Consider the following 246361-nt stretch of genomic DNA (forward strand, 5'->3'; position numbering starts at 1 on the left):
CCCGGCCTTCTCGTGCACTGGGGCACCTTTGATTCTCCCTCCCACTGCGCCTTGCTCATGAGATTTCTAAAGTCCCTCCATGTTTGCTTTCCCACGTCTGGCCCCCTTTCACGGCTCCATTCTGTGACTCCGCGCCCCACACTCCTTCCTAGGGTGTCTTCACGGCAAGATCTCCTGGCTTCCCCATTGCTTGCAGCGGCTCTTTGGCTCTTTAGCTGCCCGCTGCTCCCATGTGCTGCTCTGTTACTTTGGATGTCTGAGCGCTGGCGTCTCTTGGGCCCGGCCCCTTCGTCCCTCCAGCGTGACTGAAAGCAGAAGGACTAAAGAACAACACAGACGTTGGCCTGCTGCTAGACTCACCTCCCGCGTGCTCCCATCAATCCCCGTGGCAGGCTAATGACCATCCCTTGGCCTCCCGTGTTCACAGCCCAGGGCCTGAGTCTCTCCTATGCAGCACCTGGACTCATCGTGAACACCTGTGCAAAGTGAGGGTGCAACACCAGCTGGTTGGAAAGGCCACACGCTACCTTGCACCAGTGTAAATGACAAGCCAAGGTCCCAGGCCCGGCAGAATCAGGCCCAGGGACCCCCAAGACACTTTGCACAAGTGACTGGCTCAGCCCCCCCTACACTCCTTGGGATCAGGATCACAATCCTAGTACTACTGGAGGGAAACTGAGGCAGTGCATAGCGAAGTGAGCTGCCCCAGCTCAGCGGCAGATCCAGGAACAGAATCCAGCTACCCTCACACCAAGGTCTGGGCCTTAATCACAAAACCACCGGGCCCCCTACAAGGCTTCCAATGGGCTGTCTGTGCTCTGAGCTAGCCCGGCCTTGCCCTGCCCTGTTAGCTGAGATCAGCTGCGAGAGGGGATTTCTTGATCACCATGGTGTATCGATTAACTGAGTCAATAGAGTGATGTTGGGCTGACAAACAGCTCAGAAGAGCCCCCCCGAACTCCCTCTCTGCGAGCTGGGGCGTAATGTCTGCTTTGCCCATTGCCAACGTCTATGCTTCCACCAGCCCAGCTGGAAACCTTGGCAAAGGGGGGGCAAAGATGGCAGGTGGCTGTTCTGTGTGAGTTGCGCCCACCCCAGAAGGCAAATCAAGGTGTGGCTGCACCCGCATCCCGGAGAGGGAAGCGACCCTCAGCGCCTGCCACCAGAGGCTGGTCTTTGCCCCGGGTGGTCCCTCCTGCAGGCTGCTGCCCCGTGTATGAGCAGTGGCTCTGGGCCAGTGCAGCCACCCCATTGCACAAGTCCCTCTCGCTGCGCAGAGCAGCTAGCAGGGCCAGGGGGTAGGCTTGCCAAGAGTGTGGTTTTCAACCAGAACACCAGCTCGAAAAGGGAACCTGGTGGCTCCAGTCAGCACCACCAACTGGGCCTTTGAAAGTCCGGTCGGTGGCACAGCAGGCTCCCTGGCTCCGCTCAGCTCCCAGAAGGAGCAACATGTCCCTGCAGCCCCTACGTGCAGGAGCCAGGGGTGCTTCACGTGCTGGCCCAGCCCCGAGCACCAGCTCCACAGCTTCCATTGGCCGGGAACCACGGCCAATGGGAGCTGCAGGGCAGCACCTGAAGGTGTGGGCAGCATGTGGAGCCCCCTCCCATACGCTGAACCCCTCATTTCTGGCCCCATCCCGGAGGCCACACACCTAGCTGGAGCCCTCACCCCCTCCCGCACCCCAACCCCGTGCCCAGCCCAGTGAAAGTGAATGAGGGTGGGGGAGAGTGAGCGACGGAGGGAGGGGGCTGGAGTGAGTGGGGCGGGGCCTCAGAGAAGGGACGGGGTCAGATGGGGCTTTGGGAAAAGGGTGTTCGGTTTTGTGCAATTAGGAAGTTGACAACCCCACAGGGAGGTCCCATCTCAATGGACTGCCCCCCGGGCTCTGGCAGGGGTGGGCATCCAGCTGCACAGCTCTTGGGGGCGGGGGAAGAATCGCTCATGGGTGCCGTGAGCCCCCTAGATTTGCCTCCTGTGGCCTGGGGCTCTGTGCTCACACCCAGCGGAGTCCCTGGGGCCTCGCTCCTGCTGAGGGGAGTCCAGCAATATCCCTCCTTCCCTGGCATGGGCCCTGGGCAGCTCCGGCTTGGAGCTGCCCACACACAGTCCCTCTGTTGGGGTCCTGGGCCTCTTTCCAGGGCTTGGGTGGGCTGTGTTCAGAACAAGGAACATGGAGGGAGGCTGGGGGCAGAAGGTTGTTAAGGGAACAGGGGATGGGTGTTTCTTTTGTGTGCACCTGATGCAGTAATGAATGGGAGGTGAGTTGAACCAGGGCCCCCTGCAGCCATGGACTTGGCTGACCTGGCTCTGCTGGGAGGGAGATCCCAGCCCTATGTCCTGCCAGGGAAGGGAGACCCCAGGGCTGGGTGAGAAGCAAAGTATATTCCCCATCTGGCCCACTGCAGAGGGGCCAGGGCCAGGCAGTTTCCCTGGGCTGGGGGGGGCCAAGCCATGTGGGCCGGGCGCTCCCCAGGGGCTGGGAGCAGAGAGGTCGCAGGGCAGGGTGAGGTGCAGACGGCCGGAGAGAGCGGGCCGTGCAGGGCTTTAACCACCGCGCTCGTGTTATGAACTCAGACCAGGTCCATGGTGTTTCCCACCGCGTTTAATAATCAGAGCCTCACAGTTCTCTCAAGGAGTCGCTGGACAGGTGAGCTGCCCAGCAGGGGCCAGCCGATAACAGACAGGGCTGTGCCCTCTGGGGTCTCCGCATGCAGGGTAGTGACGCTGCCTCTGGGCGGTTCTTGGCAAACTCTGCAGGGGTCTGGCCTGGCTCCGGAGCAGCTAATGCCCCCTAAACACAGCCTAGGGGGTGTATTAACAACTGCCAGGCACCTCAGCCCCCAAGCAGGCCTGGGTCTGCTCCCCCAACGTAGCCTGAGCCCGGTGCCTCGGGTTGAGGCCAGCCAGGCAGACATTTAGGCACATGAGATACACGACCCGTCTCCGGGGGAGCCCTACAGCGTGCACTTGGCTCAGGCCCCACGAGGACAAGTCTCTCGTCCATAAAGTGCTTCAAACTCAACCTACTTTCAGTGTTGTCTGTGGACTGACCTGCGAGGTCCCTGACACCCCCCACCACCCTCGACACCCAGATCCCCCACCCTGGGCAGCTGCCCCCAGGCCCCGTGAAAATTGGGTGGAGGAAGGACCTATGTCCTAACTGGTCTTCTGTCGCCCTCTGATCTAATGTGAGAGAGATCCCACCCCTTTGCGCATTGTCCAAGGTGGGGGGGGGGCACCTTTGCCCCCTGTCCTACACCCAGGCGTGCCGTTGTTAAGCCGACCTAATCCCCGGTGTAGACGTGGCTGGGGTTGTGGCAGAATTCTTCCATCAACCTGGCTACCGCCTCTGCAGGGTGGATTAACTATAGAGCTGGAAAAACCTCTTCCACCACTGTAGGGTGTGTCTGCACTACGGACGCTGGAGCCCCATGGCGGTGCCACAGCAGCCTCTGGGGTGCAGACTAGTCCGTAGGCTGCCTGGCGCAGGAAATGCAGTGCTGTTATCTAGACCCCTGCTCCAGGTTCCAGCACCTCAGTAATAGGGCAGAGAATGGGAAAGGTCCAGAGAAGGGCCAATGAAAGTAGGAAGAGGCACACGGGGGTTGGTCTGTGCGGGGAGAGGAGAGATGGGCTACAAGGTTTGAAAAGGAGGAGAGAGGTGAGCAGAGCCTGATGCAGAGAAGGCTGGTCAGGCTGCCTGCCCCAGCAGGTATGAGCAACAAATGTAACATGGTAGAGAAAATGCCCATGGCAGAGTATGAGTCACCCGTGCAGGAGATGGAGGAGACAGCACCAACAGGCTCCCCTGTGACTTGTGTACAGTGAAACCAGCTGGAGTGGAAATTCCACAGGCCCTTGGTCCACCTGGAGCTCAGGTTCTGAGCAGATCCCAGCTGGGAGCAGGAGAAATTCTGCCTGTTTGTGCCCTAGCACTGCAGACCCAAGCAGGTTGCCTGCCTTCCTCTGCAGCAGCCATCGCTGGAGGCAGAGTAGGGGCTCTCGCAGGGGATGCTGAGCCCAGAGACCAGCTGAGAGCACCTCCACAGGGCTCTGACCAGCAGCTCCCTCCCAGTCCAGCGGGCAGACTGGCTGCCTGTCATGGAGCCCTGTGAGGCTCTCAGTTGGATTTCTTTCTGGTCCCCAGCAGCCAGGAGATGCCCCATGGCAGGGTGGGGTGGCAGTGCCCCCTCCTACAGCTGACCCAGGGGAAGGACCCTGAAGCAAGGCAGGGCTGGGAGTGTGGAAGGGGAGTCCAGGGGAGACAGGGCCAGGGCGGGCGATGGCGTTACAAGCCGAGTGACAAAGCTAGAGGAAAAGCAAACAAAGCAGCAGCAACCAGGGGCCGCGTTGCCCAGGCCCAGCTCCCAGTGTTTGCAAAGCAATTCTGCACTGGCCTCTAATCTGTGGTGTGTCCTGAGGCTCCCATGGCTAATCCCCAAGGAGAGCCCTGGCTCCCAGGAAAGGCAGCAGAGCTTTGTCCTTGGAGGACACTTGCCTTTCTCAAGTCAGCGCCACCCGTGCCCCAGAAACACCCCCCACTGCAAGGCCGGCGCCGGCGGCCTATGGCCACAGCTCAGCCTGGGGCTGAGGGAGACTGCGCCAAGCTGCACAATGCGGGGCACATGGGGGAAGGTGGCGCTCAGCCCCTGCCCTGGCCAGCAGCACCCAGCATCCTGCTCCAAGCAGCCTGCCACGCTCCCCGGGGTCCCCACACCCACTGGGGGCTGGCGGGGTTCAGGGAAACGCCTTCTGGTGCTGGGGCGCAGGCTGTCGTGTGTGGCACAGGGCCTGGGGTGCTGCTGGCTGCGGGATCCGGGGAAGGGCCATTGTAAGCCTGGACCGGGGGGTGGGGGGGTTGGTACCGTGGGCCCTGATGCAGCGGCGCTGGGGACTGTGGACCCAGCAGGGCGGCCCCAGGTCCTTGCCCTCGCCTGTTGTACAGGGAAGCTGCTGACTCAGAGGCTGAGCACAGCCAGGGGCTCAGCCCTGCGCTGTCTGCTCTGCTGAGCACTTGCATAAGTCCTCACTGCTGCTTCAGTCAGCAGGACGAGTCACGGCCCGGGTGCCCCTTGGACCCAGGGTCGCCGTCCTGCTCTCTGCTCGGGGGACCAGGCCCCAGCCGGTGCCACTGCCCGCCAGCACTGGCCATGGACCTGCCAGGGGCACATCCTCCCCACCCAACCCGAGCCCCCAGCCCCCTGGGGTCAGGCTGGGGCTTGGGGATGCCTCTCCCTGGATCCCCCACCCACAGAAGTGATTCCCTCTTGGGGGCTGATGCTTATTCTGTAGCCCTAGATATGCCAGGGGCCTGGGGGACCTATGGCAACTCTGCCCCCAGGCACCCCTTGTGCCCATAGTGGAACCCACCATGCCGCTGCCCTAGGACCACAAGCCCCACCCAAGCTCCTGACTCTTAGGAGGGGTTGGGGCAGCCCAGAGTTCACCCCACCGCAGGCCAGGGGCCTCTCTGACTAGTGCTGCCCCCTGGGGATGACTCTAGGCAGCTGGAGGCAGCTGTGCCCCAGTCCTTTCCAATGGCTGCTCGCTCTCGGTCTCTGGCCTGTGGAGGAACTGCCCCAGCCCCCAGCCCCTGCTCTGCTCTGACCTGGGCTCAGGGCCTCCCTTGGGGCCTGGGAGCGGGACGTGGCAGGAGCTAATTACCCATTAGCGGGAAGTGGCTGCACTCTGGCAGCCAGCCTGGCCTCGTGATAGATCCCGGCAGGCCAGTGAAGCAGGCCACACTGTGGGGGGCATCTGGCAAGGCACAGCTGGGACCCTGCAGCCTGCATTCTCCTGCATGCCAACCTGAGGGATCCCAAAGCACTTCATGCACTGCAGGCTAAGTCCTGCCCTGGGTTACGCCACTGGGTCCACAGAGCTCTCTCCACCCAGCACTGACGTGCAGCCACCTCTGAGGTGGAGCCCAGCAGCTGCCTGACAGCATCCAGCAATGCTACAGCAGAGTTTAGGAGTGGCCATGAAGGGGAAAGCACAGATCCAATCAACAGAAGGGACTTTGGGGAGGTGGAAAGTAATTCCCAGAGCTGGGACATGCTCAGGACGCCCTGAGCATTATGGAAAGGGTGTGGAAAATCTTCCTTCATCATGGGCGTCAGGCCTTCAGCTTCACCTCTCCCCATTTGGGAAACGTTTGGCTGCTGGGCCCCTGGGAAATAGCCCCCCCAAATACCCTGCTAGCCACATGGCCTCCCCCATCCAGGTTTGGGAGGGGGAGGCATATGGGCAGAGACAGCCAACATCTCCTTCCTCTCCTACATCCTCATTGCCCTTCTCCTGATCCGCAGTGGGGCAGGGTCTGCTCCTCCCCCACTGGCCACACTGCTCCCCTCTTCCCTCAAGACTTGGCATCTCCACCCTCTTGGCCCCTGCCAGACCAGCTGTGCACTGCCCCACAACCCCTGCCCTTCCTTTAGGGCACAGCCACTGGCATCCTCTGTGCATGTCTGGCGGGCTGGAAACCCACTGCCCCTCCTCACGTCTGTGCACTGGGCTAGGCCACGCCGGCAGCCATGGGGGCTGCAATCAATGCTCTGGGGGGCAGCTGTCCCCTTGTGCTGGGAGCCCAAGGTCCCAGCCGGCGCTGCATGGGACCAGAAGACACAGCAAATGGGGGGTTGGCTTTGGCAGCGCTTTAGTAAAGGCTCCTACACAATGTACGGGGGGTGGCCACCCCTAGCAGCACATGGGGCGAGGTCTCCGCCCGAAGTAATCCAGTCCCACGTGCTCGTGCCCCACGGTTGCCCCCTCCTTCATCCATAGCTGTGGGGGCTGTTGGGGTTCATGGGTGACGAGTCCTGGAGGCCCGACTGGCCCATCAGCTGCCAGAGGCGGTGCCCAAGGTTCTGTACCTGGCAGGTGCCCAGGACGCAACCCACACGCATCAGGTGGGCGTGGTGGTGGCGTGGGGCCGCGTGGCGCTTGGCACGCCAGGGGCCAGTCAATGAGCGTCGTGCTCTGCCTTTGGGGCCGGCGAGGGGCTGCGGCAGGGCCCTCCCAGGCTGCTCCCAGTCCAGCTGAGCTCTCGCAGTGCCAACCCAGAGCAGCTCCACCGTTCTCCTCTTCAGGGGCCGATTCCCCAGCAGCGCGGCGGCTCTCCTATCCGGGGGCTCCCTGCGCCAGAAAAGCACAAAGGTCAGGACAATGGCCTGGCTCGGACCACCTATATCCCCTCAGGTGTACAAGAAGGTTGGAGCGAGGCTGGTGCATGGGCCCCAGTCTGGCCTCTCTCTCCCTGCAGTGCCTGGCGCCTTCAGGGCTCAGTCTCCATGTGAAATAGACCAGTCGATCTGGCAGCATTGGCCTTCAGATGCTCTGAGCGGCAGCCCCTGGGAACCGCCCCTTCCCCACCTCCCAGGCCTGCTGCCAGTCTGTGAATGGACCCCTGGGTGAGCCAGGTCCCGGCTGATGATGATAGCCTGAAAACGCAGCCAGGGTGGAAAGGCCGGAGAGGCCGAGGGAGTCCGGGAGCAGAGCCAAGGCATGGAGTTAATAGGCTGAGGCTCAGGGACCGAGCCCCTGATCCGGAAGCCTCATTGCTTGGTGCAGTTTGGATCAGACTGGACCAAACCCTGAAGACTAGACAGGAGGGACCGTAGCTGGGACCTCGTTCTCAGCTGGGCCCAGCGGCACGGCCCGTGTCCCAAAGGCTCTGCCTGTCTCACAGTGGCTCTGGGAGGCACAGCCAGCGGCGCACTGCCTGGCCATAGGGCGAACGCCTTGCCCAGCCACAATGAGAGATGTCTTGCCTTTGCTCAGGCCGCAGATGCCGCCCACATACTCCCTCCCGCAGCAGAGCCTGACTGAGGTCTGGCAGTGGCACAACAAGCCCTTTGAGCTAGATCCTGCAGTGGACAGCAGCTGCTGGAACCAGCCCCCAGCTTTCCAAGGAGCAGATGAGCCAGCCTGGCCCACAGCACTCCCCAGCCTACGCGGGGACGTCCTTCAGGAGGGTAGGAGGGGACGGAGGTAGGATTCCAGGCAAAAGGGAGAGAAATCTGCTACATCAAGAAAATGCAGGCTGTGAAATTACAGAGCAAACTGCCAGGGCACTGCTGCAAGGAAGCTCACAGCAGCAGCAACAGGCACAGAAGCAGCAGGGCACTGCTGCAGGGAAGCTCCCGGCGCCGGGACCAGAACTAGGCACTGCTGCCGGCCGGGCAGGCTGGAAGGAGGGCAGCTGAGAGGAGGGGAGGGGAGGGAAGGAATCCGGAGCAGGAGGGAGAGGAGCGAATGGGCTGGAGGAGTAGGCACGTGAGGCTGCAGCAGTGTGGGAGCCGGGCTGAGGAGCAGCTACCTGCTGCGGCACACGTACTCTCCAGAGTCACTTAGGGCCAGCAGGGAGGTGCACGCGCTGCATCAAAGGCCCTTATCCCACAGACATGCCAGTTCTGGCTCCTCCAAACAAGCCAAGCCAGAGCCTCGCCTCCGAAGCGTCATGATCCCACCCGCAGTTGGGAGCCGCAGGGGAAAGGGCGCCCACTCTCTGCCTCTGCAAACACCGGCCCGCAGCTGGCGACTCAGGCGTGCTGCCTGCCTCTGCCAGGGCCACCCTGCCACGTACCTGCCCGCCGGGCCCCCGCGCCCGTGGGAGCCCCATGCTACGTGCCACATGCAGCACAGAGTCGTGCAGCACTAGCTGGGCTTGTCCCAGCCTTTACCCCCAGAAAACCTCTCCCAGGCGTCCACCTCTCCCGGGCTCCAGGACTCCCAAAAACCACAGGCCACAACATGGGGCCCTCCAGCTTCCCCTACGCACACGGAGCTCCTGAATGCTCCCCCAGCTCCCGCCAAACCCTAATCCCCCCCAACGGCCCTAAAACCCAACCCCTCACCCCAACTCCCCAGCCCTCGCCAGCCTGTCCCACAGGGGAGAGTGTTCCACAGTGGGGGCTCCCTGCTGTATGTCCTTGGGGGCCCCAGCGACCACAGTTGCAGCAGGAGATGGCTCTTAGCTAGGGGGGTCCTCAGCCCCGGATTGCTGTATTGGGCCGAACCAGCCCTGAGCCTTATGGAAAGGGTCTGGGGATCTCCAGTGCCCACCGAGGTCAGGTCCTCGACCCGGCACTGGCTTAGCTTGGGGAAGCTACCAGTGCAGGCGTGAGCGGGCAGACCTGGGGATTCAGGGGAAGAGCCCACCCCAAACCGCATAATCACAAGCCAGGGGGACTGGAGACGGGCTCAGGGAAGCTCACATCAAACAGGGGAGAAGGTGACAGATCTGCGAACAGAGCCTGGCTCAGCTGCCTTCCAGGCCAGGGCCTTAAACACAAGGCCAGACTGTCTGGGCTGGGCCCTGCCCTGATGGCCCCGCTCATCCCCCCAGCACACGGCCCACAGCCAGTTTCAGGATCACTTCCCCAGAGGAACCTCCCAGTGGGTGCTGACTCAGGGGGCGTGCCAATAGTTCTGCCTTTTCCACAAGGGTGTAGAGTTCCACATGCATCCACACCTACATGCACACACCCACGTGCACTCACACCCACGTGCACTCACACCTACATGCACACACCATGTGCCCCCTCTTGTGCCCCCACGCTTGCATGCACATATCCACATGCACCCACACCTGCATACACACACCCATGTGCACCCTCTCAGGCCCCCACCCACCCATGTCTGCATGCACAATCCCTCATGCCAACCTCCCTGTGCCTGCCTGCCCACCCACATACAACCACGCCTACATTCACATCTCCACACTCCAACCTGCCCTGGCCTCATCTGTTCATCCCCACCACCACCACGTTGACGTGTGCCAACACACCCCATAGCACATGCACACACCTGCCTGTGCACCCCCGCCCCCTCGCATATGTGCCTCTGCAGCTCCCTCTAACTCCTCTGTATGCACATTGGTGCCTCGCCTGACTCTGTGTGTCTGGGGAGGAGAATTTCGGAAGGGGGCAGGGGCGGCTCCAGGCCCCAGCACAGCAAGCGCGTGCTTGGGGCAGCAAGTCGCGGGGGGCGCTCTGCCGGTCGCCGTGAGGGCAGCAAGTAGGCTGCCTTCGGTGGCTTCCTTGCGGAGGGTCTGCTGGTCCCGCGGCTTCGGACCCTCCGCAGGCAAGCCGCCAAAGGCAGCCTGCCTGCCATGCTTGGGGTGGCAAAATGGCTAGAGCCGCCCCTGGAAAGGGGACATGCTGACTCGCACAGCCCTCCAGGCATGGTGCAAAGTTGGGCATGGCAGACCCCCAGCTCCATCACGTGTCGGGTCAGGGCCATGCACACCACGCAGAGAGGACCACTTGGAAGAGACCTCGCGCAGGAGCTCCCATGAGCCCCCTGCCACTGCCACAGCCCAGAGGGCCCTTGGGCTGAGGGTAGGAGGGGTCAGTCCTGAGGCAGAGGCTGTGATATGAGGTGGGGCAGGCAGGGGAGCAGAGCCCTGGCTATGGAATGCCAGTCGCGGGACACTGACAGCGTCCAGACGAGAGTGTCAGACAGGCCTTCCCTGTTAGGTTTCCCCCAGCAACGGCCCCCGGGGGCAAGGAACAACAGGACAAATTCCTACAGCCCCGGAGACAGAAACCCTCGCCCTGGGCCAGATCCTCAGCATTGGTCTTTGGCTTCTCCTGGATGCTGCCTGGGGCTTAGATGGTGGCACCTGGCCCCCGCTGATGTACGGACAACTTGGGGCACTGGACCATGTCCCCAGCCCACAGGCTTTGTCGGGCACAGCACCCCCTGCTGGCAGCACCATGGCTGCATATGCCACCGTCTGATTAACATAAAAATGAAAAACACCCTCGGCTGGATTTCCATAAGATTCGTACTGACTGTGCAGTTCCCCTTCTGCCCCTGGGCTGGCTTCTCTTCTCCCGTCCCACCCCATCCCCACTCCCGGCTCTCCTGGCACTTGGTGAATGTCTTGCCTGGTGGATTAGCTTGATTAGATTCAAGGGCAAGGCAGCCAGCGCTGTGTGGCTGGGTCTCTCGTTCCTAGTGCTATTCGGTGCACGCCGGCTGCGTCAGCACCCAGAGCCAGGCTAGGGAAAGCAGGTTTACTGCGGCCTGTAATTGCTGATGGTTTAGCACGCTGAATGCACGCAGCACCCTAAGCCTCGGTGTGACACTCACTGCAACCAGAGATGTTGTAACCAGGGCAGGGCCCGGACTGCTGGACCAGACCACCTACTCATCTGCAAAAGGCCTGACTTACTTTGCCACAGAGAAAGGACTTGTATTGCAAGTGCACCAGAGCGGGCACTGCCCACAGGCAGGCTGAGAACTTGTGTTGCCTCATGTGTGTAGGCTGCAGCGGTCCTAGATCATGCCACACGCGGGAGATGGAGCTGCCAATCCACCTGTAACCCTGAAAGTCTGCACCTGTCTTTTTGGGCCCAGGGTTACAGGGCAGCTTGGACCATCCATCCCTCCTTGCAGCTCCGCGTTGCTCCTATGCTGGGCTGGGGGCAGCAGGCACAGGGCAGCACCTGGCAGCAGGGCCATCTGGGGGGCTCTGGGTGAGGCATCAGTGCCCCACTTGCAGGAGAAACTGGTGGGCAGAGGACCCTGTGCCACGGCCTGGCGCTTCCTCCCTGTGCAGGATGCACAGTGTTGTCTGCTCCACTGCAGCAGAGCAGGGCAGCGTTTCACCGTCATGCTCCAAACATTCCCACTACGTTCAGGGCCACCTTCTCCTTGAGAAACTTCCCTTGGCCACGGCCCCTTGTCCTGCTCCTCCTGGCACCAAGCCCCCAGACTGCACCTGTCCCAGCACCCCCCGTCACACGAGACAGCGTCACACCCCTGCTGGCCCCTTCCGTGGGTCACCTGCCTGACACACACAGACACACACCCCGCAGGACACACAGGGCTGGCTCAGCCTTCGCCCCCAACAGGTGCTCTGTCCTGCCACATCAGAACCAGACACACACTGAGCCAGCTGAATATGAATCAAGCCAAGGAGCCCAGTCAAGCCCCTCTGCGCTGCAGACCCCACCCTCTCCCAGCGGTTCCCCCCAGCCCCGCTAGCCATTATGACCCTAGTACAGGGGTGCAGCCACAGAGGAACAGGGGGTTCACGGAGTGGAGGGAGCAAAAGTGCATTGCTGGGAGCATGTGTGCACATGCGTGTGAACACAGGGGATGGGGCTGCGGCAGTCGCTCGCCCTCGGGCTGCATCCACTGGGGTCCAGCGAGCCTGGACAAGGGGGGACAATCTGGAGTGAGGGTTTTTAGTAGGGGGAAGCGGAGGGAGCTAGAGCAGGCACCAGAGGCAAGGGGGGAGGTATAAATATACTGCACCATGGGGACGGGTCACTCAATAATTGCCCTGGTCTTTCCCTCTGACGCACTTGGTGCCAGCCACTGCTCGAGACAGGTTCTGGGGCTAGATGGACCATTGGTCTGGCCCAGTATGGCCCTTCTCATGCACACACACGGGACAATGCACTCCCAGCAACCACGCCACCTTGTGGCCAGTTACATTAATGCATGCTGAATATTCCCCCTGGATCTGAGAGAGGCGCCAACCCCATCTCTCCTGCCCCAAAGTGGGGTAGCCCAAAGGAGAGCCCTGGCGGCCCCTCCCCCAATGTCCCTCCCATGAGAGACCAACTCAAACTATTCATACAGAGCCTGAGTGGAGCAGAACAGAGCAGAGAGTCTGAGTGCGAAGCTAGCAGCTGGGGGCCGCTCACCTGCTGAGCTGAACAGGACAGGCCCATGCTGCCCGGGGAGCTGCCCAGAGCACGGATCCTGGTTTGAATCCCAGACAGCAGATACTGCAAGTGAGACCAGCACAGACGCCCCCCCAGCGCCCAACACACCAGACTGGGCTGCTGTCCTCTGTGATCAGCACACCCTGAATCTCCCAGGGGCTGGCACACGCCATCTGTTCGCCAAGCTCATCGTCACTCGTAGCTTCTGTTCAGAAAGTGCTTTGAGATCCCCTGAGGAGAAGTGCTGTCTGAGAGCTCCCTGTGCTGGGGTGAGAGCTCCCAGCCCCTTCCTAAACATTCATTTGTTATTTCACCTCTCAGTGCAGGGGAAGGGGGTTACTAAGCACCTTCGTCCTATGTCATGCCTGGGAAAACTGCAGGATGGAGGCATAACAGCTTGCTTCAGGTCACACAGCCAGGGTGTGGCAGAGTCCAGAACAGAACCCAGGAGTCCCAGTCCCAGGCTCTAACCACTAGACCATTCTTCCTCCCTAGCCGCCCAGCAGGGCTGGGCTGACACAGAGAAGCTGCCAGTCCCCATAAGCGCTGTTGCACCCAACCAGGTAATGAGAACTGTTCATCTTGTCTCTAATATCCTGGGACTCCCACAGCTACAACCACACGGCCACGGTGTAATGGCAGCCTGCATCCAGGACACAGGCACACTCCGGTCCCCACCACCAAGCCCCTGCCAGCACACTCCCTCCCTCCCTCCAGAACGCAGACTCCACAGCGGAGCTGCATGACAAGGCCGCAGTGTCTCTGAGACTCCCCGGGCAGGGGACCATGTAGCCAACCTGCCGTGAACACAAAGGCCCTTCTGTTCCAGGGAAGGGGAATCCTTCCTCACCCCATCCCATGCACCAGATCTCAGGGCAATCAGGACACGCTGGCTGCAGGTTGCAGACCATGTCCTGGGCTTGCCTAGAACACTGAAACCTGGTCACAGCGGGTTTGCTAAGCTAGCCAGGGCTCTGCTCCAAACGGGATGCCACCTGGGCCATGGCCAGGCCTTACGAAGGGAGGTCTCCAAGGAGCCAGCCAAAGGAAGAGAGAGAGAGAGAGATCCAAAATGCACCTGACGACTTTGGTGGGCATCTTTGTAACATCTCCTTGGCTTCTCAGTAACACCCATGGCCCTATGCAAAGGCCCCACTTGCTACAGCCCCTAGCAGCAGTGCCTTGTGGCCTCACCTATGCTGCTCCTTCTCTCCCCTCCCGCCTCCCCCAACACAGGCTTGCCTAATCTAGTGTCAGAGCCAAAAGAGAAGGATCTGAACCTTCCCTGATTAAATCCGCCAGGCAGGGGACCAGGCAGGGATAGCAGCCAGCACAGCGGCCAGAACTTTCCTGGACAAAGAGACACCAATTTTGGGGGCCCAGCTTGGGAGCCCTGGCCCAGACTGTCACACTCACACCTCCAAGGGGAGACAGAGTCTCATGGCAGCGGCAGGAGCACAGCCCAGCTCAGCCTCTCTCCCCCGGAGGCTCCGACAGACCTTTGATCTGCAGGGCCGCTGGATTTGAAGGCTGGCCCCGGCTCCCTTGCAGCAGGTGGCGGTGGGATGGGGACGGTCGGGGCTGTGTGAGGCGTGGCCGAGGCCGGGGGAGCAGGAGACGGGCAGCAGCGGTCGGTGCTCACCTGTGTTTAGGCAGCAGCAGGGTGCGCCCCACGGGCAGCGGCAGGGAGGCCGGCAGCTGCAGCAGACACAGCGTCAGGCTGATGCAACCCAGCGCAACCGGAGGCAGAGATTTCATGCCGGGCTGGACAGGGGGATCCTGGGAGCGGGCGGGGAACTCCGGGTGCCCGGGGACTGCAGGTGACGCGGCTTCGGAGGCTGGAAAAGGAGAGCGAGAAGCACTCAGCGCGCTGCACGGAGGGGCCCGAGGCGGGGCGGGGGGTACCAGGGGGGTGCCAGTCCCATGGTGGTTCGCTGGATCCCCCGGGCAGCCGGCTCCCTGGAGCCAGACTCTGGAGAGCGCCCGGCTCCCGGAAACTCCCTTCGCTCGACCGCGAGCGCACCGAGCTGGCGCCCCAGGAGCGCTCCGAGCTCCCCGCGGCCCCTTCCCCTGGAGCGCGCCAGGCTCCCCGCGGCCCTGGTCCTGGAGCGCGCCGGGCTCCCAGCGGCCCCTTCCCCTGGAGCGCTCCGAGCTCCCCGCGGCCCCTTCCCCTGGAGCGCTCCGGGCTCTCCGCGCCTCCTTGTCTCTGGAGCGCTCCGGGCTCTCCGCGCCTCCTTGTCTCTGGAGCGCTCCGGGCTCTCCGCGCCTCGTCCTGGAGCGCTCCGGGCTCCCCGCGCCTCCTTGTCCCTGGAGCGCTCCGGCTCTCCGCGCCTCCTGTCCCTGGAGCGCTCCGGGCTCCCCGGTCCTGGAGCGCTCCGGCTCCCCGCGGCCCCGGTCCTGGAGCGCGACGGGCTCCCCGCCCCCCCTTGTCCCTGGAGCGCTCCGGGCTCCCCGCGCCTCCTGTCCCTGGAGCGCTCCGGGCTCCCCGCGCCCCCTTCCCCTGGAGCGCTCCGGGCTCTCCGCGCCTCCTTGTCCCTGGAGCAGGCCCGGCTCCCCGCGGCCCCCGTTCTGGAGCGCTCCGAGCTCCCCGCCCCCCCTTGTCCCTGGAGCGCTCCGGGCTCCCCGCTGCCCCGGTCCTGGAGCGCTCCGGGCTACCCGCGCCCCGTTTCCCTGGAGCGCTCCGAGCTCCCCGCGCCCCCCTGCTCCTCGAGCGCTCCGGACTCCCCGCGCCCCCCTGCTCCTCGAGCGCTCTGAGATCCCGTTTTCCTGGAGCGCACTGGGCTCCTCTGCCCCTGGAGCCTCTTTCCCTAACTCAGCAGAGAACTGGGCTGCTGAGAAGTTTGCGATGCCCCTGGGATCCCAGTTCTGGAGCCCCGGTCGGTCCAGTCCCGAATTATCCGCCAGCTGGCGGATACCCGACGCCTTTCCCAATTCCAGTCCTTATTTCATGCCCGGAGCGGGCGGTTCCCTACCTGAGCTCTGCGCTGGGTCGCGGCTCTGGAGTCCTGGTCCCGATCCCGGGTTCTGCAAGGTGCCGGGTGGGGCTGGCGCCCGAGGGGGGTCGTTCTGTGCCCGGTCAGCTGCAAGCGTTCAGCCGCGTCCCTAAGTCTGTGCGTGGCCTCGGTTCGGTTTTACCGGTGGATTCTCTCTGGTGCCTGCCTGGTCCTGTCCCTGATTCCTTGTCCGGACGGCTCCGGGAGGGGCTGTGTTCCGCCCCTAGGTCCTGGGTCTCCTCTGGAGAGATTCGAGTTTGCCCCAGTATTGGGGGGCTGGCTGGTCCTGCCCCGGGTGTGGTTCGGATCTGCCCCGGCTTTCTGGTCCTGCCCCGGGTGTGGTTCGGATCTGCCCCGGCTTTCTGGTCCTGGCCCCGGTGAGGTTCGGATCTGCCCCGGCTTTCTGGTCCTGGCCCCGGTGAGGTTCGGATCTGCCCCGGCTTTCTGGTCCTGGCCCCGGTGAGGTTCTGCGCCTGGATTCTGGCCCGAACCGCCGCGGGCGGGTGCTGGGGACAGGAGTGGCTGAGGACCCCTGTGGCTGGGCTCAATCTGGCTCGGTCTGTCGGAGTCTGTGTCTCTCGGCCAGGCTCCCAGGTTAAATATTCCCTTGGCTCCTGTTAGCCGGGAGGAGCTGGGCTGGGCTTCCCGGTCCAGCCCAGCCTCTGCGCCGGGGGAGGGACAGCAGCCCAGCCGCCCGGCCCCTGCCTGGAATTCCTGCGGCCCAGCCCCTGCCCCGGCCCGGCCCGGCCCGGCCAGGCCCAGAACACCTGCCCCGGACCCGCCACAGACCGGCACTGCAAAGCCCGGCCCGGCCCGGCCCACCCAGGAATCCCCTGGTGGAGCGACAGCAGCCCAGAGACCCCAGCCTTCCTCCTCAGGGGCATCGGGGGGGACAGGGAGAGGGAGAGATGGGGTATGTGGAGATTAGACAGATAGATAGAGGGTGTGGGGGGATAAACAGATTGAGCGGGCGGATAGGGATAGATAGATGGGGCGGATGGAGACAGATGGATAGATAGATAGAGGAGTGTAGGGGATAGATAGATGGGGCGGATGGAGACAGATGGATAGATAGATAGAGGAGTGTAGGGGATAGATAGATGGGGCGGATGGAGACAGATGGATAGATAGATAGAGGAGTGTAGGGGATAGATAGATGGGGCGGATGGAGACAGATAGATAGAGGAGTGTAGGGGATAGATAGATGGGGCGGATGGAGACAGATGGATAGATAGATAGAGGAGTGTAGGGGATAGATAGATGGGGCGGATGGAGACAGATGGATAGATAGATAGAGGAGTGTAGGGGATAGATAGATGGATGGATGTGTGGAGAGAAAGAGAGAGAGATTCCTCTCTTCCTCCTCCATTCTCATACCCTTCTGTCATCTCACTGGCCTGCCTGCCTTGCAGTACCTCTACCTTCCAGGCGAGGGCGGCTCCACCCTGGGACTCTTGCCTCTGGCCTTCCTCCCTGGACTCCTGTTCTTCCTGAACTCTCCCCAAATACCTGATCCCAGCTCACCCTCCTCACTGCCCGCACTCCTCTGTCCTTCACCCCAGAGGTACACAGACTCCTCTCTTGCCTGCCTCGGCCTGCGTGCCCTCATCAGACAGTGCAAAAGGGGTGGCTCGCCCCCAGGGAGCGCAGGATAACGGAGCTGGAAGGGCTGGCGAATGTCACACCCGCAGCCCCAACTTTCAGCGCTCTACTTTGCCCGTTTTTTAAAAGCTAAATGCAGGTGGTTGGGCTGGCGGGGGGCAGGGAGCTTGGTTTGTGGAGCCATTCAACTGTAGGTCACCTGTCCTTGTTCAGCCCTAGGTCTATTAGGGCGGAAGCTGTTCCCCTCTGGGTGGCTGACATACTGTATCTTAAAATGAGCGGATGAACTAATTTCCCCCTGGCTTGGTCAGCTCAGCAGAGCTGCCACTCACTGAATGGGCCAGGGCGACTGAGCTCCCGACCCTTCCAGTCGGGGCTGACGGGTTTGTGTAGCTGGCATTGCTGTACCAGCTGTGGGTATAAACAGACCAGTACGTCCCAGAACCTTGTACCAGGGCTAATTTAGTTTAATGTTTTTAAACATCAGCGTCTGGCCTTTGAGAATAATTGAAAATCTAAATCGCATGAAGATCAGGTCAGGACAAAAGTTCACCCTCACCGAGTTGTCCTATTATAGTTTCATAGTGAGGCTGCCAATAAAATTAGGTGAACAGAGGCTCAATTCATGCAAATATGGTTCCTATTTACATCTATTAAAAGACGCCTCCCTCCCCCTGGGGCTGAGACTCCAGCCACCAGCTAACACACACAGCACAGAGTGATCCCATTCACTGCTCTACAGTGTCCTTCACACCCAGGGTCACAAAACACTGCAGAGAGCGATAGGAAGAGAGTGGGACCCATAAACTAAAGAGAAGAGGAAAGGACAGATCCTGGGAGCACTCCAGACAGAATGAGAACAGACCCATAGTGTCACCTAGAAACCAGCCCTGCCCAAGTAGGGAGGACCAGCCCTCTTGGGGGTAAGGCTGCTCTCTGTTTGCAAACTCTAGAGGTCAGGGAACGTTCAGACTTTGGGGACCTTCTTGGGGTGACCAGACAGCAAATGTGAAAAATCAGGACAGGGAGTGGGGGGTAATAGGAGCTTATATAAGAAAAAGACCCAAAAATCGGGACTGTCCCTATAAAATTGGGACATCTGGTCACCCTAGACCTTCTCCAAGCCCAGCAGAGCACTGGGACCTTTGTGAGGATCGCTATCGTTAGGCGACAGGTAGAGTGAGTCCATGGTTTGAAGCAGGAAGGAAGAGCGTTCTCCTGAGAAGGGGATGCCCCAGAGTCAGAGCAGCTCTCAGTCCTGGAGATGCAACAGCAGGCCAGGGCTGGAGGAGTGCGGGAGAGCAGTGCAAACAGAACTGCATTCAGATAAGGCTGGGAAGCTGGTGCACGGGAGACAGGACGGGAGTGAGGAATGATTCAGAAGCAGCAGTGCTGACTTTGTACTAGGACTCACCCGGATACAGTGCCCACCCAGAGCAGATCTGAGACTCCAGAGCACTTGCACTGCTCCGGCAGCCTGGCCCCCAGCACAGCAACCAGAGCTGTGATGGTCAGTCTCTGGGTGCAGCCACCCTCCCTCTGCCACCTTCGCTATGGTGCCTGCATGTGTACCGAGACCTGCTCCCTGTTTTGAGCCTCACTCACTGGGGGCTGCCTGTTTGTGCACCAGGGCCCTCTCTAACAAGGAGGTTATTGAGGGGAAAGAGCCCAGAGGGAAGGGGGCAGGTGGCCCAGACAGCGGGAGGAGGACATGGAGGAACCCCCGCAACCTAGGACAGATTGGAGGGTGGGGGAAGTGGAGTGCTGCCCAACGTCCTCCTGAGCTGGCGAGAGATGCAGCTAGCAGCACAGGAGCCTGAGAAGGACAATGGCCCAGGGATGGAGATAGGCAGCCCAAAAGAGGCAGGGTAGGGTTGGAGGACAGAGGGCTGGAGCTGGCCCAAGGAGGAAAATGAAGTTCTGAGTACCCCTAGCTCTGGGGTACCTGAGCCCCCTCCTCAGAGCTTCCCTGGGCCCGGGGTACCTGAGCCCCCTCTTCAGAGCTCCCCTGGGCCCGGGGTACCTGAGCCCCTTCCTCAGAGCTCCCCTGGGCCCAGGCTACCCGAGCCCCCTCCTCAGATCTCCCCTGGGCCCGGGGTACCTGAGCCCCCTCCTCAGAGCTCCCCTGGGCCCGGGGTACCCGAGCCCCCTCCTCAGAGCTCCCCTGGGCCCGGGGTACCTGAGCCCCCTCCTCAGAGCTCCCCTGGGCCCAAGCTACCCGAGTCCCCTCCGCAGAGCTCCCCTGGGCCCGGGGTACCTGAGCCCCCTCCTCATAGCTCCCCTGGGCCCAGGCTACCCGAGCCCCCTCCTCAGAGCTCTCTTGGGCCCGGGGTACCTGAGCCCCCTCCTCAGAGCTTCCCTGGGCCCGGGGTACCTGAGCCCCCTCCTCAGAGGTCCCCTGGGCCCAGGGTACCTGAGCCCCCTCCTCAGAGCTCCCCTGGGCCCGGGGTACCCGAGCCCCCTCCTCATAGGTCCCCTGGGCCCAGGCTACCTGAGCCCCCTCCTCAGAGCTCTCCTGGGCCTGGGGTACCTGAGCCCCCTCCTCAGAGCTCCCCAGGGTACCTCTGCCCCCCCAGCTCTTAGACCCCGAGTACCTGAGCCCCCGCCCCCACCCAGCCCAAGTGCCCTCCTCGCTGTGGTTTTCCATTCTCAGGCCCGCCTTGCACGGAGAGGCCAGTGGGCTCCACATGCTCGGAATCGCTCAGATTCTTCTGCATTATGAAGACACAAAGGCTTCAAACACTTCACATTTCCCCGTGTAGGGAGGATTTAGAGCAGCACCTGATCATGTGTCAGCGGCAGTGCCTGGGACCGGCCAGGGGGGCTACTGGGGCCCAGCACCAGTGGGGAAAGAGGCTTTGAAGTGGCTGTACTGGGAGGAAGAGGCTGCTGGGTAAAGCATGAGGCATCTTTGATGGAAAAGGAGGTGAGAGCGACTTAGGGTCACAGCAGAGCACCAGATCCGCGGGTCACAGTGGGTTTGTTTTCATTCTTAACTGAAACGGAGCAGCAATCGCCCAGGGCCTCAGCCCTGCGCCCTGGTCTCTCACTCGCTCTGAATTGTCTCCCTCCAGGGGAATGTTTGTGGTATGCCACATTCTTTCATTTGTTTGTGGCTGGATTAGCTCAGGGACATTGACATAGGCAGAAGGGGACTCTGAAAAACACGCACACACTTGAGAAAACTGGAGCTCGAATACTCGAGCTCCAGGAGCCCTAATACTCGAGCTCCAGGAGCCCTGCCCTGCCTTTATTATCCTGAAGCCCAGGGGGCACTGCCAACCCCGGCCCTGTATTCTCTGCATCCTCCCAGGTCTGGTGCTGAATTAGAAGGAGAGGACTGTCTAGTTTCAATGGTTTCCCACACTCAGTGAAAGGCTGAATGTCCCAGCTGCAAAGTGCATTTGTGTTCCAAACCCCTTCGTGCTGGGTCCTGCCCCAGAGAGCTTCCAGGCTAGAAACCAGGACATAGGAGGTGGGAGAGGCAAGCGGGTCAGGGCGGGGCTGGGAGAGACAGGGTAACACAAATACTAGGATGAGCTCAATCCTTATCCAGCCTGCAGTAGTGATCCCAACCCCCTGGGGAAACGAGCAAGCTGCACTCATGCAAACAGAGGCTTTGCCTGTTTACACTAGGGATTGTGCCAGTGCAGCTACACTAATGGCCGCAATTGGGCCAAATTACCCATGCGGCCAAGGTCTCAAATAGAATAAGGGGCGTCGCTCGGACTCAGCGCTCGGTGTATGATATGATCATGTTCCTCTCTTTCTGTCCCAGGCACGCCAGCTTTCCTCTGCATCTCTGCAAGTTCCCCCTAGCGGCCACACACCAAACACTGGGACAGATTAAAACCCCTTCATTCGCAATAGAACAGGGCCCAGGTGTTGGACACACTGGCATTGTTCACAACCTTTGAGGGAGGGGAGGTTGGGCCAGAGGCAGATCAGCTGCTGCTACATCTCAGACTGTTTCCTGCTTCCAGCCCAGAACTAAGGTGTCTCGGAGAACCCGGAGCCAGTGCCCTATCAGAACCAGCCACCCAGGAGAGACAGCCTCAGTTCCCCCACATGTCCCGTGGATAAATCCAGATCACCTGGGAATTATCAGTGTTATTAGTAAGCTCTGGGAGCACAGGAGCCTGGGCTGGATTATGGAGCTTTGGTTAATTAATGTTAGGCTAATTCAGGTTGTTCTGTTGGGGAGGGGGTGGCCAGCCCTAGATGGGGAGAGGGCCCTTCGCTCCCCACCCTGTAGAATTGGGCTGCCATGGGGGATAAGAGATGTAGGGCGGGCGCTGGGCAGAATGGAATGCTTATAACAATACTTTGACCCTCTCATCCTAGGATCTCAAAGTCCTTTACAAATGCTTGTAAATTAGGCCTCTCAATGAATCTGTCAGAAAGCTGAGTAATTTCCCCATTTTACAGATGGGGAAACTGAGGCACAGACAGGGGAAGGAACTTGCAACAGTTACGTAGTGAGTCAATAGCAGAACTAGTAAGAGAACCCAGGGATCCTACTGCTCACTCCCTTGCTCTAACCACTAGACCGCACTCCCCTTCCAGAGCTGGAAGAGAACCCAGGAGTCCTGACTTCCAACCACCATGTAATACTGCTTCCCTAGCTACTCTACGTGACACCTTTCACAACTAAACACAGCTGTTTCCTCAATAATCAGAGAGTGAGCAGAGTTAATTGGGCCTGTATTGTTTTATAACCTTGAGTTTAACTGCAATCATCTCTTGTGCAGGAAGGTGAGTCCTGGAGGAGATAACATGAGGTGGAGACAGTGGCTGCATTCCACTTCTGTTCCATCACTTCTGTCAGCTGCATGTCCAGGCAGGGCCGGCTTTAGGCCAAATCGCCCAATTCCCCAGAATTGGGCCCCGCGCCTTAGGTGCCTTTTAAATTTTTTTTTTTACTTACCCGGCGGCAGGGGGGGTCCGCTCCAGGGTCTTCAGCAGCATTGCGACGGCGGTGGCGGTCTGCTCCGGGGTCTTTGGCAGCATTGCGGCGGTGGCGGTCTGCTCCGGGGTCTTCGGCAGCATTGCGATGGCGGTGGCGGTCTGCTCCGGGGTCTTCGGTAGCATTGCGGCGGTGGTGGCGGTCTGCTCCGGGGTCTTTGGCAGCATTGCGGCGGTGCGGGGAGGTCCGCTCCGGGGTCTTTGGCAGCATTGTGACTGCGATGGGGGGATCTGCTCTGGTGTCTTCAGCAGCATTACAGCGGCGGTCCGCTCCGGGGTCTTCGGTAGCATTGCGGCGGTGGTGGCGGTCAGCTCCGGGGTCTTTGGCAGCATTGCGGCGGTGCGGGGAGGTCCGCTCCGGGGTCTTTGGCAGCATTGTGACTGCGATGGGGGGATCTGCTCTGGTGTCTTCAGCAGCATTGCAGCGGCGGTCCGCTCCGGGGTCTTCGGCAGCATTGCGGCAGCGCAGGGAGGTCCGCTCCAGGGTCTTCGGCAGCATTGCAGCGGCGGTCCACTCCAGGGTCTTCGGCAGCATTGCGGCGGGGGGGTCCGCTCCAGCGTCTTCGGCAGCATTGCGGCGGTGGGGGGGTCCGCTCCAGGGTCTTCAGCAGCATTGCAGCGGCGGTCCGCTCCAGGGTCTTCGGCTGCATTGCAGCGGTGGGGAGGTCCGCTCCAGGGTCTTCAGCAGCATTGCAGCGGCAGTCCACTCCGGGGTCTTCGGCAGCATTGCGGCGGTGGGGGGGTCCGCTCCGGGGTCTTCGGCAGCATTGCAGCGGGGATCCACTCCGGGGTCTTCGGCAGCATTGCAGCGGTGGCGGGGGTCCGCTCCGGGGTCTTCGGCAGCATTGTGACAGCGGTGGCGGTCCACTCTGGGGTTTTCGGCAGCATTTCAGCGGCGGTCCAGGGTTTTCGGCAGAATTGCGGCGGTGGCGGCGGTCCACTCTGGGGTCTTCGGCAGCATTGCGGCCGCGCAGGGAGGTCCGCTCCAAGGTCTTCGGCAGCATTGCGGCGGTGGGGGGGTCCGCTCCAGGGTCTTCGGCAGCATTGCGGCGGTGGGGGGGTCCACTCCAGGGTCTTCAGCAGCATTGCAGTGGCGGTCCGCTCCAGGGTCTTCGGCAGCATTGCGGTGGTGGGGGGGTCCGCTCCAGGGTCTTCGGCAGCATTGCAGCGGGGATCCACTTCGGGGTCTTCGGCAGCATTGCAGCAGTGGCGGAGGTCCGCTCCGGGGTCTTCGGCAGCATTGTGACAGCGGTGGCGGTCCACTCTGGGGTTTTCGGCAGCATTGCAGCGGCGGTCCAGGGTCTTTGGCAGAATTGCGACGGTGGTGGCGGTCCACTCTGGGGTCTTCGGCAGCATTGCAGTGGTGGTGCAGGGAGGTCCACTCCAGGGTCTTTGGCAGAATTGCGGCGGTGGCGGCGGGGGGGGCCACTCCGGGGTCTTCGGCAGAGCTTGCGCTGGCAGGGGGCAGGGGCGGCTCTAGGCACCAGCAAAGCAAGCACCTTCTTGGGGCAGCCCATTTACAGGGGCGGCAGGGATCCTGCCTGAGAGCTGAGAACAACAGGGGGCTCTGGGAGCTGTAGTTCCTTGGTTAGCTCCCTGCCTATAGAGCCAGCCCTGGAGCAGGGAAAGAACTACATTTCCCAGCATTCCCTTGGCCACTACCAACTGGAAAGGAAGGACAGGGACCTCATGCAGTACCATGCTGTGAGTGGAGATTTGCACTGTGAATGGTAGGGAGACCATATTTTAACATTCAAAAAAGAGGACACTCCAGGGGGAGGGTCGCCCCACCCTGCCACCATCCACTCCCTCTGACTGCCCCTCACAGAAACCTCAACCCATCCAACTCCCCCCCTGCTCCCTGATCACCCCCTCCTGGGACCCCTGCCCCCAACTGCCCCCCAGGACCCCACCCCTATCTAAGCACTGCTGGTCCTTGTCCCCTGATTGCCCCCTCCCGGGAACCCTGCCCCTAACTGCCCCTTGGGACCCCACCCCCTATCTAAGCCTCCCTTCTCCTTGTCCCCAACTGCCCCTCCTAAGACCCCCCCAACTTCCCCCTTAGGACCCCACCCCCTGCCTATCCCCTGACAAACCCCTGGGACTCCCATGCCTATTCAACTGCTGCCTGTCCCCTGACTGCCCCCCGAACCCCTGACCCATCTAACCCCCTTCTCCGTGCCCCTGACTGCCCCCTGAACCTCCACTCCATCCAACCCCCCCTGCTCCCTGTCCCTTGACTGCCCCCCAGAACCCCCCACCCTTTCTTCAGCCCCCCAGCCCTCTTACCGTGCCACTCAGACCAGCAAGTCTGGCTCCACGCAATGTCAGACATGCTGCTGCATACATGCTGCCGTGCTCCCCCGTGGAGCCCACAGCCCCCCACACACACACACTCAGCACCTGCCTTCCAGATTTGAACACCTCAAAATTCAGGAGTGCTCAAGCTCATTTCAAGCAGCTGTTACTTCATTTCTCCCAAATCAAATACACTGATCCACTGTAACTTGCTGTAGGAAAAGTAGGATAAAATTGAGCAAGAAATGCTTCCCAGTAGTTATCAGCACTGGAATTGCTATTTTCAACAGCCATTGCCTTTTGTTTTTTTGTTTGTTTAAAAGGAAGACAATGATACTGCATTGGGAAATTCCCCTTAGAAACAAAGAGTGGAACAAAAGAATAATAAAGGCACCTCAACTTTTCCTCATTTATGGAGGACAGTCGTATACTATGCATCCAGATACCCTCCAATCACACAAGCTGAAAATTGTTCCACTTCACTGCAGCTCTGTAACCATATGGGAACCCATCCTGGCTGTGTTCTGTGCACATCCAAAATTCCTGCTGAATGACCTGCCCTGGGAGCGAGTTACCAGTCACCCACGGCTGCAGCGGAAGGAGGGTGCAGGTGGGGGGAGGAGAGCCCAGGGCTGGGGTAGCAGGAGGTGTGTTGTGGGGGGGAGAGCCCAGGACTGGAGCAGCAGGGGTATGCAGGAGGGAGCCCAGGGCTGGGACAGTGGGCAGCCAAAAATTTTTTTGCTTGGGGCAGCAAAAAACCTAGAGCCGGCCCTGCAGGGGGGTCCACTCTGGGGTCTTCGGCAGCCTTGCAGTGGGAGGGGGTCCACTCCGGGGTCTTCGGCAGCATTGCGGCAGTGGGGGAGTCTGCTCCGGGGTCTTCGGCAGCATTGCGGCAGTGGGGGAGTCTGCTCCGGGGTCTTCAGCAGCATTGCGGCGGCAGGGGTGGGGTCCACTCCGGGGTCTTCGGCAGCATTGCGGCAGTGGGGGAGTCTGCTCCGGGGTCTTCAGCAGCATTGCGGCAGTGGGGGAGTCTGCTCCGGGGTCTTCGGCAGCATTACGGCGGCAGGGGTGGGGTCCGCTCCGGGGTCTTCAGCAGCATTGCGGCGGCAGGGGTGGGATTCTCTCCGGGGTCTTCGGCAGCATTGCGGTGGTAGGGGGGTCCAATCCGGGGTCTTTGGCAGCCTTGCAGTGGGAGGGGGTCCACTCCGGGGTCTTCGGCAGCATTGCGGCGGCAGGGGTGGGATTCTCTCCGGGGTCTTCGGCAGCATTGCGGCAGTGGGGGAGTCTGCTCCGGGGTCTTCGGCAGCATTGCGGCGGCAGGGGTGGGGTCCGCTCCGGGGTCTTCGGCAGCATTGCGGCGGCAGGGGTGGGGTCCGCTCCGGGGTCTTCGGCAGCATTGCGGCGGCAGGGGTGGGGTCCGCTCCGGGGTCTTCGGCAGCATTGCGGCAGTGGGGGAGTCTGCTCCGGGGTCTTCGGCAGCATTACGGCGGCAGGGGTGGGGTCCGCTCCGGGGTCTTCGGCAGCATTGCGGCGGCAGGGGTGGGGTCCGCTCCGGGGTCTTCGGCAGCATTGCGGTGGTAGGGGGGTCCAATCCGGGGTCTTTGGCAGCCTTGCAGTGGGAGGGGGTCCACTCCGGGGTCTTCGGCAGCATTGCGGCAGTGGGGGAGTCTGCTCCGGGGTCTTCGGCAGCATTGCGGCGGCAGGGGTGGGGTCCGCTCCGGGGTCTTCGGCAGCATTGTGGCGGCAGGGGTGGGGTCCGCTCCGGGGTCTTCGGCAGCATTGCGGCGGCAGGGGTGGGGTCCGCTCCGGGGTCTTCGGCAGCATTGCGGCAGTGGGGGAGTTCTCTCCGGGGTCTTCGGCAGCATTACGGCGGCAGGGGTGGGGTCCGCTCCGGGGTCTTCGGCAGCATTGCGGTGGTAGGGGGGTCCAATCCGGGGTCTTTGGCAGCCTTGCAGTGGGAGGGGGTCCACTCCGGGGTCTTCGGCAGCATTGCGGCAGTGGGGGAGTCTGCTCCGGGGTCTTCGGCAGCATTGCGGCGGCAGGGGTGGGAGTCTGCTCCGGGGTCTTCGGCAGCATTGCGGCAGTGGGGGAGTCTGCTCCGGGGTCTTCGGCAGCATTGCGGCAGTGGGGGAGTCTGCTCCGGGGTCTTCGGTAGCATTGCGGCGGCAGGGGTGGGATTCTCTCCGGGGTCTTCGGCAGCATTGCGGCGGTGGGGGGATCCTTCGGTGCCGCGGAAGACCCGGAGCAGACCCCCCACTGCCGAAGTGCTGCCAAAGCCCCAGACTGCCACTGAGTATTCAGATTGGGCCCCGAAGTTAATAAAACCGGCCCTGTGTCCAGGGGACATGCAGCCAAACAGTGGGTGATACGCAGAGACCATTGGAGACTTCTCCAGATCTGCAGTACAAGTTGCTGATGATCAGCAGCATTGCTCTCTTTCCCTGCCAGCAATGTGCTGCTTAAGGGGGAAATGGCCTGGCTTGAAGCCATGAGAATCACTTGCTAAGATTCAATTAACTTATTTACCTCATGGCTAACCTGCAGGGAGGTGCTGGGAGCAAAGAGCTGTTCAAATACATTGGGACTCCAGGACTAGATTTTCAACAATATGTGCTTAAAGGCAGGCTCCTAAATTCTTCCTTAGGCACCTAAATAAGTGGCCCGATTCTCAAGTGTGCTGAGCACTCAGCGGTTTATGCCAAAGTCCATGGACACTGCTGGTCGCTCAGCACTTCTGAAATCAGTTCACTTATTTGGGTACCTAAGTGTGGGTATAGGAGCCTGACATTAGGTCACAACTCCTGGAAATCCAGGCTCCTGCGTTTATAAAAAGCACCGTCAATGTGTGTGATGATCCCCATCTGTGGCTGATCCACGGAGGCCACGGGTCTGTTATAGAGCTCTCAGTGTACAAGCCTGGCTTGTCAGCTCGTGCTTTTAGCTCCTGGGTGTCAGCCACTCGTCGCATATGCACAATGCCTAGAGCACCCCAAAGGGACTGTCACAAAAGAGGATTGAAATAGGCCAGGCTGGCTCCCAATAGCCAGCCCAGGACAGCCATCTGCACCCTGAACGTGCACAGTCCAGGGCTTTGCTGTCTAATCTGATGAAAGAGACTGGCCCGTTAGCTGTGCCATGAAGTCTGGCTCATGTATGGAACGAGAGAACCAGCCCGTTGTGTACTAAGCTACACTGACATCCTCTTAGGGTGACAGACAGCAAATGTGAAAAATCAGGACGGGGGTGGGGGTAATAGGAGCCTATAGAAGAAAAAGACCCCCAAAATCTGGACTGTCTATAAAATTGGGACATCTGGTCACCCCACCTCATCTGCTGTCCCTGAACTGAAGGAGCCTGACTGATTTACATGGAGGGAAAACCAGACACAAACCTTCAAACCTCATTCATGTCCAGTGTGGGGTTCCCTGTTTTCGGATCCAAAACCCCTTCTCTCCAGAGCCAGAGCCAGGCCTGCCTCCCCCTAGTGCCCTTGCCAATTTCATTGCCAGTAAGCAATAAGGCTGGGGTGCTCAGATACCATGGTGAGAAAGAAAAATTTTTCCTGTGCAACTGTCATGCCACCTCCTAAGGGCAAATCCACTTCATGGATCCCAGTCTCAGGTTTCCTGTCTTCTCTCAGAGCTGGAAGGGACCCTGAAAAGTCATCAAGTCCAGCCTCCTCCCTTCACCAGCAGGACCAAGTACTGATTTTGCCCTAGATTCCTAAGTGGTCCCCTCAAGGGTTGAACTCACAACCCTAGGTTTAAGCAGGTCAATGCTCAAACCACTGAGCTATCCCTCCTCTCACAGAGCAGCCTACCTGGCAAAGCTAGGAGCCTGTGAGAGAGCTAATCTGTTGTCTAATGATGTCTCAGAGAATGCATTAAAGGCAGATTCATCCCTCTGACTTGATGGCACCAGATGATGAAAAGAGAGCAATATTTAAGGAGATGACCAAATTGGTCTCTCTGAGTGGAATCCCATACCCAGCACACAGCCTGAGTAGCTGGGCTCTGCACTGAGATCTGTGTGGGAACCCTCCTCCACCGGTGATGTTCTACCCTTAGGGCTCTCCCCTCTGCCTCTGTGCACCCCCGTGGGAGGAGAAGGAGAAACTACTGGTGAGCCACACAGTTGTGGAGCTCCTGGCCCCAGACGGACTTCTGCCCCGTCACATCTCCATCCTGCCCCAACAACCTGTCTGGGCTGCATAGGCACAGTGGGTCATCATGAAAGTGTACTCAGCAAAGGCAGAAGATGCACAGCCCAAGTGGGCTCCCCAGATCCAGCTCCCCGTGAGCAGCAGAACCACATTAGTTGTGCTGCATCTGCACCCACCAACCTTCCCATGCTGCTGAAGGGGCAGGATTCACCCCTAAGAGAGCAACAGCAGTTCCTGCCTGACTCACGCCTCTCTGGGAATCCCCAGAGTTTGCTCCCGAGGGTGATTTTCCTTTTGTGGATGTTGGGACAGTCCCTGGCTCTGGAGCTGATGCAGAAAGTTGGGTTATGCGTGAGTGTCTGGCCGCTCCTTGTTGTCCGTCATGGGACACCTCAATTGCCACTCCACCTCGGTTGACTTGAGAGAAGAACAGAACTCTGCCTGCCTGCCCGTACCTATCTCTGTTCCACCCAGTTAGGCAGAGGTGACCAAGGCCATCTCAGTGCTGGGCGGAGGCCTTGGTCGGTGCTCTGGGATTCATTCTTTCCTTCTAAATTAGCTCGTGCTATTTTCTTGTTGACTTAGGCTTTGTGCCTATTGTGTGGTAACTACAGGTGTGTTTGGACTGGTTGACTTCGACTAATTCATGATGTAATTAAGCAAATTAACATTTTACAAGTGATCCTCTGTGGCCCTGGGCCAGATTTATTTTCCATTTAAGCAGGACAAGGAGGTCTGCTGGGAAGAGATGGGGTCCACCCAACCAAGAAGGTGCAGCACCTCTTCTCGCACCAACTCGCCGGTCTAGTGCAGAGAGCTTTACATGAGGTTCAAAGAGGGCTGGTGACAAAAGCCAGTTCGTAAGCTAAATGATGACAATTGGCATCACAGAGACTTGGTGGGATAAGTCTCATGACTGAAGTACTGGTTTAGAGGGGTCTGGCTTGTTCAGGAAGGACAGGGAAGGGGAAAAGGGAGCAGGTGTCGTATTATACACCAAGAATATATCCACTTCTTGTGAGGTCTGGAAGATGGTGAGAGGCAGATCGGTTGAGAGTGCCTGGGTAAAGATAAAAGGGGTAAAAAGAAGTGGTAATGTAGTAGTAGGTGTCTACTCTAGACCACCACATCCGGAAGCGGAGGTAGATGAGGTATTTCTAGAAGAAATAACAGAAATATCCAAAACACAAGACTTAGTTTTAAGGGGTGGACTTCGACTTCCCAGATGTCTCTTGGAAAAGTCATACAGCAAAACATAAAATGCCCAAGAAATCTTGGGCTGTACTGGGACAACTTTTTGTTGCAGAAGGCAGAGGAAGTAACCAGGGGAACAGCCATTTTAGACTTTATCAACAGTAAGGAATTGGTGGCACATCTGAAGATGGAAGGCAATTTGGGTGAAAAAGATCATGAAACTACAAAATGAGGAGTAACTGGCTAAGTGGTGGTACTGCTGGAAAGGAGCTGGCAGCTCCTGTGGATCACAAATTCAACGTGAGTCAACAATGTGATGCAGTTGCAAAAAAGACTGGTATTGTTCTGGGGTGTGTTAACAGGAGTGTCGGATGTAAGACATAGGAGGTAACTGTCCCACTCTGCTCAGCACTGGTGAGGCCTCCTCTGGATACTGTGTCCAGTTCTGAGTACTGCATTTTAGGAAAGATGTGGACAAATTGGAGAGTCCAGAGGAGAGCAACAAAAATGATCAAAGATTTACAAAACCTGACCTGTGAGGAAAGGTTACAAAAACTGGGCATGTTTAGTGTTCAAATATGTTATGAAGAGGACTGTGATCAATTGTTCTCTACATCTCCGATGAAGGCAGGACAAGAAATAACAGGCTTAATCTGCAGCAGGGAGATGTAGGTTAAATATTAGGAAAAACTTTCTAACTCTAAGGATAGTTAAGCACTGGAATGAGCGTCCAAGGCTGGCTGTGCATTCCCCACCATTGGGGGACAAACACCTGTCAGGAAGGGTCATGCTGCCACCAGGGGCTTTTCTTGCGGCCACAGCCTCCTGGGCTGTGATGGGGGGAGGGCAAAGTAGAACCCCCTCCCCCTCTGTGTTGCTCCTGGATGTTGGGGCCAGCAGCAGGGGTTGGGCCTTGCCCTGCTCTGGAGATACCTGGGGCACAACTCTGGAGTAGCAGGCAGCCAGAGAGTTCTCCGCCTTCCCGGGGTGGTGGGGCTCAGGATTTGGGCTTCAGCCCCAGGGTAGCAGGGCAGCAGACTCTGGTTGTGGGTCTTCAGGCTCCAGCCCTGGGCTCTGGCTGCACAGTGGCAGGACCCGGGACCCGGCTACATGGCTTCAGACTCCATCCCTGGATCCCATCCTCTGGCCGCGGCATTTCAGGCTCCAGCCCCCCACCCCCATCTCCCCTGGCCCCCACTGCCTCTCCCAACCCTCCATCCAGGATTTAATTTGTCCCCAGGCTTCCCAGGGCTGAATAAATCTGCTGTGAAAAGTGATACTGTGTATGTTTGTTAATATCACTTTTCACCACAGACGTACTAGCTAGCAATAAATTAATTACAATGATTTAGCCTTGTCTATGGGCATATTTATTTGGTTTTCCTAAAGCTAATCAAGGATTTTAGGAAAAAGTGTGAGAGCAAGAGTTGGTGGCCGCACTCTGAGGCCACCAAAAAATGTGTCCCGAGACCCCCTAATCTAGGTTTGCTTAGTCCTGCCTCAGCGCTGGGCGCTGGACCTGATGATTTCTTGAGGTTTCCAGTCCAACATTTCTGTGATTCTATGACAAGAAAGGGAAGGATCCGTTTATCTAACTACGTATTGAAATGCTTCCCGGCAACACAGGAGATGAGCATCTGGAGCTGACTTTGCCAAAATGGGTGCGTTCATCTTTGCTAAGATTTCATACTGTTTATTTGGTACAGTTTACCAAGAGACATGTTGGAGTCTCCATCCCTTGAAGTCTTTCAAACAAGACTGGATATCTCATTCTAAAGACGCCCGTGCTCTGGCTCAACCACAAATATGGGCTGAGGGCAGGAATTTGTGGGCAAGACTCTGGCCTGTGTTATACAAGAGGTCAAACTAGATCATCATAATGGTCTGTTATGGCCTTAAAATCTATGACCAGATGTCTCTTTCGTTGTATTAAATGTTCTGAAAACATTTCTCATGTACAGGAACCCCTCTGGGGTGGGTGAGGTTACCCAGAGTGAGACCAAGAAAAGAAACGATCAGTGACTGTGAGCCAAGAGACACCGGCCTGGGTGAATGGGAGGGGGCTGCAAGACAGAACATCTGTCTGTCTATCTGTCTGTCTATTACAGTGTTTCTCAATCTTTCTTTTACCAGGAACCAGCTTGCTGCCTTCCTAAACCGTGTAAAGGAGCTACCCGGGACTGGCACCGGTCCATAGACTGGTCATTGAGCAATACTGGTCTGTTAGAGTCACAAATTCCAAGGTCAGAATCCTGTATTATACCGACCAGAGAACTTCCTCGAAACAATACCTGTCTGAGCTAGAGCAGATCTTTAGGAAAAACATCCAGTTTTGATTTTAAAACATCCAGTGACGGAGAATCCCAAATGTAGTGCAGCCTCAGGGTCCAGGCAAGGATTAGAGCCCCATTGTGCCAGACACCAAATAAACAAGTAACAAAAAGAGTGTCTACCCCAGATAACTTACAGGCTACCTGGAACTTCCATGCAGCCATTGTCCAGAGCTTTTCTTGAGTGTGTCATAAGGACAACTGCTTTGCTAACCAGCGCACACTAAAGCAAATCATCCTGCCAGTGGAGGAGTCCAGCAATAGCTCTCAGGAGGGTCCACTGGCTCCACCCAGCCCCTGACACTTGTGGGTAAAGAGAGGGCTGGCCATGATGCCGGGTGACGCACCAGCTGCTTACTGAGCAGTCCTAGCGACTACAAGGAGCATCCTGAGAAACAGACCTCCCTGAGGGATGCTGGGACAGCACATAATGGGCTCCCTGTTTTCATGATGGGGAGACGCGACTTCCCTGTGATGCGTGTGAGACAGGAAAGTTCCAGGGGAGACAGCACCTATCATCCTATCCAAGGGCCTGACTTGGAACCTGGCCAGCAGCTGGGACACACCCACGGAGGCTGGTTCCTTCACACCAGTATTACAACACTGGAACTCACAGTGACTTCAGCTGAGTTGCTGCTGATCTACACCAGGATCAGTGAGAGGAGTGTGCGGCTCCGGTTGTTTACTGAGCCCCTGGAGTGGAGAAATATGCGGCTGTGTTGTGAAGGGGTTGGGAAGTTGCCCGGAGGCCCCGTGGGGAAGCACTTGTCCCATTCTGTGGAAATGTCCAAATTCTGCAAAATCTTTAGAAATTCTCCAAGAAAATCAATCTGTGGAAAATGTTAAAGAGCGTCCCTCTGAGCAGTGGGGGAACCAGTGATAAACTCTTCCACAACGGAATGTCTTTACTGAGTCACTTTAAACAAAATGGTCCTTCTGATTTCACCCTTCCTGCTCTGCTTATATTTTCCAGGATTCCTCATAGCCCTGAGAATGCTCATCCACCCTCCTCACTGCTAAGATATCCCCTACTTCTCCCTCCAGAAACCTTCCAGTCCCCTGCCTAGAATGATCTTTCCCTCCTTCTCTCCCAGGCCCCCAGCCCCTTTGCCAGAAAAACTTGGACACAACCCAGCTGCGATAAGCTGAACCTCAGTTATCCCAAACACACTTCTCACTGGCATCCCCTGGTGTTCGAAAGTTACACTGAAAATGCTCTGGATTATTGGAAACCGCAGTTATCTAGGTGGATCCAGTGTGCGTCCTTACACTGAGGTAATTGAGATCATTCAGTATTGCCCAGGGAAGTCCATGGTTTGCATCTTTATGGTGGACATCCCTCATCCCCGCGAAACAGGCTTCCCCAGGGGGCCAGGCACACTGCAGAAATAAAGCCCAGGAGCCATATGTTTCCGCTGAGACGATCAGCAGTCCCAGAGTCAACAGTACTGCCATTATGGCTCAATTATGCACATAGGAATGGAGGAATTGCTATATTGCTCATGGTCCATCTAGACCAATATCCTCTCTCAGACAGTGGCTGGCACCAGCCACTTCAGGTGCAGGAAACCTCGGAGAAGGCACTTCTAGAATAAGCTGTCCCTTGGGGAAGTTTTTTCCCCCTAATTCCATTAGTTGGAAGTTGTGTTAAGGTCTGAAACAAGAGGGTTTCTATCCCTTCCAAAGCTCTTTCTTATTTTTAATCCTCACTATTTGAACTCCAGAGATCTTTGTTAGCCACACAAATGTCTAAGTCTTTTTAGAATCCTACTAAACTCTCATCCTCAATGATATAATGTGGCAAGGAGTTCCACAGGTTAACTGATCTGGAGAAAGTATTTCCTTTTATCTAATTTAAATTTGCCACCTTCTAACTTAATTGAATGACCTCAGTTTTTGTATTATGAGACTTCTCTATCCCTGCAATATTTTATGTTCTTTTCTCAATTCCCCCCTTTTCTATCTCCTCTCTCAGGTAACCAATCCCAATCTTTTCAATCTCTCTTCCCAGGAGAGTATTTCCAGGCCTGCAATCATTCTCATTGCCTGTCTCTGAACCCCCGTCCAGTTCTGCAATGTCCTTTTTGAGATGAGGGTGACCAGGATGGACCCCACTATTCCAGGCCTGCCTGTCCCATTCGTGGATATAATGGCATTAGACAATTGGCATGGCATGGGGCACCACTCCACAGACGGAGCCCGGTCTGCCAGGGGATGAGAAAACAGGAGAAGCCGTACCCGCCCCCCCTTCACAGAGTTCTGCTTAGTCAGAGAACTAGCAGGAAATCTCACTCCTCCATCCTGCTGCCACTCACCTCCAGCTGGAGACAGGGATGGGCGGGCAGCCAGAGAGGGCACAAGAGAGTCTGAGCTCCGGGATGTGGGACAAATTTAAGGACCAGCCAGAGCATGCAGCCTCCATGAGCCAGCACCACACCCAGACTCAGCCGCTGCCCAAAAGGAAGGAGACCCCATGTCACAGAGTGGACTGGGCCCTTTAAGAGGAAATGGCTCCAGCCCACCTGTGGGTCATGAACAGCCTTGATGGGCCCTGGTGTTCCCCATAAAGAGCCAGAGGGGAACAGGCAACATGTGGCAGAGGAGGAGGAGCAGGAGGTTCTGTCTGGCCGGAGAGCCGGCCAGGGGCTCGGAACATAGGCGGTGAGTTATATGGGCCTGTGGCGCCTGTGCTCCACCAATATTCAGGAAGTGGGCCCAGCTCCACCAACATTTGGGCTTATATTTTCAGAGCTGTCCCTCCCAGCTCCATGCTTTTTGGGGCCCCGTGCTTCAGGGGGTGTGGGGTCCAGGGCTGACCACCCTGGCCACCCAGTCTGACCACCCTGTCGGCTCCCGCCCCTGCTCCACCCCTTTCCCCAAGCCCCCGTCCCGCCACTTTCTGGCTTCCATCCCCTCCCCTGAGTGATGCCGGGAGCCAGCGGGGCAGGGCAGGTTGGGCCAGGTTGCTCCCTACTGCTGGCGCCAGGCTCCCTGCTAACCCCCCAGGCCACCCTGGACCCTGCGTCCCCCTGATACGTGGGGCCCCCAAAGTGCGGGCCCGGGGCAGTTGCCCCGGTCCTTCCTATGGATGGGACGGCTCTGCTTGGACCTGTTCTGGGCACCACCACAAATTATATAAACCTGGCACCCATGGCTTGGAAGCCAGAGCCAGACAGCAGCTCCAGGAAGCCCTGGGAGTGCCTTCGGGAGCAGCCTGAGACAGAAGAGAAGTTCCAGGCATGACAGATGCCAGCGCTGTGTCTAAGCTTTTGTGCCATGGTGATGGACGTTATTCTGGGACCTTGGGGGTTGCATCTGAACCATTTCTTTTATGGAACAAGCCCCAGGCAGGGGTGAAGTTAGCCATGGGGAGGGCTGCATGGAGTTCTTAAGGGCCCCGAGAAGGGGAAAGAAAGCCAATGCACCGCAGAGCCACCCCTAGCCAGGAGATGGTACTCAGGAGGCAGCTGACCTTGTTACACCCCTTATCGGTGACTGAGGGATGGAGGCTGGAGGGCACCAGGGCTGTGTGTCTGCTGATCAAGGTGACGGTGGCTGATTGTTTGTTCCTGGTAAAGGTATTGGTGTGATTGCTGGGTGAATTCCTACCTCCCCGAAGGCTGCAGGAGGATTCACCACCACAAGGCAAGGAGTGGCTGAACACCAGCCAAGGGAACCATCAGTGCACGTGGGAATGGTTCTCACTCACTAATCACTGGCTTTCACTAAGGGACCTGACACAGCTTACGAGGCACTTGCTGAAAAGGGCTTCAGAACTGGGTGAGTTTTCGAGTGTGGACGCATGTCATCAACAGGTTTCTCAGCTGATGCTCTGTAGAGATCTTTGGGGCCATTCCCAGCTCTTTGAGCCTTTGTTGCACGCCCTCTGTCTGCAGACTCCGGTATCCAGCCTGTTTCTTTGCAGCCCAAACCCTTGCTTCATTCCTTGAAATGGCAGCTCCCATTCTGGAGAAAATCATGGAAATACCAGGACGCTGCAGAGGAACCTCACAGCCACCCTGCTGCATGGAATTTCCATTGGCCAGGCACAAAGGAACGTGGAGCCTGCCATCCATGCAGCCGGGAATGGAACTGTAACCTGGAGAAGTGAGCGAAAGCAGCAACCTTCCTAGCCATGGAGTTATCTGAGCAAGACGAGGAACCTGTGGAATGGGGCACACTCCCCTCTTGTGCTTGGCACCCAAGGGACTGAATGGCAGTGACAGAAGGGCCCCATGTTACATGGGATCTTGCGAGAGACTGCAGGTGCTACATCTCTCACAGGCCTGGATGCAGCACTGAGGAGATCACGCCAGTGCATGGCTACGTGTACAGTACAGCCACTGTGGGCGGCAGACCAGCAACAGTCCCACAGCTTTGCCACTGGGCACCTAGTGTCGGCACTTCCTACGTTGCTGCAAGGGGCTTTCCCATTAATGTGGCTCATCTGCCTCTCCGAGAGGTGGTAGAATTCTTCCATCATCCTCCACCGGAAGTTAGGTCGACCTTCGCTATACTGCACAGGGCACGGACATTTTCACAGCCCTGAGCAACGTAAGTAGGTTGATCTAATGTTTAATGGTAGACCAGGCCTGTGTGTTTAACTCCCTTTTTGGCGTCAGAGTCCTGCCTTGCAGAAATGGTATTTGAGAGAGGCTCAGGCTGACGGAGGCCTCAGGCCATGTCATGCCATTCCAAGAACCCTGGCAGTTCCAGGCATCTTTCTCTCTCTAGCCGCTTAAGGTATTTGTAGGGCGCAGATCTCTGTAGGATCTAGGCACTGTTATGGTACGCCTGGATCTTTTAATGGGTGCCTGGTCTGCACCACAGCAATGTAGCCTCCTTCGACTTCATATATGCCAGGGCTGGAATTTAAACTCTGCAAAACCAATTCTCCTCTCAGTTACTCCAGATTTATTCTGCTGAAATCAGTGACGTGACTGGATTTGCATGATTGTAACTGAGGGCAAATCTGCTTGTTTGCCCAAGCCTAGATAGTCCCATGGTGACAGACACTTAGATACCAGGATGACAGGTGCTTAGATAACCCCGGTGACAGGCTGTCATAAACAGATAGCTAAGGGTTAATGTCTCTTTCACCTATAAAGGGTTAACAAACAGTGACCTGCAAACACCTGACCAGACGACCAATCAGGAGACAAGATACTTTCAAATCTCGTGGAGGGAAGCCTTTATTTGTGGGTTTGGGGTTTGGCTTTGTTCTCTCTGGGTCCTGGATGGGGCTAGAGGTGCAACCAGGTTCTGCCAATCTCCCTGCTACAGTCTCTTATCTATTCAGAATTGTAAGTAAGAAAAGGCGGTCATAGTCTTTTAATTTGTTTTTTTCCATTTGCATATGTGTACTTGCTGGAAGTAACTTAAATTGTGTTTCTGCTGGAGAAAGTTTCTTTCTATTGTTTATAAGTTGAAAGACCCTGTACTGTTTACCATCTAAACTGCAGAGATAAACCTTTTACTTTTTTCTTTCTTTTTTTAATTAAAAGCTTTGCTTTAAGACCTGTTTGATTTTTTTCTCCTAGTTAAGGCTCAAAGGACTTGAGTCTGTGTACTCACCAGGGAATTGGTGGGAGAAAGGAAAGGGAGGAGGGAAGAAAAGCCTGCTCTCGGCGTTTATCTGTGTATCTCTCTCTGGGGAAGAAGGGAGGGGGGAGTGGTGATTCAAGGATTTGAATTACGGTGATCTCCTAGGGTACCCAGGGCGGGAAAGATCTGGGAGGAGGTAAAGAGGGGGAAGGGAATGGTTTATTTCCCTTTGTTGTGAGACTCAAGGAATCTGGGTCTTGGGGGTCCCCAGGGAAGGGTTTGGAGACACCAGAGTCTATCAGGCGCTCTTCTTAAGTCCTGATTGGTGGCAGCCTATCAGATCTAAGCTGGTAATTAAGCTTAGGAGAATTCATGCTAGTACCCATATTTTGGACACTAAGGTCCAGATTTGGGAATTATACTATGACATAGGCGTTCAGCTCCATGGTGATGGGCATCTTCAAACAAAACTAAGGCAGACAGACGGTAGATAAAGGAGGACTAACAGGTCTATCCATAATGGTAACATTATAGTATCGTGCCTTCGGGAGGGAGCAGCCAAAGGAGGTGACAGATATAGGGGATATTTACATTGTTCCTAAGAAGTGAGTTACACAGTGTACACATTCCAGAGAGGCACTTACGGAGATTTACAGTCAGTCTCTTTCAGGTCTCATCTCATCTCTCCTCTCTTAACAGAAGGGGTCTGGGGGCCTCTGCAGTCCATGGGAGCAGGAGAGAACAAGGTTTTCGCTATTCAAACCTTTTGGGCTCATGCCCTCTCTGCCCAGAAGGAAATATCTGGCTGCACATCCCATAGGTGGGGCTTAGTATTAGCTCACTCATTTAGCATAGTGAGCACCTCCCATGGTGGGCAGGTGCATCTTCGTAATGAGTTCCCTCCTTTGTCCGTGGACTGCCCAATCCTGATGGTGCTTGCCTTGTAATGACTACCCACTCTCTCTTTCTGTCGGCTTGAATGTGCAGTCACCTACCTGTTGTGTCTATGGACATCCAGGACTGAACCTGAATCACAGCCTTTCTGGGTGCCCATTTCAAAGGCAGATCTGTGGGAGGGACCACGTGGAACCCAACGTCTGTTGAAACTCCATCAGTGTGATGGCAGCACTGGATCCACCCCAGAGAACTGTTTAATTGTGACTAAGACTTTATCCAGGCTCTGAGTTGAGACACTTAGGGCTCGTCTACACTAGAAAGTTTTAACCAGAAAAGTTTCTGCTGACAAAGTGCCAGCGCCCAAGCCCTTTTGGCGGAGTGTGTTCACAGCTGGCTCTCTGCTGGGGGTGCTGCACTGTGGGTCAGCGTCCCACTGTCCTCTATGCTGTCTTCAGACATACTTACCTGGCAGGAAATTTTCCCTGTGTAGATACCTACACTCCTTCTCAAGGCATTATGGGAATTTGGGGTCAACAACTCTGTCTGTTCCATTCAGGCCCCACGCTGGCAAGGAGAGAGGTTGACAAGGGACAACTGGCCCTGCTCCGCTACACCTGCAGCAAATGTCAGGTGTGGAGCGGGGAGTTTGAAGGAGAAGGCCCAGACCAGTTTGGGGCAGCTCAGGAAGGAAAGCAGGACCTGGTGAGGGCAGCCTGCTCTTAGCCAAGAGTCTGAAACTGCTTGCTCCCTGGACAAGACTCCTGGTGGATGGGATGAGCTGGGCCCCTGAGAAAAGGACTGGCTGCTGGAAGACAGGCCCTGAGCAGACATGCGGGGTCCTATGAACCCTGTTCTGGGTTCATGGCATTCCTTTATGTTGGGACTTGAATACTCCAGAAGGGGTTGGACCCCACCGTAGCCGGAGGGCTAAAGCACCACTGCTCAGATCCAGTGAGAGGTGTCAAACCTCCATCAGGACAGGGTGAGTAGTGCCTTGTTTGGTCAGCGGGGGGCACCCCAGCGGCTGGTCCCACCCTATACTAAGACAGATGAGCAAACTGAAAAGAGGATTTTGCTGAGATGAAACCTCAAACATGCTCTCCAGCAGCTAACTAGCCAAAAGCCGGCCCTGATGAATATGCCTGTTACACTCCCCTGCCTTAACCTGCGCTCATGATGGCTTCTACAGTTGCCAAGATCTCCAGGGATTTGGACTCAGCTGGCAAAGACTTTGGATGCACAGGATGGGGCACAGCTGAACAAACCAGCGCCACAAAGGAAACCACCTGCATTGCCGGGTCATTCCACTGACTGACCCGTTATGCCCGTATAACAAAGTCCCAGCAGAACCGTGAGGAACACCCCAGGTATTCACTGGCAGGACTGAAGGAGCCCAGAGGACTCTCACGGACCGTCTTTTTGTCCTGTGTTTGTAGAGGACCTAGCACAATGGGGTGGTGCTCCACGACTGGGCTCCGAGGTGCTACGGAAATACAAATAATTCAAAATAACATGGGGCGAGTGTGGTCTGGGCAGAGCTGCCTGTGATTTCCACTTCACCCCTCAACTGCCATCTGCCGTGCTTTGTGTCAGAACGGTCTGTGCCTGATGGAAGCTGTAAGCTCCTGGGGGCAGACAGGGACCTCATCTCCACTGGAGTGAAACTCAGTCTGGTGCAGAGGGCCAGCACAAGGCCTGTGCCACCCCCTAAATCTCATTTAAGTGGGTTAAATAGGTCTTAGCTGGTGCCTCGGCCTTGTCTTGATGCTCCGCAGAGGGACAAATCTCCCCCCGTGTTTGCACAGAGCCAAGTATGTAGTGCTCAGGCGGTGATAATAATAATGAATTTCACTGCGTGGCACAGGTCTCTGGGGTATCAGCGTGCAGACGAAAACAACCGCTAGCGAGGAGACTCCAACAATGAAGTGCAGGGCGGGATCCCTCCTGGGCTGGTTTTCCAGACAGTGTCCGTCCTGCTTCTGCGCTTGTCAGCAGCGTATTAATTTGAACAGCTGTAATTCCTAGTCGCAGTGTGATTTGCACATTACTGCTCACTCCTTTAGTAAAGGCAGCATTGTCCAAGTGGTTATGAAGCAGCGTGTTTCTGCACGTGCACACACACACAGATTCCTGCTTACGGGGCTATGAGCTTTTTCCATCCTGTCCATTGCGGAGATGATTCTGCAGCCTCATGTATATCACTGTCAGGACACTATTTTATTCCAGATATGCAACCAGGTATTTTCCCCTTTTTCATTTTCCTGTCATTACTCCTGGTCACACCCCTGTGGCTCATACTGTACAATTCCTCTCTTGCACCGTGTTTCAATCCTTGAAATATTGGCAGAGCGTTATTACATCTTCTCCCGCCAAGGCACAGGTTAGTCTGGCTGAACAGATGTATTATCTGTGTGTTAGGTTCTGTATAGAACAGCGGGGAATGAATGGTCCCGTCCCAATAACATTTAGCTCTTTTCATCTATCCTCCAGACCCCTGATGATTTGTGTTGCTCTTCTCTGAGTCCCCTCCAGTTTGTCAAATTCTTTCTGGATGTGAGGACAATCCCAGAGGAGCAGTCATGCCAGACCACAGCAAGCCAGAGTGTCCCCTCCCTGGTCCATGGTGTGATTCCCCTGCAGATACAGCCCCAAGTTGCATTGGCCTATTTTCACTGCAAAAGTATATTGCCAACTCATGTCTAGTTTGCTGCCCAGTCTTCCCACTGGGTATCTTTCAGCCAGTGCTGATTCCCAGGTTCCTCTCCCACAGAGTTATTTGCCTTTCAGAGTGTTTTTCCTCAGGTAGATTAACTGGATTGTTCCAAACTGAATATTTGTTGCTCATGTTCCTACTCTTTGTCTGTCCCTGTGCCTGCCTGTGTGTGAAGGGAGGTGCTGAGCCATTCTGCTGATTCACCCTGATAGCCAGACCAGGTGGATCTTTAGCTCCAGCTCAGGGATAGGAAGGGGCAGCTGGACCCAAAGGAAGAAGCCCTAGATACAGAGCCAGCTCAGAAAGGAGCTGAGCCATTCTGCTGATTCACCCTGATAGCCAGACCAGGTGGATCTTTAGCTCCAGCTCAGGGATAGGAAGGGGCAGCTGGACCCAAAGGAAGAAGCCTTAGATACAGAGCCAGCTCAGGAAGGAGCTCGGTCTAAAGCAATACATGGGTAAATACAGTCCCTATTTAGGGCTTTGGTATTTAAGTGAAGACCTACAGCCAGCCCCAGAAAGAAGGAGAACTTCGGCCAGCACCCTATTCTGTTTGTTTTAGACAGGGAGTAGCAGAGGGACCCCCCCATTCACAATTCCTTTATCTTATTTCCCTGTCCTAAACCGTGTTTGCATCTCCTGTATCTGCACCATTGCAAATCCTAGTGTCGATGTGGGACATTGGTGGAAATTACCCCCATGACAAGCTGCAGTGGTGCAAGCCGTGGTTTTCCCCAGAGCCGCACATTTCCTCTAGGGATTTACAGCAGTGCAGCTACACCTGGGCAGACAAGGCCTTTGCACCATCCACGAATCTCATGCATGTGCCCCCATTCCCTCTCCCAGCGCCATAAGAGATTATTATTAATTAATTTTAATAGCACCTCATCATGGACCAGGACCCTACTGTGCTAGATCCCTACCCACAGAGCTTTAATCTGTGCTGCCCCCTGCCAGTATCCGTGGGGACCTCACTCCCTGAGTCAGTATGTGCCCTTTCTCATGACGCTTTGCTTACAGCCTTTGGTCAGTTTGTAAGCCAGGCCATGTCACATCCATACTTCCCTGGATTACGTTTTCATGAAAGATTTAATGAGAAGCTTTATCAAAAGCTGCCCGCTCTGCTGAACTCCCCCCGCGCTGTTCCTGGCTCGTGTTTCCATTTTCCTCGGGATGTTTACAGATATTTTCTCCTCTTACTCGTTCCATTATGTATGAGGGATTGCGGCAACCACAAGGGTGCAGCTTGAGTCATCCAGCCCCCGAGTCACTGTCATGCTGTCCCCGGGTTGTGTGTTACACATTGTACAATGGTGCAATGCTGCAGCAAGGAAAACATGTTTTTATTAAAACCCCCTTGGAAAGGATCTTCCATTCTCAGTCTGGATTCTTGGATGCAGATTGTTTACTTGAAAAACATAGGGGGGGAAATACAGGGACAGGAGAGAAGCATGCAGGGCCAGTTAGTCAGGCCCCACAATTCCCATATAGATGAGGATCTAGGTGTTCACAGAATCACAGTGCAAGACCCACCACTGATGTGTATAAAGGAAAGTCCCACTGTGATTGGGCAGCTCTACAGAGGAGACACCCTGTAAACCACGGAGTGGCCACAAATGGACAAAACAGCAGGAATGCCTTGATTTACTCAGATTAGTGGCTATAATGCCTCTATGAGTTTGGACTGGCACAAGGAACCACAGAAGGCCCAGTGGAAACTCTCCGGACAAGCTTGTCCAGAGGAGCCCACTGGCTAACACGTGCCTGAACTTGCAGAAGAACAAATCTACAGGCCTGACCAACTCCAAAGAGACATTGTGTGGTGGAGTCCCCCATTCTCATTGTTTTTGGAGATTGCAACAGCCGTACTATTGACTCTCTGAGACACTGGTCAGGGACCCCATCTCTCTGTTAGCTAGGGTTTTCTCCCAGGAAGTAAGCCACATCTTGAATACTGCGTGCAGATCTGGTCGCCCCTGTCAGGGTTCCCTCCCCATTCTGAACTCTAGGGTACAGATGTGGGGACCCGCATGAAAGACCCCCTACACTTATTTCTACCAGCTTAAGTTAAACCCTCCCCAAGGCACAAATCCTTTCCTTGTCCTTGGACAGTATTACTGCCACCACCAAGTGATTTAGACAAAAATTCAGGAGAAGGACCACTTGTAATTGCTATTTCCCCAAAATATCTCTCCAACCCCCTTCAACCCCTTTCCTGGGGAGACCTGAGAATAATATACCAACCAATTTCCTTTAATAAAAGTACAGACCAGACCCTTTCCTTTGGACACTAAACTCATAGACTCATAGACTCTAGGACTGGAAGGGACCTCGAGAGGTCATTGAGTCCAGTCCCCTGCCCTCATGGCAGGACCAAATACTGTCTAGACCATCCCTGATAGACATTTATCTAACCTACTCTTAAATATCTCCAGCGATGGAGATTCCACAACTTCCCTAGGCAATCTATTCCAGTGTTTAACTACCCTGACAGTTAGGAACTTTTTCCTAATGTCCAACCTAAATCTCCCTTGCTGCAGTTTAAGCCCATTGCTTCTTGTTCTATCATTGGAGGCTAAGGTGAACAAGTTTTCTCCCTCCTCCTGATGACACCCTTTTAGATACCTGAAAACTGCTATCATGTCCCCTCTCAGTCTTCTCTTTTCCAAACTAAACAAACCCAATTCCTTCAGCCTTCCTTCATAGGTCATGTTCTCAAGACCTTTAATCATTCTTGTTGCTCTTCTCTGGACCCTCTCCAATTTCTCCACATCTTTCTTGAAATGCGGTGCCCAGAACTGGACATAATACTCCAGTTGAGGCCTAACCAGCGCAGAGTAAAGCGGAAGAATGACTTCTCGTGTCTTGTTTACAACACACCTGTTAATGCATCCCAGAATCACGTTTGCTTTTTTTGCAACAGTATCACACTGTTGACTCATATTAAGCTTGTGGTCCACTATGACCCCTAGATCTCTTTCTGCCATACTCCTTCCTAGACAGTCTCTTCCCATTCTGTATGTGTGAAACTGATTGTTCCTTCCTAAGTGGAGCACTTTGCATTTATCTTTATTGAACTTCATCCTGTTTACCTCAGACCATTTCTCCAACTTGTCCAGATCATTTTGAATTTTGACCCTGTCCTCCAAAGCAGTTGCAATCCCTCCCAGTTTGGTATCGTCCGCAAACTTAATAAGCGTACTTTCTATGCCAACATCTAAATCGTTGATGAAGATATTGAACAGAACCGGTCCCAAAACAGACCCCTGCGGAACCCCACTTGTTATACCTTTCCAGCAGGATTGGGAGCCATTAACAACTACTCTCTGAGTACGGTTATCCAGCCAGTTATGCACCCACCTTATAGTAGCCCCATCTAAATTGTACTTTCCTAGCTTATCTATAAGAATATCATGCGAGACTGTATCAAATGCCTTACTAAAGTCTAGGTATATCACATCCACCGCTTCTCCCTTATGCACAAGGCTCATTATCCTATCAAAGAACGCTATCAGATTAGTTTGACACGATTTGTTCTTTACAAATCCATGCTGGCTATTCCCTATCACCTTACCACCTTCCAAGTGTTTGCAGATGATTTCTTTGATTACCTGCTCCATTATCTTCCCTGGCACAGAAGTTAAACTAACTGGTCTGTAGTTTCCTGGCTTGTTTTTATTTCCCTTTTTATAGATGGGCACTATATTTGCCCCCTTCCAGTCTTCTGGAATCTCCCCCGTCTCCCATGATTTCCCAAAGATAATAGCTAGAGGCTCAGATACCTCTTCTATTAACTCCTTGAGTATTCTAGGATGCATTTCATCAGGCCCTGGTGACTTGCAGGCATCTAACTTTTCTAAGTGATTTTTTACTTGCTCTTTCCTTATTTTCTCTTCTAAACCTACCCCCTTCCCGTAAGCATTCACTATACTAGACATTCCTTCAGACTTCTCAGTGAAGACCGAAACAAAGAAGTCATTAAGCAAAATCAATCAGATTCTTAAAAGAAGAACTTTATTATAAAGAAAAAGTAAAAGAAGCACTTCCGTAAAATCAGGATGGAAGGTAATTTTACAGGGTAATAAAAAGATTTAAAACACAGAGGATTTCCCTCTAGGCTCAACTGTAAAGCTACAAAAACAGAAATAAACCTCCCTCTTAGCATAGGGAAAATTCAAAGCTAAAATAAAAGATAATCTAATGCATTTCCTTGCTATTACTTACAATTTATACAATTTTAGATGTATCATTTCAGTAGGAGCTGGGTTACTGGCTTGGTCTCTCTCTTTGTCCCAAGAGGGAACAAAACAAAGAGCACAAACAAAACCTTTCCTCCCCACCCCCGATTTGAAAGTATCTTCTTTCCCCATTGGTCCTTCTGGTCTGGTGCCAGTTAGGTTAATTGAACTGATCAACCCCTTACAGGTAAAGGAGGGATTTTATGCTACCCGTAGCTGTATGTTTGTGACAGCCCCATCTCAAAAAAGATATAATGGAATTGGAAAAGGTTCAGAAAAGGGCAAAAAAGATTATTAGGTGTATGGAACAACTTCCATATGAGGAGAGATTAATAAGACTGGGACTTTTCAGCTTGGGAAAGAGATAACTAAGTGGGGATATGATAAAGGTCTATAAAATCATGACTGGTGTGGAGAAAGTAAATAAGGAAGTGATATTTATTCCTTCTCATAACACAGGAACCAGGAACCAAACAATTTAATAGGCATCAGGTTTAAAACAAACAAAAAGACGTGTAGTAACTCCTCACTTAATGTCGTCCCAGTTAACGTTGTTTCATTGTTACGTTGCAGATCAATTAGAGAATATGCTCATTTAAAGTTGTGCAATGCTCCCTTATAACGTCGTTTGGCAGCCACCTGCTTTGTCCACTGCTTGCAGGAAGAGCAGCCTGTTGGAGCTAGCTGGTGGGGGTTGGAACCAGGGTGGACCGGCAGCCCCCCATCAGCTCCCCGCTCCCCTAAGTTCCCTGTGCGGCAGCCACTGAGCAGGCTATCAATTGCCGGCAGATCAGCTGTCCCTCCCCCCACCGTCATGAGCTGCTCCTGCTCTCTGCCTTGGAGCTGCTCCCCGAGCCTCCTGCTTGCTGTACAGAGGGTGGGGGAAGAGGAAGGCTAATGTCAGGGTGTCTCCCTCCCCCCTGCTCCTGCATCTCCATAGAGCAGGAGGGGAACACACGACAGGCCTCAGGATGTAGGAAGCTTGCTGGCAGCAGCTGCTGTCTCAACTTCCTACTTAAAAAGACAGCGTACTTAGAGTGGTGTCCGCATACTTAAAGGGGCAATGCACTTCTCTTTCTCTCTCCCACACACACGGTGTGTGTCTGTCTCTCTCTGCCATGCTGTCTCTCCTCCCTCCATTCGTGCTGCCTTGTAGAGCATGAGGCAACATTAACAACAATGTGTTAACCCTTGAGGGCTCATCCGAGTGCTAGTTCATCATTTAGCAGTAAGGTCTTCCCTGGGAAATATCCCATCCTCTTCCTCTCTCTGATTCCACCACCTCAGCCAAGCTTTACAATCATCATTGCTGTGTACAGTATTCATTTGTTTAAAACTTATACTGTATATATATATACATATACACAGTATAAGTAATATATATATTATGGTCTTTTGTCCAGTGAAAAAAATTTCTCTGGAACCTAACCCCCCCCATTTACATTAATTCTTATGGAAAAATTGAATTTGCTTAACATCGTTTTGCTTAAAGTCGCATTTTTCAAGAACATAACTACAATGTTAAGCGAGGAGCTACTGTATTTCTTCACACAAAACACAATCAACCTGTGGAACTTCTTGTCAGAGGATGTTGTGAAGGACGAGACACCAGCAGGTTGAAAAAAGAACTAGTTTGCTAGAGAAATAGGTAAGTTCATGGAGGACAGGTTCATCAATGGCTATTAGCCAGGATGGGCAGGAAAGGTGTCCCTAGCCTCTGTTTGCCAGAAGCTGGAAATGGGTGACAGGGGATAGATCACTCAATGATTCTCTGTTCTGTTCATTCCCCCTGAAGCACCTGGCATTGGCCACTGTCAGAAGACAGGATACTGGGCTAGATGGACCATTGGTCTGACCCACTATGGCCGTTCTTATGTTCTTATGTAATCACAGGTTCCTGCCACGCTGTGAGTCACTCACTTGATCTTATCTTCAGTATGGACATTGATACTGATAACACAAGAATAACACCTGTGTCATGCTCAGATCATTGCCTTCTGTGAGTAGATACCTGCGCCCTTCCTTTCTCATGACAAGAAGGCTAGACAGAATGATCTGGGCCAGAAGATTTATGGCCCCAGCAATCCTTAGAGAAACTGATACCCAACCACATGGTCAGTGTGTAGAAGACTTTAGGGTATGTCTCCACTGCTGTGTCTACCTGTGTCCAGGCTCATAGTCATGCAGGGATGTGCTAGCCCAGCCTACTGCCTAGCATCCGCCCTGCAGGGCTGCACACAGCCCATCCGCATACACACTGGCGCTGCAGTTACATAGGTGTGGCATTAGGCTTTTACTGTGTTTGTAGCAGAACTTGTCTGTCCTTCCCAAGCCCCTGTGGAAAATGGTCTTAGCTCCCCAATGCACTTAGCTGAGGCACTTCCAGCTCTGCACAGGTTATGCTTCTTTCCACTCCAGCTGTGACCAAGCCACAGATCCAGCACCACTGGATGAGCCGTTCCTGCTTGTGGCTGCACTGTGTTTGCAGCGGAATAGATATTCTGCTAGGTGGATGACATTTCAACAGCTGTCGGTGAGCCAGGGAAGGTGGAGGAACTTGGACGGGGAGTCCATTTGTGGCAGACCAGAGACGTCCATCTCTTGGTGCGATCACTGCAGAGTGTTCATATGCAGACCGGCATTTCTGATGCAGGACAGTCAGTGTGGTGGGATCACGTCGTCATGCAGGCCTGGGATGACCAGCCGTGGCTCCAAAACATCTCTGTGAGGAAGCAGACCTTCACAAAGCCATGTGAGGCACTTGTCCTGACTCTTCAGCTCCGGGACCTGCCTAAAAGGCAGGCCACACTAGTGCAGAAGCGGGTTGCGACCGCTATGTGGAAGCTGGCTAATCCTGACTGCTACACGTTTGTGGCTAATCAGTTTGGTGTTGGCAAATCAACTGTTGGTACTGTGGTGGTGGAGATTAATGAGACAATTAACACTGTGACTTACCCATGGGTGGGGGGCATAACTAGTGTGCCAGGAATCATAGCTGGCTTTCAGAGGACGGGCTCCCAAACTGTCCTGGGGCTGTCAATGGCCCATATTTGCCCTCCACAAGAAGCGAGTACACCAACTGCAGAGGGTACTTCCTCACTTCACAGGCCGTGGTCGAGCACAGAGGCAGGCTCCTGGACACTGGTGTGGGATTTAATGGCAAGGGGAATCATGCCATGGTGCTGAGGGGATCTGATGCCTTCTGGTTGGACAAGCAGGAAGCTTATAACTTGGTTACCCACATGGTATCTGCGTCCACTGTTATTTTAGGAAACACTGCTTACCCACTGCATGTCACACCCATACAGCCAGCACTGGACAGATGGGCATCCAGCTGGTTCTGTGGGCAGCACCACCTTGCTTTGAGCCTGCTGAATGTGCACTCCACCACCATCCTGCCACTGCGCGATTAAACCTTCTTCTGCAAGGCACGCTGTCTTTCCCCTGGCTGATGGGATTGTACGGGGGTGGAGTGCACTGGGGATGTCTGCCCTGTCCAGTTCAGGGACTCGTTCGTAACCTAGTTTTCCAAGGTTGCGTTGGCTGCAGGATCTGGTAGCATGGAGGGAAATCAGCAGCTGCTGGCACTGGCCAGGTGCTCATCAGAGTTGCTCAAACAGCCCCAGGTCCTGATCCCTGTTCCTCTGGTCATGCTCAAGGAATATGGTGACCATTCTCTCCTCCCGCTTGCTGTCCCAGTTTTCCTTCCCTTGCTGGTACCCCAGGTGCCCATCTGCCCTATGTCATACAACAGGTCATCTCTGTCCCTCTTCCTTTTGCCACCATCAGGGCCACAGGCTGTAGCAAAACATGCACACCCACACTCAAGTAACACATTCACCCTCTCATAGACACTCACACGAAACCACCGCTCTCAAAATAGAGCCGAGACTAGAGAAGCTCTAACAAATCCCAGCTGCCCATGCACATAGGGAGAGAAAGGGCACAACTGGCCTCTGGGCAGGCTCTGCCCTTCAGTTATTTGCATTTTAAGTGGTGCTCAGATGCCATGGCCTGAGAACCCAGACAGAACAGGTTAGATGAGAAGAGGCACCTTCCCTTGAACTGGAGATTGGCCAGGAAATCTGGACATTTGAAAGGACAGGATTCCCTTGGCACAGCTGAGGAATCCTTCAGAAGCAGGGTGTGGGTAGGGGCTGTGGAGCTGGGGCAACAAAAATGAACGTCGCTCAGAACCATCCCAAACCCAACCTGAAGTCCTCCCATCGGGGCCCTGATTGAACCACCTGACCTGCAGCAGAGGAAATGATGAGTCATCAAGCATTTTCATGACATGACAGTTCTCTAGCGCTGAGCTGCACACACACACGTGCAATGCGTTCCCAGATGTTTCCTGCTGAGAGAGGAAATTTAATCTCAGAGTCTGGCAGGTTGGCAGTGTTCCTCAGCCATTTCTTACCACAGATACACATCGGAAAGAGTGCTTTGGGCCTGGCCATTAGATATCCTCCCAATCTACTCTAATGAGACTGGCTGACCCTTAAAGGGACTTGTGCAGCTCAAAGCTTTCTCATTGCTATGCACAAAAATGGGTCATAAAATACTTCAGTGGGAGGAAGTGTGTGCAGCTCATTGGGAAAGCACACGCCCGCAGGCCTGCAACCGCACCTCCCGGTGCTGGATCCTGTCTGATCTCGCAGGCAATGCAGGGCTGGATCAGGTTAGCACCTGGATGGGTGGGGGATGAGTGCTGCATGTAGAGGCACTACCGATTTGGTAGGTGGCAACTAGCATTACTCCAGGGGCAATCGTATTTCTGGAAGCGCCATTGTGCCGATTCCTGGCCCTTTGTGGTCACTCCATATTTCGTGGCACTTTCATAAGGGCAGAGTGGTTTACCCAGTGTCCTGGCCAAATTCAACTTGGTTAATTGTGTCCTGCTCCCCTGTTTCTTACAGTCAACACTAAACTGGTGTGCAATGTTGCACACCTGTCCCATTCCACCCCAGAAGTGGTAGCATTTCTGTGTTGGGTGAAGTGAACCCTTTATAGCCTGTTTCAGGGGGCATGAAGTTCGCTTGATTCCTGTGTGTGGAGCACTTTGAGATCCTTCAGCTCAGAGGCGTGAGGGGCTGCCAAAGGGGTCCCAGGGTTGTAAATATGCTGTTATCCTGGCAGCTTGGCGTCTTTGCTGAATCAGATGCTTCCAAACTGGAGCACTCTGCACTTCAGTCATATAGTTCTCATTCCCCCCCGTCAGCCCCAGGACTGCCATGTCCCAGACACCTTTCCAGCCTGAGTCTGAACTCGCCTCTGCAAAGAGAGTTTGAAAGCTGCAGCTACAGACACGTTGGCTATGGGAGCTTGCTGAGTTCTAAGGGAAGTGGAAGAGGGTGTGAATCTGGATTTGCCCCACCTGCATCCACCAACCTGGAGCGGCCAGGATTAGGCATAGAGTTTAAGGCTAGAAGGGACCGTCAGATCATTTAGCCTGACCTCCTGTGTACTACAGGCCACTAAACTCCACTGTTCCCTGAGTTCAGTACATTCATTCCTCCAGAAGTTCTGAACACCCTAAAGGAGTCTCAGCCCACGACCTGTTCCCCTTCCCAGCAGGTGACAGAGAGCTGTGAGCAGCTGGAGCCACTCCAGATCAACACAGCCCAGACTTCTTACTACTCCTTTCTCTCAGCCCTGAGAGCGACGACCAACTCTCTCTCCATGCAGCCCCCTTTCTGCTGTCCTCTCCCTGGCTTTCAACAAACCCAGCCTCTCTCAGCTTCCGGTACGGCCATGTGTCGAGCTAACACCCCACTCAGGTGCAGCCCATTCTGGTGGATAGCCCCCTCTGAGCCATTTTAACCCCTTCAGGGGTGAACATAAGAACATAAGAATGGCAGGACTGGGTCAGACCAAAGGTCCATCTAGCCCAGTATCCTGTCTACCGACAGTGGCCAGTGCCAGGTGCCCCAGAGGGAGTGAACCTAACAGGTAACGATCAAGTGATCTCTCTCCGGCCATCCATCTCCACCCTCTTTCAAACAGAGGCTAGGGACACCATTCCTTACCCAGCCTGGCTAGGCTAATAGCCATTAATGGACTTAACCTCCATGAATTTATCCAGTTCTCTTTTAAACCCTGTTATAGTCCTAGCCTTCAGAACCTCCTCAGGCAAGGAGTTCCACAAGTTGACTGTGCGCTGCGTGAAGAAGAACTTCCTTTTATTTGTTTTAAACCTGCTACCTATTAATTTCATTTGGTGGCCCCTAGTTCTTGTGTTATGGGAAAAACTAAATAACTTTTCCTTATTCACTTTCTCCACACCACTCATGATTGTATATACCTCTATCATATCCCCCCTTAGTCTTCTCTTTTCCAAGCAGAAAAGCAGTGAACACCTCAGGGCACCAAGAAGCCCAGCCCGAGGGTGAGGCTCCATCCCAAGGTACGATAGGCAGAGTCCCAGACTGACTGCTTGTGCCATTGGCCTTACTTAAGCCAGCGGCAGGAACAGGAAACTGTCTGAACAACTGGGCTCCACTCGTGCCTTCTGCTCCCCCAGCTCGATTTCCTGACATCCTGACCCGCTGTAACTCCTGGCGTCTGACTCCTGGCTCTGATCTACAGTTTGTCTCTTGCCTCTGACCTCCCAGTAACCTGACCCAACCAACTCTTGACTCCTGTCTCACGACTGTGGACTCTGGCTCTGACTTTCTTGGTCTAGTCACAAGAGACAGCTGTGATAGCTTATTAGAACTACAGTAGCCCTTCAGAGCCAAGCCTGGTGTGAGAAAGATGGACCCAGCAGCACTACCGTGCCCACCGGCAGCATCGGACTCTCCCGAACAGGCCTTCCTCCCCTGAGGGGATAACCAAGCCCTGCAGGCCCAAGTTGTGCAGCTGACCTCAGACAACCAGTAGCTTCAGGAACAAGTGAGGGAGCTCAGTGCTGAGAAGTGATCAATGGCTCTATGTCTAGTTGGCAGCCAGTATCAAGCGGAGCACTTCCGGCTGGGTCCTGGGGCAGGTTTTGTTCAACATCTTCATTAATGATCTGGATGACGGGATGAATTGCACCCTCAGCAGATGACACTAAGATGAGGGGAGAGGTAGATTCGCTGGAGGGTAGGGATAGGGTCCAGCGTGACCTAGACAAATTGGAGGATTGGGCCAAAAGAAACCTGATGAGGTTCAACAAAGACAAGTGCAGAGTCCTGCACTTAGGACGGAAGAATCCCATGCACTGCTACAGGCTGGGGACTGACTAGCTAAGCAGCAGTTCTGCAGAAAAGGACCTGGGGATTACAGTGGATGAGAAGCTGGATATGAGTTGACAGTGTGCTCTTGTTGCCAAGAAGGCCAACAGCATATTGGGCAGTATTAGTAGGAGCATTGCCAGCAGACCGAAGGAAGTGATCATTCCCCTCTATTCAGCACTGGTGAAGCCACATCTGGAGTATTGTGTCCAGTTTTGGTCCCCCTACTACAGAAGGGATTCTGGCGGGGGCAAGGCACAGGGGCTTCCTACACAGCACACTTCCACCACCTCATGGCAGATACAAAGTGGAACAAAGCAGCACAACTATACCAGTTCTCATGGAAATCAAAGACAAACTAGCCCAGGCAGAGATGCCTTCAGACCTAGACAACTTTGTGGACCTTGCCATAGATGATTGGCTGTGAGAACATAAGGAGGTTCCCTGCAGCCCCCCTACTTGCATACCATGATCTCAGCCTTTTGAATCTGCTATGGCCATTTGGATTGTTTAGTTATGCCATTCAGACTGACTAATGCGCCAGCGATGTTCCAGCACTTCTTTAATGATGAGCTATGAGTCCTACTGGATCAGTTTGTGGTGGTGCACTTAGACGATATATTAAATCTTCTCAGACAATCTGGACCACTACACCACTCTCATCCACATAGTCCTGGAAAGATGATGACAACACAATCCCTATGCTAAACTAGAGAATTGCACATTCCATCAGCTCCCAAGTGAGTTCCTGGGTTTCATCCTGTCCTTGGAAGGACTCAAGATAGAGCCACACAAGTCTAAGCTGGAACAGGCCAGAGAAGCTGCGCAGATCAGCAGCCAATCAGCAAAGTCTGTGGAGAGCCAATCAGGGCAAAGAAAGAGGCAGCCAATCAGGGCCAGGCTGGGCCCTATATAAAGGCTGCCTAGCAAAGGAGAGGGCAGTCTCTCCCTGACTAGCAAGGAAGGAGGACTGGGTCCTGAGGTAAGGAGGTAGCACCTTGGACAGAGCAGTGCTGGGCAGGCTCAGGGGAGCAGAGGAGAGCTCCAGCCCATTACCTGCCAGGCTGCAGCCCCTGTCTAGAAGGGTTGAGACAGTGCTCTCGGGCAAAGGGGAAGAGGCCCAGGGAAGATAGGCAAACAAGAGGGGAGAGAAGGAGGGCAGAGAGAGGCCACTGCTAGAGGTCCCTGAGTCAGGACCCAGAGTAGTAGGTGGGCCTGGTTCCCCTCCTTCCCCCCCTTGCACTGCACTGGCCATGGAGAAGTGTGGCCGAGGCTGACTGCAACTTGCCCCTGAGGTGAGAGGCTAGACTTTGGTGTTGTGGTTTGCCACTGAGGCAGGTGCAAGCCAAAGTACTGCTGTTACCCCACACACACACACCGAAAAGGGAGGTGAGAGTGGAGTAGTGGGCACTGATGGAGGGCAGTGTCCTGAAGCGGATACCGCCGAGCAGGGAGCAACGCGGTTCCCAAATCAGCAGATCAGACAATGGGTGAGACACCACACGCAGAGGGCACTCCACAGCTGACAAGAGCTAATTCCCAGAGCAACCAACAGGAGGAGCCAGCAGCAGTGAGTCCTGTCTCTGTTACAGTGACCTACATTTGTTAAGCTTTGCAAATTTCTACCGGATGTTCATTTTCAATTTTTTAAAACAAGCCAAGCCCCTCACTGCCCTCCTCCTCCTGCTCCTGCTGTCCTGGCCTGACGTCCTGGCATCCCAACCAACCCTGCGTGACTCCTGGCATCTGAGCTGTGTTTTCGCACCTCCAGTTTGTCTCCAGCCTCTGACCCCCTGGTATCCTGAACTGGCCTGACTCTGCTTCCCGACATGCGGTTCTGAACTCCAGTCTGTCTCTTGCCTCAGATCCCCTGCTAACCTGACCTGTCCTGGTTCCTCACCCGTGATTCTAATCTATAGTTTGTTTCCTGCTGTTGTATCCCAAACCAGCCGATTCTTGACTCCTGTCTCATGACTGTGGACTCTGGCTCTGACTTCTAGGTCTGTCTGCCCACAACCTGGCTGGCATATGTTCAACACCTACATGGCGCCAGCAATATGCAGATGACACACAGCTCTACCTGTCCTTCACTACATATGACCACACCCAGTGCTTGGATGAGATCTGCTTTTGGATGAAGAACATTTGGCTGATGCTGAACCTGAGCAAGTGATGCTGGTAGGTGGAGGAATGTATTTTGAAGAGTTTGCGGCTACAGTGGTTGAAGGCACAAAACCACGATTGGTCAATTCAGTCCATACTTTCCGAAGCTCCTGGGTTTTTCACTGTTGCTGAGCTCTCAGATAGCAGCATCTGTAAGTAAGGCTTTCTATCATCTCTGGTTGGTTTAGGAGATGCCATCGCATCCTGGTGGATGATGACCTGCCTTCAGTTAGCCATCACTTTTGACTGGGCTGCAGCAATGCGATATATCTGTACATGAAACCTTCAACTCTTAGGAAACTCCAACCAGTACAGAATGCTGCAGTGAGTCTTCTAAACAATGCAGGCTACCGTGAACACATCCAAACTTACACTGGCTTCCCCGAGAATATAGAATCAGGTGCAAGGTCTTGGTCCTTATCTTCAAGGTGCTCAATGGCCTGGGTCCAGGATAGCTAAGAGATTGGCTCTGGGATGAAGACTATGGATGAAGACCAGCTTTGCTCATCTGGAACTCTCTACAATAAGAGTAACACTTGTCTGTGCAGGTGACAGGCCTTTCTTGGGGGCCAGTCCAAGAATGGAATGAACTTTCCCAGGAACTAAGGACCATCACACACCTCATCACCTTCTGCTCTAAAGTAAGGTGTATTTCTCTGACCTTTTATAAGAACGGCCATGCTGGGTCAGACCAATGGTCCATCTAGCCCAGTATCCTGCCTTCTGACACTGGCCAATACCACGTGCTTCAGAGACAATGAATAGAACAGGCAAACAGTGAGTGATCCATCCCCTGTCGTCCACTCCCAGCTTCTGGCATTTGGAGGCTAGGGATGCCCGGAGCACAGAGTTGAGTCCCTGATCATCCTGGCTAATAGCTATTGATGGACCTGTCTTCCATGGCACATCCATCCTCTTCTAACATACACATACGTTGTTTTCTCTCTCTCTCTCTCTTGGTCTCTCTCTCTCTCACTCTGCGTATTGTTATTGGGCTTTTTAAAATCCCAAACAAAGAACTCTGCTGCACACACGTCTCCCCTGGGGGAGAAGATGAGAGAACAAACGCATGACAGTTGTTGGTAGTCATGTTGCTTAGTGCATGACTAGAAGGGGCTCAGATGATAGTGAGCCGCGGGGTTAGATCCAATGTAGAACAGAATAGAAATCCTCTTTGCCATTTAAGGAATATCATTGGTGGGCCTCCTCCACTGCAGGGCTTCAAGAGCAGTGGGCTAAGCAGGGGAGCATCCCTCTGCAGGTAAAACAAAAGGGCTGTTGCCTCTGAGAAGACCCAGCCTCTTCTTCCTGAATGCAGGAAGCCCTCTGTCCCCTGAGTATTCAGGCTGAGGTGTACCCAGAGGTGGTCTGCAGACCGGGGAGCAGCATGTGCTGGCCCAGAGAGCTTTCAGAGCGAGATCGGCCACCTCACAGTTGTGTGGAGGAGCTTGAGTGACAGCATGCAAGTCCTCCAGCACTGCATGCAGAGCAAGCGATGCTTTAAGACTGGAGAGAGGCCAGGCCACTCAGCACGCTCCCCACGTCCCGTATGGGAGAGGATGATTTATCCACACTGACTCATAGCTCTGTTCCAAAGAACACAGTCATATTGCTGATGCATCGGCATACTGGCCCCAAGCACCAGGGAGCGTCATTCTGGCACTGGTGCCCTATGAGGCAGGGCAGGAGCAAGGCAGAGGGGTCCTGTCCCAAGCACCATTGCCCTCTGCTGGACAGAACAGGTTAAACCTACCTATCTACCATCAAAGGCCTGGTCTAACCTAAAAAGTTGTACACCTCTAAGGATGCCAGTATGGTTAAAGCAGCACAGCACTTCCCCAGTGTGGATGCAGTAATGCTGGTGCAGTATAAAAGCGTTTTATACTGGTACAGTTATTCCCGTAGGGGAAGGGGAATAAATGGTACAGGGTAAGGCACCTTGATATCTACACTAGGAGTTGTACTGGAATAACTTTATCTGTTTAAAAAAAAATACTCATCCCCATAGCTGACATTGTTCTTCCAATAGAAGACCTCTGTGTAGAGCAGACCGAAGGGAATTATCTCACTTGCTCAAGTGCACCTCAGTCCTGTCTGGTTAGTGCAAGGGTGCATGAGAGTCCAGGGTCTCCATGACCCGTGCTGTCCTTGGCCTCTCTGATGGGACTACCAACCAGGTGGACAATTGGTGGTACTTTTGGTTGTCAGGACATGGGTCCATTAGGAATTGCACTGGGAACCCCCAGTTTAGAAAAGGACTGGACATTTACATGGATAAGGAGAACAGCTGGAATTATAATACCCCTCAAGGGTTTTGGAAGGGCTATAAACCCTCCTGCTTCAGGGCATAAACCAGCCTCTCTCGAGAGAGCACAGGAAGGTTATTCTGTAACTACTTACTGCAGCAGCTGGAGTCAGCAAGCCCCCATGTATGGTTCAGCACTTCTCCGTATACAGCTGTGGCCGAAGGCAGCCCTTCTGGCCCATGGGACCTTGTCTTCCCACATGTTTGTTCCACAGTGGAGCCCTGTGTGATGCTATCTGATTAAAATATGACCATGTAGATCATTGTTGCTACCACTGTTATATAATTGCAACAAATCTTGTACAAAGTGTGGCATGTAAGATGTCTACAGAAAAGTTATGATTTGCTTAATATGATTATGCCATTTGTATGCATGTATCATTTTTGTATCTGAAGTTATGAATATTAACTATGTACCTGTATTTTGAATGTGTTTGCTCCTGTGGTAACACCCACAAGGTATTTAGCCAGCACATCCTGAAGAGACTATTCAAGTTAAATGACCCATCAAGAAACACTTAACTCACAATGGACTATGGAAGACGCCCATCCACACCCGATGGACTTTCATGTGAATGTTCTAACTAGAGTAAGGGTAGTGGCCTCTGCTATGACTAAGCAAATCATGCATGGACATGTGACTTGCCCATGTGACTCCCAAATCCATGTTGTTACCTGTAATTTTCCACAAATTAGAACAATGGGTTTCCCTTCACTTGGCAGAAGCTATAAAAGGCCCTGGAAACACCTCCATTTTGCCTCTTTCCTGCTCAGACCTCTGGACTATGGACTTACATTAATGGGAGCATTCTAACCAAGGGACTGAGGACCTTCCAATTATTTGAAAACAACCAGAGACTTAACAATCCAGCAATTTATTCCATCACTGCTTCAAGCCTGATCCAAGAACCTTGCAATTGTTGTAGGTATTTGATTCCTTTAACCAATTTTAACTCGCACCTGCCTTCCTTCCTTCCTTTCCTATACATAAACCTTTCAATATTAGATACTAAAGGATTGGTAACAGCGTGATTATTGGGTAAGATCTGAGTTGTATATTGACCTGGGTACGTGGCTGGTCCTCTGGAATTAGAATAATAGAATATCAGGGTTGGAAGGGACCTAAGGAGATCATCTAGTCCAAACCCCTGCTCAAAGCAGGACCAATTCAGAAGAACCATTTAGTTTGATTAAATTTGTTTTAAATAACCACTCATCATTAAGTCTAGTGTCTGGGTATTGAATTCAGGACTGGAATACCTACAGAGGCTGCATTTCTGATTTCTTGTTAGTCAGTGTGGTGAGACAGAAGTTTACTTTTGTTGCTGGTTTGGCATATCTCATAGAAGAATAACCATCAGTTTTGGGGTGTGTCCCTTTTTCCCAGCAGCTTGTCCTGAATTTGGTATTCTCGGTTGTGACCCACTGAGGCACGGTGACACCCAGATCCTGACTGAGGCCTCTGGCCACTACCATGAAACAGATATTCATCATGGCATGTGTACAGCCAGCCCCAAATACATCTGCTCTGTCATCGCAAAGAGGAGGAGGGGCTCCCGGTGCCGTGTCACCTACCTCATAGGAGTTGTACCCTCAGCCTGTCTCCTCCTGTGAGTCATCCTTGCTGTCTTCAGGCAGTAGCAGAGCAGCCTGTAGCACATGAATGGAAACAACCCAACTCCTTGAAGCTGTGCTGGGGACCTGGGCCTCCTGGACAGCCCATCTGGAGGTGGCAACACCAGGGCCGGTGCAACCACTAGGTGAACTAGGCTGCCTTGGGTGCCTAGTGGTTAAGGGCACCTAAAAGCCCGCTCAGGCGAGGAGGTGGAGTGGAGGTGAGCTGGGGCAGGGGGGGATCAGAGAGGGCCGCCTGCAGTAACGGCGGGGGCGCACAGGGGAATCGCTCCCCGCCCCAGATCACCTCCACTCTGCCTCCTCCGCTGAGCACACAGCCCCCGCTCTAAGTCTCCTCTAATCGGCTCCGCAAGTCTGGGAGGGGAGGAGAATTAGAGCGATGCAGGAGTGCTCCGGGAAGGAGGCGGAGCTGAGGTGAGCTGGAGTGGGCTCCCCGGGCGGGGTTAGCTGCAGGCGGGGGGTAGCTGCTGTGGGGAGGAGCCAGGCGGGGGAGGCAGCGGGCTCCCCATGTGGGGGACAGGGTTAGCTGCCGTGGGGGGGCTCCTCTGGTGGGGCCGGGGGGGCATGGTTAGCTGCTGGGTTGGGGGGGTTAGCTGGGTGGGGGAGCGGCGCAAGGTCGAAGTTTCGCCTAGGGTGCAAAACTTCCTTGCGCTGGCCCTGGGCAACACAGGAGCCTATGGACCCTACTGCCCTGGAATGCCAATGGAACAGGCCTGGCTGCTGGCCCCCTGACCATGCTGGACTCAATACAGCAGGAGCAAGAGGGGAAAGGGGGGTGTGTCTCTCCCTATCTAGAGGGCCACCCCAAAGAGGGGATGTCTGCGGAGAACCAGCAACTAGGACAGAAATGACTTCCCTGGCTCAGAAACCCTGCTGCCTCCTGGGGAAGCGGTTTGGACTTGTCAACCTGCCTTTTGAGCAGCAATGAATCAAGAGTAGAAGCTGTCAGGCTAGATGGGTGGGGATGAGCTTGGCAGGTCACATGTTCCCACACTCACCACCTTGAACCTGACAATATAACAGCAACCTGGCAGTGACTATGGAGCTGGAAGGTGGTGGGGGGACCTCTGACTTCGGGCACTGGCTGCACAGTGCCTCTTTGCTTCCCCATGCTGCTAACTAGCAGTTGGGGGACCCAGACCAGAGAAATGGGTGTGGGTAAAGCTGAAGACTCTTTGCCACCTATGGTGACCAAGTGTCCTGTTTTGGACTGGAACAATTGGTCAAAAAGAGATCCTGGAGGCTCCAGTCAGCACCGCTGACCGGGCTGTTGACTGTCTGGTTGGCAGTGCCACGACGCTGCACAGCTCCCGGGCCAGCATGTCCGGCTCCTAGCCTTAGGGGTGGCCAGTGGAGTCCACGTGCCATCCTGCCCCCACCAGCGCAGCTCCCATTGGCTGGGTCAGGGCAGGGGAGGAACTAGCAAGAGTGCTCAGCAGGGGGCTGTTGAGGGGTCACGTGGTGCGTCTCTCCCGCTGCTGCCCAACCTCTTCTCCTCGCGCTCCTCGTGTGGTTGGGCTCAATCTACAGCGCGTGCAGTGGGGCAAACCATGGTCTGTCTGTCGCCCCATCGCCGGCACCAGGAGTTCAAGGTATGTGTATCCCCATCTCCGAGTGCAGGGAATGGGGCTGCACCCCCATCCCCCATACTGCATCCCCCCTGTCCCAACCCCACAGCACCCTCATCCCTTGTCCCTGATTCCTTGCCTGTCCAACCCCCCCAGCACCCTCATCCCCCATCACTGCATCCCTCCCTGTACCAACCCCCCCATGCACCCCATCTCCTATCACTGGATTCCTCCCCCCAACCCCCCCCGCACTCTGTCCCACATCACTGCATCCCTTGCTGTACCAACCCCCCCATGCACCCCATCCCCTATCACTGCATCCCTCGTCCACTGCACCTCGCGTCCTTATCCCCCGCACTGATTCCCTCCCTGTCTGAACCACCCTGCACGCCATCCCCTGTCACTGCATACCTCCCCGTCCCAACCTCCCTGTACTCTCATCCCCCCATCATTGCATCCCTCCCCATACCACCCCCACATGCACCCCATCCCCCATCACTGCATTCCTTCCCCAATCCCCCCACACTCTCATCCCCCATCACTGCATCTCTCCCTGTCTCAACCCCCCCACCCCCATCCTCCATCACTGCATCCCTCCTCACCTGAACCACCCCGTACCCCATCCCGTCACTGCATACCTCCCCATCCCAACCCCCCTGTACCCTCATCCCCCCATCATTACATCCTTCCCTGACCCATCCTGTCCTGCCCACTACGCGTACCCATCCCAGTCCTGTACCCCTTACAGCGCTCTCCCACCCATCCTCTCCACCTCCCAGAGCCGCCACCCTCTATCCCTCATCCCTGCACCCCATTCATCTCCATACCCCACTGCATTCCCATTATGTCCCTATACACCCCTGTGCCCCCCACATCCTCATGCACCTGCAGCCTTCTGCCTCCCCCACCATCCTCATCCACCCCACATACTCCCCACATCCCCTCCTCTGTCCTTCACTGCCCCCTTTCACCCCCACCCTACTCTCCTCCTTTGCCTCTTTCCCTCCCTATCCTCTCTCCTCCACCCCACTATCTTTTCCCCTCCAGTCCACCCTCCTCCTCCCTTCCTGGCTGGGTGATTTAGGCCGCCCCTGGAAAAGTGCCTGAAAAAGTGCCTCTGCCCAGGCAAGTGTGTGCATGCAGCCATTGTATGTGTGTAGGAGACTGTGTGTCTTTGTGTAGGGAAGTGTGTGTATTGCCGTAAGTGTATATACCTATGTGAATAAAATTTGCAGCCTAACTCTTTGACTTTTATTCCTTTTGCTGGCTTGCATGCTGTGACGTTGTGCAGTCTATATGGTTTTATAAAAATGTAATAAGTGAATATAATGTAACTGGAATATGCTTCATGCAAAAGGTCTCTTGTAAGGTATCATTACAAAGCTTATAATCTACTGAGTGTGTTCATCTTGTTTGTATAAATGTACCACGCTCGTAGCTGAAACTAGAAATATGAAATATAACTCTGAGGGCCTATTGTAATTATGCAAAGTGTGGGACATTAATGGTTGTTTGGAATCTTGATGACTCCCATTAACCAGGTCTGTTGTCTGCAGTTGGCTGTGTTTTACCTGTAAGTCTTTCTGTATATGTGTGTGCTAGCAAGTGGGTAATCATGTCACCTGAACTGGAATCCATCTTTAACCTGGTGTCTTTCCATTGAGAAGGAGTGTGTGGGAATTCAGAGAGGGACAAAAGGATTCCTGCCTTATGCAAAAGATATATAAAAAGGGGTGGAAGAGAACAAAGGAGGAGAGGAGCCATCATGAAGAACCCGCTAGCTACCACTCAAGCTGGGACAAGAGCTGTACCGGGGAAAGAATTGTGCCCAGGCCTGGAAGGTGTCCAGTCTGAGAAAAAATATACTGAAACATCTCTGAGGGTGCAATTATCTGTATTCAGTTTGATTAGACATCGATTTGCGCATTTTATTTTATTTTGCTTGGTGACTTACTTTGTTCTGTCTGTTACTACTTGGAACCACTTAAATCCTACTTTCTGTATTTAATAAAATCACTTCTTACTTATTAATTAACTCGGAGTGTGTATTAATACCTGGGGGAGCAAACAGCTGTGCACATCTCTCTATCAGTGTTACAGAGGGCGAACAATTTATGAGTTTACCCTGCATAAGCTTTGTACAGGATAAAACAGATTTATTTGAGTTTAAACCCCATTGGGAGTTGGGCATCTAGGTGTTAAAGATAAGCACACGTCTGTGTTAGGTAATAAAGCAAGTCCTCACTCACCTCTCCAACACCCAAGGTCGTGCGGAGTTGGAATTTGGGCCCACAATTCTGTCAGAGACCAGACACCAATGCGTTGATCAACGGGCTCACACTAACCCCAAAGCTTTAGAATAAGTGTGGCGCCTTTATTAGGGGTGAGCATCAATATTTATACACAGAAGTAAACAAAGTGATTAATAAAAGATAATGGTCATGCATAATCAATCAAGATTTTACAGGAAGAGCAAGTTTAACAAGTAAATGCATAGAGATAAAAGGCTAATGGCTACTTGAGGAAGGGGGTGTCATGAGTAGTTTGCAGGTCAGTGCTTTGTTCAAAAAAAGGTTCAGAAAGGATTATGCAGAGACGGCCAGTCTGGGTGTTTTTTGGCTCCAAAGTTCACCAAAAGTTTAGACCCAACATTCCTCCATTTGTAGCTTTGAGATAACTATTAATCAAAAAGCTACACCCTATTTCAAGATCTCAAGGGCCGCTTGGCAATTTCAGCCTGGGCCAATTCGAAGAGAGTAAGGCTTTTAGCTGAAGTGGGAAAAGAATAAACTGACTTACATGAGTTTATGAGGGAGGGGACACACTGAATACAGCAACACAGTATTATAAGGACTACCATGGCCCCAACAACACCCACCAAGAGGTTTTTAACCCACCCAAATCCGGGCAGCCAATTCCATAAGGCTCCCCACCAATCATAAGGTGGCTGGCCAGAGGAGTAGTTTTTAGCCATTTCCCTTAGGTGTTTGGTACGTTGAAAAGTGTCAGAGTAGGTGTCATTTACAAAAACACAGCATTCTTCATTTATGAGGGCGCAAGTTCCTCCCTGGGCTGCTAACATCATATCTAAAGCCATTCTGTTTTGCAAAGCCAACTGGCGCAGCTGGGACATTTCCCCGGCCTGGTTCTCAAATAGGGTTGCAGTTTCATTGGTCAAAGATTCTAATAGTCCCTGTAGACGGATGATAGCACCCTTCAAGCTAGTGTGACCAGCCCACCGCTGCCAGGACAAACCATCACGGAGATTAATATCTGTCAGTTTCACGGATGTTACGAACGTGGGGAAAATGAGGGGGAGTGAGGGAGATCCGAGAAGGCGGTGCTAGCCATGCCAAATAACATGACCCTGCCCAATCAGGGGAGAGAAAATAATAAGCCTTGGGCCCGCACACCCAGTATGTTCCATATAATGCGTTTTGGGTATTCCATTTTTCAAAGTAGGAGGTAACCCACCACCCGTTGTACCACTGTTCCCCTGGTAACGCAGAGGGATCGTTGTGTGAACTGCAGAGGCACAATTTGGTAGTGTTGTCCTCAAAGGGCAGTGTAGTACTGCTTGAGCAGTTGTAGAAGGCAATTGTGTATCCTTTAACAATTAGTTGGACACCTTCGAGATCTGAGCAGGGCTTTTTAAAAACTGACTCTGAAAACCTGCCCCTCCATGAAAAAGTTGAAAAGGTTGGATCGGGGTGAGGGATCCACATATGGGATAAGTGGGATGCGCAAGGCTTGAAGCCAAGATTTTTACTAAAGGCGGTGCCATTAAAATATATGTTGCATTTACTTGTTCCCACAAAAGTTGACCCTTTTTCTTTAACAAAACACAGTGATCCTGTTTGATTGGTTACCCTGAGATATTTGTTAATTGGCACTTCTGTTTTGTCCCATGTAAGATTGGGTTGGACTGGATCTTTTATTCTAGTCGGTGGCATCCAAGTCATATTAGCAGTGGTTAGGGGAATGGGTGTGAAGGGGAGTCCCTGTGCTGCATTTACTGGAAATTGAGTACATACCCAGCAATCACTTCTATTTCCTAAAATACGAGTTTTAACCTCGTGGGAATATCTAATAAAAGCATTATCTTCATAAGCAGAAAATAAACTGAAAAAGCATAAAAAACATACAGTTGTCAGAATAAAGGGTCCTCTCATTTTTTTCGAGTTAATTTAAGTCTAATGTCTGAGAGAGGTAAGCTGGTCCACTGGTCGAAGGCAGTGTCCTCAGTGGTGACAAGAGCTGCTGGTCCGTCACTGTGGTCCACTACGGCTGGCTTGACGTGGGAGTGGTGGATCCAAGATTTGCGTCCTTCCAGGAACACTGCAGTCTGGGTTGTCAAAAGAACCTGGTGGGGTCCAGTAAACCTTGGCTGGAGGGTGTCGTCACGAACGAACTTTTTGGCCCAGACGAAGTCCCCTGGTTGGAACGGGTGGATTTGTTACTCCAGCGGCACGGTCTGGGAAAACTGCGAGGCTTTCCAAAGGGTACGGAGGCGAGCCTGTAGGGAGAGAAACTGACACGCAGTCATATGATCCCCTCCCAATAGTGAAACATCAGCACGTGGTAGCGCCCCGCCTTTGAAAGGGGGGTGTCCATAGAGCAGTTCAAAGGGGGATAATCCCAATGCGCGGGTTGGGCGAGTACGAAGGTGAAACAGGACCAAGGGAAGTACCTGAGGCCACTTTAATCCTGTTTCCTGACAGTATTTAGCCAATGTAAACTTAAGTTCCCTATTCATACGCTCAACTTTCCCGCTAGACTGGGGGTGGTAGGGTGTATGAAAGGAGTGTGAAATGCCCAGTCCTTGTTCTAAATGGCCAAGGACATGACCAGTAAAGTGAGGTCCGCGATCTGAGTCGAGCACAAGAGGGATGCCAAAACGGGGTACAATATCTCTAAGGAGAATCTTCGCCACTGTGGCAGCAGTACAATTAGCAGTAGGAAAAGCTTCGACCCAGGAAGTCAGAGGGCAAACGAAAACAAGGAGGTGCTTTTTCCCAAAAGCCTTTGGCATATCTGCAAAATCAATTTGAAGATGTTGAAATGGAGCAGCAGGCGGAGGTCTTCCACCCTTAATTTTGTTAAGAGGTGGAGCAGGTCCATTACGCTGACATGTGCTGCATGCTTTCACTATTGATAGGCAATAGGGTTGAATGCCTGGAGCATACCAAAAGCGAGCGATAGTGTCCACGAGGGCGTGCGTGCCGTAGTGACCCCCTTTATCATGGTGCCAGCGAACTGCCACAGGGTATGTGGAGCGAGGGAGGCAGGCTCGGCCATCTGGCATAAGCCAGGTCCCTTTGACCAGAGTGGCCCCGAGGCTTTCCCATGATTTTAGTTCAGCAGCGGGTACTGGTACGGGGTGCGGTGGAGTAAAGGAGGAGGTTGCAATAGCCAATGTGGGCATGGCTAAAGGTAAGGTGGCAGCCTTCTTGGCGGAGGCGTCAGCCAGGGCATTCCCACGGGTAACGGGGCTGCTATCTTTAGTATGGGCCCGGCAGTGAACTACAGCCAGGACAGAGGGTTTTTGGAGGGCGTCCAAAAGCTTGTGGATGAGGGGGAGGTGCTGAATGGGTTTACCGGCAGCTGTCTGGAAACCTCGAAACTTCCAGAGGTGGATATGACAATGCACAACTCCAAAAGCATATTTGCTATCAGTAAAAATGGTAACGGTCTTACCAGCGGCCAACTGGCAAGCTCGGGCCAGGGCATAGAGTTCAGCGGCTTGGGCTCCCCAGTTGCCTGGCAGTGAGGCGGCCTCTTGAATGTCCCATTCAGAGGTGACAGCATAACCAGTGAAACGCTTGCCATCAACATAGAAGGAGCTTCCGTCCGAGAAGAGGATGCAATCGGGGTTGTCCAGTGGCACGTCAAACAGGTTGTCTCTTATCTGTAAGATGCTGTAAACTACTTCCACACAGTCGTGCTGGTCCTGGGGGACTGGCAGGTCAGGAAGCAAGGTAGCTGGATTAAGGGGTCCACACCTTTCAAAAATTAGGTTAGTGTCTTCTAAGAGTTCGGCCTCTAGCTGTTGCTGACGATGGGCCGAAAAGACTTGGGTTGTGCCCCTACGCAGAAGGGCTGACAAGGCATGAGAGGTCCAAACCGTGGTAAAATGACCCAGGGTTAGGCTCTTTGCCTTTGTGATCAGCAGGGCAGCTGCTGCCAGAGTCCGGGTGCAGGATGGGGTTCCCTGAGCGACAGGGTCGATTTGCTGAGAGTAAAAAGCAAGCGGGAAATGGTGGGGCCCGCTCAGCTGGGTAAGGACACCACTAGCAATTCCGCCCCTCTCGTGGACAAAAAGGTGAAAGGGTTTGCTGTAATTGGGGGGGCGGAGAGACATGGAGGAGGCCACACTGTCCTTGAGTAACTGAAAGGCTTGAATAGTGTCCGGGGACCACTGCAAAGGGTCAGGAGCAAGGTTAGCAGTGAGTCGGTGGAGCGGTTTGCTTAACTCCCCGCAGGACGGCAACCAGGGGCGACAGAAGCCAATTAATCCTAAGAAACCTCGAAGTTGTTTCTTGGTGTTCGGTAGAGGGCAGTTTTGAATAGTCTTTATGCGGGCTGGGTCCATCTGTCTTCCTTCTGGGGTTAACAGGAAGCCCAGATATCGGACCTTCTGTGAGACCCACTGAATCTTTTTAGGGTCTACCTTGTGGCCTCTGGTGTGTAGGTATAATAAAAGTGCCTTACCATTGATGCGGAGGGCAGCTTCTTCGCGATTACCTAATAGGATGTCATCTACGTATAGGACCAATGTGGATCCCTGCGGACTGGTGAAACCTTCCAAGTCGTGGCGGAGGCACTGGCTGAAAATCGTGGGGCTGTCTCTGTAGCCTTGAGGAAGTCGTTGCCAGACATAACTTTGTCCCTCCCAGGTGAAACCAAAGAGATACTGAGAGTCTGGGTGCACAGGAATGCTGAAAAAAGCTGATTTTAAGTCAATAACAGTGAACCACTCAGCATCCCAGGGGATTTGGCTGATGATAGTAGCTGGGTCAGGAACTACTGCATGAAGAGGGACCACATACTGATTAACAACTCGTAGATCCTGTACAAAGCGCCAACGAACAGGGTCTCCGTCCTTTTTAGGAGGCTTTTTGACAGGCAGTATAGGGGTGTTACAGGGAGTGCGCTGAGGGCGAACTAGCTTTTGCGCAATGAATCCCTCAATAATGGGGCGGATGCCCTCCCGGGCTTCCAGCGACAGGGGGTATTGAGGGACTGACGGGGGGGTTAAGGAAGGCTTTACCTGAATCCTTACGGGCTCTGCCGAAAGGAGCAGGCCAACATCAGTGTCAGAAATTCCCCAGAGGGTTGAAGGCAAGTCAGTGAGGTCAGGGGAGAGAGAGAGAGGTGTTTCCCAATTACCCTGAGTAGGGGCCGAATCTCCTAACACTGTCATCAATAATCCTACCCCTTCAGGAGTGCAGGTTAAAGTAGCCTCAAGCTTACAGAGTAAATCCCGGCCCATCAAAGGGATCGGACAAGCTGGGGAAAAAAGAAAACGGTGAGAAAAACATTTATCAGCATAAATAACATTCAAAGGCAAAGTGAGTCCCAGAGACTGTGGGTTGCCCTCCACCCCAGTCGCAGTTTTAACCTCAGAGGATAGCCAGGGAGAGGGGGCATGATTTAAAAGAGAGAAAGTAGCCCCAGTATCAATGAGGAAAGAGACAGGCAGTCCCTGGACTGAAAGGGTTAAACGAGGCTCTTTGCTGGGAGGGCAGAAAGTGAGAAAGGAGCCGGCTAAAGACATTAAGGAAATAAGACCATCACATTGTTTGCCTTCGCCCCCGGGGTACCGTCATTGAGGAGGCTGAGTTTGCTGCGGCTGCTGCTGTTTCCCGTAGTTGATCCAGGCCTGGGGGATGGGCTGAGCTGGTGGTGCAGGGGTGTATTCCTCACTTGTATAAGCATCTGCGGATGCAACCAGACCCTCTGGGCGTCCCCAGGGGCATTCACGTTTAAAGTGACCAGGCTGTCCGCACTGAAAACAATTTCCTGATGGCTGGGGTCGCCAGGACCCTCTTCCCCGGGCACCCTGGAATCCCCTGCCACGGCCACGGCCTTTGCCTCGAACACCACCGTGAAAAGCTAAAGCCATCAGCTTATATTCTTCCTTTTTCTCTTTTTACTACTTTCCCTTTCTTTCTCCCAGGCAAAATCAGCTACTTCCAACACTGAAGTGACTGACTCACCTCCCCAACCAGGGCGAAACTTTAAGAAGTAATCCCTTACAGGGGGCACCGACTGATTCACAAAAAATGAAATAAGAGTAGGGTGGTCTGCTTCTCTCTCAGGATCCATCTGAGTGAACATTCGGGCCCCCTCCAATAGCCTCGACCAGAACTTTCTGGGCGGCTCATCAGATTCCTGCCGAATCTGCATGAACTTAGCCTGATTAGGCGAGCGGCGAGCCATTTCCTTGAGTCTCTCTAACAATCGCTCTCTATCTGTTCGCAGCTGAGTCAGCCTTAGCTGAGTCCAGTCTAGGGGATTCCAGCCAGCGGCCAGATCCCGCCTATCCATCCAAGTAAAATTAGCTGCATTGCTATCTCCCCATGTCCTTTCTGCCATCCACAATCTACTACGTTCTTCTCCAGTCAAAACTCTACTTAACAACTGATCCACATCCGTATAAGTAGGATTATAACTTAAAAACAATCTTTCTAGAAGTTCTATGATCTTTCGGCTCCAAAGTTCACCAAAAGTTTAGACCCAACATCTGTTAGCTGCCTTCAGGTAAACCTGCAGTTTTGGGGCAAATGATTCAGTCCCTGTGTCTTTGTTGGAGCAGACGGGAGTGTCTGGCTCAGCCAGAAAGGGAGCTGGAGTCCTGAGCTGCCAGGGAAAACAGGAGCAGAGGTAGTCTTGGCACATCAGTTGGCAGCTCCCAAGGGGGTTTCTGTGATCCAACCCATCACATACACAAATAAAATGGATGACATAAAATATGTGTGCATTCCTTTCATGACAAGTTTTTAAAAGAGAAGGGAACTCTAAAAGCAATCTATTATTTCTTAAAAAGTGAATGTTGTTGACTAGTAATTGCAGAAGAGCTGATGGATCGTACATTTCTCCCCATCTTTGTCTAGCTATGTTATAAATTCTTTATTGCAGACTCTCTTTTTATGTGTATGTCCAGCACCAACCACCCTGGAGCCCTGATTTTAGTTGGGATCTCTAGCAGTGGTGAGCTGGAGCTCGTTCCCACCAGTTCCCAAGAACCAGTTGCTAAAATTAGACCTCTGTGGAGAACCGTTTGTTAAAGGGCCAGGGGGTGGGCAAAGAACTCCAGTCCGCGGGCCGGATCGTGCTGTTGCTCTCAGGATTCCCAGTTGGGGAGGCTGAGGCTCCTCTGGCCCCTCCCCTGCTTCCTCCCAGCTGCAGCGTGGCCAGCGGCCGGCCGGCACCAGCTCAGGAGGAGTCCTGCTGCCGCTTTTTGAGCAGCCCGGCAAGGTGTGCATGTGTGTGTGTGGGGGGGCTGCTGCAAGCTCCAGGGCTGGCTGGAGGGGAGGGGGCAAGTGGGGCAATTTGCCCCGGCCCTGGAGGAGCCCCCAGCTCCACAAGTATATCTCCCCCAACCCCGGCCCCTCCCCCGCTTCCCCTACCCCCTTTAAATCAGAACTTTTTACAGGGAACCAGTTGTTAAGATTTTGGCAGCTCATCACTGGTCTCTAGGCACTAAACAATTGTAAAAGCAGCAAAGAATCCTGTGGCACCTTATAGACTAACACATGTTTTGGAGCATGAACTTTCATGGGTGAATACCCACTTTGTCAGATGCATGTAGTGGAAATATATACCTGCCCCTGGAAATTTCCACTACATGCATCTGACGAAGTGGGTATTCACCCACGAAAGCTCATGCTCCAAAACGTCTGTTAGTCTATAAGGTGCCACAGGATTCTTTGCTGCTTTTACAGATCCAGACTAACACAGCTAACCCTCTGATACTAAACAATTGTAGTATTAAATAATGTGGAAGTCTATGTGTTAGTGCATGCTAGGTGTGTACACATGAATACACATGCGTATCTGCATGTAGGGGTGAGAGTCAGTTTCTACAGATTTATTTATACAGGTTTCTGGACAGGTGCATTTCTGTGATTGTGCTCTATGGATTTGTACTTGGGCTTTGGGAGTGGGCCTTTAATGCACCTATTGCAGCTGTGATAATGTATGATCCTAATTCCACACATAAAATTACAATAACTTTAGTGAACAAAAAACACAGAGCTGGTTACAAAAAATGAGAAGAGGGGAGGGAAAGAATTATGAAAACCTTTATGTAATTTATTTTTTTTAATTACCCTTTTTGACTATTTTGTGGCTAGCTTTAGCGTCCTGTAACAAATAAAACCGGAACTCAGAGGTGAAAGTAAGCTAGTATGGTCCAGTACTGCGGTACGGACTGGACCGGCTTCTCCAGTGGTGACTGACAGGGCCCAGGGCTCGCTGCGTGGAGCACCAGAGGTGATTTAAAGGGCCCGGGGTTCCCTAGAGTGGCCCCATCGCTCCCTTTAAATCCCCGCCTCTTCCTCTTCCAGTTGAGGCCACGCCCTCCTCAGAAATCTGGTGTACTGGTAAATCCTTTAAGTTACTTTCATCCCTGCCTGAACTCAGCATAATACATCTGTCCAAACAATAAATATGCGTGTTTGAGCCTTGCAGTCACAGGCGCCGACTCCTCCTCCCTGCCCCACCTCCTCCTCCTCCCTGAGCATGCTGTGTCCCCACTTTCTGCCTACCTCCCAGCGTTTCCTGCCCAGCCACTGCCAAACAGCTGGGGAGGAGTGGGAGGGGGAGGAGCGGGAACATGGTACGCTCAGGGGAAGAGGTGGGGAAGAGGCAGGGCTGGGGCAGGGATTTGGGGAAGGAGTTGGAATATTGGCAGGGAGGGGGCAGATTTGGGGCGGGGTTGGGATGGGGATGGAGAAGGGGCAGGAAGAGGAAGGGCAGAGGTGAGGCCTCATGGAAGGGTGGAGTGGGGGGCAGGGCCAGGGGCACAGGTTGGGTCAAGCACCCAGGGAAAAGAGGGGAAGTCGGCACCTATGCTTCAGTGAAAGTGAGCACGAGAGAGTGTGGGGGACAGCATGCGACAGAGGGAGGGGCAATGGAGTAAGTAGGGGGCAGGGCCTCTGGAAGGGGCATGGCAGGGCCTCAGGGAAGGGGCAGGGCAGTGGGCAGGGCAAGGGCATTCCATTTTCTGGAATTAGAAAGTTAGCAACCCTATTGCCACCTAGGCCTCTAGTACCCACAGGAGACGGAGGGCAAAAGTTTACCTTGTTTGATGAGGGGCAGGGCTTTAAGTTTCATGGGGCTAAGGACAGGAGTAGGAACCTGGAGGGTTTCTGTGTACGATCTTGGCAAGTCCCTTCTCTTCTCTCTGCAGTCAGGAGAATGACACTTTGCTAGCCCCCAGGAGCATCGGCAGGCACCGTTTTCAGGACAGAAATGCCTGGTCTTTTTCTCGGCATCTCTGGGATCCCAGGCAGAAAGGTCAATCGAAGTGCAGAGTAAAACACCAGCGCATTTCAGAACTGCAAGATGTGCCCAGTGAAGGGAACTAAAATCTTTGGGATGTTGTCATAGACAGATAGTTAAGAGTTAATGGAACAGGAGTACTTCATATCTCTTTTGCCTGTAAAGGGTTAACAAGATCAGTGAGCCTGGCTGTCACCTGACCAGAGGACCAATCAGAGGACAGGATACTTTCAAATCTTGAGGGAGGGAAGTTTGTGTGTGTGCTGTTAGTGTTTGGTTGTTGTTCACTCTGGGGGCTCAGAGTGACCAGACGTGCAACCAGGTTTCTCTCCAATCTCTCCGATTCAGGTTCTTATAAGTTCAGAATAGTGAGTACTAGGTAGATAAAGCGAGTTAGGCTTATGTTTGTTTTCTTTATCTGCAAATGTGTATTTGTGTGGGAGGAGTTTAAATGTGTATTTGGCTGGAAGGATTTTAATTTGTACTTGTATACTTAGGCTGAGAGGGTATTCCCAGTGTCTATAGTTGAAAGACCCTGTATCTATTCCATCTTAAATTTACAAAGATAATTTTTATTGTTTTTTCTTTCTTTAATTAAAAGCTTTTCCTGTTTAAGAACCTGATTGTTTTTTTATTCTGGTGAGACCCCAGGGGACTGAGTCTGGATTCACCAGGGAATTGGTGGAGAGAAAGGAGGGAAGAGGGAGAGAGAGGCTGATTTCGCTCTGTGCCAGGATTACTTTCTCTCAGGAAGAATCTGGGAGGGGGAAAGAGAAGGAGGGGGGAAGGTGAATTTTCCTCTCTATTTTAAGATTCAAGGAGTTTGAATCACAGTAATCTTCCAGAGTAACCCAGGGAGGGGAAGCCTGGGAGAGGCAATGGTGAGGGAAAGGGTTTACTTTCCTTGTGTTAAGATCCAGAGGGTCTGGGTCTTGGGGATCCCCGGGCCAGGTTTTGGGGGGACCAGAGTGTACCAGGCACTGGAATTCCTGGTTGGTGGCAGCGCTACAGGTTCTAAGCTGGTGATTGAGCTTAGAGGAATTCATGCTGGTACCCCATCTTTTGGACGCTAAGGTTCAGAGTGGGAGAATTATACCATGACAGATGTCTCAGCTGAATCCCAGCCACAGCCAGCATCGCTGGGGCTGCTGTTCCTTCATATCAACCTCCACTTGATGTGAGGCCTCTGCTCCTTTGCTGGGTGCTCCTGACCCTCACCTGTCTTTCACCACCTCACCCACCCTGCAGAATGCAGGTCTAGTCACCTCCATGAGAGCAGAAAAGGTGAGGAAAGGCCTAGAACTAAATCTGAAGCAGCACAGACCTTACTTGTTTCCTGGAAGTTTCTACTGGGTAGACGATTCCCTTCCTGCCTTGCACTCTATACTGCATTGTTGTGTCCCATTAAAACAGCTGCCATGTCCCACCACAGAGCCAGCTGCATTTCAGTGATGAAGCGATTCATGTATACAACCTGGAAAGAGTTCTGAGATATTACACACACACGGGCAATGCAATATCATTGTTGTTCTCCATAGTCTGTTCTTGGCTTGAGAGCAGAACTTTCTCTGGTAGAGATGCTTCATCCGGGGAAGAGAGACTCCAGTGCAAAAGGACCCTGAACCTGCTGCTCCACTGAGACCACGGGCTTTGGAATGGAGCATTAGCTCTCATCCCTAGGGCTCTCTTGAAGATATTCATCCCTCTTGCCCTCCCCGATCCCTGGAGATCTCTGGGGCTGGGAGAATCAGTCCATGGGGAGGTGGCTTTGCACATGGTCTCTTAGGAAGCTGAAGAATTTCTACTGTGGTCCTAGCTGGGGAGTGGGGAAAATGGGAATGGGGTAAAAACTCCTCCCCAGTGCACAGCCTGGCTAGAGGGGAGAGGGCGGAGGTATGGAGTAATATCCTCCTCCCTGTGGCACTGCTTGTCTAGCTCTGGGGGATCTATGGTGACAACACACCCCTTCTCTGCTTGGCTGTAGGGGTGGGGCTCTACCTGGGCAGGGCTATGAAGCGATACCCCCTCCCAGGGGCACAGCCTGGCTGGGGGAGGGTATATGGGGTAATAACCCCATCCTGTGGCACAGCCTGGCTGGGGGGATATATGAGGTAATACCCCCAACCCCATGGCACAGCCTAGCTGGGGGTGTGTATGGGGGGGTAACACCCCCTCCCTGTGGCACAGCCTGGTCAAGGGGGGATCTGTGGGGTAAGACATCGGCACGGCCCCACGGCACGGCACAGCCCGGCCAGGGGTCTCTGTGGGGTAAGATCCCGGCCCAGCCCGCGGCACAGCCCACTTGGGGGTCTCTGTGGGGAAAGACCCCGGCACTGCCCCGCGGCACAGCCCCCCCGGGGGTCTCTGTGGGGTAAGTTCCCGCCCCCTGGCACAGCCCCCCCGGGGGTCTCTGTGGGGTAAGTCCCCGCCCCGCAGCACAGCCCGCCCGGGGGTCTCTGTGGGGTAAGTCCCCGCCCCGCGGCACAGCCCGCCCGGGGGTCTCTGTGGGGTAAGATCCCGGCCCTGCCCCACGGCACAGCCCCCCCGGGGGTCTCTGTGGGGTAAGTCCCCGCCCCGCGGCACAGCCCCCCCGGGGGTCTCTGTGGGGTAAGTCCCCGCCCCGCAGCACAGCCCGCCCGGGGGTCTCTGTGGGGTAAGTCCCCGCCCCGCGGCACAGCCCGCCCGGGGGTCTCTGTGGGGTAAGATCCCAGCCCCGCCCCACGGCACAGCCCGCCTGGAGGTCTCTGTGGGGTAAGATCCCGGCCCTGCCCCGCGGCACAGCCCCCCCGGGGGTCTCTGTGGGGTAAGTCCCCGCCCCGCAGCACAGCCCGCCCGGGGGTCTCTGTGGGGTAAGATCCCGGCCCTGCCCTGCAGCACAGCCCCCCCGGGGGTCTCTGTGGGGTAAGTCCCCGCCCCGCGGCACAGCCCCCCCGGGGGTCTCTGTGGGGTAAGTCCCCGCCCCGCAGCACAGCCCGCCCGGGGGTCTCTGTGGGGTAAGTCCCCGCCCCGCGGCACAGCCCGCCCGGGGGTCTCTGTGGGGTAAGTCCCCGCCCCACGGCACAGCCCCCCCGGGGGTCTCTGGGGGGTAAGATCCCGGCCCCGCCCCACGGCACAGCCCGCCTGGGGGTCTCTGTGGGGTAAGATCCCAGCCTCACCCAGCGGCACAGCCTGCCTGGGGGTCTCTGTGGGGTAAGTCCCCGCCCCGCAGCAGAGCCCGCCTGGGGGTCTCTGTGGGGTAAGATCCCGGCCCCGCCCCGTGGCACAGCCCCCCCGGGGGTCTCTGTGGGGTAAGTCCCCGCCCCGCGGCGCAGCCCCCCCGGGGGTCTCTGGGGGGTAAGATCCCGGCCTCACCCAGCGGCACAGCCCGCCCGGGGGTCTCTGGGGGGTAAGATCCCGGCCCCGCCCCACGGCACAGCCCGCCTGGGGGTCTCTGTGGGGTAAGACCCGCCACGCGGCACAGCCCGCCCGGGGGTCTCTGTGGGGTAAGATCCCGGCCCACGGCATAGCCCGCCCGGGGGTCTCTGTGGGCTGGTCCCCGCCCCGCGGCACAGCCCGCCCGGGGGTCTCTGTGGGGTAAGATCCCGGCCCCACCCTGAGGCACAGCCCCCCCGGGGGTCTCTGTGGGTAAGTCCCCGCCCCGCGGCACAGCCCCCCCCGGGGGTCTCTGTGGGTAAGTCCCCGCCCCGCGGCACAGCCCCCCCGGGGGTCTCTGTGGGGTAAGACCCGCCCCACGGCACAGCCCGCCCGGGGGTCTCTGTGGGGTAAGATCCCGGCCCCGCCCCGCGGCACCCCCCCCCGGGGGTCTCTGTGGGGTAGTCCCCGCCCCGCGGCACAGCCCGCCCGGGGGTCTCTGGGGGGTAAGATCCCGGCCCCGCCCCGCCCCGCGGCACAGCCCCCCCGGGGGTCTCTGTGGGGTAGTGCCCGCCCCGCGGCACAGCCCCCCCGGGGGTCTCTGTGGGGTAAGATCCCGGCCTCACCCAGCGGCACAGCCCGCCCGGGGGTCTCTGGGGGGTAAGATACCGGTCCCGCCCTGCGGCACAGCCCCCCCGGGGGTCTCTGTGGGGTAAGATCCCGGCCCCGCCCCGCGGCACAGCCCCCCCGGGGTCTCTGTGGGGTAAGATCCCGGCCCCGCCCCGCGGCACAGCCCCCCCGGGGGTCTCTGGGGGGTAAGATCCCGGCCCCGCCCCGTGGCACAGCCCCCCCGGGGGTCTCTGTGGGGTAAGATCCCGGCCCCGCCCCACGGCACAGCCCGCCTGGGGGTCTCTGGGGGGTAAGATCCCGGCCCCGCCCCGCCCCGCGGCACAGCCCCCCCGGGGGTCTCTGGGGGGTAGTCCCCGCCCCGCGGCACAGCCCCCCCGGGGGTCTCTGAGGGGTAGTCCCCGCCCCGCAGCACAGCCCGCCTGGGGGTCTCTGGGGGGTAAGATCCCGGCCCCGCCCCGCGGCACAGCCCCCCCGGGGGTCTCTGAGGGGTAGTCCCCGCCCCGTGGCACAGCCCCCCCGGGGGTCTCTGGGGGGTAGTCCCCGCCCCGCGGCACAGCCCGCCTGGGGGTCTCTGGGGGGTAAGATCCCGGCGCCGCCCCGCGGCACAGCCCCCCGGGGGTCTCTGTGGGGTAAGATCCCGGCCCCGCCCCGCGGCACAGACCCCCCGGGGGTCTCTGTGGGGTAGTCCCCGCCCCGCGGCACAGCCCCCCCGGGGGGTCTCTGGGGGGTAAGATCCCGGCCCCGCCCCGCGGCACAGCCCCCCCGGGGGGTCTCTGGGGGGTAAGATCCCGGCCCCGCCCCGCGGCACAGCCCCCCCCGGGGGTCTCTGGGGGGTAAGATCCCGGCCCCGCCCCGCGGCACAGCCCCCCCGGGGGTCTCTGGGGGGTAAGATCCCGGCCCCGCCCCGCGGCACAGCCCCCCCCGGGGGTCTCTGGGGGGTAAGATCCCGGCCCCGCCCCGCGGCACAGCCCCCCCGGGGGTCTCTGTGGGGTAGTCCCCGCCCAGCGGCACAGCCCGCCCGGGGGTCTCTGGGGGGTAAGATCCCGGCCCCGCCCAGCGGCACAGCCCCCCCGGGGGCCTCTGGGGGGTAAGATCGCGGCCCCGCCCCACGGCACAGCCCCCCCGGGGGCCTCTGTGGGGTAAGATCCCGGCCCCGCCCCGCGGCACAGCCCCCCCGGGGGTCTCTGTGGGGTAAGATCCCGGCCCCGCCCCGCGGCACAGCCCCCCCGGGGGTCTCTGTGGGGTAAGATCCCGGCCCTGCCCAGCGGCACAGCCCCCCCGGGGGTCTCTGTGGGAGGGGCAATAGTCCCCCCTTCTTGCAGCCCGCGGCCCGCATGGCCCCGCCCCCCGCCGCGTGGCGGCCAATGGGCCATGTTGTCCGCCGGAAACCCCGCCCCCTGGGCCTTCTCCGCGCATGCGCCCGGCTCCTCGCCCGGGCTGTGTCTGGCTGAGGGAAGATGGCGGTGGTTGGGGCTCGGCGCCGCCGGGTTGAGTCTGACGTGGGGGCGGCCGCTCTGGCCGGGGTATGAGCCGCCCGGCTCCGCCCCAGCGCCCGCGTCTCGCTGCTCCCGGCTCGGCCAGGCCTCGCCATGGCCCGGCTGGCGGATTACTTCGTGCTGGTGGGCTACGAGCTGGACAAGCGCGGTGAGCGCCGGGCCGGGGGGAGCGTCGGCAAGGGGGGGGGAGCGCCGGGCCGGGGGGGGTGGAGCAGCGCCGGGCCGGGGGGAGCGTCGGCAAGGGGGGGTGAGTGCCGGCCCGGGTTTTAGGGGTGGTGGTGTTGTCAGGCCAGGGAGGGGAGCACCTGCAGGGGGGGGTTGGGTGAGAGCCGGGCCGGGGGGGGTAAGTGCCGCTGGGGGTGGTGGGTGAGCCCCAGGCCGGGGGGGGGTGAGCGCCGGCCCGGGTTTTAGGGGTGGTGGTGTCAGGCCAGGGAGGGGAGCGCCTGCAGGGGGGGTGGTGGGTGAGCGCCGGGCCGGGGAGGGGTGAGCGCCGGGCCGGGTTTTAGGGGTGGTGGTGGTGTCAGGCCGGGGGGGGAGCGCCTGCAGGGGAGAGCGTTGCAGGAGGTGTGAATACCGGGCCGGGCCGGGGCAATGTGAAGGGCCCGGGGGGGGGGGCGGAATGGGTGACGAGGTGGGTGACAGCGGCGGGAGCTGGCGGTTCGGTTCAGTCCCTTGGCGTAGCTGGGTTCCGGAGGCAGCCCCGGCTGAGATGGGGCTTGGTGAGTGCTGGGGGCTGACCGTGGTGGAGGGAGTTTTAGGGGTGGTGGTGTTGGGCGGGGGGGTGGTGAGGGCTCGGGTGTGGGTGGCTGAGTGCTGGGAGCAAGGCTCCTCACAGTTGGGCAGCGGATGCAGATGGGCCCTGGCCATCAGGGGCCAGGTGGGGAAGAGGATTATCCTGTGGTTGAGCAGGGCCTGGTGGGGAGGAGTGGGCACTAGTGTTGGCATTGTAGGGAAGGAGAGAGGAGGCAATGGAGAGTCTGTGGTAACTATTGCAGGGTTAGACAGTGGCAAAGGGAATCAAGTAAGTTTTGGACAAATTCAGAGGAATGTGCGAGTGTGGTGTTGAAGCGGAGGGTTGGGGACAAAGTCTGGAGAGGTCCAAATGGATGGAGAGAGAAATCAAAATAGTGCATTGCATGGCGGTTCTTCTACTGGAATGGTGGAAGGAGGGCATTGCCCTTGCAGACTTCTGCCCCCACTTGTCCCTATGAATGGACTGGATCAGCTAGGAAAAGGAACATGTTAGGTTTGCTGGAAAGGTACTGGGGACCATTTTCTGTATCAGTTTACACAATTGCATGACTGCTCTGGTTGACTCAATGATTTCTCTTTGTGCAGATGCACGTAAGGGTCTTCCCACTGGCATTATGTCTCTAGGGCTTGGTCAAGACCAAATACTCCTGTAGGGAAAGCCTTTCATCTGATTGTCTGGGGACGTTCTGGAAAGTTCTGCCTGGAGATAAGGCGCCCCAGGCCATGTTTGTGGTAGAAGGTTGGCAAGAGACCATGAACTTTGAAGAGGGCTGCTGTACAGTGAATCCCGACAGTGCTTGGGATTGGTTTCCATTCTGAAATGCCAATATCCTGCTGGATGCTGACGGAATATTTATATCTAGGGCATCCCAGCAGTAGGTGGATTGAGTTAAATTGGGTATGATGATGGGAGTCTGGAGGCTCTTACTGTAAATTGACTTCCAGTGTCTGCTCCTCCAGTTCTAGTCTGCGCTCACTTTTTCTCATAGACTCGTAGACTTTAAGGTCAGAAGGGACCAATGTGATCGTTGTTGGCTCTTCTGACTTTTCCTTTGTCTATCTAGCTACTGCAGAGGTCTTAGTTTTTTGACTGAAGGAAGTGGGCAGTAGGCAGGACGCGATGACTTCATTCTGGAGGAAGTGAAGTGTATCTATAAATCTGGCAATATATTTAGTTTAATCTTTGAAACTCATTATAGTATGTCCATGTCTGGCCAGCTCTGGTGTTTAGAGCAGAAAATTGCTTCATCAGCTTGTGCTACTGACAGCTTTCTTTGCGTTTGAGCTGGTCACTGAATTTACTTCTCGACGATGCCTTCAATGAGCCAGTTTTTCTATGAGGAGGAGAACTGGGAGCAGTTTTTTAACAGACATGCTTAGAGTTTAATACTGCTCCTGGCTCTGGAGGGGTGTTCTAAGAATTGGCCTATATGTCACTATAATAAATTGGCTGACAGATAATATGTTCAGAAAACAGACTCCTGTCGAAGGGGTTTTAGCAATTCCGGTAGTAGTACACAGATGTGCATCTGGGTAGACTCTGTGACTTGGGGCCCTGAATCCTCTGGTCTCTAAATACTGTATGGGTAGACCTGGTTCTTAGTCTTGCTCTGAATGCTTAATTGTATTTTGTTGTCCTGTATTTTTTCCTGCTCTGGAGGCCTGATGATGGCTGTCTTGGTTACTCATTATGGCATCAATGGCTTATACTTCACTGGTTAGAGCCATTTTTGTGGCTTACCTGTTTGGAAATTGAGTTTTATAATTCATTCGGAATTTGTGATCTGGGCTTCTGTTTCGTTAAGTAGATGTAGGTTGTTTGGAGACAGGGTGGGGTTCTTTCATCAGAGAAGAGAGGGTTGGGTGTGGGTGGAGAGGCGGAAGGAGAATAAATAGCAGGTAATCAGCAGCTAGCTTTATAAGTGCTCGTGAGGTTGACACTGAGGACCTGTCAGCGCTAACTAGTTGGATGCAATCCTGCAATTCCTGCTGCAGCCTCTCTCTGAAAACGGATGGGATTCTCCGTGTAAACTAGTCAATGTGGGAGTCTGTATTTGCCTTGCCAGCGCCGAATGCCTAGGCCCTCAGCTGAGAGTTGATAGGATGCATTCTGTTCTCCCTTAGGCTGCACCAGTTTGTGTTAATCTTGCCTAATTCCCTTCATGGCAGAATTCCTCTCCTCACCCCTACAGTCAGTAAGAAAACAGTGTCACAAGCTGCTATTTCCTAAATAGCAGCAACCAGAGGGAAGGGAGAATCTGACCTGAGCTGGAAGGGAGAATCTGAAATCCCTGGTCACTGCAGGCCTAACACATTCACATGTCACATGTTCCACCATAGGGAGAAAGTGGCCTCTCTCCAATTACAGGGACAATTTAAGCACTCATTGAAGACCTGCATTGTATCAATTTTTAGCTCAGTCTGACATTTAACAGGCCTCCAAGCTTGTATTGGCTCTTCCAAGCAGTGTCAGGGATAATAGGATTTAATTATGCAGAGTCTTTTGTGACATCACTGAAGAAAAGATAATGCGATCACAGGTAGATGCCTTCATGTGGGACTAAAGAGATGGAGCTGACAAGCTCAAAGGGACTGAGATTCTATTTTTGTGCAAGCTTCTCTAATAGAAAATGAGAAGAAAAATCCAGAAGCTGGGAGATATATGGGAAATATTTTGTGAGATTCTCAGAAGGGAATGCAGGCATGCTTGTAAGGGGCTTGTAGACACAATGTTGTTAAGAAACCTCGTGGTTGGGAAAACACTGCAAAAAATTCTGGAACTGGAGCAGGTGTGAAGGGGTTAGGTTAGGGACTTTACTGAATTCTCCCATCCCTCCTCTCGCTACCACTGTTTAGAAAAGAAGATGTAGTGACACTGTGTCCTGTGTGAAGTGTGGGGGCAAGATGATGAGCTCTATCATCTAGATAATGAGGTGGGATTAACTTGAGTGAGGAACAGTTTTTACAAAGTCCAAACTACCCATGGCTGAATCTCAGCAGGTGAAAAAGTGAGTAGTGCTGGCGCATTATTTTTATTTAATTCTTGCCAAATTAATTTGATTTTTGTTTAAGTGACTTCCTGGTAGGTGAGGCACTACATGTATGTAATATTTCCCAAGGGTTCTGTGCCTCTCCCATCTGGATGCTTTGCAATGGATCCTTTCTGAGCCTGTGTATGTTGCCATCCCTAGTTATGCCTTATGGAGCTGTCTTCACATGCTGTTTCTACCCACTTTCTGTAGTTTAATTGTTCCAGGTGGAATGAGCTTTATTTACCATAGAAAGGAGATGAATAAGCAGGGACAGGATAAAAGTATATCAGATAAATGGTGCAGAGAAGGTAGGTCAACAGTTTCTGTTCTCCCTGTATTATAAAATACAAGGGGAGGTTCAAAGAAATCGTGACAGCTGGCAAATTTCAACTGATAAAAGGAAATTCTTTTTGACACAATGGAAAAAAGAACTAGATAAGTTAATGGAGGATAGGTTCATCATTGGCTATTAGCCAGGATGGGCAGGGATGGTGTCCCTAGCTGCTGTTTTCCAGATGCTGGAAATGGGCGACAGGATGGATCACCTGTTGATTATCTCTTGTGTTCATTCCCTCTGGGGCGACCGCCATTGGCCACTGTCGGAAGACAGGATATTGGGCTAGATGGACCTTTGGTCTTTCCCAGTATGGCTGTTCTTATGCTTAATGCACAGTTAAACTCTGGAGCTCATTGTCACAGAAAGTTGAGAGCTAACATTTTGGAAGTGATATTAATCCTCATGATTCAGGAATTAGTAATCCAATCTCTAAGTAATAAATAGCATCATGAGATAGAGTCTGGTGATAGATTATTCCACATCTGCCTAATATGGGGTATTCACACCTTCTTCTGAACTATCTGGGGGCTGGTCAGTGTTGGGGACAGGATACTGCTGTAGGTGGACCTTAGCTCTAATCAACTATGGCAATTTCTATGCATCTCCCCCCCCCCCCCCCCAAAAAAAAAAAAAAAAGTCATCTGTAGGCCGGAATTCCAAGATAAGGAATAAGAGCCTTAAGGTTGCACCAGATCTGTGTTGTATAGTTTATTTTCTTGTAGCACCCAGCACTGTAGTGTGTATACATGCTCTGGTCTCCTGTTCTGTCATATTTAGCCTGTTGCTGCTGCAAAACCACCACATATGACTCTGAACAGTGGTACAGTGATGGAGGCAGTGGTGCAGCAGCAGCATCTCATGTAAAAAACCTGTTGGGATCAAGTCGATTTCACATCTCCCATATTGTTGAATCCCATTGCACTGATTAGACTTGAATGTTGGTTATTGATCTTGGGTTTTTAGAATCTGTTGTTCCGGAACTAAACTGTGTGCAGGGGTCACCTGAAATGCAGCCGCTTCTGGTGAGGAAGGTGGCAGCAGTTGACTAGCATGAAGTGACACTACGCAATAGTCTAGGGGGAAAAAGTAAAGGGAATCTCAGTTCCAGTTGCAGGGGGTAAATTTAGGGAAGCAGAATATAATTACCTGATTTGGAATTTGGTCTGGAGAGCAGCCCTGACAGTTCTGAAAAGTACCATGAACTCTTTAGTGATCACATGTAGTTGTCATTTTTGTATCTTACCTAAAATACACACATCTAGCAGCACAGCATCCTGTAGTGCCAGGTTCAGAAGGAAGAGCTCCTAAACCAACTTATTCCTAAACCAACTCCAGGCAGCATACATGTGTTCCTTGCGTGATCTCCCATCCAATTACAAGCCACTTCAGCCTTGCTTAACTTCACATCGAACAGGATCACAGTACAAGCAAGTCTCTTCGGGGGTTAATAAAAAGTGAAGGAAATGGAGGAAGTGATTCTGCTGTTATTGACACACGGCTGGATGTTGGATTTCATGGGACTTGTTAACTGGGCTTCCAGATGTTTCCCCTCAAATCCTTTGTAACTGCTGTAGAGCTGTACAGTGGCACTTGAGGTGCTGTAGCTTGTTCTGATATACACAATATGAAGCTGATACTGAGTGGAGATGTTTCCATGATAGCTGGTAAGGTGATCAAATACCGTGGGGTGGCGGGCCATATAAGTGCATAGACAAAACTGCAGTTTAATCATATTTTCCTTGTCTTGTTGTTTGGAAAGCTGGGTATGGGAAGAGAGGGAAGATGGAGTGTAAATGTCATGCAGATTTGTGGTGACCTTTGATATGGCTTGTGTTCTGGGAAGTTGAACAGTAGACAGTGCTATGGTGTGAAGTATACCATTTTGGGTAGTGCAGTGGGAAGGAAAAAACTTGCAATATGTGGCGTAGAGACCTTAAAATTTGCTCTAATGGCACAGCACTAATGGTGAAATATAGAGATTGATGTTTAAATTAAATGCCTGAGGCTTTGGCAATTCATCCCTCCCCCCATTGCTCCTGGTACTGCCCAGTAAATTAATCAGCTAATGAAGACTGCTCAACTCAAGATGGGGCATTAGGTGCTAGGACTTGTAGTCTTCACAGGTCGCACTGTGTAATTGTTGAGGGATGCATGTCTGTTAAAGATAAGAGTGGCTGCAGTTTGATACCAGTTAGGTCTAGTTTGCCTCCAGCATCTGGTGAGCTCTCAGTGCAGCAATTGAATGAAGTTTGGGCATCTCTGCCGTGAACTATTCATATCTTCTTCTCTCCAAGCTGTACTGGCATTAGGCTTCAGCGTTTCTAATCTCTCACTGAATTATGCTAGTGAGACCCAAGGAGGGTTCATACCATATGCTATGAGAAGCAGACACAGAGGGAGGAATTTGGTTTTCTGTTGCTGGGGGATCACTGAGGGAGAGAGATAAGTCGATCAGTAGAGACGCAAGAATCTGGTCAGTTGCATCTCCTTCTCAGAAAAGGGTGAACAAGAGTGTACTGGCCAGTTCTTTGTAAAGTTCAGTCTTGCCCTAACCTCCTTCCTGCCTGACACTGGCCAGAAAGCTTCCCTTCTCCTCAGCCAACAAGTGTGCGGAATACTCTGGAGGCCGGGGGGGCTGAAGTGACACTTCTTGTTTTGGACAACATAATCCACCTTTGTAAGAACCCTTTGGGACCAACTTCCAAAGTATTGAAGATGTTTGATTTATAGACTCATAGGTCAGAAGGGACCAATATGATCATCTAGTCTGACCTCTTGCACAAGGCAGGCCACAGAACCCTACCCGTCCACTTTTATAACAACCCCTAACCCAGGACTGAGTTATTGAAATCCTCAAAATTGGTTTGAAGACCTCAAGCTGCAGAGAATCCACCAGCAAGCGACCCATGCCCCACGCTGCAGGGGAAGGCGAAAAACCTCCAGGGCCCCTGCCAATCCGCCCTGGAGGAAAATTCCTTCCCGACCCCAAATATGGCGATCAGCTAAACCCTGAGCATGTGGGCAAGACTCACCAGCCAGCACCCAAGAAGGAATTCTCCGCAGTAACTCAGTTCCCATCACATCCAACATCTCCCCGCAGATCATTGAGCAGACTTATCTGGTGATAATCCAAGGTCGATTGCCCAAATTAAACTATCCTATCATAACATCCCCTCCATATACTTATCAAGCTTAGTCTTAAAGCCAGATAAGTCTTTTGCCCCCACTACTTCCCTTGGATTTCCAGGCAACTGGTTAGTGATTTATTTTTTTTTGGGTGGGGGGATGAGTTTGGGATTGATGTCCACTCCCCATGTCCAGCCCTGAAGGACCTCGGATGGTGGTTGAAATTTGGAGAATATTTATTTCGTCATCTGAAAGTGACTAATTGCCTTACTGATTGGATTAGTCCTGACATGGCCATAACCTGTGTGACTGGCTGCTACCATGGAGGATGCAGCCACCTCCCTTACAAACAAAGTGTGTATGTAGTGCAGCTTAGAGAGAGGCTGCATTGGCTGCCATGGACACATGCAGACCCTTGGACTTGGGGAGAGCTACTGAGATAGTAGATTGTTTAGGAGGAGGGAAAAGGTTCTGTTGTTTTGGGTGGATTCCGAATACACTTGTCTTTAACTGGGCCATATGAAATGAAAGCCGTAGGCCTTATTTTGCTGCCCTTGACCTTTCCAATCCATAGAATATCCCCAAGGAAAATTTGTGGGTGTAGCTTGACTATTGTAGCTCTCCAGGGACCTGTGGGTACCAGGTGGGTTTCTCAGATGCTGTTGGTATCCCATTTTCATTTTAGTTTGTCTGAGATGTTCCAACTGCTGGAAATGTAGTGAACTGATAGGGTTAATATCCAGTGGTGGAAGGGACGGTGGTAGGGGACAGTGAAAGGGAAACTTGCCTAGTTTATGAGAAATATGTTTGAAAGGATGGAGGCTGGAATAGTTCAGCAAACTCTCCCGCAAGTCTGTTTCTCTCCAGCTCTGCACCAGCAGCTTCATGGGAGCAGAAATGAAAGTTAAAGATAAACCAGTTCAGACTACTTCAGAGAGACAGGAAATGGGGTTTGGCAGCTACAGCTCTAGGCTCATTAGAGAAGTTGGATACTGCTCTCATGGAGTCTAGCACATTCAGAATGTTTATTTAGATTTATAGTTGGTGGACAACATGAGCTTTCTAAGGGAGTCTAGTCTTGTACTTAACACATACCCTTAAGGTGCAGAACCATTCTGATCTCTGTAGGAACGCTCTGCTGTGACATAAGGTAAAATGAGCACTGACTCTTGCACGGAAGTATGTTGTCTTACCGACTAATTATACCATGAAGTGGTCAGAAGCCAATATGGGATGCTCTGAAATCAGACAATGTGGTGATGCCGTAGGCCAGCAAGCAAAGATTCAGTTGCTTTAACTCCTGGTCAGTGAAATCTCTACTTCTGCATTTTGAACTATTAATGTTAATGTGCCCAGACACTGGATTCCTGCCCCTTTGTCAGGCTGGGGATTGTGGTCAGTGAAGCAGAATGACCCTGCAAACTGGCTGCATGACGCTCTCTTCTAATCTGTCTGTCCAGTCACTTGCACCTTGTGTTACAGGGCCTTGCCACAGCCTGTTTGTGTGCTGAGCCAATGCCTGTGCATCTCTGTGGTGGTGTGTTGTGCAAATCTTCAGATGTTTTGTCAGAGGGTTGCATGTTTCAGAGCCTCCAGATCAGTGTTTCTCAAACTGGGGTCACTGCTTGTGTAGGGAAAGCCCCTGGCGAGCCAGGCCGGTTTGTTTACCTGCCCCATCTGCAGGTCCAGCCACTCACGGTTCGCTGCTGCAGGCCAATGGGAGCTGCTGAAAACGGCAACCAGTACATCCCTTGGCCCGTGCTGTTTCCAGCAGCCCCCATTGGCCCTGAGCAGTGAACCACGGCCCAGTGGGAGCTGCGATCGGCTGGACGTGCAGATGGCGCAGGTAAACAAACCGGCCTGGCCTGCCAGGGGCTTTCCTTACACAAGCAGCGACTCCAGTTTGAGAAACACTGCTCCAGATAAAAGTACTCATGAGAGCAAGAATACTCCAGCAGAGGGAAACTGGTCTCATCGTATGCGAGTGTTTGTGTCACGCTGTGCCATTGTTTGTGTCATTCTCAGTGAAAGGATGTTTTCAGATCTCTTGAGCTGTTTGCACTTAGGGTATGTCTTCTCTAGCAATGTTAAAGCGCTGCCATGGCTGTGTAGTCATGGCACCAGAGCTGGAAGAGAGCTCTCCCAGTGCTGTGTAAAACCCACCCCCACGAGGGGAGTAGCTCCCAGCTTGGCTCTTAGCGCTGATGCACTGTCTGCACTGCCACTTTACAGCACTGAAACTTGCAGCGCTCAGGGGGGTGTTTTTTCACATCCCACCTGACAAAGTTTCAGTGCTGTAAAGTGTCTGTGTAGACAAGGCCTTAGAGTGGTTCTACTAATGTTGATGGCCACATTTGCAAAGCCCTGGACTCTTTGCTTTCCTTGAAGTCTTGGAGCTGAAAGGTTAACTGCCAAGCTGCTCTGTGTGTCTGACAGTCTGTCTGAGAGTCAGATCTTTAAAGGACTAGAGCAGCTTGATTCCAAATACTTATTTAACACTAAGTGAGGGCACAGTGTGCTCGACTGTACAAAACATTGAGAAAGACATGGCCTCCTGCCCCAAGGAGCTCACAACCTAAGATAAATTTCTGAATAAACCACTGAGAAATTGGCTCCTCCTTCTAGCCCTGTCCTCAGTTTACAATTTCCCCATGAAACTGTGCCCCCTCACTAACGCTTAAACCCAACATTTTCTGACAGCTTCCTGCCCAGGGTTTAATTGTTAATGAGGTCTTCAGCTGTTGCAGTCAGAATGCAGAATCCTGAACTTGGGGCTTGGCAGTTGAATGGAGGATGATCAGTTTTTTCAAAGGATTGGTTCTAAACTTTTAATGTGCTGTAAGCATATATTCTCTTACTAATTTGTCTTCACCACGCTATTTATAAATACTTTTACAGGCTTTGTGGATTGCCCTTTAAATTGTCTGGGTTCATATCCGTTTTTGTTCAGGTGTGAAATGCTTGGTCTTGCCCTAGTTCCTGTTCACAAAAACCACTACATGGAACAACTAGCAGTCTTTGTGCAGGGAAGATTTAGGATTAGAATGAATAATACCGCAGTTTGGGATTGTGGAGTAGTAGCAGAGCTGTGTGCATGAGGAGCCTAGAACACAGGCTAGGGAGTACTGCAGATCAGGGTTGGGGGGCAATTGTCAGTCTTGGTGGGAGCTCAGGACTGGAACTGCAGAGGGCATGTGGGCTGAGATTGAGGGTATCAGTACAGCTGTGTGTCTGGGGAGCCCAGGACTGGACTATCAGGGGGTGCTGCACTTCGGGACTGAGAGCTGTGTCAGAGAAGCTTGCACACCGTATACCTACTTTAGTCAGTGCTCTCTGTTCCTCATTTTCATGAGCCTTGAAACTGTTTCAGATTCGGTCAAATCCTTTCACTGCTGACTGCTGTTAGCAGTCACTGCAAATCCTTTCACATTCTGTACCAGATGACTGGAGGATAGCTCATGTGACACCAATTTTTGAAAAAGGCCTGTAATTACAGGCTGGTAAGCCTAACTTAAGTATCAGGCAAATTGGTTGGATCACTTGATGATAAACTGTCTGTTCATGTCCTTTGGGGCATCTCCAATTAGCCCGTCAGAGGACAGGATACTGGGCTTGATGGACCTTTGGTCTGACCCAGTATGGCCGTTCTTATGTTCTTTACCTATAGTAAAGAACAGAACTATCAGACATACAGATGAACATGATTTATTGGGGAAGAGTCAAGATGGTTTTTTTAAAGGGAAATCATGCCTCACCGATTTATTAGAGTTCTTTTAGGGGGTGAATGGAGAAAGGTAAATAGTGGTGTCCTTCAGGTGTCTGTACCGGGGCTAGTACTGTTCAACATATTCATAAATGATACAGAAAAAGGAGTAAACACTGAGGTGGCAAAATTTGCAGATGATGCAAAATTTGCAGATGATACAAAATTACCTGAGATTGTAGTCTGCTTTGGACTTAACTAAGAGTTACAAAAGGATTTAACAAAACTGGGTGACTGGGCAGCAAAATGGCACATGAAATTCAGTGTTGATAAATGCAAAGTAATGCAAATTGGAAAACATAATCCCAAATCTACATAGCAAATGAGGAATCTAAATTAGCTGTTACCCATTAAGAAAGAGATCTCGGAGTCATTGTGGATTGTTCTCTGAAACCATCTGCTCAATGTGCAGCGGCAGTCAAAAACGGTAACAATGTTAGGAAAGGAATAGATAACAAGACAGAAAATATCATAATGTCTCTATATAAATCCATGGTATGTCCATATCTTGAATACTGTGTGCAAATCTGGATGCTCCATCTCAAAAAAGATATATTGGAATGGGAAAAGGTCCAGAGAGGGGCAACTAACATGATTAGAGGGTCTGGAACAGCTTCTGTATGAGGAGAGATTAAAAAGCCTGGGACTGTTCAATTTGAAAAAGAGATGAATAAGGAGGGATGGGGAAAGATATGATAGAGGTCTAGAAAATCTTGACTGGTGTGGAGAAAGTGACTAAGGAAATGTTTACTCCTTCACATAACACCAGAACTAGGGGTCACCTAATGAAATTAACAGGCAGCAGGTTTAAAACAAACGAAAGGAAGTACTTCTTCAAAAAACACACAGTCAACATGTGGAACCGTTTGCCAGGGGGTGTTGTGAAGGCCAAAACTATGATAGTGTTAAAAAACAATAACTAGATAAGTTCAGTAGCTATTAGTCAGGATGGTCAGGGATGCAACACCACGCTCTCTGAGTGTCCCTATCCTCTCTGCGCCGGAAGCTGGGAGTGGACAGGGGATGGATCAGTGGATTGCCTGCAGTTCATTCCTTCTGAAGCACCTTGCATTGGCCACTGTTGGAAGACGGGATACTGGGCTAGATGGACCATTGGTCTGACCCATTATGGCCATTCTTATGTTCTAACTTTTCAGAGTAGAATAAAATGAAGAACTGTCAGCTGGGGGGAAAATACCTGGAATTGGTCAGACTGCAGGTGGAGGTGATCAGGGCCCGAAGCCTTCTCTCTGAGATCACTTGATTTTACAGACAGATTCAATGGAGGATCTTTGTGATGCAGTAGGGAGTGGGGTGGATTGACCTGAGAATGTTGTTTAGTTTTACTGGGACTGTCTGCATCGGGGATGGGAGAGAAGGGGATGACTTTGTGACCTGAGCCAGGATGTGGGGTAGGGAGAGTCAACACCTTTGCCTGGGAAACTGGACAAAGAAGGAGGGGGAGAAAACCCCTCCAGCAGGCTTTTGGTTTCAGTTTTGGGCTGATTGGGAAGATGCAGGGAACCCCAAGTCTGGGGTCTAAGATCCTTGCCCCCAAGAGGGACCTTGCTGAGGGGTCCTGGTTGTACCTACAAGCCCTGCTTGGGACTGTGTTCCTGTCGTCTAATAAACCTTCTGTTCTATTTTCTGGCTGAGAATCATGGTGACTCGCAGGAAGTGGAGTGGTGCAGCGCCTTGACTCCCCCACAGTCCGTGACAATCTGCACTTAAGTCTTGAGTCCGTTGCTTGGTGAGAAGAATTTATCAGTGTGGCTGAGGGAAACACCTCTCAGTAATGGTCTAAGAGCCCTTCCAGGCTGGATTGTTGTTTCAGTGACTTACAAGGGACTGCAAATAAGAGCTTTGCTGACTTTTTAAGCAGTGTTCTGCAGGACACTCTGCTGTATTTCTGACTGCATTGCCCTGCGGGACATAAATTGTCGTTTTACTCCAGCTGTACGCAATAGAAATTAGTTCCTTCACATAAGGGCTGTTCAAATGCCATCTTCTGGTCTGAAATTTTTAATGTGCCGCAGCTAAATATGAAAACTTCTTGGTCCTTTCTGGTTGCTGTTAGAGAAGCCTGCGTTACTAAAAACTGGTGTGGAGATGAAGTGTTTGAGTGAGCGTATCTTTAACTTCTGCCTCCCTCCTTCACTTCTGAGGCTCTGTGGGAGCAATGGGCAGATGCCATGACAGATGCTTTTGTTGGGAGAGAAGCTGCCCCACAAGGCTCAGTCCTGTCTATTTTATTCAGTGTAGCCACTGGGGAGGGGCTGATGAGGCAACAATATTGAAGTGCCAGCAATACATTGACACCCAGTTCTACGTCTCCTTTATGTGAGATGTAAACGGTGCCATCTTTGAGCTCAGTGACTGACCAAAACCGAAGTCTAGATAAAGAACATTTGGCTAAAGCTGATCCAACGCAAGATTGAATTGAATCTGAAAGGGAGAGGGAATCCCTTAGGATTGCCTCTTCCATAATATCCCCCTCTGTTGAGACCATCTACATGTGAAGTTACTTTGCAGTCTTGGGGTCCTGGTGGGCTGTCTGCCAATGGATGTCCTAATAGTCATAGCTTTGAAAAACATCCATTTCCATCTGTGAGTGGCCACAAGATTGTGCTCCATCCTGTTGAACGCAGACTTGGCTGAGGTGACCCATGTGTTTGAGCAAGAGGCTTGGTTATTGCAGATCATATCTAGGGATGAAACCACACATCCCAGAAAAGCCCAAACTGATACAAATGGCAGTTTCCTATTCACTTAGCAACGCATCCTATTCACTATGAACACATCACCCCAGTACTCCACTCTGCACTTGCTCGAGTCCAATTCAATGCCTCTCACTTGATAGTCCCATGGAGGACTCCGAATATCTGAAAAATCATCTCTTCCTCTGTTGTCATGACTTTGAAGGACTGTTATGTTCCACTAGAAATAAGAAACTTGATTAGTGGGGAGAGACTCATGAGCATGGGAGATTAAACTGTCTCAGATGCTATGTCTAGGCTATAGAACTCATTGCCACAACGGATAAAAGGCCACGAGTCTCTCAGTGCTCAAAACTCAGCAGTGAGACTTAGTTGTCCTGCAACTGGTTCCACATACACTTATGCAAATTTAAACCATTTGGGTTTACTTTGACAAGTGGGGAAGGAAATCTATTTGGTACATTTTAATACTTGAGTGGTGTCCTAATTCTGTGCTAATAGGTGCCTGTCATGGGCATGCACACTGTGTCCCATTTTGGGATGGGGTAAGGGTTGCTATAGTCCTGAGGCTAAGTCTGCGTGACTGCTCTTGAGTCTCAGGGTAGTGTGGCCTAATGGCCAAAGTAGTCTGACTGCCCTTCTACCAGGAAGGGAGGCCTTAGGGCCAGAGTCGATGCCACTGCCTCCCCTATCAGGGCAGGGTGGCCTTACAAGGGATGTAAAATATGAAACAGTTAACTGGTAAATATAAATCTTACCTGTTAACACACCCTAACCGTTAACTCCCAGCCTTGGGCCTGCTGGCCAGAGCAACCTGGGGGTGGCTGGCCGGAGCAGCCCTAGCCTCATTCCCTTTTATCGGTTAACTGATTGAACAATATAATTTTAATGGTTTAAAATTAACTTTTTAAATGATATTTACAGCCCTAGGCCTAACAGCCAAAGTCAATATAGCCGCTGTCTTTATCAGGGCAGATTGACCTAACACTCAGAGTCAATAGAGTTGCCTTTTCTGTCAGGGCAGGGTGGCTTAGTGGCCCGAGTCAATAGGATTGGTGAGGTGACCCACCGCTCTGGGCTTGGTGACGGCTGGGATAGGGGGGCCTGGGCACTCCGTTTCCGCCAGGTCCAAATCCAGGGCCCTGACGCAGTGGCAGGTTCCTACTGAAACACGCCGAGAGAGTCTGTGGTTCTATAACCAATTCCCTGCAAAGTTTCCCTGGGTCACTTCCTACCCATTTTCCCAGTGTGCTGTCTTGGCATTCCCACGGTCACTCCTTCTGGGATGCCCAGACTCGGGGGTTTGTGGGTCATCACCATTTGGCTGTCCTCCGTGTCCTGAAGTGCTGGCAGTCCTTCCGCAGGAGCCTTCAGTGTATCCCCTTCCTCTCTGGCACTCGGCCCTGAATGAGCTGAGCTGCTCCCTTTTATGTCTGGTGTCCAGCCAGAGCATGCCCAGCAGAACCGAGGGGGCCTGGCCTCCTTGGCTTAGAGAGAGGCGTTAACCCCTGCAGTCACCTTGCCATATAAGTACCTGGAGAGAGAATGTGACCTCAGTAAAGGAAGGGCACAGGTTGTAGTCTGTGCATCTGCCAGTGACAGGGCAGCATTTCACATTTCTATTGCTGTACTTCCTGAAGTACCTAGGAGCCCTGGTCTTAGTTCACAACCCCCATTGTGCTAGGTGCTGTACATACACGGAACAAACACACCTTGCTCTTTGAAAAATCCATAATCCTGTTATGGTGAGATGGGCATGTGAATGAGTCTGTCCGCTGTTATAACAGTTGTACATTAGAAATCCCAAAGCTCCATTATCCTGATGGTTTAGTGCAGTCCTGGAAAATCTTCTTTACCCCCTTACCCTGGGTAAGCAACTTTCTTTTGGTAGGGCAAATAAAATCCATTTTTTAATCATTGTGGTGAAGATGAGTAGTTTTTGAGCCTGGACTAACACATTTACAGAGTAATGGTGTGCCGTACTCCTTTCTTCCCTTTCATGAGAGAGAGGATTTCCTATGGAGTTCACTGCCAAAAATTCCTCTCAGCACAACAGTATGACTGGGAACAAATTACAGTATTTATATAGTTGTGTTCCATGTGTGTTCGTTTCAGAGCACTGCAGGAGCATTGAGGAACTGTCAACATGTTCGCTATAAACAAAATTCTTTAATTGTATTGCTAATATCTTCATTTATTGCTAGTGATAATTCTGCAAATCTAATTTATGTTTCTCTGATGCTTTTTGTTTACTTTTTGTATTTTTCTGTTTGGACAATGAAAATCACTGAAGTTAGCCACTTTGTTTCCAATCAGTTTAGTTTTCAGGTTCTTACTGCAGCAGTGTTTGAATTGAAATTCTGCTGGGGTAGATATATTTGTATAAACATTCCAGTGAAAGCAGTTTTGAAACTGTGGAAGGGCTTCGGTTTTGTAAAAGTTTTTCACCACATTTAAACTTTAGGCCAAATGTAAATTGACTCACAAACCTCCCAGTCTCAGTTCAATAAGCCTCCTTATTTAGATCCCTGCTTAAACTCCTTTTGTGTCATGTTAGTTAACCATACAAAACACTTTAATAGAGCCACCAAAATGTGCTTGAACCTTACCAGAGTAACAATGTGAAAGTATTTTTCTGACCTTTGAGCTGCTTCATCCCATCTTCCCTCATGGTAACTCTGTGTTTTGTAGAAAATTAGGTTATAAGCTCTTTGACAAAGGGATTGTATCCGTGTCCTTTCTCTCTAGTGGCTCTCTCTTTTGGACACTGTAAATAACCTTATACAACAAATTACAGTATTTTATAACTTGGGAGTCTTTAGCTTCCAGACTTGTGCTCAGACTCCTATTCCATGCTCATTATGACTAGATGGGGTTGCAGAGCAGACAGAACTAGGGAGTTGTATTCTTGCACTGATTGAAATCAGATTTTTATTTACAATATGGTCCCAAAGCAGCCACGTGTCAGTTTGTGGGGAGCCGCCTGCATATTTGGCAGCTGCTTGGCTGCCTTGTTACTGTGATTTGGACAATGCTGCATGGCTTTTTTCTGAATGAATTTTTCTAATGAAATCTATACAGCATTGAACGTTCAAGAAAACAAACTGCTTCGGTGTCCCTTCTGCTTGCTGGAAAGCTGGCTTTTTATGTTGAAGGTAGCTGCAGGAAGTTGAGCAGGGTCGCAGTCAGGCTGCTTCACCTCTTTTCTATGCATCCTCTTCCTCTTTTGCTCTGAGGCCTTAGCTCTCTGAAACTTGTTTGTTACCCAGATGTAAGTGCTGTCTGGCTGAGTCATGCCTTTTCTGGAACAGAGTGAGATGCACTGCTGCTTTTATAGTGGTGCTGTTCATTCTGCCTCAGGCACTGACAGTTCCTAATTTGAGGGATTTATAACTGAAACATACCAACCTGTCTCAGACTGTAGCTTGCAGCCCATACCTCAGTCCAGGAGGGGAGAGGCTTCTTCTTCAGAATCTCACTTTGCTGATCATGATGCTGGTGCTGAATGGATTTTGTGCTCTAAGAACTTGCAAAGATGTCTTCTGGCCATTGCTCTTTAAAGTGGTTAAACCCCTTCAGCCCTTTCTGTCTGTTTTAGGTACTTCTAGGACACCTGTTCCCATAATATATGTGACATTTGTAATCCCCAAATATTAAAAGAGGTTATTTTGTTTATATTATCAGCTGTCATGCACTGAACTCTTTGAGAGTCCTTAAATGTATCTCCAGTACTTGGTGTCTGAAACGATCCATAATAAATGACATATATAGTGCTTTACTACCAGGCAATCCCAAGTGCCTTGCACCCTGACTTTAAAAACTTGGGGATAGGGGTTGCTTCGCTGACCACTGAGATGGGGCAAGGCAGGTGTTTACCAGTGTGGCTTCCTGGTGCCGAGATATCTCAGTGATTAGTGCAATATAGTACAAGACAGGTGATGAAGAATTCTATAACAATTGAAACTGCAGGGGAATTTATAGAAGCAGGACATAGATACCCAAGTTAGAATGTTGCCAGGACACCGGCTGCTCTGTATAAAATCATATACAAAGGGACTTGTATAGAATCAAAGAGCAATGGCAGACAAGACATTTTTATTTCTCATTGGAAAATGCAGTGGATCCTCTACATCCCAATTATGTTGATCTGCTTATAAGAGGTTGCTTTTTTAAGATTAAAAAATGAAGAAAAGCAGATGACTTCATGTGTCAATAACATAAGATTTACCGTAAGCAAGACATCCTAAATTTAGGGCAACATCCACTCCTCTGCTAATCTCCTTTTGGCGGGGGATCTGTAGTACCAGGCTAGACTTTTTTTCTTAACTTCCTACTGATACAGCTCCGTGAGTGGCTGGCTTTTTCCTATAGACCTGCTCTGAGCCAGGTCAGGTGACAGTGGCTAAAACACTATGCATCCAGTGCCTTGTCTGTACTAATGCTTCTGGTGTTACTACTTTTGGTAGAACTGCAGCAGAGGTAGCAGCAGTGGAAAATTAGGGGGCACAGCTTTGATGAGCAGTGAGAACATGGAAGCCCCTGAGTAATCAAACATCAGTTGGGCCTTGTCTATACTAAAAAATGCAGTAGTTAACTATATCCATTTAAAAATTGATCTAGTTAAACCAATGCAACCCCATAATGTAGATTTATTTAAATCAGTTTAACCCTTGCTTAGATTGATTTAGCTTGTCAGTAACTTACTGAGGCAAGCAAAACTGATTTAAGCAAGTGTTAAACCAGTTGAAGTGCATATGCATTAGGCATTTGCACCAGTTTAACTAGATCAGTTTTAAGATGAGTACATTTTTGTAGTGAAGAGAAGACCTTAGATCCTGTGCACACTGGTAGGAGTGAGCTAACTGCGTAGCTGTATGTAGCATGGTTCCTTTCCCAGTTTACACAAAGCCCCAGATTCTGAAGAAACTGTTTGTGTTCTTAGTAAGTTTAATAGTGCAGTTATCTTGCTCTTGATCACTCTGTCTCATCAGCTGTAGTGTTCCAGAAAGTGAACTAGATGGAAAGGCTGTTCCTCATGCACTGCACTTACAGGGCTTGCAGCACCCTAGAAGTCCTGGAAAAATAAAACTGCCTAAGGAGTAGGTTTTCCCTTTCCTCCCTCCTCTGTATAAATGCACTCATGCCTTGTCCCACTGCTTCCTCAAGCCCAGCATATCTATTGGGAGTAGCTACCCAGTGCTGCTCGATCCTGCATCACTGCTGGTGTAAGTGGTTGCTTTGGATAGGCTGAATTAGTAAAAGGGAGGGAGGCTGGGCGTGTGCAGCTGCATGCGGTGCTCTGGTGGTGGGGAGCAGAGAGTGAGTGCATTGTCTTTCTCTCTGGATACAACGGCGTTGTTCATTAGAGTGATGCAGAGAAGACAATTACTCACTTCAGATCTGGGGCTGTTCTGGACTGGTGGAGGCAGCAAGGAGATGCTGTCATGGGCTTTATTTAGAAATGATCCCTAGTGGTTTTCCTGGGTTCTTGGATGATCATTTGTTTGAAACACTTAAGATAATTCTTAGATGGAGAGGAAATGGCATCTGTTCTGGTGGGGAACTCTGGGCTTATCCAGTCTGAGAGAAGTCAAAGGCTAGTATAGAAAAGATTCAAGTAAGGGTGATGAAAATGATTAGAGGCCTAGGGAGACTTCCATATGAGATAAGTCGGAAAAGATTAGAATGGCTATTCCTCGGGGAATTTGGTGCAAAAAAATTTAAAAATTCAGGGCGCAATATTTAAAAAATCTGCATATTTTATTTGTCAAAGTGACACCATATAATCATGCCCGTTTCAATTATTTTGGTAATTTATTTCAGCATACCTGTCAGCAAGTGTATCTGTAACAATGCAGACAACAAAAAAGATTCAGGAAATGTTTTTTGACAAACAGATTGCTTACTGGAGATATTAAAGCAGAACATTGAGTAATAATTCATTTAAACTACAGTACTGAAAATACAGAAAATTATTTCCCGCACCCCTCAGACGTAGCTAGAATGTCTACAGTGACATTAGGATAGCTCCTTTAAAATAGGGGATGTAAATCTTCAGCTTCAGTCATATGTCAACCACTAACAGAAGTTAGGAGGAAACTTTCTTCGAGCAGGTAGTTTCATAATTGCGTCTGGTCACTGTAAGAGAAGATATTGGATGGACAGCTGGTCTTCACCAGTGTGGCAGTTCCTGTTTTTTATAGACATTTTTAGATATGGTAGGTTGGATGATGAAAATTTAGCTTCTTTCCTGAGGGAATTGCACTGGACATGAGAATAGAAGGCTCAAATCAAGATCATCGAATTGTTTGGGCTACAGTGATTGTGATCCAGTGAAGTGCTTGTGACCTGCGGAAAGGAAAGTGATTCTGAATTTAACTAAAGGAAAGAGGAGTGAGTATGGCAATTAATAAGTCCAACTTAAATCCCTAGTAAAGTAATGGAACAATGAGTGCTAGCGAGAAGTGCTGAACAGTTAAAGGGTAATAGAACCATGAACAGCCTGCAGTTTTGAGGGTTATGAAGAACAGATCTTGACAGAGAAACTTGGTGCTTTTTAGTAGTATTACAAAATTGGATGAAGGGAAAGGAGAATCTGTATTTTAGTAAAGGATTTTGCTGTCATACAATCATATGTGGAAAAAGAGTTCTGACTGGATTAGATATGACATTGATGTGGATTGAAAAACTGACTGAAGGATTGCAAATAATGAGTAATGATAAACCATATGTGCTGGGAGGAGTTGTCTAGTAGGGTGCAGCAGGGATTTGTTCTAGAACAGATTTTAATTATAGTCTTCATTAATTAGTTGGAAGAGGAGGTAAACAGGACATTCCAAAATTTGCATTTGATACTAAATTAAGAGGGAAGTGTTGCAAATACCAGCAAGTACAGAAATAATCCCAAGAGACCTAGAGAGAATTGAAACATGGGATGAACAGAACAAAATAAGGTTCCAGGGAGGAAAATGATCCAAAACCCAGGAAGCAGCAAAGCCTGAGAGAGACTGAGGGTGAATAGGCAGCAGTTTAGATTCAAGTTTTCTTGTATTATAAGCAAGAGAGGCCGTTGTAGTCTTGGGTGGTGTTCACAGGACTCATGAGCAGGGAAGTAAGATCCTCTTCGCTGCTGTGATGTGACCATATCTGGAATATTCATTCAGCTTCCAGCCTCTCATTTCCAGAAAATTACTACTTCTTCGAGTGCTTGCTCATATCCATTCCAATTAGGTGTGCGCGCGCTGCGTGTACGTTCGTCGGAGACTTTTTACCCTAGCAACACTCGGTGGGCCAGCAGGTCGCCCCCTGGAGTGGCGCCGGTACGGTGCCTGATATATACCCCTGCTGGCCTGCCCGTTCCTCAGTTCCTTCTTACCGCCCGTGTCGGTCGTTGGAACTGTGGAGCACGGCTAGCCGTTCTCCACCTTCCTAGCGTTTCACTCTTCTGCAGTTTAGTGTATATAGTTCTGTTATTATAGTAATAGTTGTAATTATAAAGTTAGTTAAGTGTAGTTGTAGATAGTTATATAGAGGATCGGGGGTTCGCCCCTCTTCCTCCCCGCGGTGCCGGGGCCCATGCCCGGTTCACCGGCTTTAAGCCTTGTGCGGCCTGTCATCGGCCGATGTCAACAGGAGATCCGCACGACTCCTGCCTGAGGTGCCTACGCGCGTCCCACATTGTGGACAAGTGCGGATCTGCAAGGCGTTCAAGCCCCGAACGAAGAAGGAGCGGTACAGTCGCCTGAAGCAAATCCTGATGGAGGCAGCGCTGACTCCCCCACCGTCGGCACCAACTCCGGCACCGAGGCCAAGTGTCGCCTCTGCTCCGGACCGCCCGGCACCGGCAAAGGCTTCAACTTCCCGCTCGGCACCAGCCCGGCACCCTAGCCAGCACCGCTCCCTCTCCCCGAGGAGCAAGAAGCACAGGGCTCCTGCGGTGCCTACAACTGCACCGCAGTCGGGGCGTGCCTCCAAACCTGACCGCCCGGCGCCGTCATCCGCCACGGCACCGAGCATTGTCGCACCGTCGACTCCGGCTCCTCAGGGACCGTTGAGTCCGGTGCCTCTCAGCTCCCCTGTGAGAACAGCGGTTGAGCTCGTCGCACCCTCCACGCCGGAGACCTTCTCCGTTGCACACGACCTCATCGCCATGACAGAGCCCGAGCTGCCCCAACCCCCGGCACCGCCGGTGCGGGTTCTCCAATCGATGGGCAAGCCCGCCATGGTGCGGCCGCATTCGCCGGGCACTACTGAGCATCGGTCCCGTTCCAGATCGAGGGACCACTCTCAACGACGCCGCTCGAGATCCAGACGCCGCTCGCAGTCCCGAGACCGCTACCTGAGGCACCGGTCATACTCGCGGCACCGTTCAAGATCCCGGTCGCCGTCGTACTACTCTTGGCACCGGTCTAGATCTCGGCACCGACGTTCCTACCGCAGCCGATCCCGGCACGGCAGCGTACGGCACCGGTTGACCTCCCGGCACCGAGCTGGTAGCAGGTCCCGGTCCAGATCAAGGTACCACCATGACTCCCGGCACCGCGCAGTGACGTCGTGGTGCACAGAGGCCTGACGCAGTCATCGACGGCTCCTCCATGGCCTTCAAGGCACTCGTCCGCTTCTTCCCGAATGGACAGCGCCTCTTACAGGGGTTCAGATGTGCAGGCCCACCCGGACCAGGGACCACCACAATGGTCCTTTTGGACGCCCTGGGCATACCACCAAGTCCAGGGCAAACCTTTGGGCCCCGCTCGCTCCGGCCAATCAGAGCATCGGGCACCGGAGGCCACGGTCAGCCGGCCCCCCCCCTCAGGTATGGAGGAAGTGCCTATGGATCCCCTGGCGCAGCAGGATGCTCAGGAAGTGGAGGTCCCTCTGGACGAGGCTTCAGTTCAGGAACCACTCCTCCCTGGGGTGTCTTCTTCCTTGTCCCCAGATGAGGCAGTTGCGGGCACATCTTCATCAGCTCCCCCACCGATTGATCTCTGGGCACACCAGGACCTTCTGAGGCGAGTTGCCCAGAACATAAACTTTCCTGTTGAGGAAGTCCCGGAAGTGGAGGACCCAGTGGTAAGCATCCTTTCTGCGGAGGCACCGACCAGGGTAGCCCTCCCCTTCATCAAGTCGATCCAGGCGAAGGCGGACACCATCTGGCAGTCTCCGGCCTCCATTCTACCCACTGCCCGCGGAGTGGAAAGGAAATATATGGTACCATCCAAGGGGTATGAGTACCTCTGTGTACACCCCGCTCCCTGCTCCTTGGTGGTACAGTCAGTCAATGAGCGGGAACGCCACGGCCAACAAGCTCCTGTGCCAAAATCCAGGGAAGCCAGGCGCATTGACTTGCTGGGCCGCAAGGTGTACTCCGCGGGAGGCCTTCAGCTCCGTGTGGCGAACCAGCACGCCCTCCTGAGTCGTTACAGCCACAACACCTGGGAGGCTGTCGGCAAATTTACGGAGCTGCTTCCCCAGGACTCAACGCCAGGAATTTTCATCTCTCCTGGAAGAGGGCAGGAGGGTCGCCAGGACCTCCCTACAAGCGTCCTTAGATGCCGCAGATTCGGCAGCAAGAACACTGGCATCGGGCGTAGCCATGCACCGTATATTGTGGTTGCAGTCTTCCGGACTAAGGCCGGAGCTACAGTACACGATTCAGGACCTGCCATTCGATGGGCAGGGCCTTTTCTCTGAAAAGACAGATCCCAGGCTACAGAGCCTGAAGGATAAGAGTCATCATGCGGTCACTGGGTATGCACATGCCCCAGACTCAGAGAAGGCCATTCCGCCCCTACCATCAGCGCACTTACCCCCCGCCTCGCCCCAGACAAGATTTCAACCGGAGGCGAGGTTGGCCGAACCGTAGACGTCAACCAGGTCCTCAAAGGGGTAATACTTCCGGGTCCGACAAGCCACCGCAGGGACCCAAGGCGAACTTTTGAAGGTGCGCCCGAGAGCATCTTACCAATCCCTTCCCTGGATCCACTTCATTTCCTCAGCCGCCTCCGCCCCTTCCTGCCGTCATGGTCCCAGCTAACCTCGGATCGTTGGGTCCTGCGCACGGTGCAGTTTGCTTACCATCTTCAGTTTGTTTCTCCACCCCCCTCTCATCCTCCCTCCTCGTCCCTCTTCAGGGACCCCTCTCACGAGCAACTTATCCTCCAGGAGGTTCACAAGCTCCTGCTCATTGGAGCTATAGAGGAGGTGCCAAGGGAGCTAAGGGGTTTTATTCCCGGTACTTCTTAATCCCCAAGTCAAAAGGGGGCCTTCGACCCATCCTGGACCTGCGAGGACTGAACAAATTCATCAAAAAGTTCAAGTTCCGCATAGTAACCTTAGGAACCATCATTCCCTCCTTGGATCCCGGAGATTGGTACGCCGCTCTCGACATGAAGGACGCATACTTCCACATTGCGATTTTTTTCCCCCGCACAGGCGGTATCTTCGCTTTGTGATAAATCAGGACCACTACCAGTTCACGGTCCTCCCCTTTGGGCTCTCCTGAGCCCCCCGGGTGTTCATCAAGTGTATGGCGGTCGTCGCCGCTGCCCTGCGCCGTCGTCGTATCCATGTCTTCCCTTACCTCGACGACTGGCTCATTCGAGGCACGTTGGAGGCGCAGGTGACCGGGCACATCACCATCATCAGGGAGCTGTTTGCGAGCCTAGGTCTGACCATCAACCCGGACAAGTCCACTCTGGTGCCTACGCGGAGCATAGAGTTCATTGGGGCAGTGCTGGACTCCAACCTCGCAACGGCCAGCCTCCCCAGGCACCGATTCCAAGCCATAGTGTCCATGGTCACAAACCTGCAGGCCTTCCCGACCATGTCTGCTCGAACGTGCCTCGCTCTCCTGGGGCACATGGCCGCATGCACCTTCGTCACCAGACATGCAAGACTCCGCATGCGCCCACTGCAGACCTGTCTCGCGTCGGTCTATCGACCAGGCAGGGATGCCATAGACACAATCGTAACGATTCCACCGATTGTTCTAGGTTCCCTAGGCTGGTGGACAACGTCCTCCCAAGTGTGTGCGGGCCTACCGTTTCACGCCCCTCAGCCCTCAGTGTCCCTGATAACGGACGTGTCATCGCTGGGCTGGGGTGCGCACCTGGGGACCCTGCGTACACAGGGTCTATGGTCACAGAGAGAGTTGACTCTTCACATCAATGTGCGGGAGCTACAGGCAGTTCGCCTAGCATGCCAGACATTCCAACGCCATTTGCATGGCCGTTGTGTTGCGGTATTCATGGACAACACAATGGCCATGTATTACATCAACGAGCAGGGCGGGACCCGGTCCTCCCTGCTGTGTCAGGAAGCAATACGTCTGTGGGACTTTTGCATAGCCCACTCTATTCATCTAGTGGCCTCCTTTCTCCCGGGAGTGCGGAACACCCTTGCGGATCACCTGAGCAGATCCTTCCTGTCCCACGAATGGTCCATCCATCCGGACGTCCTCTCTGTCATTTTCCAGAGGTGGGGGTTTCCCCAGATAGATCGGTTCGCCTCCAGATTGAACAGAAAATGCCAGGTGTTCTGCTCTCTACAGGGTCGCTCCCCAGGCTCCCTGTCGGTCGCGTTCCTCATACCGTGGACGGGTCGTCTTTGCTACGCCTTTCCACCCTTCCCTCTCGTCCACCGAGTCCTGATCAAGGTCTGGAGAGACAAGGCCCGCCTCATCCTGATTGCTCCGGCGTGGCTGCGGCAGCCTTGGTACACCATGCTGCTCGATCTGTCCCTGGCGAATCCGATTGCCCTACCTCTTTGGCTGGACCTGATCACACAGGACTTCGGCAGGATGCGCCATCCGGATCTACAGTCCCTCCATCTGTCTGCATGTCTCCTGGCTGGCTAAGCCAGTCCGAGTTGCGCTGTTCCGATGCAGTACAACAGGTGGTGTTGGGCACCAGGAAGCCTTCCACGTGTTCAACCTACCTAGCGAAATGGAAACGCTTCTGTTGCTGGTGTAGCCAGCACGGCCACAACCCACTCGCCGTGCTAGTCCCCACCATTCTGGACTACGTGTGGTCTCTCAAGCAGCAGGGCTTGGCGATCTCCTCTCTGCGCGTCCACCTCGCGGCTGTGTCCACCTTCCATCCAGGCGAGGCCAGCGGGTCCGTGTTTTCTTACCCAATGGTGTCTAGGTTTATCAAGGGCCTGGAGCGACTATACCCTCAGGTCAAACGGCCTACCCCTACTTGGGACCTGAACCTTGTCCTGACCAGGCTCATGGCGCCCCCCTTTGAATCCTTAGCCACATGCTCGCTGCTGTACCTGTCCTGGAAGGTGGCCTTCCTAGTCGCTATTACGTTGGCCCGGCGAGTCTCGGAGCTTCGGGCTCTGACCGTGGACCCTCCGTATACGGTGTTCCATAAGGACAAGGTACAGCTGCGACCGCACCCGGCGTTCCTCCCTAAGGTCGTCTCCGCCTTCCATATTAACCAAGACGTCTTCCTGCCAGTCTTCTACCAGAAGCCGCATTCATCCCGAAGAGAGCAACAGCTCCACTCCTTGGATGTAAGAAGGGCCCTCGCGTTCTACTTTGAGAGAACTAAACCCTTCCGACGTTCACCACAATTGTTTGTGGCAGTAGCGGAACGAATGAGAGGCATGGCAATCTCCTCCCAGCGTATCGCATCCTGGGTCACGTCCTGCATCAGGACATACTACGACTTGGCCCGTGTGCCAACGGGGCCCCTTACCGCCCATTCTACCAGGGCTCAGGCTTCGTCGGCCACGTTTTTGGCTCATGTCCCCATACAGGAAATCTGCCGTGCAGCCACATGGTCTTCTGTACACACCTTCGCATCACGCTATGCGCTGGTCTAGCAAGCTAGAGACGATGCTGCTTTCGGCGCAGCGGTTTTACAGTCTGCAACATCTCGCTCCGACCCCACCGCCTAGGTAAGGCTTGGGAATCACCTAATTGGAATGGATATGAGCAAGCACTCGAAGAAGAAAAGACGGTTACTCACCTTTGTAACTGTTGTTCTTCGAGATGTGTTGCTCATATCCATTCCAAACCCGCCCTCCTTCCCCTCTGTCGGAGTAGCCGGCAAGAAGGAACTGAGAAGCGGGCGGGCCAGCAGGGGTATATATCAGGCGCCATACCGGCGCCACTCCAGGATGTTGCTAGGGTAAAAAGTCTCTGACGAACGTGCACGCGGTGCGCGCACACCTAATTGGAATGGATATGAGCAACACCTCTCGAAGAACAACAGTTACAAAGGTGAGTAACCGTCTTTTATGTATCAGATGGCGTTTAGAGTGGTGACAAAATGATCAGACATCTGGAGATCTTGATTTATGAGGGAAGATTAACAGAACTAAATACGATTGAGACCTGGACGTGACTAGACTTTTTTGTGCTTTGCCTCATCTGTTTCTGTTGTGTGCTGACTGAATGAAGGGATAGGTGGTCCCTTCACATCCAATCTATAGATGGATAACTTCCTGTATCAAGACAGCATATGAGGTAGCTCTGATTACACCCCTTCAAAGGGTGTAAGCTCATTCTACAAGTGTGTAGGCCATGTTGATGATGTTTCTAAGTGACATTCCAATATTGGACGTTTGCAGGGCTGCCACTTGGTCATGTTGAACGAATGTTTATGGACCTAAGTATGGAGATATACCTATCTCATAGATCTGGAAGGGATCCTGAAAGGTCATTGAGTCCAGCCCCCTGCCTTCACTAGCAGGACCAAGTACTGATTTTTCCGCAGATCCCGAAGTGGCCCCCTCAAGGATTGAACTCGCAACCCTGGGTTTAGCAGGCCAATGCTCAAACCACTGAGCTTCCCCCTCCCTCCGAATCCTTTGGGAAGACAGTCCCACAGTCTTTGTTTAAACAGACTCAAAGTCCCACCTCTTGTGAGTACCACTTGTGAATCACCTACTTTGAATACATAGCTGCCCCCCCTTCCCCCTATATGTCTCAGGCCCTTGTTCCAGGTCTGGTCCCAGCTGGGAATTGTGTGTCCTGCAGGGGGTCAGTCTTCTGCCATGAATGCAGCAGACTGCTGCTGATCGTTCATGAAATGAATCGATGCGAAAAGATTTTCTTGAAAGATGTTCAGACATGTCAAATAATTTGGACAGACCTTGCATGTGCAGCTTGCTTTCATATGCATAGACGTATGCTTGAGATCTGTATTTTAGGGTGGGTTACTTCTATAATGGTACAGGGTTATCTGGGGCAATGCCTCATCTGTGCTCAAATCCTGTGCCATTAAAGTCAATGGGAGCTTTGCTATTGACTTAAGTTCATGTCCCAAGAACCACCCCTTCCCCAAGGAAAGGAGAAAGTTCCTGCGGATTTGGTGGGAGTCATTTATGTCTAAGAAAAATAGCATTGACACGTTGAGGATACTGCCTTGTATATCCATGTCTCTTTACATGCAATTGCCATGTGTAGCTCACAAAGAGAATATTATAACCTCATCGTATAAACCACCTGAAATAGGGTCTTTAGTTCTGGTCCCCTTATCTCAAAAAGAAAAAGGAAAAAAAATGAAAATAAAAGGGGACTACAGACAGGCAGCAGTGGTTTTGAGGAATGGAGAGTTTTTAATAAGTGTGACTTTTTTTAGTTCAGCCATTTCACGCCCAAGTTCCTTCAGTTCTTGGATTAATATCATACAGTCTTAGTTACTTTCTATGCTTTAGTCTTCTGGTGTGTTCCAGTACCACCTCCTTCTGACACCTCAATCTCTGACATATTTATTGCCTGAGAAGCAACCTTCTGTGGTGAAGACCCATGCATATAAATCATTTAGTTTTTCTATTCCTGTAGTCTCCTTAATTCAGCACTTTACTTCACCACCAATTCTCTTGTGCTTTTTCTGCTTCAGATGCACTTACATAATTTTTGTGTTTATGTCTATTTGCTCTTCAAATTTCTTTACTGTCCTGTTTTCCATTGTAGCTGCAATATTTTGCTTCTTTCTATTGGTTTCATTTGGTTGAATGTCCATATTCTGAAGAATACTTTGGCTCAAAAAACCTCTTTAACCTTGCCATTTAACCATATTGATTTTTTTTCTTGCCGTCTTGATCTCCTTTTTGTTTGGGGGTGTCTGACTTCTGTGATTCTGTTACAAGTATTGATTAACCTCCATGCTCATTGTAAGGATATTAATTATCTTATTTTTGATTTGAGGTTCTCTTTGATTAGTTTCCTCATTTTGTGTAATTCCCCTTTGTAAAATTTGTATCACATGCTTGTTCTTGGTACTTCCACTATGATTTCCGTTATATTGTGCTGTCTTATGGAGTGACCCACTTAGTACTTGAACTGACTTGTGTTACTTAGAGTTAAAACAAGGAGAGGTGTTTTATGCTTTAGAATTAGTTATTCTAAGAAGCAGTTCTGTAGGGTGTCAAGAAATTGCTTCTTCAAATATCACAATAGGATAGAGTTTAATCAGCCCAAATGCAGGTGGTTGAAGTCACCCATTGTTATTGTTTTATTATACTCTATTACCTTGTGGATTTCTCAGTAGTGTTTTCCTGATCTAGAGACTGGAGCTATAACCTTGCTGGTGTATTTGTATTCTTGTGACTTGAGATTTGTCGTCATACTGATTCTACTGTATGATCACCTTCTTTCAGAAATATCAATCTCATTAGATTCTATGGGCTATTTGTTATAATGCTACTCCCCCTTTCTTTAGCCTCACCTATCCTTCCTGTATAATGTATGCATTATATGTTGGGCAGCAGTCTAAGATCTGTTACCTTATTTGTATTCTGATAGACTCACAAAGTGGCAAGGGTTGTCCGAACATGCAGTCCGTGTCCTGACAAGCTCCTAGTTTAAAATGACAGGCCGCTGGTGGAGAGTGGAGGAGAGGGGTAAATGCAACCAAAGGGAAATAAGTATGTACGCTCGCTAAGAGCTGCTGTCCCTGACAGTTACTGCAGTAGAACCTCAGTTATGAACGCCAGAGTTAGGAACTGACCAGTCAGCCCACACACCTCATTTGGAATGGGAAGTACACAATCAGGAAGCAGCAGACACCAAAAAAAGGGCAAATATATGTTAAACATAAATTACTAAAAATAAAGGGGAAAGCAGCATTTTTCTTCTGCATAGTAAAGTTTCAAAGCTGTGTGAAGTCAGTGTTCTGTTGTAAACTTTGAAAGAACAACAGTAGCATTTTGTTCAGAGTAATGAACATATCCGAGGCCTAGCATTGCAACCGCCATCTCCCAGGCCACAGTTCCTGGACAAGAATCACTTTCTCTAATTAGTTCATGTCGCTGTTCAGTGAAGTGAATTATGCTTTATTCTCTGCTAAGATCCACAGATCTGGGTACTTTGGCCTGCTTCAGCCTGGGTCAGAACCAGATTTGTCAGTCACTGCAGTAGGGGAAAGCTCTGTCTTCTGAAGTTCCCACCAGTTTTCTCTGCCTTCCAGCAGCCAGTGGCTCCCCTGGCCCCCCTTGCTGCTGAGCTTTGCAGAGGGAAATTCCAAACTTGATCCCATCTGTTAAAACTAGTATTTTGGCTCAGTGTGTCGGTCTGACTCCCAGCCATGGTCCCAGGGCTGCGTTTGTCTTTTGGGGAGATCAGCCCTTCAGCACATGCATCTGAGGAAGTGGGTATTCACCCACCAAAGCTCATGCTCCAAAACGTCTGTTAGTCTATAAGGTGCCACAGGATTCTTTGCTGCTTTTTACAGATCCAGACTAACACGGCTACCCTCTGATACCCTTCAGCACCACTTCCCTTCCTGAGGTTTTTGCAGCAGACAACACCCAAGGGAGCAAGCTAGACCAGGAAAAGCCCAAGGCAAAAGGACGGGGTTTGTCTCCTGATTTCCTTCCCTCCCCTCCTCCCCCAAAATCAAGTGTCTTTCTCTGCCAGCTATGTAGGCAGGATGCAATTTCCCCCTCAGAGCCCAGTCCATTGTGGCTCCCACCCCCTTCACTGGGCAGGAATGGAGCCCAGGAGGATTGGAGAGGCCCATTCTGGGCAAGATGCAGTCTAGGCCAGGCAGTGTTGCATCTCTTCCCTGCCTCCCTGCAGGGAAGGAGGTGGGCAGGGCTGGTGGGAAAAGAACTGGCTCCAGGACAAGCAGCTTCCCTCTCCCATCTGCATGAAGGGAGTGAAGCCAGCAGGGCAGTGTGCCAGATGGAAGATCATGCTGGAATCCCCATAGCCCACATCAGCAGCCATGCCGCTGACTGCAGAGCTCAGCTGTCTCCTCATGCTCCACTTCCCTCCTGGTTGCAGGTGGAGGGCGCAGCACAGACACTGCCAATGCTGGAGAATATAGTAAGGGACCTTCAGGCCCAGCTCCCTCCCATTGCTGCCATCTCTAACTGCCCCTTCCTTCCCCTGCTCCCAACATGGGAGAACACTTACCCATATCCCAGGCTGAGACTTCCTGGGGAAACAGCCCCGCCTGGCCCATGTGGATCCCAGGCACAGAGAGGGGAAGCATTGTTGGGGAGCCCATCCTTGAGCCCAGAGCCAGTATGAGGCCTGCTTTCCTTGACAAACCCAGAAGTGACCCATGTAGAGGAGGAGAGACAAATAAGCCCAGCTTCTCTGAGGCCATGTCTGCATCTAAAATTTTGCAGCGCTGGTTGTTACAGCTGTATTAGTACAGCTGTATAGGGCCAGCGCTGCAGAGTGGCCACACTTACAGCAACCAGCGCTGCAAGTGGTGTTAGATGTGGCCACACTGCAGCGCTGTTGGGCGGCTTCAAGGGGGGTTCGAGGAACGTGAGAGCAAACCGGGAAAGGAGACCAGCTTCGCTGCGGTTTGCTCTCGCGTTCCCCGAACCACCCTGCAAACCGCAGGGAAGGAGACCTGCTTGCTTGGGGGTTCGGGGAACGCGAGAGCAAACCGGGAAAGGAGACCAGCTTCGCCGCGGTTTGCTCTCGCGTTCCCCGAACCACCCTGCAAACCGCAGGGAAGGAGACCTGCTTGCTCGGGGGTTCGGGGAACGCGAGAGCAAACCGGGAAAGGAGACCAGCTTCGCCGCGGTTTGCTCTCGCGTTCCCCGAACCACCCTGCAAACCGCAGGGAAGGAGACCTGCTTGCTCGGGGTTCGGGGAACGCGAGAGCAAGCCGGGGAAGGAGACCAGCTTGATTACCAGAGGCTTCCTCAGGTATGCTGGGATACCTGCTTATTCCACGGAGGTCAAGAAAAGCACGGGTAAGTGTCTATACTTGATTACCAGCGCTGGATCACCAGCGCTGGATCCTCTACACCCGAGACAAAACGGGAGTACGGCCAGCGCTGCAAACAGGGAGTTGCAGCGCTGGTGGTGCCCTGCAGATGTGTACACCTCCTAAGTTGCAGCGCTGTAACTCCCTCACCAGCGCTGCAACTTTCTGATGTAGACAAGCCCTGAGAACAGGAAGATCACTAGCCACTTGAAGTTCCCTGTAGGTACCTAACTGCATTTTTCGTATCTGAATGTCTTTGGAAATCTGGCCCATGGTAACCAGAAACTATTTGTCAGTTTGCTTTACTACAGTTAAAACTTCCTTTGTTTGATCAAGCAGTTTCATATGCAAAACATGGTTTTGGTAAAAAATAAAAATAAAAAATAGTTTGTATCCAACATATTAAGATAGCTCTATTTAATAAAAATAAAATAAAATGCTGTTTTGTAAATGTTCATTGAATTTCAATTTCCATACATGTGTCTCTTGACATGAATCCAAGATGTGTTTAAAAAACAAACAAAACCCCCCCGCCCCCCCCCAACAAGCCGAACAACCCTATAAATAAATGCATGGTTCACCATTTTCTAAAAAAATAAAAATTAAGAAGCTGATTAAGTGTGTGGTAAATGATGTAATACACTGTATTCTCCTTATTAGCAAAAAGAAATGTCAAATTTAGTGCAAAGGCTATTCGATTGCTAATCAACATGTTTTAATGTTTATACCAGCCAATAAGGAGAGAGAGAGGGGAAGCCTTTTTTAAAGAAAACGAAAGTACAAATGCAAAACAGGATTAAAATCACTGATGTAAATCGAAATTTTCAGCATGCTCATTTAAATGGTAGGTTTGCAGGCCTTCACCTTCTAGAGCCGATTGTCTTGCCTGTGGCCTTCCCGGCCTTCTCAGTTCAGAGTGGGAGCAGGACCACAGAACACTGAGTGAACAATCAGCTGTGGATTCTCAGTTGAGAAGGCAGTTGTTGACATGGTGAATTGAAAGGCCTGGGAGTGAAGGAGCAGGGCACTCTGAGAGGCTGAGGGCAGGAAATGGACTCTAGGTTTCTTTCTAAAAAGTGATTATTGCCTGTTGTTCCACTCCAATAATGTGTGAGGGGTGGGGACGCACAGCATGCTAATTACTGCTGCAGAACTCTGTTCCGCCCTGTTGTTTCTCTGGTGCTGGGCCTGCCAAGTCAGTTGGGCTGCAGGGGCCCCATTCCTTTATGAAACGCAGTGCAGATCAGCATTCACTTTGCATGAGAATTAGTGGGATGGGAAATACCCTTGTTAGCATGGGAATGAAAATGAAGCTGGGACTGGTGCCTTTGCTTTTACATAAAGAGTGTTGGATCAGTGAACCTACCCTGTGTACCGTGTATTGGAGAAGCCCTATTCTAACAGAATTGTTCATCCTTGCTGTGACACCTACGTACAGGGAGTATCCAGTGTCATCACTCACATTCCATAATACTTGGTAACTACTCCTTACAAGCCCTTTAGGAGGAAAATATTTCACAGAAGAGGGAGCCTGCAATGGAGGTTAAATGCGTTGCTATAGGGTGGACTGCAACTCCATTGGCAGGGCCAAGAATAAAACTGGGACGCTTAATCCACTTGACTATGTTGCCTTTCATGGTCACTTGCATTAGCAATAGCTGAGGGTCAGTTGGTGTGTCCCTAGCTCTTCGGTCACTTTTGAATTCGTGGTTAGTTGAGAGAAACCTACTGAGAAGTTTGGAGGCTGCTTGTCTGGCTAGCCCTGAGAAGACTAGAATAGAGAGGGGAGGGAAAGTTCTGAAGGGCAACACTTATTTGTTGAGTTTCACAATTTTTGTTTCATATGGAGAGGCAGCTACGGGGTTAAGTGTTTTCTAACAGTGAAACATAGTTCAGGGCTGGGCTGTTCCACTTGCTAGCTGAGACTGATGTGCTGTGTGGATGTGTATTTACAGCACGGGATGTGTGGGAGGGTACATTAACATGTGCTCTGTGCCACCACATATGCTGGAAATTACCAGCAGAGGAGCACTCCTTAGCTTCATGAATGTGGCCTTTGGGAAGAGTTTTAATGGGATGCTGTCAGGCGAGCTAGGCCCCAACAGTAAGAGTATGATAGGGCCCTACTAGAAATTCCCGCTGAAAAACTTAAAAATAGATCTTACACAAAATGGACCCACTTTAGCAGGTGTGAGCTAGCAAAGTCAGTTCTCAGTGCTGGGCTGGCATTACTAGTGTAGGGAAATTAGGATGGAGTTTGAGTTTGTGTGGAAACAAGCTATCTTGGGAAAAGGGGAGGTTACAATTGCGTGGGAGGGGAATGGTCTCCCAACTTGTGCAAGGATATTCCCCACTGAGGAGAGTCTTTGCAAAGCCCTCTGGATTTCCAGCAGACTTGGGCTGTGGCTACACTAGCAGTCTTGTCAGTATAACTTTCGTTGCTCAGGGATGTGAAAAAACACCACCCTGACTGACATAAGTTACACCGACATAAGTGCCATGTGGACAGTGCTAGGTTGGTGGGAGACACTCTTCTGCTGCCATAGTTACCGCTGCTCGGTTGGGGGTTGTTGAATTATGTTGACTGGGAGAGAGCTCTCCTATCAGCATAGAGCGGCTACACAGGAGACCTTACAGCAGCGCAGCTGCATTGTTACAGCTGTGCTGCTGTAAGGTCTGTAGTGTAGACATGGCCTTGCTCTCCAGAACCTTTGCCCAGTCTGCGAAGTAAAGAGCTCTTGTCTGGCTGTCATGTAAATCCTGACCAGTTTAGATGAATCATGTTCTCTCTCATTGTGTAATGGGAATCTGTGACAGGTGCTTGCTGAGGATTGAACAATGATTGTCCTTAAAGGCTGGTTTAGGCAGAGAATCAGTCCATAGTGTTGTGAAGGGAATGCATGTTCCCTGGAGCACCTGGGACTCCTTACTGACAACCCCACTTACACAAAGATGTGCACGCCATTAAACACAGTTGCCCTTGACTGTCCTATAAGGTTCTGTGGGAGGGAGCAGGAACTAAATTGAAGGTGATTCTTCCTAGCAATTTTGCTGTCCCCTGATTCCCAGGCAGTGGTCTCTGATAGGTTCTTTCTGCACAGAACTTTCTCTCCTTTAGCTCAGCACATTCTTGTAGGTGCCTCCCCCCCCCCCCCGACTTCATCTGTTCCTGAACAAGAGCTGAGAGGGTTCCAGCCAAGCCACTTGGGTTTGCATACCTGTGCGCCTTTCCACTGGTTGCAGTACAATATGTTCCTACTGCAGAAATAAAGCTTCCTGGATTCTCTTGCTCTGTCCACAGGATTGAGTCTACATCTGTCCCCAGAGGATGGCTGATTCAGCCTGTGTTAGGAACTCCTGCATTTCAGAAAAGCCAGGCAATCCTTGCTTGCTCTTACTTAGACATGTATGAATCTTCCCGTGTAAAGTTTTGTTCCACCATGCTGTGTGCCAGCCTTTGCTGAGTCCCAATGTAATCGTATTGCGGTAACCCTTCCGCTATCTATTTCTTTCCAGTTTGTTATTGCTTTTGTTGTATCAAGTCTGAAATTAGAGTGAGTGTTTCAGGTTAGGGATCATTTAGTCCTATCTCTATTGTGAAGCACCTAGCATGCTTCACGGTGCTGTGAAATAAATGGGGATCACTTAATGGAGGTATTTAGGAGATTAGAGGGGCAATGTACAGACACTTCTGCCTAGGACTTCATATGAAATGGTAGGCAGCATATTGACTTTGCATAGCCTAGTCTTTGCAGCCTGCACTCCTCCCTTGATGCTGCACATATGATGTGTGTTCCCTCAAGTTGAGCATGTGGCTTCCTATTGCTAACAGAAATCTCACTTCCATTCTTGTTACATTGTCAACTTCTGAAACGCACTGTTGAGGGTAGGAGGAGACAGAGCAGGAAGTTGAGGTTTTCAGAGAAGTGCACAGTGTATCAGTTGTCTTTCCCTTATATAGACACAGCATCATTACCTACCTGATTGGGATGAGATGAGTGTGGTTTGCAAGGGATTTGTGTTCAGTCAGTGGAGAGGGATGAGAGCATCTTGGGACTGTGGTGAATTGCCCTTAGTTTTCTTGGCCTGATCCAGTAATTCTGCCAGCGTTTAGTTTACTTTCTTAGGCCTGGGCTACACTAGCCGGGGGGGTTGAACTAAGAGTATGGCTACACTTGCGGCCGTACAGTGCTGCTGCGGGAGCACTCTCGTGGCAGAGCTTTGAAGTGCGAGTGTGGTCGTGGCAACAGCGCTAGAAGAGACCTCTCCCAGTGCTGCAGGTACTCCACCTCCTCGTGGGGATTAGCTTACAGCGCTGGGAGCTGGCTCCCAGCGCTGGGGCAGTGTTTACACTGGCGCTTTGCAGCACTGTAACTTGCTGTGCTCAGGGGTGTGGTTTTTTTTCACACCCGAGTGAGAAAGTTGCAGCGCTGTAAAGCGTCAGTGTAGCCAAAGCCTAAGATATGTACCTCAGCTACGCTATTCACGTAGCTGAAGTTGAAGTATCTTAGTTTGACTTACCTGTCCGTCCTCACGGTGGTGAGTCGATGGCTGTGGTGCCCGCATCGACTGTGCTTACTTCTCCTGCTGAGGTGGAGTACGGGCATCGATTAGCAGATTGATTTGTCGCGTACAGATGAGATACGATAAATCAGTCCCTGATACATCAAACGCTACCTGCCGATCCAGCGGGTAGTATAGACGTACTCTAAGTCTAAAGCAATAAATTACTCCTGCTAAAACAGAAGATTGATTTTAGTCAGCTGTGATGTCAGTGACTATAGCTGAATCCACCTCAGAGCAAACCCAGAGATTTAATCATACTTTGCATTTCTTTAGTCCCTTTATCTGAAGATCTGAAAGTGCTTTACAAAGGCCACGTCCAGGCTACCCACCGTATCGGCGGGTTAAAATTGATTGCTCGGGGATCGATCCCCGAGCGCGCTTAAATCGATTCCGGAACTCCATCAACTCCAACGGAGTTCTGGAATCGACACGGAGAGCCGCGAACATCGATCCCTCGCGGTGTGGACGGGTGAGTAATATTCGACTTCAGCTACGTTATTCACGTAGCTGAAGTTGCGTATCTAAGATCGATTTCCCCCCCCTAGTGTGGACCAGCCCAAACATTAAGCCTCCCAAATGCCCAGGCGGTAGGTCAGTACCATATCCTCATTTTGTAGGTAGGTGATCTGAGGCATAGAAGAGAAAGCACTTGCCAAAGAGCCCTGTGGATGAGAATGCCACGGCTTAGGAGGACTTCTCTGTTGTATTTGGGAGTATAAGTAGAGGTAATGGGATGGAATTCAGCACAGAAGAACTTGGGCTGAATACTATGGTGAGCTTTCTGACAATGATACGCAAGATTGGGGAAGTGGTGGAAGTCCCCTTGCTTGAGCTACTTAAAACCAGAGGGGGGGTGGGGGGAAGGTAGAAAATTACCATAGGGAAAAATCCTATATTGCCTGAAATGATTGGCCAGCAGGGCCCTAAGAACTTTTCTGTCTAACTTCCTTGTCTTTCTGCTTTCCCAGTTTTCCCAGGCACACTAATCGTGCTGGCTATATAAGGAATTTGTAGCCCTGGTTTTGTTGTTCATCGCTGGCTGTGACCATCCCTGCATGGTATTTTTCCAGACTGTGGCTCCTGTTCACATGGGGCATTTGGGGGTTGAGGTCCAACTGCTGCATCTGTTGATTTTGGGAATGGGTTGTGTATGTGCTGGAGAATCCCTGTCCAGGCTCAGTCTGTTGGCCTAGCAGTGAGACCAAGTGCTACTGCGTTGGGAATTCTCAGACCCTTCACTTGGTCCTTTGTTCCTTACCTGGTCGAGGATGGCCATGTTGAGCCCCCTGGAAGAGAGGAACTGCTCTATAGCAACCGCTAGGACCATCTTGAAGGAACATTTACAAGCACAAGAGGGAGATGCATCCAGGCCCCCTTGGACAGGATTATTGTGCCAGCATTTTGGGGAGGACAGTACTGGAGCAGAAAGGACCCAAGGGAGGAGCATGAAAAGCTGTTCCATCTGAATCATCTCAGTATTGGAAAGTAGCTTGTGACCTTCCCTTGGAAGAGGATCGTAGTTGTGCCAAGGTGATGGAGCTGAATAGTTTCCCATGAGCTCTCCAGACAGCAATTTCAGTTTGTGGTGGGGTGGGTGGGTAACCTGTGTGGGGTGAGGCCACGTGACAAGGTTATTTACTTCCCTTGTTAACAGGAGTGTGCATCTTTTCCCCTTTCTGCCCATTGACGGGTTGTTAGGAAGGTTACCTCTTTGGTAATCTACTTCTGCTTCCCGTTTCTCAGCTAACAGGAGTGTCTCTGACTGGTCCTGCAAATGCTTGTGAGGCAGCAGGGTCTATGAACTGAACAGCTGTGCCATGGACAGATGCCTCCTGCTTGCCCTTCTTTCAGCCTGGATTTGCATCTGTTGCTGCACAGAGCAGAGGCAGAGAAGTGCCAGCCAACATTGTACCCTCCTGAAATAGAAGTGGTGCCAGGGATGGATCACTGACATTCCTGTGACTTGTGCTGCTGCATGTGCCAAGTAGGGCTCTTCCCTCCGTGCTCACTGCCACTTCCTGCCCTCCCTTCAAGTAGTTGAAGTACCTACGAGAGGAGATGCCATTTTAGATTTGGTGTTGGTGAGCAGTGAGGACCTCGTAGAAGAAATGGTGGTAGGGGACAACCTTGGTTCGAGTGATCATGAGCTGATTCAGTTCAAACTAGATGGAAGGATAAACAAATGTAGATCTGGGATTAGGGTTTTTGACTTCTCGAGGGCTAATTTTAAAGAGTTAAGGAAATTAGTTAGGGAAGTGGATTGGACGGAGGAATTAGTGGATTTGAATGCGGAGGAGGCCTGGAATTACTTTAAGTCACAGCTGCGGAGACTGTCGGAAGCCTGCATCCCGAGAAAGGGGAAAAAAACCATGGGCAGGAGTCGTAGGCCAAACTGGATGAGCAAACAACTCAGAGAGGGGATTAGACAAAAGCAGACAGCTTACAGGGAGTGGAAGAAAGGCAGGATCAGCAAGGAAAGCTACCTTGGCGAGGTCAGAACGTGTAGGGATAAAGTGAGGAAGGCTAAAAGCCGCATTGAACTGGACCTTGCAAAGGGAATCAAAACCAATAGTAAAAGGTTCTACAGCCACATAAATAAGAAGAAAACAAAGAAAGAAGAAGTGGGCCCACTATACACTGAGGATGGAATGGAGATCAAGTATAACCTAGGCATGGCCCAACATCTAAACAAGTACTTTGCTTCAGTTTTTAATAAGACTAGTGAACCTTGGGATGATGGAGGGATGATAAACGGGAATGTGGATATGGAAGTGGATATTACCGCAACTGAGGTAGAGGCCGTACTTGAACAGCTCGATGGGACGAAGTCGGAGGGCCCGGACAATCTCCATCCGAGGATATTAAAGGAACTGGCGCGTGAAATTGCGAGCCCGTTAGCGAAAATTTTTAAGCAATCGGTAAACTCGGGGGTTGTGCCGTATGATTGGAGGATTGCTAATGTAGTTCCTATTTTTAAGAAAGGGAATAAAAGTGATCCGGGTAATTATAGGCCTGTTAGCTTGACGTCTGTAGCATGCAAGGTCTTGGAAAAAATTTTAAGGGAGAAAGTAGTCAAGGACATAGAGGTCAATGGTAATTGGGACGAATTGCAACACGGATTTACTAAAGGTAGATCGTGCCAAACCAATCTGATCTCCTTCTTTGAGAAGGTGACGGATTACTTAGATAAAGGAAATGCGGTAGATATAATTTACCTAGATTTCAGTAAGGCGTTCGACACGGTTCCGCACGGGGAACTGTTAGTCAAATTGCAAAAGATGGGAATGAATATGAAAGTTGTTAGTTGGATAAGGAACTGGTTAAAGGGGAGACTCCAGAGGGTCGTATTGAAAGGTGAATTGTCAGGCTGGAAGGAGGTCACTAGTGGAGTCCCTCAAGGATCGGTTTTGGGACCGATCTTATTCAACCTTTTTATTACGGACCTTGGCACAAAGAGCGGGAATGTGCTAATAAAGTTTGCGGATGACACGAAGCTGGGGGGTATTGCTAACACGGAGAAGGACAGGGATACTATTCAGGAAGATCTGAACCACCTTGTTAACTGGAGTAATAGGAACAGGATGAAATACAATAGTGAAAAGTGCAAGGTTATGCATTTAGGAACTAATAATAAGAATTTTGGATATACGATGGGGGCGCATCAGTTGGAAGCGACGGAGGAGGAGAAGGACCTTGGGGTGCTGGTTGATAGCAGGATGACTATGAGTCGCCAATGTGATACGGCTGTTAAAAAAGCAAATGCGATTTTGGGATGCATCAGGCGGGGTATTTCCTGCAAGGATAAGGAGGTGTTAGTACCGTTATACAAGGCGTTGGTGAGACCCCATCTGGAATACTGTGTGCAGTTCTGGTGTCCCATGTTCAAGAAGGATGAATTCAAACTGGAACAGGTTCAGAGACGGGCTACAAGGATGATCCGAGGAATGGAAAAACTGCCTTATGAAAGGAGACTCAAAGAGCTTGGCTTGTTTAGCCTGGCCAAAAGAAGGCTGCGGGGGGATATGCTTGCTCTATATAAATATATCAGGGGGGTTAACGTTAGGGAGGGAGAGGAATTATTTAAGTTTAGTACTAATGTAGGCACGAGGACGAATGGGTATAAACTGGATATTAGGAAGTTTAGACTCGAAATTAGACGAAGGTTTCTAACCATTAGGGGAGTGAAGTTCTGGAACAGCCTTCCGAGGGAAGTAGTCGGGGCAAAAGACTTTCCTGGCTTTAAGACAAAGCTCGATAAGTATATGGAGGGGATGTTATGATAGGATTGTCAATTTGGGCAGTTGATCTTGGATTACCACCAGATAGGTCTGCTCAATGATCTGCGGGGAGATGTTGGATGACATGGGAACTGAGTTACTGCAGAGAATTCCTTCTTGGGTGCTGGCTGGTGAGTCTTGCCCACATGCTCAGGGTTTAGCTGATCGCCATATTTGGGGTCGGGAAGGAATTTTCCTCCAGGGCGGATTGGCAGGGGCCCTGGAGGTTTTTCGCCTTCCCCTGCAGCGTGGGGCACGGGTCGCTTGCTGGTGGTTTCTCTGCAGCTTGAGGTCTTCAAACCAGTTTTGAAGATTTCAATAACTCGATCCTGGGATAGGGGTTGTTATAAAATTGGATGGGTGGGGTTCTGTGGCCTGCCTTGTGCAGTAGGTCAGACTAGATGATCAGATTGGTCCCTTCTGACCTATTAGTCTATGAGTCTATGAGTCTCTTGGCCCTCTGCACAGTGCCGTTCTTGTCAAATCATTGATCTGAAATCTGCCTGGAGGTCAGCTTCCCTAGCTTCAGTGGCTGGAGCAAATCCCTTGTGTTAAAAACCACACAGCTTTGTGGGACCCCATTAAGAGTCTCCCTCTTTTGCCTTGGATGAAATGGCCTCCCTTGGCAGCAATTAAATAATTACTATTAACAGGGATGGGAAGGCATGAGAAGAAGTGGGTACTGTGCCTGCTTTGCCTGCTGGAGCACAAGGCAGTGTGATTCTGGAGCAGCTTTTTTGCTTCCCACATTCCAGCCCTCTGAATTTCAGAATGGAAGCAGGAATTTGTTCCTGTGGAATGGAAATAGACAGCTGTGGACTTGCTAACCTAGCTGGCTTCAGTTCTCTGCTAAGACTGCTGTATGTGGGATGTGGGTTTGTGAGAACTTAAACACACAAAAACGCCTTCTGGGTTTTGTATTGATGTTCATTATTGAGAATATTGCCCTGCTTCCCACCAGTGTCTGGTTTGTGCCCCGATTTCCTCAGAGTTGCTTGTTAAGTGTTTCCATCTACCAGCCTTACAGGACTCTTCATGAGCCCTCTTTTTGAAGGACCAGTTATAACATTACAATTTTCATAGCATTTGTTTCTGTTAGTCACATTCTATTAACTGGAAAATAACTCTTGTCATCATTCCTTTCTTTCTGTTTCTAAAGCTGTAGGAACCAGTCTGGCTGCATTTAGCTCAGTTTCCTCTCTGCACCCTTATCATTGGTGTTGGCAGGAGGGTGCCTCGCTTCAGGAATAATTGTATCAAAGTGGTGGAAGATTGATGTGTTTGGACTGCTGCACAGAGGAATTAGTGCCATCAGGGTTGCAGGCATGGAAGCTTTGTTTTCTTAGTGTAGAGCAGCGTTTCCCAAACTTGGGACGCTGCTTGTGTAGGGAAAGCCCCTAGTGGGCCAGGCTGGTTTATTTACCTGCCCTGTCTGCAGGTCTGGCCAATCATGGCTCCCAATGGCCGTGGTTCGCTGCTCCAGGCCAATGGGAGCTGCTGGAAGTGGCACGGGCCGAGGGACGTACTAGCTGCCGCTTCCCACAGCTCCTGTTGGCCTGGAGAAGTGAACCGTGGCCAGTGGGAGCCACGATCGGCCGGACCTTTGGATGTGGCAGGTAAACAAATCGGCCCAGCACGCCAGTCCCAAGTTTGAGAAACACTGGTGTAGAGGCTTGAAGTGGAAGGAGCAGTGAGAATAGACTTTGTTTTGAGGAATGTAAGCATCTTCTGGGGAGCGATAGCCATCCTTGGAATAGGCTAGTCTTCACTGCATTGTTAGCTTGAGTTGTAACTGGAGTTTGCTTCTAATCTGAATCCACATGCAAATCTCTAGTCTGAGTTAAATGGTACTCTAAGTTAAGTTAGTTGGCCTGTGTGGGGTGGGAACTGGGGTGCTGCTGATGCTTGAGTTACTGTTGCAGAGGGAAATGCAGAAGCTTGAATTCAGTTGTTAATCCAGTTACTCAGTAGCTCCAGTGTTCTTTCACAGTGTGGTAACTGTGGCTCGAGCTAGGCTGGATTGCCATCACTGGCAATTTTTAAATCAAGATGTGCTCTAGGCGTTCTTTTTGGGGAAGTTCTCAGGAGGAGGTCAGACTGGAGGATTACTATGGTCCCTGCTCCCCCTGGAACCTATGAACTCAAGTGTATTAAGTCGTACTAACTGTGGCAGTGAAGACAAGCTCATAAATTGCATTGCAGGGAAAGGAAGGCATGCTGCCTGAGCCATCCTACTCAGCAGATCTCTCTGGGTCTGTCTACACAGCAAAGAAAAACCCGTGGCTGGCCCTTGGGGCTGTTTCATTGCTGGATAGACTTCCAGGTTTGGGCTGGAGCCTTGGCTCTACGACTCTGTGGGGTGGGAGGGTCCCAGAGCTCAGGCTCCAGTACGAGCCCAGAAGCCTGCACAGCAACGAAAGAGCTCTGCAGCCCAAGCCCCATGAGCCCTGTCTGCTGTGTACGCAGACCCTGTGGTTACCAGAGGAGGAGGAGGAAACTGTACATAAGTGACTGATTTCAGGCACCAGTTGTTTGAAGAGATACCAGGCTACCTTGAGTTTGCATTTCCTTGATTAGCTCTTATGCCACTTCTGTGAAACCTTGACACTTAAACTTCTTTTTTCCCACTTTGACAATGTGATCAGTAAAACAGCTTCTTTATGTTGGGAGTCTGATTGCTCCCCCAGTGCCTGTGCTTGACTGAGATGGGCACAGAGTGAGCTCTTCATTCCCTGCTGCTCTGCTTCTCATGTGTGGCTGACCATATCTGCTCTCTTCTTCCTCTGATTCATTGCTGAATAACTGTCAAACTGCATGCCAGATTCCTAGCACTGATCCCTTTAGTCATGCATCCATCTGGGGAAATCTCAGAGAGGTCTGTGGTACTGTGTATACACTCATCTGACGAACTGATATTCACCCACCAAAGCTCATGCTCCAAAACGTCTGTTAGTCTATAAGGTGCCACAGGATTCTTTGCTGCTTTTACAGATCCAGACTAACACGGCTACCCCTCTGATACTGTGATACTATGGAATCATCTCTCAACTGAAGGGGTGGAAGCCCCAATACTTAACAGAGCAGTTGAGAATAGACTGGAGGGAAGAATTTGATGTGTGGGGGGTGGTCTAAGTGGGGCCCCGTTAGACCTGGTCCATCAGACTTTTAGATTTCTACGACTGAGCAATTCCAACACAGTCTTGGAAAGTGCGCGTTCTGGGGTGTGGAGAGACATCTGCAATTTCATGTTACTGTGAGAACTGCTTCCTGGGATTACCTGGCCTTCTTCCCTCACACCCCCCCCCCTTTTCTGGGCCTGGGGAGGTGCTGGCAGCCTCTGCAGACATGTGCATTCCTTGTTGGTGTGGCTGTTGGGTGGCTTCTTTTCCTGGAGAGCATGCCCCAGGCTTGTTTTCTCCCTCCCCATATCCAGTAGCTGGGCCAAGGGAGATGTTTCCTCTGTCTTCTGTTTGTTGTTCTGTTTTCAAAAATTATTTGCAAATTGCTTATTTCCTTTGGCTCTGCTGCTGCATTTCAGCCTGTTAGAGCTTTGGGGTTAGTGGAATTTTCCAAGTGCTGGGACAGCTTAAAGGAGCATGGTGGCTTCCACTGAAGGAAATTCCAGCTTGTAACTATGGGGGAGAATCAAGAAAGTCACTAAGATCAGAACTCCCAATCTACACAACCTCCCATCAACAAAATTGAGCTCCTGACCTAGGCACTGGGCCTAGTCTCTGGCACCAGGAAGGTGGCAGGGTTGAGGGAGGGAGCAGGGACCTTGTGTGAATGGGGGAGTGGGAAGATTGATAACTTGTCTTGGATCACTCCCCAGAAACACTGGCTGGAGAATGTGGGTTCCCCTCTCTGGGTGTTGGGGGTGGGGGCGGGGGGAGGGCAAACTAATAGGGTTGTGCAAGCTGATGTTCCACTCTGTGGATATGTCCTACACAGGCTGGATGGATCTGCTCCCACCGTCGCATTAGACTGCAGCTAGCCCACATGTGCTGCAGCATCAAAATGCTCTGCACACTGAAAAAATGTAAATGAAGATACAGTCCTGGTCCCAAGCTGCTTACAGTCTAAGCTGGCAGACTCAGGGCAGAGAAAAGGTTACAACACAAGCAAAGCAAGTTCCATGCTATCTTTATAAAATGTCCCCTGCTGGGCCAGTCCTGGGCCATTATTACACAAATAGCTGGTTTTAGGGGACTGTCACGGAGTCACTGGGTCTCCACCAGAGTGTGTCACCCTTATCCCACCACCTAGGTATTGGTGCAATGCACAGGGAAACTGAGGCACACAGTATTCATGCAAAACAGTAAGACTCACATACAACATATCAAGGGAAAATCCCTACTTTGTCACAGGGGCAACGCAATATAATGTGAAATGGAATGAGCTAGACAGCATTGTGGCTAGTGAAGCCGTCTGGTCCCTGAACCTGAGTATTGAGACTGCTCCCAGGGCTGGCTTTAGGCCGATTCACCCGATTCCTGGGAATCGGGCCCTACGCCTTAGGCACCTTTCTAATTTTTTTTTTTTAACTTACCCCGGGTCGCTGGCTGCAGTCTGCTCCGGGGTCTTCCGTGGTCTTGCTCCCTTGACCAAAACCCCGGCCGGAGCGTGGCAAATCCTGTGGCCCCGGCTGGAGCTCCGGGCCCTTTAAATAGACCCCAGAGCCCTGGGGTAGCGAGGGGCTCTGGGGGCTATTTAAAGGGCCGGGGTTCCAGCTGCCTCTGCCACCCCGGTCCTTTAAATAGCCGCCGGAGCCCCGCCACTCCCATGCATTCCCCAGGACTCCCACGGCTATTTAAAAGATATGGGGTGGGGTTGAAGCTGGGGAGCCCCGGGCCCTTTAAATAACCCCCAAAGCCCTGGGATAGCAGGGGGCTTGGGGGCTATTTAAAGGGCTGGGGCTCCAGCTGCCTCTGCTGCATCCTCTGCCTTGCCCACGCTAGCCCCGCTACCCCTGCCTGCAGCCAGCTCTGCACCTTGTGCCCACAGCCAGTCCCTGTCAACCCCCCTGCCGTGTCTCCAGTCAATCCCTGCCACACACCCGTGGCCCTACCCAAAGCCAGCCAACCCCACACACTGCTGCCTGCACACCCTGCCCTGTCTCCAGCCAACCACTGCTGCACCCCCCTGCCTGAAGCCAGCCATTCCCACACTCCTCTCTCTCCAGCCCTGCCAACCCCTATTGCACCCCCTGCTGCTCTGCCTGAAGCCAGCCTGCCTCACACACCCCTATCTCCAATCAGCCCTGCACCCCTTGCCCTGCCTGCAGCCAGCCCCTACCTCCAGTCAACCCATGCCCTGCCTCCAACCAGCCCCATGTCCACTGCTGCCCTGCAGTTCCCAGGGCAGTAACCCTGCACACCTGCTTCAATGAGGGGGGCAGGAAGCAACTGGGACCCAGACATGTGCACACCCCCAGGGAGTGGCGGGGACCCACACATGTGAAACGGCGGTCATTAATAATCATTCAACAGCATATATGATGCAATGTACATAATATATAATTTTATTATTTATATAGTTATGGAAAGTAAATAATACATGAAAGAAATGAGACTTTTTTTCCACTTTTTTTTTAAGTCATCCCTGCCAGGGCCCCGCACTACCTAAAGCTGGCCCTGACTGCTCTATACATCAGTGGGGGAAAAAGTGGGTCCGAGTCTAAGTGGGCTGGCTGTGATGACCCACGGGATGGAACGCTGCTGGCAAGAGTCAAATGCAGTGTATTTTTGGTTGTTTGGGTCAGGTTTGCCCACTAATATTATAGTTGTGCTTGTGAGCTTTGACCTGTGAGTTGAACCTCTGCCCCTTGGTAGGTAAAGTCAAACAGGACGAAGTTTTGGTTGTTTTGGAGATTGCCATTGTTCCCTATCTCCAGCTTCTTTGAAACTAGGGGCTTTAAGGTTCTGCTCCAGAAACAATCTCTGATGCTGACGGGGAAGCCAATTATCTTGTTACTAACTTTCCTTTTTAGATAGTAGAGAAGGATGTGATTTGTTCATGGTATTGTCTAGAGTTGTCAAATTTCCTTTACCCCTTTCGGCCTGGGTGTGGAACCTAGACTGTGCTTCTGCCAAACTGGGGTGATAAAGTATAGAAGGGATGGAGATTTGGAGAATTATGTGATCCATGTAGTTGCCTGTTTTAGTCTCTGTACATGTACTTCAGTTTTTGTTTACAGAATGTTCCCATTTAACAAATGAAGGCAACAGCTTGGCCCTAAAAAGTATTGAATAACTGAGCTGGGATGGGTTCAGTTTTGGAAATGCAGATTACCAACCCCAGGGTGAAGCATGTAAGAATTGCAGACAAAGCATTTCTGGTAGAGGGGTCTGGCTATGAAATGGTCTTCCAGTAGAAATGAGGCAAATCCAGAGCTTGACTTTAGGAAATGTTGCGAAACTTAACCTCTTTGAGAGAGCCGTTCCACCACAAGTGATGCTCACAATACGAACATTCCTTCAGGTTCCAAACCTTTACCAGCCCCCTAAAATGAAAAACTTACCCCAAGCAGAATTTTGACCCTCAAAAGGGAGATGTGCTGGAGACTCCATGAAGTCAGCTAGAAAATCATTGCTTTGATACTATAGGGAAGGCACTCATACTACAGTGATGGGCAGCAGGTAAACACCTGAAGATGTGCTGGGAGGCTATGGAAGGAGGGGACCTTGCATGGGGAGGAGCAGTCCATTTTGTGGGATGATTCCATTTGCACTCATCTCCTTGGTGCCACTTTCCTTCCCTTTGTTTTGGGCAGTAAGATCCGGTTGTGCTTTTGATTTTGGCCTTCATTTCTGTCTCTGCAGCTGGTCGCTTCAGGTTTCCTGGAATATTCTGTCTAATTGGAGGACAGTTTACTCTTTCAGACTTGGCCACCTTGTGAGGGTGACCATATTTCCCGTGTGAAGAAGTAGCCTTTGTAGGTGTTTGGACATCCTTCTTCACTCCTGAGGGGCCAAACCCATCCTTAGAGTAACCTTATTGACTTCACTGGAGTCCTGCCAGAGATGATATCCATGTGTTTGCATTTGGAAAGGAAGATGTCTGTATCTGCACAAGTTTTTCATGAAGTTGATGGATTTCCCCTTCTTACAGCTAAATTCAGTGCTGGGTTAACACGGCTACCACTCTGAAACCTGTCACCACGCAAGGCACTGAATTTAGCCGTATGAAGTTGAAATTTATCAACCTCATGAAAGAACGCTTGCAGATACAGACAGACATCATCTTCCTTTCCAAATTCAAACAGACGGACATCATGCCAAAAGGACTGAAGGTAAAATAACATGGGTACCACTCTGAAACCTGATACCAGAGATGAATATTCTCCCAGGTCTCTTGGATAAATCTGAATTGTGAAATCTGATTTAGGGGAGCAGTATTTGTGAGGAAGAGCAGTACAACTTGTCACTGGTCCAGGGCTTGTGAACTCATCTCAGATTCTAAATTTATTGCTCAGTTGCTGTTGCTGGTGTTTACTGCACTGCACCATTTTCTTGCTGCTAATGACTTTGTCTCCCTTGTGTGTGCAATGGTGTCCCAAATGATACGTTCTCCACTGCTCTAACAGGAGGATGAGCTCAGTTACATGGTAATTTGGAGGAGGGGGGAAGTGAGATTTCAACAATCTAAAAGGGTAAGCAACACTCACCTGTGCAGTAGGACTAGTACAGTCCAGCCACATCCTTGTGTGCTGCAGTGGGCAGTTACCAGCAGCTCTGCTTGTGTCCCAGCTCTCTGGGACAGTGATGACTTGATTTTATATGGAGTGGACTGAACCATCAAGTTTCTGCCAGTTAAACTGTTTCCTCAGTTCATTCCTCTAGCTGTGATAAATTTTAGGAAAGTGTTCTCTGTGTTTTAGAGATTTTCCCCTCACACAGCTTAACCTACTTCCTTTAATCTGTGTGTAATGTCTTGGATACTAATGTGTCTTGAAGGTTTATTTGGTGGGATGGGGCTCAGACTAACTCCTGAGATGACAGTACAATAGAATTTAGCATTCAAGTAATACTTTGCATTTAACATGTTGCTGTATATACATGAACTCTCACAGCCACCCTGGGAGTTCAGGTAAATGGTTCTCTGCTTCACAGGTAGAGAACCAAGACATTCCTTAAGTGTCTTGCCCAAGGCCACTCAACAAGTCAGCATTAAAGTTGTGTTGAGAACCCATAATTTCCTGACTTCCTCTCACTGCAAGAGAGGGTACAACAGGTATTGGAACTGTGACTGTTACATTGGCAGAACATTGCAGCTTTATCTCAGTTATCTAGCAATTAACAGTCAAAAATGTTGATTGTGGTCTGAGATGATGTTTCATTGCAGATATTTTTACACCTAAGATAAGTAATTATGGAAAAGTTAGAAATGCTAAATTTGGACTGGCAGGCTACTTGGATCAAAAGAGAGCATTGTATGTTGGGACCTTTAGGCTCAGAGACCATATATCTTCCCTGAAGATAAAGGTGCTGCCATCTGCATCATTTTATGCAAAATACAGGGGGGGGTGGCCTTTGACTCCTTTGGAGTTGGTAACATGACCCTCAGGCGTAGCTGGGAAGTCCTGAGCCTGCGCTAATTAGTGTCAGATAGTTACTGGGTTGTAGATGGCAAGTGGAGGGAATCAGTACAGTACAGTTTCCTGGAAGCCTTTCAGGACCTCCACCTGTCAACAGCAATAACAGTAATAGCAGGTACGTAGTGACTGAAAGTCACTGACTGATGTGAAGTATCAGAAACTAATTAGTATTGTAGCACTAGTAGAAGGGACATTGAGATATAATTTAGCCTCTGCGTATGAAATTAGCGTTATTTATAAAATCTATTAAGCAAATATCTTCCATAAACATTTTAAATAACTTTAGTTTGGATTTAGATGTTCCCTGGACTACATGCAACCCAGATATTACAACGTTGTGCTAGTAAAGTGAAGCCAGACAAATGGGAAATGTAAAGGCCACACTTGTTGGGATACCACATCAGTGAACCTACAGAAAGCCTGAACAAAGGAATCATTTGGGCAGCCCCTGAGACCATTCTATGATGTGTAACAAATTCAGATTGGATTCCCACAGCTAGAGAAATTAGTATGTTAGTGCTCAACCTTACAAAAGTATTTTGGACTGTAAATACAAAGGAATCACTTTGTCCGCAACTGAATTTCAGGCATCTCTATCTTTAGACTAGACTAAGACAGTTGTATAACACAGTGTAACGCTACACAAGCTTAGGACAGACTTAAAGAATGTGTCAAATTGAAACTGCAGGGGGAATTTAGAAACGCAGAATTTACTTAGTAAAATTTGACTAGGATGTTAAATCTGGCTCAGATGCTTAATCTAACAACCCTATTGTTGGGGAGAAAATACCATGAGATTTTAACAATCACAGTTAATTAGGCACTTTGATTTCATCTTCCAGATGAGATGTATAACAAAGCTGACAGCACTGTGATTTTGTCTCCAGTGCAGAGTTTGATTACCTTTCTTTTCAAATGTAACTTCAAACTGCCAGACTTTGGGGACACTAAATAGAATTAAAAAAAATCCTTAACTAGAGACTACTTTATTAATAGTAATGATGTCAGCGTATTTGGTGCTGGACAAGACGCAAGATGAAGTCATTTCCTGTCCTGAAGAGTTCACGTGCTAAGAAAAAAATCTTTCTGAAGACAGGGTGCACTGGAAGACCCAGCGTGGAAGGAGAACTCTTGGTTTGGTTCACTTTTTGTGGGCCTTGAGGAAACAGTCTTTAAAAGTAACTTGAATTGGGGGTGGAGTGACAAGGGGCAGGAGGTCGTTCCATGGTAGGGGGTGGCATGGATAAACACTAAGGCTGGAGTATGAGGAGATAGCAAACAAGAGATCAAGGCTGGCATCCATGGGACAGAATGATGAGATCACAGATGTAGGCTGGGAGGAGGTTCATAGGCCTTGAAGTTGAGGATTGCTCACAAAGCCACCTGTGCACAAGTGGAGCTTTCAAGCTCAGCAGTGTCTCCTGACCAGCTGTAACCTGTCTGTTTTCTAAAGTCCATATTCAGAACTAACAGTGGTAATACTTTATTGTAGATGGTACCTTACATTCAAGATGCAAATTGCAATTCTTGTTCAGAATTTTTCACTGAGAAGGCCCCATGTTTCATTTCTGAGTAATCTTTGCGGCAATGTGAAATAAAATTAAACAAGTCCCAAAACAATGTGTGCTGTCTGCTTGCATCCAGAGTGGTTCACGTGTTCGACTACTGGAGTGCCATGTGCACACATTGCCTACAGCACATTATGTGGCAAACTAGTATTTACATTAAGCCCCCTCAGCAAAGATGGAAATGAAAGGCTTTGAGATGATGTGTCTGTGAGATCTGCTGTGGGTAGGAGGAAGGTTTCAGGCCTAACCTCACTGGCAGTATTAATTTACATGGCAACTTCAGTTTCCTCTTAAGTCTGAGTAGCTGTCAGGTATTAATTGCAGGCTGGAACCAGTGCATTTTTTCCTTTGTAAGCAGAGTTCAGACCCGTTCTTTTCTTATTTTGGAGGCCTGTCCTCTGGATTTCTCCTGTCTGACTTGATTGGGTTTCATGCAGGGGCCTGGAAGATCCAATGAGTTCTCAATCCCTCAATATTTGTAGATGTTTAGAGCAATATTTTCCTTTTTCTGTCCTTAAACTGACTAGAAACTAGTTCCCATCTGCATCCTGCTTGAAAATGCAGCTTCTGGCCCTTGTATTTGGTTGCATTAATTCATGTCCACCCCTTACAGTACCCTGCATAGTTTGAGCCAGGCTTTTCCTGCAGCTGGTTGTGGAGCAGAGCCCAGGCTGTGCTGTTGTTTCCTGAGCTTCCTCAGCATTCTTTTTGTCTGTGGTGGAACTAGTCCACTGTTTGCATCCCTTCCTCAGCTCCACACAAGCTCTCTGTCACATGGCTAGCTCTGCTGATGAAAACTTGAAGTATGAAACTGCATGATAACCAAGCCCCTCTCCAGCCTATGTGTATGGGATATGGTTGTGTGTTCCAGGAGCTCCTGGCATTCAGTCAGTGCTGGGATTTCTCTTGGAAAAGACCAGGTTATCCTACTGAAGTTAACTTTGCTATTCCGTAAGAGAACCAAGAAATATACCCAACGCAACCCCTACTGTAGCTTTGAATGACGGTCTATAAAGGCAGCATGCAGTTTCCTACATTCATTTTACCTTGTTCTCTGACCAATGGATTTTGTTTCACTGCTCTCTTCATAATTTGTTCTTGTGATCGTACCCTAGGCTTCTAAGTTATGTGATTTCGGCTGCTCAGAAGGTAGTGTTTACTGTTAAAATCCCTCTTTGCCTAAGCTGAACCTCCTTGGTCTTGGAATCAGTTTCATGCCATCTTACTGTTTCATTTGGACCCTTTCAGAAGATGAAGACATTTTTGCTTGTTAGTGGGGAGAGCTTTTTGTTTAAGCCATGTGAAGTAAAAGGATCTGTCTTGGCTTCCAGGATAACCTCACCTCTGGGAACTGCACTCTTACAGAACAGAGCCTGGCTTTTCAAAGAGAGTCTTGTCAGACACGGGCAGCAAACACACACACACGCTCTTCTTCCTTGTCCTCTGCCCTGGCATTCGGGTGTGATAATTCATGTTTTCCATTGGCAAAAGATACCATATTGACAGACATGGAGGTTCAACATTGGCAGTGCAATTTGTCCCTGTGAACTGGGCCCCAGCAGTGTGCCTCAACCTTTATCTGAAGGGAACCACCCGTTCCAAGGCTGAGAACGAAGTTGTCTCATTGGTCATTGTCTTCTGCTCCAAAGTGAGCCTGCCAAGAAAGGAGGCTATTAATGATGATGGTTTTGTGATTGGTTTTCTGTCTGTGAGGAAAGGAGACCCACCAACTAATTCCACAAAAGTCTTTGAACAGCCACCAGCTGGTAAAGACTGTTGGTCCCAGGTGGCATATTGTTAAGATTCTGTATTCAGTCCCTATTCCTAAGGCAGTCAGACACCAAACATAAGGTGTTTCATACCAGCTTCGAGTAGAAATTTGGATACAGTTTTGAGGTAGAGAACTGAGTGGAGTTTGTAGGGCAGTGTGCAGCTGTGGTGGTTAGGTCAGGTTGGTGGTGATGGGAACAATCCACAAGTGCTGAGATTCCAGCAGGGTGCATTGTGTGTGTCTAGCTTTCTGTGTGATTCTCTGTGTCCTCCCGCAGGGTTTCAGTGACTGGAGTGACAGCCACAGCTCCTAGAGGCCCTCTAGGTAACCTGTATGCTCTATTTTAGCTTGTGGTGTGAACATTGCCTGCACTAATAGGTTTGGTAGATTTTAGGAGGAGCCTGGATCAGCCCTACTTCCAGATTGGTGACATCCATACCTGGGCAGATGCTGTGGCTGCCAGAGACAGTGTAATCCTGCTAATCTCCCTGGGGAGAGTCCTGTGCTAGCTGGTGCACTAAGATGTTTTGTGTTTCAGTAACTTGCTGCTGGAGTGGCTGCACTTACAAGGGCTCTGTCCTCTAATTACAAAGGAATTAACAGTGGAGAGCTGCCTGCTGCTCTGCTGTGGCCCTACAGTATTGCATTTTGAGGGCACAGCAGAAAGGTCTGTAGCAGTGGTTCAAGGCACACGTTCATTCTCACCATCATTGGAGGGTAGGGAGGGCTTGAGCAGCATGCTGAAAGAGGCATGGCTATAACTTTCCAGAAGGCTGCACTGGGGTGGTGGTTCTGAGTGGGCAAGGCCTCTTGAGTGTGTCCACCTGGCGAATGTTATCCTACTTAAATTGGCTTGGTCAACACACAGACTAGTGCATAAGAGGGAGATGCCTAGAGTAAGAGCTAGTCTAAGTAATTCTTTCCGTTTTCTGGCCCCCACCATCTAAGCTCTGTACAAACACTAGTTCTCAGTCCTCTTGGGCAGTTATCAGTGTCATCTTAGGAAACTAAGAAATTAAGTGGCTTGGCCCATGCTGTTTGGCGAATAAGTGGCAGAGCTGGGAATAAAGCTCTAATGTGTGTCATTTCTGTACTCTGCTAACCTGCAGAGCAATGGTGACTGTGTCTTGTTCATATCTAGAGGAGCCCCCGGGGTAGCAGTTTAGTAAGGTATGATTCTAAATGCCTCATAGAGACTTTCACAGGAGAATCCCCGTTAGTAGGGACACGGGGCAAGTCTACACTACAGAATTAAGTCAGCCTAAGCTACAGTGACATACAGCCACCTCAGTAATTGAATTGCTTTTACATGTCCACACTACTCTCCTTGTGTTGGCAGCGTGCATTCTCACCTAGGGTGCTTACACCAATTTAACTGCCAGTGTGGGGCATTGTGGGATGGTTTCTGAAAGGCAGCAACCTTCATTGATTAAGTCGATGTTAGTAATGCAGTGTCTACATTGACACTGCGTTGATCTAACTACGTTGACTTAAGAGTTGCAGCCACCTCATGGGGTGGAGTTAAGTTGGTATAGTGGGCGAATTACATCGGTGGAAGCTACATTTTAATGCAGATGCTTAAGCGCATAACTCTGTAGCATAGACCAGACTACAGTAGGATTTGTTCAGATAATTTTTTTTAAGGCCAGAAGGGACTGTTGTGATCTAGTCCGATCTGTGTAACATGGGCCATAGAATATCACCCAGTGACTTCTGCATTGAGCCTGAATTGTGTTGAGCTGGAACATATCAATTTAAAGACTTCAAGTGATGGAGAATCTGTCAGATCCCTTGGGAAGTTGTTCCAGTGGTTTATTTACTAGTAAAACTTTGTGCCTTATTCCTTTTTTGACACTGCAGAGCAACTGCTGAATTAGAGTAGTGCTCTGGTAAATTGGTATTGTTAGGGTCTGAGACAATCTCTAAGACCCTAAAAGTTCTAGATTAACTTCTGCTTTGGGATCATTTGCCATATTTGTGGATTTGTTAGGTCCTTAACATTCTTACCAGGATGGATTTGATTTAAATCAAAGGAAGACTCGATTTAGTTATGGATTTCTACATAAAAATGCATTCTTGTTGGTTGTTATAACCTTAATACATATTATTCACAACTCAGAGATAGATGTAGATTTCATTTTTAGAAGGTACATACTATTCATTTTTAAGTGATTTATTTTGAAAACTTTTCAGATTAGTTTTACAGCTATATCAGAAAATGAATGATTGGTTATTTCATTTACCAGAGGTACTTTGAAGCAGATATTTATGAAGTCATTGGGAGGTGAACTATCTCCAATTCAACAGCTTAATCATTAATATTTGGAGGATTTTCTTGCCATGCTGTGTTAGGAGGAGATCATCACCAGACAGACATTTAAATTGTTTTATTTAACTAAAACAACAACGTTATGTAGTCTCAATTTTTTTCTTCATCAGCAAACATATAATATTTTAACAAAACAAGCATATGAATTTTTGAATTTAAACATTCTAGTTTTTTTAATCAAGTTTTTTGTTAAAATTGTTTAACTAAAATAGTTAAATGAATTTTTTTTCTTTAAATTGACTATGCCAGCCAGGTCAACATGAGAAATTTAAAATATTGGTGTCTGCAGCTAACGCAGTCATCTTCACCTTAATTTTCCTGTTTGTTCATAATCTGGAAAAGAAAAACAAGCTTTCCTGCTTTTTCAGGTCCCAAACAATTTCTGAGTTTGGAATGAATTAGTCCAAAGGAAGAAAATATTCTTTCTACACTGGCAGAAGAACCTACTGCTGTTAAAAGTGAGATTATCACTTCAATAGTCTCTGAATCCAAGTGCTTAAGAGACTTCCACCAGTTCACTGATGTGACTTTCTTTAAAACATCAGCAAATATATTTCTTGAATGGTTCTTATTCCCAAACTGGGTTTCTTTTATGGCCTCTGGCCATTATACGTTTTCCCTTCTAGTGAGAGAACGGTATGGTAGATCTCAAATCAGTGAAGGCTACCCTCAGAAAGACCTCAAGACTTCTGGAATATGCTGCTCAAATAGTTTCAGTTTTGATTCAACTGCCTGTCCCTCCCTTCTCACATTTATCTCCAGACTTCTTCCCCTTGTCCAGATCTAGTCCACCCCCAACAATCTTCTAGTTGTTGAACTTTTGAAACTTTGCACTTTTAAAGAGAGGTAAAGGATTGACTCTGCGTACACAAATTTGCAGAGGGACAATAGTGTTGAGGTCTGTTATTTCTCACCTCTATGTATTATTTATTTTATTTAAACACACTTTTTGCTATTAACAAGCATGTTATCTCTGGAGACACAAATCCAAAGTTTGAGAACTGCAAAACTAAGCATCTCTCATAGTATCTTCTAGACTGAGCACTAGTCCCACTAGCTAGATAGAAAGATTTAACCTAAATAATCTATACAGAAGACCCTGGAACCCCATAAGATGGGGGCCCTAATCCATGAACTATTGGAACTCATTTACAAAACTTTTCTTAAATGTTACATGAATATATTGTCTCGTACTATAGAATTAGAATTTATAACCCTATTCCATGATGAGATATCTTTGAGCTATAATGTATCTTAATTAAAACTATCTTTAGATAGGTTTTTCCCTCAAAAAGCATTTTATCAAAAAAATCCAATTTAAATAAAAAAATCCAATTTATTAAATTTTTTTAATCCATCCTGATTCTTACTATATGGCGCTGTGATGCTGGCAGACCAGGTGCCAGCTCATGCCAGGGCCCCTAAGTCTCACTGAACACTGATAAATGCAGAGCTGAAACCAGTCTGGCGCATCTGTGTTAGCATGGTTAAAATAGATGTTAAATTGATAAGAATTGTATTTAAAGTGTTTAGACGTGATGAAATGGCTTGTAGGATACTGCATGTATTGATCTTACTTATAGCATCTGTAGCATGCTATAAAGTCATACTGAGTGTTAGCATTGTAAATCTCTGTAATTGTGTAATTCACCAAACAGGGACGAAGCCACTAATCACTGTAAAGTGCTGGTCCTGCCTACAAGAAGGCCCCTTGAAGCTAAATGAACAACTGTGAAACATCAAAGGACAAAGACTTTGATTGCTCCCCCCCCAGTCCCGTGAGCAGGGAACCTGCCCAGGAACTCATCCTATCAGCTTGAACTCTAGGCAAAGGGACTAAAAATGCCTGACAAGAAGGAGATGTAACACTACGCTCCTTGGGATTATTTCTACTCTCCTCAGCAGGATTTGACTTCCAATTTTTAAAAGGTGTCTTTTTGTCTGTAACTGCCTCTTTTTTCTCTGTTTAGCCATGGTGGCATGTTTGGTCCTCTTATTGTTTATTTAAAGTTTGAGTATACATATAGTTTGAGCCTTTGATATGGTATTTTTAAGAAGTTGCAGTGCAGCTTGCAGGCATTTCACTCTGTGGCTGTTCCTTTTCATTTCTGTTTAACTAGCTTCCTCATTTTTGAGTAATTCCCCTTTTGAAATTAAATGCTTCTGTGATGGGTTTCCTTAGTATTTTCCCCTCTACAAGGATGCTAAATTTAATTGCATTATGATCACTATTACCAGGTAATTCAGCTATATTCACTTGTTGGACCAGAACCTGTGCACCACTTAGGACTAAATCAGAAATTGCTTCTCCCCTTGCAGGACTAGCTGCTCCAAGAATCAGTCATTAAGATGCCTAGAAATTTTGTTTCTACATCCCACCCTGAGATGACGTGTTCCCAGTCAATATGGGGATTGTTGAAATCACCTGTTATTGGGTTTGCTGTTTTTGTAGCATCTCTAATCTCCATGAGCATTTCATCGTCTTCATCACCATCTGGTCAGGTAGATGGTAGTGTATTCCTATTGCTGTACTCTTACTCTTCAAGTATGGATTTTCTATCTATAGAGATTCTGTGGTACTGTTTGATTCATTTAAGATTTTTACTATGTTGGACTATGAATTCTTTCACATATAGAGCTACACTCCCACCAGCACATCCTACTCTCGTTCCTGTATATTTTTATCCTAGTATTACTGTGTCCCACTGATTATCGTTCTTCCACCAAGTTTCTGTGATGCCTGTTATATCAATATCCTCATGTAATACAAGGCACCCAAGTTCACCCTTCTTAGTATTTAGACTTTTAGCATCTGTGTACAAGCACTTATAAAATTTGTCAATATTTAGATGTCTACCTTGCTGTGATGTAATTGAATGGGACTCTTTTTTTCATTTGACTGTTTCTTTGGTTCCTGTCTGTCCTTTATCAGTTTCTATCCTCTTGTCTTTACTAGGATATAGATTATCTCCCTTAATAAATCCTCCCCTAATGGATGTTTCTGTCCAAGCTGTGTGCTCCTCTGCACCTGTCGGCTTTCCCCAAGCTCTTAGTTTAAAAAAACTTCTGCAACCTTCTTAATTTTACGTGCTAGCAATCTGGTTCCATTTTGGTTGAGGTGGAGCTCATCCTTCCTATATAGGCTCCTCATTTCCCAAAAGGTTCCCCAGTTCCTAATAAGCCTAAATTCTTCCTCCGAACATCATCGTCTTAGCCACACATTGAGTCCCTGCAGTTCTGCCTGTCTAATCAGCCCTGTGCTTGGAACTGGAAGCTTTTAGAGAATGCTACCATGGAGGTCGTGGACTTTAATCTCTTACCTAGCAGCCTGATTTTGGACTCAACCTCTCGCCAACCTTTCCCTGCACCATTAGTACCCACGTGTACTACAACCACCAGCTCTTCCCTAGCACTGCACACAAGCCTATATATATCTCAGGAGGTTCACAGCCTTTGCACTGGGCAGGGAGTTCACCATGCAGTTCTCCCAGTCATTATAAACCCTACCGTCTGTATTTCTAATAAATGAATCCCTCATTACTATGACCTATTTCTTCTTAATAACGGTGGTTTCGTCGCCTGGAGAGGTATCCTCATTGTAAGAGGATACCATGACATCATCTGGAAGGAGGGTCCCAACTATAGGATCATTTTTCTCTGCTCCAGCTTGATGTTCTGCAGCCCTGAGACTTTCATCCTCCAACAGCAGAGAGGCTGTCGGGCTGGGAGTGGGATTGCTCGACTGTGTTCCGGAAGGTCTCATCAGGGTACCTTTTTGTCTCCCTTAGCTCCTTCAGGTCAGCCACTCTGGCCGAAAGTGGCTGTACTTGGCCTCCTAGGGCCATAAGCTGCTTGCAGCAAATAGACTCGTAGACTCATAGACTTTAAGGTCAGAAGGTACCCTTATGATCATCTAGTCTGACCTCCTGCACAAAGCAGGCCACAGAATCCTACCCATCCACTTCTATAACAACCCCCTAACCTATGTCTGAGTTATTGAAGTCTTCAAATTGGGGTTTGAAGACCTCAAGCTGCAGAGAATCCTCCAGCAAGTGACTGATGCCCCACGCTGCAGAGGAAGGCGAAAATGCATACACATGCTACCTGCCCATAAGGCAGGTAATCATAGAACTGGAAGGGACTTTGAGAGGTCATCTAGTCCAGTCCCCTGCACTCATGGCAGCACTAAGTATTATCCAGACCATCCCTGACAGGTGTTTGGGGATTTTTTTAAGAGCAGATTAGACAGTGATGGAGATTCCATTGCTTAACACCCTGACAGTGAGGAAGTTTTTCCTCATGTCCAACCTAAACCGCCCTTGCTTCAATTTAACCCCATTGCTGCTTGTTCTGTCCCCAGAGGTTAAGAACAACAACTTTTCCCCTCCTCCTTGTAACACCTTTTATGTACTTGAAAACTGCTATAATGTCCCCCCTCAGTCTTCTCTTCTCCAGACTAACCAAACCCAGTTTTTTCAATCTCTCCTCATAGGTCATGTTTTCTAGACCTTTAATTATTTTGTCACTCTTGTCTGGCTTTCTCCAATTTGTCCACACCTTTCCTGAAATGTGGTGCCCAGAATGGACACAATACTCCAGGTGAGGCCTAATCAGCACAGAGTAGAGTGGAAGAATGACTTCTTGTGTCCTGGTTACAACACTCCAGCTGATACAGCCCAGAATATTTCCTTTGTTTTGCAACAGTGTTACACTGTTGGCTCCTATTTAGCTTGTGGTCCACTATGACCCCCAGATCCCTTTCAGCAGTACTCCCTCCTAGGCAGTCATTGCCCATTTTGTATGTGTGCAACTGATTGTTCCTTCTGAAGGGGAGTACTTAGCATTTGTTCTTACTGAATTTCATCCTATTTACTTTAGACCATTTGTCCAGTTGTCCAGATCATTTTGAATTATAATCCTATTCTCCAAAGCACTTGGTATCATCCGCAGACTTTGTATTCTCTATGCCATAATCTAAATAATTGATGAAGATATTGAACAGACCCAGACCCAGAACTGGTCCCAGGGGGTCCTACTCGTCATGCCCTTCCAGCATAACTGTGAACCACTGATAACTACTTTCTGGGAATAGTTTTCCAACCAGATTTGCACCCACCTTATAGTAGCTTCATCTAGGTTGCATTTCCCTAGTTTGTTTGAGGTCATGCGAGACAGTATTAAAAGCTTTAGTAAAGTCATATACCACTTTACTGTAGTCAAGATATACCACATCTACTGCTTCCCCCTATCCACAAGGCTTGTTACCCTGTCAAAGAATCATTCATGCTGCATTCAGTGCAATAAACTGGATAACGCCACTCTGCTGCTGGACGTGTGGTTTTTTGGACTGGGCAGGTGGCAGGGTATTGGCCTAAATGTAGCAAATGTTTGAGGTGTACATGGCTCTCCCCTTCTAAACTCCCTTGCAGAACTCCTATTTGCTGCTCCTGTTCACTCGGCTTGTGTCTAAGCAAAAGGCTAGGAGCCAGGAGCTGCATAAGTTCTGACCTTGGCTCTGATACTGCCTCCCTGTGTGGCCTCAGACAAATTGTTTAACCTCATTTCCTGTCCTTGTGCTTACACGCACTCTCTCCTCACCCCACAATGGTGGGAGTTCTGAGGATTAGCCTGTAGAGTAGGCACTTACTGACTCTTGGCCCAGAGAAGGTGGTTTGAGACAGGTTATTGCTGCTGCCATCTGGAAGTAAATTAATGTTGTGGGTCTGGATGGCTCCCTAGTTCCCCCAACCCTGGGAACAGTAAAGCTGATGCCAAGCACTATATATGAGCTAGATAATACTGAAGAATCTTTGACTTCTTGCTTTGCTGATAACATAGTATTTGTCAGTGGGATTCAGTTTTAGCTTCCTGCCATTTCTATTTGCCAGAGGCACCAGCTAGTTTTCAGCTCTGTGAGTTTCCAAGAAAGAGCTGGATGGATGACAAGAGGGGGAGGAATTTCCATCACCTGACCAAGTCCAGTGTTCATGAGAGGGGACGAAGTAGTGATGGGAGAGGGTTAATCTGAAAAGTGACCTTGATTTACTGTCCAGAGCATGCTCTCTGAGAAGAGTACAGTCTCTATTCATTTTCCTCCTGTTGCCTGCCAGACCTGAGTGGCTGGAAATCAGTTAAGAATGTGGGTGCTTCCTGCATCTCACCATTAGCCTCTCTGTACCCTGATCAACACTACTGGGCAGTGATCTTCCCTCTGGTTCAGAGCTGGTGGCCATCCATCATTCCCAAGCCGCCTCACCAGCTTCGGGGCTGAGCATGCAGTCTGCAGAATTCCCTGTCTCCACAGGCCTTGGATCCTGCAGTTGGAACATGAATCACTGCTAGTAGCATGGTGTCTCTGCCTTCCAATTGTCCTGTTTACATGGAATCTTGAAACCCTGATATGAAATCTCTGCTAAGGGCATGGTTTAAACTGGAAGGTGCAAACATGCTTTCAAACCTCAGAGCAGCCAGGGCCAAAACAGCCCCGGGGGAACTTCACAACCACATGCCTCCTAATCATTTGCAAGGACTTCTTGACTGTGTAAATAAGATGCTGCCTACTTGTGGGCATGTATGAAAGATTCTTCCTGACATAGGCTTGTGCATCTGACCTCCAGAGCTGAATCCTGTGGGCCTGGAGTTCTATCTTCTACAATCCTACCATGTGCTTAAGACTCCTTTCCAGACTGCAGATTGTTTTCCTTGCCACTGGGCCATCTCAGGGGCTAGAAAAACCCATGGATGGTGGTGTTTGACAAGGCCCCAAACACATGGCAGTTTGCAGGATTGCCAGCCCCAAATATTCAAAAATCATGAGATTGGCTTTAAAATTATGAGATTAGGTAAAAATAATAGATTTTTATTTGCGTTCTTCCCGTTGAGTCTTTAGGGTACACTGTGCTCACATTTTTGAAGCTTTCTCCACCACCATGAGGGCTAGAAACTATTTCTCTTTATGAATGAAGGCTGAAATCATCACTTGACTCCAGGAGCTGGGACTTTAAGGAAAACAATAATTATCATGAGACTTATCTCTGCATAGAATATCAGGGTTGGAAGGGACCTCTGGAGGTATCTAGTCTAACCCCCTGCTCAAAGCAGGACCAATCCCCAGACAGATTTTTGCTCCAGATCGCTAAATGGTCCCCTCAAGAATTGAACTCACAACCCTGGGTTTAGCAGGCCAGTGCTCAAACCACTGAACTGTCCCTGCCCCCTTCTGCAGTATAAGTATGTGAGAGGGAGATATGGTCAGTGTACTAATGTTGATGCCTTCCAACAGAATTAGTATAAACACATTTGAGACTTCCTCCCAGTGCGCTGCTTAAAACAAAGAGCCCCCTTTAGTATCAGCACTGTCCCCCCTTGAAGAGTAGAGTTTTTCTGGAGTCAGGGCAAATCTTAATATTCCTGATTAAACTTTCCTGACATACTGTGTGTCACGGAGTCACCGGGCGATGCTCTGGAACTGCTCCCCACCAAGCCAGTCAGGACTTTGGGGAGCCTCCTCTCCCTTGGAGCAGACTTGTTCAGGGCAAGAAGCTCACACAGCTTCACCTCCTGGGTCTCTCCTTGGAGCATTCAGCATCCTCTGCCCCTCCGTGCGCTTCCCACAGCGAGTCCACCCCAGCGGGGTCCTGGGGAAGCCACCGGGTTCTGCACCCCCACTTTGCAGTCAGACGTGACTCTCAGCCAGCCAGTAAAACAGGTTTATTCGATGACAGGAACAGGGTCTAAAACAGAGCTTGTAGATACAGCGAACCGGACCCCTCGGCTGGGTCCATTCTGGGGGGCAGTGAGCCAGACCCCCAGGTCTGCCCTCCACCCTTGACCCCAGCCAGCTCCAGACTAATCACCCCTCCCAGCCCCTCCTCTCTCCTCAGCCCCTTTCCCGGGCCAGGAGGTCACCTGATCCCTTTGTCTCCAACACCTTCAGCTGGCACCTTTGCAGAGGAGGGGCCCAGGCCATCAGTTGCTAGGAGACAGAGTGCCAGGCATTTAGGTGCACTGGCCCTTTGCTCTGCTAGATACTTAAGAACTGCCATGGGGACACTGAGGCACCAACACAGTATTCAGAGCAAACATTAAGAACATTCCCAGTTCGTCACATCTCTCCCCCCTTTGAGACCGAACTGAGCGAGGTCACTCCAGCCAGTGACCTGGGGAAGTTCGAACCCACCAAGGTTCCCATGGATGCCCCAGCATCTCTCCCATTCCTTGGTGTGAGTTACACCAGGACAGTCCAGTCTCACGCCCTCCCTTAGGTTGGGTGTGCTTGATGGCACTTGCAGGCTGCAGGTGGGAAGGTTTATGCAGCCCACACCCTTTGCCACCCCAATACCCCTGGGGTTCAAGCTGGGATTGGGTCTTTCCCCAGCCCTCCGGTCTGTGATTCGGGCTCTTTTGGTTAAGAGCCCCCATCTTGGCCTTTGCCAGCTCTGGGCTTGGGCAGCCACTTCCCACTTTGTGGCCCAGACACAACACCTCTGCCGTCCCCCCTTGCACTTTCCAGCTTTTAACGTCAGTCCCACCTTCTTGAGGCAGCCCAGCCCCCTCTTCACCTGGGACACCTGTTCCTCCCAGGTCTGGCTAAAGATGCACATGTTATCAGTGTCTGCCAGGGCCAAGTTCTCCATCCCTCTCAGCTTGTCTAGAATCTCCCTAGGCCTAGGCATGGGGTCGGCATCGGACATTGTGATGGCTTTAAGCTTCTGATAGCCCCCATAAAACCAGATAATCCTGTCTCGCTTGGGCATCAGCCCCATGGGTGAGGCCCATGGGCTGTAAAATGGCTGGATCCCATCTAAAGCCAGCATGTCCCTGACGTCTCTCTCCATGTTCTGGGCTGCTTTCCCAGTGACTTTGAACGGGGAACACCTGATGGGGAGATTGTCTCCCATCTCAGGGAAGAGATCCCCCTGGGGGTCTTCCCCCTTCTTCATCCAATCCTCTCTCTTCAGGTTCAGGGGTCCCCTCACTCTCCTCCCATCCAGCAGCTCGAAAGGGAAGAACCCTGTGGATTCCTGGGGCACCACCAGCTGTCTCCCGATTCCCCCCAGTTCTACTTCCCCTTTGGGAGCCCATTCCTGGTACAGGTATCCCTCCTCCTGCAGGACTCTGTCCCTGCAGCCTTCCCTAAGGGGGTTTGCAGTGCTGTGGCCAGCAAGTTCCCTCAGCTTCTCCAAGGAGGGATCCTTCTGCAGCTCAGTCTGGGATTCAGCGGCTGGGGCAGGGAGTGGGACCTGGTCCCTTTCACTGGCTGGGCCTGGGGTCACAGCCCCCCTGAGCCCTGTCCCTGGTAGCTTCCTCCCTGCTGTGTAATCACTTCCCAGCAGCACGTCTGGACCAGGCAAACCTGTTTGGCAGCTGACCTGCCCTGCCTGGGTGTCCCCCCACTCAGCTGGGGTCTCAGCTCCCCCCGTGCTCAGCGCTGCCCTTGCTGTCCCAGTGGGGACAGGCAGCGAGCTCTCTGCTCTGGTCACAGCATCAGAGCCAGCGTGAGCCCCCTCTCCGGTGTGCAGGGGGGCGGGGAGCATCTCTCCCTCCCACTCAGCCCCAGGGGGCTGGTTATAGGTAGGCAGGTATCCTGAGCCCAGCAGCCCCTCCCCCCTGCCAGTCAGGTCATTTGCATTTTCACTGACCATTTCCATCCTAGCCAATTGGTTCCCTGGATTTGAATTCAAACCCTTGGCCGTTACAGGAGCGGGGCCTGGATCCTGTCCCATGGGGAGACAATCACCCCCCAACAGGGCCTCCCAGCCGATATCCTGGAGAACCCCAACTACCAGCCGGCCCGACCCCTCCTGGGTCTGCACAGGGATCTGGGCCATAGGCAGGGCAAGGGGCTTCACTCCAGGGAACTTCACCCAGGTCCCACAGCCCCTCAGCATCTGGGGCTGCATCACCACAGTTCTCTCTGTCCCAGGGTCTCGCCCCCGCAGGCTTGTTTCCCCACTGACCCCTGGGCAGCCCCCTATGTCTCTCTGCTCCACCATCACCAGTCCATGCTGCTGCTGCTTCTCCTGCAGCTTTTCCTCGGGCTCTTGCTCTCTCTCACAGTCCTCTCGCTCTCTCGGGCTCTGCTCCCATCCCATCCGTCTCCAATCTCCTGATGGGGAACCCAATCGTGAAGACCCTCGTCTGATTGGGGACCAGACTCCCGGGGATGCCTGGCTGATGCTCCAGCTGCTCTCAGATCCTCTTGTAGCCCCATCTGGGCCAGGAATCTGCTCCTCAGAGCGGTGCTTCTCCTCCAACTGCACGATTAACTGTGTCTTGGTGAATGTCCCCATGTGTAACCCTCTCTTTGTGCACAGGATCACAATGTCCTTCTCAAGGAGATGGTGATAGGCCATCACTTCACCGTTCCCAAGTGGCTCTGGACTCACAGGCCTGTGTGCTCTTGGCTCCTCTATGGTTTCCAGGAAGAACCCCTGGTGTGCCAGCCCTTCTCGTGATCACCACCTCTTTGCCAGGGTCGAGCTGCAGACTCCTCCGCCCCTGGGACAGCTCGCTGCAATCCCCAGGGGAACCCTGCTACTGCAAAAATCCTTCTCTCTCCCAGGGTCGAGCAGCAAGCTCCTCCGCCCCTGAGACTGCTCGCTGCAGTCCTCAGGGGGACCCCGTTACTCCAACAGTCCTTCTCGCTGGTCACACACTCCCAGAGGTTAACTGCCCCCTGAAACCGTCCCACTCTGAGCCTTCAGCACGCCTGGTCCTCATTATCCCTCCTTTGTTTTACTGCTCCCTAGTCACTTACTGCAAGCAGTGCCATTCACGGGGTGCAGTACATCCCACCGCTTGCCACCAGTTGTCACGGAGTCACCGGGCGATGCTCTGGAACTGCTCCCCACCAAGCCAGTCAGGACTTTGGGGAGCCTCCTCTCCCTTGGAGCAGACTTGTTCAGGGCAAGAAGCTCACACAGCTTCACTTCCTGGGTCTCTCCTTGGAGCATTCAGCATCCTCTGCCCCTCCGTGCGCTTCCCACAGCGAGTCCACCCCAGCGGGGTCCTGGGGAAGCCACCGGGTTCTGCACCCCCACTTTGCAGTCAGACGTGACTCTCAGCCAGCCAGTAAAACAGAGGTTTATTCGATGACAGGAACAGGGTCTAAAACAGAGCTTGTAGATACAGCGAACCGGACCCCTCGGCTGGGTCCATTCTTGGGGGGCAGTGAGCCAGACCCCCAGGTCTGCCCTCCACCCTTGACCCCAGCCAGCTCCAGACTGACCACCCCTCCCAGCCCCTCCTCTCTCCTCAGCCCCTTTCCCGGGCCAGGAGGTCACCTGATCCCTTTGTCTCCAACACCTTCAGCTGGCACCTTTGCAGGGGAGGGGCCCAGGCCATCAGTTGCTAGGAGACAGAGTGCCAGGCATTTAGGTGCACTGGCCCTTTGCTCTGCTAGATACTTAAGAACTGCCATGGGGACACTGAGGCACCAACACAGTATTCAGAGCAAACATTAAGAACATTCCCAGTTCGTCACACTGTGCATTTACCTTTTCTGGGCATCTCAGACTCTCCAGTCTGACAAGCTAGTCTGAATCCTTTGTCTCCCTCTGGAGCAGCCTTCTGCACAGAGGGCCATGGAATAAAAGCTCCATTTTCAGCATAGGGTTGAGGTTGGAGCATTTGCATGCTCCATTTGTGGCATCCATTTGGAGATGCTGATTCTGGCCAATCCTGTAACATAAGTGTTGTCCCAGGAGGTTGGAGACAAGTTGAGCAAGTGCTGAGATCACCCCTCTGCTCTGGCTCAGGAGGGGAGGGACTCTCGAGTTCTCCTTCTGCCTTCCTTGTGAACCAGTTAGGACCTGGCTTCTCTTGCCCTTTCCTCTCTGTCCTTGTTTCTTTGTACAGAGTGCTTTCTGGTTTGAGGAGAACTCCACTGGAAATGGTGGAGGGAGGCTGATGTTAACCACTCCATCATGAGACTTTATCCAGGTCACACTATTTGCTGTGAGACTTTTTTGCTCCGTCAAAGTCCCTCACTTCCACTTAGTATTCAGTAATTCTAGGGACAGGTAAATGGCAATTCTAAAGTGCTTTGCTTCCAGCAGCAAGACCAGCACAGGTCCCATTTCGGGAGCAGCAGTGTCTAGTGGGTAGAGCACTGGATGACGATTTGGAGGCCTGCTTACTGTGATCATGGGCATTTCACTTTCTGCTGAGCCTCAGTTTCCTAAATCTATTAAATGAGGATAAAAGAAGCATGGAGGGTTAAGGCTCCTTTGTAACATACACTAGGCTCCTTGGATGAAAGGAGGAGCTTAAAAAAAGGGGCAGAATACTTCCTTTCCTCGTGTGGCCTTATTGCTTCCAGTTCCATTTCTGATATGTTCCTTCCCTCTGTACTGCAGCCTTTACTGTCAACTTCCATCCCAGCTAAGACTGCAGCTGGGCTCCCTGCACTTCAGTGCTTAGATCAGAGGCTTCAAAACAGTACCTTGACCTTTCCCAGCTTGGTTTCTTGTTCCTTTGTCTGTTTTGTGGCCTTTTGGCCTTTCTTGTCCCTTTCAATCTGTTTCAGTGCTCTGTCCTTGGGAACGCGCTGAGATTTGCCCACCTGCTGACGTGGAGCTAGTTGAACTTGGGCTGGGATTTTCCACGCATTCTGACTTTATTTGTTCTCTAAATACAAAGCCTTGGTGACTGGCCATCAGGGTTATGCAAACCCGGGTTTTTCCAAGGGTGGGGGGAACAATTCAGAGGGTTTTTTTTTTTTGAGTTTTATAATTTTGTGAACTTTTGTCTCTCTGAAGTACTTAGAGAACCCTTTAAATATATTAATAGAAACTGGCTCTTATTTGTGAATGAAACCTTTATTCTAATGTTAAGGAAAGTGATGAGAACATCCAGGTTTTTAAACTATTGAACTATCTAGAAGTTTGGAGGGGAAAGGGAATAGGTAGAGTCATTGGTGACTGTAGAAAGGACAGTTACTAGTGGGTGGCATCACTTGTCATTGATACTGAAGAGTGGGAAGTGAGTTGAGGTGCAATTTTCAAGGGGGCTCAGTTTCTGGGACCTAGAAACTCCTGGAAGGTGAGCAGGACATCTAATGTAATTCTAGATAAAACTGGCAAGTTGCTTACTTTTCAGGCTTCAGGGTGTTGAATTCAGTAGGTGGTGCTGATTACAGTAAAATGTGAAAGCTGCCAATCAACATAGCAAACAGGTGATTATTTAGTGATTGTGTGAATTTTTGACTCAATATGTTGAAAGTTGAAGGAAGTATTAGGAAGGCAGTGACAGAACGGAATAAAATAGTGAAAATGTTCTTCTAAAGCAGAGTGTAAACATTGTCAAGAATTAAGGAGCAAGGTAGAAGGGGTCTGTGCTTATCTCCAAGTGCAGAAAATTGGATTCTTCACAGTCAAATGTGGCATTGAATGAAATTTTGCCTTTTTTTGAAGTGAAAAAACAGAACACAAATGAAGCGTTTCATTGGCGTGAAAGCAGAGCCGTAACATAAATTCCCCCATTCAGTGCCTCCCAGCAGCTCCACAACACCAGGCTCATCATCTACATTTGCAAAATGGCAGAGATCAATTGGAGATTATGCAACAATAGCTGAAAGGCAGGAGACTTGAACTGGATAATTGTTGGTGTTTTGTTCTGGTCAATATGTGCCTTTATGAATTGCATAGTGCTTCATTTCATAAAACCTTGGTGGCTTTTCGTAAACGGGATTTTTGGTGTAGGGAAAATTGAAATATCCTTACTTGGCTGGAGGGGGATGAGTTCCATTTTAATTTGCTCCCAGATTCTGTCGTCTGTGCAGATCTGTAACTTCTCAGCCATGTGGAATGTATTGATTTCTGTGGGTGCTTGTCGTTCTGTGATCCCCAGCTCGAAGAGCTTGTCTATATGAACCACTCCTAAAATGAAGAGGTGAGGGATGAAATCCAGGGCAAGCCTTTCTGCTAAACAGGAGTCACTTCATTTCACTAGGCACTAAGCTGAACTGGAACAAGGTCCTCTTTTTACTGAAAGTGTCCACATAGGGAGCTATTCAGGAACATCTCTGTATAGATGAGTCCTTAGCTTTCGGGGGCAGGGGGATTATATGGAGGAGCAAAAGGGGCAGGGAAAAGGAGTAGTGCACAGCTGCTGTCCTCTCCTTCCCTTCTTTTTGCCAATCAATCAAGAGAAGTTAGGTGGTGGTATTTCACATGCTCCCTCACCCAGACTGCTGGGAAAATGGAGGAGGAGGAATTGACCGTTCCCTTCAAGCAGCCACTAGAAGTGAGCTCGGTAGCTCCACATAGATGAAACCTTAAAAGCTGAGATTGATATGAAAAAAGACAAACAGGCCTCTATTAGGGTCTGGGGCAGTAGTCTGGTGACTGCCTTCCAGGTATCCACAAATGAAGGGTGAAGAATGCGTCTACTTTAGGGCTTGTCTACATGGCAGATTAGTGTGTGGCAAGTCAGGGTGTGTATCTGCAGCATGCTAACTTGCCAAGCAGGCGTGTCCTGTGTGGACCCTGCTAGAGTGCAGTCAGTGCTCCATCCTGTGCTGTGACATACTCTTTTGAAATGGGGGAACGTCACAGTGCACTATAGAATTGTCTCTGATGTAGCAGTATCCACATGGGATGTTACTGCATGGCAAGCTAGTGCATACTGTTGATTCACAGCCTGGCTTGCTGCGCACTAATGTCGTTTGTAGACAAGCCCTTAATCTTGCCAGGATGCTGATACTGAACTCTGATTTCCTAAACTCTTGCATTCTGAGTCAGTCTTGGAACCATTAGCAATTATCTTTGAGAGCTCCTGGAGGATGAGTGAGGTCTCAGGGTATGCCTACATTTGGAATTTCAAAGCGCTGCCACGGCAGCTCTGCGAAGTGTGAGTGTAGTCAGAGCGGCAGCGCTGGGAGAGAGCTCTCCCAGCGCTGCATGTAAACCACATCCCTTACGGGTGTAGCATGCAGCGCTGGGAGCCGTGCTCCCAGCGCTGCTGCCCTGATTACACTGACGCTTTACAGCGCTGTATCTTGCAGCGCTCAGGAGGGTGTTTTTTCACACCCCAGTTGCAGCGCTGTAAAGTGTGAGTGTAGCCAAGCCCTTAGAAGACTGGAGAAGTGCAAACATAGTTCCAGCCTTTAAAAAGAGGAAGAGACCCCATTGAACTATAGACCTGGTAGTTTAACTTTGATACCTGGAAAGATACTGGAACAAATGACTAAACAGTCAATTTGTAAGCACCTGGAGAATAAGAGGATTAGTCTTGAGGAAAGAATACTGAGGGTGGTACCTGATAACAGCTTTTAACATAGCTGAAAATTGTTTTGAAGAGGATGGGAATCAACCGTTCTCCATATCCTCTGATGGTAGGACTAGGGGTGGGGTATCGCTACACTTGCAGCTGTACAGCGCTGGGAGTTACAGCTGTCTTCGTACAGCTGTGTAGGGAAAGCGCTACAGTGTGGCCACACTGACAGCTACCAGCGCTGCAGTGTGGCCACATTTGCAGCATTTGCAGCGCTGTTGGGAGTGGTGCATTATGGGCAGCTATCCCACAGAGCACCTCGTTCCATTTTAGCGCCGTGGGTTGTGGGAAGGGGACAGAAGGGTGCAAGTCATTCCACTTCCTGTCCCAACGTCCTGTGATGTATCGCTTCACATCCCAGCAGTCGCTGTTTTTCTGTCCACGTTTGGCGCCATTGTGACTCTCCCAACGGTTTCTGTGCAGCGCGATTTCTGTGGGAAATGGAGCCCGAGCTGCTGAGGAGTACGCTGATGAGTCTCGCCAGCACATCACGTTTGGCAGTTGAGCTATTCCTTCAGCTCCAAAGTGACAGCGAGGAGTCCGACGATGATATCGAGTCGCCTGACGCGTATAACACTAAATTGCTTGTGGCATTCACGGAAATGCTCAGCACTGTGGAACGCTGCTTTTGGGCGCAGGAAACAAGTACTGAGTGGTGGGATCACATCGTCATGGAAGTCTAGGATGACAAGCAGTGGCTGCAGAACTTTCGGATGAGAAAAGCCACTTTCATGGAACTGTGTGCTGAGCTCACCCCCACCCTGTGGTGCAAGGACACGAGATTGAGAGCTGCCCTGTCAGTGGAGAAGCTGGTGGCTATTGCAATCTGGAAGCTGGCAACTCCAGACAGCTACCGATCGGTCGCTAACCAGTTTGGAATGGGAAAGTCTACCATTGGAATCGTGTTGATGCAAGTTGGCAGGGCCATTAATCACATCCTGCTAAGAAGAACCGTGACTCTGGGGAACGTGCAGGACATTGTGGATGGCTTTGCACAAATGGGTTTCCCTAACTGTGGAGGGGCAATAGATGGGACACACATTCCTATTCTAGCACCAGCCCACATAGCATTCGGGTACATTAATCGGAAGGGGTATTTCTCTATGGTTCTCCAGGCACTTGTGGATCACTGTGGGTGTTTCATTGACATTAACACAGGCTGGCCTGGAAAGGTGCAGGATGCACGCATCTTTCGGAACAGTGGCCTGTTCTGGCCTGCATATTCCTGGACTTTTTTCCCAGACCGAAAGATCACAGTAGGGGACGTCAAAATGCCCATTGTGATCCTTAGAGACCCCGCTTACCCGTTAATGCCTTGGCTCATGAAACCATAAACAGGGAAGCTTGACAGGAGCGAGGACCGGTTCAACTACAGGCTGAGCTGGTGCCGAATGACTGTGGAGTGTGCTTTTGGCCATTTAAAAGGGCTCTGGCGATCTCTGTATGGGAAGCTAGACTTGGGGGAAAGCAGCATCCCTGCGGTTATATCCGCGTGCTGTACCCTCCATAATATTTGTGAAGGGAAGGGTGAAACATTCAGTCAGGAATGGACCTCCGAGGTTCAATGCCTGGAGGCTGAATTTGCACAGCCAGAGAGCAGGGCTACTAGAGAGGCCCAGCACAGGGCCGCAAGGATTAGGGATGCCTTGAGGGAGGAATTTGAGGCTGAAAACCAACAGTAATGTTTGGTGCCTTGAACGGGAGTGAAGTGCAGTGGTTACAATGTTAGTAGGAATCTGTTTTTCCTAAAATGATTTGCAGTGCCTGTTTCTTTCCTGGGCTACGGTATCTTTGACTTTCTGCAATAATAAAGACTGTTTTCAAAGCCAAGAATTCATTTATTGAAAAGAAAATAACTTTGACAGACGCACAACATTTTGGGAACCTAAAAGGGCAGGAGGGGTGGGGTGGTGAACTGTACAGTCACAGGTTTGAATATGTCCTGTCTGGAGTGCTGTGCAATGACTGCTGTGCTTCAGGATGCCTATACTGCATGGTGATGGGGGTTGAGTGCAGAGGGTAAGGGTCGTAGTTCTCAGGGCTGGTTGGTGAACGTACAGGTGTTGGGGACAGCTGGTGGTGGTAAGAACCTAGATGCTGGGGAAGGGGGTTTGGAGCTGACATTGGGGCACAAGGGAAAGAGCTGTGGGGGGCGGGGGAGACCGGCACGGTAGTGCTCTGCCTGCATGGCTACGAGTGGCTGGATAGAGTCCACTTGGCACGCCAGGATGCTTATCAGCTGCTTTTCTTCTTAGCTGTTGCGTTTCTCTGGTGGATCCTGCTTTCCCTTTCCCTCCAGTCCTGCAGTTTTTTACTCTCTGGCAGAGTGATCCATAACTGCTTTCAGCATGTCGTCTTCGCTTTTTCGCGGCTTCTTCCTGAGGTTTTCTAGCCTCTGAGCAGTGGATGATACGGGCAGTCGAGTAGTCAAGGACACTTTTCGAAAGGCAAAAATGGCAACAGTTAACAGAGACAGCATTGTTTATAATCTCACCCAGACAGTTATTCCCACACAGTGAAGGAGTTTAGTCTTCACTTTAGCATACTTTTCCCGTACCCAACAGAGCGCTCATAACCCACAGGAGCCACGAAATGGTGAGTAAGGGGGACTGATTGCTTCAGGGCTGTGCAGGGGTTTCTGTGCATTGGGGAAAGCAAACTGCTGCAGGGGGCATCTACACTGAACAGTCTCCCAACGTTTTCCACAGGAGTTGATCCTGGAAGATATCTCGCTGCTGCGGGTCATCTGGGAAGAGCGGGAGGGTCTTATACAGCAATGCGGATTCTACCCTGGCCCCTGTGCAGCTTGCCTGTGTGCAGCAATGGTCCCCCCACCCCTCGCAGCACAGTGACGCGGACGCGTTAACCTGACTGGGACAAGGGCCACAGTGACTCTCCCTATAAACAATCCGCAAGTGCATTGCCCACGCTCTGGCTGAAACTTTTGAAGAGATTACTGAGGCCGATTACTGCGATGTGATAGACCACACCAATGGGCTATTCCACATCTAATCATGCATGCATGCAGCCCTACCCCCCCCCCTTCCTCTCCTGAAACATTTCCATCCTGAAAATAAAAGCCGCTTACCGGTAACCCGCTCTTCTGCTTGTCCTTCACCAAGTACCGGCTGCTGCGACTGGCTACCTTTCTCCTGGCTTTAGAAGAGCTCCTGGCTGCATGCCTCCTGGCACTCGGGGGTGTCTCCCCCCACCCCAGTACCCTCAGTCTCGGTTTCCTCTCGCCCTCTCCCTCACCCTCCCTCCCCCGCTCTGAAGTGTCCATTGTGGTCGTCGGATTGGCAGTGGGGTCACCCCCAAGTATCGCGTCCAGCTCCTTGTAAAAACGGCAGGTCGTGGGGGCAGCGCCAGAGCGGAGATTTCCCTCGTGGGCTTTGCAGTAGGCACTCCGCAGCTCCTTCACTTTAACCCTGCACTGCACTGCCTCCCGGTCATGGCCCCTTTCCAGCATGGCCTTTGATATCTGCCCATAGGTATCGTAATTCCTACGGCTGGAGCGCAGCTGGGACTGCCCAGCTTCCTCACCCCAAACACTCCATGCTGGGGCTCGTTCAGTGTGTGAAGGCTTGGTCACCTGGAAGGATTCGCTGATTGCACTCCACACCTGGCTGAGCAAACAGGAAGGGGATTTTTTAAATTCCCAGGGCATTTAAAGGGCGGGTCACCTGAGGCCAGGGCAGTAGAGTGCGAACTGATGAGCAGAGTGGCTGAACAGGCATTCTGGGATACCTCCGAATACCTCTGGAGGCCAATTACAGCGCTTTTGGTGGCCACATTGGCGGAGCAGCGCTGCATCACCAGTGCTTTAATCGTTATACCCCAGGCAGAGCAGGAGTACTGCCAGCGCTGCAGCCAGGGAGATGCAGCGCTGTATGTGCCTTGCAAGTGTGGATGGTGCATAAGTTGCAGCTCTGGTGGTGGGTTTACAGCGCTGCAACTTACTCACCGTCCACACTTGCAAGGCACATACAGCGCTGCAACTCTCCAGTGTAGCCAAGCCCTAGAAGTAATGGGCTTAATCTGCAGCAAAGGAGATTTAGGTTTGACATTAGGAAAAACTTTCTAATTCTCAGGGTAGTTAAGTTCTGGATTCGGCTTCCAAGGTTGAACAAACACCAGTCAGGGAGGGTCTAGGTTTCCATGGTCCTGCCACAGCATGAAGGGCTGGACTTGACTTCTTGAGTTCCCATCCAGCCCTACATTTCTATGAATTTGTGATTTGAGTGCATCCAAGCTGTCTTAAAGAGTCAAGGTGGGTAAGATCATATCTTTTATTGGACCAACTTCTCTTGGTGAAAGTGACAAGCTTTCGAAGTACACAGAGCTGCTCTTCTGGGTATCTTATCAGCTAGTAGGTGTTTGGGATGCTTAAGCCCTCTATGTTGCTTCATCTGCCACAAATAAATGTTGCCACCTCTTGTATGGAACATGGCAGCTGCTTAATAGCACACAGGAAAGCTACACATTAGTGTAAGGCAGAAAGGGAAATCCTGTATCCCATTGAAACTGCAAGTGGGGAGTTAAGAGAACCAGGAAGAAATCAACTGTTGGAATCTGGCCAGGACATAGAGTTTAACACCCTATTCAAGAGGTCCCCAAACTGAGGGGTGCGCCATGCGAGGGGGGCATGGAGAAACATTGGGGAGAAGGGGGTGGTGCGGCAGAGCCCGGGCCAGCCCCCAGGGTGGATTGGGAGGGGGTGCCACCCAGCTCCTTCCTGCTCCCAGCTCTGCACCGGTCCCACCTCCAACTGCATTCCTGGCTCCCAGACCTGCATGACTCCGCTCCCAGCCCCATGCCAGCCCCCAGCCTCAGCTGCTGGCTGCAGCTCTATTCCTGGCCTGGGGCCAAGGCTGGAGGCGAGGCCAAGAGTGGAGCTACACGTGATTGCGAGCTTGACTTCCAGCCCCCACAGCAGCCCAGCTGCGGCTCCGCTCCCAGCCTCAGATCCTGGCCATGGTCCCCCTGGCCCCAGACCCACCCCCAGCCTTGGCCCTCTTACCCCTGTCTGTGTCACACACCCCCACTCCAGATCCAGGAGTGGGGGGGCATGACTCTCAAAGTTGGGAGTCCACTGCCCTATTCTGATGCAGAATACCACAGGAGCGGTCAGGAACTGAGGCCGTGTCTACACATACAACTGCAGAGGTGAAGAGGTTCTATGCTGATGGGAAGGTGTTCTCCTGTCAACATAACAGCTACCCATATGAGTGGCATAAACTCTGTCGGCAGGAGAAGCTCATCTCATCTGACAGATTCCTTAATCCAGGGGTCCCCGGTGGGGTGCCCATGTTTGCCATGGCGCCCACCGGGGTGTCTAAGTGCGCTTGCTTACTGGCCGGCGGACAAGCATCCGTCGAAATGCCACTGACAAGCAGTGTCATCCAGCTGCATCGCCGCCAAAATGCCACCGATTTTTGGTGGCAATGCCACTGGATGCTGCTGCTTGTCGCTGGCATTTTGGCAGCGATGCCTTTTCATGGTGCCGCTTGGCGGCATTTCGATGGATGCTCATCCGCTGCCACGATCCTCCATGGCTCAGACGAAAAAAGTTGGGGACCACTGCCCATATCGCTTCTAAAGGCAGCACAGTCATCCTCCCTCTCCTCCCCCCACTCAGTTTTTGCCCTTGGGAATGTTGCTATGTTTTCACAGCATGATTTAGCAGCGCTTGTGGACTGAGCTCATTTTCCATGCTTTGTTCCTATTAGCTTTAGCTCTTCTTCTGCCTCGTTCTGAGGGTCTATCTTCCTAGGATCTTTCCATGTAGAGGAGGTTGGTATGTGCCATACTCAGCCTTGAATCTGTTAGCACAGAGTTGCTGAAAAGTAAAGGCAGCATTACGTGGCAGATTTCGCTGTGCTGGTAGTGTGGAGCTGATTCAAACGACATTACAGCTGGTTAGAACAGAGCTGCTAGCTTGAATGTCTTGTCTTGTAGTGTCATGTACGCAAACAATATCATACAGTGCATGGTCGCCAAGTCCCTGCATTGTAGTGTGTCAAGTGAGACCTGGTCCTAAAATACTGCTGATTCTTGAAAATTGCTTCCCTTGGGTTCTTTATGTGTGGATATGTGGGGGAGGGAGAGCTCCACCGTCTCTCCATTCTCTGTGTGCGTGCTTGGCTCCGGCTCAGACTTTTCTCCAGTAAGAATGTCACCAAGATGTCTTTAATTGTTAGCATCTGCAAGCTGCATCAGTGGGACAGGAGTGCCTCCTCTGACTGGGCAGGAATTGGAGTCGCAGCAGCACACTATTGATTTAGCATCTGACAGCATGGCTTGGGTTATTTGGCTGGGAAACCTTCCTCTGCAGATGGAGCTACAGTACTTGGTTTTGTCAGCCCTCCAGAGCTCCCTCTGCTGGAAGGATGGTGGAATATGCCAAACAGAGCTGGGCAGAGTGTAGCCTGTGTAGCCAGGCCCTGAATGGAGGTTAATTGACAGATGAATCAAGTTTCATCCTGATTTGTGCTGGCAGGAAGTACCAGTTTAACAAAAGCCGAACTAATGGAGAGCTGTAAATATTTGCTCTGTTGTTGCTGCTTTTGTGGGATTAGTGGATTCTCTTTCTTCTGTCCTTAGCAGTTCCAGCTCTCCCATCTGCTGGTGTGCTCGGATGCAGAGATGACTCATTTCCTCCCCAGCACACTCCAAACATGCCCCTGTCTCACTGGCCATCAGAGCGCTGATGAGAAATCTTCCCTGATGGCTTTGTTCTGTTCCAGAGCTGTTTCTTGGGAGGTGGCGGGGTAGCCTGGCTAGTAACTTCTGTCTTGCCTCAAGATTTAAGTAAGCAGAGGAGAAACACTCACTTGTAGTATGGTAGGCAGCTGCCTGTCTTGCTGCAAGTGAAGGCATGCTGGGGTTGCCACCTGTCAGGGCTTTGGGGGAAATGCAGTCATACGTTCAACTCCCATCTAGGATCTCCTGCTCCTGTGATACCCAGGATGTGACTTTGACTGTGGAGCACCTGTGAGGCTCCAGAGCCTGGCGGTTTGTTCTCACACACCTGGCAGTGTTGCAGAGCCGCTGGAGAGAGGCCCTTGGGGTTTTGGTTAAGATTTCAGTGTATGAATGAGCCCTTAGCAATGTTCTGCCCTTGCTTAATCTTGATGGTCAGAACCCTGTATTGAGTGCATGTTACCTGTCATTGCTGTTTCCCCTCTAGGCCCTCAGTCCCTTACCTTCAGTGGTGAGCTGCTGGTGATTTCTCTCCCAAGGGGTGTGCGTGTAACACTTACACAAGCACAGTATGAATGTCACTTTCACTTCCTCCTTGCTGCCAATGTTTCTCATGCTAAGGATCTGTGCTTTCAGTGCTGGCCTGAACAGGATGTGCCCACCCTGTCTGGAACAGTTCTTTAGAGGTGTTTCATGTTGTGTTTTGCAAGTGAGGGTGACTCTTCTGCTGCATTGGGGTGTGAGTGTGAAGATCCAGAAAAATATCTTTGGGGTCTGTATGCTGGCCTGGGAAGGTTTTCCTCCTTCCAGGGAGTGCTGATGTGAAGAGTGCAACGTATCTTTTTGAAGGTGTTTGAGAAGATGCTGCTGTGATGTGGGTCTGTGTAAGAGGCTGGGGGCCGCGTGGGAGAGTTACTGGGAAGCAAGTGATATATGTGGAACTAGGAAGGCCTTGTGCAGGCAAAACTTAAGAGTAGAGCTGGGTGGAAACCAGACTTGGTTACACAGGAAATTGATGTTTCAGTGTTTGGTTTTGTCCCACGTTTGAATGAAAAATTAAATATAGAAATTCTTCATTGACCAGTGCCTCAGGGGAGTTGAAGTGCAGGTGCTTCACACCCTCATTTTTCCTTAGGGGCTGGGCTCTGTGGCCAGACTACATGTCCCATGATGCACCACAGGGTTTAGTCAGAGAGGGGATGTAGTGTGGCCAATTCCCATGAGATGCCACAGGAGATGGTCAAATGTTGAACCAACTTGCAATTAAATACTTCATTTAGATTTTCCTGATGAAAAATTTGTGAAGAATTGCAGTTTTTTCAGGGAAATATTTGATGTTGCAGAAACTGTATTTTCCATCTAATGTATTTTTGACAGAAAATCTACTTATTAGTCTAATATGACGTCTGTCAGCAAGGCTTTAAAGTACTAAAGGTTATTACTAGAGGGATGTGGGAAGAGATGGCAGAATATCTCAACAGGTATTTTGCTGGACTTGTCTGTCCCAGGCAACTCCCATGCTTTTACCTGCATAGGCTGCTCGTTTACAGACAGCCTCGGTGAGTCCTCTGTGGCTGTTGCTTATGCTGTCTGCCTTGTGTGTCGCATGGCAAAGAGGGAACGGCTAGTGCAGCAGGTGCTCTTTTTAGTCCTTGGGTAAATGTCAGTGGGGGTGGCTCTGTAATTATCGGCGCAGAATGGTACTGGGAGCTGGCTAATAGCTCCCCTGGTAGGCGGCTGGCATTTGACGCTGGGTAAAAATAGAGCAACTTCCTTCCCCAAATGCTTTTAGTAGCTCCCCCAGCCCCTGGTGCCTGTGGAGCCTAGCGTGGGCAGCACTGTTTGGGTTGCATAGGGTATTTACTCTGGTGTGTGGCCAGCTGGGATTCCTGTGGTGCCGTTTGAAAGGGCTCTTTGGTGTGCTGTGGTTGGGCCTCGTCCCTGCCTCCAGGACTGGCAGCAGAAAGGAAGTTAGAATAAGTAATGCTGGGAAAATCTTGGAGTCCATTGCTGAGCCTTGAGCTCTCAAAACATGTTGTAATCACTGGCTGTCCTGCCCCTGGTGGCAGGGCCAGCTCCAGGATTGTTGCTGCCCCAAGTGGTGAAGGAAAAAAAAAAATCTGCAATCGGCGGCAGCTCCACCGTGCCTCTTTCTTCTTCCTTGGTAATTCAGCGGCTGGTCCTTCCCTCCGAGAGGGACCGAGGGAATTGCTGCCGAAGAGCCCGACTTAATACCTCTTCCCCTTGGCCGCACCAAGCACCTGCTTGCTGAACTAGTGCCTGGAGTCGGCCCTGCCTGGTGGGCTGGCACATGACAAATTACGCTAGTGTACAATGCCCCAGGAAGGGGCTTCTCTGCAATATCCTTTTTTGGTCCCATGTGCAACAGTAGCAATTCCTTTAAATGCTCCTAGGCCTCATGACTGAGGGTTCTGCTGCCTCGAGTTTCCATCTACACAGCTGGGAAAGAGGAGATCTGGACTTGGCAGCATGGGAAGAGGGAACAACAATTATTCCACCAATTGGTAGCATGAAATGCTCCCAGATTGCTAGTGAGTTCCTATTTCCAGTGATGGGCATAATCAAAAATCATTCATGTAGACATTCGGTGACAGACCAGCCTCCTCCCTTGGCTTGTGAACTTAGTGGGTGAATGGAAACCGAGGACATCACAATGTCGTCTGGGAGAGCAGGCCTGGGGTATAGTCTGTTTGGGCAGGAGGCTCGTTAGTGTAGAATCTTTCCATGATGCACAGGCTCACAGCAATGTCATTTATCAGCTTGGGGTAGAGTGAGGAGGCAGAAGTTGCTCCTAGGTTTCGCTGCAGGATCCCTGTGGCTGCCTCGGGGTCCTGAAGCCGTGGCTAATGCAGCTCTCAAGTTGAGCTAGTGCAGTGGTGCTCAGCCTTTCCAGACTACTATTCCGCTCTCCAGAGTCTGACTTGCCTTGTGTACCCTCAAGTTTTACTTCACTTAAAAACTACTTGCTTACAAAATCGGACAAAAATATGAAAGGGTCCCAAAACACCATTACTGAAAAATTGCTGACTTCTCATTTTACCATAATTATAAACAAATGAATTGAACTATAAATACTGTACTTACCTTTCAGTGTATATGTGTAGAGCCAAAGGTGACTGTAGCAGAGACTGTGGAAAAGCTTCATTGAACAGGAGACTCTTGCAGGAGACCCTTGACTAGGGGGGAAGGATTTGGCCCTGGAGGCCAGAGGGTAGAGGGCCAGAGAGAAGAGGCTCTATGCGAATGGAAAAAGACTCCAGCCAGGTAGGGCTGAGAGAGCAGCCTGCCAAGGCGGGAAAATCTGGAGAAACCAGACTTGGGGAGTATAGAGGCCCCAAGGCTGAGTTTTTGTTTTCTTATATCAATAAATTAAACCCTGGGGGCAGGGGCATTATTGGGCATTAAAGCCTGTGTGGAGATTCTATAAGAAGTTCCTTGCAGAGGGGGAACTGAAGTACTCTGCCTGGGGAGGGCCTTCAGCCCATGCGGGGATGCTCAGGAGGTGATTTACCCTATGATACCTGTTCAGGTGAGCTGCACTGAACACTTGCCCTATGCTCAAATACTGAAAACCCCACACTACGCATTTTACAGACCCTTCCCTCTAACACAATACTTGCACTTACTCATCGCAATACCCACACACCACTCTCCTATCCCACTTCACTGCTCACTGGCCAGATGGGTGTGACTATTGACACTCAGGCCATGTCTACATCTAAAATTTTGCAGCGCTGGTTGTTACAGCTGTATTAGTACAGCTGTATAGGGCCAGCGCTGCAGAGTGGCCACACTTACAGCAACCAGGGCTGCAAGTGGTGTTAGATGTGGCCACACTGCAGCGCTGTTGGGCGGCTTCAAGGGGGGTTCCGGGAACGCGAGAGCAAACCGGGAAAGGAGACCAGCTTTGCCGCGGTTTGCTCTCTCGTTCCCGGAGCCACCCTGCAAACTGCAGGGAAGGAGACCTGCTTGCTCGGGGTTCCGGGAACGAGAGAGCAAACCGGGAAAGGAGACCAGCTTCGCCGCGGTTTGCTCTCTCGTTCCCAGAGCCACCCTGCAAACCGCAGGGAAGGAGACCTGCTTGCTCGGGGTTCCGGGAACGAGAGAGCAAACCGGGAAAGGAGACCAGCTTGATTACCAGAGGCTTCCTCCTTCCACGGAGGTCAAGAAAAGCGCTGGTAAGTGTCTACATTGGATTACCAGCGCTGGATTACCAGCGCTGGATCCTCTACACCCGAGACAAAACGGGAGTACGGCCAGCGCTGCAAACAGGGAGTTGCAGCGCTGGTGGTGCCCTGCAGATGTGTACACCTTCAAAGTTGCAGCGCTGTAACTCCCTCACCAGCGCTGCAACTTTCTGATGTAGACAAGCCCTCAGTGCTGAAATGAGGCAAGCTGAACCCCTCGGCATGCACACATTCCTGTTTCCTTTCATCACACACAGTGGATGAGGGGCACGCTTTGCTTTTGACAGAACAGATGGATTCTCCAGTGGTCCTGGCCTCCACTGAAGCAAAGTCAATTGGCAATGTTTGTTCAGAGTTGATTTCCATTGTTGGCCTGTATGTCCCAAGCACCTTTCTGCTTTCCCATGGAGACACTTGGTGGAGAAACCAGAGGCTTGAATGCCCCCTAACTCCAGTGAAGGATGCTCCTTATCTTATCTTTCATACTAGGGATTGGAAAATCTCTGACCTGTCACTCGCTAGTTCACCCCTGCAATGTGCAGGGCTGTCAGTTCTCTGCCTTTTGGGGGGGGGGGGAGTACACTGGTGGAGCTGTGGGGAAGAGCTCAGGTTTCAGTCCAATTCAGACTTCCCCCCTTGTCTTCAAAGAAAGGAGGTCAGAGTTAGTTCGCTTGGTGCCAGTTCTCATGTGCCTGTATGGGCTCGGTGATGCCTCCAATAGTAAGTGCCAGTAACTGGCCTGGCTCCCCTCTCCAGGTGCATGAATAAACATGGAGCCTGAATTCCCCTCTTGCCCTGAGAGGGAACTGCCTTGGCACGTGGTTAACTTCTTAAAAGCCAGACATCCTAGTGGCTATTGAGGCAGCTTCCATAGGAGGACTGCTCCCCAAATGGGCAGTGTGTGTGCACGGCCATTCTGCTGGCTAGCATACTAGCTTTGAATCACTGCTTTTGAGGAAGGTTGAGTTAATTATTCTGCTAAGCCGGAGGTATTTGGTAAAGACTTCCTGCTACATAATGGCTATTTCCAGAAACAGAGATATGGGTGAACAAGTGGCAGGCAGCTGTATAAAGCTTATCTCTCCCTCTGCCAGTAAGGGCCTTGAGCAGCACTTTCTGGGACAAACTCTCTCGGAAACAGACGGATATTTTAAATTACTTCCTCTTGGACCTTAATGTTTCTAAAGATAAATACAACTTTCCTCTTGGCAAGTGCTCAAGTATGGAGCTGCTCCTCTGCATAGGGTGTCATATCAATGTGTCATGTTCCTGTCTCCACAGCTCTACCTTTTTTGGCTCATAGTAAAGCTGTGTTAGGTTGTTGTGTCCTTTCCCCAACCCCCTGCAAGTGCAGGATTATTCCACTGGACTCAGGCATTCTTAGAGAGACACTGGGTGAGGGAGTGTTGGTGTTACTGATTTGTATGATCCCTGGCTGGGAGAGGCAGTGGAGGGAAGTCACTCTGCAACGCATTGAGTCCTTTGTTTCTCTGGACTGAAGGGACGATAGCTCTTGTGATGAAGGCACTGGTCCATTTGGAACAGTCCTGAGGGCACGCGCCCTGCCTTTTTTTGAGGTGCTGGTTAATGAGCCTTTCCAAACGGAGAAGGGAGGAGGGAAGCAGCTTAGCATTCAGACTGGAAATAAGGGAGAGTAATTAACCACTGGAATAGTTTACCAAGGGTTGTGGTGACTTCTCATTCTCACTGACGATTTTAAAATCAAGATTGGATGTTTTTGTAAAAGATCCACTTTAGGGATTTTTTTGGGGCAGTTCTCTGGCCTGTTATACAGGCGGTCAGACTAGTGGTTCCTTCTGGCCTTGGGAATCTGAGTCTGTGAATTTCTTCAAGCTTTAAAAGGCTCCATGGCCAGCCCTGCATTTGGTAGCACTCATTGCGGCTCTGGCCCAGACAGGCAGGGTTTTCTGGCTATGGCTCTTTGTCTTCCAGGAGCAGGCCCTAACCTTGTAAGGACTAGATGCCTGAAGCCTGAGGCAGCAGCCAAAGGCTATTGGGGTGCCCATAACTTCGGAACAATTTAAATTTGGGGACCTCCCTGGCTTTACTGTGTTATCTAATCCATCTGATGTAGTGGCTGGGACTCAGACTCTATCTAAGTTTCTGTTTCACATGACATCTCAGAAGCAGCTTATTTTCTGTCAGCAGCCGCCTCTGAACTGTTTCCCCAGCAGGGTGGGTGGCAATGCACAGAGCAGCAGGGATCATAACTTGCCAGGCTTCAGGCGGCCTGGTGCTCTGATATCCATGTGACTAGAATGTCCTACTGACACCTCCAGACCTTAATTTGAGAGTGCAGGGGTGGGTTTACGTAAGGTAATGACAGCTTTGAGGTGAGAGCTGGAGTCCAAAGAGGGGATGATGTGAAAATAGAGACAGACTTATAAAAAGGTCTCTTAAAGAGAAAACACCTTCCAGTTCTGCAGAGACATTTAATTTTAGCTTATCTATAAAAATCTCATTACTTGGCAGCTCTTTAGTCTTGTGACAGGGGCTCATATAAAGCTTTGTTGTGACTTGTAAACGGAATTGCCCTGGTGCGATAGACTGAGGATTAGCACCGCATCAGATGCTGGAGATGGGAAAGCACGACTTAGTCCCTCTTATGCCCACGACAGGATTGTTTCCTTCAGCATTGTTGGGGGTTTGTCGAGTCTAGTTGTAAGTGACCCAAATAATAGAATCTCTTGTCTTTCCCCCTCCTCCCTGGAAAAGTTCCACAGTCCACTTGAACACTCTGCTGAGTAGTTTTCTTGATACTCCAGTTAGAATGAAATGAACAGTGTATTTGTCGTAGCTATATCTCCTTGCCCCATCCTGAACAATTCTTCTCCCTCGGTGAGCATACCCTTCAAACACTTGCAGTTATTGTCCATCCCAGTTATCATTTAACCAAGCTCTACAAATTTAACCCTTCTAATCTTTCCTCATAAATCAAACCCTGCAGCCCCTAGTTATTTGTCTTGCTGTCAGAACTTCTTCCCGTTTCTGAGGTGCCCAGAACTGAATGTAGTATTGCAGGTATTACCAATGCTTTCCTTTTCTCCACTCTGACCTTAGCATTCAGTACCTGCCGGGATGGTGGTGTTGGCAGGATCTCCCAATGTCACTGCACATCGTCATGCCATGTATCTTTTGCAGGCTTCATATCTAATATAAAGGCTGCGTGTTCTGCATCTCTAGAGTTGAATCTGAAACATACATGAGTGAGCAGAGAGGCTGGCCCCCATTGGCACACATCCAGCACATTGGCACATTGTTGTAGGGCTGAGTGAGGGGTCATGTTCTGTTCTGCCATGGGCTTTTCAGGGAGTTCCTCCTCTGGAGTTGAATTAGACTGAGATGTGAAGCCTAGAAAAGACTGACTCTGGGGGGACAAGGTGGATGAGATAAAAAAAAAAAATTATTGGACCAACTTCATTTCTGATGGGTTATTTAATATTTATATTACTGTGGAATTACAGGGCCCCAGAATGCTGGGAAACACACAGGAGACAGTCCCTGCCCTGAAGAATTCATACTCTCTGAAAAGTGATATACGAAAACTTGTGGGGAAGAGCACAGTCAAACAGGCACAACTTTTATAGACGGGTGCCAAAAATAAACAAAGTGTCAGCTATTGCCCTCTTCCCTCAATCCAGCCATTCTCAGTTGCTGAATTTTCCCAGATATCAAGTGAGAGATGGGAAGTGAAGAGCCCACGGGGTCCTAGAGCCGTGGATGAAGCCTAAGCCCAGAAGTCTACACTGCAGTTAAACAGCTCGGCAGCCGGAACCCCACAAGTCCAAGTCAGCTGGCACGGGCCAGTGGCAAGTTTCTTTAACTCGTGTAGACGTACCCCTAGAGTCTCCAGCCATGACAGGGAGGAGCAGGCTACTTGCAGCCCTCAGCAGCTCTGTAACAGTCCTTTTTTTCTGTCATAGAAAAGCCATTCATGCTTGCTTCGTAAATATGTAATGAAGAGCCAGTGCTCTCATTTTTTTCTCTGTCATCCGTCATCTTTTGCTGCTGTGGCACTGAAACATCTTTGCTGCCATCCTTTCCCGTCTCTGTCATGAAGTTGGGGAAGGACTGTGGTGTGTACCCTCCCTGCCAGGTTACCATGAGCAATAAAGCTAGAGCCCTGAAGAGCAGAGCAGGCACTTATTCAATACTTTTCTGGGAGGTAGGGTGCAGTGTGGAGCAAAAGCTAGGATGCAGAGGGTCAGGATGCTGCCCTGAAGCCAAGTTCACCTTCTGAAGACCACTGGGAAAGGTGCTCAGGTTTGTTCATGCTATTCCATATGTCATCCATGGCCTTTGAAGGGTCTGTGGTGACTAAGGGATTTAGAGTCAATGAGATTTGTGGCAGCAGTTGTTCTGATGGCTGTAGAGTAGCACCATGTGGGGGCCTGTGCTTTTCAGTTTGTGTCCTGTTGCTGGACGTGGCCCTTCAGTCTCCATGAAACAGAACCTTGATCTCCTGTAGAGTCTGCTGAGTTTAACCCTCTTAACAGGCAAACTACCAAATGATTATTGGCACCTCCTTGATTCCAGGAACTGACCCTTTCTCAAATCCAAGCCAGCAATGTTAGCCAGCGGAGCACAGTGGCCTTGGATTTGGAGGGTTTCCTCTGGAGGATGGAAGAGGTTGAGATTGAGGTGCCTTCTGTAATGTTGATCACAATACGTACTTCAGAGCTGATTGGCCCAAGGGAGTTTTGTCCCAGAACAAGTGGACACCCAATCAGTACAAGATAAATAACAAACTTGTAGAGATTTATGGGATAGGAGATCCCACAGACCCCACTGGGAAGCGCTGCATTGTTGGCAGCAATGCCATGGGGTGCCCCCCAGAGTCAGCATGGGTATAAAGAGTGCTGAGGCCTAGCTTTCAGCATGGCTGGAAACAGCAGAGAGATGAATGAAGTAATCCAGAGCCTCGATGGTAAAAGTCGGGGGACTTTTGCCTGCTCTACCCAGCACGATTAGTTGTTGATACAATTTGGAAACTGTGCCCTCCCCAAGTAAAGGTCTTTTTCAGCCATAGTGGAATTCCCTTTGTGCTGTCAGTCCAGCGTGGTGGCCAGGGATGGGTGGCTTACAAAGTAAATCCATGGAATCAGCGAAGAGTCAAGAAGGCCTCTCCATTCTTGATACAGGAGGAAGAAAGGGGGAAGATGAGATTCCCACAGCAGCTGGGCTCAAAATGCTTCCTCTGGAATTCCATATTTTTGAGACACAGGACAGTACGTGGTGCTTTAACAGCGTATCCTGTAGAGCCCAGCCACTTGTCAGTATGAATAGGAATGTCTAACTCCGTGGTTTGCATATTTGAAATGAAAAATGGCTATATTTTCCTCACAGCCCTAAAGGAGGGCTTGGGGGTATAGGCGGGCATCACACTTTCCACAATAAGCTTCTCCCTGAATCTCCCCTTCCAACCTTTTATAACTCAGCCTCAGACTACACCAAAATCTTGTCATCCAGTGTGTCCTCCTGAAGCTGCTTGATGGGGTCAGATCCTTAGATTCACTTGGAGGAACCCTGAAACTGTTCTTTGAAATTATACAGTCCCATTTTTTTACTGTAGTTGCACCTTCTCCTTTGCCCTGAGAAAAGTCAGCCTCATACCAGGGTTATTGGGCGCGCCCCTTTGTTACTAGCTTGTGGCATTCAAAATGGTTTGCGAGCCGTTTGGTAGCTGATAAGTTCTATCGAGCACATGAGGGACTCCAAAAGAGCAGTATGCTGGCCAGAGGTGGCCAGTGGCATACTGCCAGGCCCCCTACAGTGGCCATTGGTTCCAACTTACAGTTCTCTGACTTGAAGCAAGTGACCTGCCTGCTCCGATCAAGGTGGGACACTGCTTTTGGGGAGGAAGGCATTGCACTCCGTTTTCAGTTCAGCCCTTAGTTGGCTGGTGTGACTGTCCCTGTGATGTACTAATGGTGCTTATCAAAGTTCTGAATAGGGTGTAGCTGCTTTTTCCACACTGTTGGGCAGCATTTCATGTCGGAAGGCAAACGTGACCTGGGGACTTCCTGTCTTTACTCTTTATTTGGTCACGGGATTCCCACAGCCTTGATTGGCTGCAGCATGAACGCATTTCCTGGATGTGCTATAGAGTGCAGCATAGGACTTGCCAGGACCTGATAGATATCAAGTTCCACTTAACATTGCTCCTTACCCAGTCTTACGGCATTTTGCCACCAGAGTGTAATACCTTGGGATTTTTTCTTCCAGCAGTTCTGGTTAGCCAGGTGCTGGACTCTGCTCAGGACAGAGATCAAGTTTTATAGAGGAAATTGGAATCTCCCTACAATCCCTTTTTTAAAGTTAGTTCTTTTAGTTAGTACTTTGGTAGTGATCAATGGCTCCATGTCTAATTGGCAGCTGGTATCAAGCAGAGTGCCCAAGGGGTCGGTCCTGGGGCTGGTTTTGTTCAATATCTTCAGTAATGATCTGGAGGATGGCATGGATTGCACGCTCAGCAAGTTTGCAGATGACACTAAACTGGGAGGAGTGGTAGATACGCTGGAGGGTAGGGACAGGATATAGAGGGACCTAGACAAATTAGAGGATTGGGCCAAAAGAAACCTGATGAGGTTCAACAGGGACAAATGCAGAGTCCTGCACTTAGGAAGGAAGAATCCCCCACACTGCTACAGACTAAGGATCGAGTAGCTAGGAAGCAGTTCTGCAGAAAAGGACCTAGGGGTTACGATGGACAAAAAGCTGGATATGAGTCGACAGTGTGCCCTTGTTGCCAAGAAGGCTAACGACATTTTGGGCTGTATAAGTAGGAACATAACCAGCAGATCGAGGCACGTGATCATTCCCCTCTATTCGACACTGGTGAGGCCTCATATGGAGTACTGTGTCCAGTTTTGGGCCCCACACTACAAGAAAGATGTGGAAAAATTGGAAAGAGTCCAGCGGAGGGCAACAACAATGCTTAGGGGGCTGGAGCACATGACTTATGAGGAGAGGCTGAGAGAACTGGGCATATTTACTCTGCAGAAGAGAAGAATGAGCGGGGATTTGACTGCTGCTTTCAACTACCTGAAAGGGGGTTCCACAGAGGATGGATCTAGACCAGGGATTGGCAAGTACCCTGGTGGGCCAGGCTGGTTTGTTTACCTGCCATGTCTGCAGGTTCGGCCAATTGCGGCTCTTGCTGTCTGTGGCTTGCCACTCCAGACCAGTGAGGGTGGCGGGAAGCTGCGGCCAACACATCCATCGGCCCATGTGGGGAGCTGCAATCAGCCGAACCTCGACGCGGCAGGTAAAAAACCAACCCGGCCTGCCCGGGTCCTTACCCTGGCGAGCCGCTTGCCAAAGGTTGCCAATCCCTGATCTATACTGTTCTCAGTGGTAGCAGATGACAGAACAAGGAGTAATGGTCTCAAGTTGCAGTGGGGGAGGTTTAGATTGATTATTAGGAAAAAAATTTCCACTAGGAGGGTGGTGAAGCACTGGAATGGGTTACCCAGGGAGGTAGTGGAATCTCCTTCCTTAGAGGTTTTTAAGGTCAGGCTTAACAAAGCCCTGGCTCAGATGATTTAGTTGGGGATTGGTCCTGACTGAGTAGGGGGTTGTACTAAATACCTCCGGAGGTCCCTTCCTGCCCTGATATTCTATGACTTTCTCCAGGGTACCATGGGACTGCTCCAGTTCATCTGGGTGGGTATTTGATGGCCACATTTTTGCTTGTGCTAAGAGGCACTGCTTTACTCTGGGGCAGACGTGAGCATTGCAGATGGCTGTGCTGTAAGTAGTTTCCTGGCAGACTGATCTGTCCATGGCATTAGTTATCACAGAATATCAGGGTTGGAAGGGACCTTAGGTCATCTAGTCCAACCCCCTGCTCAAAGCAGGACCAATCCCCAGACAGAATTTTGCCCCAGATCCCTAAATGGTCCCCTCAAGGTTTGAACTCTCAACCTTGGGTTTAGCAGGCCAATGCTCAAATCACAGAGCTGTCCCATCCTCCTATGAAGCAGCAGGTGGTTTTTGCAATGCAGCCGCCCCACCCACATTTTATGGTAGCTCTGCTGTAGAAGAGGGATGTCCAAACTCTGCCTAATCCAGGGGCTGCAGTGGCTAGTTTGTCAGTAGCCCAAGGGCTGTGCCTGGCTTGCATATAATAGAGCAGATTGCATCCTCTTCTTTCTGAAGCCTACTCCTTTCAGACTACAGTTCCCAGTATGCAGTGCTCCAGCTCAACCACAGCTAAACAGGCCTCATTGCTAGCTGATGTCTGTGGCCTTTGTCTGCTAGTGCAGTGGGCTCCAAACTTTTTTGATCGCGCATCCCTATGAGTAAAAAAATTTTTGAGCACACACCCCCTGCTGCACTGGCTCTACCGTTTTTGCCAAAGCAGGGGGGGTGGGGGGTGGGGGGAGGTGCTGCCGCTCGGACTCCCAGCTGAACTAATGAAGCACAAAAAAAAAGTGCTCCTCCTGCTGTGCACCCCCAAGGATCCTCTTGTGCACCCCACTTTGGAGACCACTGGGCTAGTGTATTAATGCTGGTAGCCTTGCTGTAGAATTCCCAGGGATGCATTTTACTCCTGCAGCGTAAGGTGTTTAATGAAGCTTTAGGATTTTACAGCTTTTGAAATGGCTTCAGTTTTATGGTCTTGAGCAGTTTCTGGAATCTTCTCCACTGAGACTTCCCTGGAACTGAGCTCCGGCTTTGTTTTGATCCTCAGAATTCATTCTTAACTCATTTTAAATTACAGGTTGTCAGTTTTACTCTAGTGGTACTTGTATGTGAAGTGTCCCACATCACCACCTCTGCCAGGTGGAGCTAGTCCATCTCCGGTCTCATAAGGGGCTTATAAAAGTTGTGCTCTGCCTGGTTTCACTTTCACCTGCGCTACATAATACCAAGCAATGGGTATGATCAGTGACATCCATGGAATCATGTCTGAGACTGTGGAAACACTAATTGCTGCAACAGAGTTGGCACATCGTGCAGACTGTCATTGGAAAGCTCCTGCTGACATTACTGACGGACTAAGGTGCTTGGTCAGTAGAGACAAAGGTTTTGTCTACAGTAGGTGTTTCAAACACGTGGCTCGCAGCCGCCCCCCACGCTCCCCCAGCATTTACCTAGAGTGGCTCTGGCCCGGTGCACACCGGGGGCAGGGCAGGCTGCCTGCCTGCCTGCCCGCCCCACCCCACGCCGCTCTGGGAAGCAGAAAGACCGTGGGGGAAAAGAGATGCAGGGGTGCGTGTTGATGTTGCTTCAGGCACTGCCCCCAGCAGCTCCCACTGGCCATGGTTCCCCGTTCCTGGCCAATGGGAGATGCTGGGGGTGTGCCTGAAGCAACAGCAACACTCACCCCAGTGCCACTCATTCCCCATGTTGCAGCTGCTTCCCAGAGCGGTGCAGAGGCAGGGCAGACAGGCAGGGAGCCTGCCCTGCCCCTGGTGTGTGCCGGGCCAGAGCCCGACCCCTGAACTCCTGCTGCAGTCAACCCCCCTGCCCTGAGCCCCTTGCCGCACCCCAACCCCTGCTACCCCTCCTGCACCCCAACCCACTGACCTGAGCCCCCTTGCCGCACCCTGGACCCTGACCCCCTGCCTTGACCCCTGCCGCACCCCAACCCACTTCCCTGAGTCCCCTGCTGCACCTCTCCTGCACCAACCCCCTTTCGTGAGCCACGTGACCCCCTGCCCTGAGTCCCCTGCTGCACCTCTCCTGCACCCCAACTCCCTTTTGTGAGCCACCTGACCCCCTGCCCTGAATCCCCTGCCGCCCCCCCAACCCACTGCCCTGAGCCCTCTTCCGCATCCCTCCTGCACCCCGATCCCCTTCCTGAGCCCCTGCCACACCCCACACACCCCTCCTGCACCCCCTGGGGGCAGAGTTGTGGTGGGGATTTTGGGGAAGGGGTTGGAATGGGGGCAGGACAGGGGCGGGGCCTCATGGAAGGGATGGCGTGGGGGCGGGGCTGAGGACAGCCAGGGGAAGTGTCCGTAATGTGGCCCTTGGGCCAGTGTACTAGTCCTCCTGTGGCCCTCATGGTCATTTGAGTTTGCGACCCCGGTCTACACTGCCAGTTGAATGACAAAACTATCGTTCACAGGTGCTGTCCCCGCCCCCACCCCCAACAAAAGTTTTTTGTCATGGCAAATGGCAGCGTAAATGGCTCCTTGTCAGCAGGACCACTGTTCTGAGCCTGGCTGGAGGGACTGCTGCAGGGTGAAACAAGACCCTGTTTTCCCCAGGGGCCAGAATGTATTGCTGCCAGTCTAGTCAGTCACAGCCTTTACCAGCCTGTGAAGCAAACCCAACTCTTTTCTGAGCATTCATGCCTGGTCTAGAGTTGGTGCAGCAGGGATAGATCAACCTATGCTGGGAGGAAGGAGGTAGGGGCTGAGTAGGATAGCAGGTGTGGATACAGGAAGAGTTAAGATTAAGTGGAAGTTCAGATGTGTCCATGGCTGAGAGAGACTTTGAAGAGAAGTCAGTTTATTGTGGGTTTCTGGTATGGGGTGATGCATGTCTGTCTGCACAGGCGAGAAGTATACTGAACAGATTGGTGTCTGGAGATAGGTGGTATTGGTGGGGATTAGCTCCCCTCCAAATGTTCAGCAGTAGAGTCTGCTCTTTTCTGTTTGCTGGGTAGTTTCTGCGTGGCCTTATAAACTATCGAAAGTTTGTTCCACAGGGCTCTCCAGTTGGCTGCAGACCTTGGCCTGTTTGTAATCCCATTATGCTGCATGTCTGTGCCGTTGTGAGAGCCATCCATTCCCTGCGAAGGATCCTTTAACCCATGGCCAGCCTAGCCAAGAGTTACACTTTGCTTGGGTTGTTGAGTCAGCTGAGTGCTTCAACTTTTAAACACATCTAAACGTTTCAGTATCGTGATAAAGTAGCATCAGACTCCAAATATGGCATATTGTTAATGCAGATAATACTAAGCTATCCAGAGAGCAGTGACCAAGAGTTACCTTAAATCCTCTTGGCCTCTGTGCAGTCTAGCACTGGGAGCACACAGGAAAGAAAAAGCAAAAGCAGCTTCCGCAACACAAACATACAGACGCATGTGTTCCTAGACCGGCAGGTTAGAAACAGCAGAGGCAGCAGCAGCTGTCCTGGGTCAGCTCATCAGAGCAGGAAAGAGCACTCCAATGTGAACACATTGACAGGCAAAGAGCCTTTTAAATGCTGGTTGCATTGCATATTGTGAAGCAGAGAGGCAGGGCCAGGCTACTGAAAAGTAACTAAGGGGAGGCCAGGAAAGTGTCTTACAACAGGGCATTCTAGATATTATGGGTACACAGTGGGGCTGATTTAATAAAGACAAAAGTAGCTAAAGGGTAGGACAGATGCAGTCCGTGGACTTGTACAATATGGCCTTCCTTATCTTTGCCAAGTGCGGTGTCTGTGTCTCACGAGTCCCAGTGTGTAAAGCTTCATCACGATCCAGCGTGGCCTGGCTGCATTCTGGAACCAGTCATTTCGGTGGCCTGCACGTCAGCATTAAGATAGAATTTGCAGTAGGCTCCATTACATGCAAATGAAATGCAGGCTGGAGACTTGTTCAAGTCAGAAACATTGGAATGAACCTTGGAAGGAAAAAAAATGCAGCATATCATTAACAGGTGCAAATATATATTCCATATGTAGCAGACATGAACCATTCTGCAGCTGCTCCAGGGAGCTTGTCAGAGTGTGAGGTGAGCGCCAGTATTTTGTAGCAGAATCTAAGCTTTCATTGCAAATAAATAAATAAAAAATCACATTTCTTAGTCTTTATGGTTTGAGTCCCCCAAATGTAACTCGATCCCATATTGTCTTCCTGTAATTATATCTTTAACCTCTCCTTGAAACAACCCACAGTTGTGAGCTACCCCATTAATTTCAACCCTTAAATACTAAGATGTCGGCACCATATATATGCTAACATAACCACTTCAGTGTTGCTTTGAGCTTTCACTTCCAATAGTTTCAGTTGAAATGTCTTGCTAATGTAATCCATTGGTTTTTGGATGCAGTGCTTGACATTGTGGTGAGGTGTGGGGGAAATAGAGGGTCACCTCCTTTTTGTCAAGGGTTACTATCCTTTCAAAACAACTTGGTGTGAGGGTTTTTGAGATTACAAGTTTGTTTGTTTGATAAAGGTAGTAATGGTACTGTAATATACTTGATTTCTGTAGGCATTTGACTTGGCACCGCATGACATTTCAATTTAAAAAAACAAACTAGAACAGGGGTCGGCCACCTTTCAGAAGTGGTGTGCCAAATCTTCATTTATCTAATTTGAGGTTTCACGTGCCAGTCATTCATTTTAACATTTTTAGAAGGTCTCTTTCTACAGGCCTATAATATGTAACTAAACTATTGTTGTATGTAAAGTAAATAAGGCTTTAAAAATGTTTAAGAAGCTTCATTTAAAAATTAAATTAAAATGCAGAGGCCCCGGAGTGGTGGCCAGGACCCAGGTATGAGTGCCACTGAAAATCAGCTCGCGTGCCGCCTTCGGCACCCATGCCATATGTTGCCTACCCCTGAACTAGAATGATTCAAAATCAATGTGGCATACTTCTCTACTCCTACATGAGACTGCCCTATTTATACATCCCAGGACTGGATTAGTCCTATTGGCCAGTGTCGCGCTGGGAGCTCACATTCATCTGATTATCAACCATGACCCCCAAGTGTTTTTCAGAGTCACTGCTTCCCAGGATAGAGCCCCCTGTCCTGCCAGTATGGCCTAGGTTCTTTGTTCCTAGATATGATTTTACATTTGGCAGTATTAAGAACTAGATAAGTTCATGGAGGATAGGTCTATCAATGGCTATTAGCCAAGATGGACAGGGATGGTGTCCCTAGCCTCTGTTTGCCAGAAGCTGGGAATGGGCAACAGAGGATGGATCACTTTATCATTACCTGTTCATTCCCTCTGAGGCACCTGGCGTCGGCCACTGTCAGAAGACAGGATGCTGGGCTAGATGAACTGTTGGTCTGATCCAGTATGGACTTTCTTATGTTCTTAAAACAGTCACTTGAGTTCAGTTTACCAAGTGATCCAGGTTGCTTTGTATCAGTGACTTGTCCTCTTCATTATTTACCACTCCTCCAATTTTTGCTTTATCTAAAAGCTTGATCAGTGATTTTGGTTTCTTCTCAGTTATTAATAAAAATGTTAAATAGTGTAGGACCCAGAGCCGATCCCTGCAGGACCCCACTAGAAACACATCTATTCAGTGATGATTCCAGGTGAACAATTACAGTCTGAGACTTGTCAATTAGACAGTTTTGAACCCATTCAATGTTATATTACCTCTGTATTGGGCACTGGTGGAACTGCTACTGGAATCGTCTGTCTAGTTCTGATGCCCACAATTCAAGAAGGATGTTGATAAATTGGAACAGGTTCAGAGAAGAGCTGTGAGAATGAATACCTGCCTTACTGTGATAGAATCAAAAATCTCAGTCTGTTTAGCTTAACAAAGAGACGGTTACTGGATGACTTCATCAGTCTGTAAGTACCTACATAGGAAAGAGAAATTTGATAATAGAGGGCTCTTCAATCTAGTGAACAAGTTGTAAAGATTCAATGGCTGAGTGTTGAAGCTAGACTGGAAACAAAGCACACATTTTTAACAGTGAGAATAAATAACCAGAGGAACGACTTATCAAGGTTTGTGAAGGATTCTGCATCACTGGCAATGTTTAAATCAAGAATGGATGTTTTTCTATAAGATCTGCTCTGGTTCAAAAGGGAATGAATTTGGGGAAGTCCTGTGGCATGTGGCAGGTCAGGCTAGGTGATCAGAGTGGTCCCTTCTGGCCCTAGGATCTGAACCTATGAAAAGCGGAGTAATGATTGGAAATGCGCTGATTGGATCATCTCTGTTTGGATTTACTTGGAACAGCATAAAATGTCCAGTTTGGCATAGAAACTCAGCACTTGGGTGCTACAAAATCCAGGAGGCTTTGGGCAAGATTTACACCCAACTTGACACAAGTGCCTTACTTGAATCTGCCTTTTTTTTATTTTTTTGGCCAGGCTCTGAGAGGGTAGGTATTAAATTTCTAATCAAAGCTGTTGGGTCAGGTAGGTCTTGAAATGAGTGTTGCTGTCTGAGAGGAGGCACATGAGACGGTAGTGGGTGGAGAGAGGTAGTGTCCTGAGGGCAGGGAAAGGGAGCACACACTAGCATCACACTGGACACTCTTTATGTACATAACTTGGTGCTGACCTTTCCTTTTTGGTCCTTGGACTGTAATTGGCATATGTTCTGTTGTCTGTGTTTTTAAATACAGCTGTGGGTGGCTGTTGGTAAGTGGAGTGGTTGAAACTGTTCTAGCTCCCCAAAATAGTCCTGCAGTGGTCCATGCATTTTGGAGTGAAGCTTTTCCTGTTACGCGGCCCAGAGGTATGCCAGGGTCAGCCGGCCTCTGTGGCTGGAAAGCAGTCTGCAAGTGAGGTTAGAGAGGTTGAAGGGGTGGGGAGCATGGTGTCCTCTGCAGCTGGAGTTATATTCAGTAAATGGTGAGGACCACTGGCAGTGGACCCCGTTTTGACAGAACATGGTACACCAGGACCTGATAGAGGAGACTGTGCAAAGCCGTGAAGGGAGTTCAGTATGAAGGATTAGGGCAGACGCTTTGGTATCTGAAGGCTTGGCAAGGGATTAACCCCTCTCTAAACAAAGAGCCAGAAGGTATTTTACTAGATAAAATTCACTAGGCACTTCCTCGGGAAAGGTTCATGATGCAGCAAGCATCTGTTTACATGTCTCCTAGTGTTTCTGTGGACTGCTACTCACTGGTTTTATCTCAGGATTAGGGATGGTATCTATTCTGTGGAAGCACAGGGCTCTGTACATATATCTCAGCTGGTTAATACCTTTCTGAGTCCTCTTTCAAAAGCAGAAGTATTGAAGTTTATACAGACTGAGCACTAGAATGATATTATGAAAACCTTGATCCCCACCATACTCCTATGAGAAAGGTCAGTGTTATCTCCAGACTTGTCCATGACTACACTGTATAGATGGTAAAAGCGAAATCCATCTTGAGTCCTGACTCCCCACTTCATGCCTCGTCCACTAGAATACATGTGCAATTTTCTGCTAATGATTTGACATCTGAGAGGGGAGACTAAAAGTTCTGCAGACCTTAAATAGCATTGTATTAGTCACTCCTTTAGTATTATACATTTCCTTGCAGTGTTTGCAACTAGAACGTTGCAGCCTTATGCTGGTGTTTAGGAACCAGATATTAAACTGACCTGCATATTTCTGTGGTCCAAGCTGAGTGAAATGCAAAATACAAACTGTAGATGGTGAAAAAGGGAATTACTGTTCAAATCTTTCAGCGTCTATATTATTTTAGTAACACAAGGTAAGAAATTTGAGATTTAACCTAACCAGTGATGTTACACAAATCTCACATTTTGGTTCACCTTTAAGAAGCGCTGAATCCCTGAGTAGTTTGATAGCTCAGGACATGTGGTTCTCTGTAGCCTAATCTCTTTGAGCTCTAGGAAGGTGCTAAATTGGGTCAGTTTGAATTCACTCTCCATTGTTGCTTTGCTATATTTGGGTAAGGGTCCTGCTGTATGTACCTGGGGCATATGTAGGGTGGCTGTTGGCTTAGGAATCAAAGTTCTGACTTCTAATATAGCTCGACTACTTACTTGCTGTCTGACCTGGGGAAAAAATAACTTTCCCTCCGTCTGGTTCCCCACATGTACCATGGAGAGAATTCTTTCCTTCCAGGGCGGGTGTAAGGGTTAGTTCATGTTTGTGCTGTACCTACACAGGGTAACTGCAAGGCGCTGCTTGTGTGCAGTTCTGGAGTTTGCTGTTGTTGCTTACTGCCTGGCTCTGGCAGGAGGTCGAAATGGCAGCTGGCCGCAGCAGCAGGGCTGCCTGCATTCTTCTAATACTTTCCTTCTGCTTATTTTTGTAGGGAGCAGGGATGGCCAGGGGCAGATACTCCAGCGCTTCCCGGAGAAGGACTGGGAGGATAACCCCTTCCCACAGGGCATTGAACTGGTGAGTATTTTGACTGTTGGGAGTGGGACCTCCCAGTATTGTGTGCATGCTTGCATGTGCAAAGCAGGTTGTAGCTCTGTTAGTACAGTGGGCTGTGGTACTGTGCATGCAGGCTTCAGGGATATATCGTCTTTGCATGTCAGCAGGACTTTGGCCAGGAGTTTTCAGGCCAAACCCTTGTGTGGAGAATAGTCACTGCTCCTCTCAGCAGGGACCTAGGTCTCCACAAGCCTTGCATTGCTCTTCTATGACACCTGCTGGTCTACAGCTCCTTGCTGTTTTCTGGATGGAGAAGAGGAGCAGGTGGTGCATATTTTAGAAGGGATGTGTGATGGGTCCCCCCCCCCCCCCATCACCTGGAACTGAGGTACAGCTGAGCCCTCTGTCTCACTCATGAGTTCACTCTTGCACTGTTGTCATCGTGCCTCCGTGGATCACATCTGAGAATACCAAATTCAGGCCAAGTTGCTGGGGAAAAGGGCAGACACACCTCTTCCATGAGATATACCAAACCAGCAACAAAAGTAAACTTCTTTCTCACCACATTGGCTAACAAGTAGTCAGAAAAGCAGCCTCCTTAGGTATTCCAGTCCTGAATTCAACACCCAGACACTAGACTTAATGGTGAGTGGTTATTTAAAACCAATTTAATCAAACAAAAGGGTTCTTATCACAAAGGGCCAGCCACGTACCCAGGTCAATATACAACTCAGATCTTACCCAATAATCACGCTGTAACTAATCTTTTAGTATCTAAACATTTATAAAAAGAAAATAAAAAAAAAAGTGAGTTAAAATTGGTTAAAGGAATCAAATACATACAACAATTGCGAGGTTCTTGGATCAGGCTGGAAGCAGTGATGGAATAAACTGCTGGATTGTTAAGTCTCTGGTTGCTTCCAAATCAGCAGAAGGTCCTCAGTCCCTTGGTTAGAATGCTCCCATTAGTGTAAGTCCATAGTCCAGATGTTTGAGCAGGAAAGAGGCAAAATGGAGATGTTTCCAGGTCCTGTTATAACTTCCGCCAAGTGACGGGAAACCCATTGTTCTACTTTGTGGAAAATTACAGGTAACAAGATGGGGTTTGGAATCACATGGGCAAGTCACATGTCTATGCATGTTTTGCTTACTCATAGCAGAGGCCATTACCCATACTCTAGTCAGAACGTTCACATGCAAGTCCATCAGGTGTGGGTGGGCATCTTCCATGGTCCATTGTGAGTTGGTCCTTGATCAGCCATTTAACTTGAATATTTCCTTCAGGATGTGCAGACTAAATACCTTGTGGATGTTACCACAGGCGCAAACATTTGAAATACAGGTACATAGTTAATATTCATAACTTCAGTTACAAAAATGATTCATGCATACAAATGGTATAATCATGTTCAGCAAATCATAATCTTTTCATGGACGCCTTACATGATATACTTTATACAGGATTTGTTGCAATTATATAACAGTGGTAGCAACAGTGATCTATATGGTCAGATTTTAATCAGATAACATCACAACTCCAGAGGCCCTGGAGGTTTTTCGCCTTCCTCTGCAGCATGGTGAACGGGTCACTTGCTGGAGTATTTTCTGCACCTTGAGGTCTTTAAACTCAGACATAGGTTAGGGGTTTGTTACAGGAGTGGGTAGGTGAGATTCTGTGGCCTGCATTGTGCAGGAGGTCAAACTAGATGACCATAGTAGTCCCTTCTGACCTTAAGTCTATGAATCTATGTGAGGGACCTTGTCAAAGGCTCTCTGAAAATCTAAATGCACTATATCCACTGGATCTCCTTTTTCCACATGCTTGGAATTCCCCTCAAAGAATTCTAGTCAATTGGTGAGGCATGATTTCCCTTTACAAAAAAACATGTTGACTATTTCCCAACAAATCATCATAGAATATCAGGGTTGGAAGGGACCTCAGGAAGTCATCTAGTCCAACCCCCTGCTCAAAGCAGGACCAATTCCCAACTAAATCATCCCAGCCAGGGCTTTGTCAAGCCTGACCTTAAAAACCTCTAAGGAAGGAGATTCTACCACCTCCCTATTTAACCCAGTCCAGTGCTTCAGCACCCTCCTAGTGAAACAGTTTTTCCTAATATCCAACCTAAACCTCCCCGACTGTAACTTGAGATCATTACTCCTTCTTCTGTCATCTGGTACCACTGAGAACAGTCTAGATCCATCCTCTTTGGAACCCCCTTTCAGGTAGTTGAAAGCAGCTATCAAATCCCCCCTCATTCTTCTCTTCTGCAGACTAAACAATCCCAGTTCCCTCAGGTTCTCTTCATAAATCATGTGTTCCAGCCCCCTAATCATTTTTGTTGCCCTCCACTGGTCTCTCTCCAATTTTTCCACATCCTCCTTGTAGTGTGGGGCCCAAAACTGGACACAGTACTCCAGATGAGGCATCACCAATGTCGAATAGAGGGGAATGATCATGTCCCTCGATCTGCTGGCAATGCCCCTACATATACAGCCCAAAATGCCGTTAGCCTTCTTGGCAACGTGCACACTTGTGAAATTTATGTTCTTCTGTGTCTGACAATTTTGTTCTTTGATAGTTTCAACCAATTTGCCCTGAACTGAAGTGAAGCTTACTGGCCTGTAGTTGCCAGGGTCACCTCTAGAGCCCTTTTTAAAAATTGGCGTTGCGTTAGCTATCCTCCAGTCATTTGGTACGGAAGCTGATTTAAATGCTAGGTTACAGTCAGTTGACAGTTAGTAGTCCTGCGATTTCACATTTGAGTTCCTTCAGAACTCTTGGGTGATACCTGGAGACTTATTGCTTTTTAGTTTATCAACTTGTTCCAAAACCTCCTCTAATGACACCTCAATTTGAGACAGTTCCTCAGATGTGTCACCCAAAAAGAATGTCTCAGGTTTGGGAATCTCCCTCACATCCTCAACAGTGAAGACCGATGCAAGGAATTCATTTAGTTCCTCCGCAGTGGCCTTACTGTCTTTGAGTGCTCCTTCAGCATCTCGATCGTCCAGTGGCCCCACTTGTTGTTTAGCAGGCTTTCTACTTCTGATGTATTTTTAAATGTTTTTGCTATTGCTTTTGGAGTCTTTGGCTAGCTGTTCAAATTCTTTTTTGGACTTTCCAATTAGATATTTACACTGTGCTAGAGTTTATGCTCTTTTCTATTTTCCTCATTAGGATTTATCTTCCACTTCTTAAAGGATGCCTTTTTGCCTCTCGCTGCTTTTTACTTTAACTACGGTGGTTCTCTTACTACCTTTTTTTAAATTGAGGTATATGTTTAAGTTGAGCCTCTATGGTGTCTTTAAAAAGTTTCCACGCATCTTGCAGGGATTTTACTTTTGATGCTGAACCTTTTAATTTCTGTTTCATTAACCTCATTTTTGTGTACTTCCCCTTTCTGAAATTAAATGCTTCATCGTTGGGCTGCTGTGGAATTTTCCCAACCACAGGGATGGTCACTGTTACCAAGCAGTCCAGGTATATTAACCTCTTGGACCTGATCCTGTGCTCCACTTAGGACTAAATCAAGAATTGCCTCTCCTCTTGTGGGTTCCAGGACTAGCAGCTCCAAGAAGCAGTCATTTAAGGTGTCAGGAAACTTCTCAGCACCTCTTCCTAAGGTGATAGGTACCCAGTCAATATGGGGATAGTTGAAATCCCTCATTATTATTATTATTATTGAGTTTATTTTAATAGCCTCTCTAATCTCCCTGAGCATTTCAAAGTCACTAACACCATCCTGGTCAAGTGGTCTGTAATATAGCCCTAGAGCTGTATTCTGATTTTTCCAAGCATGAAATTACTATCCATAGAGATTCTGAAGTACAATTTAGTTCATTTAAGATTTCTACTTCATTTGATTCTACACTTTTTCACATATAGTACTACTCCCCCACCAGTACGACCTGTTCTGTCCTTCCGATATATTTTGTATACTGATATTATTGTGTCCCATTGATTGATTATTCTCATTCCACCAGGTTTCCATGATGCCTATTATATCAATATCCTCATTTAATACTAGGCACTCTAGTTCACCCATCTTATTATTTAGACTTCTTGTACTGGTATTTAAGCATTTTAAAGCTTGTCATTTTTTTGGCTGTCCCCTATTACATGGTGTAATTGAATGGGACTTTGTTTCATTTGACTGTTTCTCATCAGATCCTCCCTGTATTTTATCATTTTCCATCCTCTCCTCCTTATTAGGGCATAGGGAATCTCCAGTTATAGATCCTCCCCAAGGTTTGTCCGAGCCACATGCTCCTCTGCACCTGTCAGCTTTCCCCCAGCCCTTAGTTTAAAAACTGTTCTACAACCTTTTTAATTTTAAGCGCCAGCAATCTGGTTCCATTTTGGTTTAGGTGGAGCCCATCTTTCCTATATACGCTCCCCCTCTCCCAAAAGCTTCCCCAGTTCCTAATAAAGCTAAACCCCTCCTCCCTACATCATCGTCTCATCCATGCATTGAGACCCTGCAGTTCTGCTTGTCTAACTAGCCCTGTGCGTGGAACTGGAAGCATTTCAGAGAATGCTACCATGGAAGTCCTGGACTTCAATCTCTTACCTAGCAGCCGAAATTTGGCCTCCAGGACCTCTTTTCTATCCTTCCCCATGTCATTGGTACCTACATGTACCATGACCACCGGCTCCTCCCCAGCACTACACTGAAGCCTATCTAGATGTCTTGAGATATCTGCAGCTTTTGCACCAGACAGGCAAGTCACCATGTGGTTCTCACGATTATTGCAAACCCAGCTATCTATGTTTCTAATGATTGAATCGCCCATTACTAATACCTGTCTTCCTAATAACTGGAATTCCTTCCCTCGGAGAAGTATTCTCAGTGCGAGAGGATACCACATCATCATCTAGGAGGAGGGTCCCAACTATGGGATCGTTTCCCTCTGCTCCCGTTGATGTTTTCCTTCCCTGAGGCTTTCATCTTCCTCAACAGCACAGAGGCTGTCAAACCAGGGGTGGGACCATTCTACTGTGTCCCAGAAAGTCTCATCTATGTACCTCTCTGTCTCCTTTACCTCCTCCAGCTCAGCCACCCTGGTCTCCATAGTCCGTATACGATCTCTGAGGGCCAGGAGCTTCTTGCATCGAATGCTCAGATGTGCCACCAGCCCATACATGCTGCATTGGGTGCAATAAACTGGGTAGTTCCCACTCTGTTGCTGGACTTCTGCCTACATTTTCTTTTTACTCCCGAAGCTTGTTCTCTTGTTGGTGCTTTGTTTCTATCAAGCACTGTTTTGACCTTTAAGTGCAAAGAATGTTAGGTGTATTTGGCCCCTGCTCACACTCCCCTTGTAAACTCCCTCGCCAAACTCCTCTGTAAGCCGCTCCTATTCACGAGCTCCTGTGGTCGTTTAGGAGTGGGCTTTTTAAAGCCCTGCTCTGCTTTAGTAGCCCCGCCCTGGTTATGTCCTCCTTTTATATCTTCTTCCAACTTACTGGAAAGCTTCTTTGCTGTGACCTGGGTCAAACAGTTCCTACTATCTGTTGCTATCTCTGAGAGGTTTCTGTTGCACACAGTTCCTGGGGTAACCCTTGTGCTTGTGTGCATTTCCTCAATAAGTCACTAACATTGTTTGGCCTTTCTATTATTGTGCCTGAAAGGCGGCTTGTGGGTATTCTCAACCTCACAACATGTTTCAGTAGCACATACAGTAACTCCTCACTTAAAGCCGCCCCGGTTAACATTGTTTCGTTGTTACGTTGCTGACAGTTGGAGAACATGCTTGTTTAAAGTTGTGCAATGCTCCATTATAACGTTGTTTGGCAGCCTCCTGCTTTGTCCACTGCTTACAGAACGAGCAGCCCATTGCAGCTAGCTGGTGGGGGCTTGGATCCAGGGTGGACGAGCAGCCCCCCATCAGCTCCCTGCTCTCCTAAGTTCCCTGTGCGGCAGCTGTCCAGCAGGTAATCAGTTGTCATCAGTTCAGCTGTCCCACCCCCACCACCATGCTGTTCCTGCCCTCTGCCTTGGATCTTCTCTTGGGAGCCTCCTGCTTGCAGGGGGGTGGTGGTGGTGGGGGAGGAGGGCTAATATCAGGGTGTCCCCCTCCCCCTGCCCCCTGCTTATCCCATCTACATATAGAGCAAGCTGGGGACATGATAGGACTCAGGACGGAGAGAGTGTGCTGGCCGCAGCTGCTGTCTCAACTTCCTGGCCTACTTAAAAAGGCAATCTACTTAGGGTAGTTCAGCATACTTAAAGGGGCAATGTGTCTCTCTCTCTCTCTCACACACACACACTCACACTCACACTCACACACACGGTGTGTGTCTGTCTGCCATGGTGTCTCCCCTCCTTTCATTTGTGTTGCCTTGTAGAGTATGAGCCTACATTAACAATAATGTGTTAACCCTTGAGGGCTCAACCGAGTTCTAGTTCATCATTTAGCAGTACGGCATTCCCTGGGAAATATCCCACCCTCTCACTCCACCACCTCAACCGAGCTTCACAATCATCATTGCTGTGTATAGAATTCAGTTTTTTTAACTTATACTGTGTGTACATATATAATATAGTCTTTTGTCTGGTGAAAAAAATTTCTCTGGAACCTAACCCCCCCATTTACATTAATTCTTATGCGGAAATTGGATTCACTTAAAATAGTTTCACGTAAAGTTGCATTTTTCAGGAATGTAACTACAATATTAAGTGAGGAGTTACTGTATGTAGCCAAACTTCAGAACTTCACTTATGATGATAGCACATACATTCCAATGAGAGATGAATGTCTAGCAAATCAAGACTTTTAGAATGATGCCCCAGAAGGCAGACTTCTTACAAAACACATCCTGATTATGTGACAGTGGTGAATAAGTGGTTTCCAGAGTGTCAGAGGGTGAGAGAGAGAAGGATGCTGGCTTGAACTTTCTCCCCTGCTTCCCCAACCTCCTGTTTCATGGCTGAGCAAATCCCCTCTCCTGGTAGGGCCCCAGTGAGTATTAGGCTTCTCTGTTGTTGTTAGAGAGGGGGAATAATAGAGTACTTATCTGCTTTCCAAGAACCTGTTAATTGCCTGTCTGCAGCATCAGGGGTCATTCATTCCTTGAGTCCTGAAGAGCATAAAAGGATTCCCTGAATCCCAGCAGAACTCAGAGGAGGGGCCCTTGTATCAGAGCCCATCCATTTCCTGAATCTTGGCAAGGGCAAGGGGTGTTTTTTGGAGAGGATGCAGGGTCTGGTGGCCTTGTCTGGCACTGATGGATTTAGAAGGGGCAATAATGGAGTCTCCTGGCTGAAGTAAAATCTCCATTGTCAGTCCCCTAGAAAGCTTCTCCTTCTGAGTCCAGTCTTGTAGGAGACCTTCATCCTGGCCTTTAGATTTCTTTCCTTAGTTCATCTCTGCTGCTGGGAGGGCAGCCTTGGTGTACTAGTGAGATCCAGATTGGCTAGCCTCAGTTGCACTCAGGTGTTGTTACAAGCCCACAGAGCCCTTAGCTTATTGTTTCACTGGGTGTGAAGGAGTGTGGCATCGCAGCTTGGCTCTGATAAGAGATGGAGCAGGCAGTTTCTGTAGGTGTGAGCTTTCTAGGCTGCCATTGTCCCCCATGTGGCAGAGATTTGTGTCTTCACTGCATACTAATGCAGGCATTTGAAGAGCTTGGCCTTTGCTAGTGTTCCCATATGTAAAAGGTAAACAGGATGACCCAGGTTGTGAGCCATCGATCCCAGGCAGTTTCATGGCAATGCTGGTACAGGATGCAGTCAATAAATAATTACAGGGTAGGTACATAATTAATGTCAGACAACATGGCTTTATGGAAAAGAGGATTTGTCAGACAAACTTGATACTGTTTTTGATGAGATGATGAATGTAGTTGATAGATTCATAGAGTTCAAGGCCAGAATGGAGCATTAGATCAAATAGTGTGACCACCTGTGTCACAGGCCATTGAATTTTACCCAGTTACCCCTGTACTGAGCCCAATAACTTGTTTGACTAAAGCATGTCTTCCAGAAAGGCAGCCAGTGTGGATTGGAAGACATGAAGAGATGGACAATCCATCGCTTCCCTGGTTAACTTCCAGTGGTTAATCACCCCCATAGTTAAAAAATGAGGCTTTATTTCTGATTTGAATTTGTCTGGCTTCAGCTACCAGCCATTGGTCCTTGTTCTGCCTGTCTCCTCTAGATCAGAGAGCTCTCTGGTACCCGGTATTGTCTCCCTGTGAAGGTACTTCTACACTGTAATCAAGTCACCTCTGAAAGTTGGCTCCTGGGGTTGTAGTCAGGCTCTTTGCAGCCCAGCTCTTGGCCCCACCTCCTCATGGACATAGAAACCAGAATTCTTTCCCCCTAGGTGTAGTAGAAGTGACTTTTGGGGGGAGAGGCTGCTGCAGAGAGGTGCAGTCTGTGCAGAGCTCGAGTCTTGGCAGCCCCAGGAGACACACGGATTAGGGTTATGTAGAGGACTCTTATCTACAGGAAACTCCATTCCTCTTATCTGGCTCTCCCCAGAGCTGAGATTACTCATTCTCTGCTAGCTCATCTCTTGCCCTCTCCCTCACTTGGCAGCCAGCAGCCGTGAGTTGGGTTACAAGGAGAGAAGGTAATGACTTTTCATGCAGAGCAATGCTAGCACACCTAACAAACCAAACTAGGGTGACCAGATGTCCCGATTTTATAGGGAGAGTCCCAATATTTGGGTTTTTTTCTTATATAGGCTCCTATTAACCCCCACCCCATTTCGATTTTTCACACTTGCTGTCTGGTTACCCTAAACCAAACTGATCTCCCGACTCCTATATAAGATCACTGCTCAACCATCTCTGGGTTGGAACATGATCTGCATTTGACAGCTCACAGCAACTCTACGCAGTGCATCCAGACAAGGTATGGAGAATGCCATATCTGCTTAAACTGCAGTGTAATTCCACCCTGACTTGAATGTGACTAGGGCACTCCGCCTAATGCCTGGCTGTTCAGGATTCCTGGAGGATCTGTTGTAACCCTGAGTGGTGAAAGCTTCTGCCTTGATGTGTCACCACAGATACAGCACCTCTAACATTAATGGGCTCTTTGGTGCTCATACGGGGCAGCAATTGACGTCTTGACTCGCAGGGTTGCTAGTAGGTAAATCGCCATTTGCAGCATGTAGGGCCAGCGTTCTTTGGAGATGTCCCATACATGGACTGACCTTGCCTGACCCTGCTTAGCTTGTGGGCACCAGCAGAGGGTAGAGAGTCTTGATGTTACATCTTCCATGAACAAGGGGTTTTATAAACACATGGCTACTTTGTCAAGTATCAGAGGGGTAGCCATGTTAGTCTGGATCTGTAAAAAGCAACAGAGTCCTGTGGCACGTTTAAGACTAACAGATGTTCCAATACATCTGTTAGTCTGAATGGTGCCACAGGACACTCTGTTGCTGATGGCTACTTTGTGTTGCCTGGTGTATGGGTTAGTAAGCTGGGTAGCCTCCCTTAGGTTGGGCTGTCAGTGACACTGCATAGTCTCCCAACTCCAGGCCTGAAGGGTGGGAGCGTACCTGCTGCTCGTTTGAGGCAGAGACTTGTGTGCAGACCAGATGCTATATCCAGGAATCTAGCTTCTCTCCTCCTAGTGGTTTCAGGAGGAGCTCCCAGCTGGAAGCTGGCCTGTCATGCCCTTGATGTATCTCAGTTGGCCTGTCATGCCCTTGGTGTGTCTCATGCATTGGGGACTGAATTCTGAAGGCATTCTGCTGCCGTGAGGTTGATCTAAGCCTACGGGGAGATAGCTCAGTGGTTTGAGCACTGGCCTGCTAAACCCAGGGTGATGAGTTCAATCCTTGAAGGGGCCATTTAGGGATCTGGGGCAAAAACAAAACAAGAAAAACCACTCTCAGGGACAGTACTTGGTCCTGCTAGTGAAGGAGGCAGGGGACTGAACTTGATGAGCTTTCAAGGTCCCTTCCAGTTCTGTGAAATAGGTACATCTCCAAAGAGAGATTGCACCTGCTGACCTCCGGCTCCTGGAGAGAGAACTGGGTTTACATAACCTGGCTGCCTTGCCTTGGCTTGAGCATGACTTCAACACCATGGAAATAGCCTGGGGTGAATTTACATAGAGGACTCCTTTTGATGCCGTTGTTCCCCTAATCCCTTTTAATGATGTTTGCACATTGCAGGCGATAGTGCTTGTCTTTGAAATTGGTCAAAGATCCCTTGGTACAGAGGGTAGATGTTGGGGAAACAGCAGGGTTTCTGTCCCTCGTGCCCATATCACTGTAACGTCTGGACACCTGGAAGTGTGTTTGATGCCCATTGCGGTCGTCGACTATGTACCACTGTGATGGGTGCTTTAAAAATACCTGTGGGGAAGAGGTGGATAAACAAGGCTGGTAGGTAGCTTTGGAGAGGGTATAGACTAGAGCAGTGATCCCCAATGCGGTGCCTGCAGGCACCATGCTGCCCACCTACTGACAAGGGAGCGCCCCGCCACAGAGGAGCATGGCTGCCGAACAAGCAGCTGCCGAAATGCCACTGAGAAGTGGCAACGTCAAGAAGCGTCACCGCTGAAATGCTGCTGCTTTTTGGCGGCATTTCGGCGGCGACACTTCTTCACGTTGCCACTTCTTGGCAGCATTTCAGCAACTGCTTGTCCGGTGGCTGCGCTCTTCGGTGGCTAGTCGTCAGACGCTTGGCACACTGAAAAGGGTAGGGACCACTGGACTAAAGTGCTTCAGGGCTGACCAAATCCATCTAGCCCTAATGATCCAGTAGCCTCTTGATTGAACCTCCCTGTTGATCAAGTCAGCACTCTTTGGTCTGGAACAGGAATCCACATCGCTTTGCGGGGAGCCTGCCGTCTCTCAGCATCAGCCTGTTACTTTCCCCAGCCTCTGGCAGAAGTGGTGATGGTGACTGGAAGGAGTAAGCTGCTCTGTTCCACATTTAGAGGAACGTAGTTTTTAAAAAGTCCCCACAAGCTGTGGTAACTGGGTAGCACACAGCAACACTACACAGTTGTTTAGGGGAGGAAGTGAGGAAAAGCCCTGTATCAGTGAAAACCTCATGGGGAATTCTCAGCCAGAAGGCTGGAATTCCCCCCCCCCCCCCCCCCACACACACACACACGTTGGAGTTGGGCTGAGGCCCCAGGGGTAACTCTTGTGACAAGTCCCCTGGGATCTCTGAGCTCAACCTCATCTGAAATGCGGCATTTCAAGCAGCACCAGGCTGGGATGCTGATTCAGAGGGAGGAATACCCTCTATTGCAGGGGTTAGCAACCCTTCAGAAGTGGTGTGCCGAGTCTTCACTCTAATTTAAGGTTTTTTGTGCCAGTAATGCATTTTCATGTTTTAAGAAGGTCTTGTTCTATAAGTTTCTAATCTATAACTAAACAATTGTTGTATGTAAAGTAAATAAGGTTTTTAAAATGTTTAAGAAACTTCATTTAAAATTCAATTAAAATGCAGAGGCCCCAGAGCGGTGGCCAGGACCCAGTTGTGAGTGCCACTGAAATAGGCTCATGTGCTGCCTTTGGCACGTGTGCCATAGGTTGTGTACTCCTGCTCTGTTGGATCCACTATTCATTTATCAGTGTATTGTGCACCCTGTACGGTATAGTGCCAAACAGGCCCCACCCCCAGGAATTTACTGTTCAGCGCTGCCTTCTTGGAGTGCCTCTTCCCTGTCAGCTGCCTGGGCCTTGTCCGCATGCAACTGCTCAGGACACTGATTAAATGGTTCCAGCTGACTCTCCTAGATGAGGGGGAGAGGCAGCTCTAGTTTAGACTCCACAGCCAGGTTCAGCTCAGGGCAGACCAGTGTGCCTGTGAACGGCAGACCTGCCTCCTGGATGTCAGACTCTCAGCACAGCTCTCTTCTGCCAGCCTGGCCAAGCAAGATCTTGCAGCTCTTCTGAGACAGTAGGGGAGGCCCCTTGGCCTGAATGGGAACAGATGCTTCTGCTCAGCCTGTTATCCTGGGCGTCCTCTTCCCTTGCCTGTGTTTTAACAGTTGCCCTCAGGGCTTCTCTAGGGTGGGTTTCTTCATGTCTTTTGGAAGATGGTTATGCTGCTTGGTGCTCTGTGTGTATATAGAAAGGGGCTCCGTCATGAATGCTGGCCACTGCTCCCTGCTGGCAGCTGCAGCTGAGCCATGCTCGTCTGTCTGAGCCCACCAAGTACTTGGCATGTTAGACAGGTAAGAAGCCAGACTGCCGGCCCTGAGGAGCTGCCAGTCCAGTGGCTCTGCTCCTTCGTGTACAGCTCCTCCAGGAGCTCTCGACATGCTGTAGAAGTGTGTGGGGGAGGGGCTGGGGGAAGAGGAATTGGGCAGCCTGCATCCACCTGCCCCCGAGCGGGCTGTTCAAGTTGGCTCCAGCTGACCATTGTGTTCTCACCTTCGCCTCTTGCAGTTTTGTCAGCCGAGCGGTTGGCAGCTCTTCACGGAGCGGAATCCCCCCACCTTCTTCGTCGCTGTGCTGACGGACATCAGCTCCGAGCGGCATTACTGCGCCTGCTTCACTTTCTGGGAGGCTGTCGAGAGTGCCCAGGTAATGTCCCCTGGGGGCGGGGGGGCACGGAGGCTGCCTGTGAAAGTGTTGGGGGGGGGTGTTTCTGAGCAGGCAGCTGTGAGCAAAAGCCCCTTATGAGAGTTGTGGTTTCCCATTGCCCAGGTTGGTTGTACCCAGCACTCCTTTGTTGGAGGAGGGCCATGATCTCCTGTAGGACTTCTCTGAGGTGGTGGTGGGGTGGGGGGTGTCTATCGCCTCTCAAGTCCCAGTAGTGTGTCTGATCTGTCTCTCCCCCCAGTCTCAGAGCCATTCAAGGAATGGTGAGGAGGAGGAAGAGGAGTCGTCATCCCTCGTCCAGCCTGCGCAGCTCTTTGCTCCTAAGAGTTTGGTGCTAGTGTCACGACTGGACCATACTGAGGTTTTCCGGGTAAGTGCTGCATTTGGGGAGGAGAGGGTGGTGTCTGGATTCTCTGGGGACTTTCCCTTACATTGATTCCTTGGCTCTCGGAACCACTGTCAGCCAACTCTTCTGCTTCTGAGAATTGGGTCATATAAGAGAGAGCACCAGTAGCAGCAGCGGCCTGTGGGATTTACTGCTATGGTTCCTGCTCTGACCTTCTGCTCATGTCCAGCAGTTACTCAGGGCCATGTGTGTAGCTTATTCTGATCCTTCCCCAAGCTGTCAGGCTATGGAGCTGCAAGGTGAGGGCGTGCCTGGGCTGGGCAGCTGGCTGCCTTGCCCTGCCTCTCAGTAAAATTCTAAGCACAAAATGTTCCTGGAGGAGCCTTATCTCCCATCTTTATATCATTCATGCTTGCTCTGTTATGAGGCTGTAAAAGGCTTGGAAAGGTGCAAGTTACAGCCTGGCTTGTTCCCAGAACGCAGCTTGGGTGGATATGATCGAAGTGTCGGCAGTGCCTTGCTTGCCAAGGCAGGCATGTGACCCTTGCGGCTGGATGGACTGGCTGACCCCTCTTGCCATTCTCTTCTTCAGCTCTTGGGCCAAATGCACAGAGCATATTGAAGTCCACAGGGTCTTGCCCTTGTACTGTGAGCGTGCTGGCTGGGAAGCAGTGCTCACATGCAGTCTGTCGGTATGCCCGCTCCAGACACTTTGGTAAATGGCCGAGAGACTAGTAACTGTTCTCATCTTCAGTGGGAAGGTGCATCTATGGAGACAGCCAGCCCTGGTACCTGGTGTAGCCAGGTGCTTAGACTGAAATAGAGCATTGCATACTGGGACATGCAGTCTCCTCAAACCAGAGAGCTGCACTGAAGGAGGCCACACTTCAGTCATCTTGGAGTGATGCCTTAACATGGTGGCTGTGTGCTTGGATTGGCTGTTGTCATTCCCCAGGTCAGTGGGTCTGTCCCTCCTGATAGCAGTAAGACCTGCTGTGATTTTTGTGTGTGGGGGGGAGGAGGGGTTATAAAATTTCTGGGGTTGGTCTGATTAGCCCTTCCTCTGACCTGCTGTCTTGGTGCTGTACCTGTCCAGAAGTGCATTCCCTATTTTGGGGTACTGGTTGGCCCTCCCTTGGCGATGTCCAGGGTTCCTGAGTGGCACAGCAGCTTGGAGTTTTCTGAACAGTAAGAATGTTGTGCTGTGCTGCATGTCCCAAAGGGGGAAGCACCTTGGGGGCTTAGCTGGCAAAACTGTCTGAACAGCTGCCAGGATGAGAACCTGGCAGGCTTGAGCAAGAAGCCACAGAGACGTCTTCAGAGTAGATGTTCTCTAAGTGTGAAGCTCTCCAGGGCTCTTTGTTTTTCCCGATTCCTCTAGGTGGGAGGCTGAGATCACCATTAGCCAGTCAGGGAACCTCAGGCTACAATGGCCCTGTCCCTCTGCAGGTATTGGTCCCAGGGACGAGAGCTTGCCATGCTGGGAGAGTTCTTTGTGGGGCTGTGGGGCAGGACATTGTAACCTTTCTGTGAACAAGACATCTGGGTAATCAGGTAACCTGGCAAGCCCAGCATAAAAGCTAGGCAGAGATCGATGCAGATGATGGTACCTTGAGTCTGTCTCCCCATGCAGGAAACTTTTGTCAACAGCATCTGTTCCAGTGCTTTATCCCCTTATGCTGGGCTTTCCAGGGGTGTTGTGTGACAGACCTTCTCCTTAGAGTGTGAAAGGACACAGAAGAAACAATTTGAGGATGTAGGCACTGCTCACGTGACCAGCCGGGACTCTGGAGTTAATGCTTTATCCAGCTGGTGGAGACTCTGGGCTGGTGCCTCTTAGGACTTGCATAGTGTTTCATGGGATCATTCAGATTTTGGCAAGGTGAATCCCTATTGAAGGGCCCTGAAAAAATGCAGGGGACATGAAATGTCATTCTCTTGCAGTGCACCTGCTGGTAGAAGTGTGGAACAGAGACTTCACCCTACAGTAGCCGTGATAGGCTGTGGGGGTCAGGAGGCAGCTTGAGCTGGAGATGGGAATTTGAGGTTCGCTCCCTGACCCAGCAGGGATGGGAAGGGCTGTGGAAAGGAAGCTCCCAGCCCCAGGCGGGTGGGGGAAGGGTCCTGTGGTGCCCATCTTCGGGTGGTAAATAACCAAATGGAATTGAAGAGCAGCAAAGGCCATACAGTGCCCGTGCCTGTGCGGCCTGTGGAGCGAATTCTGGGGGCAGTGTGTCCTGGCTGTCATTGGAGGCTGCACCAAGAAAGTTTGCAGCTCTTCTCAGCCACAGCACACCTGAGTACCCTGCAGTCTGGCCAGGGTTCCCTCCACATGCCTGGGTGGGTTTTGCTGGGAACATGAGCAGTGTTTGCACGGTTCATTTGGCTCTGTGATTATATTGCTTAGTCACTTGAGCTCTCTAGCTTATTAATTCCTGGGAGCAGATAAGCAGCGAGAGTGCCTGGCTCCTGCCCTGTTGAGGTTTGGGGTTGCATCAGTTTCCCCCTTTGGTTAGGGTCTGATGACCAAGGAAATGTACCTCGGATGGTGTAAGTGTCCCAGGGAGCGTATTGTTTTCACAGCACAGGCCAGTTCTCCCTCATGCTGCCCTTGCTCACTCTCCGCTTTGGTTAGATAGTAGTTGTGAGGTCTTATCACAGCATATAGTCTAGATCTGTCCATCCCAGTGAGTTAGCCTAATGCTGGACTGGGACATTCCCTTCTGTCCCGAGTGGGTCAGGCTGCTTATGCACTAAACCACGAGTCTTGGCTGTGCGTTGGGTCCCAGATGCATCTCCTAAAAGTTAGAACTGCCTGCAGTGCTGACCACTAGACAGTGCTGTCTTTTCATGAGACTTTTGATGTAAACCTGCAGAGTTGTCGGGCTAAGTGCAGGGCCTCTGGAACTCTGGCACTCGGGCTGTCCTCCTCCTGGACGACTCTTGGATTTTCTTCTCCCCCATTGCTGACTGAAGCAAAGCCACAGATTGAAGTGCACTGTTGGTGGTGCTGGAGGTCAGCATGGTGCCACGGGGAAACCAGTAGCATCAAGCTGGGGCCTGTCCTGCTGTCTGTGCCTCAGATTGCACCCCTTGGTCAGGGACTGTCTCGCTGATTTGTAAAGAACTGTGTGCAATAAATACACAATTCCTTATTGGCAACAAGAGTTGCGAATGTCGCTCTGAAGTGTTTGCAGTAGACAGGCTCCAAGCCTGGCTGGGCCTGAACACACTGTCCGCATGAGCAAATGCTGGGCGTGCAATGGTTAGCTCCGTGTGACTTGCTGGGAGCCCCAGCCAGTCCCTGTGTTTCAAAGGAGCGGCCTCCCATGCTGTGCTCAAGTGGCTTGTCTGCTTCTTGCTGTGGACACACCTCAGTGCTCTGCTTGCTCCTCCAGAACAGCCTGGGTTTGATTTACACCATCTACGTGGACGGGCTGAGCGCATCGTTGGAGAACGTCATTGGAAACCTCTTGACATGTACCATCCCCATTACAGGGGGAGCTCAGGTTGGTACCTGCTCATTTCTATGCCCTCTTGAACTTACCTTTCTCTCCCAGTGTGTGAAATGGCAGCAGCTCATCCAAGGCTGGAGATCTGGGGGGGAATGTTTCTATCCCTGCTCTGCCCCAGGCTGCGATGGGACTCGTGGGCGGTATCACTGGCCGCTGGTTTCCTGGGATCAGCTGTGAAGCAGGGCCGGGGGGGGGGGGAACAGTGCACTCAGGAGGAGGCTACAGCTGCACTGCGGGTGGTTGAGTGGCTGGTGCAGGCAGTGGCTTCCCATGTACTAGGGATAGAACTGCAGCAAACCACCTTGAGCTGCCTCTGTCTCTTCCCACTGTCTTAGGGCAGCCTGGCTAATGGGTTAGGTAGGGTGTCTAATTACAGTACTTGCTTAGCAAAGGGCGGAAATTGGCCATGGTTAGAGAGTCCCGTCTCAACTCCCTCCTTGTGCTACCCTCTTGCAGAGTGTCTCCTGAAAGCACAGCATGGCTTGGCCATCAATTAACCTGACCTCTCACACGGACGAATCTGTCTGAGAACAGTTGCCATGGCCTGAGCATGCATGCAGCCAGCAGAGATTCTGTTCCTCCATTACGCCCCGTCTGTCATACAGAGCTGCTTCAGAGCCTAGCAGCCACAGTCCATTGGTCAGAGCTGAGACCGCCCAGCTGCACTGGATAGGCTGAATGGGACTAACGTTTGCTGTGGGGAAGGCCTGGAATCCCATCTTCAAACAGTCTCACATGGGAATCTGGTCTCATGCTTGTTCCTCAGCAGTCTGAGGAGAGGCCTGGCTTATGCTCAGAAATAGGGCTATAAAAATGGCCCCTCCTTGTCATGTTCTCTGATCATCTCAGTCACTGATCAGAGCAAATATTCTTGCAGCACCCCTCCTGCTCCAGGAGAGCCAGTTGGGCTGCACTCTGCCTGGAGCTGGCAGCAAAAGGCGCGCCCAAGGGGTGATGACATAGCTTCTCAGCCGGCGTGGACATGGTCCAGCTGGATCTGGAATCCTGGCAGGGAAGATTAGGAGGCAGCACTTTTTGCCCTGGGTTCTCATGAGGTGGGGTGTCTGCACGGTTAAGGTTCTTGACTACGATCCTGGAGGTCGTGGGTTTGAGTCTCGCTCAGAGTCTCACAGAAAGGCCACCTCCAGGTCACCCAGCTGATCCGTCAGGTGAGGGCAATCAAAGGTGGTTGGCACATCGCTCCTTTGTCTACTGCTGACTAGGAAACTGATGTGCCTTAACTGCCTCAGCTCAATCAGCCATCGGCTCAGGAGAGCTTAGACTCTCATGCTGCACCTGACACCTGGCAGCTCAGCCTGGATGCAGCGCTTCAGTCCTGCAGGGGTTGAGTTATATGCTGCGAGCTGCTTTTCTGAGCTCCAGTGTGCTCAGTATGAAATCACCAATCATCCTCCCCAGGATCCCTCTGGGTTGGCTGCAGCCTCTTGCCCTGCACCCACAGTGCAGACTAGTGAGCCCCGAGAGGCCATGGGGATCCTTGAGTTGCAGTGTGCCCTAGTCCCAACAGGGTCTCTGATCTGCTCAGAGTCAGTCGAACCAAGGGACCGTGGTGCCTAGAAGCACCAGATGGGGCCCCCACCTTGGGCGCTATGGCACTGTCTGAAGAAAGGGGTGCAGCCTGTGAGACCCTTTTCTGTAGGCATCTCTAGGATGCCTGTAATGCAGAAGTGCCACCTTCATAGTCTCCAAGCCACTGGGCTTGGGACTTCCTTCCCGGTTAGCCTAGAAGCATGCACAGGGCATGGAGGGGCCTTCCTGGGTTGAGGCTGGAGGTTGTATATCAGCCATGCTTAGGCCCCGCAAAAGGAGAAAGGGGATGTTCTGTTTGTAAGCCACAGAAGGAGGAGGCTGCGTGCCACATGCCCAGGGCTCCTCCTGACAGTCTGGGGTGAGAGGGGTAGCCCTCCTGCAGGTGTGCTGGGCGCAGCTGGCCTCGGCCAGGTCCCTCCTGGGCAAGCTATGCAAACAGGTGGATAAGGATTGTCGAGTATCAGAGGCTCAGTGAGTGACATGTCTCGGTGGAGCCTAGAGTGCTCCTGGGAATGGACTGTGGCCTTAGCAGTTGTTCCATCTCGGTGCTCACAGACCCTGGGGTGCTGGCGTTAGGGCAGTTTGAAGGTGGCACCACCCCTTCTTGCACTTTGCTTCCCCCTGCTGTATCTGGAAGGGCTCTTTCTAAATGTTGTGGTGTGGCTTTTGCTGTGTTTGTCTGCACATTCCCTCCCTTGGGGGCTCAGGGCCCCATTCATTGTTGGCTTTGGTGTGATGTGTGCACGTCTCTCCTTGTTGTCCGGCTGTGCTGCAGTGTTGTGCGTTTCTAACTGACTGTGCTATCTCTGTCTGTCTCTATCTCAGCCTGACGTGGAGGACGAAAAAGCGGTATGCACACCTTTTCTTTCATGGGTCTATCTCCACTGTAACATTCCTCCCTTGGGTGTTCAAAAGCTGCACGTGTTCGGCCCCTGCAGCTGCTGGGTCAGCATCCCCCACAGAGAGTGGGAGGAGAGACTTGGGCACCGCGCATCTCCCCAGCCCAGGCAGTGCACCCCTGGTTGTGCACATGGCCTTGTGTGTGTGTTAGGGAGGCAGGTGACCATGCACATGGGCCACAGAAGAAGGGAGTACATGTCCTGGGACCCAGTTGGGTGACATCAGAGTTAGTATGCTCTGTTCTCACCTCCTGTTGAATGCACAAGATCCCAGGTGTTTTTTGGGAAAAGTCCTGTTGCATTCTCTGAGGGCCAAGGCTGTTCCCTACCCTATGTGTGCCAGTGAAGGTTTAAGGGGTGTCTGAGGTGGGGCAGTGGCCAGGAGGGAGCCTGCCAGGTAAATGTGGTGATGCTAGTGTGCGTGAGCATTGCTGTAGAAAGCTGAGCAGGGAGATGGGGAGGAGTCTCTTGGGGGAAGCTGCTTGCTTAGGGGAGTGTGATCAATAGACCGGAAGTCCTGAGATCATGCAGGCTCTGAACCAAGGCCAGGAGCCCATGGGTGGGTGGGAGTCCAGGCTCTGGGGCAGGGGAAGAGCTCAATACAGGCTTAAAATAAATGGTTGCAAAAAGGGGAGGCTATGCTGATCCATCCAGCCTTCGTCCCTCAGACCAGTCCGGAGCAGCTGGTGCTCCCCGCCTCCTTGCGCAAGGCACTGTACCTGCAAAGAGAGCTTGTGTGTTTCTGGTGCCAGGGCCGGGCGGTGCTGTACCCACTACTCCAGTTGCTGCGACACTGACACTGTGTGTGCCTCTGGGCGTGCCCAGGATATCCCAGTGAACTCCATCCCATTGGATGAGTGCTAAGAACAGTCCTAGCTGTCTTGGGAGTGGTTCCCCTCTGCAGCTGGCCAGTGGCTCTCCCTCACTGGGGCAGCACTGAGTCATATCTGCCCCACTGCAGGGTGCAGTCACACTCACAGTGCAGCTGGGAAAAACGCAGCAGCCTATGGTGGGCGGCCCTGTGCCACTGCACAGGGTAGAAAGCCGGACGATGTCCCTTTGGCCCCTGCATCCTGTCCTGTCTGTCACTGGGTGAGCCCAGCTGCTTCTGGAGTTTGGCCTTCCACTCTGAGGTGGTAGGTGGGAGCTGGCTCCCTGTGATGCCTGTGCTCGTCTGTTACTTGGCCTGAATCCCAGTGACTGGTGTGTGTCTGTTTCTTGCAGAGGACGATCTCTCTAGGGGCAGGCGACAGGCAGGTGATCCAGACGCCCATCAATGACTCTCTCCCCGTCAGCAGCTGCAGCGTAGCACTGCTCTTCCGGCAGCTCGGTGAGACTCCGCCCCGGCCTCACCTGCTCATAGGGACAAGTTCTGAATACCGTCAGCCAGTGCCCTCGTGCTGCCCCCAATGCCATGCTCCTGACCTCGGCTTATCAACTCTGTGCTCCATCCCCTCCCCCCCCCACATCCGACCGAATCTCTCCATCTCACGCTGCCTTCCTTCTTTCAGGAAGCGAGGGGGAGCCTGGCAGTTGTGCTCTGGTTGTGGATCCATGTAGATGCCATGTTAAGGGGCACTGACTGAGCACCAAGGCAGGGGCAGCAGGAGAAGGCAGGGCTGGGTCTGAGCAGCTGCAGGCCTTTCTGTGCAGGGATTTGTCCTCCAGCTGCTCTCACTGTGTGAGTTAGCTGGTCCTAGCACTGATCCAGAGGTGACAGGAGGTTTCTAGTAAATAACTGACACACTCGCTGTCCAGTGAGTGGAAGAGGAAGTCCCGTCCCCATGCAGCAGGAGGAAGGGGCAACAAGGAGTGAGGATATGGGGGAGACTGTTGGCAGCCTGTTTGGTGGGGTGAGAGAGCAGGCGCTCGTGGGACTGTAGCAGGACTCTGGTGCTGTACTTGGGAAGAATCCACCTGCAAGCGCTGAGTGCTCTGCCCCTTCTCCCCCCAGGGATCACCAACGTGCTGTGTCTCTTCTGTGCTGCACTCACCGAACACAAGATCCTGTTTCTCTCCAGCAGTTATCAGAGACTCACAGATGCCTGCCGGGCCCTTCTTGCGCTTATGTTCCCCCTCAAGTACAGGTGAGGGAGTGCCGAGTCCACCTGACACATGGATGGAGTAAAGCTACGTGCTGAAAAGGGGCTCGACATCCCGTGCAAAGCCCGTCTCCAGATTGCCCTGCCTCCATCCGTGCACTAATGGTGTCCAAGTCCCATGGCTAGTGTGGGCTGATTACTGTAGGCCAAGCACTGTCGGGGATGGCCAGGTGAAATCAAATCAGAGACGTGTTCTCTGGCTGCACTGAAAGCTCCTGTCCATGGCTGTAGAGGTGTCTATAATAATTAAATTCCTCAACAGCAAAATAACACGAATAACCCCAGCTTCACACCCCCTGAGCAAGATTTGGGCTCTAGACTATCAGAGAGGGGGCGAGTTTCAGCGCTGCAGGCCCCTGCCAGCTGCTTCCTCCAAGCCCAAGGAGCTGTGAGCATGAACTGATTGCAGCTGCCGCACGGCCTCCTGGTGAGAGCGGGGATGTCTCAGGTGGCCAGGCGTAGTTCAGCAAGGTGCTGCAGATGCCGAGTGTGATCAGCTCTCCCTGAGCTCGGTAGAGGCTTTGCACTTACAGGATTGGGCCCTGAGGGGTTCCCCTGTGATACCGCTCCATGCCGAAGTCACTCAGCAGGCAGTGCAGATCTCCAGAGACCTGGCTGAATGGGGTAGAGGAAATCAGCAGGACTCCAGGAGCTCCCAGAGCTGCCCACCCCCAGTGGCCCTCCCCAGAAAGAGTGATTGCATACAGGGCACCGTTAGTGAGACGGCCGGGCGCCGTGCCAACCCTACCCTGAAGGGGAGATGTTGACTGTCTCAAACATCAGAGGGGAGCCGTGTTAGTCTGGATCTGTAAAAACAGCAAAGAATCCTGTGGCACCTTACAGATTAACAGATGTTTTGGAGCATGAGCTTTCGTGGGTGAATGCCCACTTGGTTGGACGCATGTCTCAAACAGTGACCTGACTTCCCTTCCCGGCCCAGGACAGGGCTGTTTGCACCTCTCCCAGCTGGGGCAGTGAAGATAGTTGTGTCATTGTTGCTGCTAGCTGCCTGCTCTGGTTCCAGGCTGCCAGTGCCACTGGAGAAGGGTTCTTTATATTTAAAATCTAATTATATTCCTTTGGCATTTACACCCCTGCCCCTTGAGCTGGAAGCACTGGACATGGGCTCGGGCTGACTGTACCTTTAGAGTCAGATAACATGACTGCGGGTCCCTTTCCAAACCTAGAAGCCATCCTAGCTGTGAGGCGCACGCACAGTTCAGAGTGCCTGCCATGGCAGAAGGGCCTTGACACCACTACTCACTATCCACTGGCCGTTAGCGTGGTCCCATCATGGGCCAGGGTTCTTCCTTGTGCTCTCTTCCCCAGGACTTTCACCAGTCCAGTTTGAAATGACTTGTGTGATGTGGGTGCCATCATTTCTGTGGGGGACTATTGCACAGTCTGGGTGGCTCGGGAGCCTGGCTTGGCCAGGTGCAGCGGGGTCGTGCAGCCAGGCGCTGGGCCCAGCGTAGCTTCTGATTGGCTGTAGTGACGATCTGCTTTGGTTTCAGTTTCACGTACGTGCCCATCTTGCCTGCACAGCTCCTTGAGGTGCTCAGCACTCCCACGCCCTTCATCATTGGCGTCAGCTCCATCTTCCAGTCGGAGACGCAGGAACTGGTGAGGCGCTGCGTAACCCTTTCTGTGCAGTAACTCTTCCCCTCCTCCTACATTACTGCAGTCCTCCTGGGTCCGAGCTCTTGAGGGAGGGGCAAGAGGTCACATGCCAGTGGGAATGGGAGTGTGGGGATGAAGAAACCCTGCTGGAACAGGCTGCACTTGTTCAGTCAGACTAGCCAGGGTTGAGATCCAGGCATGTCTCACAAGTCAAGCAGGGCTGGGCTGGGGCTGGAGCTGGACTTGCCTGAGACTTGGTCCTGTCTACACGACGGTGACTGAAGATGCGAAAAGTTCTGTAATTGAGAAGGCTGTGTGGCACTTACTGTGCTTTGAGCACCTGGTTTGGGTTTAGGGCTAGTCTACACTGGCAGCACTAAGGCACTGCCGCAGCAGCACTTCAACGTGACTTGTGTGGTCACGGTGCAGTGCAGGGAGAGAGCTCTCCCAGTGCTCGAAACAAACCACCTCCACGAGGGGGGGAGCTCCCAGCGCTGTGGCACTGTCTAATGGGTGCTTTGCAGCGCTGAAACATGCTGCGCTTGGGGGAGTGTACTTTCACACCCCTGAGCGAGGAAGTTGCAGCTCTGTAAATTGCCAGTGTAGACAAGCCCTTAGTTAAGTCAGTTCTAAGCTAAACTGAAATAAGCCTGATTTGAACCGAAACAAGAGTGCCTGCTCGGCCTTTTGAACTGCTTCAACTCAGTTGGTTTAAAATTACCTGGTAAACCAGCCAGCTTGATGTAGACGAGTCTGTGAGTGCTGCGAGATTGGCACTGGTGTTTCATTTGGTGAGGTCAGTACTGTCTCAGTGCCCAGTCTCAGTGAGATGTAAAGCCAAGGTCCAGATTCCTGGTAAGATCTCCTGGTACTTCCCCTAAGAGTGCAGCTGTGAACACTGGTGTCCTGGCAGCACCCTGATTTGTGCAGTTCCTGCTCCCCCCTTGCTGTTAGGTTCAGACGGAAATGGTGGTGGTACCTCCTGTTCGATCCTGGTGTGCAGTGTTCCTGTGGCTGTTACACAGCTACTGCACTTCACCCCAGCGAGTGACGTGATCCCCAGGCGTATATCGTATGTCAGCAAGTGCTCAAGTACCGTGGCAATGGGCACTGTATAAGAAGTTATAGGGGTTGTAAAGTGCTCTAGGCTCTACCAGATTGTATGTGGGGAGGCTGTTAAGTACAAATCCCCCTCTCTCACACCCCCAACAAAAAAAAAAGCTGCAGCTCCTTTGCTGGGTCACTCAGCTAGGTGAGAAGCACTCCAGAAAGCCTGTCCTGTCTGTATGCTCATGCCTGCCTCGCTGCTTTCAGTTGGATGTCGTCATAGCAGATCTGGATGGTGGGACGGTGACCATCCCAGAGTGCATTCACATCTCCCTGCTGCCTGAGCCACTGCTCCATCAGACACGAGAAGCCCTCTCCATGGTAAGTGTGGGACTCCAGGACGGGCTCGGCTCCACTCCCTGGTCCCCTTCCTGTCTCAAGAGGTTCCTGATATGAAGGTGAACATAGCACTCGAGGCATGTGGCCAGGACCCTGTGGGCAGGTGTTGGAAGTGAGATCAAGCAGCAGAGCCTGAATAGGGAGTCTCCCACGTCTCGCGAGGTTGTGATCATATCACTTGAGGCATGTCATGCTTCCTTTCTCCCCCCAGGCACACTGGGCTGCTGGGGTTTGGCACATGCAGTTGCTTCAGGTTTCTGGGAGTCTTCTGAATGGTCCTCACTCTCCAAACAGGAAACCGCTTCAGCCCTGGAGCTCCTTCATGGGTGCCAGCTGATCCCAGAGGGGCTCTGACCCTGGGCAAGATGGCCTTAGCAGCTCTCGCTGATGCTGATTGCAGAATGTGGCTCCAGACAATCCCCTGCATTGGTGCCTTTCTGGGGTCTGTCAATTCAGTCAGGATAGAAGAATCTGTCTGCACCGAGGAGCCAGGCCTCTGATCCAGCAGCTGCTGCTCTGAAGTTGCAGTGCCCCTGGAGCACAGCACCTCAGCAACGTTGGTCAGAAATGGAAGCTATTCTTATTATGGGCAGCCTACTGATGGAACAGGGCTTGAAGCCAAAGCAGAGAGGCGATAGTGGGCAGGGTCATGGGAACTTCCCGGAGCTTCCATCCCCTCTCCCAAGCCAGGTGACATGTCTGAGGAGTCTTCTCCAGGGTCACAACCCTTGGCAGTGCCCTGTGAAGCTGCAGGGAGCTGTCTGCCAGATCTGTAAAGCGGAAGAGACCATCACATTCATCTAGTCGGACTTGTGTGATGCAGGCTGTAGAATTCCATCCTGCTATTCCTGCCCCAGTCCAAAGGCACTGTGGCCTGCAGGCCTCTTCAGGTCTGGTCCCCAAGGCTGGCAGGACCGTGTCTCTCTCTAGGCCTGGTGCTCTTTCTGGAGAGTGCCCCTTCCCAGGGCTCACTGCAGGGCAGGGCCCAGTGCTGGCTGCTCCATGGTCCATTGAGGAAGTCCTGGCCTCTTCCAGCTGTGGTGGTAAACTCCCAGGGGGCTAAAGCGCCCTCTCTGAGCATGCTCTCTGCTTGTCTCTCCAGATCTTGGACCCTGAGCTGGAGGTAGCAGACTTAGCATTCCCCCCATCAACCGTCTCTGCCTCCTCCCTCAAAATGCAGGTGAGTGGGGGAGCCGGGAGGGGCCTGGGAAGAAGCATTTGTACTCGGGTGTGTCCCTTCTGAGTGTCAATTCCTTGGGCGTGGGATTGCAGAGGAGCTGCTTTCCCTGCTGGGGTTGGGAGGGGCTGCTCTTTATTTCCATGGCCAGGAGCAAGGTCGGGCTGAAGCTTCTGTCTAGGACCAGTGCTGGTTAAGGAGCTGACTAGGGTGACCGGATGTCCTGATTTTATGGGGGCAGTCCTGATTTTTGGGTCTTTTTCTTCTAAAGGCTCCCATTACCCTCCATCCCCGTCCTGTGCAGAGGGAGGAGGCATGGGTTTCTTTCCACCTCCTCATTGCATCCCATCCCCTGCTTTTCTCCAGTCGTGTCTCCGTGTTTCCTGGTTGGCAGGTGCTGGGTCAGAGCCCATCTCTTCCTGAAGAGGCATCTCTGCTGCCAAGCTTCTGGCTCCATCCTCTCAGGCTGCTTCCTCTGCTGTCCTCTCAGTGCCTGACTATTCTGTCCTTCTCTTGCTTCAGGACAAGGAGATCCGAGCTGTCTTCCTCCGTTTGTTTGCACAGCTGCTGCAGGGCTACCGCTGGTGCCTGCACATCATCCGAATCCACCCAGAGCCAGTCATCCGCTTCCACAAGGTAAGCCGCTGGTACGTGGGTGGGTGGAGGGGATTTCAGATGCATTCTTGGAGCCAGAGCACAGAAGGTCACAGGGTAAATACTTGGATGGTCAGAGCAACCAAAAACCCAGGTACTGCAGGGGGCAGTATGAGTAACGTGGTATGGGATACACCTACCTCTGAGAGCTTGTCTGTAGGGGGTGGATTTCACATTGCCTTTTGGGTTAAAATGCCTTGTGCCCACAAGACACAATTCTTTTTTCCAGTTATCTGGCCTTTTGCGAAATGGATAATTCAGTGTGGAAGTGGATTAAGTTCATTTTAAGATGAGTTAGTCTGGAAAAAGGTTTTGTGTGGATGCAGCTCTATTTCAGATGATCTTTCCTGCCACTGGCAGTCCTCCCACTGCTTCCCACATTGATTGCTTCACATCTGGATCGACCTGTCTCCTTACTTGTGTTCTCTCTATTTGTTTGGGATCATGTTGACTGGATGTCACCTCCCCCATTTAAATGCTGGTGTACAGCCATGTGCACCCCAGTTACACACTCCTGGAATTGCATACTCTTCTCCTGCATGGACCCGTGCAGAGATGATGGGTTGTCCTGAGGGCTGGGAAGAGGAGACGATCCAGTCTTGCCTTAGCAGCAGCTACCAGAGAGCCAATATTGTGAGCCTACATCGAAGCAAATCCTGGAGATGGATCACTCCTAGGACAAAGTCCCATGTTAGAACAAAGGAAAGGAGGGCCAATAGAGTTACAGAAAGCCTAGGATAGCCGCAATACCTTCAGGAATGCTCCCAGCACTTGCCCTCGACTGTGAGCTGCACCACGTTTTTGCCCAAGAGGCCACCACTGAATTCTGGTATGTTATGGACGGCACCCAGGAGTGCAGACCCCAATCAGGACTCCAGTGAGGAGGAAATTTCCCAGCAAACCCAGGATCTCTTTCCCACACAAAAGTCTGAGGAAGTGATGTCTCCCAACACCCAAGTGGTCTCCCACCAAGATAGTGCTGGGAAAGGATCAGTGCCAGTGAGTGGTATGTGCTATCATAGAATCAGAAGATTAGGGTTGGAAGAGACCTCAGGAGGTCAACTAGTCCCACCCCCTACTCAAAGCGGTACCAATCCCCAACTAAATCATCCCAGCCAGGGATTTGTCAAGCCAGACCTTAAAAACCTCTAAAGAGGGAGATTCCACCACCTCGCTAGGTAACCCATTCGAGTGCTTCATCACCCTCCTAGTGAAATAGTTTTTCCTGATATCCAACCTAGACTTGCCCCACTGCAACTTGAGACCATTACTCCTTGTTCTGTCATCTGCCACCACTGAGAACAATCCTTCAGGTAGTTGACAGCTGCTGTCAAATCCTTCCTCACTCTTCTGCAAACTAAATAAACCTAGTTTCCTCAGCCTCTCCTCATAAGTCATGTGCCCCAGCCCCCGAATCATTTTCGTTGCCATCCGCTGGACTCTCTCCGATTTGTCCATATCCTTTCTGTAGTGTGGGGCCCAAAACTGGACGCAATAAGAGGAGAATAATCACTTCCCTCAATATGCTGGCAATGCTCCTGTTAATGCAGCCCAATATGCCACTTGCCTTCTTGGCAACAAGGGCACACTGCTGACTCATATCCAGCTTCTCGTCCACTATAATTCCCAGGTCCTTTTCTGCAGAACTGCTGCTTAGCCAGTCAGTCCCCAGCCTGTAGCAGTGTGGGGGATTTTTCTATCCTAAGTGCAGGACTCTGCCCTTGTCCTTGTTGAACCTAATCAGACTTCTTTTATCCCAATCCTCCAATTTGTCTAGGTCACTCTGGACCCTATTCCTACCCTCCAGCATATCTACCTCTCTCCCCAGCTTCGTGTCATCTGCGAATTTGCTGAGGGTGCAATTCATCCAGATAATTAAAGAAGATGTTGACCAAAACTGGCCCCGAGACTGACCCTTGGGGCACTCCGCTTGATACTGACTGCCAACTAGACATGGAGCCGTTGATTACTACCCATTGAGCCCGACGATTTAGCCAGCTTTCTATCCACTTTATAGTCTGTTCATCCAATCCATACTTTTTAAACTTGCTGGCAAAAATAATGTGGGAGACCATATCAAAAGCTTTGCTAAAGTCAAGATATATCACAACATATTTTATATATATTACAACATAATTGTATAAGGGAGTTTAACAAACTTCATCCCTCCTTTCCCACCCCTGTGCTCAAAATGGCATCTGCACCAGAGCATTTAAGCTCTACAGCTGCAATTTTTCTGAACTATTCCTACCCACAGTCATCAGCCTCACTGAGAACTGCCTAACCATCTCCAAGCTCACCCCAGACTGGGGAGGTCCTGCAGGAATGAGATAGAGAGATGCTTGGGCCTCATTTTAAAGTCCAACCTGGACCCGGACCCAACCCAAGAAAGTCATTTTCAAAACCGACCCAGTTCAAACCTGACACTTCCTCCCTCACACTTGTGCCACAGCTGCTGCTGCTGCCTCATCCCTGGGGCTTGGCCTGGTAAGGGATTCCTGTGCCCATGATCTATCAGTGTTGCAGCAGCTGCTTTCCCCGCTCCAGCCGACTGCCACTGCCTTGCTGTGCTGTGCACACTACAGAGTGAAGGGATCAGAGCCGACCAGACCTGATCGAGAGGTTTGGGTTGTTTTTAGGCCTGTCCAGACTCTTGCAGTTGGGTCCAGGTCAGGCTGCAGGACTCCTGGAGTGGTATCCAAAATTGAGGAAAGCATCCTATATCATTGCTCGGGAGACTGGAATTGGTACAACTACTACTTGTTTCACAGCCCCTGCAGCTCTGGCATCTGCTGCCCCCCTCCAACAGGACATTATCAATTTCAGAACATGTGGCAAATCTCTGGGTTCAGAAAGGGAAGTCGAGAGAGGAAACATCTGAGGACTTTGTCTGCATCCCAGAAGAGGGTTAAGAACACAAGATGGAGGAAGGCCTCCTTGTGGAGAGAGGACAGAGACTTGGCAAGGGATGACACTGAGAAAGACAGGCATGTGCAGAGGCAGCTGCTGGAGTTGATGCACAAGCAGACAGTTGTGCTGGAGAACATTTTGGTACTATGGTCCCACCTGTTTCCTGTCGGCTGTGGAGGGCACAGTGTGCCGAGTAGTAGTACCCTTCTCCAAGCTCCAGCTACAGGCAATTTCCTCCATATTCCAACACACAGAGAACAGTGTCTCCTGGGACTCAACTTCACTCCTGCAATTACAAGTGATAGTTTCCCCCCTCGCCATTCTACACCCCTAGGCGAGAACAACAGGCAGAAGCCCTGCACTTGTGCGTGTTTGGGACCATGTGAGCTACTTTGGCACTGTTATGGTCCATAAAGCATGCATTGTTTGTTGTGATTTACATTCCACTGGTTTCACGTGTGCACAGTAAAGTGTTTTATTTGCCCTATTCGATGTTCGATAAAGGTTATTTCTGACTAAGGTTCTGTGGTTTAGAATTGCACACAGGCCGTCAACACAATAAAATGCCCTTTTATAAATCATTGTACACAGCATGGAAAAGCATAGTAAACTTCCATTTCATACAATCCTGCCAGTGACTAACGCAATCTGTACTCGGTGCGTTTCAACGTCTGAGCTCCTAACCTTGAAGGAGGCACACTGGGCAACCTGCCCCCGTGGCACTAATGATTTGCTGGTTTCAGAAGCAACCTCTCAGGCTGTAACTTTCCAGAGGTCTCTGCCCCTTTGCCTCCCACCCATCAGTGAGGTGCTTTCTCTTACCCTCTCAGATGGTGGGAAAATACAGCAAGCAGCTCTCACAGAAGGTAGATATTGCTCGTCAGTCTGCAGCCTCATCACCAGGCTCCTGCACTTCTCTTAGCCTTCTAAACACATGCTCCGTTATCCCTCTGCAGCTGAGTCTCCCAGGATGATATTGGAAATCATAGCACCATTAATGTCCATAGTAGTCCTGGGAGCCAAGGTACCCTTTGTCATTGAAGAAAGGATCCTGGCACCACGGACCTTTCCAGACTCGCCCCTTGTGTATTAATACTGATGAACCTCCCACAGTGAACAGCCATGGAGAAATACCCATTTCTGTTGATGAACTCTGAGGTCTGATGTGAGGGGCAAAGAATAGGCACATGGGTCCTGTTGGTGGCCCCAATACAATTGGGGAACCCCAACAGTGCAAATCCACTAGTAACTTCCTGTGTGCTTGATCCTGGGCATCAGTGCCCTCTCTAGCAATGCATCCATCCCTGACAACCACCCCAACAGTTGGTCTGCCAGCACCCAGCTGGTCAGCTACAGACATGAAGCTGGAGGCGGTGAGCAAATGGTCACATGCTTCTCCAGGTCAGTGTGCTGTGGCTCCAGGGTGAGCTCTGCACAGATCTCGAGGAAAGTGGCCTTTGTCGTCCTGAAATCCTGCTGCCACTCCACATTGCTGCCCTTTCCCAGCTGTCGGGGCTCGTTTCCCGAGCCCAGAAACGACACCCTGAGAGAAGCTGGTCCAGGAAATGGCCATCCACAAGCAGCTGTTTGATTTCATCCTCCACCACTCCTCTCCCAAGATTGGTTTGGTGGCATGGTGGTGACTCCTAAAGTCATCTAGCTGCGTGACCCCAGATGCAAGTGAGACGACTTGTGTATTAACAGCTGTCAGGATGGCTGCAGGCAGCCATGTTCCCTCCATGCCAGCTGACAACAGTTTGAAAACGGCACTGGCTCACAAGGGACAGATGAATCATGGGATGCCGAGAGAGGATCCATGGGAATTTGCCCCTTTGCTCCCAAGTTCCAGAATTCTAGTGGCTTCACAATGGCCTGCAAAAAAATCCCAGACTAAGCAGCTGCGCAATGCACCATGGGACACCTGCCCAGAATGTTGTATGCTTGTTTAAAAAGCAAAACACAAAATGCAGTGCCGTGTGAATGCACTGATTCCGAAGGAATTCGGATACAGCTGGCTCTGTGGACACACTTATTCAGATTAGTTATTCCACAAAAACCTCCCTGGCTGGACAAGCCCTGAGTCTGTGTGCTCCTCACTGCAACGTGGAGGGAGGGATCGGCAGGGGAGTGGTGCTGTGCTGTTAGGGAGGCTGTCTACTGAATGAGATGTGAAACTGACCACTCCAACCTTGGTGTCCTGGGTGTATTCCATTCTGTCCCCTGCACTCCCTCTGGAGTGCATTGGATACAGCATTGCTCCAGTCTCAAACGCCTGCTGTCCTGTGTTCCATCACCAAGGCGGCCGTATTTGAACTGGTGCCTGTGTGTGGATGGCTGTAAAGGCCGTGGAGAGCTGTTGGATTGAGGAGTGCAGCATTCGGAGTAGGGGCCTTGGGATCAGGAACTCCTGAGCTCTGGCTCTGCCATGCGCTGCTGTGACCCCAGGTTCTAATCCATATATCTCTCTCTGGGCTTCTCTTTCTGTAAATAAATCTAATTCTGACCCATTCCTCAGGGCTGTGAAGAGGGGGAAGTGTTCGGGGGCCATTTATGCAGCACCATCTGGTACATTATGGGCAAATAAAGCCCTGCCTAAGGGTCTGGGTCTGAAATAGACACCACATCACAAGCAGGCTTGGGGAAAGGAAGGCTCATGGCTGTGCACACATCCTGCTAGTTCCCCCAGCATGGGGCTGCTGTCTGGAAGGTTGTGGGCTGCCACCATTGGCTCCTGCTCTTTTCCACCTCGTGGCCCGAGAGCCCGTGGTCCGTTATGGTGATAGCATGGTGCTGTGTCTGGCTGGCTCTGAGACTCGGGTCCGTCTGCTAATGGCTGCCTACTGTTCCTTGTTGTAGGCAGCCTTCCTCGGTCAGAGGGGGCTGGTGGAGGATGACTTCCTCACCAAGGTCCTGGAGGGCATGGCGTTCGCTGGCTTTGTGACCGAGAGGGGTGCCCCATACCGAGCAATTGACCTGTTTGATGAGGTAAGAGGTGATTCGGAGGCAACTCCTTCCTTCCCTTGCTGGCAGCCCTCAGTAAATAACCAGGGGCTGCAGAGCATGTCTGAGCTCTTGCTTTCCGCTCCGAGGGACTGAGGTGTGAGCCAAAGATGTCAGGGGAGCACCCTCGGCCTGCTTGCTGCAGCGCTCTGCATGGGCTGGGAGCAGCTGAGGAACAGCCTGAGCTGGGGCAGCCCTGGCACTAAGGAGCATAGCCAACATGGGACCCGTGCTCCCACACAGGAGGTTGCCCCTCATGCCTCTCCTCCACCCTCAGCTGGTCGCCTATGAAGTGAAGCGGATGCGTGCTGAGGAGGGGAGCAAGCAGAAAATACTGCGGCACATCAAGGAGCTGGCAGAGCAGCTCTATAAAAATGTAAGTGCCGAGGGCTGGGCTGTGGGTTGGGCAGGGCACAGTGGGGTGTCTTGGGGGTGGGAATAAGGTGGAGGTGGGAGCCTGGCACGAGGGCAAAGCCTCCCTCTGAGTAGGGTCAGTGGCCCCCACTGAAGGAGGCGCCATTCTTCCTTCACCTCTACCGCTGCTTGCCTAGTGCTGGAGCTTCTCTTTGGAGTACGTTCCAGCCCTGTGCCTCAACCCTTGTCTGTTGGCCACAGCTGGAGGTGGCCCGGGGGAGATCGGTGACTGTTCTTGGAGCTGGCTCAGGTGGTTTGAATTGTCAGCCCATTGCCTGCCTGGTTCTCTCTGGTTTGGAGGGACCCTGCATGCATGGGTGGGGGGTATTCAGAGTCATTCCTCCCCCATGTGTCCTAGCTGGTCTGGAGGATCTGGCCAGCCACCCCTTCAGACTGAGGACGCCCTGCTGAGACAGCCTCTGGAGCATGACAGCACTGCCCTCTCTGGCCGAAGGTCACTGTTGGACTTGCGAGGGCTGCTGCAGAGGGCTGAGGTCCCTACCTGCCCAGCACGTTCAGGCTCTCCTGGCCCTATTGCGTGGGGCTCCGGAGAGCATAGTGCATCTGGGCCTGAGCCAGGCAGTCTGCGCCTGGTGCTGGAGGGCTCCTGGTTTGTAACCTGTGGGAAGGGCTGCAGTTCCCACGGACACAGCACTGCAGGTCTGTCCTGGAGAGTAACCGGCTCCCCTTGCTGGACTAGGAGAACCCGTACCCCGCAGTGACAATGCACAAGGTGCAGAAGCCCACAGATGGCTGCCACCTGCGCCTACACCAGAGGCCTTTTCCCCGCTTGGATGAGGGGACAGTCCAGTGGATCATCGACCAGGCTACTGCCAAGCTGCAGACAGCCCCGCCGGCTGTGAAGGCGGAGAAGAAGTGTATGGTGCCATCGGGACCCCCCATTGGTATGTCTCCCAGGAGGGCACAGCCTCACGGTAAAGGGCCACACGAGGGTGGAGCTTTGCCTCGGCACTGCCAGGCTCACAGCTCAGTATGGGCACCACTGGCCTCTCCGCTGGCAGCGTGGTTGGATTTCAAAGCCTGGGGTGGAGAAGGCTGCAGGGGTCTGTCAGCGTGGCAGGGCCGGAGAGATGGTTCTTACATGTGACTGGGATTCCCTGCAGCCTCAAGCCGAGGAGGGGAATATGGAGGTTGGGGCGTGGCCCCATTGTCAGCCCAGAGGCTTAGCCGAGAACTGGGGGCAGGTGGTTAACTATGTGCTGGAGCTGCTCATGCCCACAGGGAGCCTCAGGTGAGATGAGGGGCTAGGCCTGAATTTGGGAGAGTCTGCTCCCTTTGTGTGCCCAGCTGGAGATGCACCCACAGCTCCCAGTGCAGCCCCCTCAGACGGTCCAACCCAGAGTGCCTCAAATTGGGTACCCAAAATCAGTGGAGTCTTCTGAAGGGGTGATCCTAGATCTGCAGGGCCAGCATTGCTTGGGGAGGTGAGCAGCTTGCTCTGCGTCTGTGCTTGTGCTTGCTCAGCTCTGCCACCCCAGAAAACCATTCACTTCCGAAACAATGTGCTTAGTGTGTTAGAGTGGGAGCGGGGAGCCAGGACTGCTGGGGCCTGTTTCTGGCTAGGCCCCTGACTCGTCATGCCCTGTGACAAGCCACTCTACCTCTTTGTGCCTCAGTTTGCCTCGTTGTGAAATTGGGCTGCTGCCCAGCACTGAAGGGTTTATTGAATTGCAGGCTGTGAAGTCTTGGGCACCCCAGGGACAGAAGGCACAGGAGAGCCAGTGTTCCCATTTCCTGTATCTCCCTGGCCCTTTACCGCTAGGCCGAGTCCATGGAATCAGGAACCACGTCCCTTGGGGATCTGTGTCACTGAGGCCGCTCATCTCCACTGTGGCCAGGTGGGCCATGCTGTCTGCTGGAGAGGAGAGCAGGGGAGACCCACGCGGGAGTCAGAAACCCAGAGCCCCTGCCCTCCCAGAGCAGGACAAAGAGATGGGCTGGCTGCACGGTCTGCCTCCCTCGGAGGGGGACAGGCCAGCCTCCCTCACCCGCTCCTGCAGTGTAATGACTGGTGGCTTTTCTCCCCAGCTGCCATCATGGAGCGCAATGGCAGTGCCCTGGCCAACAGCGCCCGCCGCCTGGAGGTGGTCAGGAACTGCATCTCCTACGTCTTTGAGAACAAGATGCTAGAAGCCAAAAAGGTGAAGGCCTAGGGAGCTGGTGGTAAAGAGGCGGGTGTATGGAGAGACAGGACACCCAGCCCCTGGCTGCTGTACATCTCTGCCATCCCATCACACAGAGGCTTAGAGGAGAGAGCTGGTCTGTGTCCAGTCCTCCATCTGCCTGGGCTGCCCCCCACCGCCTCACACGCTCTTCGTCAGCACGCCTCTTGCCCATCGTGCCATGGAGCCTGGCTAACTGCCACATTTAACCAGAGTGGGCTGGCAAATCTGGGATGCTGTGGCCACTGTCTGGTTCTGCCCCCACCTGGGACTGTCCTGTGGAGATGGCTAAGACAGGGACTGGGCTCCAGTGAGTGTTCTGTGCAGCTGCATTTTACTTACCAGGGTGTGGGTTTGCAGTGTGGGTCATTGCGGCACAGGGGGCTGAGTGTGTCACCTCTGCCTGTGCTGACTACCCCAGGGTGGGTGGGTGAGTTGTCTGAGAGTTTCCAAAGCATCAGACCTTGCAGCCGGCACTCTATATCCTACATCCATCTCCAGTTGCTACCAGCTGCCCTCCAGCCTGTAATCCTCAGCAGGGCCTGGACTGGAAGCTTGGTCCCATTGGTCTACCCTCTGCTCTTCCTCCTGCAGCTGCTTCCAGCTGTACTAAGGGCCATGAAGGGCCGAGCAGCCAGACACTGCCTGACTCAGGAGCTGAACCTGCATGTGCAGCAGAACAGGGCCGTACTGGACCACCAACAATTCGACTTCATTGTCCGCGTGATGAACTGCTGTTTACAGGTACCGTGCAAAGGGGCTGGCTGGAGCTGCGGCGGGACGAGGGCTCACCAGGGCTGCTGCCATCACACCCTTAGATTCCTTCGCGGGGCTGATGCCTTGTGAACGGGGTCCTCTCCGGGATGCTGGAGAAGCCAGCACAGCTCTATCCTGGAGGGTACTTGTGGCGGAGTGTGGGTGGAAGTCTACAGTTCTGGGGGCCCTGCGGTGAATGCCAGTTCACCCCTCTCCAGAGCTGCGGGGATGAGGTTTGGGGGCAGTGTTGGGGGTCTGTAGTTATGGGGGTCTTACAGTGAATGCTGCTTTCTGCGGGGCTCTGTGCTAATCTCTTCTCTCTCCCCACCCCAGGACTGCACTGCCATGGATGAGCATGGGATTGCAGCAGCACTTTTGCCACTAGTCACTGCTTTCTGCCGAGTAAGTATCCAGTGCAGCCTGGTGCATGCTGCAGATCCTGGCAGAAGGGCCTCGTGTCTGCCTGGTTGGAACTATGGAATGACTGCAGAGAGCTCCATTGAGCTGTGCCAGTGCAGGGGCTGGTCTCTCGGGGGGCGGGGAGCGTTACCCCACAGGGCCGTAGCTCAGGCAGGCGTGGAGGCTCCACCCTGCCTCGGTCCTGTTGGGCCCAAAACCCTTTTGACTCCAACATGTCTGAGAGGCCTTGCACTAAGGCAGCCTTGAAAGGTTGTGGTGTGAGGAGAGATGTCCGCTCTGCATCCACTGACCTAGCTCCTCCCAGCCTAGGGGTGGCCACTCTGGGTATAGCTACAATGTAATCAAAAACCCGCACCCAGCTGGCCCATGCCAGCTGGGCTCACAGGGCTTGGGATGAGGGGCCGTTTTATTGCTGTGTAGACTTCCGGCTTGGGCTGGAGTGCGGGGCTCTGGGACCCTGCGAGGTGGGAGGGGCCCAGAACTCGGAAGTCTACCCCCCAAGCTTGTCGCGGGTTTTCATCGCAGTGTAGCCAGACCCTCTGTGGCAGCAGGAGCTCCCTGTTGGGGAGACAGAGCAGCAGTGCCTGGGCCTCTCTCAGGCGCTGCTCATCTCTGGGCTCGAGACCAGGGCTGTGGCACCCAGCTGAAGGGTGCTCAGACAGCTGGCTCACAGAGGCCAGGGAGCGTTGACCTTGATTCCCTGTCTCGCAGTCTTCGCTCCCCAGCAGCAGAGGCAATTTGCTGGGGCATTAAGTGGGCATGCAGAAGGGGCAGTCAGTGCAGTGTTACTTTGGGCAGGGAGGGGGCTCAGCGTGTTTGGTGCCACTGGCTGACCAAGGGCACGGCCTTTCCCAGCTGGAGCCTAGCATGGGTTAGCTGGGGCAGGGACTGGCATACAGACGGCATCTGCACTGAGATCCTCTCTTCTCTCTGCCCCCGAGAAACTCAGCCCGGGCATCACACAGTTTGCCTACAGCTGTGTGCAGGAACACGTCGTGTGGACCAACATCCAGTTCTGGGAGGCCATGTTCTACTGCGATGTGCAGAACCATATCCGAGCCCTGTACCTGGAGAGCAATGAGGAGAACCACTTGGATGAGGTGATGGGGCGGCAGGAATACCAGCCTCAGCTTGTCCTGGCCCAGACTTCCTCATAGCTAGTGAGGAGGCAAGAATTGGCCTGAAGGCATGGGGTCTAGGGTGTGACCTGGCTTGGGGCTCCTGGGGAGAGATGGGGGTAGGAGGCCCTGATGAGAGCAGGTGCTTTGCTGCAGACACTGTGGGGTGGGAGCTGGCACCTGGGTTTCCTGCTCGGGCAAAGGGCTGATCTGTCCCCTTGCTCCATTAGGAGGGCAAGGAGGGGCCTCAGGAAGAGAAATCTGCCCTGGAGATTGCGTCGGAGCAGCGGAGGCTGTGGCCTACCATGAGCCGAGAGAAGCAGCAGGAACTGATCCAGAAGGAGGAGAGCACAGTCTTCAGCCAGGCCATCCACTACGCAAACCGCATGAGCTATCTGCTGCTACCCCTCGACACCAGCAAGAACCGGCTGCTGCGCAGCTCGGGGCTGGGCGATGTGGAGAGCGTCAGCAACAGCTTTGTCACCAACAGGTAGCTGGCTGGTGGGCTGTGCTGGGACTGGGGAGGTGTGGGAACTACCACTGAAGGATCTGGGTGGGGAGTGGCGGACTGAAGGAGGCAGGACCTGGAGGAGGCAGGCTGTCCAGGTTGGGGGTGAAGCTAGTGTTTCTCAGTCTTGACCTGGTGCCCGGGTGAGCAAGGCTGTCGGGGATGCAGGAGAGAGCCCGCGTGTGCACCATGGTCAGGCTCACTCCCAGCCGCATCTCCCTGTGTTAGCATTGCCGGCAGCGTGGCCGAAAGCTACGACACGGAAAGTGGGTTTGAGGATGCTGAGAGCTCTGATGTGGCCAACTACGTGGTGCGCTTCATCAACCGCTTCGTGGACAAGGTGTGCACGGAGAGCGGCGTCACCAATGAGCACCTGAAGGGGCTGCACATCATGATCCCTGGTAAACAGCTTGTCCAGTATGGTGGGGGCTCGCTGGGGGAGGAGGCTAGGTTTGTAGCCAGCGCTTTGCTGCTGTGAGTCCCCTCAAGAGCAGGGGAGGGATGTGCTCAGGCACTGCCCACCGAGGGCTGTGCTCCCCCAGGAGGAAGTAGGGAGGCTGGCAGAGAGGCTGCAATAGGCCCGTGTTCTCTATCTTCTGTCTGGGGCCTGCAGCCAGGACAGGACACTCCTTCCCCGGAGGGTTAACTCTGCGTCTTCCTTCCTCTTCAGACATCGTGCAGATGCACATAGAAACACTGGATGCTGTGCACAGGGAGAGCAAGAGGCTCCCTCCTATTCAGAAGGTCTGTACTACTTAGCTGCACAGGGGCATCCCCTCCCTTCTGGGTTGCACCCCCTACATCCTGCACCCTACAGGGGTGCAAAGGGGTCCCTCTGCCTGCATGGGCCTCCCTTCTGAGGTGGCTGGGCTGAGTCAGGAATAACCTTGTCTGCCCTGGCTGCTGGGTCTCCAGCAACAACTGAAGCAGCTCCATTGTGAGGCCCAGCTGTGAACCTCTCCCCACTACCTAGCCATTGTGGCTCTGTGTGGGGGGACAGGGGGACTGGCCTGTCTCCCATGGCTTTCAATCCTCCTCCTGTTTGTCCCTGCAGCCCAAGCTGCTGCGCCCCAGCCTGCTGGTGGGCGAGGAGTGTGTCATGGAAGGGCTCCGCGTGTACCTCATGCCTGACGGACGTGAAGAAGCTGCCGGAGGCAATATTGGGGGCCCCCCACTGCTCCCTGCCGAAGGAGCCATCTTCCTCACCACTTATCGCATCGTTTTCAAGGGCACCCCCACAGACCCACTGGGTGAGGACCCTCCCTCTGCACCACGTGGCCTGGTGGGCCAGTTCCCGCACTGCTCCTCAGGGGCCTCTGGCAGATCAACCGTGGGAGGTGGAGGATTTGCCAGGATGGGGAATCCATCCTGGGTGGAGTTTCTGGGGTCCTGTCCTGCTGCCAGCTGGACTTGGGAGGGAGGATTCTGCTGTCGGGGGCTTTTCACCTTTGCTTAACCAGAGCCCAGCGCCATTTAGAGTCAGCAGGAGTCCGGGCTGGTGAGTGGTTTTTCCTTCGCTGGGGATCGGAGACGGGGCTGTGGCCAGAGGGAGGGCTCACTCAGAGTACTGTAATGGAATTACCTTTTACAGGGGAGGGGCTGATTGCCCTTTGGTTTGAGGAGAGGCATTTGCTGAGCAGGTCCTGCCCTGGTCCCAGTTTTATTTACTAGTTCCCTTATGTAGCTCCCGCTCCCCCACTGCCTTGGGCTATAGGTTGATTCTGCCCTGGAGCAGGGAGCGCAGTCCCAGAGCTACTGAGGAACAGCTGAGGGCAGCATGTCCCAGCCCATCGGTCTGAGCCAGGTCGAGACCCTACGTGTGACTATGTCCCCTGTTCTCTCCCTGGCCCCAGTGGGGGAGCAGGTTGTGGTCCGGTCCTTCCCCATTGCCTCATTGACCAAAGAGAAGAAGATCAATGTCCAGCCCCAGGTTGATCAGCTCATGCAGAAAGAGAAGAAGATCAGTGTCCCGGCCCAGGTGGATCAGCTTATCCAGGAGGTGCTGCAGCTGCGCTCATGCACGTTCCAGGTGAGACGAGCCCCGCAGCACTCCTGCCGGAGATGCTCTCCAGACAGACAACTTGGCTGCATTCTCGGCTGCTGCTGCTGGCCCTGTGGGGCGCGGAGCATAGACCTCGCCGAACTGCTGTGTTGTGCCCCAGCTGGGAGATGGGTCCTGCAGGCAGTTTCCCTGGAGTAGAGGGGTTACTGATGTCCTGGGCTTGTGTGGCTTTTGGGCTGCTGCATGCCTGACTGGCCAAAGGCAACCATCCGGCCAGGGGCCTGCGGGTCCAGAGCGTACTGTCCCCTGGCTGAGCATTGCCTGCTGGGGTCTGTGGGCTCCATTGCAGAGAAGGGGGATAGAATTTGCTGTCCTGTCCTGGACCAATGGGAGTGCTAGGGTGTGATGTCTCTCAAGCCCCATGTGCCCCTCAGACCTACAGAATGCTGTGTCCTGAGGGGCGTAGGAGCTGAGCTTAGACCCAAGCCAGTGAGCTGTTCCAGGCAGTGCTGCAGCCATGGAACAAGGAGTGGGGTGTCTGCAACGTGTACCCCCAGCTGATTCCTTTCCTATTGCACCTGTGCAGGGCTGAAAGACAGCATCCCTTCCTCCAAGGGCTCGGGGGGAGGGATTCTCACAGACCAGTCGGGTTTTCAGAAATGTTAACTGCAAGAGGCATTTGTTTAAAGCTGGTAACAAGTCTTCACAGGAGAATTTGGGGATGGTGAATCCAAACATGGCTGTTACCACGGGGTATGTGGTAGAGAAGACAGTAACACACGGCAATCACTGAAATGTAAATCTTTATTTCCTTTTCATGTAGGATTAACCTACTTCAGGTGGCTCTTTCTGTAACAGGAGTGACCAAATAATATGCACCACCTTTTCATAGAGCTCTTGGACTTCAGTATCTTGTTTATACGAGTTCCTAGAAATATTTTAATGTAACCCAGCTGTGAAAGAGCTTGTGCACATGAATCTTAAAACTTTAGCATTGGCACCTTGAAACAAAAGTATACAAGCTGATTTAACTGTCAGACACAACACACAATAATTTTTAAAACAAATGAAAATATTTTCCTGACTAAACAGTCTAATGCAAACAAGTTAGGCACATGTTAATGTTGTGCTATTTCGAGGAACTTTGGCATACCCTGGCATCTTGAATCAATTTAGGATTAGGTCACTTATGACACATGTACTTAGCATATAAGGCCAGTATAATCAAGTAAGTGTCAGGTTCACTGACGCAGCCTTGTTCCAGTTCACTGCCTTTGCATGCTCCTGGCCAAAGGAGATGTGCTGTTCTTCACTGCATCGCTGTGCAGCCACAGAATATTGCCTGCTGGTACTAGTGGCAGTGATATGAGCTGTGGCACCAGACCTGTCCTCCTGTGAGTGACCCAGTGTGTTTGGAGGAAGACATGTCAAATTTGGGCAGCGGGCCTTTCTCCAAACTCCTGCTCCCTGTATGTGTGTGTAGTGAGCTCCCTGCATATGGAAACAAAAAGCATCGTTTCTTAGGGCTAGAGCTTCTGATGGCCACAAGCATGTGAACAAACTGGCACTTGCTTTGTCAGTGCTGTGGGCCTGTGACAAGCCATACATCCTGGAAATAAACTCTTCTGTGGTTTTCACCTTCTGTGAGTCCAGGTCTCCCAGTTCAGGGTGTGTTAGAACCTGATGTTGTCCCTGAAAAACTTCCCATGTGACCTTCTTGCTGTGCCCAGCAATAAAAGTAGTAGCATCCGAGTCAGGGCACGAAATGGGAGTGGTTTTTCCAGAGCAGTGGGTCCATATTGTAGCTTCTCACAAATGGCAAGGCTAGGAAAGTACTTCGGTTCCTTTGTGCCAGCTTTCGTCCAAAGCTGCCTACATGTCTTTGTGCTATAGTGAGCAGCCAGAGAGTAAGCATATCAGTGTCCCTGACTGCACAGTATAGAATCATTCTTGTCTGTTTCTTGTTGATGAGCACACAGCTGATTGGTGGTGATGTGGAAAATAGGTTCATGTGTTGTGTTTGGCTCAGAACAGCCTGAGGCTCCTTTATTAATTACAAGTGCAGGGAGGGTAACAGCTCTCAGTAGCTGCCCCCTGATTCAAGGAACACACAAGCCTTTTAAAGCTTAAAACCACAGACAAATTACACATACTTCTGTATTAATTACCTTATTTGGAATACATTGCAAAATTTAATGCAGGTCAAAAGCGAAAAGAGACAATCATCTCCCTTATTTGGCTTTTCCTGTTGTTGTTATTCCCAATCTAGTTCTTTTGTGGTATGACATTTCTAATGCTTCCATTGCAGTTATATTTAACAAGCTTGGCTATGGCTGATTGTGTTTGGGGACTTTCCACTTCGACTCCTCGTGCCCCTGATACACAGAAAGCCATTGTTCTGTTTTGGGGACTTTCCACTTTGCCTCCTTATGTCCCTTACACACAGAAGCAAGCTCAACTAATACTTCAGGCCTACTAATTTGACCAAAGATCTAAAGGCCCTCGGTAAATTTTCTTCTACGATGTCGACTGTGGCTGTCAAGCACCATAGTTCAGCCTCATTCTGATAGCCACCAGCTGGAATGATGATTTTATCAGGTGGAGCTTGTCATTAGTTGCTCAGATAAAAATATTGCAAAGTCCTCCTTATCTTCTGGAAGCCTAGTGAAATGCATCCAGACATTTGGAAGACACACACATCTGCCTTTCACCACCCTTCACATGGGCCTTGTACTTGAGTGCTTTTGCCTTCACCGCTGTTACTAGACCCTGGTGGTACCTGCACAGGTCTGCTCCAGTCCGAAGTACTGTTTTTACCAATGTGTCTGCAAAGTCTCCAAATGTTTTGGCTCTGGATGGTTTTCCCTTGCCAGAACTCCTTGAGCACTTCAGCTGGTAGTTGATGTGTTACTGTGATGCAGATGGCACCCCATCCTGCATAGTCTGCATGGTTGTGACGCTGGTAAATCAGGTGTCCGCTCTTGGCAAGACTGTAGGTGCAGATGAGCACTGAGAAGCTCATAGCTTGAAACCAGAGCAGCTCACCTGCATGTTAATATTGTTGAAGATACGCATTGACTTTATAAAATGCTTGTAAGTTGCTGCATACGTTAATCTGTCTTGTGAGATCTGTATCCCATGCGATAAGGTTATGTGTAAGTTTTGATTTATAATTGTAAAAACGTCTGCTCTGAACTTGGTTCCCCAACCCATCAAGAAGGACCATCAAGACTAAATGAGCCATTGTGGGACAAGAACTTTGTTTGTCCCATTCCCTTGGAGTCTATAAAATCATGCCTAGTGTGGAGAAAGTGAATAGGGAAGTGTTATTTACCCCTTGAGAGCCAGGGGTCACACAATGAAATAAATAGGCAGCAGGTTTAAAACAAACATAGCACGCAGTCAACCTGTGGAACTCATTGCCAGGGGATGTCGTCAAGGCCAGAAGTATAACTGGGTTCTAAAAAAGAACTAGATAAGCTTATGGAGGTGAATCAATGGCGATTAGCCAAGATGGTCAGGGATGCCCCATGCTCTGGATTTCCCTAAACCTCTGACTGCCAGAAGCTGGGAATGGGCGATAGGGAATTATCACTTGATAATTGCCCTGTTCTGTTCAGTCCCTCTGAAGTGTCTCGCACCAGCCGCTGTCAGAAGACAGGACACTGGGCCTGATGGACCATTGGTCTGACCCAGTGTGGCCACTCCTATGTTCTTGTAAACCACTGCCTTATCTAATCGTCGTAGCTCTTTTTTTATTTAACAAATAAAAAAAGCCATCACCGTGACTTCTATGGCAGTTGTACTCTAACTACAAAGCATTACGTACTGTAAAACAAATACTGAGCACACAATAATAAGCAAACGATTTCACATATTAAAGAAAAAAACAACCTTCTGTGTAACGATTAACTTATCTCTAACATTACGATATAAGGTGACTAAATTCTATAAAAAATTCAGTATTAGGGTGCAGTGGGTATCAGTCTTCTCTTTTTAGTTCTTAATAGACAGAAAAGGAATCGTGCCCAGCTGTTTGATTTTGCTGACAAGTTCATGCTGATGGTGCTGGTATTTCAAACCTTTCTGGTGAACTCTGGCAGCCATATTTGCAAGTTGGAGGGTCTAAACTTCGACATTCAGCTTGCTAACAACCATTTTTGAAATCAGGAGGTTCAAATTATATTAGAAAAAGGCAGGCAGGGCATGGCAGGCAGGCTGTTTCTGCAGCTATGTGGGTTTTGCTTTTGTACAGGTTTGTTAGTCTCCCTGTGGTGCATTATGGAGGGGAGCACGTGTGTAGAATTCTTAGACACAGTTCTTTTACAACTTTGAGTGACAGTCAAGCAACGGGACAGGGATGTGAGTGGAGCAGGGTGATGCTCTGGTGTTGGGGAGCAGATGCTGGTATCACCTCAGCCCATTTGCGTTCTCCCAGACTTCCATTCCTGCTGAATTACATAAGAGCCATTGACATGGAAGCCATCCTGGCTTCACATAGCCCTGGGCTCTTGGATTGGAAGTGCAGGTGCAGGGAGGAGGTTGGGTTGAGGGAGAAGAGCAGCTGCAGAATGTCCAAGCGTGAGGCCTGGGGGGACTCTAACCTGATCACCTCACGTTTCCAGTATTCATGCAGCTCTCCTCTCCTGTGTGTATCTGGAATGAGGATGGAGTGCCACGGACGAGTAGCCCTGTCATGCCAGCCCTGCTGCAGAGGGCAAGCTAGGTATTGAGTTGACGTCTGCTCCCTGGCTTCCCCATGGGAAAACAGCTCTGTCTGTGGCACTGGGGATCAGCCCATGATGCAATTTTAACCCCTTTTTCAGAGCAGTGCAGGGAACCCATCTGTGCTGCAGTTTCCCCTCCTGTCCAGCCTGAGGGGCTGCTGGAACCCCAGGCAGTGGCTGACTGCAAAAACATGGCCGATTTCTATGCTTAAGAAGGAGGAGGCATGTTCCTGTGGACAGAGCTGGGCTGGGGCCTGCTATCTCCTGTGCTCCAACTTTGACTTATTTGACCTATAGAATGGGGTCACTGTGCGTCCCCCAGCTCTCAGGGGTGTTGTGCGCTTTCAGTGCTGCAGGAAATGGGCCTGCCTTCATTCTAGGGCTGACACGTCCACCTGGCTATACTGCTGCTTGAGTGTGGAGCTGGGCAGCTGGGGCCATTAGCAGATTCAGCCTGCCCTGGGAGCAGGGATGGCAGCACAGGGACACCCAGTAACCATCCAGTAGGTCTGTGAAGGTGCTGGACTGAGTGAGCAGCAAAGGGGTGAGCTGCTCCGGTGGGCTGCTCCCAGGCACATTGCTGTTGGCTCTGCCCCAGGCTGTGCGCTAAATGTGCTTCCCTTGGGGTCTTGGCCCCAGTGTGGGTGGGGTGAAGGCCCTCCCACAGCAGCAGTCTGAGCACACTCTGCTGTCCCCGCAGTTGCTGCGGATCGCCTTTGATGAGGAGGTGGCTTCAGAAAGCGCCGAGGTCTTCAGGAAGCACCTGCACAAGCTGCGCTATCCCCAGCACGTACGTGGCACCTTCGCCTTCACCGTGGGCCAATCACCCAAGCAAGCCATGCAGCCCAAGGCCAAGGAGAAAAACCCCTCACTCAGGTATTGGAGATTCTCTGCCCCCTTGCTTGGGAGTGGGGACCTAGGCCACCCTATGCTGTGGTGTGACTGGGCTGCCAGGGAGCATGGGACACAGGACATTCTTTGGGTCCCTGTTTGAAACCCCAAGGAGTCTCCTCTGCCCCGTCCCAAATCCAGCCGGCAGAGCCGCTGAGCAGACTCCCTTCAGAGCCTGACCTTGCTCCTCTTTTGCCAGCCAGAGGGCTTGCTATCGAGCAAAGCAATGGCATTCTTGGTAGCTGAGCTTGCCTCTCCAGGACTGGGATGTGGGCTCACTGGCTCCAAAGCTTTCCCAGCCCAGGGACAAGAGGCCAGGAACTGGTTGCAGTCACATGCCTCGACTCCTGGCCTGGGCTCTCCGAGGCAGCAGGTCCAGCCCTGAGCAGAAGGGATGGGGGTGGCTTAGGGACCCCTTCTCAAATCTGTGAAGTAGTAGCACTTTCTGTCGGGAATCCCCTTGCTGGTCTAATCCCAGCCCTGCAGGAGAGTGGCAGGTGGGCTGATGAGATGACCCTGTGCATGATGGGGCCCTGTGTCGTGCCACCCACGTTCTGGACTAGCAAGTGCTGTAGCTGCTGGTGGTCTGGTTGCTGCTGCATTGGGCTTGGTGCTGTGTGACGTCTAAGCGTCTCTCCTGTGTGTTTGTGACCCAGCTCCCAGCAGGTGACCGATATGTTCCAGGGCCTGGCAGTGGGTGTCATATCCCTCGGGCACCTTGGCCATTCATCCACGTAAGACACCTTCACACTGGACAGGGGCTTGCAAAGTGGCACTGGCTCAGGCTGTAGCCTTCACTGCTCCCAGTGGTTCTTCCTTTCACCCACTCTGCATGCTAAGGGCTTTGGGACTTCCCTTGTGGCTTGACAGGCTCCCTCTCCCAGGGCTCCGACTGGGCTGCAGGTTTAACTCCACCTTTGCCATCATGGTACAGGCTGGACTGCAAACTTGATGCCTCTCTCCGCCATTATGGTACAGGCTGGATTAGGGCCCAACCCCACTGAAGCCGAATGGGCTTGTTGGAGGGTTTAGCTCCCCATATGGTCCCAAGGGGACTGTGCCTGCCCCTGTTTGCAGCTGCTCTGGAGGGTGAATCCTGGAAGTGTGTGTCCATCTGCACCATGCCCTGTGCTGGGTGCCAGTTGTGTTCCTTTGTCTCCGAACCCCGGCGCAGCCTGAGTTGGTGGTCACTGCAGTAGGCTTAGGTAAGCGTAGCACTAGCATTTCTTTGGACCCTCTCCGATCTGCAGTTCAGAGCCCCCAGAGCCTGTCCTGTGCCCTCGTCCCAAAGGACGCGGGAGACCCAGGTTTAATTCCCTGCTTCACCCCAGACCTCCTGTGCGAGCTTGGGCAAGTCTGGACATCTGCCTCGGCTCCTCATCTGGCCTGTGGGGGAGTCAGAGTGGTGCCCAGTCTCATGGGGGAGCAGAGAGTTAGTCGATGCTCAGCTACGAGGGTGACGGGGCCAGACCAGCACCTGAGATAGCCAGTGCTCTGCCCCCATTGATGCTCCTGTCAGAGCTGATCCAGGATCTCCATGAGGCCCTGAGGCTGGGGGCAGCTGGTGTCATTCAGCTCTGACCGATTCCCTACCCAATCGGACTCTAAGGGATCCAGGCACCTCTGGGTTCCTCCCTTCATCTTGCTGTGGTCTGGGGAGTGGGGTTCCTAGCTGGAACTGGCTGGTCTCTTAGCCCCCATCTCTGACATGGCCCATGGTAACTGCCTGGCCGTCCTGTCCTCTCGAGTGGGAGCCTCGTCTTGGTGGGCCCGAGTCTGCTGGAGCTGGGGAGGGTTGTTTCCCCTGCCCTTCGTGGCAGGGTTGGTGCAAGTATGACGGTGAGTGGCACCAAGGGATGCTCCTGCCTCTGCTTTGCTCATGGTCTAACTGAGTGTTGGGGTGTCTCCTTCTCATGCTGGGCTGGGCGAGGTCTGTGGAGCCCCCTCTGGGGGCAAGGTCCCTGTGGCCACACCGTGGCGTGTCGGGCCTGGGGTTGGTAGCAGGTAGGCCTCATGCCCCCCGCTCTCATTCCAGGACACTTTCCAAGAACCTGATGAAGAATGCCAAGAAGACCATTGGCCGACCGTACGTGACCCGCAAGAAGTACACACCACCTACTTGGGAGCAGCGCAGCAGTCAGCACTTCCAGGATGACGACGAGGACGAAATCTCAGGTTGGGAGCTTCCCTGGCAAACAGGTTGCCTCCTGCGTGGGAAGCCTGGGGGGGGCCCTTGGAGCAACACGTTGTGGGTGAGCAGTGGGGTCTCAGCCTGTGAGCGCCCAGGAGCTGGGGTCTGCTCTGCAGTGTGCGGTGGCTTGGCTTGGTCACTTGCAGGAATGCAGCCTGGCTCTGTGCCCCTCTGGTGCCAAGCCACAGAGCTGCTGCAGCCTGGGAGCTCACAACCCGGCTAGGTGTTTAGCTAAGCCAGTAGAGGCTCATGCTTTTTCAATCCAGAGGCTCCTGGGTTCAGTCCCCACAGTGCCAGGCCCGTTCCTGGGTATCCCATGACGCTGGCACCCCAGGGCGGGGCAGCTGCACCCTCATCTTCTGTCGCTGCTGCAGCAAGGCCAGGCCTGGGGTGCATCAGACTGTGCCCTGGCCCCAGAGTTCCAGTCTCCCTCTCCCCCTGCTGGGGCTGTGGCCTCCAGAGCGACCTGACCCCCCACCTCTTCCGTCTGCCTGTGCAGTGTCTGAAGAGATAGACAGAAGCACCCTGACCCCCTCCACTATCATCAAACCTTCAGACAAGATGACCCTGAGCCACCTAGTGGAGCGAGCCTGCTGCCGTGACTACCAGAGGATGGGGCTGGGCACGCTGAGCAACAGCCTCACCCGCTCCAAGAACGAGCCCTTCCGCATCTCCACGGTGAACCGCATGTACGCCATCTGCCGGAGGTGAGTACCCAGTGTGGGGGGGCCATCTGCCGGAGGTGGGTACCCAACATGGGGGGTACCCAGTGTGAGGAGCCATCTGCCGGAGGTGGGTACCCAGTGTGTGGGGGCCATCTGCCGGAGGTGGGTACCCAGTGTGGGGGGGCCATCTGCCGGAGGTGGGTACCCAACATGGTGAGTACCCAGTGTGAGGGGCCATCTGCCGGAGGTGAGTACCCAGTGTGGGGGGGCCATCTGCCGGAGGTGGGTACCCAGTGTGGGGGGCCCATCTGCTGGAGGTGAGTACCCAACATGGTGAGTACCCAGTGTGAGGGGCCATCTGCCGGAGGTGGGTACCCAACATGGGGGGTACCCAGTGTGAGGGGCCATCTGCCGGAGGTGAGTACCCAGTGGGGGGGCCATCTGCCGGAGGTGAGTACCCAGTGTGGGGGGGCCATCTGCCGGAGGTGGGTACCCAACATGGGGGGTACCCAGTGTGAGGGGCCATCTGCCGGAGGTGGGTACCCAGTGTGTGGGGGCCATCTGCCAGAGGTGGGTACCCAGTGTGGGGGGCCATCTGCCGGAGGTGGGTACCCAACATGGTGAGTACCCAGTGTGAGGGGCCATCTGCCGGAGGTGAGTACCCAGTGTGAGGGGCCATCTGCCGGAGGTGAGTACCCAGTGTGGGGGGTACCCAGTGTGGGGGCCATCTGCCGGAGGTGGGTACCCAGTGTGAAGGGCCATCTGCCGGAGGTGGGTACCCAACATGGGGGGTACCCAGTGTGAGGGGCCATCTGCCGGAGGTGGGTACCCAGTGTGGGGGGGCCATCTGCCGGAGGTGGGTACCCAACATGGTGAGTACCCAGTGTGAGGGGCCATCTGCCGGAGGTGAGTACCCAGTGTGGGGGGGCCATCTGCCGGAGGTGGGTACCCAGTGTGGGGGGCCCATCTGCTGGAGGTGAGTACCCAACATGGTGAGTACCCAGTGTGAGGGGCCATCTGCCGGAGGTGGGTACCCAACATGGGGGGTACCCAGTGTGAGGGGCCATCTGCCGGAGGTGAGTACCCAGTGGGGGGGCCATCTGCCGGAGGTGAGTACCCAGTGTGGGGGGGCCATCTGCCGGAGGTGGGTACCCAACATGGGGGGTACCCAGTGTGAGGGGCCATCTGCCGGAGGTGGGTACCCAGTGTGTGGGGGCCATCTGCCGGAGGTGGGTACCCAGTGTGGGGGGGCCATCTGCCGGAGGTGGGTACCCAACATGGTGAGTACCCAGTGTGAGGGGCCATCTGCCGGAGGTGAGTACCCAGTGTGAGGGGCCATCTGCCGGAGGTGAGTACCCAGTGTGGGGGGTACCCAGTGTGGGGGCCATCTGCCGGAGGTGGGTACCCAGTGTGAAGGGCCATCTGCCGGAGGTGGGTACCCAACATGGGGGGCACCCAGTGTGAGGGGCCATCTGCTGGAGGTGGGTACCCAGTGTGGGGGGCCATCTGCCAGAGGTGGGTACCCAGTGTGGGTGGGCCATCTGCCGGAGGTGGGTACCCAGTGTGGGGGGCCATCTGCCGGAGGTGGGTACCCAACATGGGGGGTACCCAGTGTGAGGGGCCATCTGCTGGAGGTGGGTACCCAGTGTGGGGGGCCATCTGCCAGAGGTGGGTACCCAGTGTGGGGGGCCATCTGCCGGAGGTGAGTACCCAGTGTGGGGGGCCCATCTGCTGGAGGTGAGTACCCAACATGGTGAGTACCCAGTGTGAGGGGCCATCTGCCGGAGGTGAGTACCCAGTGTGAGGGACCATCTGCCGGAGGTGGGTACCCAGTGTGAAGGGCCATCTGCCGGAGGTGGGTACCCAACATGGGGGGCACCCAGTGTGAGGGGCCATCTGCTGGAGGTGGGTACCCAGTATGGGTGGGCCATCTGCCGGAGGTGGGTACCCAGTGTGGGGGGCCATCTGCCGGAGGTGGGTACCCAACATGGGGGGTACCCAGTGTGAGGGGCCATCTGCCGGAGGTGGGTACCCAACATGGGGGGTACCCAGTGTGGGGGGCCATCTGCCGGAGGTGGGTATCCAGTGTGGGGGGCCATCTGCCAGAGGGGGGGCCCCCAGTGTGGGGGGCCATCTGCTGGAGGCAGGTACCTGGCACATGGGCCACAGGTAGTTCTGGGGGGCAGCCCAGCTGTGGCATCCCCTTCCTCCCTGCTTCGCTATTCCCGTACTGTGGCATAATGGTGGCGTATGGCCTGTGCTCTCTTCCGCAGTTACCCAGGGCTGCTGATTGTCCCGCAGAGCATCCAGGACAACACCATCCAGAGGATCTCACGCTGCTACCGCCAGAACCGCTTCCCTGTCATCTGCTGGAGGAACTCCCGCACCAAGGCTGTGCTGCTGAGGTCGGGGGGGCTGCACGGCAAGGGTGTCGTGGGCCTTTTCAAGTCGCAGAACGCCCCTACTACAGGTACCCGCCTCTGTGACGAGGGGGTGCTGCATGTGCCTCTGGGGCATGCAACGTCTCCCGTAGCAACGTGCCAGCAGCGCCCTAGCCAGCAGCTTCTCCCCCAGCACGGTAGTTGTGCACGTGCCTAGTGAGTGTTGCTGACACCCCGGCTCTCCTTGCAGGCCAGTCGCAAACAGACTCCACCAGCCTGGAGCAGGAGAAGTACCTGCAGGCAGTGATCAACTCCATGCCGCACTATGCTGATGCCAGTGGGCGCAATACGCTCAGCGGCTTCACCTCTGCGCACATGAGCAGCACAGGTAAGGGGGCATGGATCAGTCCGCAGCCAAGGAGCCACAGCACAGTGGGGAGAGGAGGGAGCAGGCCAGGCGTGCCCGTTTCTTGGGCTGGTGATTTCAACAGGCCTCTGGCTTTGGGATCCTTTCAGCTCAGCCAGGGAGCCTGGGCAGGGCTGTGCTGTTGCAGTGGGAAGTCGGGTTCTGCCCTCCCCAAGGTGTCCCCTTTAGTGCACCTCTGTGGGCTCAGCTACTGCACCCTCCTTTCCCCATGCGGCTGTGGAGCCCAGGCACCGTCAATGTGGGGTAGGTCTCAGAAGGCCCTAAGGCCTGGGGCTCCCTTACAAGTGCTGGCTGACTGGAGTCCCTGCACCAGGCCCGCCCTGGGGGCTGGGTGGGGCTGGCAGGTATGGATTCTGTGAGCAGCGAGATGTCCAAGCACCTCCTGGCCACACTGTGCCCGACTGGCAGGGCTGAGAGCACCCAACGGCTGGGGCTTTGAGCAGCGCATTCAGGTGAGTCTCATGCCCCCTGTTCCTTGTCCTGCCTCTGTCTCCCTCCTCCCGCTCCTGGGAGAGCAGGGCTGACCCAGCACCCTGCATCCTGCCCCAAGCTCCATCCCCATTCATCATCCGTCTGCACCATCCCAGGCCCAGCGCGGCCTAGGCTATGGCATGGGACCAGTGAGCTGGGGGAGCCATTGGGCAGGCTCCACCATGGCTCCCAGTCTGCCTTGGAATGAGAGAGGCGGCTGCAGGCATCTCCCTAGGGCCATCTGTAGCTGGGAGCCCATCCAGCTCCGCTCCCGGCCCGTGTCTGGTGAAGGGACGGTGGGCAGAAGTTAGACTGGAGCTGCGTGGGGAGAGGCTCCCGCCACAGCAGCAGGTGTATCTGCTTTGGGAGAGGGGCTGGGACAGAGCTGGGTGGCACACGCAGGGAGAACGTGTGCTGTGGAGTGTTTGGCAGCAGGTGACCAGAGCCTACTGCTAGAGCTGTCTTGCCGTGTGGGACCCTGCTGTGAGGTCTTGCCCCATGCTCTGGCCTCTGGCTCATCTTTGCTGTTGATTCCAGCCCCGGGCGCCGCCTCCTCTGCTTGCTTTCTCTCCCCCTCCCCCCCGGGGGGTGGGGGGGGGTTGCCGGGGGCAGGGAGATGCTGGGGGGACAAACAGCAAAGCCAAAAGCTGGTGTTTTGTTGGTGCTACAGATTCTTCCGACAAGAGGCAGCCCAAGCTGGGATCGCTCATGAAGCAGGTGATGGGAGGGAAGGACGATGGGCCAGGCACTATTAGCCGAGGAGGTGAGGAACGCCGGGCGCAGCTCCCTGCCCCGCAGGGCCCTTTGAGAGGCTGCTGAGCCAGGGCAGCTGGCTGTAGAGTAGATGCTTCACCTTTGCTTCCCCAGGGCTCGCACAGCGTACAGGGCAGCCCCACGAGGAGATGGGCCTGTCCTCGCTGCTGGGGGTGGGAGCCCAGTGTCTGGCACTTGGATCACCTGGGAGCACAGTCAGCTGGGGTCACCTCATTCATACCATTCATTGTGCTGCTCACTCCATCTCGCCCCTGGGGCACTACTTCCCCCACCCCTCCCAGCTCAGCAGCCCGTCCCCGGTGAGTGCGGCTCGGGGTGAAGCGCATGGCCTGCCGCCCTTGCTGAGACTCCTTTCGTCCTGTACTTTCTCAGTGCTAGGTCCCAGAGCTAGGGTGGTCACTCTGTCCACCCCCAAGGGTGCATCGGTGAAGGGCCGCGAAAGTCCCCGAGGTACTGTACTGTTATCCGCCTAATCCACCGGGCGCTAACCCTGGTCATGTGACTGATTGCCCCACGTAACACCACGCCCCCTTCACATGACTAACCCACACTCCCAGTAACACCTCGCCCAATCACAGGGGTGAGCTAATGAGCTGCTGCATGCTAATGGCTCCCTGCCGCCTGATACCTTGTCACTGAATGGCTTGCCTTGCGCAGTTCCTGGCACTGCAGGTAAGTGCGCCCTCAGCTGATTCTGGAATGGGCTCTCAGGTTTGCTTTAGGCGCCTCACGCATCTGCCAGTGCTTGGATACCAGGGAGGGGGGTGTAGTGCACAGGGACAAGGAGCAGCCGCCAAGGACCCCACAGTGCCAGGGGCAGATTGGTGCTGCTCGCGGAGCCAGTGTGGGGTGGGCAGGGCAGGGCAGGGCATCTGTCCAGAGAGGGTAATCTCAGCTGTGCCTGCAGGAAGGACAAAGGCTCCAGAGCCTCTGACCTCGGCGGGCCCCAGCTGCCCAATCCACATGCTGGCGGGTCAGGGGAGTGAGAAGCAAACCTGATCCCGCGAGTGCACCGGGAATCTGGGCTGGGGCCGGAGCAGCTCAATGAGGAGACCTCAAGGAGGAGAGCTGCTTGCCCCCCAAGCTGGACGTCCGGGAGAAGGTGGCAGGTGACAGGGCAGGCCAGAGGCCACGTGGCCTGGGAGCCAGCTGAGCAGGCCGTGGCAATGACCCTGCCCTCCCTTTTAGGCAAGTGGGGCAGCATCCGGGCCAGCGGGCGCATGAGCAACTATGTCTTGAACATGGAGATCGGGTCCCGCCTGGCTGGGAAGGACCTGCTGAGCGCTCAGCACAATGGGGCCCCCTCTGAGGCCAGCTTCCTGCGCCAGCACCGGGCCTCCCTCTACATCATTGGGGACAAGTCGCAGCTGAAGGTAATGACTTGGCGACCAGGCAGCATGTGGGGCAGGCCCGGCGGGGCAGGGAGCTGTCTGAGCCATCAGCAGCAGGGCCAGAGTGTGGAGAATGGGGGGACTGTCAGGGAGGAGTGGTAGCTTCATGGGAGGCACGCCCCCTGCAGCCAGGATCGGTGTGGAGAAAGGGACCCACTGCAGGGACCAGCCCCCTCTGGGCAGTCAGGCTGCCCCTGCACAGTGCCCCAGAGCGACTAGTGCAGCTACAGCTGTTCCTAGTAAAAAAGCCCAGGAGTGGCATGGGGAACCCACTGCGAAGGAAGGGTTCCGTGAAGGGAAGGGCAGGCAGACGGGAATGGGCCTGGTGCTGCCCAGCCTGTGCTCACCTGGGCTGCCACTCTCGCCCTCTGCCCAGGGAGTGAAGCCAGACCCGCTGCAGCACTGGGAGGTGGTGCCCATTGAGGTGTTTGACGTGCGGCAGGTGAAGGCCAGCTTCAAAAAGCTGATGAAGGCCTGCGTGCCCGGCAGCCCCTCCACAGACCCCAGCCTCGCCTACCTGCGGACCCTGGAGGAGTCCGAATGGCTGTCCCAGGTCAGTGAGCAGTGTCAGACGGGCTGTCACCGAGGCTGGACCTGCCTCCACCACTGGGATCCTACAGTGTGAGGGGAGCTGGTGCTTGAGGCGGTTGCTGGGGTGTGTCACAGGAACCCCAAGGCAAGGGGTGGGGATTCGTTGCTGGGTCACTGGGGCAGGACCCAAGCATCATGCCAGCTTCGAGTCAGTCATAGGGTTTAGGGCCAGAAGGGACCAGATCATCTCGTCTGACCTCCAGGACACCAGCAACCACATGGTAAACCCGCCAGCCGAAATTCAACCAAGGTATTTCAGGAGACTAGCCTACAGTGTGCCACAGGCAGAGAGACTAGGTGGGACCAAGGCCCACCACTGCCTGAGGCCCCCACAATGGCGGAGGATTATCTGAGATACCCCCCGATGATCCTGGCAAGTGACCCACACCCTAGGCTGCAGGGAAAGGAGGAAACCCCCAAGGTCTCTGCAGTTGGACATGGGGCAACATTTCTTCCCAAGCCCATGGACAGTGATCGGTTAGATCCTGAGCAGGTGAACGCCAGTGTGTGTGTGCTCGGTGCCACCTCAGGGCTGTCAATGGGAACTATCATGGAATGTGGCATTTCCAGTGCTTCCTGGCAGGGATCGGTCCTACGCTGATGCTACCCAACCTCTCCCCAGTGATCTGGTGAAATGGGTAGGTGACACCGAGCAGTAGAGTGCTGTGTCACAATGAGATGAGCACCATCTTATAGGGTGATCTGGATCGCTTGGTAAGCTGGGCCCATGCAAAATGTGTTTAAATACAGGTAATGGCAGAGTTGCACAGCTAGGAACGAGGATTGCGGGCCTCACGTGCAGAATGGGGCCTGGCTCCTGGAAAGCGCAGACTCTGGGAGGGAGCTAGGGTCATAGTGGACAAAGAGTGCAACATGAACTCCCAGTGCGATGCTGGGAGCAGTGACTCAGAGCAGGGAGGTGATTTTACTTCTGTACATGGCCCTGATAAGACCGCTCCTGGGATACTAGGTCCAGTTCTGGGGTCCACATTTTAAAAAGGTTACTGGAAAATTGCGGAGGGTGCAGAGAAGAGCCACAGAAATGATTTGCAGGGCTGGAGAAGATGCCTGACAGTGAGAGACTTATGGAGCTCAATCTGTTCAGCTTGTCAAAAAAGAACAAGAGGTGAAATGATTATGCTGATTAGACCCTTTGGGGAGAAGATGTCAGGTTCTAACGGGGTCTTTGGTCTAGTGGGAAAGGCAGAACAAGAAGCTACAGGAGCTAGCCAGCCTTCAAGTAGAAATAAGGCACCATTTTGAACAGCAAGCGAGGGCTGCTGTGGGAAGTGCTGGGTTCTCCATCCGCTGGTGTCCTCAGACATCCGCTGGATGTCTCTGGAAGGAGCTTTCCCCAAACACAGGCTCTCGGAGTCAATACCTAGGGGTAGCTGGGTGAGATTTAACACCCTGGGCTATACGGGAGCTCAGAGTACGTGGTCCCTTCTAGTCAGCGGATGCACTGGCAAGTATGGGATTCCTGCCGACTCCAGTCTGGCTAGGAACACACCTTCCCATCCAGGAAGGGACCTGGTGATGGGAGCTCTCCCAAGAGCAAAGCTGCTGGGATTGGCTGGCTCCAGAGGCCTCTGTCCCAGATCTGATCAAGCTCCCACTGCTAGATGCTCTCTGGGCCGCTGTGCAGGGATCCAGGTGCTGACTGCCGTGTGCGTGCTGGGACTGGATGGAGGCTAAGCACTGTCCCTGCTCTGGGCCGCTAGGCACACACACGACCTCAGATCTCGTGTCTGACTCCTCTTGGCAGTAGGGACCGCGCGGCCTAATTGCCTGGGCCCTGAACAAGTGCTGTCTGCCCGAGGCGAGGCCAGCCCAGGTTCTTTGGTGAGTCTGGTATCTGAGTTTGGGCAGGGACCCATGTGTCTGAGTGGAGCCATTCCCTCTCCCTCTGTGCTCTGGATGTCCGGCACCAGTCAGTGCCTGTTCATCTACTGGGGGAGAGGGGTTCTACAGGGACTTCCAAATAGCCTGAGTCTGTGCCCTTGATGGCCCCACACTGCTCCTTGGTAGGTTGGGCAGGGGAGTGTTGCTGAGTGGAGGGGTGTGGCATGCGAGTTTCATTCACACACAGCTCTCTGGGTTTGGGATCCTTCTGTTCCCGTCACATCCTCGGGTCCAGGGGATTGGCAGGTCCGAGCCTGGCAGACACTCCACTGTTGTGTGTGACATAAGGGTCTGGGCTGTCCCCATATGAACTTCAGAGGCTCTGGCCTGCTAAGCTCACCAGACTTCTGGGAAAGGCTGTTACCCTGTAGTCCCCTGCTCGAGGCCAGCCCCAAATCCCCCCTAATGTCTTGTTAACCTCTTGTGCTGTGTCCACAGATCCACAAGATCCTGCAGATCTCGGTGCTGGTGGTGGAGCTGCTGGATACAGGTTCCTCTGTGCTGGTCAGTTTGGAGGATGGCTGGGATATCACCACACAGGTAGGAGTCGGAGCCCTGCAGCAACTGGCTGGCACGGGCTGGCCTCTCCCAGCTGCTGGCTTGAGGTCCCAGCCCCTTGTGGGCCGTGACTTTGGCCTCTCTCCTGCAGGTGGTGTCCTTGGTGCAGCTGCTGTCAGACCCCTACTACCGGACAATGGAGGGCTTCCGGCTCCTCGTGGAGAAGGAGTGGCTGTCCTTCGGGCACCGCTTCAGCCACCGTGGAGCCCAGACCCTCGCTGGTCAGAGCAGCGGCTTCGCTCCTGTCTTCCTGCAGTTCCTGGACTGTGTCCATCAGGTGAGCCCTGAGCAGCCTGGGCTGTCAGATTTCAGCACAGGGTTAACCTGTGTCCTGGGTCTCGTCTCTGGCCAGTGGAATCCAGGTGTAGAGCCAGCCCACCCCTTGCATGGAGCTACAGATCCAGTGGTCTGCTGGGTGGAGGCTGCTGTCCATTTGGCTGTGTGCTCGTCTCTCTGCAGATCCACCTCCAGTTCCCCATGGAGTTCGAGTTCACCCAGTACTACCTGAAGTTCCTCAGCTACCACTATGTCTCCAATCGGTTCCGCACCTTCCTGCTGGACTCGGACTACGAGCGGATTGAGCTGGGTAAGGGCTCTGGGCCCCTGGCCCCATCACCGATGGGCAGCGCTGTCAGCTGAGCGGCCTGTCTTTCTCTCTGCCCACAGGCCTCCTGTATGAAGAGAAGGGCGAGCGGAAGAGCCAGCAGGTCTACAAGTCCATCTGGGAGTACATTGACCGGCTGAACAAGAAAACCCCTGTCTTCTTCAACTACATATACGCTCCCGAGGATGGGGAGGTGAGCCTGCTCGGCTGGCCAGGGACGCCGGGCCAGATGTAACCTTGGCCTCCCACAGCCTAGTGCACGATCCAGGGAGACCTCCCTCCACCCCACTGCTTGGAGGGAGCCAGGGTCTGACTACAGCTTTTTTGCCACCCCAATTGGTGAAGTGGGGGTGGTGAGAGAGAGCCACGATCGGTGGTACTTCAGCAGCAGCTCCACCACACCGCTTTCATTTTTCGGCAGTGGGTCCTTTGCTCCGAGAGGGACTGAGGGACCCGCTGCCGAATTGCCACCGAAAACCTGGATGTGCAGCCCCTTTCCATTGGCCACCCCAAACACCAGCTTCCTTCGCTGGTGCCTGCAGCCGGCCCTGGAGGGAGCGAGGCAGCCCAGCTGTGGGAGTGACACAGGACGAAGGAACCTTGCCTTTCTGAGGGAGGCCCCAGTCAGGCTGAAATGAAGGAATAGCACTGCCCTTCCTCTTGAGCACAGAGACCGGGCATCCCCGCATCCCGTGCAGCCTGATCCAGCTGCAGTGCTGCCTTCCGAGTGAAAAGCAAACCGTCCTGGGGCCATATGGCGAGGGGACTTGGGAAGCAGTGAAGTCAGCGGGTTTAACCAGCTGGGGTTGCAGGATTGCCCTGCTGCGGGGCTGGGGACGGCTGTATGACCACCCGAGTGCTTGAAATGGAGTCAAGACCTCTAAAATCAGGAGCTGTTGGAATCTATGAACCAAAATGGAATGTTTTCATTCGCTCCTGCTGGTGGAAGCCTGGCCTGGCTGGCCTGCTGCCTTGGTTTCCCTCCAGAATTTGGACAGAATCGACATGTTCCAGGGGAATGATTGGACTAAGTGTAACCAGCGTTTTCTGAGGGAGGGGCTCCACCTCTCACGTCTCAGCCTCTGCCTAGGGCCTGATTCTACACCGGTGCGATGGCCAGAAAGCACTTGTGCTCGCTCACTGGCCCTGCCCTGCGTACACAGCTGCAAAGTGCCCCGTTGTTCTCACTGTGGGGCCTGGTTTTCATGTGGTGGGACACGCAGGAAGTCGGTCTCCTGCTCACTGTCTGCCCCTTACCCCAGGACACTGTAACAGGCTGCCATTACAGCTGTGCTCTGGGCACTGAGTACAGAGGGGCCCAGGGCGGCCAGCCAGGTTGAGAGCCTGCTCCGCCGTTCTGCCTCTGGCCCATGCACCGCAATGCGATCCTGGATGCGGGTGTGGATGCAGCAGCACGGGGAGCAGATGCCTACTTGCTGGCCTGGAGCCCAGTCTGTCCCAGCTCTCCAGGGTTCGGCAGACCCACATGGGGATGACTTGCCTTTGGGGACCCCCCTCCTGCTGCATGATCCCCAGCCCGGCAGCAGAGCTCACCGCCTTTCTGGCCATTGTGGCCTCACTGGGCCAGGCACTGCGGGGGGGTTGCAAGGCCCTATCTGAGCACTTCCCTGTTCCTTAGGTGCTGAGGCCATACAGTAACATCTCCAACCTGAAGGTGTGGGACTACTACACCCAGGAGGTCCTGTCCGAGGGCCCCTCCTACGACTGGGAGCTGGTGCAGGGGCAGCCGGAGCACGTGGAGGAGGTGGATCGGCAGGACTCCAGTGCCCCACAGACCAAGCGCAAAATCATCTGGCCGTGCTACGACAACCGCAGCCGAGTGGAACCCGACGCCATCTCCAAGCTGCTGGAGGTGTGTGGGGCATGGGGGAGGGGCCCTCCCCAAATGAGAACATAACGCCCAGACTGCATCAGACCAGTGGTCCATCTAGCTGTGTCCTGTCTTCAGAGGGAATGATCAGAACAGGGCAGTTGATCAAGTGATCCATCCCCCATTCTCCAGTCCCAGCTTCTGGTAGTCAGAGGTTTAGGGACACCCAGAGCACGGGGTTGCACCCCTGACTATCTTGGCTAATTGCCACTGATGGACCTGTCCTCCAGGAACTGATCTAAATCTTTTTTGAGCCCAGTTATACTTCTGGCCTTCACAACATCCCCTGTCAACAAGTGTTGGGTGAAGAAATACTTCCTTGTGTTTGTTTTAAACCTGCTGCCTGTTAATGTCATGGGTGACCCCTGGTTTGTGTGTTACGTGAAGGGGTAAATAACGCTTCCTGGTTCACTTTCTTCACATCCTTCATGATTTTACAGACCTCTCTCGTATTCCACCTTCATCATCCTTTTTCTAAGTTGAACAGTCCCCGTCCTGTTACTCTCTCCTCACGTGGGAGCTGTTCCAGCCCCCTAACTGTTTTTGTTGCTGTCTCTGCACCTTTTCTAATTCTAATAAATCTTTTCTGAGCTGGTGCGACCAGATCTGCACGACGTGTTCACGGGATGGGTGTGCCAGGCAGAAATCCACCCCCCCTGGGCTGGATCAGGCTCTGCTCCCCCAGCAGGCCCCTTGCAGAGCCCCCCAGCGCTCCCATCTGCACTGAAGCTGGCACTCAGACACTGCCCATGCCACCTGCTCCCCACCCCCGTCTCTGATCGCGCCTGGCAGGGATTGTCTGTGTGCAGTGTGTGTGGTTGCAGCTCCTGAATTTCCTGGGACAGGGCCCATCTCAGGGTGGAGGAGGGGTGTCTTGTCTTTCCACCTCTTCAGAATAACCTCTGATTCCTCCTGCAGGAGCTGCACAACCTGGAGGCAGAGCTGGGCCAGGTGCCGGAGCGCTGGAAGGACACGTGGGACAAGGTCAAAGCTTCCCAGCGCACAGAGGCCCGGCAGGAGGCCAGCAGGGTAGGTCTCTGAGCCGTCCATGCCAGAGGGTCCTGTGAGCCAGAGGCTGGGCTGGGCTGGGAGGAGCAGTGCGCCGGGAGCCTGCTCCGGCACTTGGCTCAGGGCTCCTGGCTCTGCCCCCAGCTGCCTGCGTGGCTGAGGAGGGGCTCACAGTGCCCTGTGCCCAGGCCCAGTGGGTCTTGTGTGACAATGAGACGGTGCCAGTGGGGGGTGGCTGGTGGGTGGGACCCATGCCCTCACTTCCCTGCTCTGTGGTGTGCAGATGGCGTCCAGTTCCCTGCTGATGTCCTCCAGCCTGTTGCCCCACCGGCGCTCGCTGGGGGTCTACCTGCAGGAGAGCAGCGTGGGCTCCACTCTCAACCTCAGCCTGGACAGCGACACCAGCAGCACCTCTACCCCGTCCAGCGGGAAGCAGGGGGGCCGCAAGAGCACCAGCAACCTCTACAGCCAGTTCCAGATGTCGGAGAGCGAGAACAGGTGAAGGGAGCTCTGGCTGCCCCGGGGGAGATGGCCAGGCCGTGTGGGCCCTGTGGTCAGCAATGAGCCCTATTGCTTGGGATGGGGTGTGGGTCCCATGGGGCCAGCCCTCTGCAACTCAGCTGGTTCAGTCCCTGGCTGCTGGGAGCCAAACTCTTTGGTTCATCCCCACTGGCTCTCGCCCCCCGGTGCACAGCAGCAAGGCACTGACCCGCTGTCTGGCTGCCCACAGGTCCTACGAGGGGACGCTCTACAAGAAAGGAGCCTTCATGAAGCCCTGGAAGCCCCGCTGGTTCGTGCTGGATAAAACCAAACATCAGGTACTCGAGGGGCTGGACAAGGGGAGTAGCTCAGCCGACCTGGTGTTGATGTGAGCTCGGGACTTGGGGACACCGGCTGACGAGTGGCACCTTTCCTTCCAGCTGCGGTACTATGACAACCGGATGGACACGGAGTGCAAAGGGGTCATTGACCTGGCAGAAGTGGAGTCCATCACCCCCGGCACCCCCACCATGGGGGCCCCCAAGACAGTGGAGGAGAAGGCCTTCTTCGATGTGAGTCCTCAGTGCCGGGGCGGGGGCCGGGGGGTGATAGTGGCTGGACCAAGGCAGCTGAGCACCAGCTCTGCATTGGACAGCAGGGCCGGCACTCGGGCTCCTGAGTTGAGCTGTGGTCTCTGCAGAGGACGCCAGTGGTACAGACTGTGCCAGGCACTCGCCACCGCCGGCTGGATTCAAGTTGTGTGTCCAGGAAGGTGCCAGCCCCTAGCCAGTCCTGCCTGCCCATCTCCCCAGGTGGGGACCTGGGGCCCATCGCTAGCTATGCCCTGCCTGGCAGACTGGGCTGCCTCTCCTGCCCCCGGCGGATGCCCTGCCTCAGCTCTCGTCTTTTCTCCCCATAGCTGAAGACGACGAAACGAGTTTACAATTTCTGTGCCCAGGACGTGCAGCTGGCCCAGCAGTGGATCGACCGCATCCAGAGCTGCTTGTCGGACGCGTGAGACCGGCTCAGCAGCAGCCCCCGTTCCAGGCATGGAGTCCCCCAGGCCCCGGTGCATGAAGCAGAGGCAATGCCCAGGGTTAGCACCGGAGCTGGCCCAGGTCTGACTGACTGACGGAGGAGGATCTCCCCCACTGCCAGGGGCACATCGTACTGGAAGCCCCAGGCCCCCTGTGTGTTCAAGGACAGTAGCAGGGGTCAGGGCAGGATCAGTGTGTTACACTATGGTAGGAACTGTCCAGCACAGGAACTAATTGCATTGAAATGTCAGGCTAGAGGCAGTGGGGATCCATTCGTACAAGCCCACTAAGCCTGTCTGAGCCACATAATTACCGGCTCCCACCCCAGGCAGGATATGGGTCTGGGGTCCCTGGCTGGGCATTGCGGCTCCCACCCCTGGTAGGACATGGACCTGGGGTCCCGGCTCCCACCCCAGGCAGGATATGGGCCTGGGGTCCCTGGCTGGGCAGCGTGGCTCTCGCCCCAGGCAGGACATGGACCTCAGGTCCCAGCTCTCACCCCAGGCAGGATATGGGCCTGGGGTCCCTGACTGGGCAGCGCGGCTCCCGCCCCAGGCAGGATATGGGCCTGGGGTCCCTGGCTGGGCATTGCGGCTCCCACCCCAGGCAGGACACGGGCCTGGGGTCCCGGCTCCCACCCCAGGCAGGACACGGGCCTGGGGTCCCGGCTCCCACCCCAGGCAGGATATGGGCCTGGGGTCCCTGGCTGGGCATGGCATTTGTCTTGAGCAGTGCTCTGGTTCTCTTGCGAATGCTGTAGGGTCTTACTGGCCCTTTGCTGGGAGAGGCTTCAGGAGGTGCTGTGCATTGAACAACCCCCCCCCCCCCCCCTTCCCACCATGGGGGAGCAGGATGAGCTTTCCCTGGTTACACCTCTGCACTCCAAGTGAACCTGCCGCCAGCCCCTTGGGGCACTTGGCCCAGCCCTTCTGAGTGGCACTAGGCTGAGGTCCTGAGCTCAGGGTTAGCCTGTCCAGCAAGGCCAGAGGAGAGCTCCATGGACAGTAGGCCAGGAGTACTGGGACCATCCTGCTCACCCCATGTCCAGCAACTGGGCCATATTCCTCCCCGGGGCAGGCACAATCTCTGCTGGCACAGTGTCTGCACAAGAAAGAGGGGCTCCTCCCTGTCCTGCTTCGGTGGGATGGGGTGGTGTCTCATTAGCAGTATTGTAGCTTTAGAGTCAGCTCCTCTTTTGGTCTGCCCCTAGCGGGGGAGGGGTGAAACAGAGGACTGGGACCTGCTTATATTCTTGGTCCCACTGCCCGGGGAAACCTGTGCTCGCTCAGGCTGCGGGGAGCAGGTTCCCCTGACGTGGCACCAGGGCATCTGGCAGTGTAGCTCCCCCGCTGCAGGCTGGATTGCTCTGGCACAGCCCTGGAGCCTCCATCCCTCTCCCTGCAGTGGCTGGGGCGTGGGGCTGGGCATTTGCCCCCAGGATAACAAGGCCAGTTACAGGGACTGGCCCGGGGCCTGTGTACAGGAGCAGTGTGGCATGAGCCCCTCACCTACCAGCCACGCTGCCCCGGGAGTGAAGTGGCCTGAGCTTGGAGATCATAGTACAGAGCTGCTGCCTTTTCTCTGTCAGCTCTCTCGGGGCTCTCTGCTGCTTCTGCAGCACCAGCCCCCACAGCTTGTGCTTGGATCCCCAGCCCCTGGGCTCGCAGCGGCAAGTCTCCATGCAGCCACTGTCTGCCAGCCGCAGAGCAAGGCCTGTGCTTTGAGCCGGGACACGCCCCAGCCTTGAGGGGGAAGGCAGGGAGCTCTTCACGGCCATTGTGCTGTGGGGCCAAGCTCAGCTCCTTGAGATCCCCACTGTGCTGAGCTGTTCAGGGCTCAGCTCCTGACCCCCTGAACTGTGTACCAGGGACAAACTTGTACTTTAGCCCCTGCTCTCTAGCACTTCCACTAGCCCAGACCTGCTGCCCTCCCCAGCCTGCTTCCTGCAGTAACTGATTGTCAGTGCAAAGGTGGAATCATGAGATGGAGGCGATGGCATCTCTGGTACAGAAATAAATCCCCTGTATGCTCCCCTCTCCCCGGTTTGCACCTTGGCAAGCTTAGCCCCCAGCAGCTCATGTGCTAGAGCTGTGTGCTTGTCCCAAAGCCCAGCGGGCACCTGCCTGTGGTCCCTTGGGGCCAAGGAGCTGCCTGTTCACATGAGATGGTTCCTGGCCTCGGTAGCACTCCAGCACCCCCCCCCCCTCGGTTACAGTTCACCATCTTCCTGCCATTGCCCCTTGGGCCTGGGACCTGCCCTTTCCCTCCCCCTGCCAGCTGCTCAGAGCCAAGGCAGCTGACGGTTCTACCTGTCTTGTTTTTAAAGGAGTACAATGTTTTATTTCAGTGCAGAGCTCTTTGTACAGTCTTAACCCCCAGGGGCCCTTCTTCCTTTTCCTGTATGATAATGGCGGTGGCAGGTAGCTGGTGCAACAGGGAGGTTTTTGTAACTTCCTGGAGCAGTTGTAGATTATTGAAGTTTCTGTACATTGTGTCAAACATACAGAGTCCTTGTATTGTATTGTGCCTAGAGGGAAAACGTTATATAAAGAGAAAACTAACTGAATTTAATAAAAAATTAATATGCATATTCTCGGGCTGCATGGCACACAGGCCTTCCCAGCGCTGGGTTGGGTTCCAGAAGCGATTCTCTCACACAGCCCTCCCCATTGTTCACACAAGTCCCAGGCTGGGGGGAGAGACCTGCAGTGGTTAGGGCTAGAGAGGGAGCAGAGTGCTCACTGCTTGTCTTGCTGGGCAGGTTTGTATTCATCATTTAAAACAGTCCCTCTGGCTCTGCTGTGTTGGCAGTAACCAGAGCATCACCCTGTGCCTCTCCTGTGCTCTCCCTCATGACATCGCATTTGTATGTGCCCCACTCCTGAGTCACAAGCTGCAGGACTGTGGGTAGGAACAGGCCTGTTAAGGGTGTTCTTGTAACCACCATAAATCCAATACAGACCAGTGGATGTAAAAGATGCATCCTAGTATTATCCTAAATTCCTCATTTCGCCTCAGCTGCCAGCAAACATCTCCCACCTAGGATCTGTGTTCATCTTGCCCATCCAAGAGAGATTTCTTGGTATTGCCAGGTTCTCTGTTTGGACAATGGATGCACCAGGAGAGGGGCTCTAGAGTGTGTACTTCCCCCTCAATTGACAGAGGTGTCAGCACCCAAGAGCTGCAATCTTTGCAGCTGGCCATGCCATCTAAATGTCACCTGGATAATTCAGTCCCATGAGGCCTAGTCTTGTTCTCCATCCCTAAAAGGAAGAAGCTGAAGGAAGCATTTTGAGATTTGACCCCATTAGAGATGTTCTAATTCCAAGAGGTCAGATGTTGGACCATAGCATCACCACAGAGCTTCATCTGTTACCATGGCATCTTAGTCCTCCAGATTCATCTGGGGATGCCCAAGAACTTATCACCCAGTTAGATTCATGTTCATAATATTTCAGTGCAGAATGACTCAGGCCTGCTCCGTTTCTTCCGTCCAGGTCTCTGAACCCTGTGTGCTTGGAGCAAACCTTGGAGAACTCTACTGAGGTTTCCCTCCAGGTCCAGCTTTTTTCTACTCTTACTGTCAGCTCCAGGGTGGAGCCATTCTTCTTTGGATTAGCTCTGTAGCCTTCTGCTACAAAAGTCTCTTGGCTCAGCTGTATTTCCTTCTGCTAATGGGTCTCTTGGGCTTTCTATCCATATGGCTTGTGGATTATATACAAAGGAAGGATTGTGATACCATATTAAGATGATGGGAGGGTGGTGGTCTGAGTCCAAGAGGGATAATGGTTGTGGATTTTTGAGTTTCAGGGCAATTAATTGGATTTATTCCTGGTGTTTTCTCATCCTAAAGAAACTGCTTCAGTCTATACACAAGCTGAACATAATATAACATTGGTCTTAGGAAACATCATTGCTCTGGGTTGGAGCTGTCAATCTCAGATGCCTATTTTTGCATCTTTAAAGTGACAGGAATATTCAGGATGGAAAGTGACCATTTCTAGTACAAGATGCTCCCATGCGTGCTGTTTAGATTTCCAAGGAGATATTCACCAACTGAGTGAATATCTTTCTTAGATGACTAGCTACTAAAGACTCATTAATTTTGAAATCCAAAAGTAGTAATGTTCTACCTCAGTGGGCTGGAGGTGTGAACTCTGTAACATTTCCTTCCATTCAGCAGAGCGTGTGCTCTCCAGAATCAGAGTCCCACAGCCATGGTTTATTTAAACTGGCTGGAAGCATTTAACTCCCCAAGTACTGGATTTCAGTAATTCATTAAGCAGGAAGAGAGCACTGGCTGATGGGTAAACCTGGTGCCTGTGTCACTCTACCATGACGAGGAAACTGAAAAAGGAAAGGCCAACCACAGATCTACTTGGTTTTGCCCAAGTCCAGCTATGTGAGGTTTTGCTTCAGGGCAGTAAAGGAACCAGATGCAAAATGGGATGCTTGCTTCTGTAGGTGGGGAAAGGCCTCTTCCTGCATCTCCACCTCTCTGCAGAGTTGAGAAGTAGATTAAGATGAAATCAGAGAGTGTGGTGGCTGAGAGGGGACTCTGCAGGTCCCTCTAATTCTGGAGATTAAATCTCTTTAGCAAGAGGCTTGGTTGCTGAGTGCCCAGCAGAAAGATGCCAAACTCATACATGAGAGAGCTGAATTTTATTTTTAAGTCTGGTCTAGGGCCAAGGTATTAATTTAGGACTTTACTTCCCTGTAGCATGCCCACTGCTGTCAATGGGAGAGTATGTGCAAAGAATGAGCATGGCCTATATGTGATTCATAGCTTCCAAGGCCAGGAGGAACCACTGTGATCATCTCTGACCCCCTGTGTAACACACAGGCCAGAGACCTTCCACACAATGATTCCTAGAGCAGATCTTTTAGAAAAACATCTAATCTTGATTTTTAGAATTGCCAGAGATGGAGAATCCACCATGACCCTTGGTACATTGTTCCAATGGTTAACCAACCTCAGTTACAAATTAACACTTTGTTCTGCTTCGAGCCATTGGATGGGTTAGAGCTTTCTGTGCTAGACTGAAGAGCTGGTTATTAATCAAATCAGCCTTCCCTTTGTTAAGCTGAATTGACTGAGCTCTTTGAGTTTCATGACTTGATTTGCTTAGTCCCTTGGCTCACTTGTAAGGCCACTGGTTCTGCCCCTTCTCTCTGCTAAATATTACAAATCATTAGTACAAAAATACCTTGGAACAAAGTGTGAAGGCTAGAGACTTTAATGCAAGTTTCAAGCCAGGTTTGGATAGATTACCTGCTTGGCATTTTGGAAGAGATCAAAGTTTCATAATCGACCCTCTCCCACTAAAGTTGTACTTTGCAGGGGCAATGTTTCATACTCCTATGTTGCTGGGTTGTAAAGTAACTGATCAGGAAAGAAGCCACTGTTGTTCTGCTCACTTAACACGCCACTTAATCTGCAGTGATGGGCCAACCAGTGATAAGGATGCACAAGAGAAGGGATAAAAACTTTCCTACCTCCCCTAATTATTGTTCTTCAAGATGTGTTGCTCATGCCCATTCCAAGTAGGGGTGTGCATGCCGTGTGCACATCTGTCAGAAGGTTTTCCCCCAAACAGTACAAGTTGGGTTGGTCCAGGCACCCCTTGGAGTCGTGCCTTCATGGCACCATATATAGGGCCCTGCCAACCTGCTGCCACTTCAGTTCCTTCTTGCTGGTTTTGTTCTGACAGAGGGGAGGCAGCTGGGTCTTGGAAGGGATTTGAGCAACACATCTCAGAGAGGGAGGTAACTGTTTTTTCTTTGAGTGCTTGTGCATGTCAATTCCAGTTAGGTGACTCCCAAGCCAGTACCTTGGAGTTGGGTTTCAGAGTTCATTGACTTGCTGATTGAAGCACCACTGTGCTGAGTGATGGCGTAATGAGGTGAACATGTGGACTGACAACCAAGTCACAGCCACACACAGCTCATGGATCAGAACCTGAGTCAGGAATGCCACCTGCACCCTCATGGAGTGTGCTGTCAGCCCAGGGGCAGGTACTTAGCTCAATAGCAGGATGCCTGGATACAGGACCTGATCCATGATAAACTTCTTTGGGAAGACATGGGGAGGGTCCTTCATCCTGTCTGCTACTGTGACAAGCAATTGCAGAGGCTTCTGAAGCACCTTGGTCCATTTGATATAAAAGGCCAATGCCCACTGAACTGCCTGAGAGTGGGGTTTCTGCTCCTGGGTGTTAGCAGGCAGTTTGGCATTAAAAAAGTGGGAGGAAAATGTCCTGACTGGTATGAAACTGAGCCCTGACCTTCAGGAGCAAGGCCAGGTGCAGCTGATGCTCAATCATGTCCTTCCAGAAGATGGTGTAAGGAGGTTCAGCTCTTAGGGCCTTGAGGTCAAACACCCTCCCAGCAGAGCATATTGCTGCCAGAAATGCCACCTTCTCTGTGAGCGAGAGCAGTGAGCACATTGCTAAAGGGTCAAAGGGGGGCCCCCATTAGTCTGGAAAGAAGATGAAGGGCCCAAGCTGGCACTGGTTGTCATACTTGAGATATAGCCTGTCCAGTCCTTTGACCGATCATTGGGTTAGCAAAGAGTGATCAGCTGGCCCCACCTGGGTGAAATGCCAAGGATTCCAGCTAACCTGCACAGGCAGTAAGAAGGAACTGAAGCAACAGCAGGTCAGCAAGGTCCTATATACAGCACCATGGAGGTGACACCCACACCCATCTGATGGATACTGCTAGGGAAGAAACCAGCACCTGTGCATATGCGTCTACTTGGAAGCACTTGAAGAACACTTGAGTTCTGTTATGTAAATAAAAGGGCTTGTACTCACCTGAAACAGCAGCTGTTCTCCTCCCCCATCAGTCACCCTTAAGTAAGCAAGGAGGAAGGCGGCTGGTTTAGAGAAGTACAAAAGGGAGCTGGACAGAGGTCCATACAATACCAAGTGCTCCTGTTTACACACAGTGTAAGACCAAAAGACATTTAATGTGTGGAACTCACTGAGGTTAAGCATTTGGCAGGGTTAGTGGGAACAGACAGAGAGAGAGAGGGGGGACAGAATGCTTTGGGGCAGGAGCCAACTCGAGCTAGGAAAAGTACCCAGGTGTTCGAACAGCAGGGGTGAGACAACAGCACTACCTGCTCCTGGTGGTATGGGGAGAGCTGAGCTCAGCCTGACCTCCCTCTTCTGCCTATGTGACTGTCATACTCTTAGAAAGCTGCAGGGCCTGAAAAAAATACTCACGCTGGTGATTAAAATGTGACAGCCTCACTCCCATCCCTGGCAGAGAGCTGCACGGAGACTTTTGCAAAATGTTTGTCTGGCCTGAGGCACCTCTTGCCTGTCACATGTTGCCCTAGGGAGACCTCAAACCCAAGCGTTTGGCATGACTCAAAAAGGGCCTGGACAGTTCAGCATTACACCAATTTTAGGAGGAACATTATGCCAATCTGCATTAGAGCAGATCAGACCTAGGGTGGGAGGCAGGGGGACAGATCACAGCTCAGCTGCAGTTCTTTCACCTTCCTCTGCTGCTACTGGTATCAGCCCTAACAGAACTGAGCAGCACCTCAGATGTAACCGTTTCCAGGTATGAACTCCAAAGGCAGCCCTGTGCCAGGCTCCTGGGCCAGTGCAAGAACCCGGACCATGGAATAGTCAGGAGTAACTCACTCCTTGGCAAGGGAATCAAATCGCCACACGAGGACATGGGCTGCATCATTGAAACCTTCTGTGAGGCCCTGCCTCTTCCTAGCCCCCCTTCCAACCCCAGCTCTGCCTCCTTCCCCCTCCCTCCTGGAAAGTCCTAAGCATTGCCCAACAACTCTTTGGTGGCAGGAAAGCGCTGGGACATAGAAGCTTGGTGGGCCCCTGTGGGCTTGAGACCCCTGTCCTAGGAGAAGTTTATCATCATCCAACCGCTAAGCTGACTAGTTATGAAGAATATGTGATTGTTAAGTTCTCATCCAAAAGTGTTTAATGCTTTAAAAAAATTCTAAGCACCTGCTGCTACCAATTCTCCCAAGGCTGGTTATGCATGTGTTAAAAACAATTCCCATCACCTTTACCTGCTCTAGGCCATTCATTCCACACAAACTAAAAAAATTATTAAAAACCCCAACCTGTCCAAGCTTTTCCACACCTCCCATTTGAAAATTTTTAAGAGTCCACAACTGAAAAAAGGTTGAAAGTCTTTGTGTGTGAGAGACCAAACCACTTCAATTTCCTTCAGGACCCAGCAGGTGGTGCTGCCCTGGAAACCTACACGCTGATCTGTGTACACTTGCTGCCTTAGAGGGATTTGTAAACTGTCTGAGCAGATGAGTCAGACCCTGACTGGTGCCTGGAGGCAAACCCTGATTCCTATTTTGATAAGAACGAGGTGTCTCATAAGGGGGGAAAGGAAACAGGCATTTAACAATGCACCAAGCCATGCTGCTCATTGTCTGTCTCATATATTGAGACTGGGAACTGGGGAGCAGTGTCACAGATTCTACAGCTTTGAGCACTTCTGCAATAACTAATACCAGGCAGCTCGATGCACAGAAAGGTGGAGATTGGGAATGCGGCCGATTTGTTCACAGCCAGTGAGGTCAGTTGACCACAGAGCTCCCCAACCCACCCCAGGAGACCCCTAGGAGAAAAACACAACACAAAGAAACAAAGGCTAGTGCCACTGCCTGAACGCTCTCTGTTCTGCACCATTTCCAAAGTCATCAGTTTACACTAACAAACAACCAGATGCCAGGACTGGGGAGGTTACCAGTAAGCCTGGGTGCGAAATGTGCAATGGGAGATGGTTGAGAGGGCAGAGATAGGACCTGGGCCTTGAGAAATCCACCGCTCTCTGTGAGAATTTTGAGTTTTTATTGATAGTTGGAATTTACAGCCTAAAACTGACAATGGATAGAGATGCAGACTTGGTTTTTTCTTTTCTTTCTTTTTTTTTTTTTTTACAAAAAACAAAAACCAAACAAAATAACCAAAACCCACCAGCATCAGTTTTACAATATAAAAGTTTTGACAGTAGAGAGACTAAAGTACATCTGGAATTACTCAGAAAAATAACAGGGAGAAAAAGGCAGTAATTTTAAAACTTTGTACCTCAGATATACACATAAATACACAAACATTGCTTACAAAGACCCAGTTTCAACATTTAAGGGCAGTAGGCATCATGAGAAACAAAAAGGTTCCCCTATGACATTGCACTAAATTAATCCACCCACTTCAGACCCCCTTCCTTTGCTGCCCCCTCCCCCAAATGAGGAAAGGCCACTTGAAATTAAAAATGTGCTTGGTCTCAGTAACTGAGCCATCCCTCTGAGTCACTTCGTTACCCAGCCTGTACCCAATTACCTCAACCTGCCATTCTCCCAACACCTCGTCTCTGCAGGCAGGTGTTTTATTGCTATTCGGAGTGCGTCTCAGACAGAACCACCACATTTTATGGTGGGTCTATTTTTATGCAGACTCATCCTCCTAGTCCTGACTTCTAGTCCATCTGCATGAGGTGGTGAAATCTCACAAACAAGCTCTGGCACCAATGCATGAGGGAGCGGGGTTTCAGAAGTGCTTAGCACCCAGAGGCAGATTTCAGCTCCTCTTCAGACCCCTACGTAAGTGACATGGTTTTCAGAAGAGCAGTGCATGCTGGATGCTGAGCTTCTTTGAAAATCTGGCCCTAAATCAATACATCAAAGCCCTGCCCACACTGTTTCCATGGCAGTAGCTAGTGGAGTTCTCCCAGTGTGGACTGGGTATTTAAATGGACTTTTTTTACATACTGTTATAGAGACACAAACAGCTCAACGCCCACACGTTTCGAACACAGAACTCGAGCGTTGTCAGCTGGCAACTGTGATAACAAGGACTGGAAAGGAGGCTGTCTCAATTTCCCTTTTAAAATCAGGGACTGCCCACCAAAGACCCATCTACACTAGCAAAAGGAGCCATTTCACGGTGAAATGGTGCAGCTCAGCTCAGCACAGCCTGAACCTGCTGTGCAGAACCAATGCAGCTGACCTTACCACGCTGGGTCATCTAGAACAGCCCAGCACATCCACACACAGCACAGCTGTACCAGGCTGCAGGAGCAGTTAGTGCCTTGGTCCCAGCACAGTTCTCTCGGTGACTGATGTTGCTGTGAAATCAAACAGTTTCCTTCAGGAAAAAGATGGTTTTTACAAGCATTGCAATGACACTGGATTCCCTAGTGTAGCCAAATCTCTGATAGACAGTGTGCTATTAGCCTGCAAAGCCAAGCACTTCCAATAGCCTAATGTCTAAACTGTTACCTAGTTACAACAATGGGAAAAAAGAGAACACAATGAGGTTACGAAGAAGTGCCCACAGAAATAACTCAGATGTTCCACGGCATGAGGCAGACACTGTTCAAAACTTAAGCAGCTAGGAGAGATCAGCAGTTCAAACTGCTTTAATTATGCCAGCTGTGAGCTAACTGATTTGTCATAAAGAACTAAGTGTCTCTTCACTAGTAATATCATGGCCTGAAGGAGGAAGCTCCTC

The 246361-nt window shown here is 51.9% G+C and overlaps 2 protein-coding genes and 1 long non-coding RNA gene across 8 annotated transcripts; 1 reads left to right on the forward strand and 2 right to left on the reverse strand.

Moving 5' to 3' along the window:
• Window positions 1-6511: 6511 nt before the first annotated feature.
• On the reverse strand, window positions 6512-16201 carry ADM2 (adrenomedullin 2). The gene is made up of 3 exons (XM_030554552.1): window positions 15657-16201; window positions 14327-14522; window positions 6512-7135 (listed from the first exon to the last, which is right to left on the reverse strand). Exons 2-3 carry the CDS (start codon window positions 14440-14442, stop codon window positions 6775-6777), a joined length of 477 nt encoding a protein of 158 aa, XP_030410412.1. The 5' UTR covers window positions 14443-14522; window positions 15657-16201; the 3' UTR covers window positions 6512-6774.
• A 61297-nt stretch (window positions 16202-77498) lies between these two features.
• On the forward strand, window positions 77499-238435 carry SBF1 (SET binding factor 1). Of its 6 annotated transcripts, XM_030536586.1 has the most exons (43): window positions 77499-77641; window positions 174642-174727; window positions 187082-187219; window positions 187479-187607; window positions 190982-191092; window positions 193475-193498; window positions 194773-194878; window positions 195503-195635; window positions 197165-197273; window positions 198585-198698; window positions 199819-199896; window positions 200416-200529; window positions 206314-206442; window positions 206735-206833; window positions 207572-207776; window positions 208921-209033; window positions 209649-209798; window positions 210144-210212; window positions 211172-211330; window positions 211579-211838; window positions 212085-212257; window positions 212527-212600; window positions 212911-213106; window positions 213710-213885; window positions 219286-219461; window positions 221512-221651; window positions 222167-222374; window positions 224606-224802; window positions 224964-225101; window positions 226282-226374; window positions 226758-226835; window positions 227574-227758; window positions 228153-228329; window positions 230708-230809; window positions 230919-231104; window positions 231287-231413; window positions 231494-231624; window positions 233071-233304; window positions 234241-234351; window positions 234614-234828; window positions 235061-235148; window positions 235251-235382; window positions 235730-238435. In XM_030536586.1, exons 1-43 carry the CDS (start codon window positions 77587-77589, stop codon window positions 235826-235828), a joined length of 5817 nt encoding a protein of 1938 aa, XP_030392446.1. In that variant the 5' UTR covers window positions 77499-77586; the 3' UTR covers window positions 235829-238435. The 6 variants fall into 6 exon arrangements, with proteins under 6 accessions (XP_030392446.1, XP_030392611.1, XP_030392695.1 ...); XM_030536751.1 differs by lacking the exon at window positions 226758-226835; XM_030536664.1 differs by lacking the exon at window positions 193475-193498 and having other exon boundaries at window positions 77500-77641.
• On the reverse strand, window positions 228726-237035 carry LOC115636690. The gene is made up of 4 exons (XR_003997018.1): window positions 236955-237035; window positions 235668-235671; window positions 229321-229325; window positions 228726-228737 (listed from the first exon to the last, which is right to left on the reverse strand). It is a non-coding gene; the product is annotated as an uncharacterized LOC115636690 (long non-coding RNA).
• Window positions 238436-246361: the final 7926 nt, after the last annotated feature.

This window comes from Gopherus evgoodei, chromosome 1 (genome assembly GCF_007399415.2).
Source record: "Gopherus evgoodei ecotype Sinaloan lineage chromosome 1, rGopEvg1_v1.p, whole genome shotgun sequence".
NCBI lineage: Eukaryota > Metazoa > Chordata > Testudines > Testudinidae > Gopherus > Gopherus evgoodei.

Excerpts from the sequence above, each read along its gene's own strand:
- ADM2 (XM_030554552.1), bottom strand. The coding sequence starts at position 14,442 with ATGAAATCTCTGCCTCCGGTTGCGCTGGGTTGCATCAGCCTGACGCTG. Across the intron at positions 7,136-14,326 it reads CTGCTGCTGCCTAAACACAG|GGAGCCCCCGGATAGGAGAG; the intron begins GTGAGCACCGAC and ends TTTCTGGCGCAG.
- SBF1 (XM_030536586.1), top strand. The coding sequence starts at position 77,587 with ATGGCCCGGCTGGCGGATTACTTCGTGCTGGTGGGCTACGAGCTGGAC. Across the intron at positions 200,530-206,313 it reads CAGTCATCCGCTTCCACAAG|GCAGCCTTCCTCGGTCAGAG; the intron begins GTAAGCCGCTGG and ends TCCTTGTTGTAG. Across the intron at positions 209,799-210,143 it reads TGATGAACTGCTGTTTACAG|GACTGCACTGCCATGGATGA; the intron begins GTACCGTGCAAA and ends TCCCCACCCCAG.